This window comes from Bos indicus, chromosome 4, assembly GCF_029378745.1.
Source record: "Bos indicus isolate NIAB-ARS_2022 breed Sahiwal x Tharparkar chromosome 4, NIAB-ARS_B.indTharparkar_mat_pri_1.0, whole genome shotgun sequence".
Classification (NCBI taxonomy): Eukaryota; Metazoa; Chordata; class Mammalia; order Artiodactyla; family Bovidae; genus Bos; species Bos indicus.
In genome coordinates this window covers 9,570,483-9,814,275 of record NC_091763.1, presented here as the reverse complement: position 1 = coordinate 9,814,275, position 243,793 = coordinate 9,570,483, and the positions used below count along the sequence as shown (strand labels likewise).

At 38.3% G+C, this 243,793-nt stretch overlaps 2 protein-coding genes across 8 annotated transcripts; one reads left to right on the top strand and one right to left on the bottom strand.

Moving 5' to 3' along the window:
* Positions 1-251: 251 nt before the first annotated feature.
* Positions 252-161,465, bottom strand: AKAP9 (A-kinase anchoring protein 9). Of its 3 annotated transcripts, XM_070787145.1 has the most exons (51): positions 161,121-161,465; positions 137,211-137,465; positions 129,931-129,975; positions 119,641-119,694; positions 119,127-119,297; positions 117,891-118,046; positions 117,035-117,232; positions 110,840-113,218; positions 107,272-107,485; positions 105,122-105,198; positions 102,457-102,595; positions 100,015-100,100; positions 95,367-95,481; positions 94,861-95,059; positions 86,792-86,888; positions 85,712-85,804; positions 77,675-78,025; positions 76,050-76,274; positions 74,806-74,946; positions 74,261-74,364; positions 71,555-71,760; positions 61,149-61,357; positions 42,250-42,412; positions 41,219-41,431; positions 40,038-40,076; positions 38,404-38,636; positions 37,351-37,470; positions 35,617-35,793; positions 34,626-34,730; positions 29,342-29,494; positions 28,828-29,007; positions 26,785-27,861; positions 25,467-25,607; positions 24,498-24,986; positions 24,001-24,064; positions 23,794-23,915; positions 23,039-23,230; positions 22,575-22,763; positions 19,916-20,060; positions 14,550-14,769; positions 13,263-13,413; positions 11,238-11,906; positions 10,818-11,023; positions 10,410-10,515; positions 8,767-8,949; positions 7,314-7,514; positions 6,242-6,474; positions 4,335-4,420; positions 2,857-3,007; positions 1,892-2,031; positions 252-794 (listed from the first exon to the last, which is right to left on the bottom strand). In XM_070787145.1, exons 1-51 carry the CDS (start codon positions 161,166-161,168, stop codon positions 760-762), a joined length of 11,745 nt encoding a protein of 3,914 aa, XP_070643246.1. In that variant the 5' UTR covers positions 161,169-161,465; the 3' UTR covers positions 252-759. The 3 variants fall into 3 exon arrangements, with proteins under 3 accessions (XP_070643246.1, XP_070643248.1, XP_070643247.1); XM_070787147.1 differs by lacking the exon at positions 40,038-40,076 and having other exon boundaries at positions 2,857-2,986; XM_070787146.1 differs by lacking the exons at positions 40,038-40,076; positions 61,149-61,357; positions 71,555-71,760; ... (18 more) ...; positions 137,211-137,465; positions 161,121-161,465 and adding an exon at positions 44,547-57,905 and having other exon boundaries at positions 2,857-2,986.
* A 37,408-nt stretch (positions 161,466-198,873) lies between these two features.
* On the top strand, positions 198,874-206,584 carry MTERF1 (mitochondrial transcription termination factor 1). 5 transcript variants are annotated; one of them, XM_019959653.2, is made up of 3 exons: positions 198,874-198,944; positions 199,502-199,563; positions 204,048-206,584. In XM_019959653.2, exons 2-3 carry the CDS (start codon positions 199,559-199,561, stop codon positions 205,234-205,236), a joined length of 1,194 nt encoding a protein of 397 aa, XP_019815212.2. In that variant the 5' UTR covers positions 198,874-198,944; positions 199,502-199,558; the 3' UTR covers positions 205,237-206,584. The 5 variants fall into 5 exon arrangements, with proteins under 5 accessions (XP_019815212.2, XP_070643570.1, XP_070643568.1 ...); XM_070787467.1 differs by lacking the exon at positions 198,874-198,944 and adding an exon at positions 198,951-199,130; XM_070787468.1 differs by lacking the exon at positions 198,874-198,944 and adding an exon at positions 198,951-199,134.
* Positions 206,585-243,793: the final 37,209 nt, after the last annotated feature.

Here is a 243,793-nt window from a genome sequence, read left to right as displayed (position 1 = left end):
GGTATGTCTGGAACTAAAGGTATTAGCACATACTGCAGCTGTTTAATTGTTGTCTATCAAAAGAATTAAAAATATCAGAAACTATCCTTGAGTCTATGGTTGGAGCAGGAAGGACGGGGCAACATTAGCTTTGCATCCTAAGCTCTTGTGAACATTATAATTTGTAGAAGTGAGCATGTGCTGTAAATATAATTTTAATAAAAACGTAATAAAATGTTAATTATAAAAAAATGAAGAAGGTTCAAATACAGTGTAGTTAAAACGGTGAAGTCATTTTTATTTCAGTACTTGACAAAATACCCCATAAAATTCAAAACTTCTACCATTATACAAAAATAGGTCTCTACAAGTGATATTATCTGTCTTCATCACCAGTAGCAAATATATTAGGCAGAAACATGTAACTTCAGTAGCCTTATAAGAAAAGTGCAGGACACCTCAAGCTACACATTCAACTGTATCATAATGCCAAAAGTTTAATCTTTTCACCCATTAGATAAATAACACAATGTTTATAATTTAATCATTTAAATTAGCATTCCACAAATATACATGTAATTGAATGATTATTGTGCATGAATACATACACAGTGCTTATATGTACAAATTCCAGTTTTCGTGTGCTGGCAAGGGCTTTGTATACAATCATAAGCTGTGTTCGCATTGGTCCCACTGAACATCCACAATACAAAAGCACAAAAGAACCACTGATTTACAAAAGGAAATCTGTTTAAAATCAATTCATGATGCTTCAAAGGATTATCTTCTCATGCCAGCATGAAACTGAGTTGAACCTATAAGACAGGAACAGGATAGTTCAATGATTTCAGATCAGATTGTGACTTAGACTAACTAGTTCATGATGGGCAGAAGATTATTCCCTATCATTAAGAAAAAATGCTTTGTTTTCTCCTAAAGAAGTTTTATTCAAACTTGATTTTTTTAAAAGGAAATTTTGAATATATATATTCAAAAGCATTTGTATCTGTCTCCGTAACATGCTAAGTGAGATTAACATTAAGATTTTCTGTAAAGTGCCCTGCGGGCTGAATGTTCTATAGAACATTTCACTCTTCAAAATCTTGTGAAATTTAGATGCTCAGACCAACAAAGTCCAGCTATGATAATAAAAGTTTCCTATAGCAACAAGTTGTTTGAGTTAGACAATTTCTTGTATGAAGAGAGAAACTACTAAAAACAACTGGTGATGAGTCCTATCTATTTTGTAGGAATAGCAGAAAAAAGGGTCTCTAATAATAGTTATATATATATATATAATATGTGCGTGTCTGTGTGTATGAAAGTTGACTTAAAGGTCATTAAATTGAAGTGATTTAAAACCTTTGAATCAGGAATGAACTGAAAAGAGGGAAAGAGGTTTTTCTCACAATCCACTTCTAAGAATGAAATTTTTTGTGTGTTTTTGAAGAGAAATAAAAGGTCATCCTTACAGTCTTTGGACCGGGATGGGTTCCTCGGATCATACACAAAAGCACAAGGTGGGAACAGAGATTATAGCCACACTAAGTGACTACAGAACCTGTGTCTTCCTCTCGCCTCCCTATGCCTTATCTGCATGCGCAGAAGCAACTGCTTTGGAACAAGTCCTCCAGCAGTCTCTGGAAGCTTCAGAGTATCTGCACATCGGTGCTCATTGTGCATCTCACCTAATCTTCTCAATGAGACGAGCAGGGATTTTTGGGGGGAAGAGTGGGATCCAGGGTGATAAATCCTGTTTTGTATTAAATTCCTAAAGGGTAGCTGGTAACTCATGCACTGAACTAGAAAACTTGATTAATAATGAGGAAAGTCAAAGAATTTCAAAAAGAGAAAGATTTCCAGGTCTATCTAGCACTGTGGTGCTGCCAATACTTGGTTAAGCTGAGGGTACCTGACTGTACAGTTCCAAGTCGTCTTTGCAGTGCCTCCAGCCGAGTGATGTAATCTGTCAGGGCTCTGTCAGGATCATAATTCTGAAGCTGAGAACATGCTAAGGAACCAGGGTTTAAATCAGCTGGAAGGCCTGGGTACCTATGAGATTAAAAATATGAAGATGAATCCAAATTATCCAGAAACAATGCAAGTAACTCATGAGCCTACCTCCACCCCTGCCCTCAAAAGGCAAAACACATGTATACTCCCCAATCTATATGTATCCACCCACCTCTGAGTCTGCCATGTGTTAAGGAAAAAACTTGTCAATAAATTCAAAGCAGTCACTAAGTCATCAAAAGAATGCCCAGCACAACTGCTACTGCCGAGAACATCACTGAAGGCTGCATACGTATAAACGCATCTTGTCCTGCAAACTTCGGAGATTGTTTTCGTAATTCCAAAGCCGCAGTTTTAGTTAATGCCTTCTTAATGTCTAGCCACAGCGCATATACTGAGTAACACGTGATCAACGCTGTTTCCTTTACCCCTGGGAACCAGCTACAAATTCAAAAACTCTTTTTGGTTCTGGGCATTAGATTATGTAAACAATATATAACTAAAGACATGTTTAGCTATTTCATTGCAAAGCCCCAACAGTGTCCTTCATTCTCTGTTGCTAGAATAAGGACTGATGTTGAAGCTGAAGCACCAATACTTTGGCCACCTGATGCAAAGAGCTGACTCACTGGAAAAGACCCTGATGCTGAGAAAGATTGGGCAGGCAGGAGGAGAAGAGGGTGGCAGAGGACGAGATGGTTGGTTGGCATCACCAACTCAATGGACATGAGTTTGAGCAAACTCCAGGAGACAGTGGAGGACAGGGAAGCCTAGTGTGCTATAGTCTATGAAGTCACAAAAAGTTGGACATGACTTAGTGACTGAACAATAACAACACTGGTATAGATTTTATCAAACTCTTACCTATTTTGAAACGGTAAAGGAGACCTTGGATAGTCCAGATCTGATCTTGAGCGGTATGCAGTATGTCTCGGTTCTCCATAAAGCTCCAGCCCGCCAGAAGAATGATAAAATGTGTCAGTCTTTTCTGCACCTAAAGTAATCCAAAATGTACCTTGTAAAGAAAAGAAAAATACCAAGCCCTTGAAAAATTTCTACAAAACAGATAAGGTTCAAAAGACTGACTATACTGCACTATACTACACTATCTCCTATTTATAATCATTTTCAATTATTCTTGCTACAGAAATAGCAAGAGAAATTGCTAGAGAAACAATAGTATAGCTTATTTTTTTAACCTTTGAATATTAGAATTTCTGATAATCTGGAACTATAGCTCTAAGAAAATATTTTCTTACTCTGAGGAGTGTCTGAGTGTGTATGCTATGAGAGAAAACGCAATGTGGATTAACAATATTAAACTGTTAATGCTGTTAATATTAAGTCCTTTTATCACTCTGTTCTGCTGACTTTCATTGGAAAAAACTGAAACCAAGACATACTAACTTACAACACAGAATTCATTATGGTTCAAATTTAAGCTGTTTCAGTATAAGGATCTATGTGTGTGTGCTCAGTCATGTCTGACTCTTTGTGACCCTATGGACTGTAGCCCTCCAGGCTCCTCTGTCCATGGAATTCTCCAGGCAAGAATAATGGAGGGGGTTGCCATTCCCGTCCCCGGGGATCTTCCTGATCCAGGAATTGAACTCGCGTCTCCTGCGTTAGTAGGGAAATTCTTTACCACTGAGCCACCGGGATGCATGTTTCAAAAACACTTCATTTAGAACAGTACCAAATATATTTCTTCTATCTCTGCACAGAAGAGGAAAAGGTGGTTTACTACCAGTACATGTCAGTTATGCTGTGTGTCTACAGCTCTGTGCGCTTCCCAGCTTCTCATCTCCTCCTTTTGCCTGAAATGCTGAAGCCTTAGTGTTTGAGTATAGAGAGAAGGAATTTTAACTTTTATATCACCTATTGGTAAACCCAGAAACCTGTTTAATATTGCTAAATTGTGAAAACTTCAAATTGAAACTTCCACATAATAGAGTAAGAGCAATCCTATCTCGAACCAGAACCTTAAATGCAGTTGAACAGAGTGGGCTCTGGAGCCAACAGCTAGGGCCACCATCCCCTACTGGGTAATTTGTTGCAAATGACAAAAGCTTTCTGTGCTTCAGTTTTTCATCTGTAATTGTGCTTACATCACAGAATTGTGAGAACACATGGAAAAAAGTCGGGCTAGTGTGAACCAAGTGTGCCATAAAAATCAGCTCTTTTACTACTCTTCAGAACAGCAAGGTCCTCAGCTTTGTTAGTTATCAGGGCTCTGTCTTTGGACAACACAGGTCCCAGAACACATTATTTGGAAGGTTATTATATATGCAGTAATTTTAGAGAAATCACCAACGTAAGAAAAAATTCTATTTTGACTTCACCTGGATTCAATCCAAAGCCATCCCTGTTAATATTGATGGAACCAGAACTTGTGACTCGATGCCACCGTCGAACCAAAAATTTCATTCTAAAAGAGATTCCAATGGAAAATTTCACAGAACATCTATAGTGTAAAGAGTATAGACACACACTTTCTACAGAATTCAAGTCATACATTTAAATATTAATGCAGATCAAATTTCAACATAATCGCGTGGCTAATATTATGCCAATGTCCCGTGGTTTATGATAAAACTAACTGAAACAGAGCAGGGCTTTTCCCATGAGGCAGAGGTTTCCTGCTGCCAGTACCATGTTCTGGCTTTAGAGGAGCATGGGACACAGAGACGAAGAGCGAATGTAACAGAAAAGGGAAGCTGGATGGGCAAAGGAAGGGCGAGGAAAAATGAAAAGAGGAGGAAAGAATGGAGACTAAGGGCAGAGGAGATGGAAAGAGAACAGAAACACCCTTAATTTGGCAGTGAGAGTGAGTGGGGAAGCAAGAAGAGTGAGGCCGTGCAGTCAGGGATGAAATACAGTGCTGGCTTCAAAAGGGACGGGAGTGGCTATGTCACAACCCAGCTGTAGCAAATCGCTGCCTGCCCCATTCTGGCCCCAAGAGCTCATGGAGCACCAGTTTTGATTTCTTATTTCAACTAGTTTCAAGGCTTGGTTTTTAGGACGGTTAAAATACAACGGACATACAAGAGAAGAAGACGACTGTGACAGTGTGAAGTCCTTCAATGGTAACTGGCTCTCAAGGAGCCTTCCCGAGTCCTTGAAACCGAGATGAACAGCTAACTCCTGTGACCTCTCACTTACTGTCTGGAGGGCCGTGCATACTGCTCTGCCCCGGGAGAGAGTGAGTGAGGATTAAGTCTTTTTTCTTTGTCAACGCACCTCCCAGCACTTAACCCTGGATAGGCTGTACCAGGTGATGAAGGGAATGAAAGGAAGGAAAGCTCTTTGCTTTCTCCAACCCTCTAATTCTTATACCAGTGCTGAGAAATGACAGAACCAGATAGGAAGCCACCTGGGAGACACAGTCTGCAGGCTGTAAGGCCCTGGCAGCGCGGAGGCCAGCTGAGAAGGGCAGTGAGGAGCTGAAAGATAGCACATGGTCCCCAGCACACAAAAACACTAATACCACCTCTTATCCTGCCTCTGTGGCCTTCTGAGGTACTTGTGAGTAACCTGAATACAATGGGATTGGACAGTACTTAAAAAAAAAAATGTCCTTTGAGACTGTCTGCCGCCTACAGAAGCAAAGGGAGGGGCAGCAAGGACAAAGCATCGAGGTGTCTGGGTGCATCTAGCCAGGTGAGAGGGCGGCAGGAGGCTGTGTCGTCAAGGGAGTCAGATTCCTGGCTCCATTTCAGCCACATACAGAGTGAGCATGGCAGTATCTAGCTTGGAAGGCCAAAAAGGAGCAGCAAACGCCCCAGCAGAGCCCAACACACACTCAGGTCAGGGATTTCTACAGCTGGGCTGCTGGAGGGGCTGTGGTAGTAGTGAAGAAAACGAAGCTATGTCAGCCGAGGTAACTTTTCAAAAAGCATTTTTCTCCCTTATGATCTCTTTTTTTTATATGTCTGAACTAGTTCATGGGCTTATTTAGATTAAAAAAAAAAAAGAGAGAGGGTCCACCCAGACCAGATATTCCAGCTGAGTCACTGGCTGGCTGCCTCTGGGAGGGCCCTTTCCGTAGGGTCTGTCTGGTATGATGTGAAGTTCCCCTCCCTGACTAGAGGATGAAAACCTGCACAGAGGGAGGCGTGTTTCAGTGACGTCAAGTGACTCCTACTGGATGACTACGGGGTGCAGGAGGCAGAGCAGAGAGAGAGGACTAAAAATAACTCAGTTTCTCAGAATGCATTCTACTCAATGCCTTTTCTTTCGAGTACCTCACCTGGAAATCGCCATGGACACTCTGACGGCTGACCGAAACCTGGTGAAGCCCTTTGGTCGGTTGGTGATCACCTCCAGGTCTGTGAAGGCCGGCTGTCCCCCCATGCGGGCCAGCAGGGCCAGGGTGGCCTCCTCACACTCCTGGAACCCACCCAGTAACAGGAGCAGGTATTTCTTCTGATAAATGAGAGCTTTCCGAAAGCTTTCTGCCCTCAGGTATTTGCCATAAATTCTCTGTTTAAAGGGAAGAAAAACAGAAAGACATTATTCAAACCCTTCTGCAGGGGAAGATAATCTAGACTTTATTTTTAGTAGCAGGAGTAGAACGGCTGGTACCTCATCGCTGTTTTCTATTTTACCAGCAAAGTGGAAAGTAAAGCTAGACCTTGATACTTCCACTTCCATTTAGTCAATGAATTTTAGCTCCTATTAATCATAGTTAACGCAAATATTTTTGTCTTAGCCAAAAATAGTATAAAGCTTTTACTGTATAGAGTATAATAGTACAGAGCTACTTTTATTATTATCATCACATTTAACTTTTTCAATGTTAATATTTTCTATCTCTTTAAGAGTCATAAACTTACATTCATGCCATAGTTGGAATAAATATTACAAACGTTTTCTTTTTTTGGATTTTAAGTTAACTGCTTAAGGTAGTTGTACTATTAATACAGTATTCATTATAAGTCATAAGAGACGCTATTTAGAGGGCTTACCATTACAGAGCATGATCCTCTAATATTGACAGTAGCAGAGCTTCTATACGGAATTGAAAAGCTAACTTTCTGTTGGTTTATTAGGGATGAGACTGTAGGAATGGGGACCATGAGCCCAGGGGGCTGCTTCTGTGACCTCTGTGAGCTTAACCTGGTCCCAATCCTGGCATACTTTACCACAGTTTTTTTGTGACTAGCTAGAGACCTCATTCATGACAGACTGAGACACCCGGAGAAACCACCTCAGTGTGACCTCAAATTCTTTAGTCTGACCATTAGGGTTAGTGAGAGATGAAATAAGGCAAGAGCAGAGGACCGACTCTGTTGTATGTTCAGCCGGAGGATGTCTCCTACCTTTATAGCAGCATGCTCGGAATCAGGGCTCAGATTCTGAAGTAGAGCTTCGTTCCTCAGCTCGGCTTTGAGTTTGTACACTTCAGCTTCTGCCCTCTTCAAGGATTTCTGGAGAGCCAGTTTTTCTCTGTTCCAGACTTCTTTTTCTGAGGTGATGATGGCTTCAATGTTGGGGCCACCACTGAGTGAAAACCTAGAAGACTGCAGAGGCCAGAGCCTACTTATGTGATTTTAAAGAACAAGTCTCTGAAGAAAAGTCTGAATTTAACTTATTAAAGGTATCCCTATGGGAGATATAGAGTAGTATTCAGCTTTCCAACCTCAGATGGAGAAGTTCAAAGCCAATCTCAACTGACATTAGGAGGCTCGGATGGTAAAGAATATGCCTGCAATGCTGGAGATCTGGGTTCAATCCCTGAGTCAGGAAGATCCCCTGAGACAGGAATGGCAACTGCAGTATTTTTGCCTGGAGAATCCCATGGACAGAGGAGCTTGGAGGGCTACAGTCCAAGGGGTGGCAAAGAGTTGAACTCGACAGAGCGACTAATAGGACAACATTAACTTTTAAGTTTATGGCCTTGTTGAGGAGATTAACTTTACAACTAAAAGTCCCTATGAAAGCCCAGACCCATGTTTAGATTAGTTAGTTTAGATTAGTAGAGCATTCAACTAAAAAAGTCGATAGTCTTTTGTTTTGGCTGCGCCACAGGGCTTGAGAGATCTTAAGTTTCCTGACCAGGCACTGAACCTGGGCCATGGCAGTGAAAGCACTGAGGCCTAACCACTGGACTGCCAGGGAATTCTTTCCATTGTTTTTTGGGGGTAGACTTTCAAAATGGACCATCTGGGTCCAAATGCTGAGCCTGTTCCAAAAGCAGTGCACTGGAAAAGGGGGGGAAGCCAGCATGTACACAGGGAAGCGGGTCTCTGCAGAAGCTGTGTGGATGTGTTACCGTGTGTCTGACCACAAAGCCAGTCTTACAGGTCTTTCCTGTCTTCATACTGATGGTAACAGAGCTGACAGTTTAGTTATTTTATAGTTTTTAAAAGGGAAAAATGTAAATAAACTCCCGAAGTAGTTTATTAAGACTGAAATCCACAATTTAATAGCATTTTCACTTGAGTTGTGAACACAACAAGTGATAAATTATCGAGAAGAACAGGCAGAACACACATTTGAACACTTCTTCACATGTGTCTGCAACTGGCCCACAGGTAGGGAGTTACTCGGCTTTGAAGATCAATGTGTCTTGGTTTGACTACTGACCTCAGTTTTCTCATGTGCAAGGCTGGGTATGGATTAGACATTCTGAACATACAAAACCCAGAATCTGGCAGAAAAGATTCCCAATCAATCAATAAATAAACAGCTACTATGGTTCCCATCCAATTTTCTAATGATGCTACTACACATCAGATGCTAAGTATGCAGCCATGATAAAAACAGACGTACGTAATCTCTGCCAGTTCCTGCCTGTCGATGCCACCTGATTTGCTCCTCCAGCTTCATAATTATGTTTCTTAAATCATTCTTTTCTTCAGTCAGTTGGCTGATATGTCCCGTCAGCTCAGTGTTTTGTCTTAGTAGTCTTTCAGTTAATGAGCCACAAGAAGTACCTGGGGACATTAAGGTAGGCTAAAAGACAAAACAGCGTAAGGTCATACGAGCACAAATGTTTATGAATAATGCATATAAAATGTGAACTCACTGAGAACAACAGACTTCATGAAGAACCATGGCTTGTGCTGAGTCTTAAGTAATAACCAGGACTTCACCAGGGAGGAAAGAAGGGCATATTAAGTGATTACAACAGCAAGTACAAAGATACAAGGCTTGAGTGAGTATGCTACCTTTAAGAAGTTACAGACATGCTTATTAAGGCTAACCGTAAAGCCTGCTTTCATTATACAGATGACAGACCTAAATGTAGTAGTGAAGAGCAATGAAAGGCTTGAGGCTGGAGCATGCCATAAACAAATTTATGTGTGACAAAGAGTCCTTCGACAGTACTCTGCAAAGTAAAGTATGTTAGAGAAGAAAGATTGTGGTGCCAAGCTGCGACATCAGGAAGTTATTGCCCACAGTCTAGGTGAGGAATGCTGAAGGCCTGAATGCAGGCAATGACCGAAGGCACAGGGACAGACATTTAGGAGCCAGAAGGCACAGACCCTAGTGACTGCCCGGGGGTGCACGTAAGAGCAAAGGAAAGTGATCTGTGCTGACTTTCAACTGTACACTGGGCGATACCATGACCAGAAATGCGGGATCAGGGCCAGAAGGAAGAAAGGAAGACGATGCTCAGTCTGGTCTATGCCTGTGAGGTTCCTAAAGATGTCACCGCGGGGTATGTTTCCCTAAGGAAAGGTGTTGCATAAATAACTGAAAATATCAACCTGGAACACAGGACAAAGGTCTAGACTAGAACCACAGTCCACAAGAAGATAAGCCACATAAGGGCAGGATCTGTATCAGATTTCTTCATCGTAGCCTCAGAACCCAGTACAGTACCTGGCACGTAGTAGGTGCCCAATATAAGTATTTGTTCAATAATTAAGTCTACTGAGAATTCAGGCTTAGGGAATGAATGAGCTTTCACAGTAAGAGGAAAACAATGGACGAGCATAGGAAGAAGAGGAACTCTTGAAGGTGAATGACAAAAGAAATGGAAGAAATGAGAGAATATTCACACAAAAGGTAAGGAAAGAGGGTATTTTAAATGGAACAGGTCAAAAATATCAAATGTTACAAAAAAGCCAATAACTACAGGGACTGAACAGATTTGCCACGAGTGAACTGAGCACAGTGGCAGCATCACGAGCGTGGTCTCACCGAGCGGTGTGGGTAAAGGCAGCCTCCTGCTGCGAGAAGCTCTTCATAATGTAATTAAGAGGCCAGCAAAATTTTTCAATAATGATAATATTGCTTCCCCTCAAACTTTCACTATTTTCTGTTGGGGTAAGGCAAACATTACTAATATTTTAAATAAATGAAATGATAAAACTTTTTTAGAAAATGCAGTGCCAGTATCAAATGATTCATGTAATTTCTATAGCTTTGCTCTCGATACTTTAAAAAGTGTTTTTAAAAAGTCTTACCTCTTCTCCTGGCTGGCCAGTTAATTTTTGTAGTTGTAAAATAATTCTATCAATATTTTCCTGAACCCAAACAAAATCTTCATCATCTGCTGTTTCAAACTGTAGTCTTCAAAAAAGAAAAAAAGGGCAAAAAGTCAAAACGTATCAACTCAAGGAGCAGTGTTACTAACACAAACATTACAGGTCAGGTGACACCACTTCACCTCTTTTTCCTCCTTTACATTAATTGTTCTCTTTGCCTGAGTCAGGGTGTTAGGAGGGTTGTTTTCAGGTATATGAGTTCTGTTAAAGATAACCTTCTAATGTAAACATGCATTAACTTTAAAACTTCTCTAGCTACTAGTGAGGGACAGACTGCCCAGCCTGCCTAAGAATGCCATTTCTAAAAGTTAGGCAGAAAATTCTAACCTGTTGGAGGCTTTCTGGGCTAGATGTTGTAGTTTTGAAGCCACACACTGAAGTTTTTGTCTGATTATTTCCAATTCATGATGATAGCCAGTTCCTCCTCCGTTCATTTCAATCATTTTAGGATAGCTTGATTCCTTTGTCTCTCCCATTTTCTGCTGAAGAACCCAGTTTCTGGTTCGATCATTGGTTAAACTCCAAGCGGTTGGCTAGAAATTTTGGACAGAAAAAGAAAAACGAAAATTGTACCACAAATAGCACATCACATTCTTTCTTAAGAGAACACAATTACTGTTTATATTCCAAATAAACTTCTATAGATTTTTAAATGATTGTACATCATTTAATCCAGTATCAAAATTATATGATCACAGGACTGCAATATTCTTCTAAAAGATATTTTAAAACAAAATGTCAATTTACCTCATTAAGATTCTGATACAGAATTCTTCTACTTTCTCGTTCTTCTTCTCGTTCTAGTTCTTGCTTCTGGAATTCCTGCATAATTCCTTGCAGTCGTTTTCCTTCCAGGTCTAGCTTATAAACTTGCTGCCTTTTCTCTTCCAGCTGGCGCTGAAGATCTTCCACCTTGGACTGAAGCTCGTGCATTTTCTTTTGTCCCTCTGTGTTGGCCTCCTGTTCTGTCTGCAGTGTCTTTCTGTGAACCTGCCTATCCTTTTCCATTTGCTGTCTTGTTTGCAAAGAATCCAGTTTATATTTCTCAGTCTCATTTAACAGTTCTACGATACGACTGTGTTTCTCCTCTAGCTGTTTTTGAAGCTCTTTAAGGAGGTCCTCTGAGGGTAAGGATGGCCGGGGCTGCCCACTATCATCGCTGCTCTGCAGCTGTGCGTGTAACTCCCGCTCCCGATCCAGGGTACTAGTCATTTCCCGAATCCGAACCTTCTCAGATTCAAGTAGTACCTGGAGCTCCAGGTTGCGGCCTCGTTCTTCAGCTAGCTGGGCCTCGTGCAGCGCTCTTTGTGATTCTATCTTCTGATGTGATTCATTCAGTTGCTGTTTCTGTTGTTCCAAAAGTTGACTCAGTTGGATATTTCTTTGTTTCTGACCCTCAAGTGAAAACTTCAGATCCTTGTAGGAGAAAGTTGAATTTGAGAATTTGTTCATGTTAATATTGGCAAAAATAATTCATAAGTATACAATTGTGCCCATTGTGCTTTTATTAATACTAAGTTGGTAGTATTTGGTAAAAGAACTGATGACCATTTTGCTAACTTATATTTTCAGTAGTTAGAGTGTAAAATTATTTGGGCAGCCAGTTGATGTTCATCAAAGAATATCAGCAAAAGAGAGTTAAGCTAAATAACACTTTCTCTCCCAACATTAATCATATCTACTTAAGGAATATTCAGCAGATTAATAATCTTTAAAAATAAAAGTATTTATCATATAATGTGATGGGAGTTCCTGAAACTCCTTGAATTTTCCCATATATTACTACATAACTTAAAATAATTGGGCTTATGGAGAAGGCAGGGGGACAAACTACTCAAAATCTATACACATCTGTGATGATAAAAAATATTGATAACTGAAGAAATAACATGTCCTTGCTAGGCAGAAAGCTCACAATGCCTAGTGGCTACCATGGTGGACCTTAGAAAAAAAACCAAAACCCAAATGTAGCAGGGTAGAAATTCTGGTTGGGCTTCCCAGGTGGCGCTAGTGGTAAAGGATCTGCCTGCCAATGCAGGAGACACAAGAGACGTGGGTCTGATTCCTGGGTCAGAAGATCCCTGGAGTAGGAAATGGCAACGCACTCCAGTATTCTTCCCAGGGAAATCACACGGACAGATGAGCCTGGCAGGCTATAGCCGATGGGCTCGTGAACAGTTTAACTGAATCACTGCGCACAGAGCAATTCTGGCTGCATAGTTTTTTTTAGCACAGAGCTAGCAAGTACTGGGCTTACACAGACAGAAGGGCTCAAGGAGAACTCTGCAAATGGCACTGCATGTAGTATGACCTGCTGTGAGCTGTGCAAGGCTGGGGTGTGCCTCTCTGGGAGTGAGCCCAGCATCAAGGGCCTCACTGTAAGTTTTCATAACATACAGTAGCAAGGGCTCTTGCTACCAGAAAAGCACCACTGCTCTCCTTTCCTAGGAGAAACAGGAACTGAAACCACTTCTGGGCTAAAAAGATACAACTGCCGTGTTTATCAAATTGTATATACGCGAATTCAAATTCCTAAAACACATGCTGTAGCAGAAGAGTCTCTATGCATCCTTGCATGCAGAAGAAAAAAAGGATCATACCATTAGCAATTTCTACTAATACTTTAGATAACACCGTAAGAATATTCAACACATAGTGAACAATTTATTCCACCTGATGAAGAGTGTAAGGCAGACACCGCAGGAAGAGGAACGTTTCTCTTCTATCACTGCGGATTCTTCCACAGACATTTAAAGATAAAGAAAACAGTACCTCAAGTTCTTCTTTGTCCCGTTCTTCACTGCGTCCCTGCTTGGCTTTCTCTTTCTCTAAAGCCCACTGGAGCTCTCTGGATTTCTTCTGTTCACTGGCTAACGTGTCATTAAGCAAATGAACTTCCTCTGTTTTATCTTTAACTTCCAACCTAAATCAGAGACAAATGAACTGTCATAAAACTACTCTGACCAAGTATCTATTGAGAGAGAGAGAACAGCATCCACGGAAACGTGGTGGCATACTGTAAGTGAAGTGAAGTCGCTCGGTCGTGTCGGATTCTGTGCGGCCCTGTGGACTATGCCCACCAGGCCCCTCCGCCCATGGGATTTTCCAGGCAAGGGTACTGGAGTGGGGTGCCATTGCCTTCCCCATATTATAAACTAATAGAAAAATATATACCATATCAAGATTCAAGATTTTTCACTGTGGTTCACTTCCAATTAACTGTTTCTAGTAATACAACTATTAATTATTATTTACCATCGTAAACAATTTAATGTTTGGAATAGAATAAGGATTTCCATTAACTTTTACTGAACGTAATAATCATTTGTGTGTGTGTGTGAAAATGTTCAAAATAATGACTATACTTATAATGTGCCTGTGGCAAGCAGAATATCACAGTATTTACATCAACAAATTTATCCTTTTTAAAAGCATCATCTTTCTAAAATTTTGCATATTTTACCTAACTAGACCATGAATTCCATTGAGATCATAAATATCATTTCACATTACTTGATGGTAAAATGAAGGTCAAATTTATGTATCTTATACAACAAATTTATGTGTCTTATACAACAACCAACAACAGTCTCAAACAGAACTGAAGCCATGGAGAGAATATGCCAATACCTAATCCTCAGTTTATCATTTAGAAAAATCTTTAGTGTTTCCTTTCCGCTGTAGTTTTTTGTATAAATAACAGCTTCATGTTATTTAAACATCATATATAATGTCATATTTTTGTAAGATCTGCACAGTGTCTGTGACAAAATTATTCCAAGTCCTTCAGTAATAATGAAGTCCTTCACTTTAATGGCTTCCCTCGTGGCTCAGATGGTAAAGCATCTGCCTGCAATGCAGGAGACCTGGGTTCGATCCCGGGGTTGGGAAGATCCCCTGGAGAAGGAAATGGCAACCCACTCCGGTACTCTTGCCTGGGAAATCCCACGGACAGAGGAGCCTAGTCGGCTCTAGTCCATGGGGTCGCAGAGAGTTGGACACGACCGAGCGACTTCACTTTGCACTAATACAGGTTTACAGTCAAGCAGGGTGGCACACCTGAATGCCTCTAATTCCTTGAGGTGCTTATGCTGGGCCTTCAGTGTTGCTTCTAGTTCGAGTTTAGTCCGTGCAAGCTCACTTTTCAGTTCGGAAACCACCATTTTCTCAGAGCTCAGTTGCTCCTGCAGCTCTGTTGCTCTGTCTTTCACGCTGCCGAGCTCCACCTGCATCTCTAGCATTTGAGACTGCTTCTGCTGCATATTATAGTCGAAGGGTTCTACATGAAAAAATGTTAGTATTTAGAATATGATCCAGCAACTGGTACTTCGTTTATAAATATTCTGTTGACAATAACAGACGTGTTACTTAGGAGATTACTACAAAGCAAACGTGGAATGATTACAACCTGTGAAGTTAGCAATTTATATAAACAGATGAATATGTAGATTTTCCTCATAGTGCTAAATCCTCAAGATTTCAGAACTATGAACATATAAGGATGATAAAAGTTTAACAGAATTCATTACTGGATATAAGACTTGAAATAAACAAAAAAAGTTCCCTTAATACCATAAATAGGAACTTGTATCTGTTCATTAAGAATTTCGATAGCTCACACAAAAAAATTCCAAGTTTCTGACAGCCAAAGTACTGGTGATTCCGATTACAATAATCAGCAACGCCTGCTGGCTTTGTTCAGCCCTCCTCCACAGAAGTCCCTAGGAACTTCATTATAACAGAAGGGGGAAGTCCAAAGGCCAATCTGGATCATGGTTTTGTCTTTAAAAACAGACCAAATCCTTGCTACATGTGTATTGCAAGAAAACAAAATAAAATATTTAAATCTCCAAGTGAAAAAAAAGGTCATGAAATATTTATCAGGATCCATCTTTATAAAAAATATAAACTTATGTACATATACACAACGAAAAGGTCTGAAGACATATTTCCTGGGTGTTAACAGTCATTTATTTTAGGATTTAGGAGATTCCAGGGTGATTTTTACTCTGTTTTTTGCTTCTCTGCTCTACCATAAATGTATTTTTATGTATTTTGGCTGTGCTGGGTCTCTGTTGCTGTGCAGCCCTTTTCTCTGGGTGTGGTGCTCAGGTTTCTCATTGCTGTGGTTTCTCTTGTTGCAGAGCACAGTCTCTAGGCTCGGGGGCTTCAGTCACCGTGCTCCCAGTTTCCAGAGCACACAGGCTTAGCTGCTCTGAGGCACGTGGGATCTTCCTGGACCAGGTATCAAACCTGCGTTCCCTGTACTGGCAGGCAGATTTCTTACCGCTGAGCCACAGGGGAAGCCCTACCATAAGTGTATTTTTAACTTGAAGCTCATCAGTTCCTATTAGAAGTCATATTACTGGTGTCAGGAGATAGGATTAACATTGACTTTAGACTATTCATGTTATTTAAGCTTTTGAAACTATTTCTTAGGGAGTAGAGTCTCAGGATTTATATATATAAATATGTATATATGTGATAGTAACTAAGCTTTCAACGGGGTTCTATTTATTTAAATGAAGTAATAGCAATAAATTCTCTAAAAATAATCTTCAATTAATCCTATGTCTAAACATAAGGAATATATTTAATTTGCGGCCTTACTACACCTATTTTATCTAAAATATTTTAAGATATTTAAATTCTTCAGCTTTTCGATGACAAATGTGAGACTGATATAAATTTCAAAATAGGCAAAGGCAATGCCAAAGAATGCTCAAACTACCGCACAACTGCACTCATCTCACACACTAGTAAAGTAATGCTCAAAATTCTCCAAGCCAGGCTTCAGCAATATGTGAACCGTGAACTTCCTGATGTTCAAGCTGGTTTTCGAAAAGGCAGAGGAACCAGAGATCAAATTGCCAACATCCGCTGGATCATGGAAAAAAGCAAGAAAGTTCCAGAAAAACATCTATTTCTGCTTTATTGACTATGCCAAAGCCTTTGACTGTGTGGATCACAATAAACTGTGGAAAATTCTGAAAGAGATGGGAATATCAGACCACCTGATCTGCTTCTTGAGAAATTTGTATGCAGGTCAGGAAGCAACAGTTAGAACTGGACATGGACCAACAGACTGGTTCCAAATAGGAAAAGGAGTACATCAAGGCTGTATATTGTCACCCTGTTTATTAAACTTATATGCAGAGTACATCATGAGAAACGCTGGACTGGAAGAAACACAAACTGGAATCAAGATTGCCGGGAGAAATATCAATAGCCTCAGATATGCAGATGACACCACCCTTATGGCAGAAAGTGAAGAGGAACTAAAAAGCCTCTTGATGAAAGTGAAAGTGGAGAGTGGAAAAGTTGGCTTAAAGCTCAACATTCAGAAAACGAAGATCATGGCATCTGGTCCTACCACTTCATGGGAAATAGATGGGGAAAGAGTGGAAACAGTGTCAGACTTTATTTTTCTGGGCTCGAAAATCACTGCAGATGGTGACTGCAGCCATGAAATTAAAAGATGCTTACTCCTTGGAAGGAAAGTTATGACCAACCTAGATAGCATATTCAAAAGCAGAAACATTACTTGGCCAACAAAGGTTCGTCTAGTCAAGGCTATGGTTTTTCCTGTGGTCATGTATGGATGTGAGAGTTGGACTGTGAAGAAGGCTGAGCGCCGAAGAGTTGATGCTTTTGAACTGTGGTGTTGGAGAAGACTCCTGAGAGTCCCTGGGACTGCAAGGAGATCCAACCAGTCCATTCTGAAGGAGATCAGCCCTGGGATTTCTTTGGAAGGAATGATACTAAAGCTGAAACTCCAGTACTTTGGCCACCTCATGCGAAGAGTTGACTCACTGGAAAAGACTCTGATGCTGGGGGGGATTGGGGGCAGAAGGAGAAGGGGACAACAGAGGATGAGATGGCTGGATGGCATCAGTGACTCGATGGACGTGAGTCTGAGTGAACTCCGGGAGTTGGTGATGGACAGGGAGGCCTGGCGTGCTGCGATTCATGGGGTCGCAAAGGGTCAGACACGACTGAGCCACTGATCTGATCTGATCTGATCTGATGGGTGTTTCTACCTTTATATTAAACCAAAATGAAAACAAAGATATGTATCCTTTCTACACATGATGAAAATTCAGATCTCACTTTAATTTCTAATGATTTTGAGAGAAATCAGCTCTAATGAACAGATACTCCTCTTGAAAAGTGAAGAAAAGATCTGAACAAGCATATCACAATAGCACAAATCCAGCTAGCCAATAATCATATGACAAACTTAGAGAAATGTAAATTAAAACCATAATAGCAATCCACTGCATACCCACTAGACGGGCAATGAAGGGCTGACATCATCAACTTTTGGCAAAAATGTGAAGCAACAGAACTTTCTAGAGCTATACTGCTAGAAATCAGTGCACAAACTGATATGACCGTGTTGGTAAAGAGTTGGGCATTATCTAATAAATCTGAATATATACATTTTATGACCTAGCAATATACATATCCAGAAGACTCATGCAAGAATGCATCAGAAACACGGCATAACCATGTGCAGGACAGTACTGAATTTAACAGCCAGAAAGTAGAAATAACCTCAATGTTTAACCACAGAATGAATATATAAATTGATATAAACTGTGAAGTAGTCACACAAGGGAATTCTATATAGTAACAAAAATGAACTAGAGATAAATGTAACGCAGAAGAATGTCATAGAGAGGTGAAAGAGATAAGACACAAAAATTTATCAGAGTGATAAAGTGTAAGAGCAGGAAATACTTTAAACTTACATGGTTTAGGAATATGTAAAAAGGCAGTTAAAAACTCAGGATAATGGTTACCTCTAGAGTACCACAGAGGAACATGTGTTCTATATCACTACAGAGTAGCAGAAGCAGACTTCTGGAACACTTGATACGGGTGAGGTTTCCACAGGAACTCATTTCATAGTGTTTATATTGTATATTTCTGCATTTTGTAATTTTCTATATATATGTTATAGTTTGAAAATACAAAAAAGGTATTAAAAAAGAAATGGTTATTTCCATTGAGGAGTTCTTTTTCTTTTAGGTTATCCTCACACAAAGCTTCAAAACAAAGAAAGATAATGAGCTTAATAACTAAACAACCTGATCAAGGCAATGCCTGCTCATTTTAAATTAAAATTAAATATATCTGTTTATATGGGCTTCTCAGGTGATTCAGTGGTAAAGAATCTGCCTGCCAATGCAGGAGATGTGGGTTTGATCCCTGGGTCGGGAAAATCCCCTGGAGAAGGAAATGGCAACCCACCCCAATATTCTTGTCTGGAAAATCCCATGGACAGAGGAGCCTGATGAGTTATAGCATATGTGGTTGCAAAAGAGTTGGACAGCAACTAAATAACAACAATCTGTTTATATGTCAGAAAATTGCTGTCTCTTGGACTGAAGTATTCTGTAAGAGTTACCATCATTCTCTCTCCACACATAGCTAGCTGAAGTCAATTTCAACTTCTGTAGAAGATAAAGGGCTTTCCTGTCGGCTCAGACGATAAAGAATCCGCCTGCAACGTGGAAGACTTGGGTTTGATCCCTGGGTTGGGAGGATCCCCTGGAGAAGGGAACGGTTACCCACTTCATACGTGTTCTTGCCTGGAGAATCCTAAGAATAGAGGAGCCTGGTGGGCCACAGTCCGTGGGGTACAGAGTTGGACACGACTGGGGAACTTTTACTCAGCCATAGGAGATAAATGCAAAGTCCTGTGCTATTTTAAAGCACGTCCTTACCAGCCTGTTTGGCGCACACAGCATTTTTTCTCTTGCGACTGAGCAATAACCCCCTTACTTCCACCACTGCCATACGTGCCAAGTCACTTAAATCATGTCTGACTCTTTGCGACCTCATGAACTGTAGCCCTCCAGGCTCCTCTGTCAATGGGATTCTCCAGGCAAGAATACTGGAGTGGGTTGCCATGCCCTCCTCCAGGGGATCTTCCCGACCCAGGGATTGAACCTGAGTCTCTTAAGTCTGCTGCACTGGCAGTCAGATTCTTTACCACTAGCATTCACCACCACCACCTCCTCCCAATTTCAAGAACTATCGCTTTATTTTTTTTTAAGATGGAGCAATAAGCTTAGATGGCATAGCATAACTGAGCATTTTTTATCTCATTCCCAAAGCTGAGTATGAGTTTTTGCCTGGCTAGAAAACCCTATGTAAACAAATATATTTCAATTCTAAAAAATATTTTTAGTATTATACATGTGTGTGTATATATCTTTTATACATATATCTTAAAACAAACTGGAGACCTCTTTAATCCCTAGAGTAATTAATGCAGATTAACATACTGATAGGAGAATGAGGAAAAAATGTGACAAAGAAGAAATGTGTTTTAACTGAATAATAACAAGAGAAACAAAATGAAACAGTTTCTTTCACCCATTTATGTCACCATATGAGCCTGTCCTATAGCATACCTTGGCTTGGCTGATCAATTTCTTGCTCTCTTTTCAGAGTCGTTTTCTTAATACCCATTTGAGAATGCAGTGCTTGAATTTCAGATAACAAACTCCTTCTGTCTGCTTTTTGGAGGCATTCCATAGCTGCTTGATATTCAATACCCTGTAAAAGAAAAAGTCAAGAGGGTTGTAAAGACAATAACAAACCAGGAAGTCTGAAGAAGTTTGACATGCTAAAATTTTGGGAAAAGTTACTAATTTTCTCTTCCTGATCATTAGGATTTACTTTACAGATTATTAGTCTTTGCGTTTATTTCAAAAATCTTTAAACACACGATAAAATATAATGAGTAATATAATAAACACGCATGTACTTAGCCCAAGAAATAGCCCCCTACACAGCTGAAGTCCCTCGGGCACAACTCCGTGAACACACCGTCCTCTGCACCATCTGCTCAAGAAACAACTAGGTTCTAAGTCTGGTGCTACTCTCATGCACTCTGTGTAATACACTGCATACACACACGCCCCTAAAATATACACAGTTCTGTTTTACGTGTTTCAAAACTTCATATAAATGGCATCATACTGTATTCATGTTTGCTTTTTTCACTGGATACATTGGTGAACCATCCTGGCTCTACTTCACACTCATTTCAGTGTCATGTAGTATTGCCTGCTATGAATAATATAGCACATTTTATTTGAGCATCTTTTCATATATTTATTGGATACTCTTTTATTTCTTTCATGAGCACATACTTTAACACCTGTCCATTTTCCCACTGACTGTTCTATTCTCATTAGGTATTTGGTTTGTAGATTTCTTTTCTTGTGATATTTCTGTCTGGTTTTAGAGTTAGAGCAATACTGGCCTCGTGGAATGAGCTGGTGAGTGTTTCCTTCTTTATTTTGCCAGAATTTGTGAAGAACTAGTATTATGTCTTTCAACATTTGGGAGAATTCACTCGTGAAGCCATCTAATCCTGAGCCCTACTTTGTGAAAAGTTTTAAAACTACGAATTTTACTCTTTGTTATACGTCTACTCAGATTTTCTACTTTTTCATCAGTTTTAGTAGTACGTATACTTTTAGGAATTTGTCCATTTGATGCTACTGTAAATAATTATTTTTAAAATTACATTTGGGACTTTCCTCTTTTTAAAAATATAAATTTATTTATTTTAATTGGCGGCTAATTACTTTACAATATTGTATTGGTTCTGCCATACATCAACACATTTGGGACTTTGCTGGTGTCCCACGCTGAAGACTCTGCACTCCACTGCAGAGGTGCCAGTTCCATCCGTGGCATGCCTGCCTGTGCGCTTAGTCGCTCAGTTGTGTCTAGCTGACTCTCTGAGACCCTCTGGACTGTAGCCCACCTGTCTCCTCTGTCCATGGGATTTTTCAGACGAGACTAGTACAGTGAGTTGTGGTTTCCTTCTCCAGGGGGTGTCTTTCCAATGCAGGGATCAAACCCACGTCTCCTGTGTCTCCTGTACTGCAGGGTTCTTTACCTGCTCAGCCACTGGGGAAGCCCCTTGATCCCTGGTGGGAGAACTAAAATCCCACAAGCCTCATGTTGTGGCCAAAATTTAAAGGGTGTTTTACCATTTTCCTTAACTTAGTCTCCAGAAAAGCCTCTATTTTATTTACCTTTCAGAGTCAACTTTTAGCTTTTCATCCTCTCTACTGTACCAGTGTATCCATTTCATTAATTTCTTTTTTCTTTATTACAGTTGAGCCTATTTGTGGATTACATATTTAAGAATGTCTACTCATGAAAATTTATCTGTGACCCTAAATTCAATACTTGTGATGCTCTTAACAGTCATTCTCAAACATGTGCATAGAGCGGCAAGAAATTAAAACTGCCACATTCACATGTTTCTAGTGGAAATCGAGCAAGGTGATATTTTGCCATCTTTTTATTTCTTATGCTGTAAACAAGTGTCCTTTCTGTCATCCTTTTAGTGCCATATTTTGGGTACATTTGTGCTTTTTACTGATGATTTTGCTGTTTAAAATGGTTCCCAAACACAGACATGAAGTACTGTCCAGTATGCCTAAGCACAACAGGGCTGAAAGACACATGACAGAGAAGATGCATGTGTTAGAAAAGTTTTGTTTAAGTTACAGTGCAGCTGGCCATGAGTTCAATGTTAAAGATTCAACAATACATAATCAACAGGTGTCTTTAAACAGAAATGCACATAAAACAAGATTACACATTGACTGCTTGACAAAAATGTCACCGCCAGGGACTCACAGGCTTTCCCTGCTGGCAATGGCTCAGTATTCACAACAGCTTTACCAGTCTTACTGCTGCAAATGAAGAGAACTGAGGGTATTTTATTCTTTCTGTTTTCTTTAGACTTATTTTGTTACTCTTTTTCTAACTTCCCAAATTGGATGATTAACTCATTAATTTTTAGTCCTGCTTATTTTCTAACATAAGAGAAAATATCTGTAGTAATACTTTTTATCCTAAATATTCTTAGTGGCTCCTGTTAAAATTTTAACCTTAAGACTTACTCTAAAACTAATAAATAACTCATTTTATATAAATAACTATAAATATTTCTAATAAACAACTAATAAATAACTCATTTTCTCATTACTATTAAAAAGCATTCTTTGTTTTAAAGTTTTTCTTACAGTCTCATTTTGATACCTGTTCTTGTATTCTCTGTTCCAGACAGTTTAATAATCCAACCGCATCTCCTGTACCTAGAGCTGTCAGCTCGGTCTGAAATGTGGCTAGGAAAACACTGCGCTCCTTTAAGAAAACCTGCTGAACAGCAAGCAGAAGTTCACCTCGCCAGTCAGAGGTGCTCTCATGAGGTTGAGAACTATCATAAACCTGGCAGAGTACAAAAAACAAAAGTTAGTTTTCAAATAAGCTAAGAACTGTTCTAGATATCTGTTCAAGGTATCTGTCTGCTAACCAGAATCAGCATTGCAAGTCTAAGAGGATACAAATTTACTTTCAAGTGTGCAACTTGGAGCATTTAAACAATACATAGAAATTTATGTGAAAAACATCATAAAAAACAACAGTTAATTTGGCAAACAAAGTGCCTTATTATTGATAAAAATCATATAAAGCTACTTAGATGCACAATAGTCTTTGAGTACCTTGGCTTCTCTTTGAACTTGCATTTTGGTAATTAAATCCTTAAGAGATGAGATTGTACTGAGGTAAGCTCTTCTCTCTTCCAGCCAAGACTCTGATGTCTGCTGAGCAGAATGGTCTTCTCCGTCACTACAGGGAGACTCAGTGAGGGAGAGCACCTGCATGCCTTCATTATGGACAGCTCTCAGCAGTCCCTAGAAGCCACAACACAAAAGCCAGAATTAAGACATTTTCAAAAACTGTCAAGTCAGACATGAAAAGAGGAATCCCAGACAGACAGATTTAGAAAAGCCACTGCAGAAAGGAAACGCCAGCCTGCCATCACTGAACACTTTCTTCCTCCAGAGGGGCACACCAATCCCAGAAGACTGCCTATGCCCTTACGTGGCACTCATCTCCTAGGTTCTTTCTATTTATCTAACGTGCTCTTCTTGGATTTATATCAGGCACTAATTTGACCAAAAAAAATATGTAGAAGATAGGTTCTAGACTGAGACTGCTTTAATAATTTGGCAAACAAAAATATTAGGAATGGAAAGTTTTAAAAATCTTTATACAATTAAATATACTCTAATTATCTGTAAAATACAGAAATAAAACTAAATAGAGCCACAAGTTTCCTTCTAGCTATGAATTTTTCTCTTCAGAGAGATCTTAATATAGTAAGATCTTCTATACTAACTTCTAATAAACTATTATGTTCAACATAGAAACTACACTCGCTAAGTTTTACTGAAAGATGGCTGTCTTTTAGTACCTTTATTTTCTTTGGAAATGAATCTCCTGAACTTTCACCTTCTTCTCCTTGGCCTTCCGACGCCGTGTCAAATCCTTGACTTTGTGAAAGATAAATTCCCTGACCCCAGTCTGATCCAGAATCTAAAATAAAGAAAACCATTGACTATTAAAGAGAAACAAACTTTTTTAAGTAAGTACTATAAAAATTCCAGTTTATATAACTTACCACTGGAACATATTTCTCTAGTTTGGTAAGCATCAGAATGTGTTAACCCAGGAATTGAGGAGCCCTAATCAGAGAAAACAAAGAAATAAAACATGTTTTGCTTTATTAAAAAAAAAGGTCCAATGAACATTTTACTTTTTTTGTAATGTTGTCAAACAAATATGTCACACCTTTCACAATAAATAAAACTATCCATGGTTTACAGTAAGGCTTTAATTTTTTTATTCAGGGATATTACAATAAGAGACATTAATTTTAATATATTACAATAAGAGACAAATTAAGGAATGATAACATCAGGTTCTAAATCTGCACCGGAGCTTTGTGGGACATTACTATTTGACTGTACACAAAAGATAGATTTTAAATTGTAGTTTTATTATAAGGAAGAAATTGCCCCCAAATTTGTCTCTTAACAACATAAAATTTTTTTTGGAAAAAAAAAAAAAAACAACAACCACAGAATGCTGAAAAAATACACTGTGAAAACCAAATACCTCTTTAGACCTCAGACACTGGATCACCGCCTTCAAGGTACTACACTCCTCTGTCAGCAACTGGACAGCAACATAGTGATCCCTCTTTAAGGTTTCAGCTTCTGAAATGTGTCTGGATTCCATATCCAGGATTTCGGCAGCATGTAGTTCTTGCATCTGCTCAATCTTTTCAGTAAACTGATTAATTATTTCAGTGACTTCTTCTGATGAACATTCCCTCCGTAAGTCAGTCTGGATTCCTGCATTTCTAACAAGAACTTGTGGAGTCTGATTGCTGCTGCTGACCTTGAGGGTCCCATCTGTCTGGGATGCGGAGCTCTGACCCACTTTTATAGGAAGTGGCTCTAATGTGCAGACCTTTCTATCTTCTTGTACCTCAGTATTATTTTCTCTTTCTGAGAAGCAGGATAATTTTGCTTCTGCCTTTTTGAGTTGATCCCTAACTTGGCTTAAATCTTTCTGGAGAAATGCCGTATATGTTTCTTTTACCTAAAACATAAAACAACAGTTTAGAACATTCAGGTAAAAATATCACATGTAGAATTTAGGGTTGAGAGTATAATCATGTTAGTATGCTCATTTTCCACAGAATAACAGGGAAAACATTTCAGAAACAGAGTTTTCATACACATTTGCATATATATAAAGTCACAGATTAACACAGAAGTGAAATCATTTTATCGGACTCTATTTTTGGTTCTCAGGGGTTAACATCCGTCCTTCTCCTTCTTTATTAACTAGACTAGAAGATTAAAAGCATCCCCCTTTTAAGAGATTAAAAGAGATTCCAAGGAAAACCAAACAAGAAAGATGAGAGCAATGAAATTTATAATAACTTTTCATCAAATTTATGAAAGATTTTTTTTTCCCTAAGCTGTTAAATTATAGATCTGAGATTGTTTTCATATTAAGAGAATATACACTTTGAAATAAAATAGGTAGAAATAGAAGCTATGTTATTAATTTTACCAAAAGTTCTTCCTGAAGTTTTTCTGCCTTCTCTTTGTAACTGGCAAGTTCTTCTTTAGTAGCAGCAGACTCTGCTCTAACAGTCTCAAGCTGACCAAAAAGTCCATTTTCTTCATTGGTATGAAACAGCTCAGCAGTTGTCTAAATGGTAGTGGAAAACACAAACATGTCATTTTCAAAAAATAAAGCCAAATTCAAGGTACTTGAATATTTCAATAAAGCTTTTTCAAGAACAACTGCCGATCAGATTAAAGGGGTTAAATAGACCCATGTTCTTTCAACAAATAGGGAAACTCTTCAGAACCATCAATTTATATTCTTGAGTCAGTACACACACACACACACACAAAGAATGATTTTTCTGGGAATGAAAGGTAAATCAGGTCATTAGAATATATCCTAAAAAATTTTATAATTAATGAAACAGTTTCAGTTATCTGTTCAAAAATTTTTCATATTTATATCACTCTCCTCAAAAGATATGAAGTGGTTTGGTAAGATATTTCTTAGATACTAAGTAATAATAAAATCTTACTAAGATATTTTAATCATATGGTAAGTCACATTACTGTTTTAAATATTATTTACAGTAATTTATATAGTTTCAGTTAGCTAGAAGGAAAAAGCCTAGTAAATGGAAAGAATCACTACTCTTTGACAAATAAATATTCATAGGAACCTAATATATCAGTTAATTTCTGGTGTTCAGATAAGACTACACAGTACTCAAAATTACAAATATATAAAGTGAGAATCTGAAAATTAAAGTCCTTCCACATCTGTCCTATGCTAATACCTACGCTTTCAGAACTTTACATAAACAGACTTTCAGAGAAGAAAGGATGAAATCTAACAGGTATAGAATCTGTAAAAGCAAATGATTTATCACTCATACATTAATGCACTAGAACACTAATATATTCGGATATTTTTCATTGTGTAAAAGGAATGATAACACTTACCATGCATATTGGAAGAAAGAGGGAAAAAATCCACACAAGTTCCAGAGGACATTTGCTATCCTTAACATTTCCACGTTTCTTGGGACTGCTCTACTTACGACTGCTCATAATGACTATGGCAGTAAAATAAATACTGTGATTTTAAAACTATACAAAATACAGTTTGTATCCATTATTCTAGTGATAATAATATGACCATACAGAATGGTCATTTTTTAAAAATAAAAACCCTTTATATATGGAGTTGCTAGATATAAAGAGCATTGTTTGAATTTAATAAGTTAGCAGTAAGTTTAAGGAAAAGGGAAAAGAGTTTCTTAAGGTATTTAAGTGAAAAAGATCAAATACAAACTAACCTTGAGAATTTCAAAGTCTCCTGGAGGGCTTCTTTCCCTTTCTTTGCTTCCCTGTTTTTTCTCATTGTCCTCCAATAGCTTCTGCAGTTCTAGTAGCTTCTTTTCTTTTTCCAGAGCATTTTTTTCTGCAATTTCTATCTGTTCTTTTTCTAAAATCAAACTAGTCTGCATTTCAACCACCTGGCTTTCTAATTCTGATATTCTCAAGGTCAGTGCTGACACATTTGACTCCATTTCATTTTCTGTTAGTTGAGTCAAATTCTGTATATTCGTTCTTTCAGGTTTTGATGAAGTTGATTGTTTATCTTGCCAGAATTTTGCATATTCTTTAACTGCTTCAAGTTGGACTTGACTCACAAGAGCAGCGGCAACTTTTTCCTCAAGTGCATTCTGTAGGTTTACAATCTTGTTTTCCAGCACTTCTTTTTCAGACTGGCCTTGCTCCTGCATGTCCTTTATCTGTTTATGACACTGGGTGAGTTCTAAGTCCTTTGCGCTCACAGTGCTCTCGAGCTGTAGCACCTTTGTTTCCAAGCTGCTTATGGAAACTTTGCTGTTTTCTTCAAAAGAATTGAGGTAAGTCTGATTTTCTAGGGGCTGAAGAGCGTCCTCAGGAAGGACTACCTCTAGTCCTGGTTTGTTTTTGTTCAGGTCATCTATGGTCAAGTTAACACTTTTCCCTGGTATGCTATGGATTTTTTCACTTTTTTCACGTTCTCTCTTTAAGTTGTATAATTCTTCTGTTAGTTGGTTCATTTTTAAATTGGTTTCTTTAAGTGCATTTTTTGTCAAGGCCATTTCTTCATTAGTGTTTTCTACTTGCTGTTCCAAAGCCAATTTTTCAGCTGTTACCATATCCAACTGATGTTTTAAACTATCTGCTTCTTCTGGGAGAGAATTAGCAACCACTGATGTCTTTTGTTCAATATTTGCCAATTCCTGTTGAAGTTTTTCAATCACTTCATTCAGCTGCTCGATTTCTTCTTCTCTATTTTTCTTCACACGTTCTTGATCACTCAACAAACATTCTATCTGGGTTTCAAGATCCCTTATAAGTTCATTTTTTTCTTCAATAACCTATCAGTTAACAAAAAAGCAACATATGTAATAACTATGTATTTATATTTGGGGAATTTTATTTTATTAAGGCAATATCTTATTAAAGTGTTGATCATATACACAAAAATACTTCTCAGAAATACTAAATTTTAATATAGACCACCAGTCTTACATCATACCAAAAATGACCTTACTTAGAACTTCTTTTAGAAAATTATTAAATATAGAGTAATTTATGCATTTAATAGCTGATTTCCTGAAAGTAAAATAGTCAGTATCAATATATTCTCATTGAAAAGGATGAAAAGTACTAAAATAAAAGTCTATAACAGATAGTGCTTAAATATCACTATCTTATTTAAAAACTCAAACATAATAGAAGAATTTTGAAGTTTTTAATATTTCGGTTAGAATGATAGGATGAAATGTGAGGTACCAGAGACTATGAAACATCAAAAATGTTTGACAATATTAGGAATGGATACAAATACACATAAATTGTTAAACTAAGATGTCTTAATAAATCAAAATTAATGGATAAAAGAGAATTAGGTTTTATTTGGTTTTTACATTAAAAAATAAACTGAAAAATAACTATTTTGCCCTTTAAAATTCTAGCTTAACCACTATGAAAAACAGTATGGAGGTTCCTTAAAAAAAGGAAAACAGAATATGATCCAGCAATTCCATTCCTGGGCATATATCCAGAAAAGGCAAGAAGTCTAATTTGAAAAGACACACACACCCCAATGTTCACAGCAACACAAATTACTATACATAAAAAAGATAAGCATGAAAGGTTAACTGTATAAGCAGGGAACTCTGTTTAATATCTTGTAATAACTTATAATGGAAAATAATCTGGAGAAAACTAGATCCGTTTGCTGTACACCTGAAATTAACACCATAGTGTAAATCAACTACTTCAATAAAAATAAAATTCTAATTTAAATAGTTTCATATAGTAATTTTAAATTAGTGTACCTTGTTATCTGTCGTCATTTTAAGTTGATGCTGAAGTTTCATAATTTGCTCATTCAATCGGTCAATTTCTACCTCTTTTTCTTGCATTATTTGAGCAAATTTCCCAAACAGTACATGTTGATCCTGAGTAGAAATAGCATCAGATTCCTTTATGATAAATCCCAGTTTCTCCATTTCATCCTAGGAACAAAGATAACCATCCCAGTTGGATAGAGCATTACATGTGATCTTTAGACCATTCTGTCAATTAACTCTTACCAAGCTACAGCACCCAAAATGTTCAAAGCTACTATATAATTATTGTAAATCAATAAATTTTTAAATGTTTTGATACAGGTCTCCAAAATTTTTCATATGTTGGGTTGAACATAAACTCTATGCAAATCCATTTGCAGCTATTATTCCTCTGTTAAGCATTATGTAGCAGCTGGATTTAGCAAATGCTTAATACTTATGACTATACAAGACAAAAACAATGAATTATTTAGAGGCAAAGTTTTCCTTGAGCAATTACCTTAAATAATGTGTTTTCTTGTTCAAGTTCTTGTAGGCGGGTAGTAGATTCCTTTTTCTGTATTTCTAACTGCATATGTAGCTGCTGGACTTCTTCATTCTTATTTTCCAGTTCTTCTCTGAACTGTTCTAACTGCTCTTCTAAGTTTGTGATCTTTGATATCAAAATTATCAAAGGGAGAGAGAAAAATACTGTTCATATAGATGTTTATTTGTCAAGAGAGAATGAAGACTGCTGGATTAAGCTCTACAGGATGCATGCTTAAAACAGGTGAGCCATGAAAATAAAGGAAAGGGGTTTCTCTAAGCCAGATATAACTGCGTGGTTTCCAGACATTTTCAAACTAAACACTTTAAAACTATCCTTCCCAGAGGAAGGCTATAAGGAGCCATTTCCTACCAAATATTATCTCCTGATAAAGCATAAAAGAGTTATGAGAGGAAGGGAAAGAATCCACATTTTAAATCTTATTTTATGTTAAATTAACTGCTATCAAAAAGGCTCAAGAAAGCTGTAGAATTAAGTCAGTTATTTTAGCCACCAAATGAGACTAACTCAATTCAGTCCATATTAATACTTAACCCCATAAAAGGTTTGGCAGCCACATGCCTTATTTGGGCAGAAGGGAGCAGAGGCAGACTCTAAGACCAAGAGATACTTAGGTCTGACACACAGAAACTTACAGAGTAAGTTAGTAAACCATTTTAGGAGAATAACTAGAGTGTTCCTATGCATAAGACAACTGAAATTCAGCTCTGAGCACAGATTATCACTAATGGTAAAGCAATTGCTCTTTGATAGTTATATAGAGATTGAAACTAATGGTGAATAGTAACAGCTATTTATATTTTAAAAATTGGGCTTGCTTGAGGACAGGAACAGTTGTTTACCCCAATGCTTTGCAAGTTCTTCTACATTTTTAATGAATGGATTTTCAAATGCTTATTTATCTAATGATCAAAACTGCTGCATTAAGACCAACCTAAGATACAAGGGCAGCATTTAGTGGCAGATGGCCCAAAGAATACTTATAAATCATTCATCATCTTAGAACTTGAAAGGGGGCACATTCTGATTACACACCAACATGTAGTCAGAGGAGGAGGAAATGGCAACCACTCCAGTATTCTTGCCTGGAGAATTCCATAGACAGAGGAGCCTCTAAGGCTACAGTTCATGGGGTAACAAAGGGTCGGGCATGACAGAGTGACTGAGTACACGTCGTAAGAATTATATCTTAGCATTAGCAAAGCAAAGACCTTCAAAATCATTTAACCTAATATTTCTGTAACAGAAATCATATTTATATTAGTAATAAATAGCCATCATTTATAGCTTCCCTGATGACTCAGATGGTAAAGAATCTGCCTGCAATGCAGGAGACTCAGGTTCGATTTCTGGGCCGGGAAGATCCCCTGAAAAAAGGAATGGAAACCCACTCCATATTCTTGCCTGGAGAATTCCATGGACAGAAGCCCGTGGGGTTGCAAAGAGTCGGACATGACCGAGCAACTAACGCTTACAGGCAACTCACTGTTAAGACACTGCATGATATGCTTTATATGTATTATTCTTTAAAAGCCCTGTAATGACTCAGACATGACTGAGTGACTTCACTTTCACTTTTCACTTTCATGCATTGGAGAAGGAAATGGCAACCCACTCCAGTGTTCTTGCCTGGAGAATCCCAGGGACGGGGGAGCCTGGTGGGCTGCCGTCTGTGGGGTCCCACAGAGTTGGACACGACTGAAGCGACTTAGCAGCAGCAGTAGCGATGACTTTATACATCTTTACTAGAATTATCTCCATTTCAGAGATGAGGAAGGGAGTCACTGAGACAGGAGTCCCTTGTTCTGCAGTCACAAGGCTAGTATGTGGAAGTCACTTTTGAACCTCAGGAGTTTACCTCTGGAACCTGACATTCTTAACTATTATTTATCCTACTTCTAATAACTAATGTCTAAGACTTACATTTAAATAATTTTCTTTAATACTGGTATTAAGCTCAGTAATAACATCTGAAATATAGTTATTAGCTGCACACATATAATTATCAGGTTAGTCTCCTGAAAATTGTGATGATTATATCTTCTTCAAAGTTACCTAATAGATGACATTTATACTTCTATCTTCTATGACTACTTTTGGTGACAAGGTATTATTTCAACACATAGATATTTAAGCTCAAAATTGCTGCCCTTGCCTGTCTCACCTCACACTTACTTTCTTTTTTGATAAAACAGTTTATGGTCAAATTCTTAGCCTTAATATTCAAAGTGTAGTCCCGGGAGGAGAACTAGCATCACATGGGAACATGTTTGAAGCACAGATTCTCAAGCCTCACCCTGGGCCTACTGAATCAGTCTTCATTTTAAAACGATCCCTAAGGGGATTCATAGCGCATTCAAGTTTCAGAAGCACTCATCTAAAGCACTAACATTCCCATCATAAGCAGCTGAACTTGAGGCATCAAAATAGAGACTTCAATTCCCAAAATGACACGGTGAGGCATTCTTTCCTCTTCACAGCCAGACTTCAGTTTTGGTCCCTGGCTGTCTTATTACTGAGGCTATGATAACCAAGAACCAGAAAAATATTATTAAGGTTTAAAAATAGAATGGCAGCTTTTTGGTTTAACCTTGTTTAATTTAGCTACCAAATGATATCTAGATTGTCTGGATTACATTAATTAGCACCTATTTGTGTTTTAAGAATTTTTTCTTTCAAATGTGTACACACACACACACTGGCTTCATATGTGTACACACACACACGGGCTACATGCACACACACACACACACCACACACGTGCTTCCCAGGCGGCACTAGTGGTAAAGAACCCTCCTGCCAATGCAGGAGACATAAGAGATACAGGTTAGATCCCTGGGTCTGGAAGATCTCCTGGAGAGGGCATGGCAACCCACTCCAGTATTCTTGCATGGAGAATCCTATGGACAGAGGAGTCTGGTGGGCTACAGTCCACGGGATCACAGAGTCGGACACGACTGAAGCAACTTATCACAGTCCAGCACATACATACATATACATATCCTAATTAGACAGAAGATTCCTTGAGATTGGTGCTGGTTTTAAAATTGGACAGTGGTGCTCTACACATGGCAATTCAACAAATACTGAATGACTGTTTATGATAATTTCTCATCAGCAAGGCAAAACATGCCTGGATGTTTTGGCAGTAAAGCATCACAAAGCTCCAGAATGAGAGAAATTGAGGAGGAATTCTTGTTCAGCTACTTACTGTGTGACCATGAGCAAGTTCCTTAACCTTTATTAAGATCTGGTTTACTCAATAAAGTGGAAACACCAAAAGAACCTATCCTCAGGGAGAGTTTAAGGTTAAGGACACAAGGCATTAATTAAAATACTGACCACGTTCTAGCACATACCTCAACAAAGTTAACTATTATTATTTATTATTGTCATTTGTAAGTTCGATCTCATTGCTGCTGCTGCTAAGTCGCTCTACTTAAAACCTATCCTATTGAAAGCATCTTTTTCTTAAAGAAACTCTTCTATTTCTCTCCACATCATTCTCCTCTTATACAGCCTGAAACCCTTATCTATCTTAAGGTTTTCTGTTCTTTCACTCTGCATTTCTAAATATTGTAATAAACTTTTTAAAAAGTTGTACACAAATTTAGGCTATCAGAGTAGTGGGAGGTATCTCAAATATAACAACACATAGACATCCTACGTTTATACTGTCAGATATCTGAAAACATTTGTCTAGTGCAGGAAAGAATGCATAAGCAGTTATTTTCTTTAAAAGATGTTTCAATTTTACATCCCTATCTTTCAGTCTCCACTTACTGAGTGACTAGGTTCTGAGAGAACACTTGTCACTGTTATTCAAAATTAGTAGACCAAGTTTGTTGTTTAGTCGCTAACTTATGTCTGACTCTTTTGTGACCCCATGGACTGTCGCCTGCCAGGCTCCTCTGTCCATGGGATTTCCCAGGCAAGGATACTGGAGTAGATCAAGGTTAGCTGTCAACTTAATTCTTTACTCACTCAGCAAGTCTGGCTCTGTTTCATCTGTAAAAACTGGTAGCTAGTTGATACAAGCTCTCTAAGGTCTGTTGTAATTCCAACAAATATAATTCTAAGTAGGAGACACTTATTAGATCCTTACTTCAAGAAATTAAGAGGTTAAGTAGTGTTAAATAAAATTCAAATGACAATATAAAATTTTACTATATTTAATCAATTATTTCTGCCTTGTGACCAGTTTTGGAGTCCCATTTTTTAGAAAGCAGATCATCTATTTGATTATTTAGTGTAAGAGAAATCTTTAAATGTTAATTTTTTTTGAAGCACACATTAACAAAAGTGATTATATGTCCACAAAAGTGTCCCCAGTCACTCACATAAAAGCCAAAAAGTAAAATAAGAATCTCTCAGATAAACATTAGTTAGTACTATGAGATAATGAGAAAATAATAATTTTCATGAAAATAATCATTTCCATCATTTATATAGATGACTTTTTTCTTCTCTAAACTACAAGTTCTCTGAGCTATAGTTTTAGGTGACATCTAAATCAATCTTTTTTTCAAAGTACTCATTAACACTAATAAACTGTTTACACTCAATAAATACACATCAAATGTTCTGAGAAAATTATATGGAAAGAGATAAAAATGTAATTGAAACTTTTGAAACATTTAAAATGATATGCTATAGCTAGATAGCAAGGAACAATATGCTAGAGAAAAACTGATAGACAAAGGTTCAAATAATTAGGACTTGAAAATGATGGCTGTTTTAAAAGTGCATCTTCTGGTTTTCTTGGGGTAGGGAGAAGGGAGGGAGCAGAAAAACATAAAAGAACTTTATAGAATTAAGAAGATGTATATTAGTACACTGTAAAAAGTCACTACTATCTCCCAGGGAAATATAACTTTAGAAAAAACAAACTCCACAGGAAAGCAGCAGTAATTCAAAGCCCATGGCAAGGCCAGGAGGAAGATACTTCCTTGTGCCCCAACACTACTCTCTCTCTCTCCTCTCGTCTTCATTTAATTCATACCTACCAAACTGGCCACATTTTTGTCCTCAAAACTCCCTTCTCTGTCCAGGCCACGTGTCCCCTCTTCTTCATTCCAGTTTACTCATTTAAATGTTTACTGCCTTCAATGGCAGCTTAGGCAATGAGCTAAGAAACAGTCTATATACTTTGGTTTCACACCATGAACTCCATTCTAATCAAATTAAATTTTCTAAAGTAATTCAAGCCACATTTTGTCATTAAAAATAAACTTACCTCTTTTTCCTTTCTGTCTATGGCATCTCGCTCTGCCTGCAATTGTATTTCTAAAGACAATTCTGCTTTAGCTTCTATAGCTCCAAAGTGTTTTCGGTCCTCTACCTTTAAATACATAAAAATTTTCTCAAAATTTCAGACATTAAATCCTAATTATCCATTTTAATTGGAGAAGTGTTTCTTGAATTAGAAGTAGTCTACATTAGTGAACAATCAAAAGTTACAACATTCACTCTTGAATGTACTTTATATAAATTAAAACAAGAATGCCTGACAATCTTAAAATTCATTTCTCAGGTAAAATGAAGGCTATCCCCTCATCTCCTACATTCCCAAATTTCCTTATCCTGCTTTTCTTTAGCATAATAGGAACAGATCTCACTGCTTCTTAGCCTGGGGCATGGCATCAGCCTGAACTGGTGCCTACAGATTTTCACTTGGCTGTTATTTTAGAATCTTATTAATGCTTAAAAGGGTAATTAAGTCTTCTGGCTTAATATTTCTTAATCAGGACCCAGTATGCAAGGGATATTTGGAGAAAAGAATAGGGTGGGAAGATTTGGGAGAATGGCATTGAAACATGTATAATGTCATGTATGAAACGAGTTGTCAGTCCAGGTTTGATGCATGATACTGGATGCTTGGGGCTAGTGCACTGGGACGACCCAGAGGGATGATATGCGGAGAGAGGAGAGAGGAGAGAGGAGGGAGGAGGGAGGAGGGTTCAGGATGGGGAACACATGTATACCTGTGGCAGATTCATTTTGATATTTGGCAAAACTAATACAATTTGTAAAGTTTAAAAATAAAAAAAATTAAAAAAAAAAGAATAAACAGAAATGGTTATGATGTTAATGAAGACATACAGATACATTATGCAATAATATCAAGAGTCCTTAGTAATTTTTTTATGTAAATAAACATGTTCATGCAACTAAGCATAATCTGTACTAAAACACTTGATAAAATTAACCCAAAGAAAATGTCACACCTTTTGAAAAGTGTCTGCACTAACGAGTAAGGCTTGCTCCAGCTCCCTTACTCTGAACTCCAATTTCTCAATTTCTTCATTCCGGTCCTGTATATCCCTCTGAAGCTGCTCTTTAGACAGCAAAAGCTCACTGCACTTGTCCGTTTTTTCTTTCAGATGATTTGTTAACTGCTCAACCTGGAAATATAATAAGCAAAAACTGTAATGTTAAAATATGTAAGGATGTTAGTAATAAATCTATCCTCCTTTCAGATTTTTTTAGATCCTATGCTTAATTGTATTTTTGATAAGGATGGCACTATCACCTCCAACTACAGCAACGTTTTCTGAGTTGATGCTTCTAAGCAGCACTAAAGAGAAATAATATTGCTTTCACCAATTCTTTTAAGAGAGTTCTGTTAAGACTAAGGCTTTCCCTAGCTAGGAGGAAAAAATAAATGCATTTTTGAAAAATGTTGAATTGCAAGCTCTAATGGCACAACCACACTAAAACCTAATAAAGAAAACAAGTTTACACAGTATTTACATTCATATGTGAGATACAATGACCTAAAAAAACTTTCACGGATTATACTTTTCTTTCCACCAACGGTTTATCAACATATATAATAATACAGTGGTTCTAAAATACCATAGGGACAGAAGGGAACTGGGGACCTTTAATACAGTTCCTTGGAAAAAAGCTTTTCAGCCCACACATTCCACCAGCCTAGGAGAGGGATCAGGATGCCAATCAGTGCAAGGAATCCTGTGCCCTGAAAAAGTGATTCGGATAAGAAGCAGATGGAAGGATATAGGAAAGATCAGTAAGAGAGCTTGTGAAATTAGTTCTGCTCAAATGGAGAAAGCTTATTAAAAAAAGAAATATGATGGTAAGAAAAAAGAAACTCTACCTTATTTCAGTGAGATTCTTAGAGGAAATTATCTAAAAATGGCACTTCTTCCTTAAAACATTAAAAGAAATGCTAGCTTACCTACAATTAGAGGTTGAGAAAGGACAGTAATAAAGCCTGAGGAGAAGCCTGAACAACCAAGGGTGGACTAAGACTTGAAGTAAGGTTAAAGGAGAAGACAATAAAGCAGGCAGAGCAAAATGGCACAGTGTACTGGTAACAGCTAGATGTTTCTTTTTTTTTTTTTGGTCCTGAGAAAATCAGAAGCTAGAGAATCAGATCTGGCTAAATAAGAAGAAAACAAATGGATCACAATGTTTTGGAAGAAAATCAAACACATACTTTTTGTTAGTTTCCTAACTTAGTTTCCTAAAGTTTTATGAATGAGGCAAATTACCCTTTTTAATAATAAGGAAACAAATAGTAGGAAATGACTAAGTTCTAGAGCTTAAATATTCTTTTCAGATTCAACAAACACACAGCTATTTTTCAAAATCTAGAATATGTCAGGAACATGATGAATGACTATGAACTGTGGGGACTGCTAACTTTTCTACTGCTCCAGTAGATAACGCTTTTCTACATCAGATTCCTTCTGGTTTTTTGTTTTTAAAGATACCTTTTGTTAAATAAGACTGTAGATAACATTTTACGACAATGAGTTATAGGTATTTTATACTTCTTTGGTATCTTTACCTTCTCATATTGAAGTAATATTTAAGTTTCTGATTTTGAAAACTGATATACAATAGAAAGAATTCAAGTTTTTTAAGATATGAATCTTACTTTATATATAATATACAAATTAACGTACGGAAGACAGTATCAATAAAAACATTACCTCTCTAGTTTGGTGTTCACTGACAGGCTGGAATCGAGGCACGACCTTAAGTTGTTGTTCTAGTTTCTGTATTTCCTGTTGGAATACATCTCTCTCGTGTTCTCTATCGACAGCTTGCTCCTAAAGTTTAATAATGATAGTAACTGAAGAAATAATATTTATTGACGTTATTATTTCCCTTACTTCCCTTTAATTGTAGGCACAGTTGCCTGTTTGAAGATGAACGACTGATGATCACAGAAATGCTCCAAACCAAAAAGGTTTAAAAAGATAACACTTGTTGCATGGTACATAGCCTAGTAGGGCTCTTGTATGATACATAACCCACGGCTCTTCAGCAAAAATGCAAGCACTTAAATGTTATCTGAAGCACAACACTTTTTACAATTCAAGTAATGTTAAATACAAAATGAAATTAAAATGGTCTCCTTAAAATGAATTTACTTTTTTGGAACAAAGGAGGACTCCCAATATTTAGGCAAAATAAGTAGAACAAATTGTGTTGTAGTTACATTTTTTTCATTTTAATATAGGTTTTTTAAAATACCTAAAATTACAAAGTATTTTAGAATCTGATTCTCTGATCTGTGAAGATAACATAAGACTTAATGAAACTCCAAAGAAGAAAATCCACATGAAATTAGAGATTTAACATCTTTTTTGGAAGACAGTAATGACAGCATAAAACAGCTGCAGTTCTTTGCTTCCAGGGCACACTGTTACTCGTGTGTATACGTTTTATGGGTGAAATGGTGGACAGTTAGCTCTTAGGATCCTTACTTGGTCTGACTACTGGTTCAGAAAAAGGCTAGGACAAGTTTCTTAACTATGAATCTGGAAAGGCTAACTGGTAGGGCTTATTCGTAATCTGTTGGTACTGCTTTTAATTCTAAAAGCTGCATAATAAAAATTTTTAAGTAATACTTTTTAATTAATTAGATGACACAGATAAAAATAGTAGAATTTAAGTCTTTTCATAATTTAAAATCCACAACATAGAACAGTAGCAAGTAGCATTCCCATGAAAAAGTTATTAAAGTTGAGAATACTTACATCTAAAAACTTTCTCATTTTTTCTAACTGCTTTTCCAGTGCTTGGTTTTGTTGCCTTAAATCCATTAGTTCAGCATTTTTCTCCTGTTCCAGTTCTATAAATCTACTGACTTGCTCTTCGACGTCCATTTCTAGAGCTTTCACTTGTTTTTGAAGGTCATCACGCACTTTTTCAGCTTGACACTGTACCTCTAGTTTTTCCTTCATCAGTTTTTCTGTCTCCTGTAGTAATTCTGTTCATGAATGCAAAAACATACTACATTAAGTCACAATTAATGATGTTATGATAAGGAAATCACCCATAACTGTGTTCATATTTTAACTTCATGAAGTTAAGGGGCTGAGTTTCATTTCAAAAACATGTGAAAAAGGAAAATACTTATGTGAAAATATCAAAATAACACATTCCGATATAAGTAAGCAAGCTAGTATCAATAAAATCATACAGAATTAACAAAAAGAATTATGTCCTATCACTAAAAACAATAAAAGAACACAGCAAATGACCCCCTCAAAGTCCACTTTCACTACAAGGAAACGAGCAAATTCTCACCAAATGCAAGCACAGAAATAACTCACCTCAGGCGAAAGTCAATCCATTCCAAACCTGTAAAGTCATTTTTATATGCATACACAACACACACGAAAATCAAATACTGTAAATCTTTAACCAAGGTAAGTAAGAGTTACAGAAAAGAAACATAACCAGAATCAGAATTTCCTGTTAGTCTTTCTCCTTATTTGATCCACATTCCTGAGTTAGTCTTACACATTCACATGTATGTGTATCAAGGGAAAACTGACAAGTATGAGAGGCAGTGTGGTGCTTAAGCGCAAAGACTGTGGGTTAACATCCTAACTCTACCACTTCTGACATTTAATATGATGTCCTTCAATTTCCTTGTATGTCAAATGGGAGTTAATAACAGTACTGACCTCTGAGTTATTTCCCCACAATAAGTTAATTTATAATATATCAAATAAGTTAATATATCAATGTGTGAAAAATAGTGCCTAGACTATGTAAGGACTACATATACATTTAAGTTTTAGCTATTATTAGTCATACAATAATAAATTTTATACAGCAAAGCAAAACAATTGTCTAATGAAGAAAATGGAATGACTGTAACTCCAGAGTCTTTACACTAACTGGTCTGTCGACACTGTACTCAGGATTAAGAATCTACAGAAAGCAGCTTTCCTTTTAAACAACACTGATTTAGATGTTAATACAAAAGTAATCGACCAGAAAGTCTCTTCACTAAATTTCACTGATCTTGTTGATACCATCATCTTAGATACTGATTTAGAAAAGAGTACTGTAAAAAGGCATAGGTTGTAAGAACTTAATATATTCGTTAAAGAAAATAACTTTTAATTTATATTATATTGCCTACCACTATTTCATCCATTTTCTTGAAAAAACTGAAATAGTCTTAAGCTCTGTGGGAATAATATGATGATGGTCACTATGAATCTCAGTTTTTAATTCCAAATTTTTATTGTAAGAAAAGTTTTTTTTGTTGTTAGAAAAACTTGTAAGTATAAAACACAGCAGCAAAATTAGAGATATATTAGTTGACTGAAAAATCCAAGGGTCACCCAATGGCCATGCAACTGTGTAAACACACCTGCTCCAGGCGCTGCATCGACTGCAGCATCTACTAGTCCTATTAGGAAAAAACACACACACATACAACAAAACATGGTGATTTACACGTCAGCTATTTCCTAAAACACAGTAATATATACACACACACAAAACAACTAGGAGTAAAAGCTGAACATCCTGTCACAGGTTACATTTTGAGACGTATTCAAATTCTTTGAATATTGTACATGCATGATAAACACACTTTGCACATGAAAAAGGACAACCCTAAACCTGTGTTAAACAAATCTGAGCAACCAGAAAAGTTTTACCATATTATAAAAATGTATGTTGTATCTCTAAATTGATAAAATTTAATTAGTAAAACTAAACATTTATAGTTCTAACTGCATGTATAATATAAAGATGAAAGTGAAAGTCACTCAGCTGTGTCCGACTCTTTGTGACCCCATGGACTATAATACAGTCCATGGAATTCTCCAGGCCAGAATACTGGAGTGGGTAGCCGTCCCTTCTCCCAATCCAGGAATCGAACCGGGGTCTCCTGCATTGCAGGCAGAGTCTTTACCAACTGAGCTACCAAGGAAGCCATAATATAAAGGTGAAAGGATATGACTAAAAGGATTTAAAGTTCCACTGTTACAAAGACTGACATCTATTTTTTAAACCACTAATTTACCTAATTTCTCATTTAAGAAAAGATTAGAGGTTATCAGTAAACTTATTTATTCTTTGACCTCCTGCTTATATTCAACTAAATGTCAGCCTGCTTCTAATAGCCTTTTCAATCTATTATCTTGCATGGTGAAATCCACCCCACCCTGCTCACAACTAGTGCCAGATCAGTGCTCTTAGTTAGTTAATCCAGGTGTACATTTTGCTGCCTTTCTGCAATTAAAAGAACTAAATCTCATACAACTTAAAAAAAAATCCTGCTTCATTATATCCAGCGTTCTCTTTAGGCAGAGGTTTGAGGAAATACAAAGAATTATCATTCCTGTTATCATATGCCAAAGGAAAAAGAAGGAAAAAACCAAACCTGATTCCACATGGTTGGCTAATAAGACAATTACCAGTAAGGTAGATTTTCTTATTATTTTTCAATCCTTATATAAAGCATAAATCATGGCACTGAAAGGGGAAAAAGAAGTCATGTTGAACTTTTAAGGAACGTTTCACATGAAGTCGAGAGATACGTACGCTGCTCAGCAGGGCCCGCCCCTGCTTTCATAGCCTCCTTCTGCCGCGACAGTAATTCTCTTTCTTCTTGGATCTGCTGTTGCTCTGCTTCTAGTTCTTGTAATCTACTACCTGCACATAACAACTCCTGCTCAAGACGATCTATTATATCAGTTTTTTCCTGAATTTGCCTTTCAAAAAGTGTTTTCTCATCTGCATAGCCATCAATGACACCTATAAATAAAATTAACAAGGAATGCAGTTATTATTTCAAATTTTGCTATTACATATTTATATTAAAAAAAGGTGTACTGTCAGCAAATTTCAAATCATTTCAAAAAAAAAATAAATCATTTCACCTTTTAAAAACCTTAAATCAATTTGCTGCTGATGATAGTAGCAACTATAATATGTTCAATACAGTATTCTTATTAGCCATTGTGTTTAAATATGAAATTTCTCTGAATTTTCTATTACTTGTTATGCTAATTTATCACATCATGTTGGTGTAACATATTTTATTAAAGAGATAGGTTCCTGGAAAGCTTAATATAAATCAAATGCCTGTGAACTGAATCACATTTTAAATATACTAGAGAAAGTTGACACTTAAAGTGATTCTAGAAGCCTATCACCCACAATAGCATGGTATGATATAAATAGCGTGGGGCTTCAGAGGCTTAAAGCCTGGAATCAGCATTTAAAGGTGACTTCGAACAATTTATTAGTATCTCTGTTCCAGTTCCCTCATCTTTAAATGTAAAGAGCTGTCTTAGGATGGAGGGATTATGGCAACAACTCACCATCATTCATTTTTGTATTTTGTATAATTTTAAATACTTTCATATAACTCTATTAAGTACTTTCATAATTAAAAACTATATATAGTTTTAAAAGCTGTTTAGAGGAATTTTGAAGACAAGCTACAACTATTTTTCAGTGGTCATTTGAAATTAAAAGTAGATTGCTGGTTTCCAAACTTGGCTTGCACCAAAATCTATTTTTAGACTTGAAATTTCTCCATCCTCAATAGCCAACAGCAGGGTACTCACCCTCGGCCTTACTGAGCTCCACAGCCAGCTGTTCTCTGGCCCTGGACTCCTCATGAAGGCGCTCTCGCAACTCGTCTTGGCACTTAAGGGACTCAGTCACTTCTTGTTTCTGTCTAAATGACTCACGCATCAATTCTGTCTGTGTAACTTTTGCATGTTCCAGCTAAACAAAGAGGGAAAGTATATGAAGGAAGACAGAGTGTTAAGAATATCAGTGCCATTCTCCATTAAAGCTTTTAAAAAAATTTTTAATGAAAATAAAGATATACTGTTGAACTGTAGTCATTTAATATTTCTAGTGCATGCTAATATTAGTAGATAGCGCAGTTCAGTAGACACATTAGCTGTGCACAAGAAATGTATACAGAGATATATTCTAACTTTACTCAACAGAAATAATTGCTTCTTACTGTTAGTACCTGCTTTCTCTGTTTTTACTGAAACAACTATAAGGGGGAAAATTGAGCTCAAGTGTTTCTAGTACTTAATATTAACATTATTAAATTTAAAAAAATTTACCACAGCATTTTAAAATTTACCATAGAAAATAGATTTTAGAGTTACTAAACAAGGCTTTTGGTGGTAACTTTTCGTTGTTGGATAAATCAGTATCCAACCAGCGTGGAACTAGTCTTGTTTTAAATTTTATCATTCATAACTTATTTGAAAATAATATGAACATACATTTAAGAGTCATAATGGAAAATTAAATACATTTTAATCACAAAATATTTTCTAAAATATCTCTAGTAATATGCTATTACCTCAACAAAGATAAAATTCATATATATATTTTTTTACTTTTGACTGGCAAAAGATTACTTTCCTTTAATGTGGATAACCAGTACATATTAATTTTTAATATTAAAAAGTGGCCATAAAACATGAACTATTTATATACAGCATGCTTCTGCACTTATAGTCAGAGTCAATATTTTAAAAATAAATCAACTGCTTCCACATGTAATTTTTTTCTGTACATTATAAAATGGCTGCCTGGTAAATATATGAATCTCCAAGAGTTCACAGCTCTAACTAACTAGGATATGAGTTTTTTCCTTCTTCAAATTTACTATACAAATACAATACACTTACAACAAAATAAATACTTCCTTTAGAAAAAAATTTAAAGTTTGTGTCTATATTCTATCTTTTGACAAGGTATAAAATTTCATTAAAATGCATTTAAATATTACAGTAAAGCCTACAAGAAATATTAGGAACTTCAGTTTTACAAAGCAAAACAAAAAGTTGGCAGGGACTCAAATGCAGTAGATCTAGCAAACAAACTTCACTTATTATGGCAGAGAGCACCAATACCCTACTGGAATAAGAGAGTCTTTCAAATATTTATGTAAACATTGTAAATGTTAAAAAATCTCTTCTATCTAGGTACGGTACAGTTTATTCCTAATATTTATACAATACCTACACCTAATAATGTGAAATATATAAAAATATCATATTCAATATTCTCAAATAATAATTTAAAACCTACATTAGAAATACTTATAAACAATCAGTAAATATTTTGTCACTCTAATATATAAAAGCTTCAGGGGAGGTAACGAAACTATTCTGAAAGCATCTGAAATATAAGGTAGTACATCATTAAAGCCATGAAAGTCATTAAAAGGGCTGAATAACTTGGAGTAAATCATTCACAACATTTAAAAGTCAAATGAACCTGAAAGACTAACTATGCTAAATACCCTGAACACTGTTAATAATATACATTTCACATAAAAAGTAGAAAAAGGTATTTTTTCACAGGATTAGTAGGCATATTAAATATAAGTTTCTTAGGCAGTTAGCAAAAAAACCTGAAATTAGAATCCAGGCTTTCTTTTTTCGTTTCTGGAACTAGAGCCATTATGCCAAACGATTGGCTCAATGACAATTCACTTAGCTATTTTAGGTATGAGAATGCCTATTCCCTCAAATACAACCAGCCTGCTTTTACTAAAGATTGGCATCATAAACACAGAGAAGTAAGATTCTTAAGGACAAGCAGGATCTCTTTAAATAGCTTGTCTGGCGTGGCAGAACTGAAATATTATCTCATTTAGCTTTATGTAATTAAACACATTGCCAAGTTGGGGCTTGTGGACGAAATTTTGCCCTTCAATACATTAATCATTACAGGATGAATGAACCACACAACAGGAAAAGAAGATTCTATTCCATTTACCCTTACCAAAGACATGTAAAGTTCATTTCTCATTATAGCTTTTTTCACTAAATATATAAAAAACTGAAAGCATAAAACTATAAAAAAACCAAATTTTTATACTTACTGAATAAGGAGGGGTAGGCAGGGAAATTTTAGAAATAAGCTTTAATATGTGCCCATTTCTTTTATGAATAATATGAAAAATAGAAGTATTAATAATTACGGAGTTATTTTCATCCAAATGTTCACCCAGAGGAAAAGGATGTGGTAATGGTACACGGGATTCAACCTCATAAATGTCTTCATCTTGTTCTTCCAACCACGAATCACTAAGTTTGACAGTTGCCAAATAGGTCTTGTACGAATCCATTCTAGAAGTTGTAGCCGCTAATTTTCCTCATTTGCTTTACCAGTTTTCCACTACAGTAAAAAGTTCTGTTTACTTTATAAAGATATACCATAGCAGTATGAAAAATTTTCTTTGGCACTATCAAATAAACATAAAAATTAATTCATACAACTAAACAACAAAAGAAAAAAAACCCCACAAATAAGAAAAATTAGGTCCCCACCAGTCTTCAGCAAAACAAAACAAAGAAACCAGAACAAAACAAAAACAAAAACAAAACTAAAAGCAAGTAAACATGTTTTAAATTAGAATAATGACTAAAATGTTGAAGAATGAAAATATAAATATCTCATTAGCTAAGCAATAAGACTGCTCTCGCTATCAAATATGTCTGTGGAAGTAAAAGCCTTCCAAGTAAAACCTGACAGGGAAAGTCAAGTTTGAAGTCTCCATAGCAGCAGCCTTAAGAATCGCAGTTGCAAAATTATTTCCCTTGTTCTTGCTGCTTCATTCAATGCTCTTCTGAACTGAGCTATTCAAACAGCCTCTCATGCTGAGCCAAAGGATTCTAGTCAGTGTCCCCTGAGGAAAGGTCAGAACACAGGGTGTGGTTTAATGCCTGTACCTATAGGTACACTGACAGGTGGAATCTGAATTAACACACCCACAAAAAAGCCTGCCTAACAGGATCCAAGTTCCACGTCAGAGCTCTGAAAAGGATATTTAGATAGTTTATAATGCTTCTAAGATAAGCTAGTGTTTTTCCATTCCATTAAAACATGTTTTAATTTAAAAATGTAAACTCAAAAAGGTCTGAATCCACATTATCAATCAGTTCTTCAACTATACCCAATAATTGTAACTCTTTCTGGAAAACTAAGTATTTCCTTTTGATATTTCCTTAAAATAACACCCATTCTTTTGAGCAGTCATTAAAACTAAATATAGATGGTTCAGTTATAACCTATTTCTACACTGAATTATTTACAGAGTAGTTGTTAAGAAAAAAAAAACACCTCTTTTTAAAGCTGCATTGTATAATATACAATAGCTGATAATTATACCACTTAACCTACACTATGAACTCTGACTAAGACTTAAGAGCACAAGTTGTACATAATGGCCCTCTGGTACCTTGAGAAACCTCGACAATAGTGAATAAACCAGTTACTCAGAATTTGAAAAGCTGAACAACATGAAAGTTGTTTTAAATAAATGAAAAATCTTTCACTGTGGTGACTTTCCTCTACCCAGTAATTAAATATCCTTAACTCACAAAATCTTATCTGCTATGGGAAAATCCCACACTACACCAAGCCTGTCAACAAAAACCCATTTTTATGGCCACTTTTACTACACAAAATATCTTCAGAGGAGTCAATACCCAAATCCTTCACAGTTTGTTAATAATAGGAGAGAGACAATGACATTTTTTACTGAAAGCTCAGAATCTATAGCAATATGGTTTGGGATGGTGGAAGAGCATTGCTGTCTAGAATTCCAGACAGTTCAGTTCAGATCAGTCACTCAGTCATGTCCATTCTTTGTGACTCCATGAACCGCAGCACACCAGGCCTTCCTGTCCATCACCAACTCCCGGAGTCCACCAAAACCCATGTCCGTTCAGTCGGCGATGCCATCGAACAATCTCATCCTCTGTTCTCCCCTTCTACTCCTGCCCTCAATCTTTCCCAGTATCAGCGTCTTTCAAATGAGTCAGCTCTTCACATGGGGTGGCCAAAGTATTGGAGTTTCGGCTTCAGCATCATTCCTTCCAAAGAACACCCAGGGCTGATTTCCTTTAGAATGGACTGGTTGGATCTCCTTGCAGTCCAAGGGACTCTCAAGAGTCCTCTCCAACACCACAGTTCAAAAGCATCAATTCTTGGGCACTCAGCTTTCTTCACAGTCCAACTCTCACATCTACACATGACCACTGGAAAAACCATAGCCTTGACTAGACGGACCTTTGTTGGCAAAGTAATGTCTCTGCTTTTGAATATGCTGTCTAGGTTGATCATAACTTTCCTTCCAAGGAGTAAGCGTCTTTTAATTTCATGGCTGTAATCACCATTTGCAGTGATTTCTGAGCCCAGAAATATAAAATTAGCCACTGTTTCCACTGTTTCCCCATCTATTTGCCATGAAATGATGGGTCTGGATACCACGATCTTTGTGTTCTGAATGTTGAGCTTTAAGCCAACTTTTTCACTTTCCTCTTTCACTTTCATCAAGAGGCTCTTTAGTTCTTCACATTCTGCCATCAGGGTGGTGTCATCTGAATATCTGAGGTTATTAATATTTTTAGCCGAAATCTTGATTCCAGCTTGTGCTTCTTCCAGCCCAGCGTTTCTCATGATGTACTCTGCATAGAAGTTAAATAAGTAGGGTGACAATATACAATCTTGACATACTCCTTTTCCTTTTGGAACCAGTCTGTTGTTCCATGTCCAGTTCTAACTGTTGCTTCCTGAACTGCATACAGGTTTCTCAAGAGGCAGGTCAGGTGGTCTGGTATTCCCATCTCTTTCAGAATTTTCCAGAGTTTATCGTGATCCAGACAGGCAAAGACTTTGGCATAGTCAATAAAGCAGAAATAGATGTTTTTCTGGGACTCTCTTGCTTTTTCGATGATCCAGCAGATGTTGGCAATTTGATGTGCCTTTTCTAAAACCAGCTTAAACATCTGGAAGTTCACAGTTCACGTATTGCTGAAGTCTGGCTTGGACAATTTTGAGCATTACTTTACTAGTGTGCGAGATGAGCACAACTATGCGGTAGTTGGAGCATTCTTTGGCATTGCCTTACTTGGGGACTGGAATGAAAACTGACCTTTTCCAGTCCTGTGGCCATTGCTGAGTTTTCCAAATTTGCTGGCATATTGAATGCAGCACTTTCACAGCATCATCTTTCAGGATTTGAAATAGCTCAACTCGAATTTCATCACCTCCACTAGCTTTGTTCGTAGTGATGCTTCCTAAGGCCCACTTGACTTCACATTCCAGGATGTCTGGCTCTAGGTCAGTGATCACACAATCGTGATTATCTGGGTCATGAAGACCTTTTTTTGTACAGTTTTTCTGTGTATTCTTGCCACCTCTTCTTATCATCTTCTGCTTCTGTTAGGTCCCTACCATTTCTGTCCTTTATTGAGCCCATCTTTGCATGAAATGTTCCCTTGGTATCTCTAATTTTCTTGAAGAGATCTCTAGTCTTCCCCATTCTATTGTTTTCCTCTATTTCTTTGCACTGATCACTGAGGAAGGCTTTCTTATGTCTCCTTGCTATTCTTTGGAACTCTGCATTCAAATGGGTATACTTTTCCTTTTCTCTTTTGCTTTTTGCTTCTCTTCTTTTCATAGCTATTTGTAAGGCTTCCTCAGACAGCCATTTTGCTGTTTTGCATTTCTTTTTCTTGGGGATGGTCTTGATTCCTATCTCCTGTACAATGTCACGAACCTCCATCCATAGTTCATCAGGCACTCTATCAGATCTAGTCCCTTAAATCTATTTCTCACTTTCACTGTATAGTCAGTCATAAGGGATTTGATTTAGGTCATACCTGAATGGTCTAGTGGTTTTCTCCACTTTCTTCAATTTCAGTCTGAATTTGGCAATAAGGAGTTCATGATCTGAGCCACAGTCAGCTCCTGGTCTTGTTTTTGCTGACTGAATAGAGCTTCTCCATCTTTGGCTGCAAAGAATATAATCAATCTGATTTCGGTGTCGACCATCTGGTGATGTCCATGTGTAGAGTCTTCTCTTGTGTTGCTGGAAGAGGGTGTTTGTTATGACCAGTGCGTTCTCTTGGCAGAACTTTATTAGCCTTTGCCATGCTTTATTCTACACTCCAAGGCCAAATTTGCCTGTTACACCAGGTGTTTCTTGACTTCCTACTTTTGCATTCCAGTCCCCTATAATGAAAAGGACATCTTTTTTGGGTGTTAGTTCTAGAAGGTCTTGTAGATCTTCTTAGAACCGTGCAACTTCAGCTTCCTCAGTGTTACTGGTCTGTCTATGCCCCAAATGACCAGTTCCAGACAACGTAATGACAAATTCCTATTTATTATGACTTCGTATATGAGGGTTCCAGTAAGTTTTGAGAAGACACTTTAACGTGCAGCTAAATCTGACTTTCCTGGGCCTTCAGCAGTTACAAAATCATCAATATCCTAGATTTTCAGCTTTATGAACTGGCTGGATCCTTGCTCAGCATTTCAAATACCTCTCAAAATACTCTTTCTCAGTTCTTTCTGCAAATTAAAGTTTACTTTGATAATCTGGTGTCCAATTTCTCTTATTTGAAGCAAAAAAAAAAAAAAAATACCCTGAAAGTAAGACATATCCTTTTATAAATAGAAATATTTAGGTCAAGGCAAGAACTAACTACAAAGAAAAAAGAGAAAAGCTAGGAGAAAGAAACCTCAAAAAAGCAGCAGATTAGGATGACTTAGAATGGGGTAAACAGCCCTCACAACAAGAGTACATTAACTGATGGCATAATTCATGTTCAGGAAGGTGACCCTGAAATAAAATAATTCAAATAACAGTATGTTTGTAAGAGAGTGCCAAACAGCTCTCCCCCAAACAGCATATTAACGGATGGTATATTACATATATTGATGTTCAGATAGGTTATTTGAATTGGAATAATTCAAATAATATATTCTTTTTCTTGAAATTTTAGAAAGCACAAAACACCTTTTGCAATCTAAAACAGTTCAAGTAATTTTAATTATTAAGAGGCCACCCTTTTAATTTTCTAGACTAGCTCATTATTCCCTGGTTTCAGGTAATCAAGATTTGCAATATATGTTTGAAGGCTATTAATTTGTGGAACAGAGTTATGTTTAGCTTTACTTTAACTGTACAACGTCAAGCCATTTAACTTTTTTTCCCCAGAAATATTTCTCTCAACTTGTAAAAGACTTCTGTTGCTCTCCTTTGTATTTATTTTATTTTTCTAAGTTATTTAAGAGAGACTAAGTCCTGGCTACAATACCCTGACACGCACAACAGGAGCAACACCTAACAGCAAATGTATTTCAACACTTTAGTACAGCTTATTTTAAAACATAACAAAATGTTTTGTTTTTTTGTCATAACAAAATGACAAAACAAAATCTTAACAGTACTACTGTTTCATCCTCAGAAAAAGGCTCCTCTTTGGAGAAAATATAGAAACATGCACCTTAAATTCCATCATTCTAAAAAATGATTATAAGTTCATGAGAGTTGCCTATAATAAAAATCTTTCTTTGGTAGTAAATCCCTCATCATTCATTGTTTTCTTCTAACACCGAAATGAATCTCTTGGTAAATAATGTCCTATGGCTCTAAACTACCTCTGGATTCTAGAAAAGTTTAACTGCTAAAAGACTATTTCCACAGAACAGACTGATTCCTATTTGTACTTGATCCAAAAATCAAGAATCTGAAACCACACTCTCATAGATAACTTTTCTGCAGAACCACAATGAGACTACTAAATAAAGACAAGCTTAAAGAGATTAACTTTCTAAGGGCTTGAGAGTAATCTCTCAGCACGTTTACTCCTAGTCCAACAAAAGCTATCCCAACCTGGGGCTTCCCTGGTGGTCCAGTGGTTAAGACTCCATGCTCCCAAAGCAGAGGGTGCTGGTTCAATCCTGGTCAAGGAACTAAGATCCCACATGCTGCACAGCATGGCCCAAAACCAAAACCAAATCAAGACTACACTTTAACACAAATGATTAAAAAACAAAAACAAAGTTATCCTAACCAATAGGAACTATAATAGGTTGAATACAAGCCTGAATATACGTACGGTAGCCTGTCTCGGGAAAAGAGAAGTGAAATCCATCCCAGAAGATATATTATTATATAGATTTGGACATACCATGGGGCAAATCACTTGTGAAATCTAATACATAAAGTAAAACATTCCTCACAGATACTATGAAATCAGACCATAAAGGTAGATATCCTGATACTTCATAAGGAAAATGATTACTTATTATTTTATTAAAGCAAGGTACATCTATGGAACGTAAGTGAAAGTGAAAATGTTAGTTACTCAGGTATATCCAACTCTTTGCAACTCCATGGACTATAGCCTGCCAGCTTCCTCTGTCCACGGGATTCTCCAGGCAAGAACACTGGAGTGGGTTGCCGGGCCCTCCTCCAGGGGATCTTCCCAACCCAGGGATTGAACCCAGGTCTCCCACACTGCGGGCATATTCTTTACTGTCTGAGTCACCTGCGAACTCCATGAAACCTAGTGTACCCTCCAAACTTAAAGCTAAGTATAAGGCTTAATTACGATTTTCCAGTAAAGTTATATAAAACCAAGCCAGTTTTTTTTAAAAAAAAGGAAAGAAAGAACCTTGAATATTTGAAAATATTTACTTATACTATCGGGCGTTTTCATTGAAACTCCTCCCCAACTCCAAACAAAAGCCCACAATCCCAGACAATAATGTCTCTCGCCATCCTAAAGGCAGTTTAATCCCTCTGACCCAAAGGCCACGTGTTCCCCTTGTGTTCTGGATTCCGTCCTCTCCCACCCCAAGGATCTGCTTCACAAGGCCCATCCCCTCCAACCTGCACATTCAACTTTTCCATGGCTACTCAATATAAACATGAACCGTAGAAAAAGCATCCTGCCCCTTTCAACTGTTCTGTTTTCTTCACAGCCAGATGTCATGAAATTGCTATCTCTATTTCTTCAACTCCATTTCTGTAACTGGCTGAATTGTGAATTCCTCCTCTATCAATGCCACAAAACTGTTCTCCTGAAGGCCACTGATGACACCTATATTGAAATATCCAATGGACACTAAATTCTCAGCATTCATTACCTTTCCATGGTATCTGACATTTACAGAAAATCACTCCTCATCTGGCTTTTAAGACACTATTCTCTAAAAACAAAACAAAACAAAGACATTATTCTCTTGATTTTCCTTGCTCATTCTCTCAATCTCTTTTGTAGATTGATATACCTTGATTCCCTTTTAAATCTCAGCACTCTACCAGCACAAAAATTTAGTTCTCCACACTCTTCAAAACCATAATTTCAAATGTCTTTAAAGGTGACGCCAACTTCTAATCTAGTCTCCCGAACTCTAGACTCTAGAGAGTATCTTTTCCCTCTATGCACTCTAAAACTGCACTCATTCTTCATTTCTTTTGTAAACCCCATCTCAGTAAATGAAATATCCCGATAACAGCCGGTCAAGGATCAGCTTGTGGTTTCTTTCCTCTTCCGTTCCTTATGCCCCACATCCAACGTCACACCAATTTCTATCAAATTCAACTTCCTGCAAGCTTTGAGACCACTTCCCTCTTGCCCTAACTTGATTTCTACCCTCTTCACTTGGAGTATTTTAAGAGTCTCCTGTTTCTGCACATTCAGCCTCTCTCCTCACTCTTTTCCAGCCCATCCATCCACCACATGCTACTAGAGGAAATCCCTGTACAAAAACAAATCTCAGAGTATTTCCTACCAAAAATATTTCAGTGATTCCCCACATTTTTCAGCATAAACTTAAAAATTTTCTACTCTACCCTCAAGGGACACTGTGGCTGCAAGGCTTGACCGCTGCAAGCCTTCTACCCTCTGCTGCCCACATTCCATCCTGGGTGTTCTTAACACAAAATGACCCACTATCCTCAAACATACCATGCTGGCTTATGCCAACATGCGATGCCCTTGACACAAATTTTCTTCTTGACTTATCCACTAAGTTTCTACTAGGAAGTCTTTTTCTTAAAAAACTCATTTTCCCTTGAATTATGATTTGGCCTTCATTACTTCATGCAAAAATGGGCTCAATAAAGGACAGAAATGGTAGGGACCTAACAGAAGCAGAAGATATTAAGAGGTGGCAAGAATACACAGAAGAACTGTACAAAAGAAATCTTCATGACCCAGATAATCACCATGGTGTGATCACTCACCTACAGCCAGACATCCTGGAATGTGAAATCAAGGGGGCCTTAGGAAGCATCACTACAAACAAAGCTAGTGGAGGTGATAGAATTTCAGTTGAGCTATTTCAAGTCCTAAAAGATGATGTTGTGAAAGTGCTGCACTTGATATGCCAGCAAATTTGGAAAACTCAGCAGTGGCCACAGGACTGGAAAAGGTCAGTTTTCATTCCAATCCCCAAGTAAGGCAATGCCAAAGAATGCTCAGACTACCGCACAACTGCACTCATCTCACACGCTAGTAAAGTAATGCTCAAAATTTTCCAAGCCAGGCTTCAGCAATACGTGAACTGTGAACTTCCAGATGTTCAGGTTTTAGAAAAGGCAGAGGAACCAGAGATCAAATTGCCAACATCCGCTGGATCATCATAAAAGCAAGAGAGTTCCAGAAAAACATTTATTTCTGCTTTACTGACTATGCCAAAGCTTTTGCCTGTGTGGATCACAATAAACTGTGGAAAATTCTGAAAGAGATGGGAATACCAGACCACCTGACCTGTCTCTTGAGAAACCTATATGCAGGTCAGGAAGCAACAGTTAGAACTGGACATGGAACAACAGGCTGGTTCCAAATAGGAAAAGGAGTACGTAAAGGCTGTATATTGTCACCCTGCTTGTTTAATTTATATGCAGAGTACATCATGAGAAACGCTGGGCTGGGAGAAGCACAAGCTGGAATCAAGATTGCTGGGAGAAATATCAATAACCTCAAATATGCAGATGACACCACCCTTACGGCAGAAAGTGAAGAAGAACTAAACAGCCTCTTGATGAAAGTGAAAGAGGAAAGTGAAAAAGTTGGCTTAAAGCTCAACATTCAGAACACAAACATCATGGCATCTGGACCCATCACTTCATGGCAAACAGATGGGGAAACAGTGGAAACAGTGGCTGACTTTATTTCTGGGGGCTCCAAAATCACTGCAGATTGTGACTGCAGCCATGAAATTAAAAGACGCTTACTCCTTGGAAGGAAAGTTATGACCAACCTAGATAGCATATTCAAAAGCAGAGACATTACTTTGCCAACAAAGGTCCGTTTAGTCAAAGCTATGGTTTTTTCCAGTGGTCATGTATGGATGTGAAAGTTGGACTATCAAGAAAGCTGAGCGCCAAAGAATTGATGCTTTTGAACTGTGGTGTTGGAGAAGACTCTTGAGAGTCCCTTGGATTGCAAGGACATCCAACCAGTCCATCCTAAAGGAGATCAGTCCTGAATATTCATTGGAACTGGAAGGACTGATGCTGAAGCTGAAACGCCAATACTTTGGCAGCCTGATGCGAAGAGCTGACTCATTGGAAAAGACCCTGATGTTGGGAAAGATTGAGGGCAGGAGGGAAGGGGACGACAGAGGATGAGATGGTTGGATGGCATCACCAACTCAATGGACATGAGTTTGGGTAAAGTCCAGGAGTTGGTGATGGACAGGGCATGCTGCAGTTCATGGGATCGCAGAGTTGGACACGACTGAGCGACTGAATTGACTGACTGACTGACTGACTTCAGTAAAATTGCTCTTGTCAAGTAAGCAAGGTGCTCCCTTCAACCACCTGCATTAGATTTTAGAATCCACTCCTCAGGCTGTAAGTTGACCTGTCAGCATTAACTGACAGAATGATTCACTCCTTTCATTTCTAAAGGTCAGAAAAAGTGCCAGTCAAGAGCATGGACTCTGAAGTCAGTCTGCTAAGTCACTTCAATCGTGTCCTACTCTGTGCGACCCCAGAGATGGCAGCCCAGCAGGATCCCCCACCCCTGGGATTCTCCAGGCAAAAACACTGGAGTGGGTTGCCATTTCCTTCTCCAATTGAAGTCAGTCTGCCTGGGTTCAATTTCTAACTTACACCCACCTTATAAGCCTGGGCAAGTTCTCTGGTTTCTATGCTTCTGCCCTGCACCCCTCCATCCCCTCAGTCTCTACTTAACAAGGTGGTCAAAGTGATCTTTTTGAAAAATATAAGTTAGATCAGTTACTGAAAAAATATCTGATGACCCAAAGCTGGAAACAACCTGTATGTCCTCTGGATAAACAAACCGGTTCACACTCCTCGGCTCTCAAAAGAAACAAACTATTAACACACGTAGATGAATCCCACGTGGGTTTTGTTAAGACAGTGAAAGCAGAGCCAAAGAATGCATAGTGCATGCCTTCATTCATGACACTCTGGGAAAGGCAAAGTTATAGGCACAGAAAGTAGCTAACAGTGTCAAGAACAGGAGGTGGAGGAGGGGCTGAGTGTAAAAGACTGGAGGAGCACCAGGAAGTTTTGGGGAGATGGAACTATTTTTTATAATGTCTGTAGTTACATAACACTACGCATCTGTCACAACCAAAAGAACTGTCTACACACAAAATGAAATTTACTGTATGTAAAATTAAAAAAAAATTAACCACAGTGTCAGGGAACCCAAAATGGAATAAAAACTGTAACAAATGATCATAATTATATTAAAAATGGATAACAAACCCACACTTCAGGGGTATGGAGAAAAGATTTAACCTAAAATACTCTGAAAAACAGTACTTTCTTTACTGTAAGGCTAAAGACGAAAAAAGTCAGTCACTTCAGTTCAGTCATTCAGTCATGTCTGACTCTTTGTGACCTCATGGACTGCAGCATGCCAGGCTTCCCTGTCCATCACCGACTTCCGGAGCTTGCTCAAACTCATGTCCGTTGAGTTGGTGATGCCATCCAACCATCTTATGAAAAAAAATACTATTGTACTCTAGCCAGTAAAACTGTTTTTCCCAGGGGTATAGGTTAGCAACTGCAAAAGTACTTTATGGGTATATATGGGTATGAAATTACTTTATGGGTATACATGGTTAACAAATAAGTAAAACTACTATCGATCATGAGAGCCTGGTCTCTCATCTTTGGAGAACAAAGTTACAAAGGAAAGGGGAAAGGACAGAAAGAATGCTGTGGTGGTAGTGGAGGTATCAGAATGAACTTATACCTTTATTATATATACAAACAGATACAGAAAAAAAATAGATGCCAACTGTTTTTCAAACTGTCTGCTGAGAGGACCATGACACCTTACTAACAACAAGCACATATAGCACCCAGGCCTTGGTTTCAAAGTATCGTCCTCTAATAAAGGGAACTTCTAATAAAATAAAACTTCCTTGGAGAAGGGGCTGATTCCAGGACTGGGGCAGGGAAAATACAAGATGGGCCTGGAGACTGTGATAGTGCAAATGTTCAAAGGAGGAAGCACTATGGAAGTGCCCACGAGCCAACCTGAAAGACTTCTTCACGTCAAAGCTAGAACAGAACTATTACAGAATTTGATTATAGATAACCCATTGAAAAAATTAATAGCTATGAGTCCACACGAGGCCTGATTAGTTAAAATAAATGTGAGTGAAGAAATAGCTCTTACAGAAAAATTCCAATCAATAAATGATGAATGATGATAGAAAATCACCACTAGAACATCACAGGAACAACGGTACAGGCAAGATCTACCAATGGATGCTAAGACTAGTGGGTGGAAGTTTAAAGAGTTAAAGAGAAATAGGATATCTGCATGGTATCAAAGTACCTCCCCCCAAATATTTATTAATTACAAGAGGAAAATAATAACAGAATGAAGAAACCCAGCAGATACCACAAGTAATTGAGATTAACACCACTAGTCGTAAGACATATGCCTTTAAATTTGATACACAGAGAAAGGCACATTCCTCCTGTGGTATTCTTGTTAAATGCATAAGCTTCATGTAATCATGAGAAAATATCAGACAAAATCAAATCAAGGGACATTCTACTAAGTAACTGGCTAGTTCTTCTCAAATGTCAAGGTCATGCAAGGCAAAGCAAGATTTAGGAACAGTCAGTCTGGAGAAGAAGAAGACATGACAGTCAATGCATGGTGGGATTCTGGAATAGATCCTAGAACAGGAAAGGACACTAGCAGGAAAACTGGTAAAATCCAAACAGCTTATAGTTTATAGTGATGCACCACTTTTCATTTCTAAGTTTTGATAATTACAGTATGGTTACACAAGATGTTAACATTAGGGAAAATTGAGTGAAAAGCACATGGGAACACTTGGTACTTTTTCTTTTCTGTAAGTCTAAAATTATTTCAAGGGCTTCCCTGATGGGTCAGTGGTTAAAGAGTCTGCCTGCCAATGCAGGAGACACGGGTTCAATCCCTGATCAGGGAAGGTCTCACATGCTGCGGAGCAACTAAGCCACAACCACTGAGCCACAGTGAGAAGCCTGTGCACGGCAAAGAGAGTAGCTCCTATCGCCACAACTAGAGAAAAGTCTTCACAGCAACAACGACCCAGCATAGCCAAGAATAAACAAAAAAAATTTTTTAATTATAAAAAATAAAATTACTTAAAAATAATAAGTTAAAAAATTGTACCCAAAGACTCCACATCTCATTATGAATTAAATTCCAGGTTCCACGTGGTCCAGTCCCCAGGTATCACTCTGACCTTGGCTCCCACACTTCTCCCATTCTTCTTGTTTGAGCTGCATGGCTTCTGTCGACCATAAAGAGAACCAGCACCGGACCACTTCAGGGCCTATACTCACTACTCCTTTGCCTGAAGCATTCTTTCCCAACTTACCTACCGGCTGTCTCTGCTTGACTACCACATTACCAGAGAGGTCATCCTTAACTTTCCTCTGTAAAATGTGCTCTCCCCCATCACGCTCTATCTCCCCTATTTTAGTTTTCTTCACAGCAGGTATCCCCATCTGGCATACAATGTTTATTTATCATCAGGCTCCAGCAGTATATCGTTAGCTCTATGAGACTAGAGACTTTGTACATGTTGTTCAATGCTGTACCTCCAGCATCTGGAAGAGCAACTGTTACATACGAGGTGCTCAATAATGATGAATGAGTGACTCTTCTCAAAGCACCAAGCCCTCCAGTAAGCTTTACTTGTTCTCACCTCACCCTAAACTTTCAGATGCTGCTCTCTTTTTTCTAGTCTCCGGGTACCCTATGCAGAGCTATTTTCCTGAAAGTCTCTTTCACTGCAAAAAGGCACCATAGCAGTTTCAGCTCTGTTTTAGATTTTTATGACAAGTTAAAAAAAAAACAAGATAAAAGGGAAATATTCCATTATGAAGAAGAATCAAATAATGCCTCATTAAAAGAAAAATGGAATACTAGTCATTTCACAAAGAGAACTATCCATTATTTTGGAGTTAAAATAATTGGTAAAAATATTCATCATGTTCAAAATAATTTTAGGTATTAATGAAAATATCATGAAGTCAATGTCTTTAAACATCTCTCATGGAAAAGCAGTAACTAAACTAAATTTAAAGAAAAATTTTCAAAGTTTCCATTCCCACTGCCTTAAAAATGTAATTCATCTAAGAAATATTTGATTTTTATATCAAATGTCAACAGCTACTTCAATTTTTTTATATAACAGGTTATTAGTAGAACACTTCAGAATTCTGCGAGAATAATGCGGATATGATAATAATAATTCCTAGGTCAGTGGTTCTCAAACTTTAGTCTGTATCGGTGTCACCTAAAGGACCTGTGAAAACACAGGTTTTGGGGGCTCCATTACTCAGTAAGGCTCGGGCAGGGCCTGAGAATTTACACTTCGAACAAGTCTATAGTGATGCTTGTGTTGCTGCTTTGGAGACTGCACACTGAGAACTGCTTACTGATCTAGGCAAAATTTCTGTGCTCTACTCAGTGATTCTGTAACTAAAAAGATACAAAAAAACCTACATGACATATCGCTGTTTTAGTACTTAACAAATTGAGAACAACCAGGATCCTAATGCACCTCAGAGGGCTCGCCCTGGTCACATAAAGTTTATTTGATAAGTTGTAATCTTAGCCTGGGAAACAGTGCTTCAGGTGGATCTCCGTTGACAGTGTTAATGGATTATGGGAACATTTCTCTTCAGTAGCCTGAAAGAACAAGTCTAACCACTCATCACTTCTGATTTATTTACCCGGGTTTATTTACCCATGGAGCTTGTCAAATGCCAAATATATTGCATTAACTAGACTATCCATAAATTACAATGGGTATCAGGTAGTAGCAAAAGTATTAACAGAGCTCAAGACTGTGGTCAAAGAATTAAAAGTATTAACAGCTGTTTTCATGTTTTATCTTTTCATAAAAGATAATCAGAGAAATTAAATACCAATGTGGCTGAAATAAACAAGAAAAAAAAAAAAAACAAAAAAGAAGGATGATGTGGAAATTCAGTACAGAATTATCTCTACTACACAACTTCACAGAATAAAATAAATAATTATGATGCATACGCATTCAAGCATTAGAAGTGCTGAAAAACAACAGCTGAAAATGCTCAAAGTGGCGCGGCTGATTCAGTGGAGGAGCACGTTGTTCAGGTGGCTTACACATAAGCTCTCTAAAAGACAGCCAAATCCAGCACTTACACTAATTTTGTTCAAGACTTCAAAAGATATCAAAACATGGTAGAAAATATGTATTTTTAAATTGCAGCTGCATTCATAATTTCAATGCTTGGTCTTGAGTTGGCTACACCTGAGGCTGATGAAAAATGCAACAAACATAATTCTTTGATAGAAAAGTATAGTTTAATGTCTTGGCAAGTTAGTAACACAGTGAGGCTGGTTTTAATTGATGCCATTTCCTTAACGGCAACTCAGGATGTTGAGAATGAAAAGTAACTCATTGTGATTATCTTGAAGATGGGACCCCTATCATTCTTTGTGTAAATAGTCATCCTTTCTGTTTGTAAATATACAAAGATTTGAGTTTTCAGGAATACCACACGTTTTTTAGTTCTTTGTGGATGCTCAGGAAAATTTATAAGTTATTGAAATAAAGGTTTTTCAATCCTTATGTAAAGTGAGCTTCAGAAAAACAAGAAATTACCCAAATATAACAATTTCTTCTATACTATGTTTATATCTTCAGAATTTATGTATGAAAACATTTCTGAGACCTACTTAATTGCACATGAGTACTTTAGTTGGCTCAGACAATCAAGGTACAATCCAGAAGTTTATCAGTAGATACATGATGATATATTCCACTGGCCAATCAGTAAATTCTCACTGCAATGTGTGGTAATGTTAGGATTCTTCTGCTCTCAAAGATAGAGCCCACACTCTGTCACAGAAGAAAATTTAGACTGTGTTCAAACAAAGAAGAATGAATCTGAGAAAACTCTAATAGCTGAAAACTATTAGGTTAAATATTTTATTGGAAATATATATTGCTTTGATAATGCCTTCTTAGTTTAATGCCAGTAGCAAATTACCAAGAGGGAAAAAAAAAAAGAATAATGGATTGATAATGATGTTAACCAAACAGTAGGTGGTTAACAAATTATTTCAACGGTCACCAAATAAGAGATGACTCAAAAATGGTGTATAATCACTGACTTAACATAAAAAGAAATGAATCTTTGATACATCTAATAGTCAATGCTGCTGCAGAAACAGAATGATTTCTTGAAGAAAAAAAGTGGCACCAATGGAGCCCAAACATCAGCAGAAACAAGAGATCAAACATATTCTTTCAACTTCTCACCTTTTGTTTTAAATGCACATGGATTCAGAACACGCTGAATAAAGATATCAGTGAAAAAAATGTTAATAATACCGGCCCTGCAGCTGATGACAATGAGGCACTCACCTGATTGACAAGAGAGCTATGATTCTACAGGTAAATTAAATATTTAAAAAATAAGTGAAATCTCTTCATTTTAAAACAGCACATAATTTTAAAAATTCTGCATAGAGTACTTAAGAGACACTTATACAGGGTATAAACATTTTATAGACAGAAGAAACTGCAAGTTAAGGTATAAATACAATGGTATATATTCTTAAAAGTTCTATGAAAATAATACTTTAAGGTAGAAACTGCCCCTCATTCTAATTACCTACAAAGGTAGTAAAGTGAGGTATTCTAATCATATTTGTGAAAAGAATGCAAAAATCACGAAGGAGTTGTGGGCCTGATTTGTTGTATTTAACAGTACTGTTATGACATGTGTGAGCAGATGGTTTATTTTAGAGATTCCTTATACTATTCCTTCAAATAAATATATATATTATAATGGAATATTTCATACAATGGTAAAGTTAAAACCTCTTTTGATGTCAAAAAGGTATGTGTAGTAAGAGTCTAGAAAAATCTGAAAATTAAAACATTGAATTTTAGAATTTAAGATTCCATCAGTATATCATATTAACCCTTACCATTTGAAAACAAGACTAGTGATACCAGTATTGGTTGTCACAAAAACTACAAATTATCACAAAAACTACAAATTATTAAAGGGGAACCAAACTAGATTCCTGTGAGACAGAGGAGAGGAAACATTTAGCCGTAGTTCCTGAGCTTAAAAGAAAACCTACTTCCAACTCGGTGTATATTAGCAATACGAGGAGGTTACCTGACTACTAGTTTCACTTATGGCTTCCAGGAGCTTTTCAACTGCTGCTTGTAGTCGAGAGCTGATATTCAGCATCAGTTCTTCGTTTTCAGGGTCTATTTCAGGCCCAGTGAAGCCACTCCTCGCGAGCCGCTGTGACAGCTCTGTCCCTTCCTCAGCTGCTTTGGACCACATGCTACTGTCACTTCCAGAATAAGGTATAGATTCATCTGTAATCAGAATTATTTTGAAGGTATAAATAAAGTACAAGGAATCATTTTAGTAAAAAAACAAAAGTATAAAATAAAATCAAATTAAAACTTGAAATCACTGGAATGAAAGTGTTATTAAGATAACATTGTAACAAAACAAAATAGGCAAATTCAGAACGCAGTATTATTTGATGACCTACCAGGTATAAGAATGGGAAGAATAATGCTATGCTAATAGGGCTTTGCATAAATTAATACTTGAGAGTTAGTAGTTTTCCTTTGATAAAAAGTTTTAAAATATCTTTCAACAGATATTTACTAAATGCCCACCGTGCAGGGTTTACTAAGTAATGGAGATGTATAGGTGGCAAGATGTGGCTCCTACCCTCAAGGACATTACGCACAAGGGCAATGAGAGAACAAATATTCACACAACAACATAAAAAGAAAACACGGTACAATGGGATATTCCAAGTGTATGGAAAGATGGAAGTCTTGATTCTGTATGGAGAAAACACTCTGATTTCTGAGCACTATCCTGGGCAGCACCGCCTGCTTGGCTAGACAGTAAAAGGGACTAAGACCTTTCTGTAACTGGTTACTCCCAGGTGGCTCGGTGGGTAAAGAATCTGCCTGCAATGCAGGAGACACAGGAGACATGGATTCATGAAGACCCCCTGGAGGAGGGCAAGGCAACCCCCTCCAGTATTCATGCCTGGAGCATCCCATGGGCAGAGGAAGCTGGAGGGCTATGGGTCCATAGCGTTGCAAAGATTCGGACACGACTGAAGCAACTGTGCATGCAGAACGCATACCAGGAAGAGGTTAGACTAATAAACAGTTCTAATTTAAACTGTGGCCTTATGTTTCCACGCTAGTCTTTTTTCTTATGTAAAGAAAACTGAGTTTACATGGGCAGAGATAAAGCTTTGGAAGTGCTTTCTCTAAACTGAAATAAAAGCATAGGTTATTTATCGCTTCCATGGAATACTGTACTCATCTGTGGCAGCTTGCTACAATCGAACAATGAAATTTCCTGAAGAGGAACTATCTATTCTTTTATTAACGTGTACCATATATTTATCAGTAACTGCGCAAAGTTAACAAATTAAAAGCAGAAGAAATTTAAATTTTCAAGGTACTTGGAATAAATATTCAGTTTGATACAATCACCCAGGAGAATAAAAGCTATTCTTTAAAATGTTTTGCTACAATAGCTGGTGCCATATGGAAGTCTCTCAATCTCAAGCAGTAAAAATATCAGATGCAATTTCAGATACAAGATCTGAAATCAGCACAATTCAACATTCTCTAAGTACCTTCTCTGTATAAGTCACTGGCTGAAGAATCCACAACTGTATACCAGAAAATGACTTAAAATGTTTGCTATTATATAGTGGTGGTGGTTTAGTCACTAAGTTGTGTCTGACTCTTGCTATTACATGTGCTGTGTGCTTAGCTGCTCAACAAAAGTTGACAAATTTACTTTTAACTTCGTGGCTGCGGTCACCATCTGCAGTGATTTTGGAGCCCAAGAGAATAAAGTCTGTCACTGTTTCCCCATCGCTGTTTCCCCATCAGATGCCATGATCTTCATCTCTTGAATGTTGAGTTTTAAGCCAGCTTTTTCACTCTCCTGTTTCACTTTCATCAAGAAGCTCTTGAGATACTTTTCGGTTTCTGCCATAAGGGTGGTGTCTCTGCATATCTGAGGTTACTGGTATTTTTCCCAGCAATCTGGATTCCAGCTTGTGCTTCATCCAGCCCAGCATTTTACATGATGTACTCTGCATATAAGTTAAATAAGCATGGTGACAATACACAGCCTTTACGAACTCCTTTCCCAATTTGGAACCAGTCCGTTGTTTCATGTCTGGTTCTACCTGTTGCTTCTTGACCTGCATACAGATTTCTCAAGAGGCAGGTCAGGTGGTCTGGTATTCCCATCTCTTGGAAGAATTTTCCACAGTTTGTTGTGATCCACAGTCAAACGCTTTGGTGTAGTCAATAAAGCAGAAGTAGATGTTTTTCTGGAACTCTCTTGCTTTTCCTATGATCCAACGGATGTTGGCAATTGGATCTCTGGTTCCTCTGCTTTTTCTAAATCGAGCTTGAACCAGTTCTTGGTTGATGTACTGTTGAAGCCTCACTTGGAGAATTTTGAGCATTACATTGCTGGCATGTGAGATGAGTGCAATTGTGTGGTAGTTTGAACATTCTTTGGCATTGCCTTTCTTTGGAATTGGAGTGAAAACTGACCTTTTCTAGTCCTGTGGCCACTGCTGAGTTTTCCAAATTTGCTGGCACACTGAGTGCAACACTTCAACAGCATTTAAAGTAGGAAGTCAAGAGATACCTGGAGTAACAGGCAAGTTTGGCCTTGTAGTACAAAATGAAGTAGGGCAAAGGCTAACAGAGTTTTGCCAAGAGAACACACTGGTTATGGCAAATACCCTCTTCCAACAACACAAGAGAAGACTCTACACATGGACATCACCAGATGGTCAATAATGAAATATTGATAATAGTCTTTGCAGCCGAATGGAGAAGCTCTACACAGTCAGCAAAAACAAGACCGGGAGCTGACTGTGGCTCAGATCATGAACTCCATATTGCAAAATTCGTACTTAAATTGAAGAAAGTAGGGAAAACCACTAGACCATTCAGGTATGACCTACATCAAATCCCTTATGACTATACAGTGGAAGAGACAAATAGATTCAAGGGATTAGATCTGATAGAGTGCCTGAAGAACTATGGACAGAGATTCATGACACTGCAAAGGAGGTGGTGATCAAATAAAAACTGAATGTATTGATAATAGGGACTAACAGTTTATAAATATTCATGAGTTCAAAATTACCTTAGAATTCAAAATGAGTTCAGATATTGTACAATGTATACTACAAAGTCACTAAAGTTAATGTAGACTAAAAAATGAATGATATTTTTGATGAAGCAAGAAATATTAATAGCTTACAACTGGTTACATATATTGGAAAAATACATATATCACATATTTAGCTGAGGAAGTAAAAGCATTCTAGTGACATTTTCTTTTAATGGATACAGAGAATTTAGCAAATCTGAGGTAAGATCATGGTCTGATATGATGATAAGGCTTTGTGGAGTCAAAGAACGTGGAGAAGCAAGAATGAGGTAGGACAGAGAGCTGAGAAAGGGTAGCTAAAAGTAGGCTGGATCCAAGTTGTGAATGGCCTTATGTTTTAAGAAACTGGGGGCTTTGTTATTCATAATGGAGAAGTATATAATTTTTTGAATAAGAGTATCAATTTTATGAACCAGGAAGCAAGCTGTATCAATGCAGAAGGAGGGGTTAGAAAAGAAGAGTCTGGTTAGAGAGCTATTTCAATTGTCCAGATGAGAAATGATAAAGATGGACCAGGGCTGGTTACAGGCTGGAAAAAATGGAATGTGTAAGACAATGAAGAAAGAAAAGCAGTAAAAGAAGACTGAGTTTTTCCAGCTTAGATGACTTTCAGATGACAGAAGAGTCTTTAGCAGAAATACTAAAAAGCATGAAAATATTAAATAATAAAAAGCATGAAAAAAGGATTAGTCTGAACTGCTAATGGGCTACATGGAGGAGAGACAATAGACAATAACGTTTGGAAATTTGGGAGTCATTTGTAGAAAGGTGCCATAATCTTAGTTTTCTGAATGTTTAGCTTTAAGCCAACTTTTCACTCTCCTCTTTCACTTTCATCAAGAGGCTTTTTAGTTCCTCTTCACTTTCTGCCATGAGGGTGGTGTCATCTGCATATCTAAGGTTATTGGTATTTCTCCCGGCAATCTTGATTCCAGCTTGTGCTTCCTCCAGCCCAGTGTTTCTCATGATGTACTCTGCATATAAGTTAAATAAGCAGGGTGACAATATGCAGCCTTGACGTACTCCTTTTCCTATTTGGAACCAGTATGTTGTTCCATGTCCAGTTCTAACTATTGCTTACTGACCTGCATACAGGTTTCTCAAGAGGCAGGTCAGGTGGTCTGGTATTCCCATCTCTTTCAGAATTTTCCACAGTTTATTGCGATCCACACAGGCAAAGGCTTTGGCATAGTCAATAAAGCAGAAATAGATGTTTTTTCTGGAACTCTCTTGCTTTTTCCATGATCCAGCGGATGTTGGCAATTTGATCTCTGGTTCCTCTGCCTTTTCTAAAACCACCTTGAACAATCTGGAAGTTCACGGTTCATGTATTGCTGAAGCCTGGCTTGGAGAATTTTGAGCATTACTTTACTAGCGTGTGAGATGAGTGCAATTGTGCGGTAGTTTGAGCATTCTTTGGCATTGCCTTACTTGGGGACTAGAATGAAAACTGACCTTTTCCAGTCCTGTGGCCATTGCTGAGTTTTCCAAATTTGCTGGCATATTGAGTGCAGCACTTTCACAGCATCATCTTTCAGAATTTGAAAGAGCTCAACTGAAATTCCATCACCTCCACTAGCTTTGTTCATAGTGATGCTTCATAAGGCCCACTTGACTTCACTTTCCAAGATGTCTGACTCTAGGTGAGTGATCACACCATCGTGATTATCTGGGTCGTGAAGATCTTTTTCGTATAGTTTTTCTGTGTATTCTTGCCACCTCTTCTTATTATCTTCTGCTTGTTAGGTCCCTACCATTTCTGTCCTTTATTGAGCCCATCTTTGCATGAAATGTTCCCTTGGTATCTCTAATTTTCTTGAAGAGATCTCTAGTCTTCCCCATTCTATTGTTTTCCTCTGTTTCCTTTCATTGATCGCTGAGGAAGGCTTTCTTATGTCTCCTTGCTATTCTTTGGAACTCTGTATTCAAATGGGTATACCTTTTCTTTTCTCCTTTGCTTTTCACTTCTCTTCTTTTCACAGCTATTTGTAAGGCCTCCTCAGACAGCCATTTTGCCTTTTTGTATTTCTTTTTCTTGGGGATGGTCTTGATTCCTGTCTCCTGTACAATGTCACAAACCTCCATCCATAGTTCATCAGGCACTCTGTCTATCAAATCTAGTCCCTTAAATCTATTTCTCACTTCTACTGTATAATCATAAGGGATTTGACTTAGGTCATACCTGAATGGTCTAGTGGTTTTCCCTATTTTCTTCAATTTCAGTCTGAATTTGGAAATAAGGAGTTCCTGATCTGAGCCACAGTCAGCTCCCGGTCTTGTTTTTGCTGACTGTATAGAGCTTCTCCATCTTTGGCTGCAAAGAACATAATCTGATTTCGGTGTTGACCATCTGGTGATGTCCATGTGTACGGTCTTCTCTTGTGTTGTTGGAAGAGGGTGGTTGCTATGACCAGTGCGTTCTCTTGGCAGTACTCTATTAACCTTTGCCCTGCCTCATTCTGTACTCCAATGCCAAATGTGCCTGTTACTCCAGGTGTTTCTTGACTTTCTGCTTTTGCATCACTTCATGGCAAATAGATGGGGAAACAGTGGACACAGTGGCTGACTTTATTTTTCTGGGCTCAAAAATCACCACTGATGATGATTGCAGCCATGAAATTAAGACTCTTGCTCCTTGGAAGGAAAGTTATGACCAACATGATTAGCATATTCAAAAGCAGAGACATTACTTTGCCAACAAAGGTCCGTCTAGTCAAGGCTATGGTTTTTCCAGTGGTCATGTATCGATGTGAGAGTTGGACTATAAAGAAAGCTGAGCACTGAAGAATTGATGCTTTTGAACTGTGGTGTTGAAGAAGACTCTTGAGGGTCCCTTGGACTGCAAGGAGATCCAGCCAGTCCATCCTAAAGGAGATCAGTCCTGGGTGTTCATTGGAAGGACTGATGTTGAAGCTGAAACTCCAATACTTTGGCCACCTGATGCGAAGAGCTGACTCATTTGAAAAGACCCTGATGTTGGGAAAGATTGAGGGCAGGAGGAGAAGGGGACGACAGAGGATGAGATGGTTGGATGGCATCACTGACTTGATGGACATGGGTTTGGGTGGACTCTGGGAGTTGGTGATGGACAGGGAGGCATGGCGTGCTGTGGTTCACGGGGTCGCAAAGAGCCAGACATGACTGAGCGACTGAACTGAACTGTAGAAAGGTGAGAGGTGAACCTTGGAAGAAGATACATTTACTCAGGTGCAATATGTAGTGAGAGAAGGACAAATAGTTGGCATCTCTGTATAGAATAAGCCAACAAAAAAATCTCTGTAAAAAAAATTCAGAGAAAGACAGGAGCAAGATGTTCCAGGAGACAAGGAGACAACATTTTAAAAAGAGAATTCAATAATCCTGTCTGTCTAAAAAGTCAAACAGGACAAGAACTGAGATGCTACTGGATCTGTCAATTGGAAGGTCACTGCTGTCCACAGGGAAAGCAGCTTTGATACTATACAAACAGAAACCCAAGCTGTTAGAAGCAAGAGTTGGTTTGATCTCTCATAGTGTTTGTTGTGCTTTATCTTCAGGAGAGCGCAAAGTTGAGAAAAATCATTTTTTCTGTAATAATATGAAGATACCAGCAAGTTTTATGGTCTAAAGAAGAAATCAGTTGTAAGGAAAAAAACTGAAGATACTATATATAACACTGGAGCAACTGTCAAACACAAAATACAAAGGATATATTAAAAAAGTGGCTTATAAAAAGCCACTGAATGTTAATTTTTTAATGGATAATAAAAATATATTAAAGTATCTAATAAAGATGAAAATGTGAACCAGCTTAATGTACTTTACTGATGACATTTTGAAGATATAAACACACAAAGATAATCTCAGTGTGTTCCAATGAAGATATAGAACTTTGTTTAGTCCAATGAAATAAAGGAATGAGAACAATATCAAACTTGTATTTATAATAACTAGTGTTTGGAAGGAAAAATATAAATTGGCAGGGCAATTTCATTAAACGCCAGTAGAATTCTCAGAATGATCAATTTGATGAACAGAATCATGATTTCAGACTGGCCAAACCACTTAGACCTGTATCTGAAACATGGTAGATGATAGTTATACAAAAAGTCTTTGGTCATTCATTCTGTGGATTACACCATGTTCATTCTATAGAGATAGCAATCAGCTTCTCAGTTTAAGCAGGGCCTATGATAGGATCGGAAAAGGCAATGGCACCCCACTCCAGTACTCTTGCCTGGAAAATCCCATGGATGGAGGAGTCTGGTAGGCTGCAGTCCATGGGGTTGCTAAGAGTTGGACATGACTGAGTGACTTCACTTTCACTTTTCACTTTCACGCGTTGGAGAAGGAAATGGCAACCCACTCCAGTGTTCTTGCCTGGAGAATCCCAGGGATGGGGAAGCCTGGTGGGCTGCCGTCTCTGGGGTCGCACAGAGTCGGACACGACTGAAGTAACTTAGCAGCAGCAGCAGTATAATAGGATAGAGCAGTCCCCTGCCCTGGCCTGAAGATATCTAGGGCTCCAACTGGAAACCACTGGTTCTAGTCTGATTTTTGTACCTGACAGATGACTAAACTAACTGAAGCCTCAGGAGAGTAAGAGACTTGCCCAAGGCCACAGTGAGCTGGAAGAAGGACCTTCTCATTACTAATCCAGTATTCTTGCTATAACATCGCACTGCTCCAAAAAAAAAAAAAAAAACCAAAACCTGCAGCAAATAAGATTCAGTCCCTGGCCTTCTAAGGGGGAGGTAGAGGTATTTTACCACTGAGCCATCACAGTGTAGGCCTACAGGACATTTTCTTTGAACACTTCCTAAGGAAACTCATTTTTATGAACTAGTCTAATATTCACTCAAGTTCAAGCAATTCCACAGTGGCTCAAAATTTCCCTTCACCTTCTTATGAGGAAGCAAACATTAGCAAGTCAACTATTATTTTTTTTAGAGAGTGAACAAGTCCACACACGTTTAAAATCTAAACAAGTTTAGACTTGAGAACTGCAAAGAGATTACAAGTGCTACTACCCACAACAAAAAGTCATATATAAAAATTGAAGAGCAGGAGTTGTTTTATGGAGAAGGAATGGCAACCTGCTCCAGTATTATTGCCTGGAGAATTCCATGGTCAGAGGAGCCCAGTAGGCTACAGTCCATGGACTCACAAGAGTTGGACACGACTTAGCAAGCAAACCACCACCACCAGTTGTCTTATAATCAGATTAAAACTGAACTTTTTGTTATATTAAATAAGATACAAAAGAACTATTTTAGAAGTTCATTTTAGTTTTTACAATAATACTCCCATTAAACATATGAAGAAACACCAGAAAAAAATCTTACATAAGGAACATGGTATCAGTATTTTAAAGACTATACTTTCCTGTTTTAAATTATAAATTCTTTAAATTCAGTATTTCCTTCAAGATGTAAAGTGAATCTAAATGCCCCAAAATGATACTAGTGATCTTCCTAATTTTGTTACTAAGACTACCACATCATTGCCAACACAGTAACATAAAAACTGATTAAATGGAAAGTATACATTCTAACACCAGAAAAATTCTTATCTCTGCTTTAATAGTCTTTAAACCATATTTCTTAACAGCGGGTCTAATTTTTTCTCTTGTATCTTAGTATTATTCATTCAAAATCTATTGATAGTTAAATATTTATTTTAAAAGGCTTAATCAATTCAAACATGTAGAAAATGGTATTAAGTAAAACATTAAATACCATGATTTTATTTTGTCTTGAATAGAAATTTCTGTGCCTTCTTCACTGGACTGAGAATTGTGAAGCAGAGAGCAAAAAAAAAAAAACAAACAACAAACTTTTCAATAAATGTTTGTAAAAGTGAACTGATAAAACTACTTATACTGAAAAACTACTCTATTATTGGATATCTTAAAATAGTAGCTAGATATATTTCATTTATATTTAGAGATTTAGAGGACTGTGAAAGAAAGTGACTTCCCTGGTGGCTCAGATGGTAAAAGCGTCTGCCTGCAATGTGGGAGACCTGGGTTCGATCCCTGGGTCGGGAAGATCCCCCTGGAGAAGGCAATGGCAACCCACTCCAGTACTCTTGCCCAGAAAACCCCATGGACGGACAGAGGAGACTGGTGGGCTATAGTCTATGGGATTGCAGAGAGTTGGACACGACTGAGCAACTCCATATATATGCAAGAAAGTAGGCCAGCTGATCAGATGTCCTTTTAGGTCTGCTTTATCATAGAAATAACTATGGGAGCACTGCTCTGGAAATGAGTTAGCTATCTTTTAAGAAATGTCATTCGCCGAACACCTCAGCAACCACTTTGAGAAACGTCTAGGAGAACTGCTAACACACAAAAAAACTTCCTGTCATGTAGCGAACATTCCTCGGTGTGTCTTTTGGATACGGTGGAGGTCTTACCGCAAAATGCCCCTTTCCCAGATGGTTAGGTGAAACTAGCTTATGAAATGATTGTTTTTTAAAAAGCATGATTTGATAAATACTTTTACAATGAGATCAAGAAAATTTTACCTAATTCTTCACATGCAGAAAACAAATAGCCCTTGACTGAGAGCTTAACCAACAGTGAAATAAAAAAAAAGCATTTCTACAAAGTTTGAAACAAATGAAAATTTAAAGTTACAGTATCATTTCACCTCTGACTTCACTAAAAGTAGTTTTTAAAATTATCTTTGAATTCAACTTAAGTTTTTAAAATCAATTTTAGTTAAAACTCCAAGTTTTTCTCTGCATTAGAAACATTAAGTGGCCAACCTATAATTAAGCAAACTTTCTCTAAGTGGGATAATTTCTTCTCATTTTTCCACATGAAATTTAAAACAGAATATTCTCAAAAATTGCATAACTGGCATTTTTATTTTTAGATAACTGGCCTCCAACTGCGGAAAAGTGCTTGGGTATGGAATGGCAGTGAAGGAAGGCCTTGATCTTCTGGTCCAAGGGTCCAGACCCCATCTTTCCCCATATGACAAAAACGTTACCCTTTAGAGAGTGGTTTTAGGATAATGCTTATACCATATAAATATTGGTAAGAGTCTTGAGTGGTGATATGAAATTTTTCTTTCATTGGTTGTGAAATTAAATAGCCTTTGATTTATGTAGCACAATAATAACCCTGAGTATGTGTAATGACAACTCTAAGGCACCCATTTGCAAATGCTAAACAATAATGGTATTTGAGATTAGCTCTAGTATATTTGTGTTTGGAGGATTTTTACTGGAAAATAGTATTCTTTCTTCTGTATTTTCAGCACTAGTAATGTGCTTGAACTCAGCAAGATTTACTGAAAATAATTATGATAGTTTCAACAGCTTATAAAACTCACCTCCTGTCTGTTCCTCATGGACACAAGACTTAATTGGTGGCTCTGCTTCTGACCTCCGAATCAGGCAGGCAGAAGACTGGACTTTACTAGATCTATCTAAAATGCCCAGGACGTGGCGACCAATTGTTTCTTCAACAGCTGCTGTTGTCTTTACCACTTCTAAGAGGATCTTCAGAAGTCTGTTATTAGCTTTCTGGAGTGCATACCTGTACAGGTAAGGAAACATTCATTAAAATGTTTAATCTTCTTAAAGCAAACACTAGGTCTACAAAAGAAAAATACACTATAAAACATCTGACTTAAAAAGAAAAACTTCATATGATCCTGTTAAAAATAATATGCAGTAGCACCTACAATGAAGTGCTTTTTGTATTTAAATTATAAAATTTGTTTTCTTCTGAAAAATTTTCATCAGTCAACTAGTTTTTGAAAATATGCAGCATTTTACTGACCTGAAAGAAATCAAATAACTAAAGTTTTTAACTAGTAGCTTCTAAATTAGAAGAAAATTTTTACGGAGATGCAGAAGTTAAGTTTCAAAAAGTGTGCACAATACCTCATCATAAGCAAGTTATTGAGCTGGTAATACTATTCATGGTTACTCTTATATATTTTAACCTTTAAAATATCTTTTTGCATGTTGAACAACATATTCTAAAATAAATTCAAAAATTCCACCAGGAAAAATGTTTGTGTTTCTATAACTTAATGGTGATGATCTATACGGTTAAATTACAAAAATAGGCAGAGACCTGTTTTTAATAAAGGTCTACAGTACAATCTCACTATCTGCCAACACCAGAGGGTTAAAAACCTCAGGCTGCTGATTATTATATCTGCTCCAGAGACAGAAACTTCTCAAGTTACACATACTACACTCATTTCAGTCAGCAGAAGGAACCTATTTTCAACCAAATGGAATTAATAGTGCATCTCCCTCTCTCTTTTTTAACAAGCAACACATTATTATTTAAAAAAATTAGAAAATGCTCCTACCCACCCACCAAAATATCTTAGCACTGAGATAATCATGGTTAACATATTAATGCCTAAGCATTCTAGGCATTTTCCCTCGTCTTTCTCTCTCATAAATATACATACAAAACAAAAATGGGATTATCGTGGACAAAGTGTTTTTTTACAAGCTTTTGTTTGTCTTTAGCACAAACATCTTCATGTGTCAAGAAATATTACTTCCATAAATGGTGATTCAGAAGGTTATCTGATTGACCTGAATAACTAAACTCTCTTGTCCTAACAGCTTAATTCAACAAAGGTACAGTGGCGGCAAACTATACATTTCATGCACGTAGAGAAAATAAGAGACTCATGGGAAAGGCCCTCTGCCTGAAGACACTTGCTCTTCAGCTTCTCAGTGCGGGAGAGCACCAACAAACAGGTTAAGGGCTATCTGTTTTCACAGGCACATGACATGACTATTTTAAGACAAGGTAATAAATGGAGCAGTTTCCCTTCAGCATTTGTCAAGTGAAAAAGACAGTTCTATTTTTACACTAAGATCAAGTTCTCTGGTTACCTAAGGAGGGATATTAAAAATAAAACTCTAAATAATTTAGTTAGTAGAAAGTAAGTAAAGGGTTTATTTCTTTAACTTGTTCTCAGGTTTCGTTCAAGCCTCAAACATCCCAGGACTAGGATAATTTGAAAATATTCCCACATAAGAGAAATAATTCAAAATAAAAGGATGGTAAAAAGAAATAAATAGGAATATTCATTTATCAACACTCACTACAAAGATTCCTAAAAAGTAAACACTATAATTTTTTAAATATACCAATTAGAGATAAATAATATAAAATAAACATTGTGTTTATTTTATATTGCCATGGTAACTCTAGTTTTCGTACACTGTCTTTCTTGTTTGAGTTCCATACTGACTGTGTTCCATACTGATGATCCAATGGGGAAGCCAAAATCTTAGGGGCCAAATTCCTCCATGCAAGCTGAGGAAGCAGGTTAGGAGGACACAGAGGGTTGACAATAACAGAAATTGGAAAAGGAGGAAATTAAGTTAGTAGGTATTAATTTTAATTTAAAATTAAAGAAATGCTTTTCATTTGAACAAAACAGATCTTAAAATATTATGCCTAAAATCCTTAATATTAATGTGGGGTAACTATTCTCATTTTTACATGAATCTCTACGAAATCAAAGTTAAGGGAAAGTTTTGTTAACATCGGATCATGAATTTATTCCTCCATAAAGGTGGGATATAGATTAAAAAGTCTCATCTGTTATACAGTAAATGCATCAAAGAAGTTAAATGTATATACTATCATATTTAATCATTTAATTTTTTTTCTTGTCATAAACCAGGGGGTGGCTTATACTGAATGCATGTCTGAACAGTGAAGGAATAAACTGACATGTATAATTTTGTTTTTTTAGGATGAAAAATAGCATGTGAACAGAATAAAATTAATCAAGAAAGGTTCAATAACCAGATAACCTCAGCCTTATCATTTACTGAGTTGAGTGCATGCTCAATAGCCAATAAAATTATATACAAGAGATTTTTAAAACTTTGTCTATTTAATGTTAGGAAACTGATCATTCTTTACACATAGAGTACAATGTAGAAATAAAATAGATGTACAAGATAACGATAAAGACAAATAAAGCCTGTAACACCACAACAACTATTTCAATTCACTTTTCATTGAAAAAAATATGCATTCTGTATACCTTTCATTGGACACAATTTCAGGAGGCACCTCTTCAGGTTTTTTGTCCAATACCTTTTCTTTAAAGGTCTGTTCTTCAACTTCTCCTTGGTTTTCATTTCCATTCTGTTTTAAGTGTGCGTAAAGGTAGGGAGGACAAGACAGAAAGAAAATCTGTCATCTTGGAAATAGCATGTCATTCTTACATTGTTCTAAGGTAAAAAAGCAACCTCTGCGTGCAAAACAGATACTATCTGAAGTAATATTTAACTATATTTTATCAGGAGATTAACATTATCAGAAAACTGCATGCTATAATGTGACAATAAAGCTTGTTTGGTTACTGGGCTGCCTGGTGAAACAACAGTCATTGCTAAATCACTGTCAGATTCGAATTACCTTAAATGGAACGTAAAGCATCTTGACTCCACCTACCTTCAATGTAAACAATCACAAATATGTTAAGCTCAGACCTATAAAAAACACACTTCACACCAACAACAAAGACACACAGACCCCAGTGCATTGTGGGTCCACTGCTCCTAGGTGGGCCAAAGTCCATACTACCTGTGTTTGCGTACTGCTGTTGCGCAGCTCACAACACAGCTTCTCTCTTCCAGCTAGAGACAGCTGCTTTAGTGCTTCCAGCTCCTCTAAAAGCACCCTCTCTCTCTCTGAAACCAGGTTTTCATTATCTATTGAGGATCTCTAAATAAGAAAAAAGGTCATGAGAGAATATTGTTTGCGATAGAAAGGAAAGGCAGGAATATTAAGCAGATTTTCTTTTAACCCGCTAGAACCAACAGGCCTTGGTTCTACCCTGATTCATATCCCATGATTAGGGGGTTAAAAGCATATATCAAGTTCAATGCAAAATTTGAAACTTAAAAAAAAAAAGCTAATTAGGCCTAAATATTCATGAATTTTTACAGCTTAATTCATATTACTTTAATATGCCAGTTTTGCATTGAAAATTCAGAAGTTTCAAGTCACAAAATGCAACGAAGAAAAGCAAAATTAATTTTTCCAAATGTCTTATGTTCAACTCCCAATTTTCCTATTATTCTATATCTGAAACTATATTTCAAGAGTTCTCTATTTGTTGTCTTTTGTGTTAGCTTAACTTTTCAAAATAAATTGAATAAATTTGTTTTTATAGGAACTTATACATAAATATTTGCTTTTCTACAATGATTTTGTGAGTATATTACATACAGCAATTGATAAGATTTCAGTTCCCAAATACCAAGGAGTATGTAAATTTAGTCAAGAAAGTGGTTAAGAATATTATGCAAATTTGCATTTCTCAAATCAAGAAGAGATGTTTCCATGGATTAAGTTCCAGAAACATACTACTTCAGATTTCCATTCACAATTAAAAAGACAGATTAAAGATAGATAAAGGTAAACCATGGAGAAGCCAATTGGTAGACTCACAAATCTATAAATCAAAATAGGAAAGCTGAGTATCAACTGCACCTCAGCACAAAGAATTTCCCCAATTGCCAAAGTACTTTTGCCACGTATATACTCAATGGAAAGCCTAAAAACAAAAACCTCAGAACCACTTTTTCAGTGCCTAAAAAGGCAGATAAGTCAAATGGTAGAGAGACAGTGCTCTCCAAGGTTGGGTTAGGCACCCTTAACCCCTTAACAAGATCTTAGTCTCCTATACTGGTGGAGTCTGTTCCTGATGTTAAATATTCGTATTCATTCAGATCTCAGCAATAACTCTGACTTTAAAAAAAAAAAAAAGCTCTATAAAAACACTGCTTTTTAACTGGGGAGGGAAGGGACTCTTGGTCCCATACCTGAGCTAACTGTTCATTCAGCCTCTTAATCTCTTCTTGCAGCTGCTCCTGGTCTTCTCGCTGTCTCTCCATCTGCCGCATGTGTGCCTGCCTTAAAAGCTCTGTTGCCTGTTGATGTTCCTGGTACTGTCGTACAAGTTCCTGCCTCATATCTTCCAACTGTTCTTCATTTAACATCAGTTGTCTAGAAGCATCCATGCTTGATACCAAAATCTCATCATGGAGCTGTAATAGTTAAAAAAATCCAACTGTAAAACATTTTGTGGAAACCTATCGGCACTGATTTTTTAAAATACATATGAAAATAATTCTAATAGTAACCCCACAAAGCATGTCATTTTAAACTTCACATTATTAAACTAAAACATAAATAATTTAAAACATTTGTCTTTATAATTTCAAACCAATGTGAAGGTAATTATTATTATACATGTTGTTCTCCAAAAGCGAAATAGCTATCAGTTATTTTAGATGTAGTCTAAATCAAAGGGAGGAGAAGAATAAGGAAAGACACTCACGATTCCTCCTATTCGTGATGAATAACTATTATTCCTCTTGACATTTTATGAGGAAATAATATAAATGGAATTCTTCTATTTTAAAATTTAATTTACAAAATGAGAAATTTTATTTCTTTATATTACACAGTGGTCATCAGAGTACTGTAGAGAACTGCTTGATAAGAAACAATCTTCAGTAATGTTTATCTGGAAATAAAAGCCTTATATTCCACCTTCTCAAACTTGTAAGAAGTCAACACCTTATTGGATTTCAACAAGTCCTGAAAAGCTACACTTAAACAAATCATTCTGCCTCGAACAGTTGCTGGCAAGTTAAAGAGGTTTTGCACTTCAAAAAGAGTTGACATTTTATTTGAATATGTCTCTAAAAAGACATAACCTGTCATGAATATGAACAAAAAATTTGAATTATGATAATTTTAAAAGAAGTAGAATTTACTATGTTCTGTTACAGGCACAAGTTGAGGTACAGACCCTCCACTGATGAAAAAGTAAAGGGTATTAGTATATATATAGGAGACTGCTTTAAATTATCTTAAGTGGGCAGCTCTTTCCTTCTGATATTATCCTATTAAGCAAATATTTTATCATACATATTGCCAAATTATAGTATAATTTGAACTGACTGAGAATTAACGTGGGTACAACTTACAGTGAGCTTTTACCATGCACAATGTATGTAAGACAAACAGAAATATTATGAATCCGACCGGTTTTATCTAATAATAATATTAAGCCATTTATTCATACACTTTAAAAGTCACTTTTCCCTGGTGGCTCAGACGGTAAAGCGTCTGCCTACAATGTGGGAGACCTGGGTTCAATCCCTGGGTCAGGAAGGTCTCCTGGAGAAGGAAACGGCAACCCACTCCAGTACTCTTGCCTGGAAAATCCCATGGATGGTTGAACCTGGCAGGCTACAGTCCATGGGGTTGCAAAGAGTTGGACACGACTGAGCAACTTCACTTTCACTTTATAAGTCACAGGTCAAGACTGAACCGAATACTTATCTTCTCCATTAAGCAACATTACTGTTAATATTTTTATAGTGAGAAAAATCACAATTTTTTAAATAAAGTTTTATACTCAAGGAAGCGTACTTACAGATTCTCTGACCATAAATGTTCTATCTTTGGAGGACATTTCTTCTGAAATAGTCAGTTCAAAGTCCTTTGATTCCAGTATATCGTCGAGATGATCCTTGCTTGATAACAGAACTTCCTTTCCATCTTCTCCTAACTCCTTACTAAGTGGTTTACATTCTTCTTTAAATTTCCTGTCTGTTGCCTCAAAAGTCTGAAAACCAGCCTGACCTTGTGATAATTTCATTTCATTTAAGTAATGCTCTTGCTGACAGAGAGTAGATGCTTCTGATGATGGAGTATCTTCTTTTTCCCCAGATATTCTAGACAGTTCAGTTTGCTGAGCAAATGCTATACTCATTGACACAATGACCTGAAGAAATAAGGTAATCAAAAAGGATTCAGTTCAAGAAAGGATTAGATCTGTAAATACTAGCAAGAATTAGAAAAGCAAGTTTCCTCTTAAAAACTACATAAACTAGTAAAAAAGATGGCCTCATGCTTTTAAACTAAAAGAAATCTCAGCATAAAGTGATAAGAAGATAAAGATTCTGTTTTATAATGAATCTAATATCAAAGTGTTTTACTGCCTGCCTTTTTAAAATCAATAATTATAAAAAATTCTGCCTTACTATAACAGCAGTAAACGTTTGGTACAGAAATTAAAAAGGAAATAAAAGCCCTTATATTTCTCTCCTCCAAGAAAAATCACTATTAACACTTTAGTACATACATTTCCAAATCTTCTTCCTCTTCTTTACATTTAGATATGGATATAAATATAGACAAACATTTTTCTTAGTCATATTCTAATACTATAACCTGTTTTCATAACTATAGTAAGTATCTTTTCAAGTCAAGAAATTTCTATATAATTGTAAACGGGTTTAAAGTTTCATATTATACAGATTACTACAAATGTACTTAATCAACTATCTATGTTGGACATTCAGACTAACTCATCCTTAAGGCTGTTTTAAACACCGCTGTGATGAAAGCTTTTTAACCGTGTCATACACATATTCTTTCCAATTTACTTGCAGTAAATTTCCAGCAGTACAGCACCAGGTTTGTGTCATTAGTGAAACTGAGCGAGACCCTGTGGGGCTCCCCGGCATGGAAGCCTTTTTTGTCCCCATTTCCTGTAGGCAAAACTCCAGACTCCATGACCTTCCATGAGTTCCAAAGGGTAGATTCGAACAGTTGTTAGTCAAGGAAGGAGCAGCCAAGAAACAAGCTCAGGCTGGTTAACAGGACCAGAGAAGCTCTTCAAGATAAGGAGACCAACCACCTGAGAAGAGATGAAGGGAGTGCAAGTCCAGCTCACACACCCTCATCTTGTCAGAAACTCCATCCCTGAAACCACTGCTGTAAATAGCGTCTCCTGCACTGGCAGCTGGATTCTTTGCCACTGCGCCACCGGGGAAGCCCCACTGCTATAAAACCTCGCGTCAAATCCTCCCAGATTGGGACATACAGCTTTTGAGGGCAGGAGCCTGCTCTGTCTCCCATTGCCTGGCAAAGCAAGAAAGCTATCCTTTTCTATTTCACCCAAAACTCTGTCCCTGAGATTTATTAGTGGTATGCAAAGAAGCTGACCTTTTGGCATCATTGGTAAAATGATGATACAATTCAATCTAATCTATTTCACTTTCCACTTCAACTATGATCCTTAATTCCTGCTTATTTTAGTTCCACCCACCATAGGTACCTAGAAATTGTGACCAGCAGCCTTGGCTCTGAGAAGTCTAAGCCTCTGAGAACCAACTATTGTTCAGGCACTAAGTCATGTCTGACTCTTTTCGACTCCATGGACTACAGAATGCCAGGCTCCTCTATCCTCCACTATCTCTTGGCGTTTGCTCAAATTCACGTTCACTCAGTTGGTGACGCTATCTGACCATCTCATCCTCTGCCGCCCTCTTCTCCTTTTGCCTTCAATCCTTCTCAGCATCAGGGTCTTTTAGAATGAGTCAGCTTCTTGCATCAGGTGGCCAAAGTATTGGAGCTTCAGCTTCAGCGTCAGTCCTTCCAATGAAGATTCAGGACTGATTCCTTTAGGATTGACTGGTTTGATCTCCATGCAGTACCAGGGACTCTCAAGAGTCTCCTCCAACACCAGTTTTCAAAAGCATCAGTTCTTCAGTGCTCAAACAAAAATGTGATGAGATGTTAGGTCACAAATGAAATTTTTTAAAAATTGGTCATTATAAAGATCACTTTCTTTTGTATACATATTTAGAATAGAAATGGATAACAAATAATTAAAAGAACCATGTGTTTTGGAAACTAAAAAACCAACCAACCAACCAAACATAAAAACCAAGCCTAGACTAACTACCTTGTAATTCTCTCCTTTCTATTCACCACCATACCATCTAACCAAATTCCACCTGTGTTTACAATTAACTCTGCCTAGTCTGTGTCTGTGCAGCTGAACTTAACTGAGAAGAAAAATGAAAAAACAAGCTGACTGGTCTTACTTTAACATCATAACCACTATCCTTGAAATGAGCCCTTAGTAATATGGGCGATTCTACCCAATTTCCCTTGTCGTTTCCATTTCTTATTCCTTCTCTTAGCCCTTTGCTTTCTCCTTAAAGCTCCAACATCATCTCTTCCTTTCTCATTCTCAGGTGCTGAGTTCGCTTTTTACTTTACTGAGAAAAACAGAAGTAATCAGAAAAGAACTTCCACAGTCTCCAAATACTTCATCTGAAAACATACCTGAATCATGAGTCAAATATTCTTACCTTCCTTCCTGTTTCAATGAATTAGAACTACCATGCTTCAACCTAATGGCAGCTTTTCAGGAGATCTGCAACTCTTCTCATCTACTCAAGGACACTGCTCCAGCAACTATTCCACTCTTTAAATCAGCTATTTTTTTCCCCTTCTCTCCTCAATCGCTTCTATCAGCATAGAAACAGGATGTGGTATCTTTCATCTTAAACAAAAACAAAACAGCAACAACAATCTACCACTCGGTTCCCTACATCACTCTTTAATTAGCACTGTACTTCTCTCCTCTTTAAAAACAACTCAGAATAATTCATTTCTTCATTCTTCTCCTTCACTCTCTCTCAAATCAAATCTAATCAGTTTGTCTCTACCATTCCATCAAATGTGTTCTTGTGAAAGTCACCGATGATTGCACACTGTAAAATCCAAGGGTTAATTTGCAGTTCCAACCTTTCAAGACTTTATCAGAAACACCTGACAAAGTTTAATACATTCTCAATAAATTGTCATCACTGGCTTCTCTGATGCAATCTTTGGTCATGTCCACATATAATGCACCACTTCTTCATTTCCTTTGTTCCTCCTCACTTCTCTGCCCTCAAACAGTGGCCCCCTCTGGGCTCAGTTTCCAGACCCCTTCTCCATTTACACTCACTAGATTAATAGTTTTCAATATTTCTTACTGTAACCATGGTAAATATACATATACAACAAAAATAAAACATTTTATACTGTGACCCAAGTTCTTGTGTGTCTGTTTTATATAACTGAATGTTTCCATTAATATAAAAATCCTGTACCAAACCAAATTTAATTTCATGCCTTAAAAAGAAGTTATAACACCACAGTTTGAAAAACACAACTCTAGATGCTACCGTATTTCCATGTCAAGTTTTATCTTACTTCCTGAACTCTAGATTTATACATCCAATCATTTTCTCATCCCTTATATTTACATATTTAATGACTGTTTTTCATTTAATGGATCAAAATTTGAATATTAAGTTACCCACTCCCCTTCAGAAACTACTCCTTTGTATTTGTTTTCATCCTACATCTAACACCTAAGTAACTCCATTCTTCCAGGTGCTTAGATCAAATTACCTGCAGTACTATCTTCCCTTGAAGGGAAAGTCCTTCCCCTCTTTCCCTGTATTTCCTCTTCCTATATCCAGTTACATCTGCTGAGGATATAAATCTGTACCAGGGTTTCACAATATTTCTCCAAATGGAACCCATGAATACAAAGGTCACAGGACTGAATGAAACCATCCTCCAACTCGGCAATGCTGGCAGTTGGGTAGGTGGCTCCCAAACTCTTGCCAATTCTCCATGGACACCTCTTGGAGACATCCACTGGAAAACTGCTGACTTTCTCTTTTGCATCCTACTTTCTTAAAAGGATCAATCTGTTATCTTCATGATTTACTCTCCCAGTGACATCTGGACTCTCCCCTCATGACAGTTCAAAAGTGAGGTCTTCTGTGATTACCCTATATAAAACAAAAGCACCTCACTCCCCATGGAATCTTCTAGTCTTATTACCTTGGTTCATTTTTCTCTTCATAGTATCTATTACTCTTGTACATTGTCTATTTGCACCAACTAGATAAAAGGTCAGGGCTTCACAGGTGGCTCATTAGGAAAGAATTAGTACAGAACTCGTGGGTTCAATCCCTGGGTTGGGAAGATGTCCCAGAGAAGGAAATGGCAACCCACTCCAGTATTCTTATGGGGGATAGAGAAGTCTAGCGGGCTAGAGTCCATGGGGACACAAGAGTTGGACATGACTTAGTGACCGCACAATAACAACAGATGTAAGGTCTACAGGAGCAATGATTTCATCTATTTTTCTTCTGCTATACCCTGCACTCAGAACACTGCTTGGCAGTGAAATGAACTGTTAATGAATGTCTATTTTTCAATAGTACATACCCAAATCACAGGGTGAATCTAATGTTATCTATGTTAGCAATCACTACCTCTACTGCTTTCTTCTTTATACTCTGTGCTTTTAAAACAATGTTTCTCAATATTTTTCTAACTTCTTATAGGGTTGAGCATAACCCCATCTGTTCTGGTGACTAATATAAACAGTATGTCCTATTCTGGGGCTTCACTGGTGGCTCACATAGTACAGAATCTGCCTGCAATGCAGAGGACGTGGGTTTGCTCCCTGGGTCAGGAAGATCCCCTGGAGAAGAGAATGGTTACCCACTCCAGTATTCTTGCCTGGAGAATTCCACAGACAGAGGAGCCTGGCAGGCTACAGATCATTGGGTCCCAAGTACAGGACACCACTGAGCAACTTTCATTTTTCATAAACTATTCTAGGATCAACCTGGGCCATGATGTGTTGTTTCTTGGATCACAGTATTGGGTTGGCCAAAAAGTTCATTTGGGATTTTCTGTAACATGTTATGGGAAAAATGAATAAACTTTGTGGCCAATTCAATACCTTGGCTGCCTCTGGAATGGTCTTTATTGACCTGTACTCTAGTAATCTGCTATAAGCTTGATGAATGATGCTTCACAAAACATATTTATATCATCATCATTATCACAGTAGTGAGACTACTTCAAAAGATGTCATTTATGAGTCTTTATTATCTTCTAGGTGTCTTACGGCATCCAGTCCCATCCCTTCATGGCAAATACATGGGAAAACAATGGAAAAAGTGACAGACTTTATTTTCTTGGGCTCCAAAATCACTGCAGATGGTGACTGCAGCCATGAAATTAAAAGACGCTTGCTCCTTGGAAGAAAAACTATGACAAACCAAGACAGCATATTAAAAAGCAGAGACGTTACTTGCTAACAAAGGTCCATATATATAGTTGAAGCTATGGTTTTTCCAGTAGTCACGTATGGATGTGAAAGTTGGACCATAAAGAAGGCTGAGCACCAAAGAATTGCTGTTTTTGAATTGCTGGAGTTGGAGAAGACTCTTCAGAGTCTGTTGGACTGCAAGGAGATCAAACCAGTCAACCCTAAAGGAAATCAATCCTGAATAATCATTGGAAGGACTGATGCTGAGGCTGAAGCTCCAATCCTTTGGCCACCTGATGCAAAGAGCTGACTCATTGGAAAAGACCCTGATGCTGGGAAAGATTGAAGGTAGGAGGAAAGGGGACAGCAAAGGATGAGATGGTTGGATGGCATCTCGGACTCAATGGACATGAGTTTGAGCAAGCTCCAGGAGATGGTGAAGGACAGGAAAGCCTGGTGTGCTGCAGTCCATGTGGTGGCAGAGTCAGGCACTATTGAGCAACTGAACAATATAACACAAAATAGGTGCCTTCTGTATTAGCTCATTGAACCTTCACAAGAATTACTATTACTTCTATTATTCTCCTCTTTTAACGTAGAGGGAACTGAGACTGACTGGTTAAGTAACTTTCCTAAGACTGCAAATCTAATCCTATCCCAAACCTCATATTATTAACTGCTATACTAGGATGCCCTGCTACAAACACTTCACTTGAGAAATTTATGTAAGAGGTAAGTAAAAGAGAAAACCTTGCAATTCTCTAAAAGAACCAGATAGTGAGAACTGTATAAAAGTGATGGTGCTTCACTTTTTTTTTTTAAGGTTTTTTTGACCATTTTAAATCTTTATTGAATTTGTTACATTGTTGTTTCTGTTTTTTTTTTTGGCCACAAGCCATGTGAGATATAAGCTCCATGACCAGGGATTGAACCTGAAGCCCCTGCACTGGAAGAAGTCTTAACCACTGGACTGCCAGAGGAGGAGTCCTGGTGCCTCACTGTTTGCTTTGAACAAAATTATTCAATTCAAATATGGAAGTGAGTAGGTCCTTATGGCCCACATATTTCCTTGAGTATTGACCACCTCATCTAATTTATGTTTAATCTAATTCTTCATGCATTTCCTGTAAATTCTATCCCTCCTTCAATAAAACGCATATACTCCAGTAGGACTGTTACACTAGAACAGTTTAAAAACTATAAAAAACAAGCAAGACAAACTCAGAATCAACTATTCCAAAATAAGAACCCAAACAGGAATATGCATTTTAAGAGACTTCAGAGACAAAGAAATGGAATCATAATGGTATAGTAGGTAGTACACGTGGTATTCAGGAGTTTACAAGAATAGTTCTGAGCATAGCAGCTAAGAGCATCTACAGTCATAAACATCATAGTCACTTCTGTTTTTTATTTGTTGGTTACTTTGGACTTGGATCCAGTACCCTAAGTTCAGCGGTTCCCTAAGCAGGGAAAGGTGACACAGTTTCCACCTGCTAGGTCAGTGGTGCAGAAGCAAGCAGGCTGCAAGCCCCCTAAAGAGGCACCTGGAGGAAGCCTTGTGGCCCCCTGGACTCCATGCATCCCCCAGGTCAAGCTCAGTAAAGCCACAGTCTACCTGTTCAGTTCCCCTTGGGCTCTCAGAGGAAGAACCCCACACTTACAGGAGACCACATTTGATCTCCCTTCTGGGGTCCAGATGCGTTTCTGAGCCAAGTTTTTCCAGAATCCATCACTTTGTGGTAAGCAGGAGAGTGATTGTCTTCGGTTATACATTCTGCCTGCAGGTGAAAATTCTCTCCACCAAGATTCCCACAAAGCCCAAGGCTCTCTTTCCTGTGGACTACAGCAGCCTTTCTCCCTCAGGAGAAGGATGAAGGAATGAAATTGGGTACAGGCTTCCATCAATCCCTAAATAATCCCTATATTTCAGGAAACAGACTTTGCAGATGGCTGAGTGGTAAAGAATACGCCTGGTAATAGAGGAGACACAGAGATGTGAGTTTGATCCCTGGGTCGGGAGATCTCCTGGAGGAGGAAATGGCAACCCACTTCAGTATTCCTGCCTGGAAAATTCCATGGACAGAGGAGACTGGCAGGCCACAGTCCATGGGTCGCAAAGAGTTAGAGACCACTGAGTGACTGAGCATGCACACATGTACTACTGCTCTGGGAGAAGGCAGGCAAAACTGTTTTAATATAAAAGACCAAGCACTTCCTTTCTCATTTCCTATCACATCCTCCACCTTTAAGGAAGGCCAAACTCCTTCCTATGGTACTACTCACAAGGTAATAAATTTATAACTCCGACAAGTTTCTAACTGCTATTCTACATCAAGAGACGAATGCTTTTCTCATAGAAAAATTCACAGAACGTTCCATTCTAAGGCAACTGTGGATAGTTACAGTATCTGACAACTTAAAGGAGCTACATGTAAAATTTACAACAAAAACCAGTGCTTTATCATCAATAAAATCTATCTTTTTTTGAAGGCTCAAAGAGAATACAGACAACAAAATTATCTTTCAAATAAACTATAAACTTACCTTAGCTACTTCTTCTTCTAATCGTTCTTGGTACTGTTTTTCCAGCAACTTAACCATATTTGTTTCCTTTTCCACTCCAAATTCACCAGAATACTAAATTAAAAAGCAAATATGACATATTTATTTATACTAATTATACAACACTTATTTTTAAACTTCTCAAAAGATTTCTATTCTTTAGAAAATTTCTTAAAAGCTTTAATAAGTAAATAAATTGCTGCTCTATTAAAAGCAATAGTTCTAGTGAATAATTCTACTAAATTAATTGTACTTACTCTTGTGAAGTTTAAAATGCAAACTGAGAAGCATGCTTACAATTACTAATGTACAGTTCTAGAGCGGGGGAAGAAAAGATATTACTTAAGAACTAAAAATTTACTGAATGAAGCCCAGGGTTTTACAGTTATGTTTGGGAAAAGTGGCCACAAATTGGGAATATACACAGTGTTGAGGAGAGGCAAAAGGTGGTTTGACTAGATCAGATATACTGGAAAAGATGAGGGACTTTTTCTATACTGTATGGCCTGTGCTGAAAAAAGCCTTATCCAATGTCCTAGCCCTAGCGTATTGAATTCTGGGAATTCCTAAAGAATAGTCTAGAGATAGTCTAGTTCAACTTCTCATGGTAGGAAGAAAAGCTGTTTCTCTTTTTTGAAACTAATTTCTTGTAAAGTTCAGGGCACTGAAATTAACTTGCTATATAGCCCATGTTATATAAAACAAGACAAATTTTAAATTAGAATATATTTAGGGGGAAAAAAAACCTCTCAATTTTAACTTTTTTGTGTTTTTCCTATGCTATGAAAGTACATCAGGCTTCCAAAGTGGCACTAATGGTAAAAAACCCGTCTGCCAATGCAGGAGACTCGGGTTCAATCCCTGGGTTGGGAAGATCCCCTGGAGGAGGCAATGGAAACCCATTCCAGTATATCAAATTTCTTCACTTATATATTCTTCTGGATCTTTATTTTCATTTTTACTATACTTAATTCTCAGCAACTATTTATTGAGTAATTAAATCACATACATAAAAATGATAGTAACAAAATACAATTAGTGTACATAACAGTTTAAAAATACCTCTGCAGCGCCATCAATGTTCTGTTCTAGACAACTTGCTGGGTATGTTGCTTTCTGTACATCAGACTCAGTAATTACCACTGAATCAACGAAGAAGCTAAATATAAACAAAAGAGGATGAAGGGATTAGTGTTGTGTGTGAATTTTACTGTTAGTAAATCTACAGCATGCATAAAATGTGTGTTGGGGCAGTGGGGTTTTGTAACATAACTCATTATTTTTGACTACTTTTTTCACTTAAAAGTAAAGCAGCAGAATTACATAAATATTTAACAGATTATCCCTGAGTTTTATGCCATTTTATAAGTCTACTACAAATGTATGACATGGAGCTGTTTATAAGTATAGATATTTTTAAAAAGTTACCTATACTATTATTGAGGAAGCAAAGTTTACAAAATCTCATTTTTATTAAAAATTTACACACACATGCAGAGTGAAAAAATTCTGGAAGAATACATATAAAAAGTAACAGTGATTACCTCCAGTGGAATAGAGGCGTAGTGACAGTGAGAAACATTCTTAATTTTATTCATAACTACTTCTGAAATTTTTAGTTTTTCATGTATTCATGTATTTTTTGGTATTCACGTCTTTATTCTGTATTGTATTGGGTCACTTCTAAATGTTCACTACAACAAATAATGCTAAAATAGAGATCTCATAAATGCATCTCTGCATACATCTATAGATGTTTCTACATGATAAAATCTTATAATTTTAATTTTTAAAATTTTAACATGCCATATTTGAAAAAGTTACATTAATTTAATTCCATAATCATACAATTTAAGTATTTTCTCAAAACTTCAACAACAGAGAGTCTCAACGACCTTAAAACTTTCTTAGAAGATGTATGTCTTTATTTTTGAGATTATACATTTTTTCAAATAGGAATGTACGAAGAAGTAGCATTCTTTGTGTTACTGGCCATAAAAGTTTCCTCTGTTGTGAACTCCCTATACATCTTCTATATTCATGTTAAATTATCATAAAAACTCATGTTTCTTGTCTTTATTCTCTGCCCTTTCCTGGTTCATTTATCTTTTTTATTATTTCATCTGTTTCCTCACAGCTTCGTGCAAACACTGTTCTGACCCTTTGCTTCATTTCTCATTTTCACAGCCCATGAAAGATCCCCCAGATCATTCATCCAGCTACAGAGACTCAAAAAAAAAAAAAAAAAAAAAAATGCTTCCGAGTTCACAATGACTTAATTTCGTAGCTTTACAGCCTTTGAAAATGTTTATCCCAAATTCAAAAAAACAGACTAGCTGAAATCAAATTCACTGTTTCTATCTTATAATTAAGGTCCTAACCTTCCACCTGCATGATTTCTTTACATATATTAATACATCATAAGCCTTCACATTCTCTAGCTCAAACAATACAGGTCATCTTTCCTCTGTTTTGCTCCAAAGATTCCTTCCATCCCAACATCTCACAGTCGTCCCTTTATTTCCATTTCCCCTGGAGCCAATGCAAAAAGCATCATTACAGAAATGTGCAGCGATGGGCACTGAAAAATGCCACACATTCATGGCTTTAAATTCCAGCACTTTGGCTGTCTCATCATGTTATATTCCCCAATCACTAAAGAAATTATTGTTCTATGAATAAATATTATTTCAATGATTGTACTGAAGTCCCTTGAGGTAAGTGAAGTGAAGTGTCAGTTGCTCAGTTGTGTCTGACTCTTTCTGACCCCAGGGACTATACAGTTCATGGAATTCTCCAGGTCAGAATACTGGAGAGGGTAGCCGTTCCCTTCTCCAGGGGATCTTCCCAACCCAGGGATTGAACCCAGGTCTTCCACTCTGCAGGCGGATTCTTTACAAGCTGAGCCATGAGGGAAGCCCAAGAATGCTACAGTGGGTAGCCTATCCCTTCTCCAGGAGATCTTCCTGACCCAGGAATCAAACTCGGGTCTCTGCATTGCAGGCAGATTCTTTACTATCTGAGCTACCAAGGAAGCCCCTTGAGGTAAAGGGTCACTTTACAAACATCTAAAGTTTTCTCCACAACATTTAGCCAATTCTCTTTGCAGTCACAGGACTGGAAAAGGATGTTTTCATTCCAATCCCAAAGAAAGGCAATGCCAAAGAATGTTCAAACTACCGCACAATTGCACTCATCTCACACGCTAGCAAAGTAATGCTCAAAATTCTCCAAGCCAGGCTTCAACACTATGTGAACCGAGAACTTCCAGATGTTCAAGCTGGATTTAGAAAAGGCAGAGGAACCACAGATCCAATTGCCAACATCCGTTGGATCATGAAAAAAGCAAGAGAGTTTCAGAAAAACATCTACTTCTGCTTTACTGATTACGCCAAAGACTTTGACTCTGTAGATCACAAAAAATGGCAGAAAATTCTTCAAGAGAGAGGAATACAGACCACCTGACCTGACTTCTGAGGAACCTGCATGCAGGTCAAGAAGCAACAGTTAGAAATGGACATGGAACAACGGACTGGTTCCAAATAGGGAAAGGAGTATGTCAAGGCTGTATATTGTCACTCTGCTTATTTAACTTATATGCAGAGTCCGTCATGTGAAATGCTGGGCTGGATGAAGCACAAGTTGGAATCAAGATTGCTGGGAGAAATATCAATAACCTCAGATGACACAACCCTTATGGCAGAAAGTAAAGAGCAACTAAAGAGCCTCTTGATGAAGGTGAAAGAAGAGAGTGAAAAAGTTGGCTTAAAACTCAACATTCAGAAAACTAAGATAATGGCATCCGGTTCCACCAGTTCAGTTCGGTTCAGTCGCTCAGTCGTGTCCAAGTCTTTGCGACCCCATGAACTGCAGCACACCAGGCCTCCCTGTTCATCACCAACTCCCAGAGTTCACTCAAACTCATGTCCATCAAGTCGGTGATGCCATCCAGACATCTCATCCTCTGTCGTCCCCTTCTCCTCCTGCCCTCAATCCCTCCCAGCGTCAGAGTCTTTTCCAATGAGTCAACTCTTCGTATGAGGTGGCCAAAGTACTGGAATTTCAGCCTTAGCATCATTCCTTCCAAAGAACACCCAGGGCTGATCTCCTTTAGAATGGACTGGTTGGATCTCCTTGCAGTCCAAGGGACTCTCAAGAGTCTTCCCCAACACCACAGTTCAAAAGCGTCAATTCTTCGGCACTCAGCTTTCTTCACAGTCCAACTCTCACATCCACACATGACCACTGGAAAAACCATAGCCTTGATTAGATGGACCTTTGTAGGCAATGTAATGTCTCTGCTTTTCAATATGCTATCTAGGTTGGTCATAACTTTCCTTCCAAGGAGTAAGCGTCTTTTAATTTCATGGCTGCAATCACCATCTGCAGTGATTTTGGAGCCCAAAAAATTCAAGTCTGACACTGTTTCCACTGTTTCCCCATCTATTTCCCATGAAGTGATGGGACCAGATGCCATGATCTTCGTTTTCTGAATGTTGAGCTTTAAGCCAACTTCTTCACTCTCCTCTTTCACTTTCATCAAGAGGCTGTTTAGTTCCTCTTCACTTTCTGCCATCAGGGTGGTGTCATCTGCATATCTGAGGTTATTGACATTTCTCCCGGCAATCTTGATTCCAGCTTGTGCTTCTTCCAGCCCAGCGTTTCTCATGATGTACTCTGCATATAAGTTAAATAAGCAGGGTGACAATATACAGCCTTGACGAACTCCTTTTCCTATTTGGAACCAGTCTGTTGTTCCATGTCCAGTTCTAACTGTTGCTTCCTGACCTGCATACAAATTTCTCAAGACGCAGATCAGGTGGTCTGGTATTCCCATCTCTTGAAGAATTTTCCACAGTTTATTGTGATCCACACAGGCAAAGGCCTTGGCATAGTCAATAAAGCAGAAGTAGATGTTTTTCTGGAACTCTCTTGCTTTTTCCATGATCCAGCAGATGTTGGCAATTTGATCTCTTGTTCCTCTGCCTTTTCTAAAACCAGCTTGAACATCTGGAAGTTCATGGTTCACGTACTGCTGAAGCCTGGCTTGGAGAATTTTGAGCATTACTTTACTAGCGTGTGAGATGAGTGCAACTGTGCAGTAGTTTGAGCATTCTTTGGCATTTCCTTTCTTGGGATTGGAATGAAAACTGACCTTTTCCAGTCCTGTGGCCACTGCTGAGTTTTCCAAATTTGTTGGCCTATTGAGTGCAGCACTTTCACAGCATCATCTTTTAGGATTTGAAATAACTCAACTGGAATTCCATCACCTCCACTAGCTTTGTTCGTGGTGATGCTTTCTAAGGCCCACTCGACTTCACATTCCAGGATGTCTGGCTCTAGGTGAGTGATCATACGATCGTGATTATCTTGTTTGTGAAGATCTCTTCTGTATAGTTCTTCTGTATATTCTTGCCTCCTCTTCTTAATATCTTCTGCTTCTGTTAGGTCCAAAGCATTTTTGTCCTTTATCGAGCCCATCTTTGCATGAAATGTTCCACTGGTATCTCTAATTTTCTTGAAGAGATCTCTAGTCTTTCCCATTCTGTTGTTTTCCTCTATTTCTTTCACTTCATGGCAAATAAATGGGGAAACTATGGAAACAGTGAGATATTTTATATTTTTGGGCTCCAAAATCACTGCAGTCATGAAATTAAAAGATACTTGCTCCTTGGAAGAAAAGCTATGACCAACCCAGACAGCGTATTAAAAAGCAGAGACATTACTCTGCCAACAAAAGTACATCTAGTCAAAATTATGGATTTTCCAGTAGTCACGTATGAATGTGAGAGCTGGACTATTAAGAAAGCTGAGCACCAAAGAATTGATGCTTTTGAACTGTGGTGTTGGAGAAGACTCTTGAGAGTCCCTTGGACTGCAAGGACATCAAATCAGTTAGACCTAAAGGAAATCAGTCCTGAATATTCATTGGAAGGACTGATGCTGAAGCTGAAGCTCCAATACTTTGCCCACCTGATGGGAAGAACTGTCTCCTTGAAAAAGACCCTAATGCTGGGAAAGATTGAAGGCAGGAGGAGAAGGGGATGACAGAGGATGAGATGACTGGATGGCATCACCAACATGAGTTTGAGCAAGCTCTGGCAGTCTGTGATGGACAGGGAAGCCTGGTGTGCTGCAGTCCATGGGGTTGCAAAGAGTCGGACACGACTGAGTGACTGTACTGACTTTCCAGTCGTGGTTTCTTTTAACCCTCATGGTCTTAAGGTAGTTTTTACCCTCAATATTATGGGTTTTGATACATGGGTTTTAAAGAGGTGGCTCAGTGGTAAAGAATCCACCTGCCAATGCAGAAGATGTGAGTTCAATTCCTGAGTTGGGAAGATCCCCTGCAGAAGGAAATGGCAACCATTCCAATATTCTTCTTGGAGAATCCCATGGACAGAAGAGCCTGGTGGGCTGCAGTCCGTGGGGTCACAAAAGGTTGGACGCGACTGAGGACAGCACATATTACCTAAACTTGCTTAAATATCTGCCTAAGATCAAATGGCGGCTCAAGGGTCCAACTGGTAGTCAAATACAGGTTTGGCTGTTTCAACTCCATACTATTGCTCTAAGAGGCTTCAAGCATAACATTACCAAATATTTGTTAAATGAATGACAATTATTTTTCATAAACTATTTCAAGTCTATATTAGAAGAACAATATACTCTTTATTCAAAAAGCGCTACAGCTGTTTCCAAATATGTAGTGATATTTCACAAGAAATAACTTTAATTACATGTTCATAGGGGAAAATATGGCAGTCAATAAACCTCACTGGTGGGGTCTGAGAGAAAACTAATGGTTTTGGTTGAAAGGTACTGTTAATATATTTCGATTGTGCATTTCAGAAACTCTGAAGAGCACAATAAGCTTGCAAAAGCCCAAGTGTAGGAACAGCGAAGTAGATCTACTCTTCCAGAGCTCTTCCTTTTCTTCATGCTTCAGAGAGAAAACATCACTAATTAAAGGAAGGCTACTTGAAATACGTTAAATGGTTATGAGTTCTTGTTATCCACCTATTTTCTTTCATATCAAAGAATCTAAAGTAATAGTATCCAAGTGTCAATCTATGGACTGCCTGCATCATAATTATCTTGTTATAAATACAAATGACCAGAGTCTATGTCAAAGCTATTGAATCTACTCATGCTTCAAATGTAAAATCCAGTAATCTGCAATTTTACGTAGTCGAAAAATAGTATTAAATTTCAAAAACCTCCAATGTTTTCGATGCATCATAAAGTTTGGGAACCAATGACTTCAAATAAAACGCAAGCTTTGTAAGGCTCTGCCAATGTGGGATAAATAATTCCAAAGCCTATATACAGAGGCTGAATGAAAGCAGCAGAAGCAGAGTGCTTCCAAAGAAGTGAGGAAACAGTGGTTTGTCTTCAACACACACACACACACACACACACACACACACACACAGAACAAAACACAAAAACTCTGTCTTCAGGTTTCAGTAACAAGCACCTATGGAGACTTCAGTCCTAGAGCAGCAGAGCCAGTCAGTTAGGTTAAAACTCTGAGGACTTTATGGAGCTAGTTAAATACTACAACACATTTCCCAACTATAGTATAAGTTGTTCAATCATTTTAACAAATATTTACTAAGCACCAACTATTTGTAGGGAATTATTATAGGATTTGGGATACAGGAAATTACATAGACAAAAATTCCCTTAACAAAGTTTGAAGTCCAACACAGGGGACAGATAACGTAAACAAATAAATAAACCTTCCCTCCTATCTATCTATATATATACACACATACACATATACATACATATACATACACTTATCTTTATAGTTACATATATATAAAACACATTTCCCAGGTGTCTCAGTGGTAAAGCATCTGCCTGCCAAGCAAGAGATGTGGGTTTGATCCCTGGGTTGGGAAGATCCCCTGGAGAAGGAAATGGCAACCCACTCCAGTGTTCTTGCCTGGGAAGTCCCATGGACAGAGCAGCCTGGCGGGCTACAGTCCATGGGTTGGGCACAACTTAGCAAAGAGTTGGATACAACTTGGCGACTGAACAGCAACAAAATATATATAACATAACATTAATATAGAAAAACTAAACAGGAAACTCAGGTGTAGAGCACTAAGGGGTGATTTTAGTTTGAATCGGGTGATCAGGACAGGCCCCATGAGAAAAAGGCATCTGAGCAAAGACCCGAAGAACTGAGTGTGTTGGGCAGGCAAATAACCTAGAGCAAGATCAACCCAGGCAGAAGGGACAGCAACGAGAAGAGGATTCACAAGCAGGAGCATCCCGACAGCTTGAGGATCTCGAGGAGACTACGAGGAGTTACAGTAGTAAGGCGCAAGCAAGGCAGCAGGACGCAGATTCAGAGAGAGACAGGACCCCGTACGTGAGGATCTGGGAAGGCACAGGGAGGACAGGAGAGCACTGGAATAACATGACTTGTCTTAAATTTTAAAAGCAAAGCTTTGGAACTGTAGAGAACAGACTCTAGGGAAGAGTTAGGACAAAAGCAGTAATCCAAGTGAGACATGATGATGGCAGGGACTAGGGGCCTGGTGAGAAGTGGTACAGTTTAGATTTGTCTTGGAAATAGAGATAACAGGATTTCTTGACAGACTGGAAGTGTGGTTTGAAAGGGGAGTCACCACTGATGGAGTCAGATGGCTGCAGAAGGAGCAGATTTTGAGGGGAAAATTCAGAGTGGGTATTTTGGATGTGGTAAATCCAAGTATTAGACAATCAGGTGGAGAATGTCTAGCTATCACTGGAGTGATCATATCTTCTATCCTTTGTGTACTGCCCATATCAAAGTAGCCAAGACTAAGCACACAATACAAAACAAACATGTGCATACCACCTGGTGTAACTTAGCAAATTCATAACAAAGAGCCTCTTTATAAAATAAAGCTGTAATTAATATTCCTATTATAAAATATATCTTGTTTACACTAACCTTTACTTCACACATTTCAGAGATGAAGAATTACCTCCTGTTCGTATTTCTTGACAATGCTACAGCTCGTCTCTTTCAAGCAAAGTTGCTTAAGTTACATTTTTTTCTTAAAACAACCATATTATGACGGCTACTAAACTACAAATACTATTGAATGAACTTAAAGGTTGATGGATACCTTGGCTGAACTGCAGACTCATTAACAGCTTGAAGCCTTTCCTGCAAAGAATGAATCTCAGCCTCATAATTTTCTTCAGTTTCTTTCAATTGCTGCTGCAAAGAGGATACGCGGCTTTCTAATTCGTGAACCTGTCCTTCAAGTTGTTTGGTTTTTTCAGTATCTTGCAGGGTAGATAACTTGCTTTTATGACTAACATCTAAGTTACATGAATAGAAGAAAATACACATTTCAATATAAATTTCTCAATGAAATACCAAAATCACTTTTTTGAAGTAGAAGAATATTCATTCTTCTTTGAAAGGTAATGTTTTTTAATAGTATAACTCGGGTATCAATTTAAACTCATGTAGACATGATAAGAAAACACGATAACTCAAGATCATTTTTTCTATGTTCATGGCAGCAATACCACTACAACTACCAATTTTATGTCTTTTTACTGAAGTCAAATTACTGAACATCTGATACAAAAAACCACATTATGGTATATAATCCAAATTTACCAATGTCTTGCGAATTGGTCATCTGAGGATGCGTTGATAAAAAGTCCGTTTGCTTTTTTGGCAGGTTCGCTTCTGCAAATCCAAGTTTCATATTACATGCCTGCTGTCTCTCGATCTATGAAAAATAACAGAAGAAAAACAGTGACATACATATATGACTCAGGACTGTGGAAACTATACAAAGCAACTTTATCTTTAAAAAGGTTTTTTTTTTCCTTCCCCAAATCACCCAGAACTGTACCATTCTGATACAGATATTTTCCCTTCCATGTTAATCCACACTCTGACAAGTGACTCACATCACATTCCCTTCACAGGGACTGAAATTATATGACTAAATATAATGTTCTTTCATATCCAGAAGGAATTTGATGTAACTATAAAAACAGGAGCCACACAGAATTTTGGTCTAACGTTCATAACAATATTTAAAACATGACTTAATCTTTGAAATTTGAATTCATACAGAGTAAATTTTATATTATGAATACTTGATAACATATCTGCTATTAATCTCCGAATGTAACCTATATACAATCAGGTGGCTGACAAATGTGTGCTATTCTTTATACAAAAAGAAGGAAAACAACAAAAACAGATAAACCTCAGCTTCCTTCCTTAACTATTAAAACTAGGCAGCAATATGTCAGATGTGTATGTGTATTACTTAAGTCATTCCTCAAATATTTAATACTCAGTCTACTATGTGGCAAGCACGGTAACAGGGAGAGTAAGAATATAAAATCAGTGGGAAAAAAATGCACACACACACATACACGGTACATCTGCCCTCACAGAATTTATCAACTAATTTGGGAAGTAAAATTAAATAATTAACAATGCATTAAACTATAACATGTGACTAAAGGGTGATAACAGAAGAGACTGGTAGGGGTCTGATGGAGGAAGTGAAATTTTGTTGGGGCCCCCATCGTTTTGTTCAATGCTTAGGAAAGGTTCCAAGGAAGGAGGAGTAGGAGCATTCATGAAAGGGTGGCCTGCTATCAGTGATGAAGACAGTGGTCCTGAGGGACAGGGGACGCTGAGCATGCTGGGTGAAGAAGGCAGACAGAGACCGAAGAGCACCTGAAAAGCAAGGTGAGAGTGTGGATTTGCTGTACCAGGTGAACAAAGAATTCTGGAGATGGAGGTGAGCACCAGGATCAAATGTATTTCCCAAGAAGGCCATTTCAGTTGGTACTACTTTTATCAAATCCTCTACCTGACTCCTAACCCCATGTACATTTCAACCAAGAATCTTGCCTCCGACTTCCCAGAGAAAATAAAGCCCATCAGGTAAATACTTCAGTTTTCAGCTCTACCTTTCAATACTGTCAGTTCATTCAGCAAACACACAGTAAACCTTTACCATGTGCTAAACAAAGCCCTGTGCTAAGAGGAAATGCAAATCAAGAGAAGACTTCCTGACTTTGAAGGATGTAGTGGGGTTTAGCCTAGTGGACATATCACATGTCGTCACAACTGCATACACCATAATTAGTGGATCAAGTAGAGATTCTTGGTGACTATAAGTGGGTGGGCAAAACCCACAATGAAGGCTTTAAAAGCCACAGAACTAAAGTTACATAAATTAAGGAAAGAAGATATTCTAAGAGAAGAGCTAATACTATAAAATAAAAAAAACAGTAGAATTAAGAAATTGGGCTTCCCTTGTAGCTCAGTTGGTGAAGAATCTGCCAGCAGTACAGGAGACCTGGGTTCGATCCCTGGGTCAGGAAGATTCCCCTGGAGAAGGAAATGGCAACCCACTGCAGTATTCTTGCCTGGAGAATCCCAGGGACAGAAAAGCCTGAGGGGCTGCTGTCCATGGCGTCTCAAAGAGTTGGGCACGACTGAGCAACTAAACACTAACTTACTTAGCTGAAGGTACACTGATCATCTGTTTACGTTACCACCTAAGGTGGTAACGTAGAGATCTGACTTTCATTCCTGGCTACACAAGTATTCCTTGGGGTACCAAACAGTTTTTCTTGTATTTTTTTTTTTTTCCTAATTGCTTCCCAATTAGAAAAAAAAAGTTTTTTTAATTTTTAATCCTTCCCAATATTTAAAAAGGCAAAAAGACTTCATGTAAGATTAGATCATAAAATCAATGAAATGAAAGAATAAACACAAGGCCCCATTCCTACATGTGACAGCACGTGAAGCTGAGCAGCCTCTGTCCCCTTTAAATGAAGTATGTTTTCTCCAGGTTTCACTTTCCCAGCTTTCACTTGGCCTTCTTCATTTATCTTATGGGCTGAGCTCATGTAGGCATTTACGTTTATGATCTCTGACATACACCTCTCCTCTTTCCCCAGGACTCAATTAAAATAACAATGAATCTGTAAAAGATAAGTCCATAATAAACCAAAAAATGAAAGAGACCAGCAGATTTCAACAGAAAAGGGTGGCAGAACAGCGATTAAGCAAGAAGGAAGGGGGAAACAGCAGCCTAAAGCATACCTGAAGGGAGTCGCAGGCACAGGAGACAGTTAACTCGCCTAGCGGAACCATGGAAAGACACCAGGCTCAGAGAGACCAATGACAGGCAGAGATCAGAAAAGGAATGTATCAGCCCTTAACTAATCGCAGCACAGCCTTTCCTGCTGACCCAGCCAGGCAGAAGTCTGGTGGCGGGTAAAAGTTTTTCTAAAGAGAAACTGAAAGAAGTATCTGGGGAGAACTAAGGAGCCGAGCGTGGGTGTCTGTGTTCCAGGGCAGGCTCCCACACTCCAGCACCAGGGAAGGGACACCTGTGACTCATCAAAAGAAACCGTTCCCCACTCACTGTCTTCAAAGGAAAGAGGCAAAATGACAAACATCGCTGTAGTTACTTGTTTACTCCAAGTCCTCCTACACTATTTAATAGCTACAACTATGTACTGTCATCAGGAAAAGCAACACATTTTTAAAAGAAAGAAAGAAAACAAGGAAGGAAGGTAAGAAGGAACGGACATTTGATGATTAAGAATTCACTGGTAACTTCTGCCAAAGAAAGTTCAGTGAAGTATGAGGTGGGAGCTTGTTTACAGGTGGGCAGAAGAGACAGCAAGAGGTGGGAAACTGCAGTCTCTTCTTTCCTTCAAATAATTTGGCAATGAAGGAAAGAGAACCACAAAGAATACCAGATTCAGGGAACATTGGTTATGTTCTAAACAGTGGAGGCAAGAGGAATATGCAAGACAAATGAAGGACAGAAACAAGACAAGCAGAGACAAAGAACCTGAAAATAAATACAGGACGGAAGAAACAGGCTACCAATCTTAGAGGAGGTGGAAGGGGATGCTAACAAAAGCACAGAAAATAAGATAACCTTGGTTGTGAAAAGGGACAACTTCTTCTGAGACAGAAAAATAAATTAGGGTATTTTCACGTTTAGAGAAATGCATATTGGTCTACAGGTAGCAAGGTGAGATAGCTTATAATTGTTAAGTTTAATACAGAAAAATGGGAAATAAGGCTATCTGCGAAGGAAAAAAAGGGGAGCAGAAATGGAAAGCATGACTTTATAACTAGGGAAGTTGTAAAGTTAGGTAACATCCACTGAGGAGACTATGAGAGAATGAATGACCACATAAAAGACCTGTCAGCGACAGTCAGAGGCCACGACTCTGCAGCGTCACCGAGCCATACCACCATCTCATTTTTTCAGCAGCCCTCAGAAACCCAAGTGTGAGTAGAGAAAAAGGGTCTCAAGAGGCAGGATGAGTGCAGCAGAAAAACAAGAAATCTAGATGACGAAGGGTGCTGGTATGAAAGTTGTACGATAATTCTGAATAGGGTTAAATATTCTAGCAATGAATGGAAGGAAAAAGAAAAGTAGCAATGGTAGAGAAAGGTAGAATTAAAGAAGGGCTTTTAGCCTATCTGCCTGTCCTCCCACAAAGTTATCTGGAAGATACTGAAATAGGTTTACATGTTTTATAAAAGACTGAATAAGGTTGTGCTTTAACGGCACAGGAAGAGAAAGAAAGAAGGGAAAGGAGAAAGAGGGGAAAAGGAGAAGGAGAAAAGAAAGGGGAAATAGCCAGAATATCCCTCATCAGCAATATAAGTTTCAGTCAGTTAAATCTTTCAACTCTGCCCAAATATTTTAACACAATGACATGAAAAAGCACCCAAATAAGCAAACAGAGATTTTTCTGGTACTTTTTTCATACAAATTGAGGACTACAATACTTAATTTTTGCTAATATAATGTCATTTTTCTGAAATAGCTAATAAATTATATGATGGCTCTATACACTCTTACATAGCTTTTATGCACACATTTCTAAATATACATAACATGATGTGAAACTAATTAGCTATGTTCTAAACAGCTAATTATTGTTTAAAAGAGACTCACTGCTTTAGAAAATGTTATTATGTCAAATTAAATGCAACTGTTTAACAAAGTTTACAATTTGACATTTTATATATATTTTAACTTTATCTTGATTTCAAAAGCTCCCTAAAGGGGTAAAGACTCCCTCAGCTCACTGATATAAATATATGTCACTTTCCCCTAAATTATGTCACTTTCCCCTAACTTTCTTTTCATGTTTACTCATTTTAGAAATTTTCGGTTGATAAAGTAACTCACAAAATAGCAGGAAATACAAGAAATGCAAACATCATTACACATTTTCCATATTTTCCATACTTTACTTAATCGTGATTGAAGCACCACGAGTCTGCTGTATGCTTCTGCTGCTTTGCTGAGAAGAGTGTGCATATTTTCTTGAAAATCTAGATGATAAACAATCAAAATAATTTCACTTACAGTAAAAGTCTGCTTCTTTCAATTAGCATTATTCATCTATTCATAACTTTTAAAAAATCGCCTGCTGGAAGTAAAATTCATGTATTTAGTAACGAAAATCGCATTAATGTGGAACACATGCTACAAAGATTAACAATTTTATATTAAAATATGATAATTTCTGTTGGCATTCATTAATTTGTACACATTTGTTCATTATTCATACCAATGAACAAGGGCAGGAAACATTTTATTTGTGAAGGGATCAGTTCAGTTCAGTCGCTCAGTTGTGTCTGACTCTTTGCAACCCCATGGACTGCAGCACGCCAGGCTTCCCTGTCCATCACCAACTCCTAGAGCTTGCTCAAACTCATGTCCATCGAGTCGGTGATGCCATCCAACCATCTCATCCTCTGTTGTCCCCCTTCTCCTCTTGCTTTCAATCTTTCTCAGCATCAGGGTCTTTTCCTATGAGTCAGTTCTTCACATTAGGTGGCCAAATTATTGGAGCTTCAGCTTTAGCATCAGTACTTCCAATGAATATTCAGGACTGATTTCCTTTAGGATTGACTGATCTCCTTGCAGTCCAAGGGACTCTCAAGAGTCTTCTCCAACACCACAGTTCAAAAGCATCAATTCTTCAGTGCTTAGCTTTCTTTATGGTTCAACTCTCACATCCGTATATGACTACTGGAAAAACCATAACTCTGATTAGATGGACCTTTGTCAAGAAGTAATCTCTCTCCTTTATGCTGTCTAGGTTGGTCATAGCTTTTCTTCCAAGGAGCAAGCATCTTTTAATATCATGGCTGTAGTCACCATCTGCAATGATTTTGGAGCCCAAGAAAAGAAAGTCTTGTCACTGTTTACATTGTTTCCCCATCTATTTGCCAAGAAGTGATGGGACCAGATTCCATGATCTTCGTTTTTTGAGTGTTGAGTTTTAAGGCAGCTTTTTCACTCTCCTCTTTCACTTTGATCAAGAGGCTCTTTAGATCCTTTTTGTTTCCTGCCATAAGGGTGGTGTTATCTGCATATCTGAGGTTATTGATATTTCTCCTGGCAATCTTGATTCCAGCTTGTGCTTCTTCCAGCCAAGAGTTTCTCATGATGGACTCTGCATATAAGTTAAATAAGCAGGGTGACAATATACAGCCCTGGCGTATTCCTTTTCCTATTTGGAACCAGTCTGTTGTTCCATGTCCAGTTCTAACTGCTGCTTCTTGACCTGCACACAGATTTCTCAGGAGGCAGGTCAGGTGGTCTGTTATTCCCATCTCTTTCAGAATTTTCTACAGTTTGTTGTATTCCACACAGTCAAAGGATTTGGTGTAGTCAATGAAGCAGAAATTTTTCTGGAACTCTCTTGCTTTTTCTATGATCTAACAGATGTTGGCAATTTGATTTCTGGTTCCTCTGCCTTTTCTAAATCCAGCTTGAACATCTGGAAGTTCTCGGTTCATGCAGCGTTGAAGCTTGGCTTGGAGAATTTTGAGCATTTCTTTGCTAGCATGTGAGATGAGTGCAATTGTGTGGTAGTTTGAACATTCTTTGGCATTGCCTTTCTTTGGCACCGGAATGAAAACTGACCTTTTCCAGTCCTATAGGCTAATGCTGAGTTTTCCAAATTTGCTGACATATTGAGTGTAGCACTTTCACAGCATCATCTTTTAGGATTTGAAATAGCTCAACTGGAATGCCATCACCTCCACTAGCTTTGCTGGTAGTGATGTTTCCTAAGGTCCACTTGACTTGGCATTCCACGATGTCTGCTGTAGGTGAGTGATCACACGACCGTGGTTATCTCGGTCATTAGATTTTTTTTGTACAGTTCTTCTCTGTATTCTTGCCACCTCTTCTTAATATCTTCTGCTTCTGTTAGGTCCATACCATTTCAATACCAAAAAGTTAACTGAGATTGCAAGTTGTAAAAATGAACTAATATAGGATTCCTATTAATAAAGATAACTGAATGTCTTCTTATTCTTTTTATAAAAGTAAACCCCTGACATAAACTTATTCAACAAATACAATGACTTTTAAAGGTTTGGATCTACGGTATAAAATTAAGAATTATAGTGAGGAAAAGGTGGAAATAGAGGAACAGAGGATAAAGAGACAAGAAAATTTGTAGACAGCTTCGGTTTTCTTTTTATCACAATTACTGCACTGTAAAACTAAAAATGTGCATTAAAGGTAAGATTTCATGAACCTGAAAAAAGATGCTAAGATAAACTCAAATCAGCCAAGTGATTAAATCAGGAATTAACTGAAATAGTTTATCATCGATTCATTGAAGAAAATTAAATACTCTGTTCAACAATGCAGTAAAGCCTTTATTACCTTGGACTTCACATCTATAATCTTGCAATACCAGTTCTTGATTTTCAGAACTGTGAACACCAGAAGTCTCTTTCTCTTCTCCATTTACTTCACATTTTAAAGCAGGAGTATAATGTTCACCATGGACATTGCAAAAAGTCTGCCGACAATAAAATTAGGTATTTTATGGAATTAAAGTTTTGATTTCTGCCTCTAGAGATTATTAAACATTATTTCCTATATGCAAAACAGTCAAAAAATGTCACAGGAAAAATCAGTAAGAAAACACTTCCATGTACCAAATCAATCTGCAAAAGAATAAACAAATCTAAATCTTTCTCTCTCCACATGCAAGACATGAATTCTTCTCACATCAGGAAAATATGACAGCCTTCATTATAATATATATCAAATATATATGTCTAAACTATAATATTTTTATTTATTTCTAATAATGAATATATCCTGTACTTTACCACTTTCTAGTATGGATTCTATACAGATATTCCCTCTGTAATGTCAACTACCCATGAAAAAAGTGAAAAGATGAGGGCAAAAGTTCAAAAATGATGACTAGAAAGTAGTGTATAAATTCTATAGAAATTATAATATATAAAGTAGGAGATCACATTCACAGACTTTAACACAAGAGAATACTATTCATGGTTTATACACAGAAGAAAATAAAAAATATTTGACATATTATTCTGGTTTTTCTCCTGAGCAATGGACAATTCTATCATTACTTATAAACAACATATATCACATAATCATCTGACAAGCCTAAAGAAGTTTCTAAGTAAGTTTCACCTTTGCACCTCATGCAATTGGAAGTAACAATCAACAACTTCTAGACCTAACCAATTTGTTTACTGTTGCTATTTCTTGAGATTTGCCTAAAAGTGAAACTTTACTATTAATTGACTTTATTAAATTTCCAACATAGTTTCTAAGGTAGAATTTTATCATAAATTGATTCAGGTTGGTAGAAACCTGAATGATCAGCCAATTTACAAATAAAGCAAAAGACTCAGAAAGATGAAGTAACTAGTCCATAGTAACATCAATGATTAGGGACAAAATCAGATTCATGATGAACTGCAAGGGACCTCTCCATTACAACAAGCTGATTTATGTTTCAACTTGAGATTAGGGGTCAGGTAAAGACATTACTAGAAGAAAAAAATACATAAAGTCCGTTTATAAATGAACTACTATGACTTTGGAGAAGGAAACGGCAGCCCACTCCATTATTCTTGCCTGGAGAATTCCATGGACAGAGGAGCCTGGTGGCTACAGTCCATGGGGTCACAGAGAGTCGGACACGACTGAGTGACTAACACACACACACGCACTACAACTTGGGCCACTTTATATTTACAGACCATCAAGAGTGGATATGAAAAGGCAATGCCTGAACCTGTCAGCAGAGTGGAGGCCCTTAGTGTGGATATTCCTGACTTTCTTTTGTGTTTTTGAATACTGTTTCTGAACTATTCCATAGGTAATTAGAACCAGTAAGGCAGCTCTACCTTCCCAACTACTATCACGCTCCCCACCCCTTCAAATTATAAATACGCTGGCTGAGATGGAAAGCTGTGACAAGCTTAGGCATGTATGTTAAATTTTGAAATATTTCAAATATGCAGAAAAAAGTTCATCTATTACCTAGCTATAATAAATACTAATAAATATTGTCATATTATATCCATATTTTAAAAAAATTGAATATTACACACAGATTTGAAGATTTCTGAGTTAAGTACTGCTTATCTATTTCATTCACCTCTCTGTCCAGAGGTGAGTATCTAACATGCGTGTTTTTATACTTTTTCCTTTTGAGATTTACTGATGTAACAAAGACACTCTTGCAATGAACATATCTGGCTGTGCACACATGTGAATCTAAGTAGAAGTAAAAGTTGGACTGTGTGACGTACATCAACTCAACAATACACCTTGACAATCCGCTTCTCAAGGTGGTACACTCCCACCAGGGGTACAGAAGTTCTGTTTCACCTGATCTTCACAAATACGATTATAGTTGGTATGCTTAGTTTTTAGATTTGGCAATCTACAGTGTGAAATACTGTCTCACTAGTCATGTGCAAGACCCCCAGCTAAGTCATCACATTCATTCAACTGCCAAAGTGGGCAGGAGTGGGAAACAGACCCACTTACGGCTCTATTGCTGTGTTTTAAAAATTGGGCAGCTCTTCTGTAGAATCAACTACTGAGACAATTCACCTACATTTCTTTTGTTTCAAACTGATTGTCAGGAAAACATTTAAATACTTATTTTAAACTTAAAAACTCAGGAATATTTTCTAAATACAGTTCTGAAGTAAGACTGTTCAGTTCAATTCAGTCGCTCAGTCATGTCCGACTCTTTGAGACCCCATGAACCACAGCACACCAGGCCTCCCTGTCCATCACCAATTCCTGGAGTCCACCCAAACCCATGTCCATGGAGTTGGTGATGCCATCCAACCATCTCATCCTCTGTTGTCCCCTTCTCCTCCTGCCCTCAATCTTTCCCAGCATCAGGGTCTTTTCAAATGAGTCAGCTCTCCACATCAGTAAGATTGTAGGGAAAAGTAATTTGGATGATTCTGCTAAATCAAAATAGTAGTAACTTAAAATTTAGCATTTCTTGTCTAAAAGCACTTTTTAACTAATGGCTTACCTGTGTAAAATGAGCACATTCTTCAGATACTGCCTTGTGAAGTTTTCCAATAAGCATTTGTAAAGGCTTCACTTCACCTAACAGAAGAGGTAGTGCATTAAAAATGTTCAATTTACATGTTTAGAAACTATTTTCATATTTTACTTACATCAACTGGAAGCTTCCTGGGAATAAGATTAGTTTTAAGTTCTGTATTTCTTTCAATGTTATTTTGTACTGCTCAGTGTTAACTGTATAAGATAATTTGTAGGATTTTCAACTTATATCCTACAATATGGTACAAAGTACTGATGTACAATGTTTTTGTCCTACAATCCAATAAAGAGCTGTATCACACAGCATAACCCACCTGAGCCACCAGGGAAGCTGGTCTACATACATTCACCCATATAAAAATGAAACAAAATGTCACACATATTTATTCTTTCTACACCCTATGCACTCCAATATTTTCTGTTCTACTCTATTATTAAAAAAAAAAAATAAAGCTGGTCATTACTCACTGAACTAACTTCATCACCCATTAATGGACCCACTAATTAACTTGTAGTGCAAAAAACTACAGATTCTATCTGAAAAGGATACCGATACAAACAACATATGCTTAAAATTTTATTCAATTCAAACCCAAAGAGCTCCTTTTTCCTGAAGTGAAAAAGGATTATATTCTTACTTAAGCCACGCTTTAAACTCTACTGTTCAAAAGAACAATTCCAAACTTAGGAACCACCTCATTTATAAAGGTAGATCTGTCAAGAATGGAGACCTAAAGATACCTTGAACAGAGAAAGTCTAATTAATAACTGAATAATTATTAAAGATAAAAGTTAACCGTGACTAGTCTTCCACTTAAGCTTCCTTCAATATTGTTGCTGACACAGTGCCGTCTTTTTGCTCACTCTACAGACTTCCAACAAGTCTCATCCTTGTCCTTGGCCTCAAATGATCTCTTGACTTACAAATCTTTATCTTGAACTTAAACTTGCCCCTTAGGTTTCAGCCTTTTTTCCATTGCATACTAGGTATCGCTTTTTTCAAAGTCATCAAGTATTTTTAACTCAATGTTCCAAGCTAAATACACTATTTTTCCCACAAATCTACTCCTCATGACTGGAGTCACCATCAATCCAATTACTCAAACGAGACACTTAGGGATCATTCTCAATTCCTCCCCCTTACTGCTAATATTACCTGCAGATTACAACCCACCTCTTTAACTCAAACTTTTCTTCCAATGACATTTTAGATCAACATCTTAATGTTAACAGAATAACTGCCAAAGCTGCTTAACTGGTCTTTCCATCACTTATCAGTTCAGTTCAGTTGCTCAGTCGTGCCCAACTCTTTGTGACTCCATGGACTGCAGCACACCAGGCTTCCCTGACCATTACCAACTCCCAGAGTTTACTCAAACTCATGTCCATTGAGTCTATCACTTATCACCTCCCTTAATTTGCTCCAGTGATTTCATCTTAAAACAAAAATCTTACTATGTGGATTCATTTTGATATATGGCAAAACCAATACAATATTGTAAAGTTAAAAAATAAAATAAAATGAAAAAAAAAAAATCTTACTATGTTCCTCTATTTGAAATCCTGCCTTAGGTCTTACAACCAACAGCATAAAGAGTAAACATGTTTCAGTCAGGGTATACGAAACCTTTTCTGATCAAGGTTCTGACAATCTTTATCCCTCACTACTTTTGCACACACCTTGAACTTTCAATTCTCCAAAATGGATGTCATTTCTCACATCTCTAAATTTAAGACTCAAGATACTTTCCTAAAATTCCAACCTCCCTACTCCTGCCTACTGCCTCACTCTTCCAGGAAGTACTAGACTTTTCTCTTCTCTCCCTCTGTTCCTTCTGTTTATTCTTCCATTATAGAAAATTTCCTATTGTTTTCTAAGAGTTTATTTTATATTGCTTTTCCACAGGACTGTTGATTTCTTGGGGAAAATAATTCAGTGATTTTTAAACTTCTCAAGCACTTACACGAACAGTCTATGATTATATGAACAAATGAGTCTAGGACTGGGAACTCCCAGTCATGTTCTTCCATGGGGTCTAAGTCAAGAACAGAATCATGAAGTGGCAGGCTCTAAGTGATACTTACTTACTTAGAATTTTGTTAGAAACCATTTACCTGTTTCTTGTGTCTTTATATTCTGTAGCTCTAGCTGGTGTATTTTCTGAAGTTCCTTGATCTTTTCCTCTTGAGCAGAAATAAGCTCCTGTTTAAGACTGCAAAGAGCTTTATCTTTTTCATTTTCCATATATTCGCGAACCTGATCCACATGAGTTGAATAGACCAGAGACAGGCATATACGCTGGGCTTCCATCTGGAGCCTTAAATCATTCTTAAAGTGAATTAATGTGCAGGTTAGAATAACTTAAAATGACTAATCAAATAATTTAACTTATTTTTGCATACACCCATTATGGGGTGGGGGGAATACATGATATTATAAACTATAATTGAGTGAGAAAATAATTAAATTAAACGTCACTTTTCTTACATGAAATTATTTTCTCACTCAATCTGTTGCACTGACCTAGGAAAATAGTACAACTTTCTCAAGGAAAATAACACAATATTTTCATCACTTCATGGTAAAGTTTGATATTTGGTAAAGTTAGGATGGCCTGATCTTTCATTTTTGTTCAAAAACAACATTTTTAAACAAATATGGGCTTCCCTGGTGGCTCAGCTGGTAAAGAATCCACCTGCAATGTGGGAGACCTGGGTTCGATTCCTGGTTTGGGAAAACCCCCTGGAGAAGGCAACAGCCACCCACTCTAGTATTCTGGCCTGGAGAGTCCATGGGGTCGCAAAGAGTCAGACATGACTGAGCGACTTTTAACGAACAAATATAGAGAAATGCAAATAATAATGAAATAAACATTTATGTACACATATCACAAAGTAATAAAATAAAATCATTTCATCTTTTTTATTCATTTCTCTCCTCCCTATTATTTTGGTTTAGAAATAAAATATAGATAAAATTTAATCTATCATGTTCCCATTCTTCCTTCCCCAGAGGCCACCAAATTATAAATCTGATCATAAATTTGCTGCAAAGCCAGTTCACTTCTTACACTCTCATTTCTTAATCCATCTATAAACAGTGCATATATTTTACATTTTTAAGAATTTACATAAATGGTGCAAAATGGCATTTATTTTGCAAATTAGTCTTCTCATTCAATATGCCTCTGAGATCTTTCCATGTAGATACACATAAATTTATTTTAACTTAGTGCTGTATATATGAATATTACAATTTGTTCATTTCCTTTTTGGAGATCAAATGGATTATTTCAAATTTTAGATATATCAAAAAATGCTGCAATAAAATTTTATATATATGCCCTTGTACATATATGATAATGTTTCTCTAGTGCACATGTGTGCTAAGTCACATCAGTCATATCTGACTCTTTGCAATCCTACGGACTGCAGCCTGCCAGGCTCCTCTGTCCACGGGATTCTTCAGGCAAGAATACTGGAGTGGGTTGCTATGTCCTCTTCAAGGGGATCTTCTTGACTCAGGGTTCAAATCCGTGTCTCTTGTCTCCTGCACTGGCAGGCGGGTTCTTTACCACTAGCATCACCTTGGAAGCCCTTCTCGATTGTAGTGATTCTCAAAACTGTAGCCCAAATCAAAACCACCTGGATGATTTAAAACAGATTTCTGGGCCCCTACCCCTGAGCTTCTACTTAGAGAGGCCTGGTGTGAGCCCTAGAATTTGAATTTTAACCTGTTTTCAAGTGATGCTGCCACTGCTGGTTACAGACCACACTTACTGCCAGCAGAAATGTAAATGCTACATGGTAGACCATGTATATTGTATCAATATTAGATTTTAACAAAATTTTTTATGCAATTACACAATTTTACACTGATATAGTTATTAATGTAGGTGAATACTCATCTCCCCACATCCTCATCACACTTCTTATTGTGAACCTTATCTTGTCAAACTGATAGGTATAAAATGCTATTTCACTGTTATATCAATTTATAACATTGAAAGCATCTTTTCATGTTTATTAGCCAATTAGCAGAAGTATTTCTGTGGCTGCAGTATTATTTCTAAGCGCATTGAGATTGCTCTTTGGTGTTACTGATGTGTAAACTGTTGCTCAATTTCTTCATGAGCCTCCTTCCATAAACACACACCTCACTGGGCTCCCCATCACTAAGGGGGTTTGTCTTGGCAGTGACGTGTGCGTCAGGGACAGCTTTTGCGTTTGTCTCTGTTTACTTTACAGAAGTTAACATCAAGGAGATGGTATCTAAATGTCACTGAAAGTGTCTTCAGTTAGAAAAAAATAATCATTTTAGTGAGAAAAATCTGACCATTTTGACAACTTCAAATTTGGGTCCTCTCCTAGTAATGCCTTTAAAAAATTTTTTAAATGATCTTGGCTTTTTTAGGAGTGATAAAATTAAACCTAATTATGATTTTGAAAACAATTTCAGATATTTAACAAAGTATTAACAGATATGTAATTAGAACTATTTAGGTTATTAAAATGTAAAATTTGATATAAGATCATAAATATGAGCACATTTATTAAGAAGTAGAAAGAAAAAACTTTCCAAGGGCTTCCTACTATATAGAGAATAAAATTTCAGCTTCTTACAAAGTCTGTAAGGCTCTCCAAGATCTGGTCTTTTCCTTCTTCAAACTCTTTTTCTTCCACTCTCTTTCCCTCAAACTCAGCCGAACAGGTCTTTATTCTGTCCCTTACACTCACCTCTGCCATCGCAGTTGCTCTCATTTCCCTGTGGTAGACTCCTCACTGTCATCAGACAGCAGTTCAAATGCCAATTCCTCCTAGACCCCTTTCCTGACCACCCTATTTAATGACTACCCACCATTCTCTATCACATAATCTTTTATTTTCTTTATAAAACATCACTATTTCTTAACTCTTCTACTCACTTCATTTACTATCTGCCTCCCTCACTAAAATATACGCTCTCTGAGAGCTGAACCAATTCTTACTCTTGTTCACCACTGTAGTCCTACCTGGCAAGAGTCTACAAATACTTGTTTAGAAATGAAGAAACACACATAAAGCTCTAGTTAGCACCATTATACAATGTGCCCAGTGGGATCTTCCTGCTATTTCTAATTTCAGTGTCTATCAAATATAAATTGTCAGCAGTGATCTAGTATTACTCATTATATGTATTCTTTAATTGTATTTAGAATTAATATTTTTTTCCCCTTTAGGTATAACAAGACTCTGAGAAAACTAGGATTTAAATCAATATCTTTTTATCAGGGAAATAAGAGTTTCATAACTACTGAACAACTACATGAAGTACTAAAAAGTTTAAGAGTTAATTTTCAGTTAACCTTGAAAACACCAATACAAAAGGAGCCTCTGAAACCAATCTTTGGAATTGCAACCAAATATTACAAAATAATTATTTTAATGCTCTGACTCTCAACAAAGTTATTTAAACTTGCTTTTTCAAAGAAAATGTGTTCTATTTCCTGAGCAGATTAACTAAAAGAGAGGTAACACGGTTTAACAAAAAACAGAAAAAAGAAATGTAAATGATAAGTTTAAGTGAGAATTACATCACAGGCTTTACTTTCATTCTTGAAAGGAGGTTAATTTATGTTGTATGAAGATGAAAACTTTCAGTATGAAATGTACACTTTAGTGTACACACATTAAGTAAACATACCTGTTCTGATTTAAGTGCACTGAGCTCCTGCTGAAGTTTATCGTTTTCACCTGGATCAGTAATCCCAAGTGATGATTCATTTGTCACTGACGGCAAGTGAGCAGAAAACTGTTCTTGTTTGCTTTCTTTTTCCAGAGTCATATTTTCAAAAGGAATTTTATTTACCTCCATTATTTTTGATTCTTTACCAAAATCTTTATTTATTTTAGGAACTGACCCTCCAGGATCCCTGCTTGTTGAAACTCCATCTTTCAAAGAGCTTAAATGGACATCATGCACATTTACATTTTCTGTCCTACTGTGGTCAATTATGATTTCTAGCTCTCTACATCTCAATAAAACTTGCTCTTTATCTTGCTTTAAAGATTTAACTTCTTCCGTTAGAAAACTTATCTCGTCACATTTCTGTTTTAATTGCTCAGAAAGATCAGACAGTCTCTCTGACAGCTCTAACTTTTCTCGCTTGGTTACCTCAAGTTTTTCCATAAGTTCTGTTGTATCTTTCTCGACAACCTCACCAATTTCCAGTGGTTCTGCTGTAAAAGTCTTGTCATCGTCAAAGACTGAACTTTTCATTTTCACTATACTTGGGTTTATTCTTTGCAAATGATGAAGCTCTTCACTTAGTGCTTTAAGCTTACTTTTATACTCTATTTCTTGCTTATTTTTACTGTCTTCCAAATCGCTTTTTACCTTGAGAAGACAAGCATAATCCTCCTGTAATTCCTGATAGTTAACTTCAAAATTTTTTTCAGCAAATGAAAAAGTGTTCCTTTGCTTTTCAATCTCTTCAGTAAGCTGAATACATTGTTTTTTGAGGTCCTCATTTTCCTCTGTAAGTATTTCTATCTCTTTTTGCCAGCGACAGTCTTTGGATTGGGACTTAGTGGAGTCTATGAAAGTTAATCTTTCTTCTTCGTTAACAGGAGTATGTATTTTCAACGTGTCTTCAAGGGCCTTCTTTTCATCTTTAAGAATGCTATTCTCTGCTTCAAGTTGTGCAAATTTTTCTTGAAAGTCATCCTCTTTTTCCTTCATTTGTTTCTCCAATAATTCAGTTTTAAGTTGTAATTCTTGAACTTCCTGTTCAAGTGTACCCTTTTCCTTTTCTTCTTGTCTGAGTATTTCTATTTCTTTTTGCAGTTCGTTGATCTGAAGGGTCATTTCTTCTGATTTTGTATTCACGAGGGACTGCTGTAAATCTTTTAGCTTTGAAATTTCCAAAATCAGTTGGTTCTGCTTAGTTATCAAATTGTCTTTTTCAAACTGCATGGTTTCTATCTTTTGACTCATTTCATTCTGTAAGCCATCTATCTGCTGTTTATAGTGAATGCCTAAGTTATCTTTAAGCTTTTCAATATTTATTCGATGTTCAATTTCCAAATCTTCCTTCAGTTTGGAAAGTTCTTCCTCATGACTAAACAGGAGCTGTGTCCTCAGCCTCTCCAGCTCAGCTTCCTGTGATTCAGCCATTCTGTCCAATACAGCATTCTTTTCTCTTTCTAACATTTCAAGCTTTATCTTATAATTTGTAACTTCTGCTTCATGTTTTAATTCTAGTTCTTTCCTGGCTTCAGAAGCAGAAACAATCTCAGCTTTCAAATCTTCCACTGTACTAAGGGACTTGTATGCTTCATTGAGTTTGCCTTCTTGCTCAGTTATTGTCTGTCTAGCCCTCTGAATTTGGTCCCTTGAAAAGCTCAGTTCTTCAAAAAGGTCTTCCAGCTGTCTCTGGAGAGCAGACTTTTCTCCTGAAATCACTCCTATTTCTTCCTTGAGTTTTTCCTTTTGAGAGTTAGTATCTTGCAATTTTATATTCAGTTCATTTATTGCCATATTCATTAACTTTATTTGATCTTCATTGACTGTAACACTTGGATGTGATCTTAAAGCATTCTCCAGCTCCCCCTTATGTCGTGTCCTAAGTTCATCGATCTGTGACACGTGTTGTTTTATTAGCTCTTGTTTCATCTGTACTATCTGCTGCCCATACATCTCATCCAGCTCTGCCCGGAGTTGTTCCAACTTTCTTTGTGTTTCTTGTTCCATTCTTTGTAGGATATCCGTTTCAAATTGACTGTCTTTATGATTTTTCTTCTGAAGTTCCTCAACTGTCCCCATTAATTGTTTTATTTCTTCAGAACACTGTCTTTCCTTTTGCTTGGAATTAGTCAGTTCTAATTTCATATTTTTTATCTCTTGGTTCTTCTGTACAACCTGCTCTTGTAATTCTTCCAGTAATTTATCAGCAGCTGTTACTTTATCCTTTAGGTCAATAGTTTTTTTTTCTTCTTCTATTATTTTCGTATTTAATTCTTCAATAACTGCTTCCTTTTCCTGTATTTCTTTATTTGAGTTTTCTACTTTTTTATCCTGTTCCTTTATAAAGAAAAAATGAAAACATAAAAATGGCATTTTTAGTTTCCGGTTACTTATACCCCTTAACCCCATCACCAAAAAAATTGATAGAAACTGCTTTTTACATTATTCTATAAAAAGCAACGGCTGAGCCTGCTCCTTCAATTTTCTTACGTCAATGAGACAAAGGACTTGTGTAGCCAACACTACCTATGAGCAAATATCATAGCAATGTTGGTCTTCTTGGGGGGAAGAAAGTTTTCTTGCATTGCTATGATTAAATGTTTTAATAAAAAAATTTAGTGGGATCAAAATATGTCTGAACCATTATATTTTCTTCTTTCTTATTAACTGATCAACATTCTAAATATTCGGTATTTGCAATTGCAAGAGGACTACATACGCTTTACAGTTCTAGAGATAATCCTAAAAAAAAAAATCAACGTTCCTCCCATACAGTATTTTAGTGACCTGAAGGTTTGGTGGGCAGGTGCTATGAAAAGAGTAAAACAACAAAAACAGGCTCCTAAAGGTCAGCCTTAACTTCACTCCTAAGGCTAAATGAATCAGAAGTTCAGGGATATGCCATGCTTAAGTGGCTGAATTGCAAGTGACACGCAAGACAATTACACCATTTAGAGCATATCAATTTGATTCTACATTTTGGGGGTAAACAGAAATTTGAAAGCAAGACAGATGTTTTTTACCCCTGTTCTGATTTAGGACTTTATTTTGGAACTGCAGATAAATTGAAACCCAAAACACATGCCCAGGGCATGTCCCTAATCATTCAGAGAAGTGTCACAGCATGAGACAGTCAAGTAGAAGTCCTGGAGACAAAGTTCTGTCTCTGTCATTCACTTGCCTGAGTGGTTGGGGCTGCAGTCCCAAGGACAGAAAAAACAGTAAAATTTACAGGTCTGAATATACTTAAGTAATTAAAATCACCTTCAGAAGACAAAGGCCCGGGTCAAGGGGACTTAAAGGCACCTCAAATGGATGTGTTAACTTACCTTTAAAAAAAAAAAGAATGTCAAGGCCTAGGGAAAAAGAAAGTCTGAGAGGGAAATAGTAGCAGTGCCCATGCAAGAATCGGAGAAGGCAATGGCACCCCACTCCAGTACTCTTGCCTGGAAAATCCCATGGATGGAGGAGCCTGGTAGGCTGCAGTTCATGGGGTTGCTAAGAGTCAGACACGACTGAGCGACTTCACTTTCACTTTTCACTTTCATGCATTGGAGAAGGAAATGGCAACCCACTCCAGTGTTATGCCTGGAGAATCCCAGGGAAGGGGGAGCCTGGTGGGCTGCCATCTATGGGGTCGCACAGAGTCGAACACGACTGAAGTGACTTAGCAGCATGCAAGAATGGTTCAAGAAAGAGAATCAAGGTATCAGGAGACTTTGAGAGTTCTAATCCCTCTGGGAAAGTCACACCTAACCTAGAAAGCAAGGTAGGGGGCTGCTGTAAACAGAATTAAGAATTTCAGTCCAAAGGCATGGCCATTCCTACTCTGAGATGGACATATGAGGTTATCACAGCCTAATCAGCTTTGGCTTGGTATCACATATCCCGTCAATGTCACATGCCTTACTGTTGATACTGAGCCTTCTGGCCTAGACTACCTTCTGGCAGTCTACTAGGCCTGAACTGCCTTTCTCGTCTTATCTCCTGGAAAGACTCATTTTCAAAGACTATTGTTTTCTAATCAAACTATTTTTTGATGCTGATAAAACATTTTTAACATGGTTCAACCTGGGTCTTTATGCACACTCCATCCTGTTTAAAATGTCCTCTTATCAGTTCAGATTCATAATTTATTCACTGTTTACCAAATAAGTACTGAAGAGCTTCTGTGTGGCATATATTGCACCAATTATGAAGAAAACAAAATTCAATGAAAGGGAAGTGTTCTAATTTACAGACTTACCTCAAATATTACTTCCCTGCTAAGCCTACCCTGAATCACTTCCCTTATGAAGCCAGACCTGCCCAGAATTTTCAAAACACTTTTTACTCATACTTAGCCTTGTTTTGGGATGCCTTGTATACCACAAGTTTTAGTGAAGAAAAAAGCACATTTAAGCATCACTGTCTCTTGCAAGAGCCTGATGCAAAACAAGTGTTCTATAAACATCTACATAATGATTTTTAAGTTACTTTGGTTGTAAATCATGTGCATTTTATAACTTCAATATCTTAAAATTGTACATTTCTAATTTCCCTAAGCGACAGTCTCTGGAATAAGACTACACAGATTTGAAAGCTGGCTCTACCAATGTATTACCTGTATATCTGGGCAATTTACTTCGTCTTGCTTTGCTTTAACTTCCTCATCTGAAAAATGGGGGTGATAATAGTATTTGCCTCATAAGATTGCTGTGATGATTCAATGAGGTAATATAATACGTGTAAGATGCTTTGAGGGTTTCCTGATACCAAGTAAACAAAAACAAATGATAACTAATACTTTTATTGTTATCCAAACAGTAGTCTTGTTGTGCTAATTTCTCAACATCTTGAAGAAGAACTGCCTAAATTACAAAAAATACTGTACTGTATGTTTAGTCTGTCCTCATTATTCAAGGATTCCACATGTGTGAACCTGCCTACTTGTTTAAATTTATAGATAACTCCCAAATCAATACTCAGTCATTTGTAGAAGTACACAGAATGGTAAAAAACTTGAGCTGCTGGACATTCATGATTCAAGCTAAGATGATGTCAAGCAAGATGAGCAAGGCGAGAGAACAAGGAAGGAGACCATGAGGATGGAGGTGCTAGGCAGTAGTGGAGTGTACTGTAAAAACTTCTGGCTCTGGGCTAGCCCAAGAGAGTTTGAATCGCAATTAGGAGGAGGGGAAGGTGCTACCTTTAGACCAGTCACTTAACACTTTTGACTTTCATGTCTCTTTCAAGCTATAATCTACCAGAATCTTTTTAGGATTTAATATTACAATCTGTATGATATGCACAATGTTGTAAGTCAAATATACTTCAATAAAATTAAAAAATAAAATACAGTGGAAAGGGTAAAAAAAATCTATATGATATGTATGTGTGTGTGTGTGTATATACACACACACCCTGGGAGCATCAATTATTGAATAAGTGTTCCAGGCAACTTTATATAACACACACACCCTGGGAGCATCAATTATTGAATAAGTGTTCCAGGCAACTTTATATAACACATTAACTACCACGAATAAAGAGAATCTGTATTTTTTTCTAATTGAAGTGTGTGTTAGTCGCTCAGTCGTGTCTGTCTCTTTGAAACCTCATGGACTGCAGCCCTCCAGGCTCGTCTGCCATGGAATTTTCCAGGCAAGAATACTGTAGTGGGTTGCCATTTCCTCCTCCAGGGGATCTTCCCCACCCAAAGACTGAACCCAGGTCTCTTGCATTGCAAGCCAATTCTTACCATCTGAGCCATCAGGGAAGCCCTTTTTCTAACTAAAATCCATAAAATTTCATTTTGCCATGAAAATATTTACAGAATTACATAACCATGGCTAAAATGAGTAGAAACATCTTTAGATGAAAAAGAAAAAAGGACAGAAGTTCTGGTTATATATATGGATTCTCCTGAGGACTCAGTTTAACATAAGCTGATTACTTTCGAAGAACTCAGTAATGAGTATTATCTTAATACCTATTACTGGAAGACTCCCAATTGTTTTTGAAATAAATTATTTTTCATGTTTAAAGAACTTTTCTGAATTATGAAACTTTGTGATTCAGGTGTATAACAAAAAGATAAACATTTGGATAAAAAGCTTTAAAGTCAACCGTTAAGTTGCTGTACACTGGCTGACTTCCTTCAAATAAACATACCATTTCATATGCTCTGATTTTCTCTTGCAAGAAACTAATTTGCATTTTGAAGTCTTCTTTCTTTCTGTGATAATCTTCTAATAGGTGGTCTTGTTCTTCCAGCTGCTGCTGATGAGTGAGGATCTGCTGCTTGGCTTGTAGTAAATCGGCAGCTGTGCTACTATGCGTGCTGTTTCTCAGAGTTTCACTAGCCTGTAACTTGAAAATATAAAGAAACCCCAAAATATTAAATTCTTAAATGAGTGCACCAAGGAATGGACATCCTTTGTTGGTGTTGCTTGGCTAATAGTTGTTCTCTGGGACGTGTGCTGGATTCAGAGGTTTGAGACTCCAGCCAACACGTTTTCATAGCTGATCAGATAAACATGGGTACATTATTTAAGCTGACAGATTCCTCCCTTTTCTCAAATTATTTTCTGTTGCTCATCATCAGAAACGTTGATTAATTCCACTAGTTTCCTATGAATCTTATTAAAGGTAAATGGAATATATTCAATCAAGTTACATTCTAGAACCTAACTAAAATAAAGTCATACCAGGGTATGACTTCAGACATCCTTTAGACAAAGGATATAACTACAGGTTAATTTCTGCGAAAATTCACCTTATCAAACTTATAAGATTTTAAAATATAGATAAGGAAGAAGTATAAAGAAACTAATAGCATAAAACCACTCAAGAAGTATGAATTAAATTCCTAGTTAATATAACAAGTATTTACCAGTTTTTTCAACATAATACATTAATAAGCAAACACGACCTTTAAACAAGCTTATATTTGTTCTAGAAAACATGAGAAAAAGATTTAATTCATTATTAAAAATTTAATAAATTTTCTTCTACTAGTCATACTTACATGCTGGAATTGAATCTGTAATTTTTGACTCTGCTCTGTCAACTCTAAAAATTCTCTCATCGTCTCATCCTTTTCTCGTCTTGCCTGTTGTAAATTTGCAGTGAGCTGGGTTATGATGCCATCTCTCTGTTTAATGGCAGCTTCAAATTCTTGCAACTAAAAGACATCAGTGAAAATTAAAAGTGTTACGCTTATTTTTTTAACAAAACTAAACATTAGTACAGGTAACTTCAAAAATAAGATATTCGAAATGCATTGGCAGAGTTATTACAATTTGTAAGCAGTCTTTTCCATATTTGAAAGCTATTATCTTGCAACAATTAGTTTTACTTCCAAACCAACTCTAAAAAGATTATCTGAACTAGGGAACAAAATACATTAGATTTGACTTACCCGTATATCTACTTCTAGAAGGACAAGTGTCTTTATATTTAGGGATGCTCCAATGTTTGTAGGTATTACCATGATGGCCATGCTTAAGCCTTACTTGTTTCTAAAGAAGGTGAAACTGAAATATTCTGTCATCCTCATCAATGTCTTATTTCACCTTCTTTTCATAATTGACTGCCACAAACTAACAGATGTCATTTTAACTATAAGAAGTTATTTACAAAGACCTGCTGACAGGTTTAATGAGTCTAAGTCATAATGTATTGACGTGGTTTACAATTTAAGTTTCTCTCAGGCTGATTACAAAAACATCCATCCATCCATACTGAAGTGATTTCATCCTAGGTATCTCATAAAGTTTAATAAAACATCTATGTTATATTTAGGCTTATTAATGGACTAGTTTTAAGCAATGCTGTTTATGATATACGTAAGGACAAATATCACAAGGTGACTCTAAGTCACCATTTAAAAACCCCATCTTTAAAGAATGTATCTATTTGCTAAGTCGCTTCAGTCGTGTCCGATTCTGCGTGACCCCATAGACGGCAGCCCACCAGCGTACCCCATCCCTGGGACTTTCCAGGCAAGAACACTGGAGTGGGTTGTCATTTCCTTCTCCAATGCACGAAAGTGAAAAGTGAAAGGGAAGTCGCTCAGTCATGTCCGACTCTTAGCGACCCCATGGACTGCAGCCTACCAGGCTCCTCCGTCCATGGGATTTTCCAGGCAAGAGTACTGGAGTGGGGTGCCATTGCCTTCTCCAGAATGTATCTATACTATCATTCAAATTTCCTATTTTTGTTTTGTGAGTAACAAAATGAAAGCCATATAAGTTAAACACACCTGCTTCAGCCCTTCAGTCCCATAGGTAGCCCTCATTTCTTCTAGTTCTCTGTTGAGCTCTTCAATCTCATGCTGTTTCCCAGCCAATTCACTTTCCATCATCTCTAGGTGGGTCTGATTGTACTGTGCTCCATGTTCAGAGTAAGAATCATCAACACCAAATTCTTCTTCCTACACCAACACAGATTTTAAATAATTCAGTACTAGCAACATTTTCTCGGGAAAAGAGATTCAAAAACTGAATCCCACAGCAAAGGCATCACCTGGGAATTTACCAGCATGACAACCTACTTTGTTGTTAATGTGATAAATACCTCAAGAGCAAAAACAAGATATCTGCAAATTCTGTTACAACTGAGTTTTATAACAAAAGGTGGATAATTTTGTTTTGTTACACATTAAAAGCATTTAGAAATCACACACAGAAAGAAATACATGCAGGAAAAAGCTTTGTTAGTAACCAGCTTTAAATAGAATGAAACATTAGTATCATAAGTAGTTTTAAATACTGTACCCTTAATAAATTTGTAGGCTTTCCTGTTCTCATCACAAAACCGCAACCATTTACCTGTACAAAAACAATTTCCTGAAATATTATGATTTTAGAATTTTATTTAAAGCTAAAAATTGATTTGTGCTAACTGTATTCATGCTTTTCTTATGCCTAAGGAAAATGCCACACTGGCAAAAACAAACACAGTGATTAAATTTAAACATCTAAAAAACATTATGACTGTTTCAAATGCCACTGACTCCTCACACATTTGAGTGCTTACAATGAAAACGGCAGTGTGCTGTATACATTTCCATTTAAGTGAATTAACGCTCCAAGCAGTTTCTCTTCTGTCCTAGATCCTCCTCTACAAAAGACCTAAAATCATGTAAATAATTGTTTTTTGATAAAGCCCTATTGATTTAAAAGTAAAACTGTTTACTGGTCTAAGTCTACTGGAGAGCAAGTGAAGAAGGAAGAGGAGATGAAGAGCTGAGGAAAACTCCCCCGAGAACTTTCGCCTGGGGGTACTATGAGAGCCTTGCCAACCCTGACAGACGTGGAGACTCTCCACAATACAAATGCCTCTATCACTGGCATTTTGTGGTAGGAGGAAGAAAGTTGGCAGAATAGGTCTCTGAGGCCAACCTGGAGGCAGATTAATTTCAAATCAATTAATCTACTCAATAATCCCTTCCTTCCCCCTAACAGCAAACAACTGAACTTCATTCTTGCTTACATCTTAATTTTTCACATTCTATGTTAACAGAATCCAAGTTATGAAGCTTTTAATACTGAAATACATAGAATATCCTAGAATTAGGATTAGATCTACGTGGATCACAACACTATAAAAGGGGGGATGATCCTAATTAAGAGTTCTTTATAAAGTCTGATTCCTTTGCTTTTCACCAAGGATAATTTCAGAAAACAAAACCAAAGTTTAAAACAATTCGCCTTTATGCCAACGCATTATTGTGATATGTGAAAACTATCAAAACACAGCAGTGCTAACTCTATTAAGATTATTAATAAAGTCACTTATGATAACTTTCAATTAAATTCATCTAAATTTCAATTAGCTTTCCTTGATTTTTAAAAAATTTATTTATTTTAATTGGAGGATAATTGCTTTACAGTATTGTGCTGGTTCTTGCCGTACGGCAACATGAATTGGCCACAGGTATACACGGGTCTCCCCCGTTCTGAACCTACCTTCCAGCTCCCACCTCACCCGTTACGCAGCACGTTGATAAATGTCTACTAAAACTTTTCCTTTAGGGTAACAGTAATTAAATGGATTTTATGAATATTTTCAAATATCATACCAAGCAAAGGATAGTCCTTTAAGTGGTGATGATATCACTATTACATAAATTAGTTATCTATTTATTTTAACTGTATATACAAACACACTACATAGCCAACACTCAGCCTAAATTTTCTGTAAGTTGAGCACATTTTATACTTGAGCTACTCATATGCATTGGCTTCTATGCATAAAATACTACATGACTGTTTTCAAAACTTAATTGTCTTATTATAATAAATATAAAAATCCTGTCAATATTAATAGTTTTAAAAAATTTAGTATCATGTAAATGGGTAATAAAAGATTATACACCAGAACTAAACTAAAACAAACTATATTTCAAAGTTAAAACAGAAACACTCCTCAGAATATGAGGATCATTAATAGCAATAAATTATTATGTTTTTAAATCTAGATAATTACTTCACTGGTACCTAAAGGGTAGAGCATTTGTCTCATCCTCTTACAATAGCCTTTTAAAGCAATACTATATAAACCATAATATGAAAGTACATTAATAACTTGAAACACAAAGATTAGATGAACAGACTCCTGCAACTAAAAAATAATAACTTTTCTTAATGTCCTTCTTCACTGTGGCATCTGTCAAAAGTATTTAACCTTTAGGTTATACCAATACAGTCTTGTTGAATCACAAGTTACTCCACCTGTGTAGACAACCTGAAGATTTGGGAAAGTACATAGGGTGCATTCTAAATTTTAAAATGTTCTATAGGGTATCATTTCCTAAAAATACTGCTATTCAGAAGAAAATCAGAGGAAAGATCACTCTTATCTTGTAACTATGTTCTTCACACAAAAACTTTTCAGTGAACATCAGTTCAAAAACAGAATAACTTATCTTTTATTAATGATTAATACTTTACTCTTATACTTAATCTGATGTGTACAAAAATTTAAATAATGGATGTTTTAATAAAAAAAAGAATCTGATAGTTCAGAAAGTTCATAAAAATTACAGGACTTCAGTGTGCCTAGCTGACTCTTGGATTAGAGCCAAGAAACTAAGGCAGCTAAGATCATTCATTCAAAGTTAAGTATCAAGCACCACGTTGTACACCTTCAATAAACAAATTATACCTTAACAGAGCAGAGGCAGGCAGGGAGAAAATTTTTAAAATGGTGAAGTTAAAAAAAAAGAAAGAAAGAAATCCAAGCCAAAGGTGAAAGGCTGTTGAAAGGCTAAGTTCACATTACTCAATGGCTGGCTATAGTCTATATCTCCAATCCCGGTCAGTTATTTCAAAAATGTCGTAAGTCGTGTAGGTGACTTGGTTAAGAAATACTGAATAATGGAATTTGAATAATGAAATCCATAATGAGACTGTATGCTCTCCTACTATTTCATCTTTCTACACACAGCAAAGCGTATTTATTTCCTTGTTTTATCTCTATGTATTGCCTGTAGCACTTCCGACTTTTCCCAAATAACCCTGCTCAAAGGGTATCACTAAAAATATTTTATGTAAACATGGTATTTGAGATATGAAATGTCCCTTCTCCAAGAACTGAAAAGATTATGTATAATTTGAATTAATTTGTAAAAAGGGTATTTTCCATTTAGTCTGATTTCGCTAGTACACATAACTGAATATATTTTAATACAGAACAGATCTTAGGTCATAGGACAAAACTATCTGACTAATGCTTTCTAGACCTGAAACCATTTTTTAAGCCAAGGAGAATACTAATCATAGAAGTCAAGAACGTTAAGCACATACCATATCTACAAAACAAAATTTCCAAGCTAGTTTTAATTAAACATATAATTGGAATCTGAAATCCTTCTGAGAATAATTTGTTAAATTCATTTCTTACAAACTTAGTGTGAAGAAAAGCATACTTCCGTTGAAGGACTGTAAAAAAATTTTTTTTGCTCATTGTTTTTCAAGTATCAAACATTAAGATCACCAAATAACCCTCACAACAACCCTGTGAGATAGATACTATTTCCACCATTTTACAGGTAAGGAAGCTGTATTTCAGAGTTTAAGTGAGGTATCCAGCTTCAAACAGCTCAGAGATCAGAAATCTGAACACACACTTTCTGGGCTCCAAAGCCCCTGCCTTTTTATATCACCTTATTTCCCTATGCAGCAGAAAAATGCAATGATATTTAGACAAAATACAACATAATTGTGTCTTATGATTAAAACTATATAGTTTTGAAATTTTAAAATTAATCAAATGCAAACCAGAGCAGCCAAGATTATTAAACTTTGCAAATCTGTAATTTGTAGTTATGTGTTGCTTAGAAAGGAATTTCATTTTTGAGGGGTATTACTCAGAAGTAATCTCTAAGAGTTCTAATATGAAGAGTATTATAATGCGAGATTTATTCCTTGGTTTGTTTATTTTTTACTTTTTATTGAAATGCATTTAATTTACCATGTTGTATCAGTAATGCCTAATGCGGCTAGGGATTACTGACAATGTTGTGTATTCCTTAGTTTATAAAACTGAACTAATGAAGATTTTTCTGTCTTCTAACACACGTAATATGGATTAGAAGTTCCCTGAAATTCTATCTCGGTCAATCCAATATAATTAAATCAACTGGCTTGAGACCCAAAACTAGTCCAGAGGATCATGGATTGAAGCCAGTATCCATTTTAGCAATCTTGATATGACATCATCAAATGTTTCACAGATCATGAATTTTTCTACTGTATTAACAGACAAATTAAAATATGTAAGTTTTTCAAAGTATAATCCATTATGAATCGAGGCCCCAAATGGATAATATTAAAAGGATTATGATTCAAATCTGTCAAAGATTATTTGATAATTATCTTTCAATGTAAACTTCTAAATCACTAATATTTTTCAAACTATTTTCAAACTATTAGTGGTCAGCATCAGAAAAAGCAGCAGAGGACTGGTCACACAGTAAAAGTATCTTTTCCTGAAAATTTGGTTTTAAAAAATATATATGTATGAATTGGTATATATTATGTGCACAATTATTCATGTATATTGCTTTTGTTCAGTCACATGGTTGTGTCCCACTCGTTGAGACCCCACGACTGCAGCACGTCAGGCCTCCCTGTCCCTCACCATCTCCTGAAGTTTGTCCAAGTTCACGACCACTGAATCAGCAACACCATCCAGCCATCTCCTCCTCTGATGCACCCTTCTTCTGCTCTCAATCTTTCCCAACATCAGGGATATTTCCAATGAGTTGGCTGTTCGCATCAGGTGACTAAAATACTGGAGCTTCAGCATCAGTCCTTCCAATGAATATTCAGGGTTGATTTCCCTTAAAATTGATTGGTTTGATCTCCTTGCAGTCCAAGGGACTCTCAAGAGTCTCCTCCAGCACCACAAGTCAAAGGCATCAATACTTCAGCACTCCGCCTTCTTTACGGTCCAGCTCTCACAACCATATGTGACCATCGGGAAGACTATCATAGCCTTGACTGTATGGACATTTGTTAGTAGAGTGATGTCTCTGCTTTTCAATACACTGTCTAAGTTTGTCATAGCTTTCCTGCCAAGAAGCAATCGTCTTCTGATTTCATGGCTACAGTCACCATCCACAGTGATTTTACAGACCAAAGAGGAAATCGGTTACTGTTTCCCCTTTTCCCCTTCCATTTGCCATGAAGTAATGGGGCTGGATGCCATGATCCTAGTTCTTTAATATTTAGTTTTAAGCTGGCTCTTTCACTCTTTTCCTTCACCCTCATTAAGAGGCTCTTTAGTTCCTCTTTGCTTTCTGCCATTAGAATGGTATCATCCACATATCTGAGGTTGTTGATCTTTCTCCCACGTATCTTGACTCCAACTTGTAACTCATCCAACCAGGCATTTCTCACGATGTGCTCAGCGTATAGGTTAAATAAACATGGTGACAGCAGACAGCACTGTCATATTCCTTTCTCAATCCTGAATTAATCAGTTGTTCCATACACGGTTCTAACTGTTGCTTCTTGACCTGCACACAGGTTTCTCAAGAGACAGGTAAGATGGATGGTATTCCCATCTCTTTAAGAGCTGTCCACAGTTTACTATGATCCACACAGTCAAAGGCTTTAGTATAGTTGATGAAACAGAGGTAGACGTTTTTCTGAAATTCACCTGATTTCTCTATGATCCAGCGAATGTTGGCAACTTGATCTCTGGCTCCTCTCATTTTCTAAACCCAGCTTGGACATCTGGAAGTTCTTTGGTTCACATACTGCTGAAGCCTAGCATGCAAGATTTTAAGTATGACCCTACTAGCATGGGAGATGAGTGCAACTGTATATTCATGTATATAACTATACATATATATGTAATACCTGTGTGCTGTGTGCTTAGTCACTCAGTCGTGTCTGACTCTTTGTGACCCCATGGACTGCAGCCTGCCAGGCTCCTCAGTTCATGGGGATTCCCCGGGCAAGAATACTGGAGTGGGTTGCCATGCCCTCCTCCAGGGGATCTTCACAACTCAGGGACTGAACCCAGGTCTCCCGCATTATAGGTGGATTCTTTACCATCTGAGCCACTAGGGAAGCCCTATGGAATACATATGTAAATATATAAAATAATGTACATATGTATGTAAAATATAGTTCTTACTGTTGAAACATGCTCAGTATATTCTAACTTTTATCTCTAAGACTTACATTTAAAATTATTTTTACTTAACTTTGAAACACATCATACTTACTAGCTATCAGATATAGTTTCAATAAACTTTTCGTGACCTAATCATAATTCCCACCAATTTTTAAAATCTAAAATATTTAGGCAAAAATTCACAGTAATAAGAATTTCCAATATTATTAATTTAGATTTTCATAAAGAACATGAAAATGACATTTTTGATGTCTTTGGTTTTGAATCTATATTAAAAAAAGTTAAATTTTATTTTCTTATCCCAATATGAGAAAATGGCTATACAAATTTTAAACAAATTTCACAGGCATGTATTAGATGGTCAGATCTGTCATGACTTGGATTATAAAAAATTCACTTTGGTAAAAAGAAAAAACAACACCCTGTTGTGGATATGACTGGTGATGGAAGTAAGGTCTGATGCTGTAAAGAGCAATATTGCATAGGAACCTGGAATGTTAGGTCCATGAATCAAGGCAAATTTGAAGTGGTCAAACAGGAGATGCCAAGGGTGAACATCAACATTTAAGGAATCAGAGAACTACAATGGACTGGAATGGGTGAATTTAACTCAGATGACCATTATATCTACTACAGTGGGCAAGAATCCCTTAGAAGAAATGGAGTGGCCCTCACAGTCAACAAAAAAGTCCAAAATGCAATATTTGGATGCAATCTCAAAAATGACAGAATGATCTCTATTTGTTTCCAAGGCAAACCATTCAGTATCACTGTAATCCAAGTCTATGCCCCAATCAATAATGCTAAAGAAGCTGAAGTTGAACGGTTCTATGAAGACCTACAAGACCTTTTAGAATTAACACCCAAAAAAGATGTCCTTTTCATTATAGGGGACTAGAATGCAAAAGCAGGAAGTCAAGAAACACCTGGAGTAACACGTAAATTTGGCCTTGGAGTACATAATGAAGCAGGGCAAAGGCTAATAGAGTTTTTCCAAGAACACACGGGTCATAGCAAACACCATCTTCCAACAACACAAGAGAAGACTCTACACATGGACATCACCAGATGGCCAACACCAAAATCAGAGTGATTATATTCTTTGCAGCCAAAGATGGAAAAGCACCACACAGTCAACAAAAACAAGACTGGGAGCTAACTGTGGCTCAGATCATGAACTCCTTATTGGCAAATTCAGACTTAAACTGAAGAAGTAGGGAAAACTACTAGACCATTCTACATGACCTAAATCAAATCCCTTATGATTATACAGTAGAAGTGAGAAATAGATTTAAGGGACTAGATCTGATAGACAGAGTGCCTGATGAACTATGGATGGAGGTTCATGACAATGTACAGGAGACAGGGATAAAGACCATCCCTAAGAAAAAGAAATGCGAAAAAGCAAAATGGCTGTCTGAGGAGGCATTACAGATAGCTGTGAAAAGAAGAGAAGTGAAAGGAAAGATATACCCATCTGAATGCAGAGTTCCAAAGAATGGCAAGGAGAGATAAGAAAGCCTTCCTCAGCAATCAATGTAAAGAAATAGAGAACAATAGGATGGGAAAGACTAGAGATCTCTTCAAGAAAATTAGAGATACCAAGGGAACATTTCATGCAAAGATGGGCTCAATAAAGGACAGAAATGGTAGGGACCTAACAGAAGCAGAAGATATTAAGAAGAGGTGGCAAGAATACACAGAAGAACTGTACAAAAAAGATCTTCACAACCCAGATAATCACAATGGTGTGATCACTCTCCTAGACCCAGACATCCTGGAATGTGAAGTCAAGTGGACCTTAGGAAGCATCACACAACAAAGCTAGTGGAGGTGATGGAATTCCAGTTGAGCTATTTCAAATCCTGAAAGATAATGCTGTGAAAATGCTGCACTCAATATGCCAACAAATCTGGAAAACTCAGCAGTGGCCACAGGAGTGGAAAAGGTCAGTTTTCATTCCAATCCCAAAGAAAAGCAATGCCAAAGAATGCTCAAACTACTGCACAGTTGCACTCATCTCACATGCTAGTAAAGTAATACTCAAAATTCTCCAAGCCAGGCTTCAGCAATATGTGAACCGTGAACTTCCAGATGTTCAAGCTGGATTTAGAAAAGGCAAAGGAACCAGAGATCAAATTGCCAACATACACTGGATCATAGAAAAAGCAAGAGAGTTCCAGAAAAACATCTATTTCTGCTTTATTGACTATGTCAAAGCCTTTGACTGTGTGGATCACAATAAACTGTGGAAAATTTTGAAAGACATGGGAATACCAGACCACCTGACCTGCCTCTTAAGAAATCTGTATGCAAGTCAGGAAGCAACAGTTAGAACTGGACATGGAACAACAGACTGGTTCCAAATCAGGAAAGGAGTACATCAAGGCTGTATATTGTCACCCTGTTTATTTAATGTATATGCAGAGTACATCATGAGAAATGCTGGGCTGGATGAAGCACAAGCTGGAATCAAGATTGCCAGGAGAAACAGCAATAACCTCAGATATGCAGATGACACCACCCTTATGGCAGAAAGTGAAGAAGAACTTTCTGAAGAATTCAAAAGAGCCTCTTGATCAAAGTGAAACAGGAGAGTGAAAAAGTTGGCTTAAAGCTCGACATTCAGAAAACTAAGATCATGGCATCCAGTCCCATCACTTCATGGCAAATAGATGGGGAAACAGTGGCAGACTTTATTTCTGGGGGCTCCAAAATCAGTGCAGATGGTGACTGCAACCATGAAATTTGAAATTAAAAGACGCTTACTCCTTGGAAGAAAAGTTATGACCAACCTACACAGCATATTCAAAAGCAGAGACACTACTTTGCCAACAAAGGTCCATCTAGTCAAGGCTATGGTTTTTCCAGTAGTCATGTATGGATGTTCAAGGTGGACCATAAAGAAAGCTGAGCGCTGAAGAAATGATGCTTGTGAACTGTGGTGTTGGAGAAGACTCTTGAGAGTCCCCTGGACTGTAAGGAGGTCCAACCAGTGCATCCAAAAGGAGATCAGTCCTGAATATTCACTGGAAGGACTGATGTTGAAGCTGAAACTCCAATACTTTGGCCACCTGATGTGAAGAGCTGACTCATTTGAAAAGACCCTGAGGTTGGGAAAGATTGAAGGCAGGAGGAGAAGGGGACGGCCAAGGATGAGATGGTTGGATGGCATCACCAACTCAATGGACATGAGTTTGGGTAAACTCCGGGAGTTGGTGATGGACAGGGAGGCCTGGTGTGCTGCAGTCCATGGGGTCGCAAAAGACACAACTGAATGACTGAACTGAACTGCTAAAGAAAAAATGCACTTTGTGGAATCGTAGACTGCCCCAAAGTCTCCTCTGGTTCAAGCATCAAACCATCTTAAACTTTCAATTGAGAAGCTCTAAGAAGTAAGTTACTATAGAAGAGAAAAGCAATGTTTTCATATCTAAGATCCATATTTAAAGTCACAGGGCAGATTCTCTGAATTGCAACCTGTAATTTAAAACTGAGATATTACCCATAAAGGCAATTTTATGTAGCTTAAATTAGGAAATAATTTATGTATTTAACATTGGTTAATTATTTTCCTGATGAGAATCACTAATAAATATATTCCCAGCTTTCAATCACCTTAAACTTTTGAAATCTAACAGTTCTTACTCCCATTAGAAATCCAAAATAGTATTAAGTTCATTTAAGAACATGAAGTTTTTTTTTTTTCTGTTAGACAACTACGATAAATCAAAACTTATACGAGGTTTGACAGAAAACAACAAAATTCTGTAGAGCAATTATCAAATAAATACATTCAAAGAAAACTTATAGAATATACTGAGTTGTTCAACCATTCACAGTAAGAAAAGTTTTCCATGTCCTCAAATCTTGGACCAAAAATAAATGACATTCATGTCTAAAGGAAAAAGATAAACAGCACATTTATTTAACACATAAGGAAAGTATCTCCTAAAGTGCCCAATGCCCACATTAGCCTTTATCACCTAAAAGTCACTATTTCAACATTAATTTCAATAAATGGTTTTACATAATTAACTAGAATTCAAGCATTTGTAAAATAACATTACACAAAATACAATAGCCTATATTATAAAAGGTTTACTGTGTTAATTATAACCTTATAACAAAACCCAATTTCAAACACTTTCCTAGAAACTAAAACAAGGTCTCCATCTAATTAAGGACCACGTTACTCAAAGAGATTTAAGACTTTAATTGATAATCTGAAAAAAGAAGTCAGAAAAACATAAACTTCAACTTCTCCAGGTTATTTACATCATACTATGCTAGTTTTTATTATATTTATAAAATAATAGAAACATGTGGTTGTTGTAAGTTGTAAGTAATAAAAAACTAATAATCAATAATTTTTAAAAATATAAAATGTTAATCACAATGCTACTTATTCTTACCTCTGAACTATAATCATCTGCTGTGGTTGAAATTTCACTTTCCGGCTAAAAAAGAAAGCAAAAACTGATTATTTAAGGTCTTTCTAAAACTCCCCTTCCAAATACTGTACTTTATTAGCCCATTACTATTGGTAACTTATTATAGAAAACTCAAAAATATCACTAAAAACCAAGAAAAAAATACTCCATTTTTAAAAAGTCTACTCTGATTATGAATCACTATGGCTAAATAACATCTAAAATGTATGACTAGACAATTTTCTAAGTATAAAAGTACCAAGATGGACTTTCACACAGGTTTTTCACATACTACAAATCACTTCTAAGGAAAGAGGACCAAATAAGATCATCCTTCTAATTCCTATACTTCTTTTAAATAAAATAGTTCTAAATTATTACTTAAAAAAGTTCAATTTCTTTAAGATAAAGAATCATCAAACTTGGTGCTAGAAAAATAGTAACAACTTGAAGAAAATTACTAACTTCTGTTGTTATTAACACTGTTGCAGATTACAAAAAATTTTTAAACATTTCTGCTTCATCCTCCTATCCCTGGTATTTGGGGAAGAAGTGAGTGTCTTTTCCAAGCTTCCCTCAGCTTAGAAGTACTAAGAGGAGTCAAGGAGAAAACCCAAATATTCCCTGCTTTCACTGTCTAAGAATCTAATTTTACAAGTGAAAAAAGAGACCTAGATATTTCCTTTTTTCATTCAACAAATACAAACCATACCTGCACTCAATATAGGAGCAATGAAATAAATAGAACAAATATTAACAGACATAAAGGGAGAAACTGGCGGAATATAATAATAGGAGACTTTAATGCCCCACTGACATCAATGGACAGGTCTTCCAGGCAGAAAATAAAAACACAATAGACATCATAAACGACACAGCAGAACAAGTAGACTTAACTGATATTTTCTGGACATTACATCTCGAAAATAAACATTCTTTTTTAAGCACATATAAGCACTCTCTAGGACAGACCACGTACTAAGACACATGGTAACCCTGGATGAGGGACAGAGGCCCTTGGACTTCAAAGAGATCCAACCAGTCCATCCTAAAGGAAATCAGTCCTGAATATTCATTGGAAGGACTCATGCTAAAGCTGAAACTCCAATACTCTGGCCACGTGATGTGAAGAACTGACTCATTTATAAAGACCCTGATGCTGGGAAAGATTGAGGGCAGGAGGAGAAGGGGACGGCAGAGGATGAGATGGTTGGATGGCATCACCGACTCAATGGACATGAGTTTGGGTGGGCTCCGGGAGTTGGCGACGTACAGGGAGGTCTGGCGTGCTTCAGCCCATGGGGTCACGAAGAGTCAGACATGACTGAGCGACTGAACTGAACTGACCTTTGATGAATATAAATTTTAAAATTTTCAACAAAACAACCAAACCAAACCCACTAACACATTAAAAAGGACCATGCACCATGTTTAATTTGGATTCATCCCAGGTTCACAAGGATGGTTCAACAGACGCAAATCAATTAATGTGATACACCACATGACAGAAAAGAGACAAAATACGTATGATCATCTCAACAGATGCAGAAAAAGCATTTGATATAAATCAACATCCATTCTGTTTTTTAAATTTTTGATTATTTTATATTGGATTATAGTTGACTAACAATGTTGTATTAGTTTCAGATATACAGCAAAGTGATTCAGTTATATTAATACAAACCAACGCATCCATTCTTTCTCAAGTTCTTTCCCATTTAGGTTATTAGAGAATACTGAGCAGAGGTCCCTGTGCTATACCGTAGGTCCTTGTTGGTTATCTATTTTAAATGTAGTAGAGTGTACACGTCCATCCCAAACTCTCTATCTATTCCTTCCCCTCACACCAGTCAGAATGGCCATCATCACAAAGTGTACAAACAAAAAATGTAGCAGAGTGTGTGGAGAAACGGGAACCCTCCTACACAGTTTATGGGAAAAAGTAAATTGGTAGATACTATGGAGAATCATATGGAGGCTCCTTAAAAAATTAAAAATAGAGCTACCGTAAGATCCAGTAATACCACTTCTGAGCATATAACTGCAGAAAACCATGGCTCAAAGCATACATGCGCTCCAATGTTCACTGCAGTGACAACAGCCAAGACATGGAAGCAACCTAAATGTCCACTGACAGAGGAATGAATAAAGAGGACCTGGTCAGTCAGTTCAGTCGCTAAATTCAGTTCAGTTGCTCAGTTGTGTCTGACTCTTTGCAACCCCATGAACCGCAGCACATCAGGCCTCCCTGTCCATCACCAACTCCCAGAGTCTAACCAAACACATGTCCATTGAGTCGGTGATGCCATCCAGACATCTCATCCTCTGTCATCCCCTTCTCCTCCTGCCCCCAATCCGTCCCAGCATCAGAGTCTTTTCCAATGAGTCAGCTCTTTGCATCAGGTGGCCAAAGTATTGGGAGTTTCAGCTTTAGCATCAGTCCTTCCAATGAACACCCAGGACTGATCTCCTTTAGGATGGACTGGTTGGATCTCCTTGCAGTCCAAGGGACTCTCAAGAGTCTTCTCCAACACCACAGTTCAAAAGCATCAATTCTTCGGCGCTCAGCTTTCTTCACAATCCAACTCTCACATCCATACATGACCACTGGAAAAACCATAGCCTTGACTAGACGGACCTTTGTTGGCAAAGTAATGTCTCTGCTTTTGAATATGCTATCTAGGTTGGTCATAACTTTAATTCCAAGGAGTAAGCGTCTTTTAATTTCATGGCTGCAGTCACCATCTGCAGTGATCTTTGTGTCCAACTCTTTGCGACCCCATGGACTACATACAGCACGCCAGGCTTCCCTGTTCATCACCAACTCCCAGAGCTTGCTCAAGCTCATGTCCATCGAGTCAGTGATGCCATCCAACCATCTCATCCTCTGTCATCCCCTTCTCCTCCCACCTTCAATCTTTTCCAGCATCAGGGTCTTTTCCAATGAGTCAGTTCTTCACATGAGGTGGCCAAAGTATTGGATTTTCAGCTTCAGCATCAGTCCTTCCAATGAATATTCAGGACTGATTTCCTTTAGGATGGACTGGTTAGATCTCCCTGCAGTCCAAGGGACTCTCAAGAGTCTTCTCCAACACCACAGTTCACAAGCATCATTTCTTCTGTGCTCAGCTTTCTTTATAGTCCAACTCTCATATGCATACATGACCGCTGGAAAAACCACAGCTTTGACTAGACGGACCTTTGTTGGCAAAGTAATGTCTCTGCTTTTTAATATGCTGTGTAGGTTGGTCATAATTTTTCTTCCAAGGAGCAAGTGTCTTTTAATTTCATGGCTGCAGTCACCATCTGCGGTGATTTTGGAACCCAAGAAAATAAAGTACATATATGTAATGGAATATTACCCAATCAATAAGAAGAAATAATGCCCTCTATGCCAACACTGATGGACCTGGAGATTATTATACTAAATGAAGTTAGATAAAGACAAATAACATATGATGTCACTCTTATGTAGAACCTAAAAAATAATGATATAAATAAATTACTTACAAAACAGAAGCAGATTCACAGACTTAGTGATTATAATTTGCTATCTTCTGACTGGTATGAGGGGATATCTTACTATAGTTTTGACTTACATCCTCTAATAATTAGTGATGCTGAGCATCCTTTCAGGTGCCTCTTAGCCATGTGTGTATCTTCTTTGGAGAAGTGTCTATTTAGTCCTTTGCCTAGCTTTCAATTGGTTTGTGTTTTTGATATTGAGCAGAAAGCTGTTTATAAATTTTGGACATTAATCCCTTATTGGTCACATTATTTACAAATATTTTCTCCCATTCTGTATTTTGTCTTTTTGTTTTGTTTATGGTTTCCTTTGCTGTGCAAAAACTCCTGTGCTTAATTAGGTCCCATTTGCTTATTTTTGCTTTTATGTCCATTCCTCTAGGAAACAGATCGAAAAAGATCGCTACAATTTATGTCAGTTTCTGCCTACATTTTCCTCAGTTTTATACTATCCAGTCTAATATTCAGGGTCTTTTATCCATTTTGAGTTTATTTTTGTGCAATATCCATTTATCATAAAAACTCTTATCAAAGTTGGTATAAAGGGAACAGATGTCAACATAATCAAAGCTATTTATGACAAACCCATAGCCAACATAAGACTTCAGGTGATTACCATATGATCCAGCAATCACACTCTCGGATCATATCTGAAGAAAACTCTAATTCTGAAAGACACATGCATCCCTGATGTTCACAGCAGCACTACTTACAACAGCCAAGACACAGAGACAGCCTAAGTGTCCATCGACAGAAGAATGGATAAAGAATTTGATATACACACACAGGCACAGAACACAGAGTATTACTCAACCATAAAAAAATGAAATACCATGTGCAGCAACATGGATGGACCTCGAGATTATCATACCAAAAGAAGTAAATCAGAGAAAGACAAAAATCATACGATACCACTTTAAAAATGACATAAATGAACCTATTTACAAAACAGAAGCAAACTCGTAAACACAGAAAACAAACATGGTTACCAAAGAAGGCAGGAGAGAGAGATTACAAGTTTGAGATTAGCAGATACAATCTACTATATATAAATAGATAAAAAACAGGTGCTACTGTGTAGCACACAGAGCTATATTTTATACCTTGTAATAAACCACAGTGGAAAAGATCTTAAAAAGTGTACCTAAATATATATATGTATAACTGAATCACTTTGCTGTACACCAGAAACTACACAACATTGTAAATTAGTTATATTTCAATTAAAAAAAAATTTGACTCATGGGTTCCACCCAGACTTGCTGAATTAGAAATCTGTATTTTAAAAAGATCGCACACATGATCTGTATACACAGTGAAGTCTGAAGAGTATTCCTTCAAAATGGGGAAAGATAACAAAGTACCTGTCCAATGACCCCCCCCAAAAAAACACACAAAAAACAAAACTAAACAACCAAAGAAACCAAAACCCATAAACAACCAAATATGAAGCATCACTGTCTCCCTTCTCACCTACACGTAGAGAAAGTGTACTCAGCTCTCAAGACCAAGTTTCAAGTCCATCTCCTCACTGATGTAGTAACTGATGCCAGGAACAGAAATAAGAAGCTTACTCCTATTCTAAAATCCTGTAAATGACGTACATGGCCCTCTTTTAAATCTAATATACTTTCATGATGTATGCCCTCTTGGTTTGTTCACTCACTAAAGTCTTTTAAATGGACTACTGATTAAATGCATGAAAGTGAAGTCGCTCAGTCGTGTCCGACTCTTTGCAACCCCATGGACTGTTACCTATCAGGCTCCTCCAACCATGGGATTTTCCAGGCAAGAGTACTGGAGTGGATTGCCATTTCCTTCTCCAGGGGATTTCCCTAACCCGGGGATTGAACCCAGGTCTCCTGCATCGCAGGAAGATGCTTTACCATCAGAGCCACATATTGTGTACTAAAAACTGTGCTACTGAGGATACAATGGTGAGCAAGACACTCTGTACTTGAAATGCTAAAATTCCAGAGAAGGGCCCAGGTATTGATTTGTCTGGCAGAAAATGAAAATATTCTTCAAATCAAATCAAGCACCACAGTTGTCATATTTTATTACATAAAAGATCCAGACTTCAACAAAAAATTATACAGAAAAAGGAAAATATGGGCCATACCCAAGAAAAACAGTAGTCGGTAGAAACTGTCCCTAAGGAAACATAAATATTGTACTTATTAGACAAAGATTTTAAGTTACATATTTCTTAAGTCACATAAATGGAGGAAACAATGCCTAAAAAACTAAAGAAAATTATAAGAACAATGCCTCACTAAATAGGGAATATTAAAGAAAAAAGAACATATATAAAAACAATCAAATTCTGAAGTTAAAAGTAAAATAACTGAAATGTAAAATTCACTACAGGGGTTTACCAGCAGATCTGAGGAGGAAGAAGAATCAGCAAATTTCAAAAAAGTTCAACTGAAATTACCCAGTTTGAGGGAAAAAAAGAATTAAAAAAAAAAAGAACAAGGACTTCCCTGGTGGTCCAGCGGTTAAGAATCTGCCTTGCAATGGAGGGGACATGGGTTCAGTCCCTGGTCAGGGAAACTGAGATCCCACATGCTGTGAGGCAACCATGCCCGTGCACCCTGGAGTCTGTGCGACGCAACTGGAGAGCCTGCGTGCCACAGGGAGAAAGCCTGCGTGATGCAACCACGACCCGACGCAACAGTTTAGATAAATAAAGAGAATAGATCATCAAAGATCTGGGCAGCAATACCAAACGTACTAACATATGCATAATGGAGACACAGAAGGAGAAGGCGTGAGAAAGAGTATTTGAAGGTATAATGACTGAAAACTTCCCAAATATGATGAAAAACATTCATCTATGTATCCAAAATGCTCAAAAAACTCGAAGCAGGAAAAGCTCAGTAAGATCCACTTCTATGATGAACAGCAAATCTCTATGACATCTCTGACTCTTGACAGAAGCCTATACATCTAAACCCTATTTCCAGCTAAGCATGCCAGCGCACAACCCACACTATAATCGTCATGTGCCTTGGCCAACACTCTTCCTCCTAAGCATCCCATAGTTCTCTAAGCTCGGTCTTAGTTGGAGTACCGCCATTCCACCCACCACCCAATCCACTCTTAACCTCTCCCTCATCTCCTTATTCTTGGAAATTCCACCATTAATGGGGGGAAGGAAATTAGCATTTATTGAGGAAAACTTCCTATGGGCCAGGTGCTTCACCTTTACCACCACCCTATCGGGGTCACTTGGATATCCATTTAAAACTCAACTACTTAAGGCTTCCAAGACACATCACACTGTTTCATGTCTTTGAGAATGCTGATTCTTTAGCACAGAGGTTGTCTGTCCTACTTCTTTGCCTCTAGCTAATTTTAACTTACACTTCAAGACCTGGTTCTATTATCTCTTCCAGGAAACTTTCCCAAGTAACACACACAAGACCAATTTGGGGATTCCCCCAAATCATGGCACTTTAGGGCACCATATGCATTGCTGTTAGCACAGCTCTCATCAGACTATTTAACCTGTCTTACGTCTACCTTCCCCACTAGACTGACCTTCCTAAAGTACAGAGACTGTCGTATTTATCTTTGTATCCTCTGTGCTCAATCTTTGGAGTATTACAGTTGCTCAATAAATGTGTGTTGAATCAAGCTCACAAAAACCACATGGGATACTAATGAGTGATGTTATTACAATAACTTTATACTTAGAATGCTACTATTTAAAAATCGAGATGAATACTTACTTCAACAGAGAAGACCTGGTCACATTTAACTATTTCTCCACTGTGTAGAGCTCTCGTTATTGTGGATTCAGGAGGCACGGCCGTTCCTGATCTCTGAGAATTATTTACAAACGTCTCATCACTCTGTGATTGCTCAATGTTTACAGCATGGTATGCTGACATGTCATGTTTACTGCTTGAAGTTTTTCTCTTTTTTTTCTGCTTCTTAGGATTCTGCCCATCAGACTGAGCTTTCCTTTGTCGAAACTGGGCAAGCTACAGAAAAAAAAAAAAAAAAATCATTATTGTCAAAGATAAGTTTTCTTTATCACCACTAAGAAAAAAGTAGCTTTGGAGTCATTTTCTTTAAAGGATAAACCCATCACTAAAATAATGATAAAATAAAGGACAATGGATACTGTCTTTAATATAAGAATGACTGCTGAATTGCAAAGAAACCAGGTATTTCTGAATGAATGCTATTCAAATATTGAGAAGAACTGAAAATATCATGTCTAAAGAAAGAAATTAGCCCAGAGTTGGGGAGAATAAAAAGAACAAAAAACAGGTGCCCTCATTCATTGTTCAGTAAAACTATAATCTCTGCATATGAGATTATATGAAAACACAGGAAATCTAAATGCATTTACTCTATGGAATTTCTGCACATTCTAATTACATATTCTAGTAAATGTAATTATTTCATGCAAAAAGCTTTAGCTATACAAATGATCAATGTAGCCTTATTTATAGTGGGAAAAATTATAGATATTTTTATCAATATTATTGTATCAAACAATAGTGCCTCCCAGCCCTTAACCATTTGCATACCATATTCCAGTTGTCACCCAGACTTACCATTTACTTAATATGTTTAACTAGTGTATTTTTCTTTCTTTTTTTTTTTAGTGTATTTTTCTTATTCAGATTTATTTTAAAAGGAGACTTTGAATCCTTGACATAAAAAACAATGTCATTTGAGTTAAAAAAAAAAAACAAAAATGAATACAATAAAATATAAAACTATATTATTAAAATTTTAGCTAGACATTGCTGAAGGTTCTAAGAGAAACAGACACATGGTAGAGGGGTGCTAAGAATCTATTAGTACCAGACAGACTTTTGGCTTGTCATAAGGCAGATAGACTTAAAGAAACCTGCAAAGTAGTTAACCTTTTTTTTTTTAAACACTACTATCTACTGTTATTTGTTTAATACTAGATCAACAACATATCACCTAAAATATCTCATCACTATCTAAATCAGAAGTATAGATTACACACTTTGGCCAATACTGGATTAATTAAAATAATACTAATGTAAACCATTATTAATATTAAAATATTAATGTAAATCATTATTAATAATTGTTTATGACACAGCAGTAGTAAGAGGAAAATTATGTGCATCTTTTTTAACAAAGATAAGAGAGGCCTCAGGCTCATAGCCTTCAACAATTATATCTACCTTAAATTTTATTAACTTTATATATATAGGCATGGATAAACACTAGAAGAATATAACCATAACAACTTTGGTCTATCTCTAGAGATTACAGCTATTTTTCCTTATGCTGACATGAAATTTCCTTTTTGCTGCAGTGAATTTTCTAAATTTTATATGAAGCAACTATTAACTACCACTTCCTAAATTTAATTTGAACTCGGTCATTCTGAAAGAAAAGCATAAGAACAAGTGTAAGCCCTTTTGCCTTAAAAAGAGGAAATAGATGAACATATTAATACATAAATTAGAACAATTACAAAGATGGTCAGTAAATGTCTTAGAATATAAAGTACTAAAGAAATCTTGATAATGCTGATATCATTAACTATCAGATTATGTGACAGATATTAGAATAACATATAGCATATGTTATACTTTTGTTTGCTGTAGATAAAGAAAAGTTAATAGATAAGTACTATTTACTTAACAAATGTCCAATTAATAAGTGAGAAATATCTAATCACTGACCTTGTAGAACATAAAAATACATCACATTTAAAATTTTTCCCCAGCTGTTGAACAACTATTCAGTTATTCTGCTATCTGCTTAAGGAACAGATGCAAGACTAGTTGCCTCTATTTGTATATTATTAAGCTGCTGGAATGCATTTAAACTACTTTGGATAGGAAATTCATTCTTAAAAATAATTCAACTGAAACACTGTTACATATTATCTGTAAATGCAATCAGAAGTCTAGGCATATCATTTTAAAAGGATCCCTCAGAAAGAATGCAAAAGCAAAAACGTATTAATAATGACATTCTTGATATTAAAAAAAAAATATTCAGACAGCAGAGGATATCAGGACAAAGTTGAAGATTTTGTTTAAAATTCCATCTCTGTAGGGTTATATATAACATTTATACTTAATGTTTATACATACAAATACATAACAAAAGAAAATTTTTGTTAAAATAATGCACTATAAAAAGATTTTAAAAACCAAACAAACCTCTGTCTGAGACAACAGTATCCATTATTAAATGAACCTAGTGAAAAAGTTAATAAAAGATACAGAATAAAAAGTAAAACAGTTTTATTATTGTGTTTAGAACTAATCACTTCTAAGGACAAAAAATTATCAACACTGTTTCAGGTCTAGGTTATTGATTAAATGAAGTCATATTATTTTTTCACAACAATTAACCAAAAGGTAAACTCCATGAAGGTAAGAACTTTTGTTCACTGCTGTATGAGTGGAAAAAAGATAATGCATTTTTTCTTACACAAAAGTTAACATGGAGGAATCATTTTAAGCACTGTTCCACAGAACCTAAGAACTAAGATGATATAAAGATCCCACTACCTAAAAAAGTTCCACGGTCTCAGAATTCAAAGTGGTAATTCAATGAATTAAAACATAAAATATTCCTTCTCACAATAATCTCTCTACTCCACGAACAAAACAAATAGAAAAACCAAACAAACAACAAAATTAAATTCTCAGAATAATAATACCCATAACAGCCTTTTAGGAAAACATCTGTTTTGTAAAAACATGAGAAAGAAAACAAGATCACATCATAAATAGTTATCAAAGTTATTTTTTATCTTAAACCTGAAAAATGGCAGATAAGCAAAAATCAGGAACTATTTAATTGCTAATCATCTGATAGTGAAATGATACACTTTATATTACTGGAAAAACATTTATTCCAAAACATGCTTGAAATTCAGACTACAGCCATCTGTGTTTGTCATTTGGAAGCCAAATATAAAAATGTTAACATATGTAGGCATGGAAATAGCTGCAAGATTTACTGGAAAGAGATTATGTCCATATACACTTGTCTTTCAAAACTAATTCAGATCTCAGGCAAATGTCTTACCCTAACCAGAACACGAATAAACGACTAAATAAAAATGACTAAGAATTTATTCCATAAACTCAATTTTTATTTATAAATGAATATTCTCAATAAAACAAGGAGATTTTAAAACGCTGTTAAAAAAAATGCCAAGTTTCTATACATGTCACTTCAAAAAAAGTACTAACTGGAACTGGTTTTATTTTTTGAGTCTTTGTCAGATATGTATGTGCGAGGCACTAAGCCAGATATAAGTCAAAACACACAGTCCTAACTGTAGGGTCTTTTAGTCTAGGCCAGTGTTCTCGCCTGGAGAATCCCAGGGACAGAGGAGCCTGGTGGGCTGCCGTCCATGGGGTCGCACAGAGTCAGACACAACTGAAGCGACTTAGCAGCAGCAGCAGCCTAATATCTCACAGAGTTGTGAGAAACAAGAGAAAAGTTAGCGTACAATTTTGTACACTCAACAGTCCTGTATATCTCTAAGGTAGTATGGGAACATGTCTTGTCCTGATTTTCTCAAAGAAGGCTCTCTGTAAGCTGTGAGGTTGCAGAGTTTTATAGCTGTGAAGGAAATAACTTGGTATATGATAGACAGTAGTGAGTTGTTCATTTACTTAAAAAATATTTATGGACTGCCTATCACATGTCTGCCCTGTGCCAAAGGCAGAGGAGGTAGTGATGAAATGATACAAGCCCGACTCCCCTGAATTGTAATCCAAGGAGGAAGAACTAATAAGCAAATGTAGACAAATATAGAAATGTATCATTTCAAGAGACAGAAAGCGTTTTGAAGAAAAAGCTTAAGTACTAAAGAAAATCTAAAACAGAAAAAACTTCATTTGTATGGGAATGCAGGGAGGAGTCATGAAATATCTTACTGAGAAAAGAATGTGAAAGCTGAGATTTGAGGACAAATGACTTACTTCTCCAAGAGTAAGGAGCAAAATAGAACATAAACATATGATTCCAAATTCAGTATTCTTTCCATTAAAACCAATTTGCATTACATGCATTCACTCTTTTCCTTCATTTGTCATTAAATGTAAAAACACTTAAAATAAGCAAGTGACATACAGCTTTGTACTCCTTTCTCAATTTTGAACCAGTCAGTTGTTCCATGTCTAGTTCTATGAACAACTGCTGCTTCTTGACTAGCATACAGATTTTTCAGGAGACAGGTTAAGGTGGTCTGGTATTCCCAACTCTTTAAGAATTTTCCACAGTTGTAAACCACACAGTCAAATGCTTTAGAGTAGTCAATGAAGCAGAAGTAGATGTTTTTCTGGAATTCTCTTTGTTTCTATGATTCTATGAATGTAAAGTTGTATACTGTCACCCTGCTTATTTAACTTATATGCAGAACACATCACGCAAAATGCCAGGCTGGATGAATCACAAGATGGAATCAAGTCTACCAGGAGAAACAGCAACAACCTCAGACATGCAGATGATACCACTCATATGGCAGGAAGTTAAGAGGAACTAAAGAGCCTCTTGATGAAGGTGAAAGAGGAGGGTGAAAAAGCTGGCTTGAAACTCTACATTCAAAAAACTAATATCATGGCATCTGATCCCACCACTTCATGGCAAATAGAAGGGGGAGAAAGAGGAAGCAGTGACAGATTTTATTTTCTTGGGCTCCAAGATCACTGTGGACGCTGACTACAGCCATGAAGTTAAGACGCCTGCTCCTTGGAAAGAAAGCTATGACAAACATATACAGCATATTAAAAAGCAAAGACATCACTTTGCTGACAAGGGTCCATGTAATCAAAGCTATGGCTTTTTCAGTAGTCATATATGGATATGAGAGTTGGACCCTAAAGAAGGCTGAGCGCCAAAGAATTGATGCTTTCGAATTGTGGTGCTGGAAAAGAGCTGGGAGTCCCTTGGACTGCAAGGAGATCAAACCAATCCATCCTAAAAGAAATCAACCCTGAATATTCACTGGAAAAATTGCTGCTAAAGCTGACACTCCAATATTTGGGCCACGTGACACAAAGAGCTGACTCACTGGAAGAGATCCTGATGCTGGGAAAGACTGAAGGCGCAAGGAGAAGGGGAGACAGAGGATGACATGGTTAGACAGCATCACCAACTCAATCAACAAAAATTTGAGCAAGCTGCAGGAGAAAGTGGAGGATAGAGGAGCCTAGTGTCCCTAGGGTTGCAGAGTCAGACACGATTTAGCAAATGAACAGCAACAATTAAAAACAGCAACATTAAAATTAGAACACGAGGTTAAAGGCATGAACAAATGAAATCACCAAAACAACATATACTTTTTTGACAACACTAGGGGGAAAATACAAACACACACACACACCCCAAAAAGATTATAAAGTGTTTTAAAAATGTTACCAACTTTCCCCAGTTTTCAAAAACAGCTGTAAGTAGAGTTACTTCCTATATTTTTACTGTAGAAAACTTTTAAAATCATTATTTCTAATTACAGTGACTATTTGTACTTGTCCGAACGGTCTTTAAATCTTTGTGATATTCCTTAATGAATGTTGCATAAGCATGCTGTACAAGCTATTACAACAAAACTCCACGGGCTTAACTATGAAAACAAAAAGAAGATTAACACAGTTGATCGAAAGACAATTTGTATGTAGAGCTGAAGTGGGGCAACTGAAAGCAAAGAGGACAAAGGCAACAGTCTAAAGATGCTCTGAAGAACGTTTCCCAACAATAGCACAAAGATACAAAGTGCTGGAAAATAACAGTGCCGAACGGGCCTGAGGAAATCAGGTGTGAAGAAGACCACAGACCTTCAGCTCATGGGGCCGACAGGCTTATTTATACCCTATAACCTCATTCAATGCAGAACTGTTCTTCAAGTTTAGGAAAACTTTAGTGTCTAAGAAAAAAGATTCTGCAGCCTAAAAAGTTATCTTAATTTTGCACATTTTACCATATTTCACTGTCTGCCACACAGTAGGCCCACATACTTTTCTGAATGCAAGTAATGTTTCAAAAAGAATACAGACTACATATAATAGAGTACTGGACTGTTGTGTCTATAAAGACTCTGATAAGCTAGCTATGTGATACTGGACAAGCCACGTACCCTCAAGAGAACTCAGCTTTTTCAATTTACAAAAAAGAGGAAGTATAGAAGGATCTCTTAAAATTTCTTTCAGTTTTACCATATGATACAGCAATTCTACTCCTAAGTGATATATCCGAAGAAAACAAAAACACTAATGCACACTAATGCATGTATGTCAAAAACACACATGCACCCCAATGTTCTCAGTAGCATTATTTACAACAGCCAATATATGGAAGCCACCTATGTGCCCACCAGCAGAAGACGGGCTAAAGAAAATGGTGTACACACACACACACACACACACACACACACACACACACACACACACACACACACACACTGGACTATGACTGAGCCAAAAAATATGAACTTCTGCCGTCTGCAACAACATGCATGGACTAGAGGGTGTTACGCTTACTGAAATAGGTCAGAAACAGATGAGTACCCTAGGCTCTCACTTTTATGTGGAATCTAAAAACTAAAACAAACAGTGAATATAACAAAGCCGAAACAGCCTCAGATACAGAGAACAAATGAGTGGTTACCAGAGGGGAGAGGAACAAGATACAGGGGTAGGGGATAAAAAACGTACAACCACTGTGAGTAAGACACAAGGATGAGCTGCACAGCACAAGGGATATACACAGTACTTTATAACAACTTTGAGTGGACTATAAAGATATTGACTCTCTGATGTTCACTTGAAACTAATATTGTAGATCAACTATATGGCAATCAATAAAATTTCTTTCAGTTTTTAGTGCCTATTTTAGAAAAACATTTTTCAATTGTTTCTTTTTCTTCTTATTCCCTGTACTATCCTTAATTATACAAGAGAAAAACTACAATTCTACATTATAATAAGATTTTTAAACCATTGCTTGAAAAAGCAATTCAATAAACAGTATTTATTACTAAATGATCCCAAATGAAAAAAAAGATATAGAATAAAAAGTGGAATGATTACATTATAGAGTTTAGATCAAACTTCTAAGTGTATAAAATTATGAAAAAACTGTTTAGGCTTCATATATATGAAGTACATGATGTCACATTATTACTACAGAACAAATAACCAGAAGATAGCCCCCGGAGGGCAGGAATTTTCATCAAAATCAAAGGCTACTCTAAGTCTCGAACAGTGCTTATACATAGGTTCTCAATAAACACCTGTTGAGTCAAAAAAAAAAAAATTTTTTTTTTTTACAAAACAGAGGCACCAATAGCAATAATTTTAGATTTCTTCCTTAAAAAAAAAAAAACTAAACTGATATATCAGGTCCATGATTACATTACTGTACAATCATACAAGTAATATTATGCAGCTGACAAAGACAATGTTTTCCAAAAAATTTAATGTGAGAGAATGCTCTCAACATAAGTCAGGGGAGAAAAGAAGCCAAAATTACATATAGAGTATGACACAAGTTAAGTTTAAAAATATACACAGAAACAGAATCAACGAACTGTCAACAGTAATTACTTACAGGTTATGAAAGTATGGGGAAACAATGACAGACTTTTATTTTCTTGGGCTCCAAAATCACTGCATAACAGTGATTGCAGCCATGAAATTAAAAGACGTTTGCTCCTTGGAAGAAAAGTTATGACAAACCTAGGCAGCGTATTAAAAAGCAGAGACATCACTTTGCCCACAAAGGCCATACAGTCAAAGCTATGGTTTTTCCAGTAGCCATGTAAGGATGTGAGAGTTAGCCCATAAAGAAGGCTGAGCGCTGAAGAACTGACGGTTTGGAACTGGGGTGTTGGATAAGACCCCTGAGAATCCCTTGGGCTGCAAGAAGATCAAACCAGTCAACCCTAAAGGAAATCAATCAACCCTGAATATTCACTGGAAGGACTGATGCTGAAGCTCCAATACTTTGGCCACCTGATGCGAAGAAATGACTCATTGGAAAAGACCCTGATGCTGGGAAAGATCGAAGGTGGGAGAAGGGGGCAACAGAAGTTGAGAAGGCTGGATGGCATCACCGACTCGATGGACATGAGTTTGAGCAAGCTCTGGGAGTTAGTGATGGACAGGGAACGCTGGTGTGCTGCAGTCCGTGGGGTCGCAAAGAGTCGGACATGGCTGAGCAACTGAACAACAGCAGCAACAAATTAGAGTATGGGTAATTGTTTCCTTTTTTAAAGATTATCACTGCCTCCCCTCCTCCCTCAAAGATCTGTAAAGACTATTCATTATTAAAACTTTGGGCCCATATGTTGATATCATTATTTTTAAATGGATATTATACAATTACACATCTACCAAAAATTTCATCCCAAAGGACAGAAATAAGGCAGAACTACAGTGTCCTGATGACCTCTTTCATCAGCCTCTCCAGACACCCTCACAACATCCTGCAAGCTGACTCCTAACAGTGACAGGCTGTTACACATCGCTGTTCAGATGCCACCTGGTGGCGGTGGAGGTTCAGTCGCTCAGTCGTTTCCGACCCTGTGCGACCCCAGGGACCGTAGCCCTCCAGGCTCCTCTGTCCATGCGGTTCTCCAGGCAAGAGTACGGAGTGGGTTGCCATTTCCTTCTCCTGGGGATCTTCCCGACCCAGGGATCAAACCCGGGTCTCCTATACTGCAGGCAGATTCTTTACCAACTGAGCCACCTACTTCTGTTTTATTTCACTGTCACCTCATTTACTGCTAACATTGAATGGAGAGAAGAACAATACTATGCCCCAACCTAAGTTTAATCTCATTAAAAACAAATACATAAATAGCACGCATGCTAAGTCACTTCAGTCGTGTCCGACTCTGTGCGACCCCAGAGACGGCAGCCCACAAGGCTCCCCCATCCCTGGGATTCTCCAGGCAAGAACACTGGAGTGGGTTGCCATTTCCTTCTCCAATGCATGGAAGTGAAAAGTGAAAGTGAAGTCTCTCAGTCGTGTCCGACTTCTAGAGACCCCATGGACTGCAGCCCACCAGGCTCCTCCGTCCATGGGATTTTCCAGGCAAGAGTACTGGAGTGGGGCGCCGTTGCCTTCTCCGACATAAATAGCAGTTCATGTAAAGGAGAATCTCTAAGACAAGATATATCTGTAATGGATGCTATCATGCTCAGCAGCATAAATACATTCCAGGTTATAATCTGAGGTTTATTCATTTATAAACCATAAGTAATGGACTATTCCCCTTCATGGATCACAGCTAGCATGGTTATGTTCACGATCCTTCAAGGTAGGCTTCAGCAGTTTGTGAAACAAGAACTTCCAGATGTACAAGCTGGGTTTTGAAGAGGCAGAGGAACCAGAGATCAAACTGCCAACATTTGCTGGGTCATGGAGAAAGCAAGGGCGGTTCCAGAAACACATTTACTACTTCTACTTCATGGACTACATTAAAGCCTTTGACTGTGTGGATCACAACAAACTGTGGAAAATTCTTAAAGATATGAGAGTACCAGACCACCTGACCTGTCTCCTGAAAAACCTGTATGCAGGTCAAGAAGCAACAGTTAGAATCGGACATGGAACAATGGACTGGTTTCAAATTAGGAAAGGAGTATGTCAAGGCTGTATACTGTCACTCTGCTTATTTAACTTATTAACTATGCAGATTACATAATGGGAAATGCCAGAATGGATGAAGCACAGCTGGAATCAAGATTGCCAGGAAAAACATCACCAACCTCAGATATGCAAATGATACCACTCTCATGGCAGGAAAGTAAAGACAAACTAAAGGGCCTTTTGAGGAGGGTAAAAAAGCTGGCTTGAAACTCTACATTCAGCTGAGCGCTGAAGAATGGATGCTTTTGAACTGTGGTGTTGGAGAAGACTCTTGAGAGTCCCTTGGACTGCAAGGAGAGCAAACCAATTAATCTTAAAGGAAATTAGTCCTGAATCTTCACTGGAAGGACTGTTGCTGAAGCCAAAGCTCCAATACTTTGGCCACCTGATGTGAAAAGCTGACTCACTGGAAAAGATCCTAATGCTGAGAAAGACTGAGGGCAAAACTAGAAGGGGGAGACAGAGGATGAGATGGTTAGATGGTCACCAACTAAATGGGCATGAATCTGAGCAAAGTGAGGCTTCCCTGATAGCTCAGTTGGTAAAGAATCTGCCTGCAACACGGGAGACCTGGGTTCTATCCCTGTGTTGGGAAGATCCCCTGGAGAAGGGAAAGGCTACCAACTCCAGTATTCTGGCCTGGAGAATACCATGGGTTGTATAGTTCATGGGGTCAGATACTGAGCAACTTTCACTTTCAGGGAGATAACCAAGGAAGGGGAGCCTGGCGTGCTGCCGTCCATGGGGTCGCAAAAAGTCAGACACGACTCAGCGACTGAAAAACAACAATGGACTATTAATCTCTCTTATGTGCACATTTTTTGTAGGAAATATCAACTTAAAAAAATAAAAGAATTGCCACAGCTGGTCACTTCCATGGCCCACCTTGTGAGGCATCCGGTACGCACCAACAGCTCCAAGGGACAAGTCAGAGCTCATCTGTGATGAGACCGGGTGCACAACCAACACACCAGCACCAGCTGGCTTTGGTTTTGCCTCAACAGGCACTACTCTCTGTGGCCTGAGGACCATGGGGTTATGACCTCTGCACACCTCCAGGCCCCTGGCACACGCTAAGTCTCAGAAAACGAGCTCAAGTTAACACAGCACCAGTGTCTGTAACAGTGAGAAACACTGCAAACAACCGAAATGCTCACTGGTATGAGAATGCTCAATGAGGTAAATTCTTAATAATGGAATAGTATGTGCAATACTGAACAAAAAGAAAATCTCTGACTGCTTATGATATCATTAAGTTCAAAAACAGAAAAACTAATACACTGTTGAAGTAAACATATGTAGTATAGAAAAACAAGGCACTAATAAAGAAAATTCAGAACCATGATTACCTGAGGTGGGAGGGGGTAAGATTAGGATGGGAAAGGTTTCAGAAGTATTTAAATGTGCATATTCCTTAAACTGGGTGATAGGCACAGAGGTAGTTTTTTAAAAATCATCTTCTTATTCACATATTTTATATGTATTCTTTTGTAGGTGAACCATATTTAAGTACTTTTGAAGAATGCAGAATTTCCTGCTGAGGAAACTGGCCAGTGCTCAGAGATCCTACCACCCAGGACACCCCAGCTGATCCTCCTACTCTTGATTTGATGAGAAAAGAGGCAGTTGATGAGATTTTTCTCTTGGAATTAGAGAACAAAGAGTTAGAAAAGATGTCTAGAAAGTAACAGGGAGGAGATGAATCTTACTGAAGGAGTTTAAAATCAGTGCATGATGCAATAATCAAATAAATATCCCTAAAATCACTCACAAAGTACATTTATGTATCAACTTACTAGTCATGTTGCAGACTGAAATATTTTTGTTCTCTATCAACAAAGCCAGATTTTCCTTCTGACATGAAATCATCCACACATCTTTAGTTGCACACCAAGTAAAGTAGCTGGCATATAAGAGTTCACGATGTATAATCAAATTAGTTTTGTAGAATCACGCAAAGCAGCTACGTGAAGTGGGACCCAAAATTTATTGCATATTGAGGATCTTTATAAAATAGCGACTCCTGGCTCACATCCCAGATTTTCTGATTTGGGGATGGAGTGTGACTTAGGCTTTGAAATTGTCTTAAGCTTTCCAGATGCTTCTACTGTGCAGGAAAGTCTGCGAACCGCTAAGCTAGATGCTTACTCTATGAATTGATCTGGTTCAGTTCAGTTCAGTCACTCAGTCATGTCCAACTCTTTGGAACCCCATGAACCGCAGCACGCCAGGCCTCCCTGTCCATCACCAACTCCCGGGGTCCACCCAAACCCATGTTGATTGAGTCGGTGATGCCATCCAACCATCTCATCTGTCGTCCCCTTCTCCTGCCCTCAATCTTTCCCAGCATCCGGGTCTTTTCAAATGAATCGGCTCTTCGCATCAGGTGGCCAAAGTATTGGACTTTCAGCTTTAGCATCAGTCCTTCTCCAACACCACTGTTCAAAAGCATCAATTCTTTTGTGCTCAGCTTTCTTTATAGTCCAACTCTCACATCCATACATGACTACTGGAAAAACCATAGCCTTGACTAGACGGACCTTTGTTGGCAAAGTAATGTCTCTGCTTTTGAATATGCTATCTAGGTTGGTCATAACTTTCTTTCCAAGGAGTAGGCGTCTTTTAATTTCATGGCTGCAATCACCATCTGCGATGATTTTGGAGCCCAGAAAAATAAAGTCAGCCACTATTTCCACTGTTTCCCCATCTATTTGCCATGAAGTAATGGGACTGGATGCCATGATCTTAGTTTTCCAAATGTTGAGCTTTAAGGCAACTTTTTCACTCTCCTCTTTCACCTTCATCAAGAGGCCCTTTAGTTCTTCTTCACTTTCTGCCACAAGGGTGGTGTCATCCGCATATCTGAGGTTATTGATATTTCTCCCGACAATCTTGATTCCAACTTGTGCTTCTTCCAGCCCAGAGTTTCTCATGATGTACTCTGCATATAAGTTAAATAAGCAGGGTGACAATATACAGCCTTGACGTACTCCTTTTCCTATTTGGAACCAGTCTGTTGTTCCATGATCTGGTTACTCTATTTAAATAATGTTTCTTTTCCTCTTCTTTTAAGTGTCGATTGTGGAAAACAATTCCAATGAATAGAACAGACCTGGGAATTCATCCTGTAATTTTTTGTCTTGTACAAACTGAGGTACAAGGAGAGGAAGCTGATTTGCAAAGAGAAGGGTGTCAGATATTATGAGAGTGAAATAAGGTATGACAGAATGCATTGACTCCAAATGGCTTTTCAGTTTCACATGAGGCCCAACTATACCTGTGTTAGCTTTCTTTGAAATCTATCTTTTCAATTACCCTCTTTTTCTCTCCTTCACATAACTGATCAGTTTTGGGGAACAAAGTGCCCTGCTAGAATTAGGGTGCTTACATTTGGCCATTTGGATCAATTAATATTTCATATTAAAATACACAGTTTACTGCTTCACCTGTACACACACACGCATGCGCGGTTTTACTGCTTCACCTGTACAGCAATAATTGACACTTGCCACCTGGTGGCAGCATACCCACCTGAACACGGCATATAATATTTTCTGGAAAAGAATAACCTCTTCAGAGCTTAAACATGTGACATACACATTCTTTCACAGTTTTTGGCTATTTTTAGGGTAAAATCCATACTCTGTCAGCTGACTTATGTGGCTCCTCATTATGTGATCCCAGACTACTTCTCCAATCTAATTCTCTGCTATACAGTTTAATCTATTAACTGTACAGAGCATCTATTAACTGTATGGAGCATCATGCTATGCTCCAGCATGAGAATGATGATGTTGATGATGGCTAATACTTCCTGTAAACTTCTTATAATTTGACAATGTTCTAAGAGCTTTATATGTGTAAGTTGAATCCTCACAACAACCCCAACGCAGCTGATATCACTGTTCTTATTTTCCAGATGGGAAACAGCAGTACTGAGAGGTTAAGTAACTTGCATAAAGTCACAAAGATAAAAAACTGCAGAGCCAAGATTTGATTCCAGACTGTCTGGTCTAGTCCAAGCTCATAACCACTAGTATTACGATGCTTTTTACAAAAAAAAAAAAACTTTGAAAAAGTAGGTACATTCACCATGGTTTCCTGATTCACATTCACTCCCCTTCTCACAATAACCTGAATTACTCATATCGCTTTCTGACCAACTACTGCTAGAGGTAAAGGTTACTTTTCAAGTCTTCATCACACTTGATTTCTCATTTTTGACAAGCGGCCACTTCTTACTTGAAATGCTTCCCTTAGTTTCACAGATATCATCACCTCCTAGCTTTGTAAATAGTTTGCATCTCAGTGTTCTCTGCAGATACTTCAGTTCAATTCAGTTCAGTCACTCACTCATGTCCAACTATTTACGGCCCTACAGACTGCAGCACATCAGGCCTCCCTGTCCATCACAAACTCCTGGAGTTTACTCAAACTCATGTCCATTGAGTTGGTGATGCCATCCAACATCTCATCCTCTGTCGTCCCTTCTCCTCCCACCTTCAATCCTTCCCAGCATCAGGGTTTTCTCAAAAGTCAGCTCTTCGCATCAGGTGGCCAAAGTATTGGAGTTTCAGCTTCAACATCAGTCCTTCCAATGAACACCCAGGACTGATCTCCTTTAGGATGGACTGGTTGGATCTCCTTGCAGTCCAAGGGACTCTCAAGAGTCTTCTCCAACACCACAGTTCAAAGGCATCCATTCTTCAGCGCTCAGCTTTCTTTACAGTCCAACTCTCACATCCATACATGACTACTGGGAAAACCATAGCTTTGACTAGATGGATCTTTGTTGGCAAAGTGATGTCTCTGCTTTTTAATGTGGTGTCTAGGTTGGTCATAACTTTTCTTCCAAGGAGCAAGTGTCTTCTAATTTCATGGCTTCAGTCACTAAAATAAAGTCTGTCACTGTTTCCATTGTTTCCCCATCTATTTGCCATGAAGGGTCATATGGTAGCTCTATTTTTAGTTTTTTAAGGAACCTCCATCCTGTTCTCCATAGTGGCTGTACCAATTTACATACCCACCAACACTGTAGGAGGGCCCCTTTCTCTTCACACCCTCTCCAGCATTTATTGTTTGTGGATTTATATCTCATTGTAGTTTGATTTACATTTCTCTAATAATTAGTGATCCTGAACATCTTTTGATGTATCTCTTGGCCATTTGTATGTCTTCTTTGGAGAAATGTCTATTTAGGTCTTCCACCCATTTGTTGATTGGGTTGTTTGTTTTGGGGCTATTAAGGATCATGAGGGCTTTCCCGGTGGCTCAGCTGGTAAAGAATCTGCCTGCAATGTGGGAGACTTGAGTTCGATCCCTGGGTTGGGAAGATTCCCTGGAGAAGGGAATGGCTACCCACTCAAGTATTCTGGCCTGGAGAACTCCATGGACTGTACAGTCCATAGGGTCGCAAAGAGTCAGACACAACTGAGTGACTTTCACTCACTCACTCAAGCATCATGAGCTGTTTGTAAATTCTGGAGACTAATAATCCCTTGTCAGTCACATCATTTGCAAATATTTTCTCCCAATCTGTGGGTTGTTTTTTTGTTTATTTCCTTTGCTGTGCAAAACCCTTGGAGAAGGCAATGGCACCCCACTCTAGTACTCTTGCCTGGAAAATCCCATGGACGGAGGAACCTGGTGGGCTGCAGTCCATGGGGTCGCTAAGAGTCGGACACGACTGAGCGACTTCACTTTCACGCATTGGAGAAGGAAATGGCAACCCACTCCAGTGTTCTTGCCTGGAGAATCCCAGGGATGGGGGAGCCTGGTGGGCTGCCGTCTCTGGGGTCCCACAGAGTCAGACACGACTGAAGTGACTTAGCAGCAGCAGCAAAACCTTTTGAGTTTAAGTAGACCCTATTTATTTCTTTTTGTTTTTATTTCCATTAAATGAGAGCTCTCTTGTTAAAGGGACGTGCACTGGATAAAAATGCCCAGACATCTATTAATATTTTCATTAGGAGAGGAATTTATATAAATTAAAAACTAAGTATCAGTTTGGCAAACATAGATAGTTTTACATTAAAATATACTCAATGTTTTAAGTTATCTTTGAAAGGTTTCTGTAACTTCCAGCCCCAACCTATAAATTCCCAGCAAATATTTTTAGTTATAATTGGTCCCTGCCCCTGTTTTCCCTGGGGAAACAGTAATGCAATATCAACTTGAAAAAGTGAGACCCCTGAGGAATAAATACTGTCTAATCAGAGTCCACAATGAGTGATCCTTAGTAAACAAGGAATTTTGTTTGCAAATTCTGTGTGCTCAATATAAAGAAGGAAAGAGATTCTTGACCTTATACCCAGTTAGTTGTTCAAAGCTCTGTAACTGGAGAACCTAATTCAATTAACACAATTTATAAGTTCAAATCTTTATAGATGAGGATTTTGAATATTAAAGTTTAATATAGTTCTTATTGGTAAAAATAATAATTTGGGGGTTTTGATGAATGATGTCTTAAAAGAAAAGAACTGACTGGAGGGGCTTTAAGATATGATTTCTTAAAAGGAAAAAAAAGTTAGACTTACAGAGAAACTTTTATACCACATAAGAATCTCAGTGAACAGCAAACCACAATAAGCATCATAACCCTGGTGGCAACAGAAAACAAACAGCACACTGTTCATGAACAAAGGGAATAAAAGCATTTTTCATAGTACAAGAGAATCTAGAGATTTAAATAAACAACCTAGGCAAAATCACTTCTGGAGCAATTCTAAGTTTTTGAAAAGCACTAAACCCATGGGCAAATCAACCATGAGCTTTAAGTATCCTAAGTGATATTCTGGTGACCATGGCCACAAAAACTCTAGAAGTAAAAGGGGAGTCACTGTGATAACAAAAATGTCTTACGCTAGTAAAATATCTGTACAGATCTATTGTGTTCACATATGCAAATGGCAGGTCTTTTTGCTACTAAAGATTGGGTTATTTTCTCCCACAGTGAAAAAGGATTGGTAATGATCAAGCCAAAAACCTAACAAGTGCCCCCTGGACCGACTGCATGGACTTGTTAAACAGCTGGCCATAGAACGAAATGACTCATTGACCTACACAGAATTCAAACTTGAGCATCATGCTCTAGTCAAACCAAGAACTGAAAGGAAGGACCAGTTTAAATTTTGGCAGAGAGCAGAAGGCCTAAAAAAAAAAAAAAAAAATGGGAGATAATCCTACTGAAGATCACCTGCCTGAGTGCACGTTTCTCACTCTTTCGCCCCCTCAGTATATAACAACTTGTATGTAACATAAATATAAGTAATAGTAGTATTATGCAAAAGAAGCTGGTAACAGCCCTATTAAAAAATGGGCAAAGGACATGCACAGACACTTCAAAGAAGACAGACAAATGGGCAATAAGCACATGAAAAGATGTTCAACATTCTTAGTCACTAGGAAATTAAAAAGCAAAAGCAAAATGAGATACTGCCTCCCACCCACTAGAATAGCCATAATTTTTAAAAACTAGAAAACAATAAGTGTTGGTGAAGATATGGAGAAATTAGAACTCTCATACACTGCTGTTGGGAATGGGTATAGCCACTCTGGAAAAAGTTTGGTGGTTTCTCAAAAACACAGAATTACCATATGATTCAGAAATTCTACTCTTAAAGCTCAACATTTAGAAAACTAAGATCATGGCATCTGGTCCCATCACTTCATGGGAAATAGATGGGGAAACAGTGGAAACAGTGTCAGACTTTATTTTGGGGGGCTCCAAAATCACTGCAGATGGTGATTGCAGCCATGAAATTAAAAGACACTTACTCCTTGGAAGGAAAGTTATGACCAACCTAGACAGCATATTCAAAAGCAGAGACATTACTTTGCCAACAAAGGTCCATCTAGTCAAGGCTATGGTTTTTCCAGTGGTCATGTATGGATGTGAGAGTTGGACTGTGAAGAAAGCTGAGCGCCGAAGAATTGATGCTTTTGAACTGTGGTGTTGGAGAAGACTCTTGAGAGTCCCTTGGACTGCAAGGAGATCCAACCAGTCCATCCTAAAGGAGATCAGTCCTGGGTGTTCATTGGAAGGACTGATGCTGAAGCTGGAACTCCAATACTTTGGCCACCTCATGTGAAGAGCTGACTCACTGGAAAAGTCCCTGATGCTGGGAGGGATTGGGGGCAGGAGGAGAAGGGGACGACCGAGGATGAGATGGCTGGATGGCATCATCGACTCAACGGATATGAGTTTGGGTGAACTCCAGGAGTTGGTGATGGACAGGGAGGCCTGGCGTGCTGCGATTCATGGGGTCGCTAAGAGTCGGACACGACTGAGTGACTGAACTGAACTAAGGTATATACCCAAGGGAAATGAAAACTGGGACTCAAATACCATATATGAATGTTCACAGAAGCACTCTTCACAATAGCCAAAAGGTAGAAGCAACTTAAATGCCCATCAATGAATAAATAAACTAAATGTGGTATGTACATACAACAGAATATTATTTAGCCATAAAAGGAGATGAAAAACTGATATATACAATACTGATGCACACTGAAAACATTACACCAAGTGAAAAAAAGGTACCAGGGGTCAAATCGTATGGTTACATTTATATGAAATACCTAGAATAGGTAAACTTATTCAAATAGAAAGCAGACTGGTAGCTGCTAGAGGCTGGGGGAAGAAGGGAATGAAGAATATCTTCTTAATGGATACAGGGCTTTATTCTGGGATGATAAAAATGTTTTGGAACTAGACATAAGTTGTAGTTGCACAATACTATGTACATACTAAATGCCTCTGTATTGTTTTAAGATGGTTAATTTTTACATGACTTCCACCTCAAGTTAAAAAAAAAAAGAAAAATCATAGCTTCTTATATCTAGCACCACAAGAACTCAAAAGCTTTCAATCATTAACACACTTTTTCTTCAGAACACCTGTTGAGAGTCATGGACTGTGACAGGATTTTTCCTGCAGACAATAAGGCACAGAATTCATCATAATTTAAATAATTGCTTGCCAAGTAAAAGTCCATAGCTGCAGCCGTAGGCGTTCAAAAATGTTGGTTGAACAAATAAGCAAATAAATGTCTTTTCTTGTACAACAAACAGCATATAAATACAGAAGCTCCAAATGCAAAACAGCCCTTTTATAAGTTTATAAATAAACTTTGAAAAATTCTGAAGCTTTCCAAATTAAAGTTTTTAAAGAGATGCTAACTAACGAAATAAGATATCCAATTTCAATTTCAGTAGAACTGAATTGAGATATGAAAAACATTCCTCATCATTTAACGTTTAACAATTTACCATGAGAACCTTTTCTAGCTTTCATATTAGAGGAAATTCACTTACAGTTCAATAATCAGTAGCCTACAACAGATAAATATTTTACAGTCATAGTTTAATTCTTACTACAAACTTCTTATACATAAAAATAAGGTGTTTGGTTTAAAAATAATTTTTGCTCTAATCTTGTCATATCCCAGTCACTGGGATAAATCTCTCTTTTTCACTTTCTGTTTTTCATGAGCTTATTCAACTTTCAGTTTCACTAACAGGACACCACAGACCTCCTTACCAAGTGTCTCTTCATCGGATCTTGAGGCTCTTTTACCCAATCACTGCTCTATCCCTGTTCCTGCCATGTCCCTGGATTAGCCTTCAAAACCTCTCTTCAATATAAACTTCGAGAAACCTGTTCTGCCCATTCTTTCCTCTATATTCTCTCTTTAAAGCTCATAAACTAAAAATCACTTCTTGCTTTTTTTCTTCCAACAAACACTAAAGGTCATGAGTTGGTTTTTAAATCGCAGACAATGCACCACTCTTACAAATGTTGAAGGTATCAAACTGCAGCATCTACTTTGAAAGCTAAGCAAGTGATGTCACAGATAAGAATAAAAAAGTAGAAAGTATATAAGAAACAGGGATGGAGAGCAATGTTCTTAGTGGTGGAGGGGAGTGTCTGAAATATGCAAAGAATGATTATACACCATGACTAACGATTGAAGAGTCCCAATAACCTAATATACAGCTTGCAGAGAGCACTGTCCTTTTTGTATCGAGCTGGCAATATTTCTCAAATGGAAAATGCTCATTAAACAATCATATAATTATTACTTACTGAATGCAACAGGCAAAAATTTTTATAATTATTCAACAATGCCAATTATATAAAATGCTGAATAGCTAATAAAAACTTTGGTTTTATAGAATTCTGCCAGTAGAATGTTAAAAAGTATACATTCTGTGAATATGCAGAAGTAATTTTATACTAAATATACAACTGTCCTCTAATTCTGTTTGCTAATATTACAACACTTTCTTTTCCATAAAATTGTAGATAATTTTACTTGGAAAAAACTGAAGTCACTTAAAGTGGAGTTAGAAGTCTGGATCAACACAAGGACAGCCTGTGTAGCGCTGTCCTTATTAGCTCCTTGCAATGAGGTTAGCCTGGTTCTGAAAATATTTACTTAATGCAGTAATGTCTCAGGTCTCCACAGGTCATGCTTCTTACTACCTCAGTACTGAGGAAGTAACTGAGGACCCAACAGCAAATGAAAAAACCAACAAGTGGCAGAAGAACGAAACTGTCATACAGCGCGTTCACAAGGCTCCACCAGTGCTTGGTTATTACAAGCCAGCCCCTCAAGCTAGTCACAGCAAATCTAAATCAGCACATTAGCGGAGGACGCAGGTGAGACGGAGCCACCGAGATAGGCATGCTCATGGCAATGAGAATCGACAGAGAAAAAGCATGAGATCTACAAAGCCAGAAGGGAGATATATAAACGTCTAATAATAGAGAATCCCAAATACATAATGGAAACAGCACTGGAATAAGAACTGTAGTTTACCCTAGGGCTCATCTTCTTGTTCTGTATAATGATCAAACAATATAACATTCTCTTCAACATACTATATTTGATAAGCTTTTATTGTTTTCAAAAATGGCATTTAAACATTTTTACTGGTCATAAAAGAAATATACTGCAGAGAATCTGGAAAATACTAAGTGTAAAGGAAATTAAAACTGCCTATAACCCACCACCCAGAGAAAACCATCATTTAAATCTTGGTGCATTTTTTTTTCAGGTGTCTTCATATATAAAGATTGTATATATACTTTTTTTGGTAACATTTTTATCAATCTGGTGTTATTTGTGGGCATTTTCCCAAATCAGAACGTTTCTGCAGAATTATTTTGATGGCTACATATATGGAAATTTGGGCTTCCCTGGTGGCTCAGATGGTACAGAATCCACCTGCAATGTGGGAGACGTGGGTTTGATCCCTGGGTTGGGAAGATCCCCTGGAGGAGGGCATGGCAGCCCACTCCAGTATTATTGCCTGGAGAATCCCCATGGACAGAGAGGAGCCTGGTGGGCTACAGTCTGTGAGGTCGCAAAAAGTCGGACACGACTGAGCGACTAAGCACAGCACACATACCAAATTTATTCTCCTATCATTGCGAATTTTGGTTGGTATAACACATTTTATAAAGTATACTATACTGTATTCACAACAGGTCATTTAAAAAATTATCATTTATAGATACAGAAAGGAAGTAGTTTTTCAATGAATAGTTTACCAAACACCAAGAAGCAAATTTACAAGTTGTGGTTTTACAGATTAGCAAATACAGTATTTAAATTCAATGAACAAACAAGACATTTAGAGAACCAAGTATCTAATAAAGTTTTAGAAATGGTTATTTTAAGTGATCTTTAATGCCAGCAATGAGACTTCCAATGACAAGAATTCTGAATTACTGTTATTAAATTACAACATGCTAGTCAAGCAGCACATGTTAACAGCTCATAGTCATTCTGCTCATTCATTCACTAGGCAAATATTTACTGCATACTTACCATTTGATAGATATCAGGCTAGACTGCATTAAGTATCAATATCAAGAACCTTCTTTGTAAAATAGTCTTAAAAATGAGGCAGCAACATTTAACACATTTAAACAAATGAAACAATTTGCCACAAATCCTATAATACCACCTCTCTCACTATACTTATTACCCAGTATCTGTCCCGCTAAACTTTGAGCAACTTCAGAAAACAGACTGTCACCATCTCTGTATTTCCAGCTCTTGGTATAAAACAGGAGTTTGACACAGGTTTGCTTAACAACCTTACACTCACAACCCAAAGGTTTTAAGTCCTAGGTTTTAAGTCCTAACATAAAAGCATACATTTATACAAAAGAATTAATGTACACACTATTTTCGATGTCCATGTTCTTACTGTCCATGTTCCTATCAGTCTTCATAACCTTAATGGCTGAAAAATATTCTATCAGACTTAAATAATATAGTTTAGAAAGTGATTCTCCTAACATTGTCTTTGAAGACTGTCCCAGTGTTTTTATATTTTGGTGCCAATGCTCCAGCAAACATATCTTGCCTTACCTGTCTTGAATTTTTTTCTGACTAGAAAAATTCAGCTCAATTCTAGAAGATAATCTTCCACATGAAAGTGAATGTTAAAAGAAGAAGATTTTTATCCCATAGGCAGAAATCACACAAAGAAACTAGAATTCTTTTTTGCCAAACCAAAGCAATTTAAATAAATCCTCTGTTATGAGAGGTGTTGTCCAAAGTAAACTATGTTTTTTGGACTGCTTCATACATACTTAGGAGAGATACTTCTGGAGGCAGATAGTAAAAATACTGAGGTAACAAGCAAACAAACAAAACGTCTAACTAGAACTTCAATGCTTTTGGAAGGAGGTGCACACTTTTCCTCCACTTTCTTGGATTTATAGATGTGCTCAGATCCTCAAGACTGCAGAACTGTAAGCAACTTTGAGATCTTAAAGATGCCTTGATTTCCCTTCCCTGTGTGTAGATCCTAAAATAACAATCCACCTGATACAAACACTTAAGGTTCGACCTTAGATAATACAGAGCTAGTTTATATGTTTACATTAGTTTAAGAAACTTATGTTAAGCATCTACGATTGTATCTCTGCAGTGTGGTTCTTCAGTGATTACCCAAATCAGACCCAGTCTCATTTTGCTTATTTGGAGGGAGGAGACGGAGACGAAAAGAAACAGTTAAACTATTTGTAATTTAACTGAGATGCAAGTATGACTGTGAACAATCATCTCTAATAAAACAACATACAGTCTATAAACTGTAATTTCATCATAGGGAGGAAAGGGTCCTTTTGGCCAGTCAAGAAATATGCTCAAGCACGTAATTTTAAAAAGAAATATTCTATTTAATTTATATTTCGTCTGTCAAAATTTTCATGAAACCCACTGAATAATAAAACCTTTTCCATTGTTTGCTTTATAGTCCTTTTCATACACACATATAAGATTAGGGACTCGACAAGAAAGCAAGAATTCTATAGGTGATGCTAAGAATATGGACCCTTTCGTCCCCAGAAGTTCCATTCGCAGACTGCGGTAACATTCTACACAATACAAGGCGCATGCCGTGACAAAGACCTCCAAACACGAACATACAAAGCCATGCTTCTAAAAATGCCCCTACAGCGAAGTTCACAGCTGGCACTTGTGGCACACTCAAGCCACGACTGAGACAGCTGTCATAGGCCAATCACACACTCAAGAGTGCCAGCGTGCCACCTAAGAAAGCCAAGCCGATGATGAGCGTACAAATCCCCAACCGAATAAAGAAGAGCCCCAAATCCCCACCCTGAAAAGCACAATGTCTGCACAACCCAGAAAACTCCCTCAAAACAAGTCAAAGGTTGGAGATTCAGAAGCAAGCTATATCAGCGTATACAGTAAAAAAAAAAAAAAGAGAGAGAGAGAGAGGTTTTATTTGGGCATTCACGAGAAAGGAGCCACACCACCCAGTCATCAGGGAAATAACCGCTAGGTAGTGTCTCACCAGGCTTTTTCAGTTAGAAAAAGGGGACGAGGGCAAGACGACGGCAGACGCCGCAGCACCTCCGTCCCAGGCAGCGCGCCGGGGCTGCTGAGCTGAGGCCTCCGCCTCGCAGGACCCCTCCCAGCCCTCCCCGGCCACCGCCTCCCAGCGCAGGCCGGGCGGCCTCCGGCTCTCACCTTGGCTTTGCCAGCCTCCAGCTTCTTCTGTCTCTCTTCGTCCTCCATAGCTTCTGCGGGGAAGGCTGGGGGAACACAGGCAGGGGGTCGGGGAAGGAAAGGCAAGGTCGCTTCCAACGGGGGTGGGACCGCGAGCTCCGCGGCGCAGGGCGCAGGGCCGGTCCGGGCGCTCGCCCCTCCCGGAGCGGAACCAGTCTGCGCGCTCACTGGCTGACCGTCCTCGGCCGCACAGGCCGCGTCGTCACCACCGCCGCCATCTTCGTCTCCACGTAAACACACGGCGGGACGGGAGGGGGGAGCACGTCGTCTGCGCAGCCGCCGCGAGTCCGGCCGCGCCGGGCAGGTGCGCCGGCGGCCCCGCCCCGCTCCGCCGCGGCCCCGCCCCGCCCCGCCACGGCCGCTTCGGACCCGCAGCCACCGCGGCGACCCCAGCCCGGCCGCCCGGCCTCCCGGCCGCGGCGCCCACTGGTGGAAACCCTGCTCTCGGGGGAGCACCCTTTCCCGGGGACGCATGCCGCTCCGCGGGTGGCGGCCTGGCTGAGGGGGTGGGAGAGAGGGCGCTGTGTCAGGGGCGCCGGTCGGACCCCCCACCGTCGTCCAAGGGACTCAGTGGTCGTTTTTAGAACATTTGAGATTTTTCAAGTTTCACAGCAAAGGAGAAAATACAGGTGCCTAACGCTGAAATTGGTGAACGCTGAAAAGTCCCAAAGGAGAAGAGGGGGTTGGGTTGGGGAAGGGACCCACCAGACGACAATTTTTCAGCCTAGATTGACTGGTCAACCCGGAGGACTGGCAGGGCGGCCAGTAGCCTTCACTCCTTCCGGAGCCGAAAGTGCCTCCCTTTTTCCTCACATGAGGCTGCCCAATCGCCTGTTCATCTTCAAGGCCCACCTCACTCGCCGCCCTGAATAGCTTTTCTGATCTCTTTGTTCCCTCCAGTCTTAACTTAATCCCCTCCCACGAGCTTCCCCCTAGCTATGGTGCCCTGAAAGGATATAGGCTTTACAACCTGGGTTGAGGACAAAGCCAGTATAGACTTTTCCACTTAAATGACCTTGAACAAGTTACCTATCCTCGTCTAGCTTACCTGGAAGTTTTGGAAGGCTTGTTAACATGTGTGAGTTAACATACGTGACTGCCCCTGGCATATTAAAATATCCTTAATATCAGTTCTCTTCTCCCTGTATTTCCTTTATGTATTCTGCATGATGTTTTAATAACTTGTGCCCTTCTTAATTGGAGAAGGAAATGGCAACCCACTCCAGTACTCTTGCCTAGAGAATCCTGTGGATAGAGGAGCCTGGTGGGCTGCTGTCAGACACGACCAAAGCGATTTAGCATGCATGCATGCATTGGAGAAGGAAATGGCAACCCACTCCAGTGTTCTTGCCTGGAGAATCCCAGGGACGGGGGAGCCTGGTTGGCTGCAGGTGCATGGGGTCGCCAAGAGTTGGACACGACTGAGCGACTTCACTTTCACTTTTCACTTTCCTGCATTGGAGAAGGAAATGGCAACCCACTCCAGTGTTCTTTCCTGGAGAATCCCAGGGACGGGGGAGCCTGGTGGGCTGCCGTCTCTGGGGTCGCACAGAGTCGGACACGACTAAAGCGACTTAGCAGCAGCCCTTCTTAATTCACCTCCTGCTCCCAACTCCTTAATGGCAAAGACTGTCTTGCTCACCTTGGCATTACTAAAAAGACCAGCGAAATGCTTCGCACTCAATAAACACGTGTTGCATTGAATTGAGCCATTTTAATAAATTTAGCATGACTCTCCTTCCTTCATTTTCATATGTTCCCTCATTACTTCCTTTCTCCTCCCGGTCATCTTACCTTCAAATCTGTTCCTGGGATGAACTAACTACACTTTTTGATCTCTCTAGTTGATCATGTTTCTCCTTTGTTTTGGGTTAGGTTGGATTGAAAAACTAGTATGTGCAAATTGGAATAAGCTATGCGTTAAATCATACAAGTGGTGTTGAGTGAAAATTGGGTTAAAAAAAGGAAAAAGAAGAAAAGTAAAGATCTTAAATCTACCACAAACTGAAGACCAGTTTTGAATAGTCCTGATTTAGACATTCTTAGATTTAAAAAAAAGATTTTTTTGTTCTCAGACCCCATAATGCATATGTAATTGTGGCAGCTTGTAACACCCAAGTATATATTGTCCCGTTTTCCTAACCTGAATTGAGAAATGAATGAGATTAAGCATTTTATCATGGGAATAAATACTTCAAACAATAAAAGAGATAATTTACTGTCACCCGCCACGCTGAGAGTAAAACTAGGACTGGAACTAAGTGTTCCAGTAGTGCAGTGACTTAAATACTGCCTGGACAGAGGGGTTGTGTTTGTAGGTTCTGATTGTCTGGGAGGAGGAAGCCCTGTAATATCTGACAAGACATTCCTGCTTGTTAATAGATGCTGCTTTTCAGTAACTAAGGAATTCACTTGTTTGTTCCACTATGTGCTGAAAGCATTCAAGAAATATTTGTTCCAGTATGCGCTGAAAATGTTCAAGAATCTTTTAAAGGACTAAGATTATTTCAGTGTTTCCTGTTACTAAGACCAGCCAATCATACATGTTCATCTTATATTAATATATAATGGATGCTCAATAAATGTTGAAAGTTGTATGTTGACTTCTGTTAGAAGGGCAAACGTGTGGCACTAGTGCCCAAACACCTCCTTCTGGCAACTATTCAAGTCATATCATTCATTCACATCATATCCTGAGAAGATATCTGAGCAAAGAATTGCAAGAAATGAGAGAGTGAGCCATGGAGATAGGTGAGGATATTGCAAGTCTAAAGATCCTGAAGCTAGATCACGACTGTCTTGATAAAAGCAGGAGGCAAGGGTGGCTAGAGTAGATTGAGAAAGGAGGAAAACAGTAAGAGATGAGATCAGAGAAGTAACAGGAGGCCAGATTCTGTAGAGTTCTGAAGGTCCTTAAGGACTGGCTTTTACACTAAGTGAGACTGGGAGCCATTGGAGAATTTTGAGCAGATAGGTGAAATGTTTTGGATTATGTTATTAAAGGACATCTGGCTAAGAGCAGACCAGACTATGGGGGATCATTTTGGATGCTACTGCAATAATCTAGACAACAGATATCTAGGAGTTTGGACAATGGTAGTGGTAGTGAATTAGATTCTGGGTATATCTTAAACATGGAACTTAGAGTGCCACAGGAGTTGTAGATTGAATATGAAATTTGAGATAAAAAGAGGACTCAAAGTTGACTCTAATGTTTTTGTCCTGAGCAACTGAAATGATGGAGTTGCCAATAACTGAAATGGGGAATAGTAAACTTGGAAGAGACCATGAGTTCAGTTTTGAACTTGGTAAATTAGAGATACATATTAGGTATTTGAGGAGTAATGTCAAGTATAGCTCTGGTTATCTGAGTCTGGAGTTGAAGAGAGATTCATGCAAGAAATATCGATTTGAAAATAATTAGCATGTAGATGGCATTTTAAGGTGAGAGCTTGGATGAGATCATCTGGGGCCATGGTGTCCAACATGATAGCCATTAGCCACATGTGACTACTGAGCATATGAAACATGGCTTGTCTGAACTAAGGTATGCTATAAGTGTAACACATTGATATTATTTTATTTAAAAAATTTTTTTTATTTTTAATTTCAATTTGTTTATTTTAATTGGAGGCTAATTCAGTTCAGTTCAAATCAGTCGCTCAGTCATGTCCCCGACTCTTAACACATTGATTTTAAAGACGTAGTATTTATAACAAAAGAATTTAAAATATTTCATTGAATATTCTCCATCATGGAGAATTACCTTAAATGCTGTGCTGTGCTTAGTCCCTCAGTCATGTCCAACTCTTTGTGACCCCAAGGACTGTAGCCCACCAGGCTTCTCTGTCCATGGGGATTCTCCAGGCAAGAATACTGGAGTGGGTTGCATGCCCTCCTCCAGGGGATCTTTCCAGCCCAGGGACTGAATGAACCCAGGGATCGAACCCAGGTTTCCCGCATTGCAGGCGGATTGTTTACCATGTGAGCCACCAGGGAAGCCCTTTCCTTACATAGTTACCACTGAATGTCCTTTGGACAAAGCCCCTCTTTCTAAATTAAAAATGGTCCTGAATAGCTTCCTTAGTCAAGGCCAAGTATTGAAATTGAAAGTTAAGATTCATCCACCAATCACGGCATCGCAAAGAGTCAGACATGACTTAGTGACTGAACAACAAATGAGATATTAAATTATTTATTTTTCTTTTTCTTTCAGGAAGCATTTTATTGTTGCTCCAAGTGTAAGAATTTTCACTGACAGAAAATCAATACCTTTAGATAACCTCCCATATAACTGCTCAGCTTTTGAATCTTGGATTTTGTAATCATATCAACCTATTTCCAAAAGATTGCTCTGCTGCTGCTGCTGCTAAGTCACTTCAGTTGTGTCCAACTCTGTGAGACCCCATAGACGGCAGCCCACCAGACTTCCCCACCCCTGGGATTCTCCAGGCAAGAACACTGGAGTGGGTTGCCATTTCCTTCTCCAATGCAGGAAAGTGAAAAGTGAAAGTGAAGTAGCTCAGTCGTGCCCAACTCTTAGCAACCCCATGGACTGCAGCCTACCAGACTCCTCTGTCCATGGATTTTCCAGGCAAGAGTACTGGAGTGGGGTGCCATTTCCTACTCCAGGGGATCTTCCCAACCCAGGAATCGAACCCGCAGCTCCTGCAGCTCCTGTATTAGCAGGTGGGTTTCTTTACCACTAGCACCACCTGGGAAGCCCATCCTTCCCCCACCTCAACCAGTATATTATAATTGCCATTCCATGTTATTTGATCTTTCACAAATTGGTCAGATACAACCTACCTGCCATCTCATTTAGAAGCCAGTATCTATCAATAGGCCTTGACTTCACAAAACCTGCAGCAGCAACTGAGGCAATTCCTTACATTCTGTATTTTTTTTTAATAGTTTTTCTCTCTTATATTGTCTTGGACAAAATATACCTCCTAAATTCAGGAGGAGGAACATTACAGTTTGTTTTTAACCATTTCTCTTACAGATTACATAATTTTTCTTTAGCCCTTTCTCATAAGGTCTATCTGAAATACATTTGGTCGTTCTAGTTGCCATTCTATGGATCTTTGCAAAATCCTATGTAATTCATTTAAGTTAACCAAGTGATTTTCATTAAATATTTGAACTATGTGTTTCCCCATAGTACAATTGTCTTGGGTTTTCCTATGTGCTTAATTCCTATTTGTGTGTCACACATACTTTAATAACAATACCATATGACTGATGTATTTTGAATTTCAACCCTATTCTTTAAAGCACCTCGCCCACTGGTGAATTCTGTATTTTGTTGTACAAGCCATTTAAAAATGAGTCAGATTTAAAATGAGTCAGTAATGCCTCATCAGTAATTCCTTACAAACAGGTATACAGCTTTCTAATTTTTCAAAAGCAGTTCTTGTACAACAGAAACACCACGGGTTTTACTGATTACTCCCTTGAATTTTTCCAAACCTAATACAAAACACTGAATATCCAGATACATGATCCTATGGTAATAAAATGTTATCTTTAAAATGTTATCTCAAAATTATTCAGAGAAAGCTTTCATCTACGACTATCTTCGCGGCTTTGCTTCCCTAATTAGAAGACATTCACCTACCATTTCCACTGAATATGCTTCACCATCACTTGCCATGCAAACTGCCTAAAACTATGCCCAAGAATCTTCCATCTAGGAGTAACACTTCCAAGCATCTCTACTTCAGTTAATGACCTTCTTCTTCTAGTCTCTTCAACTTGAGACCTTGGAGACATTTTGAATTCCTCTTTACCTCATCCATCGTATCTATCAGGAACATGCCCCGTTGTGTTTCTTTCCCAGGGCATCTTGATTCCTTCCCAGTTTTTCTTTTTCCACTGCCCACATGGTCAATTATACCCCTATTATCTTACATTTTGAAGATTTCAGAAGATCCAGTTTGGTATATCACGTTCCTTCCTCTTCATTACCTGCTAGTCCTTATGAGTCTATAACTAGCAGATTAGCCTTCTAAAACACAACTCTCACTGTCATTCCATTATAAAATGACTTTCTACTGCACAATAAAAGGACCTTCAAATTCCTAAACCTGTCACTCAAGGCCCTCCCTAATCTGCCCTAGCTCGACTCCGTAGTCCTAAATCCAACTCCTCGCCCTTCCCATCTCCTCACTCAGGTGCTCGCTGGGCTCCCCGTGAAGCAATTGCTAAATGACACTTGCACAGTGCCAGAAATCCATATACAATTTCAGAGTCATCACAAGACAGATATTTCTGGGACATAGAATTGAACTTATTTTGCAAATGCAACTAGTATCCTTTGTAATTAGGGTTAAGCTGAAGAAAAAGGAGACATTAAACCCTAAAACCAAAAAGTGATTATTTTTACCTATTAGTAGAGGTGAAAGCATATGAAAAGGAAATAGGAGGGAGCATAGTGATGTATCTTTTATCTTTGGCAGAATAAGAAACTGAAGGCTCAAGAGGTTAAGTGACTTGCCCGAATTTCCATGGTTAGGTAGCAAAAGTCTTATCCAGTATTAGTCCCAGGCCCCAGTTTAAGTCTTACTGCATTGTGTTAAGCTGCTCCTCCAAACAAAATCAGTACCTGAGTTTTAAAAGAATAAATCCATGCTTCCAGAGTGTATTAAATGGAATTCCAGTTGAGCTATTTCAAATCCTAAAAGATGATGCTATGAAAGTGCTACACTCAATATGCCAGCAAATTTGGAAAACTCAGCAGGGGCCACAGAACTGGAAAAGGTCAGTTTTCATTCCAATCCCAAAGAAAGGCAATGCCAAAGAATGCTCAAACTACCACACAATTGCACTCATCTCACATGTTAGTAAAGTAATGCTCAAAATTCTCCAAGCCAGGCTTCATCAGTACGTGAACTGTGAACTTCCAGATGTTCAAGTTGGTTTTAGAAAAGGCAGAGGAACGAGAGATCAAATTATCAACATCTGCTGGATCATCAAAAAGGCAAGAGAGTTCCAGAAAAACATCTATTTCTGCTTTATTGATTATGCCAAAGCCTTTGCCTGTGTGGATCACAATAAACTGTGGAAAATTCTGAAAGAGATGGGAATACCAGACCACCTGACCTGCCTCTTGAGAAACCTATATGCAGGTCAGGAAGCAACAGCTAGAACTGGACATGGAATAACAGACTGGTTCCAAATAGGAAAAGGAGTACGTCAAGGCTGTATATTGTCCCCCTGCTTATTTAACTTATATGCAGAGTACATCATGAGAAACACTGGGCTGGAAGAAGCACAAGCTGGAATCAAGATTGCTGGAAGAAATATCAATAACCTCAGGTATGCAGATGACACCACCCTTGTGGCAGAAAGTGAAGAGGAACTAAACAGCCTCTTGATGAAAGTGAAAGAGGAGAGTGAAAAAATTGGCTTAAAACTCAACATTCAGAAAACGAAGATCATGGCATCTGGTCCTATCACTTCATGGCAAATAGATGGGGAAACAGTGGAAACAGTGTCAAACTTTATTTTGGGGGGCTCCAAAATCACTGCAGATGGTGATTGCAGCCATGAAATTAAAAGACGCTTACTCCTTGGAAGGAAAGTTATGACCAACCTAGATAGCATATACAAAAGCAGAAACATTACTTTGCCAACAAAGGTCCGTCTAGTCAAGGCTATGGTTTTTCCAGTGGTCATGTATGGATGTGAGAGTTAGACTGTGAAGAAAGCTGAGCACTGGAGAATTGATGCTTTTGAACTGTGGTGTTGGAGAAGACTGTTGAGAGTCCCTTGGACTGCAAGGAGATCCAACCAGCCCATTCTAAAGGAGATCAGCCCTGGGTTTTCTTTGGAAGGAATGATGCTAAAGCTGAAACTCCAGTACTTTGGCCACCTCATGTGAAGATTTGACTCATTGGAAAAGACCCTGATGCTGGGAGGGATTGGGGGCAGGAGGAGAAGGGGACAACAGAGGATGAGATGGCTGGATGGCGTCACTGACTCGATGGATGCGAGTCTGAGTGAACTCTGGGAGTTGGTGATGGACAGGGAGGCCTGATGTGCTGTGATTTTCATGGGGTCGCAAAGAGTTGGACACGACTGAGCGACTGAACTGAACTGAATTGAGGACTTTTTGGGTTAAATTTTAAGGTTTCAAAAGATTATGACTTCTGAAATCAGAACTTGTTTGAAGTGGCCTAATTAAGTGTTAGAGAAACTAAAGTGTTACTGTTATCAAGACGGAATTATATGCCTATAACCTAATATACTGCAATTGAATACTGAAGAGAATATATACTACCTTCAGATCTTCAAGGATTTACATGATACCAAGTAGTCACAGAACATAATCTAAATGAGTTTCTCAAAGAGTTGTATCAAGGGTCCATGTAGTTTTTAAAGTCAAGATACACTTAGTTTTGAATCTGAAAGAAAATTTCAAATAATCTCACAGTGTCTCTTCTGTTTTCACTAAGAGGTTGTGAAATATTAAATACCCTCTATATTATACTTCATGGCAAATAGATGGGATAAAAATGGGAACAGTGACAGACTTTAATTTCTTGGGCTCCAAAATCACTATGGACAGTGACTCCAGCCATGAAATTAAAATATGCTTGCTCCTTGGAAGAAAAGCTATGACAATTCTAGATAGCATATTAAAAAGCAAAGACATTGCTTTGCCAACAAAGGTCCGTATAGTCAAAGCTATGGTTTTTCCAGTAGTCATGTACGGATGTGAGCATTGAAGCATTATGAAGGCTGAGAGACGAAGAACTTATGCTTTCAAACTATGGTGCTGGAGAAGACTCTTGAGAGTCCCTCCGACAGCAAAGAGGTCAATCCTAAGGGAAATCAAACCTGGATATTCATTGGAAGGATTGATGCTGGAGCTAAAGCTCTAATACTTTGGTAATCTGATGCCAAGAGCCGACTAATTGGAAAAGACACTGATGCTGGGAAAGATCAAAGGCAGGAGGAGAAGGGGGCGACAGAGAATGAGATGGTTGGATGCCATCACCGACTCAATGGACATGAGTTTGAGCAAACTCCTGGAGATGGTGAAGGACAGGGAAGCCTGGTGTGCTGCAGTCCATGCGGTTGCAAAGAGTTGGACACAACTTAAAAACTGAACAACACTTAAAATGCCCTTCTTAGGGAAGTTGCCCCTAGTTGCTACAGATTGTGCTGGATTTGAGTAAAACCAGCTTTGTTTATGCTTGGCTACTAATGTGTAGACCTCTAAAAAGACTAGACACAAAGGCAGCTGATCACCTGTGAATTAATAAGGCATACAATTCTAACCAGTTTCAGCATTCATTTTGAATGGTGACTTATGGATCTAATTACAATATCTCCTTCTTGGAAAGTCAGATGCCTTGTCAACTGAGAGAATTTAGGCATGATTCCAATTTTCCATGATACCTGATATACTTCCCAGTCTTGCAAGTACCCATGTAACTCTATAACTCAGAAGATAATGTTTTGGCTACCTACATCCCAGTATGTATTTGCAAAAAACCTCCATTGCCAATGGTAAACAGAGTATGACTTTTCACTGCATCTTTAAAAGTCTAACAAAGATTTTTATGTAAAGTCTGTGCCACTTTAAAAAGGGCAAAATAATATGAAATATTTGAATGCTTTCTATATCCCCAGAATTTATATACACAAATAAATTAATGTGATAAGATATATATCATCACATGAATTTCTATTCACCCAAGAAATCAGGACTAGAACTCACCTCTTTGAAGATATGTAAGGTAATTCTGAAGTGTTGTGTGTGTGTGTGTGTGTGTGTGTGTGTGTGTAGGTATGTGTGTGTATAGCAGGCTATAAAACTTTGCTAGAGAGTCTGTTGGAATAAGCTGTCAATCAAAAATCATCACAAACTTCTGTTTCTAATCCAATAACTGGAATATCATTTGGTACTGTGCAGCAATGATTTAATAAAAGCTACCTAAAACATTTGAAAGACCTAATGTGTTTGAAGGAATTGAATATGACATCTACATTGACAAATAAACTGAGATATGGCATGGTACCACTTTTTGAAAGAAAATATCCTAATTTACTAACTTAAAATATAGAATCTCAGTCTATAGATATGATTTTGATTATAAAGTTTGTTGATTTACCTTTACAAGAGTGACTTCATTTTTACCTTTTAACATTTCTGTAGTAGCTTTAAAAAAACTTGATATTTTGTTAATGTCCAGATTACATTTGTTGATTCCCTGATTTGACACTGTCTATAACAGTGTCAAACTTTAAAGTGCATATGAATTACATGAAGTATTTATTATAAATGTAAAGTTCTAGGTCAGAAGGTCTGAGCAGAGCCTAAAGGACCCAGGAATTTGTACATTTAACAAGCAGCTCATGTGACAGTAATGCAGGCGGTCTGAGTACAAGGCTATATATTGAATGTTTGTGTCCCTCCAAAATTTGTATGTGGAAGTCTTAACCTTTGTTATGATGGTATTAGAAGGTAAGGGCCTTTTGTAGGTAATTAGGTCTTGTGGGCAGAGCCCTTAGGAATGGGATTGTGTGTGTGTGTGTGTGCGTGTGAGCGTGTGCTCAGTTCCTCAGTCGTGTCTGACTCTTTGTGATCCCATGGACTGTAACCCGCCAGACTCCTCTGATCGTGAAATTTTCCAGGCAAGAATACTAGAGTGGGTTATCATTCCCTCCTCCAAGGGATTTTCCTGACCCAGGGATTGAACCCACATCTCCTGTGTCTCCTGCATTGCCAGGTGGATTCTTTACTACTGTGACACCTGGGAAGCCCCATGAATGGGATTAGTGCCCTTACAAAAGAGATTCTGGAGAGCTCCTTCACTCTTTCTGGCCATGTAAGGATACAAAGAGAAGTTCGGGGGTCTTCCCAACCGAGGGATCACACCAGGTCTCTTGCATTGCAGGTGGATTTTTTACCGTCCGAGTCACCAGGGAAATCCACAAAGAGAAGCTGGCAATCTGCAACCCAGAAGAGAACTTTCACCAGAACCCAATCATACTGGTATCCTGATCTCAGACTTCAAGCCTCCTGGACTATGAGAGAGAAATTTCTGTTGATTATAAACCATTCACTTTATGGTGTTTTGTTGTAGCAATACTAACATGGGAAAATAGGCATATTAAAGAAGTTTCCTCATTATTGATTAATATTACAATGATAATCTAGAATGTATACTTATAAAACTTAAGAATTGTTTTTTAAAATAAACAAGAAGGAAAATAAGAATAAAGAACACAATGTAATATAACATTCTTTTGTTTTGAAATTTTGGTCCCTGCAAGAAACAAAACTACAGTTGCCAAAATAGAAAGAAATTATCCTATTTTAAAAAGTTCGAATTGCCCACCATAAAAATAATCGTGACAGCTAATATTTGTTGAGTGACTCCCAAGTACATATCAGTCAAATACTAAATGTTTTATGCATACCGCATGCGCGTGCACTGAGTCACGTCTGACTGTGCCACCCTGTGGACTGTAGCCCGCCAGGCTCCTCTGTCCATGGGGTTTTCCAGGCAAGGATGCTGGAGTGGTTTGCCGTTTCTTCCTTCAGGGGATTTTCTTGACACAGGGATTGAACCGCCATCTCTTGCGTCCCCTGCATTGCAGGTGGGTTCTTTACTGCTGAGTCATCAGGGAAGCCCCCTTCATGTACACTATCTCAACGTAATTCTGCAACTCTATGACGAGTGTGCTATCTCTGTGTTGGTATGAGGAGACGGAGAGGTTAAGTAACTCTCCCAAGGTCATGGGGCTGATGAAATGCAGAGGCAGACCTTGACCCTGGGTCTGTGACCATGCCTCTGTTTACTTTCTCCTCGCCACCACAGGACAATGCATCACAATTGGACTGGGTTTAAAGCAGCATTTTTTATTTTTAGTTTTTGCTTAACAAATATATGAGAAAGACTTTGACAATTTCTGACCCTCATTAGGGTGTTCTTTAAACTGTAAATTCAAAAACTGTGTTTCCTTATAAAAGTTGAAAAACAACCTCACTTTGAACTAAAGAAAGATATTGTAGTTATTAATCATAGCTCTTGTAGTACACACTGCACTTCAGTAGCTTGACACATTCTATAATCTGTTCTCATTTTAATATTTAAATGATGGTCAAACTTTGCACAAGATACTAGAATAATGATCAGTTATGATCTGTTAAGATACAGAGACTCAAAGAATTCAAAAGATAATGATAAATAATATCTACGCTGCAACTTTCTAAAGGTAACTAGAATATTTTCAGTTTTGCTATTTCATCTTTGTAATCTTTAAAAGACAAGAGAAGCACAATTGCAAAAACATTAATTAAAACTAGTCAATGATAAAGTGGTTTCAAAAAATAACCTTTTTTCAAACAAGGGAGAAATCAGAGGCTTTTTGAGAAAACATTTAGCAAAATCATAAAAATGGACTAGCACCTTCCCTCCCCCACCCAGTTGCCCAAAATGTTTAGAAAATTCCCATAAAAATATTTTAACTGAACATGGTTCTTGTTCAAATCATGAAGCTTTGCTATTATGTGAAATTTCTTCATTCTCAGAAAATAGAAAAAGCATTTACAATTAACTGTTAATTTTCTGCAGGGTTGGAAAATGGGAAGAGGCAGGAATAAAGAAGTGTTGGCTCCACTGAATTATTTTAATTTCTTATATGTCTTATATAGATACATACTTAATGGCCAAGCCTCAATTGTCTAGCTTACATAACCATCCGCATTTTAAATTCTCATACTTGTCCACACTGAGTCTCCAGCAATTCATCAATTACAGTCCAGGTTTTCCCACCTTGTCACTGGTTCCCCGAATTGTTCCCACCCAGGAATCTCTGCTCTGGTAAGCTGTGACTCTGTATTTACCCATCTCTTCCCTGGTGGCTCAGTCAGTAAAGAATTGGCCTGCAATCCTGGAGACACAGGTTTGATCCCCAGATCGGGAAGTTCCCCTGGAGAAGGAAATGGCAACCCACTCCAGTATTCTTGCCTGGAAAATCCTATGGACAGGGGAGCCTGGTGGGCTACAGTCCATGGGGTCACAAAGAGTCGGATATAACTGAGTGACTAAACCAGCACCACCACCAGTCTTGGGGGCAGCTGTTTGCCCTGCATCCTCCTCTTCTCTTTGGGATCCAAGAAGCGTGACTTTTCAGTCTGTTCAGTTTTTCCCTTGTCAGGATAGACTTTCATGTAAATGCAGAACTGGAAACCAGAAATCCTAGCTAGAAATTCTGAATCAGAGAGGTTCTAGGCCTGCAGAGAGCAGGAACAGCTGAGATCAGGGGTGAGAAGGCAAATTGATGTAGCAGAATTTATTAAGCCTTTCTGCCCCCATTTTCCTTCTTGGCTTCCAGAGCATGGGAAGCTAGACATATATTGCCAGGTGGGGTATTCCAAGAATCCACTCTTAGAAAATGGATCAACATGTTGGATGCTCTCTAAATCAACAGTTCTGCAAATCACCCTTAGAGTAGCCCATTCGTCAGCAAGCCCTCCACTAGACACACACGCACAAGCAGATAATCAAGAATTACAAGACAATCAAAGGAGACGTTCAACACTTAAAATGGAAGCCATAGTAAACAAAGAACTTAGAGAAAGCAGAGCTAGTGTGGAGAGTGAAGGGAAAAAGAATTTTAAGTGCTTATAATGTTTATCCCCAGAGAGAAAGAGAGGTTATTGATTGTGTACAAGAGGCAAAAACAGGAGGTGATCTTAAAAAAAGCAGTGGTCAGTGACCAAGAGCAAGCTCTTAGAAAATAAAAAGAATAGCGAAAATAAAAATTCAGTAGAAGAGTTGGAAGCTCACTTTCTGGAAATTTCCTACAAAGTAGAATAAAACGAGGTAGAGAAAGAAATGCATGAGAAAAGATTTAAAAAACTAGAGATCTATTCAACTAGTAGCAGTTTCAGAAAGTTATAAAGAGAAAGTGAAGGGGATAAATATGAAAGAAATAATACAAGAGAATTTTCTAGAGCTAAAAAGCAGGACATTCCACTTTGAGAGCCTATAGATTTCCTACTACAATGAATGAAGGGCAATCACTGAAAAAATTATAGAACTCTGGGCATAAAGACCTTGTATCCTCATCAATCTTGTTTCCTCTTCCTTCTTTGTCTTTACTTGGAAAAAACCACAACTCTGGTTAGATCCAACACTAAACTCACTTTTTTTACCCAAGCCCCACAAACAAGACTGCAGAAAAACCATGCTGACTGGTTTCACTTTAATAATGTGCACCCAAGTGTCACCAAGGCTCTTGATGCTACATTACGTGTGCCATATTTCCATGATTCATTCTCTATCACTGCATCATACCTCTTCTCTCTCATTAAACCCCGACCTGCCAGCAGCACCCTAACTTTCAGCTAATAATTCTGCTTTCTTTTGCTGGGAAGAGTTTGGAATTAACTAAAAGAGATCCTCCATAAACTCCTTCCACCACAAGATCCTGCTATCCATGTCACGAGGCCCATGTCCTAACTCCTCCCTTTACTTTTGACGAAATCTCTGAGCAAAGGCAAATTTCTCCACTTGTGCATTAGATTTCATTCCCCTTTGCCTACTCAAGGATTTTGCTCCAGTAATTCTTCTCTTTGTCTCCCAAAGCATCAAATTTTCTCTGTCTCCAGGATAATTTTTCATTAGAATACAAATATCTTCTTTCTCCCTCTAGCTCTCTCACTCTCACTCTGTGTGTGTGTGTAAAACCAACTTTCTCTTTCTTTCCCCAGCTCAAAGTGAAAGATGTGTGAAAGTGAAAGTCATGTCTGACTCTTTGCTATCCCATGGACTGCAGCCTGCCAGGCTCCTCCATCCACAGCGTTCTCCAGGCAAGAATGCTGGAGTGGGTAGCTATTGCCCTCTCCAGGGGATCTTGCCAACGATCGAACCCAGATGTCCCACATTGCAGGCGGATCCCTTACCATCTGAGCTACCAGGGAACCCCCACTTCCCCAGCTACTCCTCTAATTTCCTCCTTTCCTTGTCAGCAGTGCTCCAGTTATCTCCAATTTCTCTCTGCCCATTCTCTCTTAAATCTACTCTAATCATTATTTTCACCTCCATTATGCCATCAAAATTGCTCCACCAGAAGTCCCTGATGGTCTCCATGATGCCAAATCTATGGTCATCTCTCAAACCTCAGCTTCCTTGACCTCTCGGCATGATTTGACACAGATGATGACTCTCACTTCCTTGAGACTCGTCTTTACCTGACTTGCAGGGACATGTGACATTCACTTGCTGCTGCTGCTGCTAAATCGCTTCAGTCGTGTCCAACTCTGTGCGACCCCATAGACAGCAGCCCACCAGGCTCTTTACCTTTCTTTGATTGATTCCTTTTCATCTCATCAATCTCTAACTGTTGAAGTGCCTCAGGGCTCAGTGTTTGGATGTGTATCTACTCACCAAGGGGATATCTCACCCAGGTATTTGACTGGCATATGACCATCAGACCTAGACAGCATATTAAAAAGCAGAGATGTTACTTTGCCAACAAAGGTCTGTCTAGTCAAAGCTATGGTTTTTCCAGTAGTCAGGTATGGATGTGAGAGTTGGACTATAAAGAAAGCTGAGTGCCAAAGAATGGATGCTTTTGAACTGTGGTGTTGGAGAAGACTCTTGAGAGTCCCTTGGACAGCAAGGAGATCCAACGAGTCCATCCTAAAGGAAATTGGTCCTGAATATTCATTGGAAGGACTGATGATGAAGCTGAAACTCCAATACTTTGGCCACCTGATGTGAAGAACGGACTGGTTTGAAAAGACCCTGATGCTGGGAAAGATGGAAGGTGGGAGGAGAAGGGGATGACAGAGGATGAGATGGTTGGATGGCATCACCGACTCAATGGACATGAGTTTGAGTAAACTCTGGGAGTTGGTGATGGACAGGGAGGCCTGGCATGCTGCAGTCCATGGGGTTGCAAAGAGTTGGACACAACTGAGTGACTGAACTGAACTGAACTGAGCTGATACTCATGACTCTTAAATTTCTATCTTAGCTTGGACTTCTCCTTAGATTCTCAGTTTGATATCTCTACTTGTATCTCAAGTTTAATATGGACAAAACTGACCTGTTGATAAATACCTTCCAACCTGTTCCTCCCATAGGTTTTTCCACCTCACATAAGGACAACTCTTTTCTTCCATTTTTGCAGGTCAAAAACTCTGGAGTCATGCTTGATTCCTTTCTTTCACACCCCACATCAATTAAGTCAGCAAATGCTGTTAGCTTTACCTTCAAAATATCCCAGAATTTGATCATTTTTCACATCTCCACTAGCACCACTCTGGCCCAAACTACTATTACTTCTTACCTGGATTATCATAATAGCATCCTGAGTGCTTGCCCCACCTCTGCCCTCCATGTTTTTACCCAGGTACCAAAAGTGAGAGCAGTCATGCGTGTACACATGCTCAGTTGTTCAGTGGTGTCTGCCTCTTTGTGATCCTATGGACTGTCGCCCGCCAGGCTTCTCTGTCCATGGGGATTCTCCAGGCAAGAATACTGAAGTGGGTTGCCATTTCCTTCTCCAGGAGATCTTCCAGACCCAGGGATTGAACCCACGTCTCCTGCACTGCAGGTGGATTCTTTACTACTGAGCCACCTGGGAAGCCTTGACAGCAACCATATTTCTGCTTTTTTCCAAAAGTATCCCATTCTTTCAGAATAAAAAGCCAACTTCTCACAAGATCCAGCTCCATCTTACTGCTAAGAGCTTAGGGCCATTTACCTTGTACCTTGTATATCTGCTCCAGCCACACTGGCTTCCTAATATTCCTTGAAATAGACAGACACTCTTGTCTCAAGGCCTGTTCCCTCTGTTCTCTCTGCCCAGAAATGTCATCCCTTGGACATCAGTATGGTTTGCTCCCTCACTAACTTCAAGTCTTCACTCAAATTTCCCCTCGAAGTAGGGCCCTTCTCATCCAAATTTCTACCCCTCACACTGCATACTCTCCTCTGCTTGAGTGCTTATCACTATCTAACATATTACATATGTTACATTTATTTTGCCTATTATTTGTCACCCACCCACTCCCACAATATAAGTTCCACAAAGGCAGGGATATATGCCTTTCTTTTTTTCAATGCTATCATCCCTAGCTTCTAAAACAGAGTCTTGCACAATAATGGCTGCTCGACAAGTACTTGTGAACGAGTGAATGTATGTTTAATAAAGGCTCCCACACAGGGAAAAACAGATTCAGGAGCCAGTATTGACACTGTGCTTCTCCACAGCCACACTGGAAGTGGAAGGCAAGAGACCAGTGCCATAAAAAATGTAGATGAATTCCAGCCTCCCTGGATTTCAAGGGAAACTGTTAAGGAGGGTAAGCTAAAGATGCTTTCAGATTTGCAAGATTCCAAAAATATTATTCTTGAGACTTCCCTGGTGGTCCAGTGGCTAAGACTCTGGGCTCCCAATACAGGCGCCTGGGTTTGATCCCTGGTCTTGGAACTAGATCCCGCATGGCATAACTAAAGATCCTGCAGGCTGCAACTAAGAACAGGGACAGTCAAACAAATAAATAAATAAAAATAAATATTAAAAATATTATTTTCATGAACTCTTTATTAGGCAGCTATCAGGTGACTGACTTCATTAAAATGAGGAGGAAAAAATACCCCAAGAAATAAGAAGATACAGATTCCAGGAAAATTGATTCAACACAAGAGGAAAAGCAAAGGGAAGACCTAGGGTAATAATTAGTAAAATTCTAGGCTGTCGTCATACAGAAAGTCTTGAGAATGATCAATCCATACAGAAGCAGGAGGACCTGGACTCCAGGAAAGATGTCTTTGAGTTAAAAACCAGAACTAATAGCTCACCTGATACATATTTACTCAAAGGAAAGGACTTCTACAGTCTGGTTAAGAGAGTTCATGAAATAATTAGTAACAGATAAATAGGAAGCTTGGAGAAGGCAATGGCACCCCACTCCAGTACTCTTGCCTGGAAAATCCCATGGGCGGAGGACCTGGTGGGCTGCAGTCCATGGGGTCGCTAAGAGTCAGACACGACTGAGCGACTTCACTTTCACTTTTCACTTTCATGCGTTGGAGAAGGAAATGGCAACCCACTCCAGTGTTCTTGCCTGGAGAATCCCAGGGATGGGGGAGCCTGGTGGGCTGCCGTCCATGGGATCCCACAGAGTCTGACACGACTGAAGCGACTTAGCAGCAAATAGGAGGCTAAACAACACTATGTGGCTTAGTTATTTGCACAGTAATAATAATATAAAATAATGATCAAATAATTTGATTAAAAATTGTAACCATGGGTAGAAAAGAATGTGGGGACATTGTATATAGAAGCCCAATCCAAATTTTTCAGAGTAAAAAGCTGACATACAAACACCTAAAGTAGAAGCAGAAACTAGCACTTAAGCATATTATATAGAATATAAATAGCTAAAGAAAGAAAAGAGCTGAAAGAAGCTGCCAACTTAGACTGGGCATGAGAGGTTGAGAGAGACAGGACCCTGACAGTCTCCTACTCTTCACTGTAAGCTTTGTAGTACTATTTGACGTTTTAGGTTATGTGAATGCAATTTTGCTAAAGGTAAAAATTAAAACTGAATAGGCTCATGTAACATGAAGAAATGTCATTTAGAGTTATGGAAATAATAAAAGGAGCTGAACACAAATGGTACAAGACAATGGTTACCTCGGAAAAGTGGGATTGTGGGCTGATAATTTTATGACTACAGGCATGACTGCTAAAACAAAATTAAATGAATAAGACCAAATCACAGTAAAGGTTGATCAATCAGATGTCTGCGAGAATGGTATAGTCCTGAAAAATAGTTATAAATTAGCCTGCATTCATAAGAGCAAAGTCATTAGCCTGCATTTCACTAAGAGCCTTCTATCAGAATGCATATGCTTACAGAAAGAAACCCTTCTTGAGAAAATGAACATATCTGGGCTTCAGCGTGATAATGTCATGATGATTTGCCATTTTGAAAACTAGTATCTTAATATCAAGGAAAGGTACCTGTTGATTTAATAGGCAGACTGAAATCCAAATTCAAAACTCTCCACTTGAATCAAAATGACCTTCCCGTAAGAAAATTAATCCTCTTAGCATTTTGTTCTAATCTTATTTTAGGAGCAGATTTTCCCTAATACCCATTGGAGTCATTTGAGCTCTGACACAGAAATAGCAAAGAAACAATCATGATAGGTAAATACTGGGTCAGGACTTTTGTATGTGCTGTGATGGGTTCCATGGAACCCACGCATTAATTACTTTGAGGTTACCCAGGGGAAAATATCTGTTTTTATTTTTTAAGATATTCATGACATCTCTCAATAATTAGTTTGTTTCAACATTTCTTTTAAAATACTTTTATTAAGTAATATTTTAATACATACTGAAAAATGTAACACATGTGTAAGGAATAAAGTATGGTAATATAACAAATTTTAGAACTGGAAGATTACCAATACCGTAATAGCAACTCCCTGCACGTTTCTTTCCACATCCCATCCTTATTGAAAAATAGCATTCTCTATACAAACTTCACAATTTTCTGTTACGATTCAAATTAATTTCTTCTGGCTGTATCCTCTGAAGAATAATATCTATGGAACACTTTTGCTTTCACTCACAAATGATTGAGTATAGTATTTGAAATTGATATCTAGTTGCAAGGCCAGCTTTGCTACAATCTGGCTAATTTTATAACTGTAGACAGGTTACTTAACTCTTCTGAGCTGCAATTTCCTCATCAGGAAAACAAGGATAATAATTTCTCATTTGTAGAGTTATTATCAGACTTAGATGAGCTAATATTTATGAAGTTCTGATTACCTATAGAAAGTAGATCATTGTCATCTCAGAATATTTTTACAAAGTATAAAGAAAAAAATAGGTTAATTATTTCACTTGGTAATGCTTGCTTCAAAAACAGAATCTAAAAGGAAATATTTCACTTGCTTTATCCTGGTTATTTTAATAACTGAATCCAATCAACCTGTATGGATGATTTTTTGGTTCATTGTGTAGACACTAGTTGTCAGGGTGGCTAAATGTCCTGTTTATGAATTCAGTAGTTTAAAACTCAACATAAGGATGGAGAAAACAATAGAGACTGCACATGAGAAATGTCAATAGGGTATTGATCTAGTTGCCAATCGTGTGTTTTGCTGACTCAGCATTATACAGACAGGAAAGGGGGCAATGACTTCAGAAACACTGAATTTTTGTTGTTCATTTTTTAAAACATTTTTCTGCCTTAAGAAATAATGGAGCCAGCTGTCACAATATAGCCGCCCGGAATGTTACCAATTATTCTGTCACCATGGTAGCAGCGTCTGGGGAACACATGATTAGATACAGGCTTCTAAAAAGTCAGAGGTTGACTTCTATATTTGTATAAGGAGACTTGTTTATCTGAAGAGAGATCACATTAACTCTCTGTACCCTCCTGAACTATATGAAATGCTACCTTCCTGAAAGAGAAGCTACTAGTGTGGAGAATTCCAGAATACCTTAAGATGGCCAACATCAAATAACTACAGACATGAAATGTGTTGCAACGATAGTAGGATGAAGAACTGGTCCTTTGATTTTAAACCTACCTGATGTATGCTAATGGTGATGGTGGTGATGAGCAAGGGATTGTGAGTGAATCAGGACAGAAAATTTATTATTACTGCTAAATGCAAACACTCAATCATTTTCATACATTTCAGGCCCGTTCTCCTTAAAGAGCCGAGCTACTTTATTTTCATGTGACATGCATTCTGTGTTGCAGTCCTGCCTTTTGACTCGTGTGTCTATGTGTGTGCTCAGTCATGTCCAACTCTTTGAGGACCCATGGACTGTAGCCCACCAGACTTCTCTGTCCATGTAATTTTCCAGGGAAGAATATTGGAGTGGATTCCCATTCTCTCCTCCAGCGGATCGTCCCGAGCCAGGGATCGAACCTGCGTCTCTTGTATTTTCTGTATTGGTAGGAGGATTCTTTACCACTAGCAGTGAAATATATGACAGGTGCACAATGAGGTTAATTTTAAAGGGCTCTTTGCCACGTTTTCTGCTGTCATCTGAGAACTGGGCTAAGATGATAGCATGATAAATATTTGGGTGAAATCCAGTCCTGTGGCAGTTTGTCCCTTATATGATGCTGAAAGATGCATTTGACTGATTTTATGTTTCACCTACTTGACCAGTAGTTGTTTGACCAAATTGTTTTCTTTTGCATTTTGCAGACACAATTTAAGTGTGATGACTAGCTCTGTGGGACTTTGTCTTTAAAACTACTTGTTCAATCACTTCTAGAGTTTCAGTAATAAGGTTTGCCACTGAACTGTTTAGTCCAATTTATCTTATGATCAGCAACATCCACACAGTGGTATTGACATTCAGTTGAGCTTAAATTTGGAACAATGAAGTAAAATTTGAATCATAAAGGGATGGTTAAGAATTCTTGAGAATTTGTTTCCTAATGTGTGTGTGTGCTTAGTCACTCAGTCATTTCTGACTCTGCAACCTCATGGACCATAGCCCACCAGGCTCCTCTGTCCACGGGGATTCTCCAGACAAGAATACTGGAGTGGGTTGCCATGCCCTCCTCCAGGGGATCCTCCCAACCCAGGGATCAAACCCAGGTCTCCCACACTGCAAGTGAATTCTTTACTGTCTCAGCCGCCAGGGAAGCCCTGTTTCCTAAAAAGGGGGTTTAATTACTATGTCCAATTTTAAAATTTATATCTCATATCATTGTTATGAAACTTTATAGAACAGATCACTCTAAGCTTACTTCATCAATTCTTCATAAAAATACATTTTAATCTATTTACATTACAAATATCTAGAAGTGACAATATGAGCTGGTGCCAATGCATACTTATTCTCCTTTTTATGGATCAGTCACCTGGTTGCCGTAGAAACCTTGCTGGGAGGAGAACTATCTGGTTTTACATTCATATTCCTTAAGGCTCTTACCTCCAAAACTATGTGCTTTGGTTTTTCTGTATCATTGCTATTAGTTTTATAAGTTTTTAAAGCTTTTTTAATGAATAATGTAGTAATAATACCTAGTCTTCCAGTTATGAATTTTTATAGCACTATTAAATATTTCTCCAAGGATTTTCTCCCTAAAATAATTATAAGGTGTATTTCCAGAATAGCTATTTGTAAATTTGAGGACTAATAAGAGCCTTGTGACATTATGATACCCATTATTGTAATCTAATAATAAATAAGTTTTTAAAAGTCACAATCCACTGATATATTTACTTGTTTTATGTACTATTAAACTTTTAGAAATATCATCTAATATTTCCTCTGCTGTTGTCACTGTTATTAGAAATAACTCTTTATTACGTTTAGTGATAGCATTATCAATAGAAATAGAAAGATTTAATAATTTTCATTAGAAATTCTCTATTGTAACATGATGATACTTTTGTTGCTTGTCAACAAACCATGAAATGTTTACTATGTACTGTCAGCTTGCTCTTACTTTATATTTTCTATATATAAAAATATATATGACATTCATAACATGTAACAAGAATATATTTGTCCTTTTTTATTTCTTCTGGAGTACAAATATGAAGTGGGTCCTGGCCAAAAACATCGCTTCAATTTCACACATTACTGCTGGCAGTGAAAACCGGCAAAATGTTCATGGAGGGTAGTTTGGTTCGTCAAAATTAAAAATGCTCACACTTTGACCCAATCACCTCAACACCAAGGTTTTTATTCTACAGATAATCTTGCATATGTGCAGCACAAAATGCATGCAAATGAAACATTTATTGCTGCCTATTTGTCATTTGGAAACATTAGTAAATGCTCATTATTAACAGATTGTTTAGATGAAGTATGCTATATTTGTACTGTGGAGTACTATGCAGACAGTAGCTAGAGTGATGACTTTTATATGATGGATTTGGAACAATCTTCAAGAGTGAAAACTCAAAGAGCAGAAGAGAGTACATATGACATATTACCTTTTGAGTGAAAGGAGAGAGAGGGGGGAAATTTATACATGTATGTTGGCAAATGCATGGATTTTATTTTAGAAGAATGGCCACAAACCTGGGTACAGGTTGTCCTTCAGAGAGGGGAAGTGGGTAACTGAATAAAAGGAGAGAGACAAGTTTTTATTGTATCTGCTTTTGTATCTTTGTATCATGTGTGTAAGCTCACTGTACATTACACATACATATATGTACACACATACATAATTTTAAAAAATAAAAGAAATATAGCCTCATAGTGAAAGTTGCTCAGTCGTGTCTGACTCTTTGTGACCCCAGGGACTGTAGCCCACCAGGCTCTTCTGTCCATGGGATTCTCCAGGCAAGAATACTGGAGTGGGTTGCCATGACCTTCTCCACGGGATCTTCCCAACCCAGGAACTGAACCCGGGTCTCCTACGCTGAAGGCAGATTCTTTACTTTGTGAGCCACCAGGGAAGTACACATACAGACTCATATCTTGGAATAAATATACTGCCCGATACTACTTTTCATTTCTTCTTTCCTCTTCTATAACTTCCATCACTGAAGAGGACTTAAGTTCTTTTGTTAAAAAAGAACAGACATTTGTATCTTTATAACTACCAGCACAATTGTTTCTAAGTAGTTAGAGAAGACTTGGGCCTCTTGACCTTTACATTTTAGAAGTGTTTGGTTTTGTAAATACAGCAATGCAGTTGGGCCTCTGCAGTCTAAAGAGAAGTGGAAATTTGATCATTATAAAAGAATCCCCCTTTGGAGGCTGGAATTGTTTGTAGTCTAAACTGAGTAATGGTCAAATTGCATCAAGGTACTATGTATACAGTCTCAGAATGATATTCTAATATAAAACTGTAATTAAATCTCTGAAGATGGTTGAGTTTGCACCATATAGAATTTGTAACATGCTATAAAACGTGTACCATATATGTAAAACATATTTAGAGATTCGTGGCAACAGGTTTGAAAACTTATCTCATGTTTTAAAAGAAGTTTTAAAGGTTAAAATAATGAAATAATGTCTAGTAGAAAAAAATGTTAAAATTTCAATATAGAAAAAGAATTACAAAGATCTTATAAAGTTCTGTGAAAGGCTGTCTTGCTTAGAGGTGAAGACTGCCTCAAATTCTATAATTTGTGGTTATTTCAATGACTGTCAATGAGGAACAAAAGTAATTTTCTTAAATCTCAAGAACACTAGAAAAATATTTACATCATCATATGCATTCTCACAACACAGGTACAAATGCATGCAGAGCCAATTAACTAATGTTTTCCCTCCACCATCCCCAGGAATTCATATCTGCTTCTCTGCTAAGTATGTTTCAATGACGGTGCAGTCAATATACTCGATCCTCTAGAAAGTAATAATACATACCCCCTGGAGAAGGATGCCTTTGTTTCCTGGATCTTGGAGTCGTGCAACATATGGTCTGACAGATTCTAAGCTCCAAGTATCTATTTTTAGACATGATGGTTCTTTACCATTATCTTTCAGTAAAAGAGAAAGTATTTGTTGAACTGAGACTTGCTTTCACAATAGTACCTAAGCTAGAAAGCAAGTGGTTTTGTCAGCTTAGAAAGTTTGGTGAGATGAATAATTTAGTCTGTAGGAGTAATATGTCTAGAGAAGAAATTTAAGTAGAGGTTAGGTAATGCAGGTAATTAATTAAATGATCTTAGGTTATCTGATTCACAATGACTAATTTAAATATGTCCTAGAAATACATACAGATCATAAGTCATGATTGTGATATTCTCAAGGGCAATACGGAACACATAATTCAATACACAATAGAAAAAATTAATTGTTTTATGTGCTTTAAAACATTTGAGAGTTCTCTCTCTCTTTCTACCTTTTTTATCTTTTGCTAATGTTCACAGAGAATCACAGTGCCTGATCAAAATAGAGAACAGAATCAAGCTAAGGTTTATATTTAATGCCAGGAAAAATGAACATATTTTAGAGCACTTATCTTTAGCTAGACAAATATGTGAATTTTAAAAAGTACTTTTTCTGAGAATTGTTCTAAACCTTACAATAGGGATTGCTTCTTTAGATCGTCACCGTAATTAACTGGGTACAAAGAATGGTGTGTTATGAAACTCCTTGGTACTAGGAAAATGATATTTAGCACTTCTCGTGGGCTGAAGAAGAGACTAACTTTCTCCATGTCACTGACGGCTGGGAAGTCATCAATCTTACCAACAGAAACAGATGCCAATAAACTCTGCCCTCATGTTCATTCCTGTCCTTTGTCAAACCTGAAGGCCTGTCTCCTGTGACACTGGAAAAGCAGACTACTTAGAGAAGGGAACCTCCATCATGGTGCTAGATATTTACATTCATGTGGTCCTTGGTTCAGAGATGAGTTGGGTTTCAAAACTTTAGTACCAGAGTAGAATTTTCAATTAAGACAATATTATAGGTGGTGCTAATGTTCTGGAACGAGTCTATAAAATGAAGTGTTAAAAAAGTAGTAAAACCCCAAATAGCTGTGAGACAAGTTCAGTTCACTTAGTTCAGTCTCTCAGTCATGTGTGCCTCTTTGAGACCCCATGAACTGAAGCATGCCAGGCCTCCCTGTCCATCACCTCCCTGCTTCAGCATCAGTCCTTCCAATGAATATTCAGGACTGATTTCCTTTAAGATGGACTGGTTGGATCTTCTTGCAGTCCATGGGACTCTCAAGAGTCTTCTCCAACACCACAGTTCAAAAGCATCAATTCTTCGGCACTCAGCTTTCTTTATAGTCCAACTCTCACATCCACACGTGAACACTGGAAAAACTATAGCCTTGACTAGACGGACCTTTGTTGGCAAAGTAATGTCTCTGGTTTTTAATATGTTGTCTAGGTTGGTCATAACTTTTCTTCCAAGGAGTAAGCGTCTTTTAATTTTTTGGCCAGAGTCATTATCTGCAGTGATTTTGGACCCCAATAAAATAAAGTTTGCCACTGTTTCCACTGTTTCCCAATCTATTTGCCATGAAGTGATGGGACCAGATGCCATGATCTTAGTTTTCTGAATGTTGAGCTTTAAGCCAACTTTTTCACTCTCCTCTTTCACTTTCATCAAGAGGCTCTTTAGTTTCTCTTTGCTTTCTGCCATCAGGGTGGTGTCATCTGCATATCTGAGATTACTGATATTTCTCCTGGCAATCCTGATTCCAGCTTGCACTTCATCCAGCCCCGCGTTTCTCATGATGTACTCTGCATATAAGTTAAATAAGCAGGGTGACAATATGCAGGGTGATATACTCCTTTCCCGATTTGAAACCAGTCTGTTGTTCCATGTCCAGTTCCAATTGTTGCTTCCTGACCTGCGTACAAGTGAAGCAAGTAGCAAAAAAGAAAACAACACACCAATTAAAAATGACTTATGTTGAATGCTGGTGTCTGAAGAAAAATTTTCTTTAGAGGAGAGTAAAAAGAATACAGGCTCTTGTGAGAATTGTGAAGAGCTTTTATTAGTGCTTTTAGGAACTCTAGAGCTTGTTCTTTCTTTTTACACCCCCCAAAAAAAAAATTCACTTTGAAATGTCACTTCTCTTTTTTTTTCTGGTTTAAATACACCACTGATAATAGTCTTTTGCTTAGGCATGGTTATAGTCGTGGTGGGGGAGGTAAAAATGGATCAAGGGAGAGGAAAATATTCTTGAAATAACCAGTTTCAAGTTAAGACAGGGAGAGAATAAAGGAAAAGGGATTAAAGATGAGATGTCTCTGGGCAAGAGATTATTAAAAATTATCACTAAGAGTGGAGGATGTAGTAAAATAAAGAGAAAAATTTGCAGCTTGACATGGGCATGGCTGAGTGATGTTAGGTCAGATAATTTCCTATCTGTGCCTGTCACTAAGTGATACTGTTTATTCTGGTCAAATCTGTTACAGTGGTTTGAGCAGGGGAAGGGAGGCAGACACAGTGGGAAGGCCTCAACACCTACTGTTTTGCCTGCCCAGCAACTGTTGCCCCTTCTTTGATTCCCCATATTCCTTTGGGGCAGAGGCTCAATCACAAGGAACAACAGCCTGTAATTACTGAAATGGGAGCCAAGGCCACCATGGGATTAAGCTCTGAGTTGCTGAGCTGCTAGCCTAAGGCTCCTTGAATTTTCCCTGGCTAGAAACAGAACTGGTCCCAGCATCCAGAGGGGGCTTTAACCTGCTGGTAAAAATGAAGCAACTCCAGTTTCAAAGCTACAGTAGTTCTCAATTTTGGCTATCCATTAGAATCATCCGTTGAAAACCAAAACTGGTTTTAAACATAACAAAAAAACCAGACCAATGTCTGGGCTTCCCGTCAAACCAATTAAATCAGAATCCCTGGGGGTGGAGAGCTGGGCTTTGGAATACTTAAAAAGCTCCCTAGGGGATGCTAATGTGCAGCTAGCATTGACAACAGCAGGTTATGAGGGATACAGAGGTGAAAAGCTCAAGAGTCCAGCTCACAGGTGAGGGTGAAGAGAGAAGTTCTACAGGCAGCTTTGGAGAAGGGTACTCTTGATGCTCAGCTGGCTTGCCTAGTGTGGCAGTGAGGTGCAAGGGAGTCAGGTGGAAGCAGGAGGTACTAGCTGTTCAGCAGATACAGGAATCAGGAGCTCAGTGAGGAAGGCTGGATGGCAGTAAGGTAAGACTTCCCATCTTTGCTATTTTGCCTAGTGAAAGTGAAAAGTGAAAGTATTAATGGCTCAGTGGTGTCCGACTCTTTGCAACCCCATGGACTGCAGCCCATCAGGCTCCTCTGTCCATGAAATTCTCCAGGCAAGAATACTGGTGTGGGTTGCCATTCCCTTCTTCAGGGGATCTTCCCTACCCAGGGATTGAACCTAGGTCTCCTGCATTGTAGGTAGATTCTCTACTCTCTGAGCCACCAGGGAAGAGGAAGCCCTAAGTTACCTCTTCGGTGATTATTTGACAGCACCCACCTCCCCTTCCCAAAATCTAGCCAAGGTTAGCAGTCATTTAAAATCTCCTTTTCACTGATTTGAGTGCTTAAGATGGGAGGAAGAACGGGCCATCTTCATGTGATCATAAATCTACCAGCTCAGTGCATGGGGTGCAAACCTCCTACTCAGTAGACTCACAGAAGCCTATAGCAGGAAGGGACCTTCAGTGACATCTGGTTCAACACTTTTCTATGAATATCTCCATTAGACTTGATAAAGGCGAGGAGTGTTTCTTAAGTTTCTTTGTTTCTCTAGTGCCCACCTGGTGATGCATAAATATCAAAAGACCAACTGAAAGAAAATATTTTTAGATGAGGAAGCTGAGTTGCTTAGTCAGTAAATTAGTCACTTCATTCATTCATTTATTCACCCATTCACTTAATACCAGACAGAAAGCTTTAGATATTTATGGGAATCAATGTACAACAAGGAGGTTATAGTTAATAATACTGTACTGTATACTTAAAATTTGCTGAGCATAGATCTTATGTGTTCTCACCCCATACATAATAGTAACGATGTGAGGTGAAGGATGTGTTAATTAGCTTGATTGTGGTAATCATTTCACAATGGATAGGTACACTGAATGATTGTGTTGTATACCTTATATATACTCAACTTTAATTTGTCAGTTATACCTCAATAAAGCTGGAAAAATAAAACTAGCAAACAATTGCAATATACTCACAATTTTCATTTTCATTTAAGATAATGTAGTCTTTTTTATGGTGGATTATTTTGGTATTTCACAAAGAAAAATAAATTTTTGCAGCTGAAAAAAATAGCTATAAGGAGCTAGAATATTTCTGATCATCTTAGAAATATAAGTAATTTTATTCAATCAACATTTTTATTCACTTACTAGGGAAGGCATTTATTAGGTGCTATAGAGGTTAATAGGGCTTCCCTGGTGGCTCAGTTGGTGAAGAATCTGCCTGCAATGCAGGAGACCTGGGGTTCAATCCCTGGGTCAGGTAGCTCCCCTGGAGAAGGAAATGGCTACCCATTCCAGTATTCTTGCCTGGAAAATCTTATAGACAGAGGAGCCTGGCGGGTTACAGTTCATGGGGTAGCAAAGAGTTGGACACAACTGAGCGAGTAAGCCATAGAGGTTAATAGAATTTAATTATTAAGAGCTCAGTCTTGGTGTCAATAGCCTGGATCTGATTTCTGGTTCCTACTTCCTGGGTGTGTGATATGGGGCTACTTATTTAACCACTTCATGTCTCCCTTTTCTTAATTGTAAAGTAGGAATAACAAAATATGCTTTGCAGGGTTAACAAGACCTTACACTTAATAACTATTCAATAACTGTTAACTATTAAAGACGTGATTTAATATGATCTGCTATTTTGAATCCCTCTTCACTACTAAGAAGACTAGGATCTGTTACCTAGGTGGGATTTTATTTCACTGAGCCTCATGTGGGTTTGGATCTGAAGATGGGCCTGGAGCACTGCTGACTTTGGGTGAAATAGTGGGGAGAGGAGTTTGAAGTCCTGAAGACCATCCAGTAGGAAGAAAATGTGAGCCAGGCTCTCCAACAACAGATCTGAAAGTTGTTTTTCTGTGTGGTGTGGTAAGTAACCCCTTGGACAAAATCTGCAGTGAAGTCCATTTTGCTCATTCATGTTTTCAGGTGACATGGTTTACTTCAGCAGAATTCAAGGTTGTTCTGGGTTTATGAGAGAGCATGTGCAGCTGGCAGAACCAGAGGAACTGGTTGCTGGTTGCTGACTGTTGGCTTAGTTTGTTTTCCCTTTCAAATACGTTTCTGCTTTAAAATTGTCATGCTATAAATACCAAGGAATAAATCTTTAAAGATGGAATTTAAAGATAGACTGTAAATAGGAAGGAAGATAATTTCGGAAAAAGCGGGTTTTATTCCATCTTGTGAATATTTGCTCCCCTGCTCTGCAGTAATGTAACATTTTCTACCAGTGATGAAGAACTGCCTCATGGTAATTTAAGGCAGAGTACTGCAGGATCAAACAACCCAAAAGGTTGTTAAACTCACCAGACTGAGTGGAATCTCAAGTATTATGGTGTTTCTTTTCTGGTGATGGTGGCAGTCTAACTACCTTGAGAACCCAGGATCATATGGAGGTACAAATTGTTAGGCAGCTAGTGTAGGGCTGGGACCTTGGTTCTTTTTTAAAATGTCAAATTTTTCTCCCATACAAATATCTTGCTCCATTAACCTAAAGTTTATACTTGTTGTTTCAGTTTCCAGGCATTCAGAGAAATACCTCTCTCATCTAGTAGGTAATAAAACATCCAGACCCAAGACAGGACAATTGTTAACTGCTGTCCAACTTATCAAGAAGAAAAACACCAGGTAGACCTTTAACTCTTACCCCATACATCTGGTCCTTGAACAATGGCCTGGGGTCATTAGAAAGGGTCATGGGATGGCAACTCAATGTCTAATAAAAAGTCAAGGACTTGGGGATCAAAAATAAAAGCAAATTATAAAAAATAAAAAAAAATTCAAACTAGACATAGTTGACTTTAAAACGATTGGTTAGAAATTACATATATGTCAGGGACCCACGTTAACCAAAAACAAACAGATCAATACTGGAAAAGATATAAACTGCTGTAATTCCTGCCTTCGGGGCACTTCACCCCGTCTCAGTGTCTATCCTGAGAGCTCTGCACTTCTCATTTCTCTAAAATAAATTCTGCATGTTTACTACCATGAGTGTCTGCGTGATCGTAAAGTTCATTCTTTGGCTCTGTGAACAAGAACTCAGATTCCCATTTCAATATCAGGTCTGGAATCAGCAACTTTGCCAGGCTAAGTATACAGTTCCTTGCCACAGACCCTTGAGGTAATTAGCCTGGAAGTGGGAGCACTTATTGATGAAGTCTTTCTAGATTCTGGTTAGGCACATTTCAGAGAATAAAGTTGCCAGCAGGAACTCTGTATAACTCTAACGTTATTAAAAACAACTGTTTTGCAAAGGAAGGAAATTAAGCTAGCTCTTTTGTTTGTTTGTTTGCAAACAAAGAATATTAACCACCTGTGACTATGTGGGTAACTTTACTGGTTTACTCAGCCTTAAGCTTTGTAGATTTTTCTTTGGTTTTCAGGCAATGCCAGGCAAGAGAATGGAGGAAGAGAGTTCTGGGTAGAGACCTGCTGTTCCTCTGAAGGCCCTCAAGTGAGACATGTAGGCAGCTGGCAATCTTTCTGGGAAGTTGATGTGGTGTGGGTGATCCATTTGTCCACTGAGTCCAGGAGTCTGTGGGTGCAGTTTCATTGGGTAGGGGGAGGGGGAACGGATGACCACTTCCTCTCTGACCTCAGTCAGATTTTCTGAGATTCAAACATGAGTGGTCAACCAAAGGCTTGTGGTTTTGCTAGAAGTCCATTTGCATGAAAAACTAAGGACACTTCCTGGGCAGAGCTGGTCAGGCAGGTATTTTGGGCGTAGTAACAAAACAACAACAACAACAAAAACCCCAAACAAGAGCAAACAAACAACTTTATTTATAAAAGGGCAGAGGTGCTTCTGAATACATCACAGATACTACATTTGTACTTGACTTTCAACATATGTCCTGAGTGTCTAAGTACAACCTGTGGAAGGAGGGCTCCAGAGTCTGTCCTTTGCCTGCAACAAGCTTTCAAATAAAAAGGAGGCCAGGGAAGGAGAGATCCATTCAATCTTGCAAATTTGATCCCCATCCCAAGTAAGGTCCCTTAAAAACACATATAAGGGGGGAAGGGTGGCTGGGTGCAATGATTTGGAGATTGAGATTGACATATATACACTACCATGTGTAAAATAGGTAGCTAATGGGAACCAGCTGTGTACCACAGGGAGTTCAGCTCTGTGCTCTGTGATGTCATAGATGGTAGGATAGGAGGAGTGCAGGGTGGGAGGGAGTTCCAAGAGGGAGGGGATATATGTATACACGTAGATGATTCATCTCGTTGTAGCACAGAGATTAACACAACATTGTAAAGTAACTATCAGTTCAGTTCAGTTGCTCAGTCGTGTCTGACTCCTTGAGACCCCATGGACTGCAGCATGCCAGGCTTCCCTGTCCACCACCAACTCCCAGAGCTTGCTCAAACTCATGTCCATCGAGTTGGTGATGCCACTCAACCATCTCATCCTCTATCGTCCCCTTCTCCTCCCACCTTCAATCTTTCCCAGCATCAGGGTCTTTCCCAATGAGTCATTTCTTTGCATCAGGTGTCCTAAGTATTGGAGTTTCAGCTTCAGCATCAGTCCTTCCAATGAATATTGAGGACTGATTTCCTTCAGGATTGACTGGTTTGATCTCTTTGCAGTCCAAGGGACTCTCAAGAGTTTTTTCCAACACCACAGTTCAAAAACATCAATTTTTCAGCACTCAGCTTTCTTTATAGTTCAAATCTCACATCCATACATGACTACTGGAAAAGCCATAACTTTGACTAGACGGACCTTTGTTGGCAAAATAATGTCTCTCCTTTTTTTAATATGCTGTCTAGATTGGTCATAACTTTCCTTCCAAGGAGTAAGCATCTTTTAATTTCATGGCTGCAGTCACCATCTGAAGTGATTTTGGAGCCCAAGAAAATAAACTTGACACTGTTTTCACAGTTTCCCCATTTATTTGCCATGAAGTAATGGGACCAGATACCATGATCTTAGTTTTCTGAATGTTGAGTTTTAAGCCAACTTTTTCACTCTCCTCTTTCACTTTCATCAAGAGGTTCTTTAGTTTCTCTTTGCTTTCTGCCATAAGGGTGGTGTCATCTGCATATCTGAGGTTATTGATATTTCTCCCGGCAATTCTGATTCCAGCTTGTGCTTCATCCAGTCCAGCATTTCACATGATGTACTCTGCATATAAGTTAAATAAGCAGGGTGATAATATACAGCCTTGATGTACTCCTTTCCCTATTTGGAACCAGTCTGTTGTTCCATGTCCAGTTTTAACTGTTGCTTCTTGACCTGCATACAGGTTTCTCAGGAGGCAGGTAAGGTGGGCTGGTATTCCCATCTCTTGAAGAATTTTCCATCGTTTGTTGTGATCTACACAGTCAAAGTCTTTGGCATAATCAATAAATAAGAAGTAGATATTTTTCTGGAACTCTCTTGCTTTTTTGGTGATCCAACAACGTTGGCAATCTGATCTCTGGTTCCTCTGCCTTTTGTAAATCCAGCTTGTACATCTGGAAGTTCACAGTGCATGTACTGTTGAAGCCTCGCTTGGAGAATTTTGAGCATTATTGTGCTAGCATGTGAGATGAGTGCAATTGTGTGGTAGGTTGAAAATTCTTTGGCTATACTTCTATTTTAAAAAAGAAACACATATATGATCTTATATTGCCATGGTTGCAGAAAAGGAAGAGAACTGCAAAAAGAGATATATGACAATATAAATTTGACTTAAAAATTGAGTTACTTTAGCCTTTATAAAAATTCAGAAAGATGAAAACTTTAGAACAGTTTCTAGGAAAAATTCTCTTCTATCATGCTACTACTTCACCTCATTCCCTTTCCTCTCTGTTCCTTCATCATTGCTTACTCCCTGCCACTGGTGTCCCACACACAGTTCCTAGTGATTCCAACACACTTTCTTTTCTTAATTACATCATTTTAGTAGAGCCTTCAGAGAAGGCAATGGCACTCCACTCCCGTACTCTTGCCTGGAAAATTCCATGGATGGAGGAGCCTGGTGGGCTACAGTCCACGGGGTCGTTAAGAGTTGGACACGACTGAGTGACTTCACTTTCACTTTTCACTCTCATGCATTGGAGAAGGAAATGGCAACCCACTCCAGTGTTCTTGCCTGGAGAATCCCAGGGACAGGGGAGCCTGGTGGGCTGCCGTCTGTGGGGTCGCACAGAGTTGGACACGACTGAAGAGACTTAGCAGCAGCAGCAGCAGCAGTAGAGCCTTGGGTCACCTGTGATCTTGGGGAAGCATGTAGATGAGCAGACATTCAGGCTGAGAATGAGACCTACCTTGTAAATAAAGTCCAGGAGGGCAGGGCTTAGTCTTGATTTTCACCATATCCCCCCATTCTGAAAACAGGGTAGGGGGTATAGTGAATAATGAATAAAACACAAGCAAGGTATTTAAAAATTCCATTCTAACACAATGCCAATGGCAACCAAGTCATTTCTCCTACTGGAGGTAATGACAATGTTTTGGGGATTTGAAAAATTTTTTAATCCTTAATGAGTAAACCTCTTTGCAAAAATATGAGAAGGAAAAAATGAATCAATAATACACCATTCTTATCCAACCATTATTATATTTTTCTTATTCAGAATTTTATAATATGCATTTAAGATATGAAATATGGAACTTATGTTCAGAAGAACTAATCTCTGTAAGACATCACTGAAAACAAACCATGGTGTTGCTTAAGTCTGAAATAATCTTTGATAATCTAAGTTCCTACGAGAGACATTACTTTGTCAACAAAGGTACACCTAGTCAAGGCTATGGTTTTTCCAGTAGTCATGTATGGATGTGAGAGTTGAACTATAAAGAAAGCTGAACGCAGAAGAATTCATGCTTTTGAACTGTGCTGTTGGAGAAGACTCTTGAGAGCCCCTTGGGCTGCAAGGAGATCCAACCAGTCCATCATCCAGGAGGGGATCAGTCCTGAGTGTTCATTGGAAGGACTGATGCTGAAGCTGAAACTCCAATACTTTGGCCACCTGATACAAAGAACTGACTCATTTGAAAAGACCCTGATACTGGGAAAGATTGAAGGCAGGAGGAGAAGGGGTCAACAGAGAATGAGATGGTTGGATGGCATCACCGACTCAATGGACATGAGTTTGGGTAAACTCCAGGAGCTGGTGATGGACTGGGAGGCCTGGGAGGCCTGGTGTGCCGTGCTTCATAGGGTCGCAAAGAGTCGAACACGACTGAGCGACTGAACTGAACTGAACAACAAAGCATGACGTATAGATCACAGAAGACTTACTGATCAAGCAGGTATAAGACATGCATTTTCTTGCTGGCTTCTACTCTGAGGGTTTCAGTGTTTCATCTGTAAAAGAAGAGGACAGTGGCTCCATAATCTCAAAGCTCTTCTTAAAGTCTGAGGTTTAACAATTCCTAAAGAAGATTTTATTGTTTTGCATTCAGATTGTAAGATAGGTTGAAGATATAATATTTATATACTTATGTACATAAATTTATGGGCTTCCCTGATGGCTCAGTGGTAAAGAAACTGCCAGCAATGCAGGTGTCACAGCAGACACAGGTTCGATCTCTGGGTTGGGAAGATCCCCTGGAAGAGGGCATGGCAACCCCTCCAGTATGCTTGCCTGGAGAACCCCATGGACTGAGAAGCCTGGAGGGCTACAGTCCATGGAGTTGCAAAGAATCAGATATGACAGAAACAACTTAGTACACACACACAGATAAATTTATATACTTACATATAATAATAAATATTAACTGGGATACAGGAGTTCCTTCCATGCAGTAATAGATTTTAGAAACTCACAAAAAGAGACCATTTCTAATTTTTCAGGACAAAAAAAATTTTTTTAACCTGGAGGAACTGCGGTAAATAGTTCTACTTAGCAGATAGACTGATTATTAACAAAGTTCCAAAAGGAAATCTTTATGCTTAAAAACCAATAAAACTGAATGTTAATTCAAGATAAGGTGATGACAACAAAACAGCTATAAGTCACCTAAGGGACAGAGTGAAGATAAAACATTAATTGGTTTATTGGTGCAGAAATGGGATGAAGAAAATTCTACCACTATGCTCCTACATAGAAGAGGGTAATGGTGTTGGAGAAGACTCCTGAGAGTCCCCTGGACTGCAAGGACATCCAACCAGTCCATTCTGAAGGAGATCAGCTCTGGGTGTTCTTTGGAAGGAATGATGCTGAAGCTGAAACTCCGGTACTTTGGCCACCTCATGCGAAGAGTTGACTCATTGGAAAAGACTCTGATGCTGGGAGGGATTGGGGGCAGGAGGAGAAGGGGACGACAGAGGATGAGATGGCTGGATGGCATCACCGACCCGATGGACGTGAGTTTGAGTGAACTCTGGGAGTTGGTGATGGACAGGGAGGCCTGGCGTGCTGTGATTCATGGGGTCGCAAAGAGTCGGACACGACTGAGTGACTGAACTGAACTGAACTGAATGCAGGAAATTCTTCCTTGCAGTAGAATTTAGGATCAACTGTCTCCCCAACTCTCCGTTTTTCCAAGGACTTATCTTCTTCCTTCAGAAGAAAGTGGCAGTCTGATGATTATCTCATTAGCCTCTGTATAATCCCTCTTTTGGGGTTAATAGTGAGACTGACAGGACCACAAAGGTTTAAGGTGACACCTCCCCAGGGGACAAAAGTGCACTGGTTGCAGAAGTTAACTTCCTATTGAAACTTCTACTCATTTAAAATTTTTTATTATTTATTTTTTGGCTTCGCCTTGAGGGATCTTTGCTTCCAGATTAGGGATCAAATCTGTGACCCCTCCATTGGGAAAGCTAAGTCTTAACCACTGAACCACCAGGGAAATCCCCACACTTTAATTTAAATAGCCTAAATTCAGTACAGTTTCAAAAGAACCATAAGTAATTTGCATTGCAAGCACTTGAAGCACTCTAGAATTGCTCCTGGGCCTGAAGGCTGACTGAATTAGTACTAGTGATTTACCAAGTAGCTCTTCAGGATTTACCAAGTAGCTCATCAACGAAAATGGGGCTGGGGGGCCGGGTGGGGCGGGGTGGCTGTTCACATGTGTTTCCCTGTACAAAAGGATTTAAGTACAAACTTTGACATTTCTCCTTTCACTTCTTCCTCTGGTATCTTATCTACACTTGTAGTACTAATCTAGGGGAGGCTTCTTTAAGTAGCTGCTTTCTGTTCTGATGAAAATTAAACAATCAGAATCATAGAATTCAATGTTGAAAGGGCCTTAGAGACTTAGAAGAAAAATTATGACCAACCTAGACAGCATATTAAAAAGCAGAGACATTGTCAACAAAGGTCCATCTAGTCAAGGCTATGGGTTTTCCAGTAGCCATGTATGGATGTGACAGTTGGACTACAAAGAAATCTGAGCATCGAAGAATTGATGCTTTTGAACTGGGGTGCTGAAGAAGACTCTAGAGAGTCTTTTGGACTGCAAGGAGATCCAACCAGTCCTTCCTAAAGGAAATCAGCCCCGAATATTCATTGGAAGGACTTATGTTGAAGCTGAAGCTCCAATACTTTGGCCACCTGATGCGAAGAACTGACTCATTTGAACAGACCCTGATGCTTGGAAATATTGAAGGCGGGAGGAGAAGGGGACGGCAGAGGATGAGATGGTTGGATGGCATCACCGACTCAAAGGACATGAGTTTGAGTAAACTCTGGGAGTTGGTGATGGACAGGGAGGCCTGGCATGCTGCAGTCGATGTGGTCTCAGTATTGGACATGACTGAGCGACTGAACAGAACTGAAATGAAACGCTGAAGTGTTCATCTACATCATGTTAATCACATAAATAAGCGTAATCAACCTATCACGCTGCAAAATTCATGTATATAATGATTTTCCCATTGCATGTCGCTTTCTAGCAGCAAGTCAGAGCCTCTGGCTGCGTGGCTGGAAGGCTCCGAGTCCCATTCCGCCCCCTGAAATACTCCCGGAGGCGCTCACCGCGGTCTCCTGCTGCCCCCTGCCGGGACCCAGCGTCAGGCTGTGAAAGGCTTCGCGCAGCCGCGAAGGAGAGGAGGGTCCAGACGCGTGACGTCATCTCTGTGCGCATCTCATCGCCGGAAGTTATTTCTGTCCACTTACGTTCCTCTGTTTCTCGCGAGACTGCAGAGGTGCCAGGAAAGGCTTTTCCCCGTGCCCTGTTTTATTCCAGGTTGAGGTTGGTGACTTGCTGCTGCTGTGCTTTTTCTTTTTAAGAAGCAGGTCTGGGTGGCTGTGATGTGTAACTGAGTCCCATTCCCGCGCAGTCGCTGGCTCACTTTCTTTGTCGGAGGACAAGGGACGGAAGAACCCGCGAAATGGAACCCGTAGAAATACCCGTAGAGTTTTTGAGTTACAGACTCGCGTAGGTTCGAACCTTGCTTCCACCAACCAAGTCAAGCTAGTAAGGGAGCTCGGCGCTTTTTCTCATTTTGTAATTTTAGGAATATTGCCTATCTTTTAAGTTGCCTACCTTTTAAGTAAGATAATGTGTGAGAAGCAGTTAGTTCTGGGTTTTGCAAATTGTGCTCGTGATTCTGCTGCCTTTTCCCTTCATTCTCGGGCTTGTACTTAGCATTTTCTTCTCAATATCTCTGAGAGATGCTTAGTATGCTGAAGATTATGCATTTTACGAAAACAGTATGCACTGTTAAATGAGATTGATCTCTTTTTTTCTATATTAACGGAGTCCTTACAACATTTTGTCCTCCTTCCTTTATTTTTTTCCGTTTCTAGGAACAACTGTTTTCCTGCTTTTCTGGAGGAACGCAAAGTCTTTTTTCCTTAAGACAGATGAGGTGAGAAATGCATTTCTGTAAAGATGTTCAAACTTAGCTCGTTTTGTCAAAAGACTAACTGGAACGCAGTACCCTGTAACCAGAGGTTACCCATTTCCATCAAAAGCCCCCTTGTCCGGGGAATTGTGGAGCAGAGGGGCACATAAACCCACTTTTATCCCTTAGACCTCACAAGTACAGAGGTTTTCCATGTATTTGTTAACTTTGACTTTTAATGCTTGGAATAATGGCTTTGATAATTAAAAACGTCAGTTTGAGAGACAGATGGAAATAACTTAAAATATTAATTATTTTTGAAATTTATAGATTGAGTCAGTTGATACTACTTGCATTAGGCTGCTTAAATATTTATTCAGCATACTAGGTGTAATAGATTATTTTGAAGGGAGATTGGGTGCTAAAAGAGTAAAATAACATTGATATTTATCAGGTTTAACTTTTTTTGTGTTGAAACCTGAAAAACAACTTACCCTATTTTTATCCCTTCTCTGTGTATGTATGTCCCTCTCCCCTTTTCATGTCAGTGATATTATACTAGCCATACTCTTAAGCAATTTGCCACTTAGAACGCTTAGGACATATTTTTATTGTGTTAGATCTGCCTCCTTTTAAAGAGTAGGCTGTGTAATGTTATATTGATGTGTGTTAGTCACTCAGTCTTGTGGGACTCTTTGTGACTTCATGTACTGTTGCCCACCAGGCTCCTCTGTCCATGGAATTCTCCAGGCAAGAATACTGGAGTGGGTAGCCATTCCCTTCTCCAGGGGATCTTCCCCACCCAGTGATTGAACCCAGGTCTCCTGCATTGCAGGCAGGTTTTTTACTGTCTGAGCCACCAGGGAAGCCTCATTGTATTGATGTACCACTATTTATTAATCATTCTACTCTTGGTGGCCATTTGGGTTCCTTCTTTTTTTACTCCCACAAACTATTATAATGCTCATCTTTTTTTTTTTTTTTCCTGTGAAGTAACAAATGTGCATTCTTGTTTTTCATTTCCTTTGGATGATCTTCAAGAAGTAGAAATGCTGGGTTGAAAGATACAATAGACAGTACCAAGTTCCCTTCCTACAGTGATATTTAGAATTCTTATTTTTTCCTATGTTTACCAGTTGTTAATGTTAGTTACCATCGTTGTTAGGTTTAGCTGATCCTGTTCATACTATTGATATTGGGGGGGGGGGTCCAATTTTTTCATGTATAATATTGTAATCAAAACCAAATTTTTGTGGCCAGTTCAGTTTTTTCCTGTTTAAATAGAATACTTAATTTTAGGCTCCTTAGTAATGAATTACTATAAAACAAATGATTCACTTGAAGTGAAGTGAAGTAATTGTTACTACTTGTAACAAGTAGTTTACTACAAGTAATTACTACAAGTAATTACTCCTTGAAGTAATTGTTAAGTTGAAGAGTTGTGGGAAAATACTGTTTGAATGGAATCTTGTACTATGGATAGATTTAGGAGGATGAGCCTTTCTGAAAGACAGAGTGGGTTTTTTTTTTTTTTTTGCATCAATTCTTCAGTGCTCAGCCTTCTTCACAGGCCAACTCTCACATCCATACATGACCACAGGAAAAACCATAGCCTTGATTACTATGATACCTGCTTAATTCCTTGTTACCCAAAGTGTGGTTTCTGGACTGTGGCAGCAGAATTACCTGGAGCAAATCTCGGACCACGCCCCACAACTGTCAAGTCAACTGAATTTTAATGAGATTCCCCAGATGATTTGCAGGTATATTAATGACTGAGAAGCACTGGCCTAACCCCCATTAGGGAACTGGGTCAGAGGTGACGGACTGGAAGACGAATACCCCATCTTAAGAGGAATACCATTTTAGGTCCAGGTGATCATGGGACGTTAAAATGGAGTTTTAAAAGACGTTAAATGGACGTTAAAAAAGAGTGGGTTTAAAAAGGCAGGAAGACAAGAATGGTCAAGGATGTCTAGGACCAGAGACTTAATAGGCAATGGTGTTTCATTGTGAGATTGCAGAATAGAGGAGATAGCTAGAAAGGTCAGTCTGAAGATTTTACCTTCCAGGGGAGAGCTACAGAGGTGTCTTAATCAGGGCGTGAGGGACATGACCACATCTTTGTTTCATAAGTGTTCTGTGGGGGACACTTTTGAGTGACTCGTTTAGAGAAACGAGTTAAGCGACTGATAGTCTGAGTGAGAGAATTTGCGAAGAGTAGAGAGATTGGATTTCAGAGATACTGAAGAAGCAGAGTCTACATGAATGAATGACTGTGGGTTCGAGGATGAGAAAAAAAAGCAAAGCTTACTTTCACATTTTTTATTATGAGTAATTATTAGGAGAGTAATGGTGATTTCATTAATTAGAGGAGGGCTTGTTTGTTTGGGGGCTGGGAAAGATGCTCAGGTTGGTTTTGGACTTGTTTATTTGTGTGAAAGGTATGTCCATGGAGAATGAATTATACACAAAGACAAGTCCACCTATAATACATCCAGAAGTCTTAATTTCTTAGTCTTTTGTTAAGATACTTGGCATATATTTTTCCTCTGAATTTGTCATCAACAGAAATTTCTTTTGAACTTGCTGTGACTCATTCAGCTCTGTTTCTCAAGAGTAGAGTGTGGTCTAAAGCAGTAGTCTTAGACATTTTTGATCATATACAATCTTAATTTTAAAAAAGGTCTATAAATATACCTCCAATATATTTATATTTATTGACTAGTTATATACATGTCTTATGGTACTATTGTTAATATATTGTATAATTATGAAACATGTAAAAAGTAGAAATTTTAAAAGGCCAAGACAAATATAAATTGGAGCTGTACTGTATTCTTCCTGCATCCCATTGGATCATCTCACACCCACTCTTTGGAAAGCCCTGGTTGTATCTAGAGCTGTCAGTGTTCTGTCCCTTTATCCAGTAGAGGTCACCCTGAGCATCTGGAACAGAACAGGGTTTTGAGCTGGGCAAGGTAAAGCCTCATTCTTTAATTAGGAGGGTCTTATTTTTAAGTTTCTGTCTTCATGTATTTTTGGAAGATTATGTAGTTACAGAGTATATGTTATAATGAAACATGAAGAATAATGAACTCAGGGTATAGGGCACTCTAAAACACGCTTTTGCCGTTTCCTGTTTACTTTGTGAGTGACCTGCATTTTGTTCGAATGTTACCTGAGTCTGTAGTTTTGGAATCTTTTCCTAATTCTTTGAGGATTAATGGATTATCTGAGTTATAAGAATGTTTCCTGCCAGTAGGCATAATCCAAGTTCTTGTTAAATTGGAGTATTTAAAAGGACAGGCACAGAGGAGCTTTTCCTATATGGATCTTGAAAGCAGCATCTCAAGCCCATTGTAAGTAATTAGAAATTAAGAGCAGTTTGTCACAGCTATATAGTCTGAAAAGGAGAAAGTACTGGTGAAGTATCATGTACAGCACTTTACAAAAAAGTGTTATGACCATAAGCAACTTAGGAGCATAAATCATCTGACAATTTGGATAGCAAGACAGAAACTTTTCTGTTAAAATATTTCCTATAAACAGAGATATTCATTTTAGTAGGGACCTATGATTATTATCATGTATAAGTTCATATATTTTATGCCCCATTTCTAAATGATCAGGAAAATGAGTTGTCAAGGTTTTAATCTTTTGACCAAAGTTATGTGTATTATGAAGCAGATGCAGAGAGCCCTGAGTTAGTCTTTTGTAAAATGGTGGTAAGAAGGAGAATGGCAAAAGTAAGTTTTTAAATGTGTACATCTCATTTCTCTGTATAATTCCACATGTAGTGGACTCTGTATGAAATATCCCAGCTGGGTCATAATGAAGTGAAAATTGGTTTGGAATTATTGGGTGAACCCATCAGGGTAAATTGAGTGACGTGGAGATTGGGATCAGGGCTGTTGACTAGAGATCCATGTAAGATAAGAATTAAGGATGGGTTTAAAGAATACCGTGAACCTAGAAAAAGGTGTTTAGGGTGGAAATAACATAGTATGAAGTGTTGGTTTTCAGGGCTAGATTTAGAGTTTGATAACCAAAAAGTGATAAGAGGCAAAGAAGGCTGGTATCTGTGGGCAGATGCAAGGCCAAAAATCTGGGAAGTTAGAAGACAAGGCAGAATTGAAAGCGTCAGTAAAAATAAGTCAAAGCTTTGGAAAGCAGTTAGATAAAGCAGAGATAGAAAGGGGCAATCGGTTTTGGGTAGCCAATGCAGGCAGGACCAAATAGCAAGTAAAGGCAAGAATAATTCTGGGGCAGTGTTGTTGCTGTGTGCTGCTTTTATTTATGTTAAGAATAGAAGTGGCCCCTGGCCCACAGATAATTGGAATGGTGAGCCAGGGAGTGGGAGTGTGGTGATGAGATTATCACAGAACCAGGAGAGCTGGATCTCTAGTATTTTCTTACAGAAATGACCACACTACAGGATCATGATATAATCTGTCAGCTGTTGAACATGTTTGTTTGTGTAATACTGTATATGTTGTTTTATACAGCTTTCCAAAAGGTTTGGGCCACCTGACCATTATGGTGCCAAGAAAACTCTTGTATGTGAGAAGTAACTATCTCTTTGGTTCAAGATGTTGGATGATCCGATTTTCAACAGAAATCCTCTTTAAATCAGTTTCATTTAGGCCTTTCAGTAAGAAATGTGATAATGCAGACAGTGAACCTTTGGAAAATGAAGAACTGCTGAATAACTTACTTACCATGGGAGTAGATGTTGACATGGCAAGGAAGCGACAGCCTGGAGTTTTTAACAGGACAGATACTAATGAGCAGGACCTGCAGACATTCCTTCTGTCTAAAGGAGCCAGCAAAGAAGTGATTGCTAGCATCATATCAAGATACCCACGAGCCATGACTCGCACACCTGAAAGTCTTTCAAATCGATGGGATCTGTGGAGAAGAATTGTGACATCAGACCTTGAAATTGTAAATATTTTGGAACGTTCTCCTGAATCTTTTTTTCGGTCCAGTGACAACCTAAACTTAGAGAATAACATAAAGTTCCTCTACTCAGTTGGATTGACCCATAAAGACCTTTGTCGATTGTTGACCAATGCCCCGCGTACCTTCTCCAATAGTCTTAATCTGAATAAACAGATGGTTGAATTTTTGCAAGAAATCTGTTTGTCGTTGGGTCACAATGGTCCCACAGATTTTGTCAGGAAGATAATTTTTAAAAACCCTTTCATCTTAATTCAGAGCACCAAACGGATAAAGGCTAATATTGAATTTTTACAGTCCACGTTCTGCTTGACCAACGAGGAACTGCTTAGTCTGATATGTGGTCCAGGAGCTAAAATCCTAGACCTTTCCAGTGACTGTATGAGAAGAAGCTACAGGAATATCAAAGACAAACTCTCTTCTCTTGGGTGTACTGCAAAAGAGATACGGAAGTTTGTTTTAAGCTATCCAGATATGATCTTCTTGGGAGAGAAAAAGTTTAATGATAAAATAGACTGCCTCATAGAAGAAGAAGTTAACATTTCACAAATAATTAAACATCCTCGGATTTTGGATTCAAGCATAAGTACTTTAAAAAGTCGAATCAAAGAATTGGTAAATGTTGGCTATGACTTGAGTACATCAAACATCAGCCTTCTGTCTTGGAGTCAAAAAAGATATAATGCTAAATTGAAAAAGTTATATATTGAGCAGAACATTGTCCTGGAGAATTAAGCAAAAGTCAGTCTTCTAATGTAGTGATATTCATTTTGAATTTGGACCTTTCAAAAAGGAGAGATTTGTATTCTTAACCACATATACATAATGTAAAGTGCCTTTGGATATTTTATTTTAAAGGTTCATAAAAACTCACTGTCAGTATATCCAAGTATATAGTCTTCCCAGCTACCTCTTCTGTAGTTTGAATTATTAATAGTACCACATCCAATTTTATGATATAGGCTGTGGCTATTGTAATTAATGGTCATTGCTGAGTGCTATGGCAGAACAATGTGTAGAAAGAAAATGCAAAATAAGTTTTTTTGGCTTCTCTTCCTGTTTAAAAATTGAGAGATTGATTTGGATATTTCTATTTCTTATCATGGTTTTGAATAGCAACCTATTTCTCCTGTTATTCTGTGTATCTAATTATAGTTCATCTTCAGAATACAGTGTCAGTAGAAATAAGACAACACAGGAGGAATTCTTCACCCAAATTCTACATACTTCATTTAAATCGTTAGTATGCCTCATGGCTCCTCCAGTTTAGGCTAAATTTACTGTGGCTATATCCTGATTTCTTTGAAGATAAGGGCAACTGTGACAGGCAGAATAATAGTTAACCCAAAGATTTCAATGTCTTAATTCCCAGAACCTGTGGATATGTTTTGTTACATTACAAAAGGACTTTGCAGATATGATTTAAGAACCTTAATTTGGGGTCCTGGGTTGGGGAGGTTATCCTGGATTATCTGGTTGGACCCAGTATAATCACAAGGGTCTTTAAAAGTGAAGAGGGAGGTAAAAGGAGAGGTCAGAGTGATGTGATGGAAGAAGGACTTGACCCACTTTTACTGGCTTTGAAGGAGGAAGGGGACATGAACCAAGGAGTGCAGGTGGCCTCTAGACAATGGACAAGGCAAGGACGCATTCTCCCCTAGTGGCTCAGAAAGGGAGGCAGCCGTGTCAGGACTTTGAGTTTAGCCCAGTGAGACCCTTGTCAAACTTCAGACCTGCAGAACCGGAAGATAATAAATCTGCATTATTTTAAGCCACTGAGTTTGTGATAATTTGTTACACCAACAAACAGACTAACAATTAAGTAGATAATTTAGTAATTCAGGTGAAGAAGTATACCTTTAGTATTATATTTGTATTTCTTCTCTTATACTTTTTTCATCCACTTAATTTTCTGGAATGGCTAGTAAGTTACTGTTTGTAAATTCCTGTAAATATACGGATAAAAAGCTAAATGTAAGTCTAAATAAAGGAATATTTTTGCTTAATGAATGTACAGAAATGGTTTTTGTTTATTTGTAATTTGCTGGTGTTTCTACTAATATAAATAAAGAGCTAAACGTTTCTAGAGGCATTAATTTCAAAAATGACATGCGTCTGTATCTTGAAACATACACAGTCTAGCTCTGCATAAAGTGAAAGAGAAGGAACCAATTGTATGACTGTAATTACTTTCAGTTGTTTTCCAGAGGCATTTGTTTTCTAGGTACGGATTTTAAATTAAGTAACAAATGATGCTTAACCTTGGAAGCATTTTTTTCTTTTATTGAAATATAGTTGTTTTACAGTATTCAGTTTCATGATCACGGAATAATGATTCAATATTATTTTTTTTCAGATTATACTCCATTATAGATACATATGATACACACACACACACCCCCCAAGATAATGGGTATAGTTCCCTGTGTTAAGCCTTATTTTTTATCATTGATACCTCAAAAAATTTTATTCCCACCAGTGATAGTAACAAAATGCTTGTTTTTTCAAGGCCATTTGTATGTAAATGATACTCAACTATTTCCAATAAACTATTTGATGGCAAACATGGCATAATTTAGAAAACATGGACTTTAGAGACATTTCTTTAGAGAAATATATCTGGGCACTGTTCCTGATTAGCTCTGTAACTTTGTGTAAATATTTTAATTTTACTGAACCTATTTTCTCATCTATAAGATGAGAAATGGACTTCCCAGAGTTAAGAATCAGGTGATACAGGGCCTCTAAGGTTTCTTGCACACAATAACTGTTCAGTGGTAGCCAGAATAAATAGTTACAGTAGCATTTTAAAGACATCATTCCCATATTATACAATTCAAAGTATGCAGCTTTTAAAAATATTCATTGTGCTGTGCAATAATCACTGCAGTCTAACTTTAAAATGTGTTCATGCCCTTTAAAAGGAAATCCTGTGCACATTAGCACTCAATCCCCATTATCCCCCTCCTGCTTTCCTAGCCCTGTTTAGTTGCTCAGTTGTGCCCAGCTCGTTTGTGACCCCATGGACTGAAGCCCACCAGGCTCCTGTGTCCATGGGATTTCCCAGGCAAGAATACTGGAGTGGGTTGCCATTTTCTTCCCAGCCCTAAGCAACCACTGATCTTTCTACAAATTGGCCTACTCTGAACATTTCATATAAATGGAATCATACAATATGTGGCCTTTGGTAACTGGCTTCTTTCACTTAACATAATGTTTCTAAGGTTCATTCTTATGCTGTGTATCAGTATTTCATTCTTATGTGTTGGAAAATAATCTATTGTATAGATACAGCAGTAGGATTGGGAGTAAATTTTATGGTTTAAGTCCTGGGATGGGGAGCTTATCCCAGATTATCTGGGTGGGCTCAGTGTAATCAAAGGGGTCCTTAAAAGTGGAAGAGGGAGGGGAAAGAAGAGGTCAGAGTGATGTGATGAAAGGACTTGATGGATTTTTACTGGCTTTGAAGGAAGAAGGGGATATAAACCCCCTTAAGTCCCTGTTTTCTGACTTGTTTAGGAATTCTTTATGAGATAATTGGTTTGAAGTCTCTAACAGGTCTGTAAGAAACTTGAGGGAGGTGGGCAGAGGAAATAAAAGTTTATTGGCATCAGCTCGTCATGAGGATTATACCTGGACTTTTGAGAGATGATACAGCAACGACAGTTGCCAGTGGCCAAAGAGGGTGTGGGATGCACAGAAGTAAAATACAGTACCTATTTGGGGGTTAGGAGAGGGACAACTTCCTTTGTATTCTTTGTAGAAACAAATGAGCAATGTCTGTCAGGCATTATATAATTAAGTATTTTATATAAGATTAAGCTTATATAAGTACACATATATAAATATATGTATAATTATATAATACACATATACATGCACATATAATATTTTTTGAAGTATAGTTGATGTATGATGTTTCTGTTGTACAATGAAGTGATTCAGAATATATACCTTTTCACATTCTTTTCCATTGTAGTTCATTACAAGATACTGAATATAGTTTCCTGTGCTATACATTTGGATCTTGTTTATCTATTTTTATATATAGTTTGAAACATGTCCTATCTTAAGGTTTGAGTCTGAGGAAGAGTCAATTCTTGTAAAAAAAAAAAAAAAAAGTGAATTACAAGCATATCTTAGAGGTTATTGTGGAGTCAGTCCTGGATCACTGCAGTGAAGTGAATATTGCAGTCAGGTGTGTCACATGGAATTTCTTGGTTTCCCAGTACATATGAAAGTTATGTTTATACTCTAGTCTATTAAGTGTGCAGTAGCATGCTGTCTTAAAAAAACAATATATACCTTAATTCAAAATGCTTAATTGCTAAAAAGTGCTAACCACCATCTGAGACTACAGCAAGTCAATCTTTTTGCTGGTGGAGGGTCTTTTTTTTTTTTTTTTTTAAGGTTTTTTTGATGTGGACCATTGTTGAAATCTGGGCTTCCTTGGTGGCTCAGCTGGTAAAGAATCTGCCTGCAATGCAGGCCATGGACTTGGGTCAGTCCCTGGGTTGGGAAGATCCCCTGGAGAAGGGAATGGCTATCCACTCCAGTGTTCTGGCCTGGGGTTGCAAAGAGTTGGACACAACAGAGTGGCTTTCACTATTGTAAAATCTTAAATTTGTGCAGTATTGTTTCTGTCTTATGTTCTGGTTTTTTGGCCATGAGGCATGTGGGATATTAGCTTCCCAACCAAGGATCAAACCCACACCCTCTGCCTTGGCAGAGGTCTTAAGGCAAGGTCTTAACCACTGGACCTCCAGGGGAGTCCCAGAGGATCTTACCTGGATGTTGATGGCTGCTGACGATCAGAGTGGTGGTTGCTGAAGGTTGGGGTGACTGGAATTTTAAAAAAATAAGACAACAAACATGGAGTTTGGTACATGAATTGACTTTTCATTTCATGATTTCTCTGTTGCATGTAATGCTGTTTGACAGTATTTTACCCACAGTCGAAGTTCTTTCAAAATTTAAGTCAGTCTGCTGCTTTATGTAATAGACTAAATTCTGTTTATTTAATAGACTAAATTCTTTGTTGTCATTTTAACAGCCTTCACAGCATCTTCACAAGAATAGTTTTCCATCTCAAGTAGCCACTTTCTTTATATATCCATAAGAAGCAACTTCTCATCCATTAAAGTTTTATGAGATTGCAGCAGTTCTGTCATATCTTCAGGCTCAACTTCAAATCCTAGTTCTCTATCTGTTTCCACCACATCTGCAGTTCCTTCCTCCACTGACGTCTTGAAGCCCTCAAAGTCATCCATGAGGGTTGGAGTCAGTCTTTTCCAAACTGCTGTTACTGTTGATATTTTGACCTCTTCCTGTGAATCAAAAAGTTTCTTCTTTTGCAATTAAAATTTTTTTTTATTTTTTATAAAGATTCTTAATGTCATCTATTAATACAATGCTGAATCTTTAATATTCTGTAATAAACCATAATGGAAAAGAATATTAAAAAGAATATATATATATATACAGCTGTACTACACTTAAAAGTAATGGTGAATCTTTTCCAGAAAGTTTTTGCTTTACTTTGCTCAGATGTATCAGAATCAGATATATTAGAATGAATCACTATGTATGATGGCTTGATCCATGGCCTGCAGAACGGGTGTTGTGATAAGCAAGCAAGAAAATAACATTAATTGCCTGTGCATCTCCGTGAGAGCTCTTGGGAGACCAAATGCAATGTCAGTGAGCAGTAATATTTAGAAAAGAATCTTTTTTCCTGAGCAGTAGATCTCAACAGTGGACTTAAAATATTCAGTAAACCATGTTGTAAACAGATGCGCTGTCAAGCTTTGTTGTTCCATTTATGAGAGCACAGGCAGGGACAGTTCAGTTCAGTTCAGTCGCTCAGTCGTGTCTGACTCTTTGTGACCCCATGAATCACAGCACGCCAGGCCTCCCTGTCCATCACCAACTCCCGGAGTTTACTCAGACTCACGTCCATCTAGTCAGTGATGCCATCCAGCCATCTCATCCTCTGTTGTCCCCTTCTCCTCCTGCCCCCAATCCCTCCCAGCATCAGAGTCTTTTCCAATGAGTCAACTCTTCTCATGAGGTGGCCAAAGTACTGGAGTTTCAGCTTTAGCATCATTCCTTCCAAAGAACACCCAGGGCTGATTTCCTTCAGAATGGACTGGTTGGATCTCCTTGCAGTCCAAGGGACTCTCAAGAGTCTTCTCCAACACCACAGTTCAAAAGCATCAATTCTTCAGTGCTCAGCCTTCTTCACAGTCCAACTCTCACATCCACACATGACCACAGGAAAAACCATAGCCTTGACTAGACGGACCTTTGTTGGCAAAGTAATGTCTCTGCTTTTGAATATGCTATCTAGGGTGGTCATAACTTTCCTTCCAAGGAGTAAGTGTCTTTTAATTTCATGGCTGCAGTCACCATCTGCAGTGATTTTGGAGCCCCAAAAAATAAAGTCTGACACTGTTTCCCCATCTATTTCCCATGAAGTGATGGGACCGGATGCCATGATCTTTGTGTTCTGAATGTTGAGCTTTAAGCCAACTTTTTCACTCTCGTCTTTCACTTTCATCAAGAGGCTTTTGAGTTCCTCTTCACTTTCTGCCATAAGGGTGGTGTCATCTGCATATCTGAGGTTATTGATATGTCTTCCGGCAATCTTGATTCCAGCTTGTGTTTCTTCCAGCCCAGCATTTCTCATGATGTACTCTGCATATAAGTTAAATAAGCAGGGTGACAATATACAGCCTTGACGTACTCCTTTTCCTATTTGGAACCAGTCAGGGTAGATGGACCATAATCCGGAAGAGCCATAGGATCTTTGGAATGAGAAATGAACTTCAACTTCAAGTCATTACCTGCATGATTCCCTAAACAAGAGAGTCAGCCTGTCCTTTGAAGCTTTGGAGCCAGGCAATGACTTCTCTCTAGCTATGCAAGTCCTAGAATGCATTTCTTCCAATAGAAGGCTGTTCCATCAACATTGAAAATCTGTTGTTTAGTGCAGTCACCTTCATTAATTATCTCAGCTAGATCTTCTGAGTAACTTGCTGCAATTTCTACATCAGTTCTTGCTGCTTCACCTTGCACTTTTATAAAGACAGCATTTTTTTTCCTTAAACTTCGTGAGCCAACTCTGCTAACTTCCAACTTTTCTTCTGCAGCTTCCTCACCTCTCGCAGCCTTTTTGAGTTAGAACTGAGTTAGGGTCTTGCTCTGAACCAGGCTTTGGCCTAAAGGAATGTTGTGGCTGGTATAATCTATCCAGACCATTAAAACTTTCTTCATATCAGCAATAAGGCTGTGTCACTTTCTGGTCCATTGTGTATTCACTGGAGGATCACATTTAATTGCTTTCAAGAACATTTCCTTTGCATTCACAGCTTAGCTGTTGGTGCAAGAGGCCTAGCATTCAGTCTGTCTTGTGTCTTCCTCTCTAAGCTTTGGATTTAAAGTGAGAGACAGGTTAATCTTCCTTTCATTTGAATACTTAGAAGCCATTGTAGTATTGTTAATTGGCCTAATTTCAATATTGTGTCTCAGGAAATAAGGAGACCCGAGGAGAGGGAAAGAGAAGGGGAGTCAGCTGGTCAATGGAATAGTCAGAACATAAACAACATTTATCAGTTAAGTTCACCACCTAATATGGGCATGATTCATGGCACCACAAAACAATTACAATAGAACATCAAAGATTACTGTGACAACCTAGAGGAGTGAGACGGGTTAGGAGGAGGGAGGGAGGTTCAAGAGGGAGAGGACATAAGTATGCCTATGGCTGATTCATGTTGATGGACCCAAGTTAGGGGCATTCTTTCCTTTTTGCATTCTTGCAGATGGGGAATACTGATTGTCGTTACACTCTGAGCATCAGCTGAAGTGTCTGGCAGAAGTATGCACTTGGGTCCTCATTATTCCCCAGCACATGGGAATGTGTCTTTACAGACTTGCTCAGCTTCTTCAGGATAACTTTTTCTCCTGACCAAAGCCATATCTGACTGCATTTCATGTAAGCATGATACACTTGACTAAAGCTTGTTAATTTAGCTAAAATGTGATAATGTATGCACAGAATTAAAGTTTAGCTGAGTGTATACATTAAAATAATTCAAAGTTCTATAGATTATATATTTAATTGATACCTAAAAATAATTACTGTTAAAAAACTAAAACTAAGGCCTAGTCATCCCGAGTGTACTTGTGCACAGAAGTTCATGAACTGGCAGGGGGAACTGTAGACAGCAATTTGGCTTATACAGTTTTCTAACGTCAGCTGTAAGTCTGGCTTGATAATTCAAGCTAAGTAAAGAATCCTTTAAAAACCAAGAAAGTTAGCAGGGGATCATTTCATTTGTAGATTCTGTCAGCCTCAAGCTGGAAGAAATAAACTGATACTCTCATATACAGTTTTTCCCCCTGATAGTTTAGTGTGTGCTTAAAAGAACACAAAAGCTATATTGCTTGAATGGTTACTCTTTCCTTTTAAGCAAATGTTACTGTTCAGTTGTTTCAGGCAGTTCCAAAATGATATGATTAGGGCACTTTTTGCATTTTAACCTGAGTTTGTAGTTCTCTTCTTGTTTGTTACACAATCTCAACTCTTAGTATTATGCAGCGATGTCTTTGAACTTTTTCAGTTGTACTGCCAGATCCTCTGTTCTTGTTTAATTTTCATCTTTGAACTTTTGGGGGGTGTTTATTATATGTCTGTATAAAAAACCTCACATAAGGTAGTGTGGTCTCCACATGATTGCAGTTGATATGGTTAGTTAGCTTTCATTCTTTTGGAACTTGAGGATTTTTTTGTTTGTTTGCTTATTTGTTTTTAGTAAAGATTTTAATGATTCCATCTGAAGTGAGAAAATCAGATTTTGTTGTAAGAGTGTTATATAACAGACACATTATTAACCACTCTTGGTTTCTGTGTTGTTGAGAAGACCCTGCATATGCAAGTGTGTGTGCTCCAGGGTCTCCCAGGCTGTTTTGATGACTTCATTGATAACTCTCATTGGCTGAACAGTTTTAGTTTTGAGGATCAGTGTGTAAAAGAGAATGGTAGGATTGGAAATAAAAGTAAAACACCTTTATATAAAGCACCGTATGTACAGTGCATGCCCTACATTTTTATGGTAGCTACAAAAGAGTTTGAAATCTCTGCAGTTAAATGCTGTCTTTCATGTCTTTACTGTCTGCATCACACCTTCATGAAGTTGAATTCTGGTCCACACTCTACCTGGCATCTGGAAACTCGACAACAAACTCTAGAACAGAATGGTCATCATACAGGGAAGGGTGCTTTTTCTCTTCCTGCCTCTGCAGCTGGTTAGTACCTATTTAGATAAGCTTTGCTTTGTACTCTGCAACTTTCTTCCCTAGAGTCAGTGAACAGAGGAGTCACTCTCGTAATGGCTTGACCAACTAGATCCCTCAGAAATATAAGTTCACCCCTTCTCCTTTCTTTTCCCATTCAGACTAATACTTATATATTTACCACAGTCAAAGTCTCTGCCAAAATTGAGGCCCTTGGTAGCCTAGAAGAGTGCAGTAGTAGCTTTGATAGTTCATTGGTTTGTTTATAAAAATAACATTTTTTCCTGATTGCATACTAATCATACAATTACACAATGTTGGACAATACAGGAAAACACACAAAGTACCTATAATCTTCATATTCCAGAGATAGCACTTGATAATATTTTGGTATATAACTTTCTAGTCTTTTCTTTCTTATGCATATGCATTATTATGTGTGAAAAATAATCTCTCTTCTATAAAATGAATAACTTAACACATATTTGCTGAATACTAATTATGTACTGTTGTGTTTGATGCTGGATTATTGTAACTGTTTTAAACATTCTTATAAATGTACTATGCGCATTCTCTCTAATCACACACCATTTATAATCTGTTTTTAGATAAATTTGAGCCTTGACCACCCAGCTCCACTGTGGTTAAGGGAATATGCCATGTGAGAGCAATAGGGAAGAGAACTGGGACTTCCCTTTTGGCTCAGCGGTAAAGCATCTGCCTGCCGATGCAGGAGACATGAGTTCAGTCCCTGGGTTGGGAAGATCCCCTACAGAGGGAAATGGCAACCCATTCCAGTATTTTTGCCTGGGAAATCCCCTGGACAGATGGGCCTGGTGGGCTACAGTCCACGGGGACGTGAAGAGTCGGACACGACTTAGTGACTAAAACAACAACAAAACAACAAGGGAAGAGAACTGGCTGCCAAGGAGGCCTGGTCTGAGTTTGTCAGGTCACCATGTGAAATATGTTCAGAGCTTGGTGAAGGAATCCTTTATTGTTTCCACTCAGTATGACAGAAGTTCCTGGAAGGTCATCAAAGGACTGGTAGGAAAGCAAGAGGAGTACTTGGAGAAGTATTATTTGAGAATCATCTTCAAATCCTGTGTTAAATTAATATTCTGATAAAATAGTGATTAGATTTCATGGCCAATATTGAACTATTTAGATATAAAAGACATTAAATACTTCTAGATCATATATTTGAATCTAATTTTCCCAAAGATGATTCAGAATTGAAGCTTCTGGTATCAAGTACCTTTAATTTTGACATATTTTTCTCTAGAAGGCTTTCCAGGTGTCACAGTTGTAAAGAATGAGCCTGTCAATGCAAGAGACACAAGAGATGAAGGTTTGATCTGTGGATCTGGAATATCCCCTGGAGGAGGAAATGGCAACCCACTCCAGTATTCTTTCCTGGAAAATCCCATGGACAGAGGAGCCTGGTGGGCTACAGTGTGTGGAGTCTGTAGAGTCAGACACGACTGAGCAACTAAGCATGCACATTCTTCTCTAGGCAATGCTTGGACCCATTTTTTAAACCTCTAATCTTTTCACATTTAACCAACCCCTACTCTGAGATATCAGAGAAGGCAATGGTACCCCACTCCAGTACTCTTGCCTGGAAAATCCCATGGTTGGAGGAGTCTAGTAGGCTGCAGTCCATGGGGTCACACAGAGTTGGACACGACTGAAGCGACTTAGCAGCAGCAGCAGCAGCTGCACTCTGAGATATTCTATACACTGCCCCTGAAATAAATTCCTTGATCAACACTGGTAGGCTGAACAGACCTGGCTCTATCAGTCATGGAGCTTACAGTCCAGCAGAGGAAGAGAGAAATGCCATTAAGCATGCAAATAACTAAAAATAAATTGAGAAAAGTGAAGGAAACAGAGCTCTTGGATAGAGAATATAAGATGAGACTTGAATGAGGAGACAGCCAAAGAGCCGTGCAGAATATTTCAGACATAGGGAACAGTTGATGTGAAGACCCTGGTAGTTAGTATGTCTTTGGAACTGAAGGATGCCGGGTACAGCTGGAGAATAGTGAGTGCCTGCTGAGTGGCTTTAGAAGATGTGATAGTGATGGGCAGGCACATGGAGAGGTAGAATCATGTCAAATGTAGGGCCTCAAAGTCTGTATGATAGGAAACTTGGATTTTAAGGACAATAAGAAACCACTGAGAGAGAGTAAGCAGGTAAATAATATTTAGAAGTATAATAATATTTACATTTAAAAATAATTTCTATAGCTTAAAGAGAATCAGAGTGGACCCATTGGAGAAGCATGAAGATTAATAAGAAGGCCATTGTAGTAGTTCAGGCAAGAAACGATGGTGACCGGGGTGAAGGTGCTAACCTTCAGTGTGGTGACAGTAGATGGTGACTCTATAGCACCACTATCCAATAGGAATATAATGTGAGCCACAAATATAAGCCAAATGTATATTTAAAAATTTCTCATGACCGTATTAAAAAAGTAAAAGGAAATAGATTAATTTTAATAATATATTTTATTTAACCCAATATATTAAAAATATCACTTGAACAGAAAATCAATATAAAAGTTATTAGTTGCCTTTCTCTTTTTTGTACTAAGTCTTCAAAATCTGATGTGTATTTTATACTTAGGCATGTCTCAGTTTGGTCCAGCCCCATTTTAAGTACTCAGTGGCCACATGTGGCTGACAGCCAATAGTAGATAATACAGCTGTATAGAACTTGGTGGTCCATTGGATGTAAGGAATTAAGGAGAAGGGGAATTCTAGGATAACCCTATGACTTCTAGTTTGAATGATGGGTTTGTACCTTTTGAGATGAAACAAGTTGAGGGCAAGAAAGGGTTTAAGATAGAGGGAATAAAGAATGCAGCTTTAGACATGATAAACTTGAAACGTATGTAGAGACAACCTTGTCACCCCTGTGAATTATCTGGCAATGACCTGGCTCCTTTTTCCCTGAGTAGGAGAGGCTGCACTCTACTACCCTCCCCCAAAGAATGCCAGGATTGTTCTGAATACTGGCAGACCTGTTTCTTGAGAACCAGGTGCCCCAAATATAGGGCTTGCACCCACAGAACCAAGTGCAGTAGTGGAAGGGGGCGGGATTGCTCTGCTGGAGGATGTACTCACAGTGTGTTCAGGTCCTCACTGGCCCGGGCAGCCTCCCCACAGGATGGCTAGAGGACAAGAGAATCAAGCAACCTGCAGACTTTCTGTTGTGAATAGTTCCTCTGTGCTCCAAGTAATGCTTACTGGTATTTATGAGAGGCCCTTAACTAGACAAAAAATGCTGGAGGGAACTTCAGGTAGGCATGCCAGATAAGCCATTTGAATATATGAATGGAGGTTGGAAGAGAATTAATTTCCTTTTTTTTGCAGCTTTATCAGAGACAATGGTGTACAAATAATATTTAAATCCTTAATAATGGTTTAGAGGAGAAGCAAAGAGTAGAGTGTGAGATCCAGGCTGAGGTTCTCCAAATTTTGAGGTTAGGTGGGGGGAAAAAACTAGGGCTGCTCAGAGCCATGGAACCTAGGAGAACAGAATATTTCGAGAAGGTGGCAGTGGTCAGCTGTGGTGATGCTGCGGTCAGAGGTGGAACAGGAGTTCTTCAGAGGTTTCACTGTTGTCCTCTGCTGCTATGCCAGCCCCTACCTTCACAGCCCTCCACCAGCTGCTTCTTCTTCTCTGCTTCTCCTACACCTTTCTGATTTTTGTTTTTGTTTCCCTAAGCCTACTTTTGTGCTTTCCCCCGTCTCTAGTTGCAGGATGTAGTGCTTTTTATGTCTTTTAACCTTCAATCCTAACCTCAGTTGTTTCACATGATTTGCAATATTGTTGTTCAGTCACTCAGCCGTGTCAGACTGTTTGCTACCCCACGGACTGCAGCAAGCCAGGCTTCCCAGTCCTTCACTGTCTCCCTGAGTTAAACTCATGTCCACTGAATTGATGATGCCATCCAACCTTTTTGTCCTCTGTCATCCCCTTCTGCTCCTACCTTCAATCTTTCCCAGCATCAGGTGGCCAAAGTCTTGGAGCTTCAGCTTCAGCATCAGTCCTTCCAATGAATATTCAGGACTGATTTCCTTTAGGATGGACTGGTTGGATCTCCTTGCAGTCCAAGGGACTCTCAAGAGTCTTCTCTATCACCACAGTTGGAAAACATCAATTCTTCAGAGCTCAGCCTTCTTTATGGTCCAACTTTCACATCCATACATAACTGCTGGAAAAACCATAGCCTTGACTAAAGGGACCTTTGTTGGCAAAGTGATGTCTCTGCTTTTTAATATGCTGTCCAGGTTGGTCATAACTTTTCTTCCAAGGAGCAAGCGTCTTTTAATTTCATGGCTGCAGTCACCATCTGCAGTGATTTTGGAGCCCAAGAAAATAAAGTCTGTCACTGTTTCCATTTTCCCCCATCTATTTGCCATGATGGAGAAGCTCTATACAGTCAGCAAAAACAAGACCAGAGCTGACTGTGGCTCAGATCATGAACTCCTTATTGGCAAATTCAGACTTAAATTGAAGAAGTAGGGAAAACCGTTAGACCATTCAGGTGTGACCTAAATCAAATTCCTTACAACTATACAGTGGAAGTGACAAATAGAGTCAAGGGATAAGATCTGATAGACCGAGTGCCTGAAGAACGGTGGACGGAGGTTCGTGACATTCTAGAGGAGGCAGTGATAGAGACCGTCCCCAAGAAAAAGAAATGCAAAAAGGCCAAATGGTTGCATGAAGAGGCCTTACAAACAGCTATGAAGAGAAGAGAAGTGAAAGGCAAAGGAGAAAAGGAAAGATATACCCATTTGAATGCAGAGTTCCAAAGAATAGCAGGGAGATATAAGAAAGCCTTCCTCAGTGATCAATGCAAAGAAATAGAGGAAAATAATAGAATGGGAAAGACTAGAGATCTCTTCAAGAAAATTAGAGATACCAAGGGAACATTTCATGCAAAGATGGGCTCAATAAAGGACAGAAATGGTAGGGACCTAACAGAAGCAGAAGATGTTAAGAAGAGGTGACAAGAATATACAGAAGAACTGTTCAAAAAAGATCTTCACAACCCAGGTAATCATGATGGTGAGATCACTCACCTAGAGCCAGACATCCTGGAATGTGAAGTCAAGTGGGCCTTAGAAAGCATCACTACGAACAAAGCTAGTGGAGGTGATGGAATTCCAGTTGAGCTATTTCAAATCCTGAAAGATGATGCTGTGAAAGTGCTGCACTCAATATGCCAGCAAATTTGGAAAACTCAGCAGTAGTCACAGGACTGGAAAAGGTCAGTTTTCATTCCAATCCCAAAGAAAGGCAATGCCAAAGAAGGCTCAAACTACCGCACAATTGCGGTAGTTTGCACAACTCATCTCACACGCTAGCACAATAATGCTCAAAATTCTCCAAGCCAGGCTTCAACAGTACATGAACCATGAACTTCCAGATGTTCAAGCTGGTTTTAGAAAAGGCAGAGGAACTAGAGATCAAATTGCCAACATCACTGGATCATCGAAAAAGTGAGAGAGTTCCAGAAAAACATCTATTTCTGCTTTATTGACTATGCCAAAGACTTTGACTGTGTGGATCACAATAAACTGTGGAAAATTCTGAAAGAGATAGGAATACCAGACCATGTGACCTGCCTCCTAAGAAATCTGTGTACAAGTCAAGAAGCAATAGTTAGAACTGGACATGGAACAACAGACTGGTTCCAAATCGGGAAAGGAGTACGTCAAGGCTGTATATTGTCACCCTGCTTATTTAACTTATATGCAGAGTACATCATGTGAAATGCCAAGCTGGATGAAGCACAAGCTGGCATCAAGATTGCTGGGAGAAATATCAATGACCTCAGATACGCAGATGACACCACCCTTATGGCAGAAAGCGATGAAGAACTAAAGAGCCTCTTGATGAAAGTGAAAGAGAGTGAAAAAGTTGGCTTAAAACTCAACATTCAAAAAATAAGATCATGGCATCTGGTCCCATCAGTTCAGTTCAGTTCAGTTGCTCAGTCATGTCCGACTCTTTGTGACCCCATGAATCACAGCACGCCAGGCCTCCCTGTCCATCACCATCTCCCAGAGTTCACTCAAACTCACATCCATCGAGTTGGTGATGCCATCCAGCCATCTCATCCTCCGTTGACCCCTTTTCCTCCTGCCCCCAATCCCTCTCAGCATCAGCGTCTTTTCCAATGAGTCAACTCTTCGCATGAGGTGGCCAAAGTACTGGAGTTTCAGCTTTAGCATCATTCCTTCCAAAGAACACCCAGGGCTGATCTCCTTTAGAATGGATTGGTTGGACCTCCTTGCAGTCCAAGGGACTCTCAAGAGTCTTCTCCAATACCACAGTTCAAAAGCATCAATTCTTTGGCGCTCAGCTTTCTTCACAGTCCAACTCTTACATCCATACATGACCACTGGAAAAACCATAGCCTTGACTAGACGGACCTTTGTTGACAAAGTAATGTCTCTGCTTTTTAATAAGCTCTCTAGGTTGGTCATAACTTTTCTTCCAAGGAGTAGGCGTCTTTTAATTTCATGGCTGCAGTCACCATCTGCAGTGATTTTGGAGCCCCAAGAAACAAAATCTGACACTGTTTCCACTGTTTCCCCATCACTTCATGGCAAATAGATGGGGAAACAGTGGAAACAGTGACAGACTTTATTTTTAGGTTCTTTAGTTCCTCTTTGCCTTCTGCCATTAGGGTGGTATCACGTGCATATCTGAGGTTATTGATATTTCTCCCGGCAATCTTCATTCCAGCTTGGGCTTCATGTAGTCTGGCATTTCCATGATATACTCCTCATATAAATGAAATAAGCAGGGTTACAATATAGAGCCTTGATATACGCTTTTCCTATATATTCTTTTGCTATATGTTGTGCATCTGTTATACTTATTTGGATACCACTTCTGAATGTCAAATGTTAATTTCAATTAATAAGATATTTATTAATAATGAATAATAATAAAGGTTGACAGTATTAATCAAGAAACTAATCGCCTGTGCTATTGTTTAGACCAGTGCTCCACAATAGAAGTTTCTGGAACAATGGAAATTGCTCTGTCTGTTATATCTAGTAGACACTACCTCATGAGGCTATTGAGTATTTTAAATGTGGCTCAAGAGACTGAAGAACTGAATTTTATTTAAAAAAGCATTTTAATTAATTAAAATGTGAATTTAATTAGCTATATATGGCTAGTGCCTACCATATTGGAGAATGCAACTTTAGACCTTAGGTTCTGCTAATAAAGTCTTTCCATAGCGATAGAGAGTTTGGTCATACTATTCTCATGCATGTCTGGTAACCCATCTTCAAACAACATAAGCAAGCCTATTTTATTTTTTAGGTCCTCTGTAGCCGCGAGATTTTTACATTCTATTAGTAAGGTGGCCCTTGAAATTTTTGTGCTCAGTTTCAAAACATACTGTCTTTTACATCTGAAAACCTGTATAGAAACTGCCTGGAACGATGGTATAAAACCTGCTTGATTAGATTTTTACAATCATCCAGTGAGCTGTTGCTTTTATTTAAAGTTTTTTTTCCTAAGAACTTACCAGTTATTTCTCTAAGACAGGAAAGTTTTCACAATCTGTGTTCCTCCATAGGCACTAACTTTCTGTCATATGACTCATCTTTCCCTAGACTCTGATTTTACTTCTTTTGTGTCTAACTCCTCTTTTCTAGACTCCAAAGTACAATGCCAGAATTCCTGTTACTTGATCTTGAACATCAATTTACACATTGTTGCCTCAACTCACTTTGTATTCTAAATCTATTTGCAATCTCAGAACTTTGTTCCACAAGCATGTATTACTGTACTTCTAATTTACTTTTTTATAGTTTAAGGATCATTCTTTATGAGTACACAAGAAGCTGCCCCTTTTATTAATGGCTGCATAGCAGAACTTTTGGATGGGTGTACCATTATTTATTTAACTAATTTTCATCAAGGGGCATTTAATCTATTGCCATAAAAATTTTTCTGCTGGGATGTCTTTCCGTGTCATTTTTTTATGTGTACAAAATATCTATAGGACATATTCTGAGAAACAGAATTGTTGGATCAAAGGTATGTGCATTTAAAATTTTGGTAGATGTTGCTGAATTGCCTATGGTATCTATTATATTTCTGGGCTTTCCTGATGGCTCAGCAGGTAAAGAATTGGCCTGCAATGCAGGAGACACAGGAGACGTGGGTTTGATCCCTGGGTTGGGAAGATACTCCGGAGAAGGAAATTGTTGCCCACTTCAGTATTCTTGCCTGAAAAATCCCATGAACAGAAGATTCTGACGGGCTACAGTTCAGTGGGTCTCAAGGAATCAGACATGACAGAGCAACTAAGCACTCACACACACATTTGTACCAATAATATGTGAGGGATGCCTGTTCTCCTTCACCAACAGTAGGTTTTTCTTTTTTTATCATTAGCAATCTGTTAGGTAAAATTGGTGTCTCCTAACTTCAACTGGGGTTTCTCTGGTGACTGACTCAGTGGTAAAGAATCTGCCTGCCAATGCAGGAGACACAGGTTTGATCCTTGGGTCAGGAAGATCCCCTGGAGGAGGGCATGGCAACCCATTCTAGTATTCTTGCCTGGAGAATCCCATGGTCAGAGGAGCCTAGTGAGCTACAGTACATGCGGTCTCAAAGAGTTGGACTAAATAACAATAACAAACTTCAATTGACATTTGACAATTGACATTATTATGAGTGAGGTTGAGCAGCTTTTCATATATTTAAAGCTGCGTATGTTTCTTTTTCTTTAAATTGTCTTGTGCCTGTTGATCATTTATCCCTCACAAGTGAATTCTTTGTCTTTTTGCGGAGCTTTTTGTGTATAAAGGAAGTTAGCCTTTAGGCTGTAATAATGCTGTATTCTTTTCCCTAACTTTTAACTTTAATCTCTTTTTTTTCATGTAGAGTATTTTAATTTGCATGAACTTGGTTTTATTAGTTTTTCTTTCATGATTTAGAAAGGCTTTCACATTCCAGTATTATAAAATCATTCTCCATGTTTTCTTCTAGTGCTTTATGATTAAAAATTAAAATTTGATCCATTTCAACACCATTTGTTGAATATTTCTTCACCAAGAAATATTTGTTTCATTTCTTTACTATTATCTGTCATATCATATTGTTTCCATTTATTCTTTCTACATATGTGTGACTTGTAGCATTTTAAAGTTTTTCTTTATATAGCTTTGACACAGTTCTTGCTAAATTTTATTACTAGGCATTTAATCTTATTATTGCTATAGTTTTAATAAATGGGATCTTATTAATATATTTCATTGTTTTGTAACTGACTGAGGCCCTCATTGTTTTATACAGAAAGGCTATTTATTTATTCACTCATTTTATCTTAATATTTTTCATATTCCTTTCTCTAATAGTGTGTCAGCTGATACTTTTATAGAAATGTTAAATAATCATGCTAGTAATAGACATTCTTTTTCTTAATGTCAATTGAAATGCGTTTGGTATTTCTCAATTAAGCATGATGTATATGATGTTATAAAATTGTATAAAGTAAGACTTTATCCCTTTTTTATTGAGAATTACTTAGTTAAAATAAATAATAGAAATTAATTTGGTCAAATGCTACTATTTAATCTATGGAAATGATTATGATTTTTCTTTTCAGCTTATTAATATGATGGATTAGATTAATACATTTGCTAATAGTGATTATCTATCATCTTGGTATGACCATAGCTGACCAGAATGTATTATTTTTTTAATGTGCTGCTAAATTCCATTTGATAATGATTTAATTAAGATTTATGAGTTGTTGTTCTGTCACTGAGTCACGTCTGACTCTCTGCCCCCACATGGACTTTAGCAAGCCAGGCTCTCCTGTCCTTCTATACATTTATAATTTAATTGATTTACATAGTTTTTTTTTTTTTTTGTAATATATGTTGAGTTTTGGTATCAGTGTTTTGCTGGCTTCATTAAAACAAAATGATACTGTTATTAGCAAATGATTTATTTTCATGAATGTGAGCAAAGGAGTCTGTTGTTCTTTTAATATTCTCTACTTCTGTGGTTATTTCTAAATTTTACTTAAAAAATACAATTTTTTCTCCATTTAAGTTAGAATCATGAATGTTTATCTAAAGTATTTATCTTTAGAACTGACATTAAAAATACATTCTGCTATTTTTTTCCATTTTCTGTTTAGTTTTTTCCTGTTATCTTTATTTTGCTTTTCTTAAGTTTATTTTATTGTCCTTTTCTAAGATCTTGAGCTGAATGCGTAATTCATTCATTTTCATTTTTTTGACCATTAATAGAATTTTCTGAGACTATGTTTATTTTTCTGAGCATTGCTTTATCTTTTAAGTTCTGTATATCATTTTTATTACTTTTATTTTGTATGTTTTTGTGAAAAATGGTGAGAGAGCTGAGCTTTTATCCTATTTTCAAAGGTAGTAAGGTAGCCTGTCACAGTTTTATGGATGCTCTGACTCCTGGGTCAGAGACAAAGTGTTGTTTATTACTCACAGCAATTACGACAGTCCAAGAATTAGTATTTGTGCCTGTTCCCTGAGCCCCACTTTTCCCAAGGTGATGTGAAGAGGGCCAGGTGACATCTGCATACACAGTGAGTTGCATTACAGGAGAGAAACCCTGAGTTTAGGAAGCCTGAAGCTTTTATAATGGCCAGTAAACCTAATTGTCTTTTGAAGCTTCAAATGGAGAACTATCTCTGTCAAGATCTGTTCCAAGATCTCTCCAGGCTATTCAGTGTACAGATATCCTTGGACAGATAGTCCAGAACAAAGGAAGTTAGTGCCTCAGCTTGCAATGTGTACAGAAACGTGAAACTTGTGGAGAATTGTTTCCTAACAATATCCACCCCTTGTTTCTCTTCTGTCTTCACTGATAGTGATTTCCCCTGAGAATATGCCACTCTCAGCTACTCCGATCAATCTGAACAACCAAGATTAGAACCAGATCCATTCACTTTGTACCATGTAAACACATATATATCAACAGGACTCTAAGCAGTAGATGAGGCTATAGTGTATATAGCATAGTATAGTATAGTAACCATAGTATTGACCTAACCATGCCCTTCATGCTTCCAGATTCACCTACTGAGCAACTCCCATAAGTCATTTGGGTCTATTTTAGAAAGCAAGATAGCTTTACTAATCCTTAGAGAAATGCAAATCAAAATGGTACACCTGCTATGGAAAACAGTATGACAATTCCTCTACAATTAAAAATAAAGTTTCTGTATGATCAGCAATTCTGCTTCTGGTTATACATCCAAAAGAATTGAAAGCAGGACCTTCAAGAACTTGCACACCTATAATTATAGCAGCATTATTCAAAGTAGCCAAGAGGTGGGAAGCAACCCAAGTATCTACTGACAGAGTATGGGATAAACAAAATGTGGCGTAGGAATACAATGGAATACTATTCAACTTTAAGAAGAAAGGAAATCCTGTCATGCTACAACATGGATGAACCTTGAGAACGTTATGGTAAGTGAAATAAGTCAGCCACAAAAAGAAATATTGTATGATTCCACTTTTATGAGGTATCAAAAAAGTAGTATGAATGACAGAAACACAAAGTAGAATTTTAGTTTTTAGGGACTTGGAGGGAAATGAGGTGGTGTTGTTTAGGGGTATAAAATTTCAATTTGTAAGATGAAAAAGTTCTAGAGAGCTGCTGCACAGCAATGTGAATATACCTAACATCACTGAACTATACACTTAAAAATGTTTAAGATGGGGGGATTCCTTGAGGGTCCAGTGGTTAGGACTCCACGCTTTTGCTGCTGAGGGAATGGGTTCAATACCTGGCTAGGGAACTAAGATCCCTCAAACCATGCATTATAGCCAAAAAAATAGTGTAAAAATTTAAAAAAAGTAGTTAAGATGGTAAATAATATTTTATTTTACTGCAATTAAAAACAAAATCAAATGGCTTTCTCCTTCACTTCAATTTATATATTGATTTATCCATTATTCAACTTCAACAATTAACAAGTCATGATAAGATTAGCAATTTATTCCTATTTACTCTTTATTTCTACCTACTTCTGCATTACTTTATTATTTTGATGTAATATAATTTCAGACATAAATCTGAGTATGTATGTCCAAAAGGTAAGAATTACTAAAACTTTAATTTTTAAATTTATTTGTTCAGTTCAGTTTAGTCGCTCAGGCATATCTGACTCTCTGTGACCCCATGAACTGCAGCACGCCAGGCCTCTCTGTCCATCACCAGCTCCTGGAGTTCACTCAAACTCACGTCCATTGAATTGGTGATGCCATCCAACCATCTCATCCTCTGTTGACCCCTTCTCCACCTGCCCTCAATCTTTTCCCAGCATCAGGGTCTTTTTCAATGAGTTAGCTCTTCGCATGAGGTGTCCAAAGTATTGGAGTTTCAGCTTTAACATCAGTCCTTCCAATGAACATTCAGGACTGATTTCCTTTAGGATGGACTGGTGGATCTCCTTGGAGTCCAAGGGACTCTCAAGACTCTTCTCCAACACCACAGTTCAAAAGCATCAATTCTTCAGCACTCAGCTTTCCTTATAGTCCAAGTCTCACATCCATACATGACTACTGGAAAAACCATAGCCTTGACTAGATGGACCTTTGTTGGCAAAGTAACGTCTCTGCTTTTTAATATGCTGTCTAGGTTGGTCATAACTTTCCTTCCAAGGAGTAAGTGTCTTTTAATTTCATGGCTGCAGTCACCATCTGAAGTAATTTTGGAGCCCCAAAAAATAAAGTCCGCGACTGTTTCCACATCTATTTGCCATGAAGTGATGGGACCAAATGCTATGATCTTAGTATTCTGAGTGTTGAGCTTTAAGCCAACTTTTTCACTCTCCTCTTTCACTTTCATCAAGAGGCTCTTTAGTTCTTCTCTTTCTGCCATCAGGGTGGTGTCATCTGCCTGTCTGAGGTTATTGATATTTCTCCCAGCAATCTTGATGCCAGCTTGTGCTTCATCCAGCCCAGTGTTTCTCATAATGTACTCTGTGTATAAATTAAATAAGCAGGATGACAATATACAGCCTTGACATATTCCTTTTCCTATTTGGAATGACTCTGTTGTTCCATGTCCAGTTCTAACTGTTGCTGACCTGCATACAGATTTCTCAAGAGGCAGGTCAGGTGGTCTGGTATTCCCATCTCTTTCAGAATTCTCCACAGTTTACTGTGATCCACACAGTCAAAGGCTTTGGCATAGTCAATAAAGCAGAAATAGATGTTTTTCTGGAGCTCTCTTGCTTTTTTGATAATCCAGTGAATGTTGGCAATTTGATCTCTGGTTCCTCTGCCTTTTCTGAAAGGAGCTTGAACATCTGGAAGTTCACGGTTCACATATTGCTGAAGCCTGGCTTGGAGAATTTTGAGCATTACTTTACTAGCATGTGAGATGAGTACAATTGTGCGGTAGTGTGAGCATTCTTTGGCATTGCCTTTCTTTGGGATTGGAATGAAAACTGACCTTTTCCAGTCCTGTGGCCACTGCTGAGTTTTCCAAATTTGCTGGCATATTGAGTGCAGCTCTTTAACAGCATCATCTTTTAGGATTTGAAATAGCTCAGCTGGAATTCCATCACCTCCACTAGCTTTGTTCGTAGTGATGCTTCCTAAGGCCCACTTGACTTCACATTCCAGGATGTCTGGCTCTAGGTGAGTGATCACACCATCATGTTTATCTGGGTCATGAAGATCTTTTTTGTACAGTTCTGTGTATTCCTGTCACCTGTTCTTAATATCTTGTGCTTCTGTTAGGTCCATACTATTTCTGTCCTTTATTGAACCCATCTTTGCATGAAATGTTCCCTTGGTACCTCTAATTTTCTTGACGAGATTTCCAGTCTTTCCCATTCTATTATTTTCCTCTATTTCTTTGCATTGATCACTGAGGAAGGCTTTCTTATCTCTCCCTGCCATTCTTTGGAACTCTGCATTCAAATGGGTATATTTTTCCTTTTCTCCTTTGCCTTTCATTTCTCTTCCTTTCATAGCTATTTGTAAGGCTTCCTCAGACAGCCATTTTCCTTTTTTGCATTTCTTTTTCTTGGGGATAGTCTTGCTCCCTGTCTGCTGTACAATGTCACAAACCTCCGTCCATAGTTCATCAGGCACTCTGTCTATCAGATTTAGTCCCTTAAATCTATTTCTCACTTCCACTGTATAATCATAAGGGATTTGATTTAGGTCATACCTGAATGGTCTAGTGGCCTAAGTCTGAAATTGGCAATAAGGAGTTCATGATCTGAGCCACAGTCAGCTCCCGGTTTTGTTTTTGCTGACTGTGTAGAGCTTCTCCATCTTTGGCTGCAAGGAATATAATCAGTCTGATTTCAGTGTTGGTCGTCTGGTGATGTCCATGTGTAGAGTCTTCTCTTGTGTTGTTGGAAGAGGGTGTTTGCTATGATCAGTGCGTTCTCTTGGCAAAACTCTGTTAGTCTTTGCCCTGCTTCATTCTGTACTCCAAGGCCAAATTTGCCTGTTACTCCAGGTGTTTCTTGACTTGCTACTTTTGCATTCCAGTCCCCTATAATGAAAAGGACATCTTTTTTGGGTGTCAGTTCTAAAAGGTCTTATAGGTCTTCATAGAACCATTCAACTTCAGCTTCTTCAGCAGTACTGGTTGGGGCATAGACTTGGATTGCTGTAATATTGAGTGGTTTGCCTTGGAAACGAACAGAGATCAGTCTGTCGTTTTTGAGACTGCATCCAGTTTATCTATTGAATTTATCTATTGAATCCTCTCAAAACCATCGTATGTAAGAAATTAGTGATTTCTGGTTGATGTGCCTAAGTGTAGTCATATTTTTCTTATCCTGCTTAGAATTCATGGCGTTCTTAATTCTATATCTTGATGTATTTTTCAGTCTGGAAAATAATCAGACATTATCTCTTCAGACTTTTTTTCTGCCCTATTCATTCTCTCCTTCTGCTCTTGGATTCCAGTTATATGGATGTTAGACCTTATCACTGTGTCACTTATGTCTCCATCTTGGTTTATAGTTGACTTATCATAAAAAAACCCCACAGAAAAACCTGTTTTGGAGTTCCTCTGAAATATATTTGGCAGGATAATTTATTGATGTAATTTAAAATTTTTTCCACAATCCCCAGAAGTTGGTATATACTGATTCTGGGCTTCTTAGCTTCAGGATGTTGTAAACAGCCCTTAGTATAGAAGGTCTGAAAAGAAGAACATGGGTAAAGATAGGAGTTTCTTGATACCTAGAAAAAAACCCCACTACCCAAGTTTTTGTTTTGGGGATACAGACGTAGGAAGAGAGTACAATGGGAACATGAAGTCTGAGTGTTTGCTAAGGAGAACTAGGGGTACAGAACTGGCAAGAGTGGGATTCGCTTTTAGAGACTGGGGTGGGGTGCCCATCTAGGTGACAGCTTTATGAGTAGATGGAGCCTGTGTACTTTACACTTGAAGTGAGATCTTCTGATGGGAAGTTGAGGTGGGACTTGTTGATGCTGTGGACAGGGAGCACTTAAAATGGTCTCTGAAGCTGACTTAATAGATCCTGACACAGTGAATGGTGTGGCCTGTCTTTGGACAGGTGGGCTTAAGCATTGACCATCATGTGTGACCATGATGAACTGAGGGTCAGAAGAAGAGATTTACCCTGTCCTCAGGGTTGCATTGGGGGTGTTGAGGGGGTGAAGGCAGTCTCTCAAATGTGAATTGGAATATCTTGATACCTTTGACTGCTAGAAGGCTAAGCTAGATTTTTTTTCCTACATCCAACATATCCATTTATTGTTATCTAGCTTGCGCTTGAATGTTGTAGAACACATTCATACCTTGTTTTGTCCCCCAGATCTACTGTTATCATCCAGGTGTACTTTTGTCTTTCTCAGGTTAGTCTGAGTTAACAACAATGAAAAAGATGTGGAAAGTAAATTCAGGAGAGCTCTTTTATTTCCCAACTTCCTTTGTTAACAGCTATAACCATCTTTAGGAAACTTCAAAAGGACACACAGGAACAAAGGAGAAAAGCTGAGACTGCTATTTCACGGTGCAGTAGACTTAGGTGGGTGGAGAAGGCAATGGCACCCCACTCCAGCACTCTTGCCTGGAAAATCCCATGGATGGAGGAGCCTGGTGGGCTGCAGTCCATGAGGTCGCCCGGAGTCGGACACGACTGAGCGACTTCCCTTGCACTTTTCACTTTCCTGCATTGGAGAAGGAAATGGCAATCCACTCCAGTGTTCTTGCCTGGAGAATCCCAGGGACGGGGGAGCCTGGTGGGCTGCCGTCTATGGGGTCGCACAGAGTTGGACACGACTGAAGTGAATTAGCAGCAGCAGCAGTAGCAGCAGCAGCAGACTTAGGTGGAAGAGAGAAACCTTGATAGAAGCAACAGGTAATAGCAATTGAAGGTGAATCAGACAGAGTAATTCTCAGAAAGAAAAGCATGATGGTTCACAAGTTAGATCAGGAGAGTGGCCTGAAGTGTATGCTGGCGAGAGACTTCTGTCTAGCCTTAATTAGACACTGTCCTACACCTTCACCCCTCAATCCGAGTCTCTGACTTCACCTACCTGTGTGATCCTTCTACCGTGGTGGCTCCAAACAATAGTGGCCAACGTTGTTGTTGTGGTTCAGTCTCTAAGTGGTGTCCGACTCTTTGCGACCCCACAGACTGCAGCACGCCAGGCTTCCCTGTCCCGCACTATCTCCTGGAGTTTGCTCAAGCTCTTGTCCATGGAGTCAGTGGTGCTATCCAACCATCTCCTCCTCTGTTGCCCCCTTCTCCTGCCCTCAGTCTTTCCCGGCCAACATTGGTGTCTTGTATTCAGGGCAAGGAAGTCCAACTCCCATTGCTCAATAGGGAGTGAGTCTGCCAGAAGAACTGAAGAGGGTATTACAAGACGCTGTGTCACAGGCATAAAAACTTGGAGCTCTCAATGAATTTTCTTTTTTAAAAATTTTGTTGTTTATTTATTTATGTTTGGCATCACTGAGTCATCTTTGCTTGCATAGGCCTTCGCTATTTGTGGCGAGCCAGGGCTACTCTTTCTCGCCTTGTAGGGCTTCTCATTGCAGTTGCTTCTCTTGTTGCGGAGCACAGGTTCAGTAGTTGTGGTACACAGACTTAGTTGCTCTGTGGCATGTGGGATCTTTCCAGACCAGGGATCGAACTCATGTCCCCTGCATTAGCAGGCGGGTTCCTACTTAGACTGCGCTACCAGGGCAGTCCCAATGAAATTTCTCATAAAAACTCTGTGCACAGTTGTATGGTATTATTTAGCACAGGTGCATTTGGTACTATTAAACTATTAGCACAGCTATGTCGGGTTATACAGGATTCCTAAGAGACCTGACCAGCGAGTATAACATTGTTTCTATAGTAAAATGACCGATAAAAGAACCTTTGGATACAGTCTGTAAATTGGATTGGCCTGACTAGGTTAAAAGGCCCATCCTGCTCCCCAGCTTTAACGTCTGCCCCTGTGCAAAGAAGGTAAGGTCTTTTATACTGACAGATAAGCCACACTCCCTGATTTTAAATAAAGATAAAGATTGGCTCCTTGTCAGAGAGCTTGTCTGATTTAGGCCATACTTAATGAAATATGGCATTAAATGGGCCTTTTAAACAAGGCAGTTTGTACCAAGTTCTCTACCGTTATCAGAGCATCTGTGTTTACTTTTGTGTGAAAGTAAAAGTTTCAATCTTATTTTTGATCAAAAATGGCATTGCTCATTGTGATAATGAGTGTGAATATCACTCAGTAAAAAGTAAATAAAAATGGGGGTTTTATTTTTTTATTGGTTGCCATTTTCCATGGAGAATGAGTTAAATATGTGGAGTTGAAAGAAAGGTAAAGAGAGGTGGTTGACCAGTTTAGTCATGTTTTATGTAATACTTGTTTTTCTTTTACATGAACGCATTTTACCATCCATCAGGACAAATTAATATGTCTTGGGCCTTTAAAAACTGTAAAAAAATAATTTTAATGGTTCCAATAACAGCTCCAGATGAATGCTGGAAAACAGATATTCCAGACTGTCAAATAGCGTATGTATTGCTTGGCTCTGTTGTAACTGCAAGTAAATGCTGCTTTTGTATGAGGTCTCCTTGACTGCCAGTGGAAGAACTGTAGCACATTTATTGCAAACAAAATTGGAATGGGAATGTGACATGTTACAACAGAATGGTACCTAATCCTTTCTCACCAATTGGATTGAATTAAAATAATAAATCATTAGGACAATAAAGCATTCTTGGTTATAGGATGGTATAATTTAATTAAAGAGCTTTTTAAAAATGGCAGGTTCAGGGACTTCCCTGATGGTTCAGTGGCTAAGACTCCACATTCTCAATGCAGAGACCCTGAGTTCGATCCCTGGTTGGGAAACTGGATCCACAGACCACAACTTAAGATCCTGCATGCTGCCACTAACATCTGGTGCAGCCAAAAAAAAAAAAAAAAAAGTGGCAGGTTCATACTTGCATTGCTTATGATACAGAGATTTTATTTAAAAATATGGTTTCTTATCATCTGGAGAAATAGACTTAGATCCCATGTAGTTATTTGTGTTAAATGGGAAAAATATCAGGCAAGCTTCAGAGGTGAATTGAACTGTGGAATGAAAAGTGTTTACAACAAAGGCCAGTTCCTACTCTGTTTACTGCAAGTAAGGAGCTTCAGGATGTTGTCCTGTGTTTGAAAGGGGTGACTCATGCCATCATTTATTGAGGTTAATTGCTTGTGTTTGTGAAGATCACGGTATGTTGCAAAGCAGGGCTGAGTAATCCACGGTGACCTTTTGTGCTATCAAAGCTTTATCAATTAGAAGCCCCTTATTGTAAATTCAGAGAACACCCATTGAGTGCCATCAAAGAAAGATCTTGGCTACTTAGGCAATCCAGTTTTTTTTTTTTTTTTCCTTTTTGGGCTCTTTTCCTTCCAACTGAATCCTCTCTAGGGTAGTGTTTCCATATCTGCAAAATTAAGCATATTGAAAATGTTTTCTGACTTTTAAGAAGTGTTGTGTTTTTCCTAAGCAATAGCAGGAATTTCAGAAAACTAAAAAAAAAATTCAGAATTTTTTTTTTCCTTGCTACATGCCTTTCTTCTTGAGGCCCCCAAACTGGCTGGCTGGCTAACTTCTGGTCACTTTCTTTTCCATCTGCTTCACTCTGTTGATACTTGGCCTGAGAGACATTTTGCAAACTTTGTTAAATGTTTCAAAATTGTAAATTAAAACCGTTATTTTTACTATAATTTGCTTTTGAATCAGTCTTAAAATATTTGTTTATTCTCATTCACTTATCTCAAGATATGATTTTTCATTTCTTATTTTCTTTCATGTTGTTGCAGTTTCTGACATTGTTTAATGCCCTGCACCCCCAGCTTTTGACATTGTTGAATTCTGTCTTCTCATCCCTTCTTGAAATTCTCTGCTCTAATGTATTTTATGACACTGCATTGTCCTGGATCTTCTTTTATAAACTTCGCCTTCCTCTGTTTCTTTTCTTTCTCCTTCCTCCTCTTTCTCTTCCTCTTCTAAAATTGCGCTGCTACTGCTGCTGCTAAGTTGCTTCAGTCGTGTCTGACGCTGTGCAACCCATAGACGGCAGCCCACCAGGCTTCCCGTCCCTGGGATTCTCCAGGCAAGAATACTGGAGTGGGTTACCATTTCCTTCTCCAATGCGTGAAAGTGAAAAGTGAAAGTGAAGTCACTCAGTCGTGTCCGACTCCTAGCGACCCCATGGACTGCAGCCCACCAGGCTCCTCTGTCTCTTTTCTATGTTCTTTAGTGTGGTTATTAACCAAGGCTTAGCTTCACCCCCCTCACCCCCCCCCCCCCCGCCCCCACCTTCTGCTCTCTTGGCACGCTCATATACTCTATTTCTCAAATTCCAGGTCTACATTTCCAACTGCTGTGGAACGTTGCTACCATTTCCATCAAGAACAAACTCCAAAAATCAAACTCAAAATCTCCTTCTGCCCAGATTCAGGATTCCTAATGACTAACATAGTATCTGACACATATTAGAGACTCAAATATCTGTTGAATTATTCAGTAACTTGAGAGAGACATACTGGGTTAGGGGACTAAACTGTTTCTGGGCACGGTCAGAGCTGAAGGTCAGACTTAAAAACCCAAAACTTGTGGCCAAAAGTCAAAATATAGTATCCAAAAGAGAGTAATTGACTCAGGTCCAGTCTCGACTGTTGTCTAAGGGGTTTGCTCTGATAAATAAAGAAAAGGCAGTAGAAGTCTGTGGGACAGTGGGATAATGCTGTCACTTTTACTCATAAGGGATACTAATAGGGGATATGCAATTGGTAACATCCTCAGTGACCTACTTGAAAATGCTTTAAGTTGTTACTGGCCCTCAGTCAGTGTCTGGGGGAATGGACTGTGATATAAAAGAAAAATAGATAAATTGGACCACATCAAAATTGAAATCTTTTGCTTTTCAAAAGATGCTATTAAAAAAATGAAAAGGAAAGCCTTGGACTGGGAAAAAATATTTTCAAAACATATTTAATAAAGGACTTGTATCAGAATATATAGAGAAACTTACAACTCATTAATAAGATGTTAAGGAACCCAATACAAAATGGGCAAATGAAATCAATAGGTACTTTACTAAAGAAGATATATAATGGCAAGGAAATTACACTCAACATCCTCAGTCATTAGAGAAATGCAAATCAAAACCACTGGAATTTCAAAGTGGCAGTAGAGTTTCAAAACCATGTGAAACCACTGTATACCTGCTTGAGAGGCTAAAATTTAAATGACTGATGATTCAAAGTGTTGACAAGAAGATAGAGCAACTAGGACTGTCAATATACTGGTGGAAATGCAAACTGAAAAACCACTTTGGAAAGCAATTTGACAGTTTCTTAAAAAGTTAAACATATACTTATTGTATGATCCAGCAAGCCTACTTGGAGGTCTTTGCCTTGGGAAAATGAAAATAAATGTCCAGACAAAGGCTTGTAGGTAAATATTAATAGCAGCTTTATTTCTAATAACTCCAAACTGGAAACAAGCATTTTGGAAAAAACAAGTGAATGGATAACCAAACTGGTGCAATCATGTAATGGAATGCTATATGGCAACTTGAATAAAAAAACATGAGTGTGGAGAGGTAGACTGGGCAAGATAAGGACTTTTAAAGTCATATTAAGTTTAGACTTCATCCTAAGAGTGACTGACAGGTTTTAAGCCCTTTTTAATCATGTGATATTGAGAGCTGACTCATTGGAAAAGACCCTGGTGCTGGGAAGGATTGAAGGCAAAAGGAGAAGAGGGCAGCAGAGGATGAGATGGTTGGATGGCATCACTGCCTCAGTGGACATGAGTTTGAGCAAACTCTGGGAAATAGTGGAGGACAGGGAAGCCCAGTGTGCTGCAGTCCATGGGGTTGCAAGGAGTCACACATGACTTAGTGACTGAACAGCAGCAGCAAATCATGTGATGTGATTTCTAATGTATGTCTGTGGCTGCTGTGTGGAGAATGGGTTGAATGGAAAGATCTTTACCAAGAGGGCATCAGACGATAGTGCTATGAGTTGGGAGAGTTGCTGGAGGAAATAGAGAGAGATGGGTGGATTTCAGAGATATTTGGGAAAAGTAGAATTTCTTGTGGGAATTGATAAGGAAGGAGGAATTGAGAATAGTTTCTAAGTTTCTGGTTTGGGTAACTGGGTGTATGGTGGCACCTTTCACAGAGATAAAGAATAAAGAATAAAAGCTTATGGACAAGGTGATGACTTTAGTTTTATACATGCTGCTTTTGAGGTGCCTGAGAGGCATTCATATTGTGTTTAGAGACAGTTGGATATATCAGTCTGTTGCTTGAAAACAGGCCTAGGCTGCAGAAACATGTCAGTTCCATGTAGGTAGTAGTTGAAACCATGCAATTGATCACTGATGAGTAGGATGAGGAAAGAAGAGGCTTATAGCAAAACCCTGAGAAACTCTTATGCTCTATGGAGAGGTAGGAGGAAAATTAGAAGAGTACTGTATTATGGAAGCCACTAGAAATGGTGAATGATCAATAGTATCAAATGGAATTATGTCATTGAAGAATATGATTTTTATTCTTAGTTAATACATGTAGGATATTTGAGAGGTGCTCTTACAGTAGAAGATGAATCACTGTTACACAATTAAAAAGAAAAGTCAACTGTTTGATATCTTGTAAAAAAGCCAGCACTTTTTTTTTTTTTTAACATTTTTAATATAGATGGAAGAACTCAGAGTTTTCTGTTATTTTGTTTTGTTTTTTCCCCTCCTTGGGCTTTCCTCCTTCATTAGAGACTTTAGAAGCACTAAACATTAAAGAACTTACAGAAATCCACTTACATACATTGTGGGTGGAGAAGCTTGTACTAGATATTCCCTTATTTACAAACCTCTGAGCAAGAACATGCTTTTTGCAATGTTTGTTTAATAAATGCTATTCACCTTAATTCCCCCTTTCCCTTTGGTCTCTTTCATGCCTGAATGGGTGTGACTAGCTTGAAGAGATCAATGGCAAAAGGTTTTTGATCCCCCTACTTTAAGCTAGAAGTGTTTGTCGAGTGGGCAAGAGGATCTGTCAGTGATGGATAGAGAAGTTTTTAACTGAAATACCAGTTGTTTTCAAATTGATCTTATTGCCATGGTCAGCTTTGGTTGTTTGTGGCAGGATGCTGAAATGAATGTCTACACCCCCCCACCCAAGATGCCATCTTTCCCTTTCCTTTTTTCTAATTGCCTTCTCCCAAAAATGGAAGAAAAAGAAAGCTTTTAAAGAGCTAGAATTTTACTTTAGAGTGATAAGTAGGAGAGTATTTTTAAGGAATTGAAGATGACAGTTACAAGAACGCAGCCTGGAAAATGGCTGTAGGCGCTTACTAAACCATAGTTCCAGTCAGTGGCAGTTTTCTACTCTGGGAGGCGAGGAGGCTCCCAAGCTCTGTGTCCCAGTCATCAATTGATGCCTTTCAGCTCCGCATACCTGTCTGGGGTAACGGACTGGGCTCTGAGCATTTCTCGGTCACAGCGAGCACAGTTTTAAGCTTTGTCAGTAGAGGTTGCTGGAGGGATGCTGCCTGAAGGGGAGGGCTTCTCTCCCTGTTCCGTCTGCTACATTTTGCTTTTCCTTGCTCCTGCTTTGGGGTCTGTCAGTGGTGTGTGTGTGTGTGTGTATAGTGGGGGGCATCTACTGGTGCTCTACCTGACATGTGCTCCAGAATGGGCAGTCCATTGGTGACGTCACAGATCTGTTCTGAGTCTTGCTTCAGCCCTCCCAGGGTGACATTGGTATACCTCAAGTCTCATGCTGGCAGTGGCACCCTTATTTCTTCTTCGGGTGTGCCCACCAGCCTTGCTTGCGTGCGCTCAGAAGGTTCCCTATAATGGTCCTGCCATGGACGCCTGTGCCCCAGGCTTCATACCAGTGGTAGTGCTCTGCTTCCTTCTGTGTGCTCACTCAAGAGCCTCTGTTCGCCTACTCCCTGGAGGGTTATCTCTTGCTCTCCTGTTACTGTGGACCAACTCTGGCCGTCAGACCAGGAAACATCCCCACTATCCGGTGGGCTGCAACCATAGCTTCTTCAATGAGATCTTTACGCATGCCTTGAGGAGGAGACCATCCATCCAGATTTCTTCTTCCTTGTGTACTGTTCAAGGCATGTGCCTTCCTCTATCACAGGTTAAATAATTTTCTAATGCTTAGCTTCTGCAAATTACTGTGTGGTTTCTGTCTCCTGAGTGCACCCAGAATGATGCACTCTCTTGCCTTTAATCTATTATGTATACATCTGCCAGATTACTCTTCTTGCAGCTCACCTCTGATTTAAAACACAAACCAAAAAACGACACCCCCGCCCCAGCCCAAAACAACAGTGATCCTTGAGTGATTTGGCATTGAGACCATTTGAGACCCTCCATGATCTGGTCCTTGCTTTCCTTTTCAGTCTTATTTTCTACTCTACCTAAAATGACCAAGGCAAGCAGCACTGCTCAGTATTAAAAGTCCAGTCCCAGGTTTGACTTCTAGCTTTATCACTTATCACTAAGCACACAAGGCCTTGTCCTTTGGCTGCTCTGAATTTCAGTTTGCTCATCTGGAAAACAGGGATACTAACAGCTTGTCTGCTCACACCACAGGGTTGTTGTGAGGTTCAATTAAATAATGTATGTGAGAACGAAGAATTCTAAGACTCTGTCTACCTGTAATGTGTGGCCGTACATGTAGTGTTCTGTTTTTTTGTTTTTTGTTTTGCTTTTTAAGGAAGGTGCTCCCATGTGAAAAATAATTGCAGCCAATCATTTGTCTAGTATTTATGGAAGGGACAAAGGGGATATCTCTTTTTAGAACTCAAAATTATGTCTTATTTTTCTATTTCATGACTTACTTGTTTCAAGATGGGTGAAGTAAGACATTAAAAGTATCTTGATTGTTTCTCTTTTCTTTGCCATCAAAAACACAAAATACAATGGCTTTAAAATTTGGGGGTAAGGTAGAACATTTATGTCTTTTGTTACTTGGTCCTGAGGCTATCCATTGATTACTTGGGCAGACAGATCATTTCATACATATGTGTGAATTCATTAAAGTAGTACTCCTCTACCATATACTTTGGTTGTACATGTGCTAAATAAAATATACAGAAAAGTGAAAGTGTGAAAATGTTAGTCACTCAGTTGTGTCCGACTCTTTGCAACCACATGGACTGTAGCCCACGAGGCTCTTCTGTCCATGACACTTTCCAGGCAAGAATACTGGGTTGACATTCTCTTCTCCAGGGGATCTTCCCCACCCAGGGATCGAAATCTGTGTCTCCTGTATTGCAGGCAGATGCTTTACTATCTGAGCCACCAGGGCTTTTTGTAAACTGTAAAATAGAAATAAATGAATTATTTTTAGAAAATAAACCAGAAATGGAGAAGCTCCTAAGTTGGTGAGAAATTCAGCCTATTCAAAATTCAAATCCCTTGGGAGAGGTATTCCTCTTCCATGAGAATGTGATAAAGTGTTTTTGGGCCTTAAGCCTGTGCTACAAGATGAGAGACCCAGCTGTTCGTGTAGAAAGAGGAAGGTTTCTCTAGTTGCTTATGGATTGGATTCATCTTTGTTGGGCATCAGGCCAGCCTATGAATGTTTTCATAAGCAGGTGGTTCTTCTGAATTCTTCATTATCTTGGTTGGATATATAATGCTGGAGGAAAAAAGCCTATTCCCGTAGAACTGAAAACATGAATATAAAAGGCATTTAAAAACTGTTAAAAAAAAAACAAAAAACAAAACTTCCTTAGGGAGGAAATACAAGGTTCCTTCTTTTGTAGCCTGACAAAAAGGTGAGTTCAACAGAGGGTAAAAATGAAGAGAAGTAGCCATTCCAGTCTTGCTTAGACAAAACCTGTATTATCTAACCTTTCTATAGTTCTTTGTATTTTCCAAAGACCTTTACAAATGCATTTTTCTCTCATGTAACAATCCTCCGATCAAAGCAGGTTAGCATTCATGTTTCCATTTTCTAGATGGGAAAAAAGAGTTCCAGAGAAGTGAAGTCACCTTCATAGGTCCTAGGGTGAGCAAAGGTAGAATGGGCTTTTGTACCTTTGACACATAGTTTTTGGCTTAATTACTCTGCAACATGTTGTTTCCTGTCTTGACTAAAGCTCTACAAATTGGTTGAAAAGAATCCCTAATCTAAGAAGCCACGTCTGGAATTCTAAGTAGAGGATACTCTGTGGGAAGGCTTTTGGTTTTATTAAAATGGAGATCCCTTTGGGCTACCTTGCTTAGAGGGCTGTGGAGAAGAGCTGATGTGGTTCATAGACTTGGAGAAGGAAGTCCTAGACTTCAGAGGATGTGCTCCTGCAGGTCTCCTGGGGATTGTGGTTATACCTCTTTATAAAAGAAATCTGAAAATGATGTTGTAGGATTGGCATCTGAGAAAGTGGTTTAGCTCAGCCACTGAGATTTGTGTTCAGCTCTTATGCACCCAGTCAGCTTTCCATGTATTTGAATTATTTTTTTCCCAGAGGAGAACCCAGTTAGTCTCCAATTCTTGAAACTCTAATTTAAAATATGTATTTCTTTGCAGTGTGAATCTATTTGAGATTTGATGTCTGATCAAATAACTAGATCACTGACTAGTACGTTGCCAAATACCCAATAGGCACCTCAATAAATATTTATTAATGTTAATCATGAGAACGATCTTTTTCAACATCAATGTTTGAAATATGTGCTTTACCAATACTGCAACAGGGAAAACTTTCAGGATAATTACATTTTGCACTTATATTCAGTGATTTATTTCCTAGAACCTCAATATATGATTATTATATTTTTCTCACTCTTAAAGATATTGGCAAATGTTAGTTATTGGCAAATGTTAGTCCTATACTATGGAGAAGGCAATGGCACCCCACTCCAGTACTCTTGCCTGGGAAATCCCACGGATGGAGGAGCCTGGTAGGCTGCAGTCCATGGGGTCGCTAAGAGTCGGACAGAGCTGAGCGACTTCACTTGCACTTTTCACCTTCATGCATTGGGGAAGGAAATGGCAACCCACTCCAGTGTTCTTGCCTGGAGAATCCCAGGGACGGGGGAGCCTGGTGGGCTGCCATCTATGGGGTTGCACAGGGTTGGACACGACTGAAGTGACTTAGCAGTCCTATACTATAGATGAGGAATGTAAAAAGGAAATAGAAATGATTTGCTAAAACACAGAGGATTGAAATGAAGTAGGGAATGAAAATTTAGGTCTTTGTCCCCAAATTTTGCTAAAAATAGTCTATTAGTACTCCTGGGAACTAAACTAATGGTCAAGAAATTGTAGTGGAGCATGGTAAGTTTGGGCTTCCCTGGTAGCTCAGCTGGTAAAGATTCTGCCTGCAATGCAGGAGACCCCTGTTCAATTCCTGGGTTGGGAAGATCCCCTGGAGAAGGGCATGGCAGCCCACTCCAGTATTCTTGCCTGGAGAAGCCCATGGACAGAGGAGTCTGGAGGGCTACATTCTATGGCATCGAAAAGAGTTGGACACGACTGAGTGACTAAGCACAGCACAGCACATGGTGAATTCACATATGTGGAACTGTTCTTCCAACTACAATATAATGTTGAAAAATGAATTTTTGTTTTGGCTCTCACTGTGGGATTACAGTATCTACTGGCAGTTGAAGGCAGTTGTTTTTCCTTTTGAATTTAAACTGTGATTATTTATTCCTGATGATTCAGGTAGTAATATGACCTATTTACTACTACTGTCTATTTTTTTCAAATCAGCCTAAATAATATAAAAGTTGATCCAATATATTTATGTATGCTGCTAAGTCGCTTCAGTCGTGTCCGACTCTGTGTGACCCAGTAGATGGCAGCCCACCAGGCTCCACCATCCCTGGGATTCTCCAGGCAAGAACACTGGAGTGGGTTGCCATTTCCTTCTCCAATGCATGAAAGTGAAAAGTGAAAGGGAAGTCGCTCAGTCGTGTCCGACTCTTGGCGACCCCATGGACTGCAGCCCACCAGGCTCCTCTGCCCATGGGATTTTCCAGGCAAGAGTACTGGAGTGGGGTTCCATTGCCTTATATCGGTTCAAAATTTTTAAAAATTGCAATTGAAGTTAGAATAGTTAATACTTTTCATAATTAAAGTGAAAAGTGACTTAGCTGTTTAGTTATTTTAGATTTCAGTAGCTATTTTAGAAATATACTCTCTAGTTATTTTTATAACTTAATATGAAGTAACTTTTATATCTTTAAAGGTATTAAAATTCCTTTTGTAGCATTATTATTAAAATTGTGTGAAACATCTCAGTGTTAATGACTTTTATCATTTGTTTGAAATAGGGTTTCTCAACATGTGATTTATAATTCACCTGCATTGGAGTCACCTGGGATATTTATTAAAATTCAGAGTCCAGGGTCTTAACCCAAATCTGCTGAAGGTGACTCTGAAGACTAGTGTTCAGAAATCTGCACTTTACATCTGGTTTCCAGCTGACTGTGCAAGCTGCAGGTTATGCAGCATTGTTTCAGTGTGGGAGGACGGGGCCGCGGTTACTGTGTCCAGGGAGATGAGCAAGGACGTAAAGGGCACGACACACTGTGACATTTGGCTCTCCTGGAGGTAACAGAGGTTGAAGGTGGGCAGCATCATGAGTTAACTGCATTCTTTTGAGTTACTTTTATAAAATCTTTTAGAGAGTTAATCCCGCTGTCAAGAAAGATAGTGTGTGTGTGTTAGTTGCTCAGGGTGTCCAACTCTTTGCGACCCCTCGGACTGTATAGCCCACCAGGCTCCTCCATCCATGGGATTACCCAGGCAGGAACATTGGAGTGGGTTGCCATTCCCTTCTCCAGTCAAGAAAGACAGGTGAGGCTAAATGCATATAAGACTGCATTCTTATATAAGATTATGTGGAAGGGTATTTATTCCTCACTATTCTGGAATTAGTGAGGAAAACTCAGCAGTGGCCGCCACAGGACTGGAAAAGGTCAGTTTTCATTCCAATCCCAAAGAAAGGCAATGCCAAAGAATGCTCAAACTACCGCACAATTGCACTCATCTCACACACTAGTAATGCTCAAAATTCTCCAAGCCAGGCTTCAGCAATACGTGAACCGTGAACTTCCAGATGTTCAAGCTGGTTTTAGAAAAGGCAGAGGAACCAGAGATCAAATTGCCAACATCTGCTGGATCATCGAAGAAGCAAGAGAGTTCCAGAAAAACGTCTATTTCTGCTTTATTGACTATGCCAAAAGCCGTTGACTGTGTGGATCACAAAAAACTGTGGAAAATTCTTAAAGAAATGGGAATACCAGATCATCTGACCTGCCTCTTGAGAAATGTGTATGCAGGTCAGGAAGCAACAGTTAGAACTGGACATGGAACAACAGACTGGTTCCAAATAGGAAAAGGGTATGTCAAGGCTGTATATTGTCACCCTGCTTATTTAACTTATATGCAGAGTACATCATGAGAAACTCTAGGCTGGATGAAGCACAAGCTGGAATCAAGATTGCCGGGAGAAATATCAATAACCTCAGATATGCAGATGACACCACCCTTATGGCAGAAAGTGAAGAGGAACTCAAAAGCCTCTGGATGAAAGTGAAAGTGGAGAGTGAAAAAGTTGGCTTAAAGCTCAACATTCAGAACACGAAGATCATGGCATCTGTTCCCATCACTTCATGGGAAATAGACGGGGAAACAGTGGAAACAGTGTCAGACTTTATTTTTCTGGGCTCCAAAAATCACTGCAGATGGTGACTGCAGCCATGAAATTAAAAGATGTTTACTCCTTGGAAGGAAAGTTGTGACCAACCTAGATAGCATATTCAAAAGCAGAGACATTACTTTGTCAACAAAGGTCCATCTAGTCAAGGCTATGGTTTTTCCTGTGGTCATGTATGGATGTGAGAGTTGGACTATAAAGAAAGCTGAGCGCCGAAGAATTGATGCTTTTGAACTGTGGTGTTGGAGAAGGCTCTTGAGAGTCCCTTGGACTGCAAGGAGATCCAACCAGTCCATTCTAAAGGAGATCAGTCCTGGGTGTTCTTTGGACAGACTGATGGTAAAGCTGAAACTTCAATACTTTGGCCACCTCATGCAAACAGTTGATTCAGTGGAAAAGCCTCTGATGCTGGGAGGGATTGAGGGCAGGAGGAGAAGGGGACAACAGAGGATGAGATGGCTGGATGGCATCACCAACTCGATGGACAAGAATTTGGGTGAACTCCGGGAGTTGGTGATGGACAGGGAGGCCTGGTGTGCTGCCGTTCATGGGGTCGCAAAGAGTCAGACACGACTGAGTGACTGACCTGAACTGATTCTGGAATTAACAATTCCAAACTTTTTGTTTATAAATGACAATATACAAACAATCACTATTTTCCTATTATGATTCATATGACAATTAGCATATACAGAAAGAACCTCAATTGCAAATCCATTGGTAACTGTAAATGCCATCAGTGTCC

Excerpts from the sequence above, each read along its gene's own strand:
- AKAP9 (XM_070787145.1), bottom strand. The coding sequence starts at position 161,168 with ATGGAGGACGAAGAGAGACAGAAGAAGCTGGAGGCTGGCAAAGCCAAG. Across the intron at positions 74,365-74,805 it reads ACAGCAGTACGCAAACACAG|AATGGAAATGAAAACCAAGG; the intron begins GTAGTATGGACT and ends CACTTAAAACAG. Across the intron at positions 29,008-29,341 it reads AAGAAAACACATTATTTAAG|GATGAAATGGAGAAACTGGG; the intron begins GTAATTGCTCAA and ends CTTTGTTCCTAG.